The sequence below is a fragment of the Castor canadensis genome, chromosome 17 (genome assembly GCF_047511655.1).
Source record: "Castor canadensis chromosome 17, mCasCan1.hap1v2, whole genome shotgun sequence".
Lineage (NCBI taxonomy): Eukaryota > Metazoa > Chordata > Mammalia > Rodentia > Castoridae > Castor > Castor canadensis.
Genome location: NC_133402.1, coordinates 62,265,318 through 62,478,808, shown reverse-complemented (window position 1 = coordinate 62,478,808; position 213,491 = coordinate 62,265,318). Strand labels below are relative to the sequence as shown.

Sequence of the window (213,491 nt, the reverse complement as noted above, 5' to 3'; positions counted from 1 at the left end):
CTCTTGCAAAGACTCCAAAATTTTCCCCACCCTTTGCCCTTACAACATATAAACTGCCCTTTGAACAAAGATGGGGCTTCCATGCCACCTGGCGAGAGCCCACATCTCTGTCTTGCGGTATGTCCTCCTGCCTGTACTTTTCCTTTCAACAAAGCTTCACTACTGCTTTGCAACCTGTGTCTGTGTCCAGTGATTTGTTCCCACACCCAAGGACCTGAGAATTCCCAACCACGCGCCAGTAACAGTTATACATGAAGCAAAGACTGACCATGTGCTGATAATTGTTGCTCACGTGATAGACACAGAGAGTCCTGTTGTCTAGTTTTCATATATTTGAAACTCCTCATAATACAGAGTTAAACAAAAATAAAGTGCCTGGGAAGTGCTCTAGGGGGAAAATTCCGCAGGGAGGTGGGCAATGAAATACAGAGTCTGGAGACTGTTCAGTGAAAAAGCAAGGAATCTGGAAGTGAGCAATGAATGAAAAGGAACTTGAAGCCTCGAGAATGAATGAGTATAAAAGAGAAAGGAGGGCTGGGTGTGGCTCAGTAGTGGAGTGTTTGCCTAGCATGTGATGTCCCTAGCTCCAGAGAGAGACAGAGACAGAGAGACACAGAGGAACCTAACGAAGCTAGAATCCTGAGAAACACCAACAAGAAGGGAAATGGCAAAGATAGTGTGGCTGGCATGAGTCTTGCATGCCAAAGGCGGCATTCCAAGAAGGCAGTGACCTACAACTGTCAAATGCTGTTGAACACTTGCAAGAAAGACGGGCTGGGGTTGTAGCTCAGTGGCAGAGTGCTTGCCTGGCATGCACAAGGCCCTGGGTTCAATCCCCAGCACTGCAGAAAGAGAAGTCAAGAAAGAGAAGAGAAGTCAAGAAAAGAAAGGACTCATCAGCATCCCATAAGAAAGTCACTGGTGATTCTGGTGAGAAGCAATTAAGGCAGGGAGGAGGGAACTGGGCAGAGAGTATAGAGTTCACAGGTGGGAGATGAAGAACAGAGGCATCTTGTAAGAACAACTCTTCCAAAAAATTTGGTGGAGGAAACGTGGGCCCTTGGAGGGAGGCTACCTGTTTGGAACGCTGGCCTCTCCTCTGTGACATCAGTTGCTCATTTGTTGATATACTGCTGAAGATGTTGACCTCTCTAAATGACCACCTGTCTTCCTTTTATTCTGTGTACACCTCCCACCAAATTCAGGTGGTGTTGTGACTGTCGCTTTAAAATTTCTTTTATATTGAATTAGCATGCATTAATAATACAAAGGGATTTCAATATGTTAATTCCATAGATGCATGCAGTATACCTTGAACAAGTTCGCCTGCCCAGCTTCCTCAGTGTTTGGTGGGTTTCACTGTGCTGTCTTCATGTGCACATACGAAGTGTTCCCCATCCTCTTCCCCTCCCCCATCTCCTTCTGACAGTTCCCCATTTACATTCATGTCCCATTACCATCATCATGACTGTCACTCTTTATATAAAATCTACCGGTGCCTTTCCAACACTTACTGAAGTCTGAACCAATGTCTTTTCCAGAATATTCTAAGTGTTCCTTAACACCAACCATACTGGACCACTCAGCCTCCTTCTGTGTACTTTCTGTTTAACCTCTGGTTAGAATATATTCTTCTCCAATCTTTGTCTCTCAAATCCTGCTTGTCCTTCATGTCCCCTCCTTATGTCCTTGCCTGACTCCCCACCTCTGTGCACTAGAGTAGACAGGACCTCTTCCTCCTCTATTCTTCCATGCATGCTGTTTATCTGTCATGGTGTTCACTAGATTTTGCCTTGATTTTAATTTTCTAAGTTCCCATTACATCCTTCCTCTACCCACAAGTTGTACATTACTTGAAACTGATTGTCTCTTCCTTATGGTTTTATCTGTCCTAGAAGTACCTAACACAGTATCTTGCACAAAAATTACCTTTTTTTAAGTTCAATTAGATTTCCAGGGCTCTATTGTTTACAACATCTGAGGGTCGAAACTGCCTTTTTAGAATACAATACTGCTCCTATTGCCTTCTGGATAACGTTGTCATTTCATTTGTTTTTTAAAAAATTTTTTGCAGTGCAGTGTAGAGGATCAGATCTACAGCCTCATGCTTGCTAGGCAAGTGCTCCACCACTAAGCTGTACCCCCAACCCTGTCATTTTTGTGAGCTGTCTCAATATGATCTAAAAATAATAGCTAAAATTTGTTACTTTGTAGCTGAAAAACTATTTTTCAGGTGTGCTTTATCATTTAAACTTTAAAAGTGTAGTTACGTCAGATATGGTTGCACATGGCTTAACCCCAGCACACGAGAGGCTGAGGAGGGAGGATTCAGAGTTTCAGCCAGACCCTGTCTCAAAGGAAAAAAAAAAAAGAAATTATATTCCACTGTATTATTCCACCACCTCTAATTTAACCTTTGCTGAACTCCTTTAGGATAGATACTATTAAAACCATGTTACAGATGAAAAACTGAGGTACAGAGAGATTAAGTAACTTTACTGAGGTCACAGTTTCTAGCAAATGGAATGGGAACTCTTTGTACTACAACTCTCAACATTCAAAGCGACAAGTATTTACTGAACACCCACCATGTACTATGTGCCAGGCACTTTCAGCTCCTGGGTGTCCAGCAGTGAACCAAACAGACAAGACTTTGCTTTCAAGGACCTTATATTCTAGATACAGTCAATAAAATCACATGTACGATCTACCATTTGATCCAGCAATACCACTCTTGGGGATATACCCAAAAGACTGTTACTCCAGAGGCACCTGCACATCCATGTTTATTGCGGCACTATTCACAATAGCCAAGTTATGGAAACAGCCAAGATGCCCCAGCACTGACGAATGGATTAAGAAAATGTGGTATCTATACACAGTGGAATTTTATGCAGCCATCAAGAAGAACGAAATGTTATCATTCGCTGGTAAATGGATGGACTTGGAGAACATCATTCTGAGTGAGGTTAGCCTGGCCCAAAAGACCAAAAATCGTATGTTCTCCCTCATATGTGGACATTAGATCAAGGGCAAACACAACAATGGGATTGGACTTTGATCACATGATAAAAGCGAGAGCACACAAGGGAGGGGTGAGGATAGATAAGACACCCAAAAAACTAGATAGCATTTGTTGCCCTCAACGCAGAGAAACTAAAGCAGATACCTTAAAGCAACTGAGGCCAATAGGAAAAGGGGACCAGGTACTAGAGAAAAGGTTAGATTAAAAAGAATTAACCTAGAAGGTAACACCCACGCACAGGAAATCAATGTGAGTCAATGCCCTGTATAGCTATCCTTATCTCAACCAGCAAAAACCCTTGTTCCTTCCTATTATTGCTTATACTCTCTCTACAACAAGATTAGAAATAAGGGCAAAATAGTTTCTGCTGGGTATTGAGGGGTTGGGGGGGAGAGGGAGGGGGTGGGGGCAGGGGGGAGAAATGACCCAAGCCTTGTATGCACATATGAATAATAAAAGAAAAAATAAATAAATAAAATAAAATAAAATCACATGTAAAAGGGCGAGAGCACAGCTCAAGTGCTTGCTCTAGCAAGCAGGAGACCCTGAGTTCAAAAAAAAAAAAAAAGAAAGAAAAAGAAAAAATAAGATATCATTTGGTTCTCAGAGCCATGAAAAAAAAAAAAAAGCAGGCTGGTGGGGGAAGTGAGTGTGTACGTGCTGGTGTGCGTGAAGCCCTCTGACCTTATTTCAGCAAGCACACCAGGCTGAGCGGATCAAACACCCGAAGACCCCGCCAAAAAGTCGCGCGCTCTTCCCGCGCGAAACTTGGACCGCGCACGCCCCGCCCTGTGGCCCCGCCCACTGCGCCCTCCCGGCTTCCCCCGGGTCCTAAGCGGAAACGGACGAGTGCCAGGCGCGCCGGATCGGCCGCGACTTCCGGGAGGAGCTTTGGCCCCCGCCGGCCCCCGTCCGGCGCCGCGCCTTGCCACCAGAGGTAGCAGTGGAGACGCCCGGAACCCGCGGCGGCGTGGATGCGGAGTGCTGCGCTGTCTCACCATGGGCGAGCACGGCCTGGAGCTGGCGTCCATGATCCCGGCCCTGCGGGAGCTGGGCAGGTAGGGCCGGGCCCCCTAGTCTTGGGTCGCTCGTCCTCCCACTGCCGGCCCGGCAGAGGTTTCTGGTTCCCCGTCCGCGCTGAGCGGTGCTCGGATTCCTGTCGCCGCGGCCCATGTGAAAACGCTGGGCGTTGGAGCCAGTCGCCTCGCCGTCAGAGGCCGTTCCTGGGGCGGGTGCGTCGTCCCGATCCGCAGGGTTTGCCTTGCGCTGCTGGAAGGAAGGTTCCCTCTGAGGGCTTTCCAGTCACTTTTCTGCACTCGTTTGCTTCTCGGAAACCCCTTTCCTCAGATGAGAGGCACTTTCTATTCTTTACCATTACTTCTGGAGGACTCGGCTTACGATTTGTTCCGGGGCGGGGCGGGGGTGTAAAATCACGGCTGCAGGGTTTTAGCAGGGGAAATGGATTGCTGGGAAAGGCAGCTGATTTCTTTCTGGGAAGTGACTCGCAGTGCATCCTAAAGATGTGACCTCCTTCGTATTGACCAGTCACTCTTGGGTCCAGTGTCTTAGTAGAAAGTCCGAGGGATCCGCAAAACCTAAACAACAACAACAAAAGGAGATAATTGAAGGTCGTGCCGGTTTTCTGTAAGCCCCAAGAATAAGATCCCGTGCACCCGGGTCTTACCTGGAGAGGGGCGGGGCTTAGTGCTCGCCACGCCCCCCCGCGCCCCGGGCTTCGTCCACCAGGCCAGACCCTGGACAGCGCGCGGGACCAGGCGTGGATAGTTTTTTGGTAGTTTTTGTTTTTTTTTTTTAAGCCGGTGCAAGCGTGGGCTTGCACTGCTGCCAGGGCTGAATTGCCAATTGGAACAACTACTTCTCGTTTTCTCCTTTTTTCTTCCTGATTCCTTGGCCCTCTCTCCGTTTCTCCTTAATAGCCCCTCTAACTTTAAATTCGATTTCTCTTTTTGGCTTTGGTGTTATTTAATCATAATTGCAATCCTACCCCAAGCTTCCACTATTACTAGCTTAGACAGGGTGCACAATCTCCATGATTTGCAGTCTCAATAAATCCGAATTAGGTTTAATATCCCTATCTTGTTGCTTAAGATTTGGAATAACATAGTATATTTAGCCTTGTTTGATATTTATTTATTTTGGTGGGACTAGGATTTGAACTTCCATTTGCAAGGCAGGCGCTCTACCACTTGAGCCACACTTGATAGGTATTTGGTCTATAATGATTGTATCCCTAAGCTGGATGTTTCTTGAGATCTGGAACTAATTCCCACTGTCAAAAAGCTCACTTAGGTGTTCACTTGAGACCTTGCACTCAGTATTTCTAAAACCGGTTTTGGTTTTGCTTCCCAGACATGTACTTCTTCTTTTTAAGTGTTTTAGTGAGTGATCTCAGAATCCACCCTGAATAGAGGGCTAGGCTGGCTTACCAGCTCTCCTCCACCCCACTGCTTCTTTCACTGTCTCAGCAGTACCTTCCGATTTGTTGCCTGGTACACTATAGGTGCTCAGTGAATGTTGACTGCCAGTCTGACTGTATGATTCTTTATTCTATTTAGTGGAATACAGACTTTCTGTTAAATTCTTATATTCTGTTCTGTGGTGGTTTATACCAGATCCTGGAGCTCAACTTTAATTCATTCAGGATTCTAGGGTACAATTCTGCTGAATTGTATTTCTCCTCTTAATACTATTTTTCCCTGATTGGTCCTAAGACTAAATATATGTATTTCTTAACATTTTCTTCTTTATTTTGGAAAATTTAAAGCATAAGAAAAGAAGAAAAATAGCATAGTGTATTGATTTCCCCATTCGTGATCTTCATCTCAACACAGATTACTTTGAAGCGAATTCCAGACATCATTACATCCGCTGATGTCAGTATTTATCTGTAAAAGACAGAGACTTTTAAAACATGACCACAATACCACTGTCACACTAAAGAGAAAATTCTATAATATCAAGTTCCTAGCCTGTGCTCAGATTTTCCCACTGTCATGGAATCAGAATCCAGTTCAGAATCGTGCATTGTAATTATTCTGTATGTCTCTTGAATCCTGGTTATAGATTTTTCCTCTTTTTTTCCCTTAGAATTTGTTGAAGAAGCTGTGTTCTATAGACTTTCCAAAAGTCTGGATTGGCATTGTTTAATAGAAACATAGTGGAAACCACATGTGTAATTTAAGTTTCTCTAGTACCACACTTTAAAAAGTAGAGTGGAAATAGGTAGAATTAATTTTATCAATGTAACTCACTTAACTTATATCCAACTATCATTTCCACATGCAATTAGTACAAAATTATTGAGATACTTTTTTGTACTATTAGAAATTCGGTGTGTATTTTACATGGATAACACATCTCAGCTTGGACTAGCCTCATTTCAAGTGCTAAATAGGTACAAGTGGCTGCCATTGTGAACAGAGTCTAGATTCTGCACATCAGATCCTGGTGGGATCTTTTAGCTTGTTCTGTTTTTTTTTTAACCCTGTAAATTGTTAATATGTATTTAGGCTTTCTTTTCATTTGTTAAGCAGGAGAATACTGCAAATGTCAAATTGAAACTACACACATTTGCTAAGTTCAACTTTAGAGAATTGTTTTAACAAATGAAATTCTAAGTTCTTTTAAGGATTCAAAGCTTTTTATTTGTGTTTTAGTGCCACTCCAGAAGAATATAATACAGTTGTACAGAAGCCAAGACAAATCCTATGTCAGTTCATTGACCGAATCCTTACAGATGTAAATGTTGGTAAGAGACCAATTCTCGCATGAACTGTATGAATTCTGTGGCTTTTTCCATGCATACGACACTATGCTAGCATTTTCTCAGGTGGTTCAGGTGGTTTAGTTACAGAGTTAGTAGTTCTGATAGTTACTGTTATTCAGTATCACTTGTGACAAAATGTGGTTTAGACTTTTAAAATAACTCTTTTCCTATTAGTAACATTGATTTTCTACTACTTGCTATGAATTCTTTGCTATTAGATATTGTACATAAAACATATTTGCCAAAGTGCAATCATATGGACCTTATTTTAGCAGCATTACACCAGTGGCAGACATCCAGCAAATGTCACACACACACACACAACCTTTAAGAGTTGCCTGGGGTGATCTAACCAATGTACAATATAAACCTATTTGGAATTGTCACAATGAATCCCCCCTGTACAACTAATATATCCTAATAAAAAAATTTTAAAGAAATTTTAAATTTGCCTTTGTAAGAGGTGATAGAATTCTATGAGTGTTGAACCAACTCTTGCCTATCTGAAAATCTAAAATAGAAGTATCCCCAACATGGCAAGTTGTCACATCTGTTCTGCTGAAATGATGTGCAAGGGTGAGTATAGAGTAGAATTTGGCTCAGGTTTATAATTTTAACTGCAGATTTGGTACCAACAGATTTTTTTATTTATAACATTTAGCCTTTCTTTTTCCAGTTAGTAAAGTCATGGGTTGGTGATCAATAACCAGCAGCTATGAGTATTTATAAGATGTGCTTACATATAGTACTCTGTCCGTGTGGACACCTGCCTTTCCTTTCTGCTCCACCAGCTTCTCTCTGGTAATGCTTCACGGTGTCTTCCCTCTTATTCTGGATTAGTGTAGTTTCCACATTGTGTCATTCATTTGTTTGACGCCTTCACCAGGTTATAAGATTTTTTTGTGTGCCTGGTATGTTGTAGGTCTCTAGTCCATGTTTGCTGGAAAGGATGTATGATACACGAAAGCATGTGATTATTAAACATTTAAAATTAGGTAAGATTATAGTGGTTAGCCTTTCAGTTTAGCATGAGCACTGTGCAGACATAATTCTGATCACTAAAGTCTAGTTTCTTAGGGAAATGTCATTTGTCATGACTCTTTAAAATCTTTTATTTTTTAGTTGCTCTAGAACTTGTCAAGAAAACTGACTCTCAGCCAACCTCTGTGATGTTGCTTGACTTCATCCAGCATATCATGAAATCTTCCCCACTTATGTTTGTCAATGCGAATGGAGGCCAGGGCCAAAAGGAGGCCAAAGCCAGTTGTATTGGTAAGTGCAGCTATTGCATCTGCATGCAGCCCCTTATATGAAGTCTGCCCTTTTCTGTTTTTCTGAAATGCCGCACACTTTTTGAAAAGTGATTGCACTTTTTTTGAGTCACGTTTGCTGTAAATTAAGGGAATGATGTGGTATTGGTTATTTTTATTTCATATAACCTTATTCTTTTTCTTTTTTGTAGCGCTTAAGGGAATGATGTGGTATTGGTTATTTTTATTTCATATAACCTTATTCTTTTTCTTTTTTGTAGCGCTGGGGTTTGAACTCAGGGCCTGTACCTTGAGCCACTCCAGCAGCCCTTTTTTGGATGGGTTTTTTTTTTTTTTGAGATAGGGTCTCGTGAACTATTTGCCTGGGCTGGCTTGGGACCGCGATCCTCCTGATCTCTGCTCCTGAGTATCTGGGATTACAGACGTCAGGCTCTGGTACCTGCCTTGTTGTTCTTTTTACTATTATCTGCTAGATGATCAGATTTATTTATTTGTCATTGAACACTTTGGCAGAATTTTCTTTTTTCTGTTTTTTGGTAATCTTTTTCTTCTAGATCAGAGCCTGGTAAACTGCAGACCCCAGGCTGCAGTTGTATAAACAGTTTTATTGGAACAGTCATGCTTTTCATTTTCTTATGGTCTCTACTACCAAAGCAGTTTGCTGTCTTAGTACTAAGTGTTCTTCATTTGTTCCACAATAGTGATTATTATCACCTGTATTACCATCATCCATTTATATTCTTTTTACAATATTTTTATGAAATTACCTTAGGGTATTACTAGCTTTTAAAACAAGATGAAGTAGACTAGCTATATTACAATACATTGAATGTAAGAAGAGTAAGTATTTGTGAAACTGTTCATATATTTAAATAAAATAAATAAGCATGTGTACACTGGGTCATGATGTAAAATGCATTTCTTAGTTGTAGGCAAAAAGGTCAAGAAACACTATGATAGGATTCCTGAGGACGGGGCCATGACTGACTTACTCTCTGCACCTAAGACCAAATCAGCACGCAGTGTGTGTGTGTTTGGGTGGAACCCAAGGCCTCCCTATGCTAAGCAAGTGCTCTGCTTCTGAGCTACCTCCCGAGCCCCTACTCAGTAAATTCTTGAGTGACAGTAGTTCCCATTTGTTGAATGTTTGTCACCCTCTGGAAACCATGCTGAGTCTTCATGTACATTATGGTACTCGATCCTCACAACAACCTGTAACCTAGATATCACCATTCTTCTTTCAGACCTGAAGTTATAGAGGTTCAGAGAAATGCAAAGCTCCTTCCACCAGCAGATGACAAGCTAGGACCCTTTCTGTCTCACTCAGTGCTACTCTAAACTACTATAATGTGTTTTCATTGTGTAGGGAATAGAAGCTATTTTATTAGTGAAGTTTATACTTTAAAAATCAGTCATCGGGGACTGGTAGAGTGGGCTCAACTGGTAGAGCACCTGCCTAGCTAAGTGTAAAGCCCTGAGTTCAAACCCAGTACCACTGGGGAAAAAAAAAAAATCAGTCATCAGGCACCTAGCATATTAACACTTCTGATGTAGTTGTTTTTTTAATGTCTTTTTTGTTTGTTTATTTCAAAGAATTCAGTAATTGGATCATAACAAGACTTCTGCGGATTGCAGCAACTCCATCCTGTCACTTGTTACACAAGAAAATATGTGAAGTTATCTGTTCATTATTATTTCTTTTTAAAAGCAAGAATCCTGCCATTTTTGGGGTCCTCACAAAGGAGTTATTACATCTTTTTGAAGACTTGATTCCCCTCCACAAAAGGAATACAATGGGACATGTCGTAGACTGGCCAGTGGTCGTTTGCCGATTTTCAAGCCAGTTAGATGAACACACGAGATGTTTACATCCGGCTCCTTTGCAGTTCGTGAGCATGCAAAATTTAGACTGTATTGAAGTCACTTTACTCATGGTTCTTATTCGTATTATTGCAACTGTGTTTTTTAGGCGGCAGGAACTCTTACTTTGGCGGATAGGTTGTGTTCTGCTAGAGTGTGGTTGTCCAAAAGTTAAATCCTTGGCTATCAGCCTTTTAACTGAACTCTTTGAACTTGGAGGACTACCAGCACAACCAGCCAGTACTTTTTTCAGCTCATTTTTGGAATTATTAAAAGACCTTGTAGAAATGGATATTGACCAGTTGAGGCTGTATGAAGAGCCACTATCAAAGCTGATAAAGACACTATTCCCCTTTGAAGCAGAAGCTTATGGAAACATTGAGCCCGTCTACTTGAATATGCTGCTAGAAAAGCTCTGCGTCATGTGTGAAGATGGTGTGCTTATGCGGCTCAAGTCTGATTTGCTGAAAGCAGCCTTGTGTCACTTACTGCAGTATTTTCTTAAATTTGTGCCAGCTGGGTATGAATCTGCTTTGCAAGTCAGGAAAGGCTACGTGAGAAATATTTGCAGAGCACTTGTGGATGTTCTGGGAGTGCAGGCAGATGTAGAGGTAAGTCATTGCTAAGATTCAGTAATCTTAGTGGTAAGATTCTGCCTGGAAGCGGGGGCTGGGGGGAGTGGGTAGGGGAGGTGGCACAAACAATGTATGCACATGTAAAAAAGTGTAAAAATGATAAAATAAAATTTTTTAAAAGTTCATATAAGAATTGAATTGATCAAATCAAAAAAAGATTACCTGTTATGTGTGTGTCTTGTTCATTATTTAAGTGTGTGCACGTGTGCAAAATATAATATAAGAAAATAGAATGTCCCAAACAATATGTATATTGAGAGCATAATGATTTTCCTAGTCTGGGCTGGCTTCTTAGTACACACTTTGCTTTGATTTCAGGAGAATGAGTTCATTAAATTGGCAGTGTACTTGCCAATAGTATAGAATATTCTAAAGTAGAGTTTGTGAGGTGTGAGTGTGTGTGTTGCATTTTATTTGAGAGGGAGTCAGTTATTGACATGATCCCTCACTTAGATTTTTATCTTGGACAGGCTGTACTCAGTCACTTTTAGGAAACCTAAGAGTATTTGTTAATACAGTTAGACCCTTATTCCCGATCCAGCTGCACGTTAAATACTCAGATGTGCAGTCACTTGATTGAACATTTCAGTTTATTTCTAAATCTTGCTGAGTTTGTAGGATGAAAAAGTTAGTAATTCCCTCGTAGAATTTTTCTTTATAGTGTTTTGATAGAGGGAAAACCAGACTGTAATAGGGTTTGCTTAAGCCTCCTAATACTATACACCCATTGATGGATGCACTGAAATAATACAGATTAACTCTGGTGTTTGGTTTGCCTTATGAGTCTCTGAAGTAGTTTACCTTACTAGTTCATCCTGGACTCTTGTTGAAATTATTTTTGTTTTCTCAGTACTTGTTGGGCCCACTTTATGCAGCCTTGAAAATGGAGAGCATGGAAATCATCGAGGAGATTCAGTGCCAGAGTCAACAGGACAATGCCGGCAGCATTAGTGATGGAGTGTCACCCAAAAGGCGTCGGCTCAGCTCCTCTCTGAACTCTTCCAAACGAGCATCGAAGCAGTGTGAAGAGTATGACCTTGTTCAGTTTCAGTCACTTCACAAAATTTTATTCACTTCAAAAGTCCATTTTAATTAAGTACTCTGATTTAAATTCACAAAGACCACCTTTCTAAATGTAGCCAAAAGTGTGCTTAAAATGTTTTAATAGTTCTTGTGGTTTATTGTAGTATAAAACAGTTCATGACTAGATGTAGTTACTTTGAATATTTTCACACATCTGTTTAATTTAGCTTTTAGTACTTGAAAAATCTCTAAAACTATGTATCTATCATCAATTTTTCAAAAGGTAACAAATTATTTTTTTATCCAGCCAAAGGATTGCTGTTTTACAACCAAGCTAAATTGTTTTAATTTTTGTTTTAAATCTATGCCAGTGTAGATAGTAGTTGATATGACATAAGCTATAGCTTTAAATGTGTGTGCATGTGTGTGTGCGGGTGTGTGTGTGTGTGGTGCAGGATTTTGAACCCAGGGCTTTGTATGTGCTCACCACATGCCCTACTACTGAGCTCTACCTCCAGCTCCATGTTTTATGTTTGAACCAAATTCCTATTGAATATTAATATCTTTCAATTAATCACAGAGTCAAACACGTGGATATGAACGAGAAGAGCACATTATGGAGTGCACTGAGACAGAAAGTGGAATCTCTCCAGCTGTCCCTCGGATGTAGTCTATCAAGCCCCGTCACTAAGACACTGGAAGGACTTGCCGTCATCCTACAACTGACCGCTCTGTGTATTATGCATTGTTCTCAAGAAAATGTGGCCGGGTAAAACAGCTTCCTGTATTTCTGAGTGGCCTGTGCTTGCTAGGCAGGTGCTCTACCACTTGCGCCACGCACCCGCCCTCTGAGTGGCCTGGTGTAATGAATTTGCATTTACTCTTTTGGGGGACCTTGTTATTCACTTGATTCATGTGACTTAGAACAGGAACTTTTCAGTGATGTAGATGGGAAATGTGTCTTCTGCTGAGTGTACGGAACTCACTAAGCAGTGAGTCTGTCTTACTTGGTCTTTACAACCCTGGAGATAAATGATACTCTGCCCACTGTGCAAATTAGCAATCGAGTTTTAGAGCAGTGAAGGCTCTTTTTGGTTTGAAGCTTAAACTAATTTTATTGATGATATAACTAAAAAGGAGCAAAAAATACTTAGTTACAACTCAAAAAAAAAAAAAAAGTCAAAAGTTCTTTTGACTGTGCTCTGTTTCTCCCTTCCATGATAAGCCCAGGAATTTAGAACTTGAAAGAGGTCGGTTTTCAGTTTAGATTTCATTTCATTTTGTTTTAAGCAGTACTGGGTTTGAACTCATGGCCTCGAGCTTATTAAGCAAGTGCTCTACCACTTGAGCTATGCCCCAGTCCTTGCTTAATTTTTTCAGGTACGATCTTGCACTTTTGCCTGGGGTCTGCCTCAGGCTGTAATCCTCCTACCTCTGTGTCCTGCATAGCTGGAATTAGAGATATGAAACACCATGCCCAGCTTGTTCTTTGAGATGAGGTCTTGCTAACTTTTTGCCTGGGCTGGCCTGCAACTGCAGTTCTAGCTTCACCTCAAGTAGCTGGGGTTATAGGTGTGAGCCACTGTACCCTGCCTTGATGCCACATTTTAGACCAGCATTTCTTGTTTTGTTTTTCATGATCATTTTTTTTATCCTGACTGGCTCTTTTAACTAGCCAATACAAAGTTGTAAAATTTTAGAGAAACTATATTCAGATTTCATTAAATTTGAAATGTGACATAATTTGAAGGAATACTTGATTAGTCTGAGGTCTGCTCTTGTCCTGTTGTAAAGGGTTTACTGAGTCAGTTAATAATTATACAGACATGTCTTCTGTCATTTTTAAGCCTGGTGATGCCACAGTTAAGGATCCTACATTCATTTTAATTTCCAGATCATAAACAAGACTGATTTAAGCCAACATCAAGAGATTTAGATTAAAATAATGACGTTAATTGATTTGCACATATAAGGCTATAGTTAGTTTTATACCTGCAGTTTCTTTTGTTTGAGTATAAAATCTTCATCTCCATCCCAATGTCTTTTTAAAAATGTACTTATCGCAGCCATCATTTCAAGGACAGTGAACGTGAAGGTAAGAAGCAGCCATCAGTAGTGATAACTTGGATGCCTGTGGATTTTTACACAAGTGTGCTGAAGAGCTGCAGGAGTTTGCTGGAATCTGTTGAGAAACCTGAACTGGAGGTAGTCATTGATACTGTGGTGAAAATCTGTGATGCTCTGATTTACATGCAGGGTGAGTACCAGTAAGCGGTAGGCAGAATGACCTTAATCAGTGTACAAGGCTTTTCTGCCTGAAGTTTAAATGCATGATGTTTACAATACACAGATTTTTCTTGATTTCACTAATTAAGCTTGTCAGTAATTTCTGAGTTCCCAATTTCTACTATTCTTCATTTAGAAATTTATTCATAACCTTTCTCTTATTGGTGGTACTGGGTTTGAACTCGGCCTTGTACTTGCTAGGCAGGCGCTCTGACGCTTGAGTCACACCCCCAGCCCCTATTCATAACTTTTAACTATTTTGATTTGAGAATCTGTAGAATACTCTGCTGCTTCTCCTAAGAAGTGCATAGGTGCCTATTCTATTCTGATTGAGTCACAGGTGATTTCTTTGGTGTCACAGACCTGAGCATCGCTCATGTCGTTGGGAGGTATCGCTCAGTGGTAAAGTGCGTGTTTAGCATGTGTGAGGCTCTGGGTTCAAGCCTTAGCATCAACAAACAGCAACAGTGTTTATGGCCTTTTCTGTTAAGAACCCCTGTTTACTGAACGTTTATTGAAATTCCATCTGATGTTTCGAATATCTTGAATGTCTGTATTTTTATTAAAAACAAGACAGATATGACCAAAGAGTAGGTATGATTTACTTCATGTTGTATGTTTGTAGTGAAGAATTCATTTGAAGATGGTGTTCTAGAAGATTTGTGTGGCATGCTCTCTCTGCCATGGATTTATCCCTACTCTGCTGATGACTCTTTAAAGCTGACCACATTCACCGCTGACCTTCTAACATTAAGCCAGAGGGTTTCAGATAGCTACTGTAAGTGGCCACAAAATTGCCTTATATGTGTATTTTGTTTTGTTTTGTTTTATTTTAACTTATTTGTGTTACATATAAAGTTTCTTTTTCTTTTCTTTTTTTTTTTTTTTTGTGGGACTGGGGTTTGAACTCAGGGCTTCACACTTGCAAAGCAGGTGCTCTCCTGCTTGAGCCACACCTCCATTTTCACTTTGGTTATTTTAGAGATGGGGGGGTCTCATAAACTGTTTGCCCTGGCTGGTCTCAAACCGAGATCCTCCCAAGTAGCTAGAATCCTAAGCGTGAGCCACTGGCACCCAGCCATCTCTAGACTTTCTAGTGCTTGTCATTTATATTTTTCAGTAATTAAAAAAAAAAATGAACATTTTCATAATTCAGCAAGGAGTTAGAGATGTCAAAAGTGACAAACAGAATACTGCCCCCATATCCTATTTCCTTTCTTTCTGTGGAAAGGTCAAAATGTGTCTGTAAATATCTTTATCTTCGTTTAAGAAACTTGTGAAATTTGATACATACAAAAAAGAATGGAGAATAATGCATCAAGCACTCTTATACCAACTTCGCATTTTAAGAAATAAAAACGTTAGGGTTCTAATGAGCTGAGTGTGGTGGTACATGCTGAGTGTGGTGGTATTGCCAGCAGTTGGGAGGCCAAGGCAGGAAGACAGAGTTTAAGGCCAGCCTTGAGACGCCGTCTCAAAAAAAAAAGAAAAAAAGAAAAGCTAAGGCAGCCCTGTGATTGGGCTTCCCATTTCCAGTGTACCCTCTTCCTCTCTGAAGAGAGAGCTACTGTTCTGAGTTTGGTGTTTACTATTCTGGAGAGTGTTTTCTTACTTTTACTATATGTGTTTATCTCTAAATAATACATAAAATGGTTTTCCTTTTTACCACTTGCATTTTGTTGGTCCATGCTGTCTGTATAGGACTTATAGGACCTATCCATGGTGATACAGGGAACTCCATATTTTATTGAAACTCCTGAATAGCAGTCAACTATAGGGTAAACACTATCAGGGTAAACACTCCTGTTCACAAGCAATCAAGCGTTTCTAGCTGTTGGTGAAGGCACTCAAAATTTCAGAGTATCTTTTTATAAATAACTCTGTAAGCCTCTCCAAGGCCTTGCTGTTCCAAGTGTGGTTTGTAGACCACCTCTCACCATCATTTGGGAACTTGTTAGAAATAGAGAATCTTACAGTCCACCCGGAACTACTGATTCACAGTCTCCATTCGTGTGTAGTAAAGTCTGAGAAGCATTCAAAGTTTAGTTCGCTCCCTAGGTAACAAGGTGCATGTGTTCTCCAAAGATGCACCAGTTTATGCTCCTGTTACCAGAGTGCGAGGGACGATGCTGTTTAAAGTCTGATGGGGACCACTGTGGGCCTCACCAGACTTTAAAACGTTTGCTACTTAGGAAAATGAAGAGCTCACTATGTTAAGTTTTTACTGTTTGATGGATGTGATTTTCTATTTGTATTTCCCTAATTACTTACTAAGGTTGTGCATAGACCTTTTTCAATGTTCTTACTTTATTTTCTGAAAAGATTTCCTTAAGGTAGATATCATGTTATTTGACTTCACAGCACACATGTATGTATGTGCATGTACATGGAAAGTTATCACTGTTTGAAATCTCATTTAATAGGCACTCTTTTCAGCACCACAGGCCCAGTCGCGGTGTGTGTTTCTTCTCACTCTGCTCCCAAGAGAGACGTGTCTTGAGTGGAGAACCACAGTCTACACCTGGGCCCTGCAGAGCCCCCATGAACTAGTCCGGGCGAGTTGTGTGAATGGGTTTTTGATCTTACTGCAGCAGCAGAATTCCTGTTCCAGAGTTCCCAAGATGCTTATGTACGTATGAAGATTGCATTGAATGTGTCACCTGACTGGAAGATCATACTTCTCTAGCTATGTTTATTACTAAATATGAAAAGTAAATACTGCTTTTAGTTTTGGAATTAATTGTTTTCCTTCTAAGCTTGTCTTTTCAGTGCTTTTGTTCCAAATTAAACAAGTCTAACCTAAATTATTAAGCGAGAAGTTTAGTACTTTTCCTTTTATTCCCAGAGATAAAGTCAAAGATGATTCTGATGTCGTCCAGAAAGAATTTGCTTCTATACTTGGCCAGCTTGTCTGTACTCTTCATGGCATGTTTTATCTGACAAGTTCTTTAGTAGAACCTTTCTTTGAACACGGACATGTGGACCTCTTCTGTAAGAATCTGAAAGCCACTTCTCAACACCATTGCTCATCTTCTCGACTAAAAGCTTCTGTTTGCAAGCCATTTCTTTTCCTATTGAAAAAGAAAACATCTAGTCCAGTAAAGCTTGGTGAGTGGTTATGATTTACTTTATATTTTAAAGCCCACTGAAGCTCTGTTTTCCAAATCAGTGATAGAATTAGCCTAAAGCCTTAATTATAGCTGATTATAGTCTTGATAGATGCAGAGCTCAGAAATGACTGCCAAGTTCATAAATGGAATGACTGATATTACACTTTATCACAGAACCAAGAAGAGAACTGGTTTTTGGAGTTGATTTAAATACCCTTATGATTTGACACCCATTGGGGGGTAGCTGATGACTTTAGTTTAATATTGTAGGTTAGTATTCTGTATCTTATTTAGTGAAACCAGTGGGCCTCCTTGATGTGTCCTCTCACCACCTTGGACCTACAGAACTTCATATAGTTAGATAACCTTGCCAAACTGTGGACTATATTGTGTGTTTTTTGGCCACTTTCCAGTGGTTTTGAAATATGAATTTGTTGGGAGCATAAGGTTTGCGCAAATACTTGGAAGAGCCATCGGTTTAGGTAGCACATTACAACTTGTTCTCAAAGCAATGCACCATAAGTGGTTTTAGGAACCCCTAAATCCTGTAATGATCACAGTAAGGCTAAGATCCCTCTTAGTTCAAGGTTTTTTGAATTAGCAAAATGTGCTTCTAAATCTGTCTTCATAATATATAATGATCTACAAAATGTAAAAAGAACTAGTTATTTTATAAACTAAAAAGTTCTGGAAACTGGTCATGGTGGGGTATACCTGTAATCCCAGCACTCAGGAGGCTGAGATCAGCCTGGGCTATAGAGCAAGCCCCTATTTAAAAAAAAAAAAACAACAAAAATTCTGGATTTACCTTAGATGTAAATCACTTATGACTTTCATTAAGCATAAAGCAATTTAAATTTATAAGTTCTGTTTTAATTCCCTAAATTTCTGTGTGCTGTACATATTGAAATAGTTATGTGTTGACAAAGAAGGCAGCTCAGGCTTGTTTGTGGCAAGTTAGGTAACTCACACTCTCCCTCTACAGCATTCCTAGACAATCTGCAGCATCTCTGTAAGCACCTTGACTTTCAAGAAGACGAAACAGATGTGCAAGCAGTTCTTGGAGCTTTCCTGAATTTAATGGAAGATCCAGACAAGGCTGTGCGAGTGGCTTTCAGTGGAAACATCAAGCATGTGTTGGGCTCCTTGGGCTCTGAAGATGGAGTTGTAAAAGAGGTTGGTTGTTTTTATTTCTGACATTTGCGTTTTCCAAAACCTCCAAAATTCTTTAACCAATTCATTTTATTGTTGTAGCTTTTTGTGTTAAGAATGAAGGAAGCATACACACATGCCCAGATAACCAGGAATAATGAGCTGAAGGATACCTTGATTCTAACCACAGGGGATATCGGAAGGTACGCCCAGCAGCATTTATATTCTTCCTAACTTAGTGTGGTCATTGTCCTCGTTTATTCGCCTGACATTACAGATGCTCAGGGCTGGGGATGGAGCACTCACCTAGTGTGTGTGAGGCTCTGGGTTCATAACCAGCACTGCAGTAAAGAAGAAAAAAGAAATGGTACCATGACATGTGTATATTGTGGTACAGCGTGATTCAGCATTTGTTTATATGTGGATTTGCGTTAGTTTCTGAGACACTGATTTAGTTTATATGTGGTGTGTTTCATTTTTAGGGCAGCAAAAGGGGACTTGGTTCCTTTTGCACTCTTGCACTTACTGCACTGTCTGTTGTCAAAGTCGGCATCTGTCTCTGGAGCAGCGTACACAGAAATTCGAGCTCTGGTTGCAGCTAAAAGTGTAAAACTGCAAAGTTTTTTCAGTCAATATAAGAAACCCATCTGTCAGGTGAGTGAGCGTTCATCTTGACTATAGGCAATAGCAGTACTTTGCAAGAGTTTTAAAAAAGAAAAAGCCAGGCCCAGTGGTGTATTACTGTAGTCCCAGCTACTTGGAAGACTGAGCTGGGAGGATCACTTGAGCCAGGAATGCTCTGGCCAGCCTGAGCAATGTAGTAAGACTGACCCTAGCTCAAAAAAAAAAGACAAAAACAAAAAACCATGTGTGTATGTTTTATTTTGCCTGTTTAAAAGATAGTTTTTAAAATGATGCATTTAGTTTATTTAAGAGAACTAAAATGGTGCCATTTGTATTTTAGCATATTGGTCTGAAGATATAAATTATAAATGGAAAATCCATAATACTATTGAATTACTACACTCTGTTATTAATCTTTAGGGAGATGCTTTTACTTCTTAGCCTTTTCAGCGATGATAAACTCTACATGCCCTGGCTTTACAGGGACGCCACTTCAGAATGGTATATTCAGTTACGGCTGAAAGGTTAGGCCCTGCGAGCATGCTGGTTCCCCTGCATATTTGTGGTGAGCTCCTCAGCATGGTAGTAAAGTTTCTGAATTAAGCCTGATTACTTAATCTGTGAAGGAGAAGTGATGACATCATCTACCTAACTAAGGTGGTTGTAAGAATTGTTCGATATCGTCCTTTCTGTTAGCTTTAAAAGTATTAGTTTAATTTCTTCCTTGTGTGAGAAGTAATCAGATTGTTTCTGCTTTAGTTTTTGGTGGAATCCCTCCACTCCAGTCAGATGTCAGCACTCCCAGGCACTCCTTTCCAGAATGCCGAGATGCGGAAACAAGATGTAACTCACCAGAGAGAAGTGGCTCTGAACACCTTGTCTGAGATTGCCAACGTTTTTGACTTCCCCGACCTCAATCGCTTCCTTACTGTAAGTCACAGTGCATAGCCGATTTACTTGAGCTTTTCAATTCAGGATTTTATTCATCCCATCCTAGGTGGAATTTTTTTCTTTTTTTAAAGAAAATTTAAGTACAGTGAAGACTATGTGGACCCTCATTTTCAAATTTACATTTTTTTTCTTACTTTGATATGAAATTATTACACTGTGAAACTTAAGTTCATGTTGATTTAAACCTATTGTTCTATAGGGTTAGCGCTGCAAATTAATTCTGTTAACTATTTGAGTCTTTATATGTTTAGTGCTGTGATTGGTTCCATTGATAATTCAAAGACTAATATGTTTTCTACCCTTAAGGAGCTGGAATAATACATAGCAAACCAGCGGTCTAAGCTATACTGAGGTGTGTCACTACAGTGACAGGCCGTATGGAGTGCTTTGGGATGTCTTTGAACTTCACTGGAGTTGGGGTTTAAGAGATGATGGGCTGGATTATCTCTTTTCCCAAAAGCAATATTTATTACTCCTCTTAATTTATAAATTATAATCACAGTTCATAATGAATTTTCCCCTACAGTATTATTCTATTTTAACAAACTTAAATGGCTTCTAAGTTAGTCACGCACCGGGAGGAAACATGAATGGTAAGGGTCACAGAGATAGTCAGACCTTTCTATTCATTAGTTCCAAGCTGGGAACCAGAAAGCACAGATGTTTATTGCAGCATCATCCACATAGCAGAACAAAAACAAAACCCTGAGAAGAAATTAAATGTCTAATTAGGTCATAGGATATTATGTAACCACTTTAGCATAATAATTATGATGAGTATGTAGAAGATACATCATAATATTCCACGGTCTTGTAGAGTTTGAAAGGCAAAACACAAGTGAGATGTGCCTCAGAAGGCAGAGCATGGCTCTTGTTCAGCGTCACGTCTCCAGGGCTTAGAGTAGTAAGCGGTGTGTGGTAAGTGATCATTAGGTATGTGTAGAATGAGTAGATTTTGTATGTATTTTATGAACAAGATCTTAAAGGAAATGAATCAAAATGAAAGTAGATCTGTTGCAGTGTTGGATGTGTTTAAAGCTTCCCTTTAATGTCGCAGCATCAGTGCTTTAATCTAACAAAGTCTTTAAATTTGCATCCATGCTTACTCTTGCTCAGTCTCAAATACAAGTTAATTTAAAGAGTCTATTAGCCTTAGGACCTTTACTGTAGAGTGTTTGTGTATTTTAACACATACTCTTGAGAAGTGATGTTTGCATTTGCTTGTCTATTGCATATTTCTCCACGTTTACAACATAGCTCTGTGCCAGAGGCACCGTCTTGCTTTGTCCATTGCTACGTTTGCAGTGCCTGAATCATGGGAGATGCTCACTGAGCTTCAGCCAAGTCATCAGTGGTAACTCTTAAGTGCAAATGCACGCCACAGGAGGCCAAATTTGTGTGGCAGTTACAACTATTTTTGTACGTCACTCATCTGAATGTTTTATCACCCAGACATATGTAGGCTTTGGGTAATTACTGCATTCTTTTTCAGAGGACTTTACAAGTTCTCCTGCCCGACCTTGCTGCCAAAGCGAGCCCCGCAGCCTCTGCTCTCATCCGAACCTTGGGAAAGCAATTAAATGTCAACCGTAGAGAAATCTTAATAAATAACTTCAAGTATATTTTTTCTCACTTGGTGTGCTCCTGTTCCAAAGATGAATTAGAACGTGCTCTTCATTATCTGAAGGTAATCGAGTATTTGTATTATGATCTTATTATTATTATTATTATTATTTGTCTTTTGTGGTGCTTTGGATTGAACCCAGGGCCTCCTGCATTCCAGGCAAGCACTCTACCACTAAGCTACGTCCTGGCCCATTGTGTTTTGTTCTTTTGTTTAAATTAGCATTGTAGGAAACATAGGAAACCTATCAGGAGGAGGGTTATTTATAGTCTATCCTAGGAGAATATGTTTAAATATTGTCATGTTAAATAATATTTGTCCTAGGAAGATGTTAAAAAGAATTTTTTTTTTTTTGTGGTACTCGGGTTCGCACTCAGAGCCTTCATCTTGAGCTACTCAACTAACGCTTTTTTGTGATGGGTTTTTTTCAAGATATAGTCTCATGAATTGTTTTCCTGGGTCTGGCTTCAAACCACAATCTTCCTGACTGCTGCCTCCTGAGTAGCTAGGATTACACCAGCCCCTGGCAAGAATTATTCTTTTGATATTTTCATTGACATTTCACCTTAATGGGTTGGGATGGTCATACTTTCATGGATGAGGTTCTAAGCTAAATTTCATTTTACTATTTTTGATTGGTTGGAGCTATAAGTTGGCTGATGATCTACAAGTAATTAAATATTACAGAACAAAACAACCGTCTTCAAATGGAGTATAATAACATCTGTGTTTACTTAAGTTACTTGGTACTCTGATTATAATTTGACCCAGTTTCTAGATAGTTTTTAAATTTAAATTTTTAACTCGTGCTTCTTTTTTGGTGTCATTTTAACAAGTGTCTTTGAGAACAGGAGACTATGTGGGAACAGAAAAACCTGTTAGAAATACACATATAACTTTATCGTTTTCTCTGATATTATTTCTCTTTTTATAATAGGACAGCAGCAGATCTCTTTCCATAAGAGAATTATTAAATATTGATTGTATTTATTTATCCTGAAAAGTAAATCTGTGTATTGTGGAGGTAAAGAGAGAATAAACATTTGTCGAGTACACATCACATGGCAGAAACAGTTATAGCCACAATACTACATGGACCATTTTGCTTAATTCTCAGTTACTCAATGAGATAAAGGTACTACAGACTGAGGGTTCTTTAACCAAATGCTTGGGACCACCTTTCAGATTCTTTTGAACTTTGAAATATTTGCAAGTACATAATGAGAAATCTTGGGGTGGGACCAAAGTCTAAACAAGGAATTAATTTGTTTCATGTACACCTTAAACACAACCTGAAAACAATTTCATTCAATGTTTTTAGCATTCGTACATATATGTTTTTTTCAGTACTGGTAATTGAACCCAGGGACTCACACATGCTAGGCAATCTCTCTACCACTTGACCTATTCCGCTAGCCATTTTTGCGATTGGGTCACATGAACTGTGCCCAGGCTGGCCTTGAACATTCCTGATCGTGAGATCTTCTCCTTCTGCCTCCCCAGTAGCTGGGATTATAGGCATGAGCCATCATACCTGGCTATGCTTGCATTTTGACTTTTACCCATCATATGATATCAGGTGTGGAATTTTCCATTTGTGGCACCGTGACAGTGCTCAGAAAATTTTGGATCTGGGGACATTTTGTATTTTTGAATTAGGGGTGCTTACACCATATTACTCTTTATTTTATAGATGAGAAACTAAGGCAGAGGGAGGTCAGGGTGGGTGCCTTGTCTGAGTCAAAGCACAACTGATAAGTGACAGATGTTTGAATTTTAACTCCAACATCTGACCAGAAAAACTGCTCCAAGCTATAAACCTCCTGTAAATTTGAGTTGATGATAATAAGACCTTAGACAAAGCTAGAACTTTCTCTCTTTATTACATGTAACTCATGGTGGACCTACTAGAAGAGAACAAGATTAGAATTCTTTTCCAGTGCCTTTTCTTAGTTCATTAGCAGGTCATGTCACCTGATCTACAGCTCCTGATAGCATGTTAAAATCAATACCCAATTATTTTCCGGATGTTAGTATGAAGAAAAAAACTGTTTGTTTGTTTAATGTCTTGAGTTAGAATGAAACAGAGATTGAGCTGGGGAGCCTGTTGAGACAGGACTTCCAGGGCCTGCACAATGAACTCCTGTTACGCATAGGAGCACACTATCAGCAGGTCTTCAATGGTCTGGCAATACTAGCCTCCTTTGCCTCCAGCGACGATCCGTACCAGGGCCCGAGAGACATCACGTCCCCGGAACTGATGGTAAGGAATGTGTTAGGTGGCAGGTTTGTTGTTTGTTTGTTTTCCTCCTTTTTTATAGTTTATATGAAATTGAAGAAGCTTTTCTTTTTTTTTTGCATTTTCCAACTGTTAGATATTTCTTTAAATTTTTAGTTTGGATTTTTGTTTTAAAAAAGTTGATTTAAGATGCATGATCACAAAAGGTGGTCACAGAATGTTAAACTTTGAAAACTGGTTTCCAAGTGATTTTGAAGACTTTATTTTTTTCACTAAGTAAAGCAAGTTTATTTTTCTTCACTATTTTTAAACTATATATTAGCATGTTTATAGCTTTCCTTTTACCCTCCCTCCCCAGCCCCATCAGCCTCTTCCTTGACAAAAGCAAATTAATCAGTTCTAACTGTACTTCAACCCACTGTTGGATTTAAGAGAAGCTAGATGGCTATGTTATTCCTTTTTTATTTTTCCTAAGTTTATATATGCAATCACTGCTATTTTATTTCTTTATCTAAAAAAATATATAAATCCTCAGCCTTCTTTTTTTGTCTGTAACATTCTTGGCTTTCTGAAACAGTGTCTTTCTTTGACAATACTGGGGTTTCAGGGCCTGCTGCTTGCTAGAAGACAGTAACTCATGAGCCGTGCCCTCAGCCCTTGCCATTTTTTTAAATTGCCCTCATTCCTTTAAAAAAGTAGGAGTATCAAGAAAATATCTCCAAAGAGATTTGTATCTGTTTTCTCATTTCCCATTAAATGAACCCATTCTTGCTTGGCTCTGTTCTCACCATCCTGCTGAAATTCTTTGTCAAGGTCAGGTCTGTTAAATTCAGTGGCAGCCTCTCTGCTCACGTCTTACTCAGTCTTTCAGCAGCAGTCCCCACAATTGCTGCCTTTCCTGTGTGGCACCTCTATAATACTACATTGTCTTGGTTTACTTTTTGTGTCCGTGTCTACCTTCTTGCTCTGTCCTTGCACTAAGTCTGCTTTATTCTTTAATATTAAAGTGATGTAGGATTGTGTGCCTCCTGTTTTTCCCTGTCACCACTCTGACTTTAAATGACCTCCATTCAATTCCTTTAATATACTTTGATGATTTCATACTTGAAATTTCAGTCCAGACTCCCTGTGGACTTTAGACTTGGGGTTTACATAGGTTAGGTGCCGGTAGGAAACAGAGTATGCACAAGGTGTCTTAGTGAAAATAATGTAATGAAGGGGCTATTTCCAACATCATGTTCAAGGCTGCAGGAGCCAAGAAAGAATATTAAGGAATCCAGGAACTGTAAATAGCAGACAACTTAATGTTCCCTTTAGTCTTGGGATGGGGACGAAATAATATTATTAGAGCCTGGTTGAGAGGTAGAACAGTGAGAGAGGATGCTCTTGTGGAAGGGAGGGTTAGAACACCTCAAAGCACAGCAGTAGCAGAAGTATAAATGCCATGCTCTCTCCCCTCTTCTCCATTCTCCTAATGGTGCTTCCTGTTGACAGAATTCCCTGGGATGCCAGAGGGCAAGGGATCCTAAGAGATGCTGTCTAGCTAGCCCTACAATACAGAGCAGGGCAGAAAATGGACCTGGGGGTGAGAGATGATGGCAAGCAGCAAGTGTACAGCTTCCTTTTATCATTTCTACTCACCTGTATTATGAGCATCTAATGTGTATTAGAAATCTTTATTTTCAACTAGGGATACAGCTTAAGTAGGAATATAGCATGTGGCAGAGCTTATGGTTAGTTTGTATGATGTCCCAAATTCAATTCCCAACACCAGAGAGAGGGAAAAAAAAAGAAACCTTTTTTTTGTTTTCCCTGCTAGGGATTGAGTCCAGGGCATTGGGCCTTGTGCGTACCAGGCAAGCACTCTACCATTGAGCTTCACCCCAAAAGAAGTCTTCATTTTCCCTTCCTGACCTGTTTCTCTCCTGTCTTCCAGGCCTCAGAAAATGGGACTTTGTTCCACTGTCTACCCACTTGCTTCATTTAAAACCTGAGAAGCATTCATAAGCCTGTGTTTCCTTCATCTTTAATCAAACTATAGGCAAATCCTACTGCCAAAATTTATCTTTCCCTTTCTGCTGCTACTATCCTCTCCCAAGCAGTCACTATCTTTTTCTAGAAGTACAAACGCTTCCCGGCTGTTCTCTCCTTTCATTCCTCCCTTTCTATAACCAATTATTTCCACAGTATTTGGAGTATTCGTTACAAACTGATACCACTCTGTGGCTTAAATTTCTTCTGTGGTTTTCGTTGCTCTTAGAAGAAGTGATCTGCCTACCTTGCCACTTGTCTTGTATGACTCTTTTCCTTTCACCCTTGCTTTTAGCACTGATTTCTTTGTGTTTCTTAATTATGTGAGGCTTTTTCTGCTTCACAGCCTTTGCTCTAGATGGTCTCTACTTGGAATAATTTTTCCTGGATCCTTCTCATTATTTGTATCTTAGAGTTTCCTGATCTCCAGATCTAAAGTCACTCATCCAGTTTCTTCTGTGTCACATTGTTGTGATTGTTTTCTGATAGCACTTACCACAGCCTGTTTACGTTTGGATTTATGTCATGTCTTCCACTCATACTAGTTTTCCATGTAACTTAAAGGAAGAGAATGACTTTGTTGTCTGTACAATCTGGATAATGCAGATTTGGTGAGTGATAGATGAATGAACTGAAAGAACTCTCCACATCCAAGAACTTTAAAATTAGAGTGTTGGTGTAGATTTATCAGTGCCATCTCTATCTGTATTTTATTTAAGAAACACAGGCTGGAGCCATACGGTCAGTGAATTAGGGCTTATTATGCCACAGTTGAGTCTCAATTCAAATCAGAAGTTTACAAAACATAATGTAATTTGGGGCTTGAAAAACATGGTTTTTCTGTGCTTGACAAGAGAAAGGTTTATGCCAGCATCCAATCCTGAGAGGTGTGTAGGATATCCAGCGCCTTTCTATCATGTGCGAGTACACCCCCTCTTCTTCTTCCCTTTCAGATGCTTTAATTAGGTGGCTGAACATCAATCCATGAAGCTTTCTTCTGGGGTTGGAAAAATACTAATTGCTACTCATCCCTAGTTCTTTTTCCTGCCTTAGTATAAAGATTAACAGCGTACAATTGATTTAACTATTACAAAGCATCGTGTTTTATTGAACCTTTACAACATCTCTGTGCAGCTGTACTTTCAGTGTTCCCATTCTGCAGCTCGGAGGCGTTAACTAACTTGTTTAAGATTACACGTTGGAAAGCGTCAAAATGGATTCAAACCTGGGTTGACTGGCTTATAGCCCATGTCCTCTTCAAGGGCCTGCTCTGCTCACGAGAAAGAATTAACTCTGTTCTCTTCAGGAGACCTGAAGTAGCATGGGCAGTGAAATTAGCCTGTGGGTGTTGATGCCTTTGGCCTGGCACCTCTATTACAAACTCAGGAGATACTGGCTCTAAACCACAGCATTGTTCTAGCAGGGTACCGTCCCTGAATCCCAGGCTTCTTCCCATTTGAGCTCTAAATCCCACAGAATAAGGACAGTCGCCTGTGTTTCTCTTATTCTCCCCTCCACTGTGGATTCTGAGGTGAATCAGATTCGGGATCACTTCAGAGATCCAGAGGCTCACAATTTCCTCATCGTACTGTACTGTGCAATCATATTTTGTCATGGTGATTATGAGTCACTTTCACTAGTTTCTTTAAAGATTAGATACAAAAATACATACCTAATTGGAGAAATTTCATTTGTGTGTGTATATTTCCAATATTCTAATCCAGTTAAATAACATGTGAATCATATGAATTAAATAATTATATTGTCAATTTTTTAAGAAATTTAGAGTAGCTCAGTGGTAGAGCAGTTGTCCAGCATGTGTGAGGCCCTGGGTTCAATCCCCGTTACCAAAAAGAAAAAGAAATGAAGGAAAGAAATTTGTGTTTAAATTTACATAATCCCTCTTTGTTCCCCTCCCCCATAGGCTGATTATTTGCAGCCCAAGCTACTGGGCATCTTGGCCTTTTTTAATATGCAGTTACTGAGCTCCAGCGTTGGCCTTGAAGATAAGAAAATGGTAAGTAGTGACAGTTGATTTCCAAAGAGCTGGAAAAGAATTCATACAGGATATTCAGGAGGTAGGATTTCTGCTTCTAACTACAAACAGTCAAAGAAGAACAGGCCTAATAGATTGCTGAGTGAGGAATATAAGCCTTAAAAACAGGAATGGTATCTCTTACGGTTCTTTGATTTATGAGGGATGGCAATCCCAACCCAAACTAGCTCAAAGAAATACACCGCCTCTGTAAGTGAAAATGTAAGGATAATATAGGTTCCGCCACACCACGACATCAGTCAGTCTCTTGGCTCAGATTTGCCGAAGTTGGCTTTATCCTTAATTGCCAAGTAATGACCTCAGTGGCTTCAGGCTCATGTCATTATGTCCAGCCCAGTGGATGACAGCAACCAGCTCAAACAAAAGCTGCGTAATTGAATCGTACTGATCCAAGTGGGTCTGACTGGTCCTGTGGTGTTTTCGAATACCAGAAATGTTACTTTTTGTAAAGTAAGTCAAGTTCAGTATTTGTCAATTTTATTTTAAATGTAGTACAATGAAGTTTTATTATGACTGTTATAACAATTGATCACCATTGAAATTTTTTGTTCTGTAGATTGGGATAAAATTTTAGATACAGAATTTTCCTTTTGGTTGCTTTCTACCTCTATTGTCAGCAAAATTGTAGTTAAAAAAAACATGAAGGGATGCTTTTTATTTCACTCTGCTCCCATTTTCTTAATAACTTTGAGGATTTAAAATGGACATTGTAACAGTATTAAATTGTTAAAGTGTCAGTGTCCAATGCCTAGCATGTCAGTGTTAACTAGCAAATTTAATACCCCAAACAACTTGTGTTCCATCTACATAGCTTCTTAACTGCTCTCCCAAATGAGAGAATGACCTCGAATCTAAGAAAAGTAGAGTGTGTTATATACCATACGAAGCTAGCATGTTTTGGCATACTCTTACGGTAAAGAAACTTTCTTTGCTCCTTTGTTAGAACCTGGAGCTGTTGATACTGGTCTGGTTGTGTTTCTCACGTGTTCTCCATTCTGAGTATCCCATCAGTTGTTTGTTTTACTAAATTCAGGACATCTAGAACTTACTATCACTAGAATGAAATTTCCTTAGATACTGATCATTGAGGCATTCCATTTACATCAAAATTTTTTTCATATGATTTTAATTCAGTCCAGCTTATATTCATGTTGAATAGCAGTTTGGGATAGCATTAAGAAAATTAACCAATATACACTCTATCCTTAGTAAATTTACTGTTGTAGGGGATCACTGGACAAAATGACAGATCACCTTTGAGGGGGAAAAAAAAGCAGAAGTCAACTTGTCCTTTTCAAATTCTTCCTTCCCACATAAGTTGAGAAAATGAACTTGCCAACATTTATTAGACCTTCAGTTCTGGGGTTTCAACTCAGGGCTTCTTGCTTACAAAGCAGGACTGTACCACTTGAGCCATTTCCCCAGCCCTTTTTGCTCTGGTAATTTTGGAGACAGAGTCTTGCTTTTTGCCTAGGCTGGCCTAGACCATGATCCTCTTATTTTATGATTCCCACAGTAGCTGAGATGACAGGCATGCACCATCACACCCAGCTATTGGTTGAGGTGGGATGTTGCAAACTTTTTGCCCAGGCTGGCCTTGAACTGTGATTCTCTCAATCTCAGCCTCCCATGTAGTTTGGGGTGACAGGCGTGTGCCACCATGCCTGCTATTGACTGAGATGGAGTTTCACAGACTTTTTGTCCAAACAGGCCATGAACCATGATCCTCCTAATCTCAGCATCCCAGTAGGTAGGCTGCCCAGTTTACTAGACCTTTTGCATCCTCTGAGATTCAGGTGGAAAGAACGTGTGCTTAGCATTTCTGGTGGCTTATTTACAGATTGTATTTTAAAGCGCTACTTACTTTATAGGCCTTGGATAGTTTGATGTCTTTGATGAAGTTGATGGGACCCAAACATGTCAGCTCTGTGAGGGTAAAAATGATGACCACGCTGAGAACTGGCCTTCGATTCAAGGATGATTTTCCTGAATTGTGCTGCAGGTAAGTAACTGCCCAAGTTTATTTTCTTATCTCTGTGAGGGAAACTGGGTTCAAACTGTAAATAACTCAGGTGGAAAGAATCTCTGTATAGAAAAGAGAATGTGTTTCTTCTGAAAAATTCCTTTACTGCTGAACTCTAGGTGACAGAATTGTAACGGCCCCATGTGCCTACCCTGCACTTTAGCCTGCACATTTAGTGCCTTCTACCCCCACTTTCTTTTTTATCAGGTGTAGTGATTTAAAGAACAATCTAGAATCCCATCATTGCATTTGTAAATACTTCAAATGTATCTGATGGACAAGGGCATTTAAAAACAGCCCTCATGAATTATTATACTTAGAATTAATAGAAATCCCTACTATCAGCTAAAACTCAGTCCATATTCATACTCCTCTGATTAGCTCAAAGGTTTTTTCCCCAGTGATGCTGATTTGATCTGAATCAGAATCTAAACAAAGTCCACATATCACACGTGGTTATTCACCTCTTAAGTCTCTCTGATAAAATAGACTAGCCTATAAATTCCTTCCCCATATGTTGTACTTCTTTCATTTGGATATAGAATATTTGATTGACCATTGCTTTAACTTTTCCTCCATCTCTTCCCTCCTGTGTTTTTTCACATAAGCTAGTAGTTATAGATGCTCGATTAGATTTAGGTTCAATTTGTTATGAAGAAAATACTTTGTAGTTCAGACATCGTGTTTCTGTTGTCTTGTAACATGAGACATATATTTGATGTCCACTTTTAGTGATGCTAAGATTAATCGGTAGCCCTGCATTTTATCAGACTGAATCCCTTGATTGCAAAAATGCAATTATTACTCTTTCATCCAAAGGTTTCAGTGTTAATTAATGACCATTTCCTAAGTCCATTATCACATTACAGGTGATAAAATAGTCATTTCTAATTTTATTATTTCTTTTTTGTTTATTAGGTGGGAGTCTTCTTTTTGTTTCCTTTTAGATTTTTTCTTTTTTTAAATTCTTTTGGTGGGAGTGGGGTTTGAACTCAGAGCTTCAAGTTTGCAAAGCAGACACTCTGCCACTTGAGCCACACCTGTAGTCCCCTTTTAGATTTTTGAGACAGGGCCTTGCCATGTGGTCCAGGCTGGTCTTGAACCTCACATGTAGCTCACGCTTGCCTCAGATCCATCATCCTGCCTAGCCTTACAGATGTGTGCACCACACCTGCCTTACGTGGGATTTGTCTTACCACAGCCAAACAAAAAATTGGGCTATTCTGAAACATAGTTCATAGGAAAAGCAGTTCACTCAGGATAGGCAAGATAAATGCATGAATATTTCCGTTTACTTACCGAACTTGAGTGATAGTTTTGCCCTGATAACTTCAGTAACATTTTTCTTCTTTTTTTTCCTGTCATTTTAATCACATGGGTTTTCCTAAATTTGATGAATTTTAATCCCTTAAAATCACTGTTCATTCTTACTACCAAAGTCATCCCACCTTTAACCAGCACGAGACCCTTCAAGTTGACACTTGTGACTTTTGACAGATTTTCTGCTTTCTAGCATGACAAGGTATCCTGGGTTCATCTTGCATATTTCCTGACACTGGCCCAGAATCAGCAGTTTCTTTAAGGAGACCTGGCCCTGGTACCTTTGAGCCCATTTTAATTCACAGTCTGAGCACTCATGTGCCTACCCGTTACTATTGAGTTGTCATTGCTTCTAAGTCTTAAGTGAATAGAGCTACTAGAAAATTTGCTTTATTATAGAAAGAGAAAAAACTCACAAGTTTGTAAGTATTTCTCAAATTGAAATGAAATATTACATACTTTTTAACTGAACGTTTTTGGGGGTAGGGGCTTGAGATAGGGTCTCTTTATGTAGCCCAGCCTGTCTGAAAACTCGGGATCCTCCTGCCTCAGCCTCACCAGTGCTAGGATTACAGGCCTGTACCACCATGCTGGGCTTAAAAATATTCTTAAGATTAGCCTAACTTAAGCTCAGAACACAGTTGGACAAAATCATCTAACATAAAGTCTATTTTGTAATGAAGTGTTGAGTAGTATGTCATTCAGTTTATTGAATGCAGTAGTACCCGTAGACTACATACAGCATGAGTTGTTCACCTTCGTGGTTATATGGTCACCTGGAAGCTGTGGCTTGCCCAGCATCACAAGGGAGAATTGTACTGCATGTTGTTGACCCAGTTTCTACTAAATGCATATCACATTTGTACCATCCTAACATCAAAAAATCTTTTTTTTTTTTTTTTTTTGGTGGGATTGGGGTTTGATCTCGGGGCCTGTACACCTTAAGCCACTCCACCAGCACCTAATGTCAAAAAATCTTTATGTTAAACTGTTATGTTGTACAGATGTTAGGGACCATCTGTACAAATTCATACATACACACATAAAATTCTTTTTGTATTGATCGTACTCCAAAATACTGTTTTTCACATTGTTTTTTTTTTTAACTTGATATTTGGAGATTTCTTTGTTAGAATATATAATAATGATTTTTTTCTTCATATTTTAAAGCTGCCTTGTAAGGCTTTACAAATGATAAAAATAATGGGACTTAGTTTTTATTTATTTATTTTTTTTCTTTCACACAGAGCGTGGGACTGCTTTGTCCGATGCCTGGATCATGCTTACCTCGGCTCCCTTCTCAGCCATGTGATCGTGGCTTTGTTACCACTCATCCACATCCAGCCTAAAGAAACTGCGGCCATCTTTCACTACCTTATCATTGAAAACAGGTACTGCAGCTCAAATTAGCAGTACAAATAGCAACTTTTTACTGTATTTTTACATCTCAAAGGGTTAGCATTATCGTTGGTAAAAAATGTAGAACTATTTACTTTTTAAAATCTTAGTGTCAGTAAACTGAAGTCACTGGCACATAACTGCATATTGAATTGAGGCTTTTCCAGTTGTGGAATTACTTCTACTATAGTTATATTTAAAACTCATGAATTAGTAGGTTAGCAATTACAATTCATTTTTGGCTAATTTCGAAGGGTAACACTAAATTACTTTTCTTCTCCCAGTTAAACGACAGATAGTTGGATGGCATGAGTAGACCTCCTTTCTGCAGCAATAGCTTATTGGAATCCTTATTGCTCCATTGAACCCGTCTTCCTCACTGTAGACTTCCGTCATGTTTTTTCACATTGTTGCTACAGCGGTCTTTAAAAATATCTCTTTATCCGTATCATTTCAGCATAGAGACTTGTTCTGCCATTCTGTGTTCCAGCTGATAAATTCCTAATTGCTTACTTTGACCTTCAAGCTGTCCACATCTTATTTCTTAAAATCTTTTCCCATGATTTTCCAAAACAGGCACTAGGCTGTGGCCTGTGTTACTTGATCCCATTTGCATTTTTGAACCAGGTGCTTCTTAGCTTAGAGTGTCTTCCAACACATTAACTTTTTTTCTATTGTTTCACTAACTATTGTACACCATAATTCCTGTATTCTGAAAAGTTAGGATTTAAGTACTACCTGCTCACCTATATTCTGTTTCCAGGTAGGGAGGAAGCACAGAAAAAGGAAAGATTACATGTCGGTCTTCATTCAAAATACTTGTATTTAGGTTTTTTCTTTTGTACAAGCCAGAACAATAAAATTAGTACTGTATATCACTTTTTAAGTATCTTTTAGGTGGCTGTACAGATATCCATATCTTTATTATTTATTACAGATGGTGGAATCATTTCTCTATTTCTCTACATTTTTCGTATCATAAGTAGAACACCTTAAACCCCCAAATGAAAGAAGTACTGTGCTTACTGTTTCACCCCCTCCATCCAACAGTGCTTAGTGCATAATATCACTGGTAGTTAGTACATGTTTGTTGTATGAGTTAATGAAGACTAGATTTAGGAATATTTATATTTTGACTCAGTAAGATTAGAGCATTTGTTATATTGTAAGCAAATTAAAAGTTGTAGCCTCCATAAGAATTATTTGTATAATTTTTCTCTGAAACTCTTTTATGGGAGTTTGTGTTTTGGGATTGGCTTTGACTGTCTGTTGCTGTATTACAAATCACTCCAAAACTTAGTATCTTAAAATAATAACTATTTTTATTTGCTCAAAATTTCACAATCTGTGCTGAGCTCAGCTGACCATTTCTTCTCCTCTTAACAGAGGTCACTGGCATGGCACTGAGCTGACAGGCAGACTGGGGTGGGCTTCTCCCTCTTTCCATGTAGTCTCAGAGCCTTTCTCTGTGTATCCCGTCCATGTTGGTGGCAAGATTTCTTGCATGGTGATGCAGTGCTCTCCGGAGTACAAAAGTGGAAGCTGCCAGGTCTTTCGATCACCGAGGTTCCACACTAGCAACAGCAGATCTTCTGCCACTGCCTATTATCTCAAGCAAGTCACCCATCCCACCCACATTACAAAGGAAGACTGTATATATGGCATGTGCACTGAGAACCCTGGTTTGTTGAGGGCCTTGGGTGACTTTCTCACCTGTGTTTATTTGCCAGTATTGATTTAGCTGAGCATGTGGACAGGGTTAGGAGGAACACTTTGTGTGTCAGTAATCAACTAGCACTCTTACATGTGAGTTAAACCGACCTGTTTTAACTGTTGCTGCACGTCTTCCTTTATGGTATTCATATTTTGGCAAATAATCCTTTTTATTAGGGATGCTGTGCAAGATTTTCTTCATGAAATATATTTTTTACCTGATCATCCAGAATTAAAAAAGATAAAAGCAGTTCTCCAGGAATACAGAAAGGTACTTACTTTTCAATTTATAGCTTGAAAGATGTCAGATACAAAATTGTTCCAGACTTTGCCTAGAGAATCATATGGAGGGGTAATCGGATAACTCATTCCTGTGACTAGATAATACTACCAGGAATCCATGCCTTTGGGGGAATCTTTAGCATTTAGATGCTGCAGAGTTTCTGTATGCCCTGAGAGAGGACAGAAAAGATGGGATAATTCTAGTTTTGTGCGACAAATCATGACATAAATGTGAGGTCTAACTGGTTTCTGAGCTGTAGAGGGGGAATAATATGTAGTTCTGGCATCTTGAAGTCTGCAAACTCACTGAAATTATGAAAATATTAGTGGTGATTTCATAGCATTTCAAGGCAGAAAGTGGGGTGCTATAACTAGTACAAGGAAAAAAGTAGAGTTATCTAGCCCAGACCTGGCTCGAGGCTATTGTGGAGGCCTCGGAAAGTTACAAGAAACTTGTACTTCTTATCAGTAAGCATTTCAGATAAATACATTTTTATTTAGTTGGAATAAAATCTTCCTCTTAGTCTAAAGATGTTTGAACAAAATCCTTTCCCCTGAAAATTACTAACAATGACCTATACTTTGCAAAAAAAAAGGAAAAGGAAAAGATGAAAATTTCATCATTTTTACAGCTAATTTTATTAGAGTATAGTGTAGCTACTTTATTGGTAACTCTATAGGAAATTCAGGCCTTCAGAAATGACTGTTAGTTAATTAGTAAGGTATTTTCTCTGTGCTCTTATGTAGGAGACCTCTGAAAGTACTGATCTTCAAACAACTCTTCAGCTATCCATGAAAGCGATTCAGCACGAAAATGTAGATGTTCGTATTCATGCTCTTACAAGCTTGAAGGAAACCTTGTATAAAAATCAGGTATGCTAAAGATGATATAATTAAAAAGCCATCACAGAGAAAGCTTGGGGGGGTTAAAGAAAAGATAACAGACAGGCGTCTTTGTTTGACACTCAGTAGATTCAATGGAAGGACTAATTTTTTATTTACGTAGATTATCAGATCTGTCTGAAAATCCATGAGGTGCCTGCTGTCTAAACCCCAAAGGTTTGCAGAGTTTGTGGTGGTTTTGAAGAGTCATGATTTCATGGCTATGTTTTAGGTTACTGCATCTTCCTAAGTAAAGATTTGTGTGTTTTATTTATATGTGAGTCTTACTGGTTTAACTTCCCCTAGATATCTGTCATGCAAAATACCAGCAATTTTACCATTTTATATTTGGACTGAACTGGTCATTTTAATGAAGTTCAATTAGTAAGTTTACTTTCTGAAGAAACCAGTGGAGTTTATTTTTTCCTTGGCAGCATAATGTAGGTTATTTTTGACCTTTGTGACAGTGGAAACTTATTTAAAATACTAGATCACTATCAATGTCCAAATCAGAAAAATGTCTTTAAGTTGGTGCTGATCAAGAACACATGGTAAATCGTGAGCGCCCGAGACCCCCTCATGACTCTGGATTATAAAACTGAGTTAATGTTTTTATTGTAGAAGCAAGCTTGTACTTAGGGCAACAGACATGCTTGATGGTATTGAATACATGGTTTCTGGGGTAGTGAGTGAACTTATAACTACTGGGGGTAAGTGGCCAAGGTGAAGATGCCTCATCAACTTTGAGGGCCCTTGGATCTCCTCCAGCTTAGATATATCTACATTGTTGGTGTGTTACAGTCTCCATCCCTCCCTGAATTGAAATGAAACTACCCTATGCTTGTCCGTCCCTGTGCCACATCTCTATCTGGGTTCCAGTTGAGTTAAAGGGCTGCAAGCCTTCTAATCTGATACAGAAACTTACATAAAACAACGGTATCTCCTTTGGCTTAGAGGTTTTCTAGTTTAGTTTATTTGCAAGCAGAGGACATGGTCATGGTCCACTGGAAGGAGACTTAATCCTTCTGCCTGTAAATTAATAAATCTGAGGACTCAAGGTAATTCCTTATACTCGGGAAAGCCACAGCTGTGTCACAAAGGATAAATCACATCTGGTAATTCCCTGACAAGTGTTACTTGAGTGTAAAGTCTCAATGTGAATAGATTACCGTAACAAAACAAGGTACTTGTTTCCTCCTGCAAGGAAATGTACTTGCAGGAGTCTTAGAACAGACTGAGTAGTCCATATAAGATAAAGGGCTGTAGATTGTTAGAGGTTTTTTTCTTTTATGTAAGAATTAATTTAGTTCAGCATCCATATCTACTTGGTTAGACTTACTGTTGATTTGTAAGGAGAACAACAAAAATAAAAGCAAGGAGAGTTTAGAAGAAGTATAAGGAGGTAAGTGAAAACAAGAACCCAGAGAAACATGTCTTCCCAGGAACACGAAGCAGATGGATACCAGCCCAGAACACCTGGGAACAAAGAGAGACAGAAATGAGTTCTTCCCCAGCTGTTTGGAAAGAATTAATGTCAAAGTTACAGATAGTTGGATTAAGCTATAGAACAGTGCAGTCCAAAGGTATTATCCCTGAGGACGAAAATGTCTTTTATCTTCAGTGACAGTAGCTACTAGCCAAATACGGCTCTCTTGAGCACTTGAAATATGTGACTGAGGAACAGAATTTTAGATTTTACTTAATTTTGCTTAAGTTAATTGGCCACATGTACATAGTAGCAACTATATTGAACAGGGTAGCTGTCTATACCCACAGAAATACCAGAGCATGAAACTGACATAAGATAACAGGGTTAGAAGTCAAAGAAACTTTTGTGTGTGTGTGTGTGTGTGTGTGTGTGTGTGTGTATACTATTAGTGTCTATTAGAAGCAATGCAAAAGATACTGTTTTATAAGTTCAAATCTTAGCCACAGGGAGAAGAAAAGATACTTTGAATAGACTTGAAGTTGAGATGTAACTGATACCTGCTTCTTATTTTTAAGGAGTACACAGTCTTGAAGAAATAAGGAACTGCTAAGTTCAGTGGGTGGCAGAAAGACATTTATGTCAAAAAACCAGGCTAGGGGTCAAATTAAGAAACCACATTCAGGAGATAGAGATGAGGAGAATCAAGTTTCGAAGCCTGGGCAAATAGTTCCGTGAGAACCTATCTTGAAAAAAACCAACCACAAAAGAGGGCTGGTGGAGTGGCTCAAGGTGAAAGCCCTGAGTTCAATCAAGCCCCAGTTCTGACAAAAAAAAAGGAAGAAAGAAACCACATAATCTGTTTGTGAAAGCTAATGCTATTCAGGTGGGGGAATCCCTTTGATGAAGTCCCAAAAGGATAAGGTATTTGTAAGAAGCCAAATAAATTTTAATGGCAATGCAAAATTCTAATAAGTCATGTTTACTAATGATTACAAAGCAAGGAAGAGTTTATTGAAAATAAAACTGCAAGAGATTTCCAGGTTGTGCTAGGATAGCGATGGCTTCCTAAGTCTGAACCTCTACATAGTGCCCTCCCAACTCTGTAAAGAGCAACAAGGACAGCACGTAAAACTAGAAATAGCTCAGTATAACTAGGGGACAGAGAATACTGTGACTGTCAGGTTGTCTGGAACTAGGCAGAGCTGTCTCTGGAGCTCATGTCACAAGCTTGTATTGACAGAACAGTCAGAGTCTCAGGAAACTGTATAATAAGAAGAAAGTTGGAAAATAGGAACTAAAAATGATGGTGCAAAGATAAAATCACCAACAGAAAGAGTCAGTATAATAGTAAGTATAAAAATACTGAAAAAGATTGAAGTATGATGTATCAGAGTATTGGATACAGGTGAGTAATTTGGGAGTGTACAGACCCTAGGATTATAGACTGACAGTCACTCACTGGGGAGAAGTGAAAGAATAGGAAGGGGTAGACACTATTGAGTCTTTGTTATAAACAGGAAGAAGAAAGGAATGGGAAGAATTTTAAAGGTCCTACAGAAATTAAACTTGCTGAATTAAAGATTTTACCAAACCCCTTCCACACTACCATAAAAAAGGTTTATTAATGAAAGTGATATAGGTTCTCATTGAAGTGCAAATCTTGAAGGCATTACAAAATGCTTACAGTTTCAGCACACGTCTGTTAGAAGGGCTCAGAATGTGAGCAGAAATAACGCACGTGCATACGTGGCACGGTGAGACAAAACAAAAATAGTTTTTTAGTTCATGACCGTTCCCTCCAAAACCTAGCCAAAAAAGGGAAAAAAGCTGAATTTAGCACAATAACCTGAGTTAAGTATTTCAAATAAGTAGTTGCAAGCATGAAAAAAATTACAAGATTTGAAACGAAGATGACTGAGCTCTGAAGACTGAGTTAGAGGAGTGCAGAAAAGAACGTCACTACAGATTCAGTAAGGGGACTTGAATCAAGGTGTTAAAAACACGAACAAGTGAAATAAACAGTAAAAAAAAAAAGCTTGTTGGTAAAGAATGACTGGCAAAGATTTCACACACAGCTAGTCTCTGTGAAGAAGAGTAATAAAAGAATAGCATTAAGATTTAAATTTACTCCAAGAAAGCTTTCTGGAAGTGCATATCAAAAGAACCTATTACGTACTATAGAAAATTAACTCTGAAATAGTCTGTTCTGAGTCATATGCTACACTTTAATAATAATAAAAAAAATCTTCAAGACTTCCAGGCAACAGATAATCTTTTTAATTGATTTGTAAGGGCAAGAAAACTGGCTTGGTATTAGGATTGTCAACAGCAGTGCACGGAGTGGACCCAGCCTAGAGGACAGTGACATTTTCCAAAACGTAAAGGCCATAAGTATGAGTCAAGTGTTACTCAAACCAGATGTGCCAGGGTAGGAACCACTCAGGAAGCTAAAGCAGGAGGATTGCAAGTTCAAGGCCAAACACAGTTTTAAACATAAGAGAATGGAAGGAATGTGGGTTCACTAGTGAGCCCTTCCTAAAACACATAGTTGAGAGTGAGCTGCTTTCAGTCGAGAGGACAGCAAAGACTTTGTAAAAAGGACTCACCGATGGTTACTGTTGATATATTTAACTGTAGATCTAAGACTAAAACAGTGGGGCAAGGGAAGGAGAAATCTATGCAAAGTTACACATTCTAATCCAGCAAAAATAATACAAATTTTTCAATGAGAGAAGAAGAAATACTAGGGCTTATATAAAATAAGCTTTGTAATTGTTGCACAAGCAGTAATGAGCCAAAAGTATACCATTGAAAACTGCTGACTAGTTCTAGAAGGGTTGTAAGAAGAGATGGAAGGTGGACAGTATAAATTAGACTAAAAGATACCTCTAGAACAAAAATACAAACTTTCCCCCTTACCTAACTAAGTTATTTTAAAAAACAAATGAAACAGACTAGAGGGGAAAACACAGTACACACAGTAGCATAACAAATACCTGGCAGAATTAAAGCCATGTGCATCAGTTATAGTAATAAATACCGAAGACCTAAAAAGAAAAATTTACAAATTGACTTACAACACAAAAATCAACTCTGTCACATGCAAGACACACACCTAAGCAAAGTGATTTAGAAACTCGAAAAGTGAAATGATAAGCAAAGTTACACGAGAAAAGTAGAAAGTAGAACAAGGCAGGCATTCTTACTCTGCCATTGGAATCCAATGCATGGTCAGTACAAATGAAAGTAAGTTTTTAAACAAAAAGTCCCTACAGCAAAATAAGCATAGGAAACCCCACTGATGGGCTTACGGCAGCACCACAGACCTCAGACTCCACAGCCGCTGTTGTTACAACAGACACACTAATGGATCGAAGGTCCAGAGTTAGACCTAAGTACATATGGACATTTAGTTCATGACAGTAGTAACATTTCAAGTAATTGGGGCAGGACTGGCCTAGCCATAGGCATGGCCCTGTGTGTAATCCCCAGTATGGCAAATCAATTAAGCAATCAAATCAAGTAATGGGGGCTACCTTTTTCCTATCACTTCCCTAGCCATTCAGACAATGATAGAACTGCACATATATTACAAAGGCTTTTCTGAATAGATACATTGAGCGCTTTTTTAAAAATTCTGGAATTTAATATTTTTGGCTGAAAAAAACCTAGTTTAACCTAGAAGTTCAATAACGTAAAACTGTTTTTGAGCATTTAGGAAATAGATATATTTTTTAACTTCCCATTCATTTAGTGTTTCAGAATATGTATTACTGTAAATATGACCTACATTTTTCTTTGCCAAGTGAAGTATCTTTTTCCTTATTTTCTAGTTTAGTCAGTGAATAAATGTGTATAATTTTTTCTTTTTCTTTTTTTTTCCTCTATCCCATGTCTTCCCGTTTACCATACAAACCAGGCACAGGGCCTGGCCTGAGGTATCCATGGGGTAGGTTTCTCTCCTTTTTCTGTACAGTCAGTGTAAGAACACAGCCTGTGGTTACAAATTATACCAAAAAGTAAAATTTTTACCTGAGTATTTTTACTGGCTACTAGTTCTGTTTTCAAGGTATTTATGCCTAAAGTAACCTGAAATGTTATTTAAGAAATCAGCTATTGAAGATGCTATATGAGATCAAATTTTTTTTATTTTTCTTTTGAAAAATAATTTGAATCAACGTCCTAACATGAAGTTTGAGATGCTTATAAATGTATTACCTACCTGGAAAAAATACAGATGAAATATTTCATACAAATACAGTGTCTAAGTCCGTGATTCGAGAGTATTCTCTTCAGACTTAACGTTTTATTCATTATAACATCCTCAGGAAATAGATTAAAAAGATTTTTTGAGCCAGCCTATTTTTCGTTAAGGCTACCTCTTCCTTTGTCTTCTTCCCTCTCCCCTGAACCTTTTCCCTGGTTTTCTTCCTCCTTTTCTCTAGTTTTTATAGACTTTTCAATCCCTTTTTCCTAATAGTTGTTCCTTTTTGATGTACTGAAATGCATGCCACCAATCTTAGAGTTCTTCGTTTCTTTTTCATCTTCATTGCTTCTTCAGTGTGTAAATGTATTTATTATAATTATTTGTTTACATGTGTGCTCTATTAGAGTGAGCTCACTGGGCTAAGACTGTGTCATACTCATTTTTACCTGCTGATATGGGATAGTAACTGTTTAATAAACCAATAATTAAGATTTTCAAACACTCTACTGTACAGAACGTATTGTGAGTCATATTAGTGAACTCATTGAAATTGAAAAGATTACAGATAAAGGAATTTTATTTTTTGTCAGTATTTTTTCCTTACTATTTTAAACTTTCTAGTTTAGGAAATATACAGATTTGTAGACGTTATATATGAGTTTTCTTTATACTTTTATTTTAGGACAAACTGATCAAATATGCAACTGATAGTGAAACAGTAGAACCTGTTATCTCACAGTTGGTGACTGTGCTTTTGAAAGGTTGTCAAGATGCAAACTCCCAAGCTCGTCTACTCTGTGGAGAATGTTTAGGGGAGCTGGGGGCGATAGATCCAGGTCGATTAGATTTCTCAACAACTGAAACCCAAGGAAAAGATTTTACATTTGTGGTAAGTAATATTACTTTGGAATGGCAAGATTTCTCTGTCATTGAGGTTATATATTCCATTTATAAAGAACTATTCAAAGGCCAAGTGTGGTAGTGCATGCCTGTAATTCAGCTACTTGGGAGGTGGAGACAGGAGGAGCAGTCCTAGTCCTAGTTTGGGTAAAGTTAGCAGGAGACCCTGTCCTCACAACAAACTAAAAGCAAGTAGAGAGCTGGGACATGACTCAGTGGTAGAGCTAACAAGTGTGACACTCTGAGTTCAATCCCCAGTACTGCAAAAACCAAAAACCTATTCAAGTGCTCTTTAGTAACAACTTAATCTAAATCAGAAAATTTAGATAACTTCTAAGTTTATTTCTTAGTACTATCATGGAAGCCTTTGACAGAAAGCAGTAATGTTTGAGCCCAAACTAGTGTGTTGTGCTCTTGCAATAAAGCTTCCTAATCTAGTTACAATTGTACATAAAGCCTAATTAATTATTTAAAGATTACTCTTTAAACATTATTGCTAGTGTTTCCATGAAACTATTTTCCCAGGGTATTCTAATAATATGTGAATTAAAAAGTTTTTGTAGTCAAATGAATTTGGGAAATCCATGTGGAAAAAAAAAAGTTAAATGGAATTTTTTTTTTCTTTTTGTGGGGCTGGGGATCACACCCAGAGTCTCAATCCCAGGGCCTCCCACCTGCTAGGGAAGTGCTCGCTGTACCCCTAAGCTACATACACCCCAACCTCCTAAATGGAATCTTAATGTGTCAGCGTACCTTGTGAATGTCCAAATGGAGAACGTGTTGAAATTCTTCATTTGTCAGGAGAGGCTTAGGCTCCTCAGAATGCAGTTTTCCTAGGAGGTGCTGTATATGTAATTGTTTTTTAACAGTTAAAAAGCAAACAATGCAAATTGTTAGCACTATTCAAAAGTCGAGTAATTCTTACACACTTTCAAAACGCATAAAAAGAGTTTGATTTTGGCTGACTAGCTGTACATAGATCTTTCAGCCATGGAACTAACTTACTTCGAGCCTCACCATCTTTCCTTTTTCTAAGTTAAATTCACCGGGGGGAAGGACAATGTGCAACTTAAGAAAATTTATACACGAATTATCTTTTTTTTTTCTTGTTTTTATTGAGACTGGGGTAGAAGATTTAAGCTTTGCCTATGGGTTATTGATGGAGCTAACAAGAGCTTACCTTGCATATGCTGATAACAGCCGAGCTCAAGATTCAGCTGCATATGCTATCCAGGTAAGAGAGCTCGCATGGAGTGGTCATTTCTGACCTCACATTATTCAGTTCTAGCAAGAAAGTTGTAAATTCTATACTTGTGAAACACTTAACTATTATTTTCATTATCAAAGTAATATAAATTCCTTTAGAGAGTATGTATTATAAAAATTTTGTTTTAACAGTATGACAGATGAGAAGTGTATCTTTTAATTCACATTTGTTTAGTTATGAGAGTTGTAATTTTGGGGGTTTTGTCGGTTTGTTCTAGTAATCTTTTCCATCTTTTTTCTTGGTGTTGGTTGATTATTTTTGTTCATAAATTAACTCTATCTATTGTACTTGCAATATTTTTCTAAATTGTCTTTCTTCGCCCTTCATCATGTTATATTTCCCTTGAAAATTTCTGTTTCATTAGACATTCAGGTCTGGTACTTATGATGGAAGGTCTAGTTACAGATAAAAAATTAGACATTTTCATTGTAGAAAATGAGATAATCAAGGAGTAAGTACAGTTAAAAGATTCCAGCAATTGCATCATGGTAGCACTTGCCAGCATGGGGGTTCCAGCTGCTGAGGACACTAAGGAGGAGAATCACTTGAGCTCAGGAGTTCAAAGCCAGCCTGCACAGCTTATAGTGAGATCCTGTCTCAAAAACAAATAAACAAAACAAGAGAGTCTACTAATTAGGCCCTGGATAATGAGAAATCAGAGAAATAAGAATGGAACAAGATTAATGAGAAAGTGCTGCCAATGAGGTAGGAGAATGAAGAACGTTCTAGAAGACATGAGAGTGTTTCAGGAAATATGACGCTCTCTGTTGTTCAAATGCTGGGTGCAGGTGTAATAGTTTGAGAATTGAGAACTGCCTGTTGTCTGTGTAGTAAAATGGAGGTCATGGGTGACCTTTGGAAGATCATTTTCACTTCTATTTTCTCCAGGAAATAAGAAGGAAGGCCTATAGCTGTAAGCACATTAGGGTTTTTAAGAGTGTTAATAGTCCTGAAACCAGAGAACTGCTGATCAAGTAAGTCTAATATTAGAAGTCAGAGGGACTTCTTTTAAAGAATCTTTGCCATACATCAGAAAAAACTGAATTCAAATAAAGTTTTAATAACATTTTAGTTAAATGAAAAGTGGAGTTTGGGTACTTCTTTGTTTGAGCTCTTTATATATTTTCTTAATTTTTGTGGGGAGCCAACAGGTGTATCGAATAAGCTGCGGGTTTGAGTTTTGCATAGCCCCAAACCGCAGAAGGGAGCAAGCATAGTTATGCCCAGTAATTTGCAAGGTTGAATTGGCACAGCCTCAACTGCAGAAGTGGGCAAGATGCAGTACAGCTGTTTTTCCTTTAATGTTACATTCATAGAGAAGCTGTCAGTTTCCTCCTTTTCCTGAGGATCATGGTGTCACACCCCCTCCCCCGAGGCCTGCCTCTCCACCTTGTGTTGCCACGAGGTGTATACAATAAACTCTCTGGAGGTGGAGGTGGTTACTGTGTCTCCATCAGAGCACCCAGCCTGCCTGGCCCCAGCTTTATGCATGTTTAGTCTTCCATCTGTTGTCTTTTCTGCATCTCCTGTTGCCCTCAGTTAGGTTTATAGGACAAGCTTGTGCAGGACACAAGAAGTTTTATTAAAAATATTAAGTGCAAAGTACATATTTTGCTAGATAGTGCTTATATTTAATAAATGTCAGAAAAACATCTATTTATTACACATAGCCTTTTTCAAAGGAATAAGAAAGACTCATAGTTGATATACCGTAATGGTTTAAAGAATGAGAGACAGATTTTTTTTTTTTCTACTACATCTATAAAGTCCCATTTTTTTCCTCCAAGGAAAACAAAAGATAACCATTCAGTCTCTGGGCTTCAATAGTAAGTAAATTGGGTTTTTGACATTTTTCATCCCATTTTCAGAATTTTAAGCTCCGTATTTTTCCCCCTGGACTTGGGGGTTTAAAGGCTGTGCCACTTGAGCCACACCTCCACTCCTTTTGCTCTGGCTGTTTTGGAGTTAGAGTCTCACAAACTATTTGCCCAGACTGGCTTTGAACTCCGATCCCTCTGATCTCAGCCTCTCAAGTGGCTAGGATTACGGCCTGAGCCACTAGCACCCAGCTAAGCTCAGTGTTTTAGATCTAGAATTTGAGATTTCTTGGATTTTTGTACTGCTTGGGATTTATAGTTGCTTTCATTATAATTCAGAACAGATCAAACGCTAAGGCTCGGCTCTGGGGTTGGCGCTAAGCGGTAGACACATGCTCAGCATGTATGAGGATCTGGGGTCATTCCCTAGCACCAAGAGAAAAATTCCGAGGATTATAATTTTACAAATATAAAACGTTCCTGTTGTTTCCCGAAAGTAGCTCTTAGTCTTGTATTTCATACATAATATCCCTTAAGCTGGCTGCATGTCCAAGTACTGTCATAGTTTTGGAACCCTGAGTAAGTTACCTAAATGGTTCAAGACATTGAAATAAAGGTCCTGAGGAGGCTCAGAGCTCTGAAGCAAGTCTAAATTCTCTTTCTTTTTCCGTGTTTTCATAGCAATAATCTGTAGAACACTGATTAATATAAAATTTTGATCTGCTTCGCTGTGGGCTATGTGAACTATGTGTTTGCAGGAATTACTTTCCATTTATGACTGTAGAGAGATGCAGATGAGCGGCCGAGGTCACCAGTTGTGGAAGAGATTTCCTGAGCACGTTCGAGAAATACTAGAGCCTCATCTAAATACTAGGTATGCAGGGTAGACTCATTTAAGCTGTTTTAAAAATGACTTTTCGCTTTATAAAAATTGGTAGTACTTTTCATACAGTTTTTTTAACATAAAAAGTATTTTTAACATGTTCTTATGTACTTTCCACTGGTTTTGTTTGCTTCTATTCCTGTTAAAATGAGAGGTATAGTCTAGTAATTTAGCTAAATTCTGTAACGTTAACACTGATTCATTAAGGTTAAAAGAATCAATTTTTTTTTAGTTCAGCTGTCAGTAGTACTTTGAAAGAATCTACTTAAAATCAAGTAAGAGTTGATACTTATGACAAGTTTTAGATAGAGCAACTTAAGTGTTGAGAACACAGTTAGAGATTTCTGTCCCTCCCAGTTTCTCCTCAGGAATATATTTTCTACCACTGTTTTTAAAAAAAGTATTTTCTAATGTTTCTTCAACTTAAGTAAGTTTGCTAAGACTGATTACAGTCCATAAAATTGTAAATTGTTTGTAGTTAGAAACTGTAATTTTAGGTACTCTAGTTCTCACAATTATTGCATCTATGAACTTGAATAAATTACTTCTTGGCTTTACTTCTTTTGCCTGGGCTGGCCTCAAACCTTGATCCTCCCAATCTGTGCATCCCATATGCTTGAGCCGTTGCACCCTCACTTCTTTATTCTGTATTTTATATAGTACCTTTAGATCATTAGATTTTCTCTGATCTACTACAAAGTAGGTCTTTGGAGTCCAGCAGACCAGGGTTGGAATTTTAGCTCTGAATTTGCCAGCCATAATTATATATAACATTATACAAATGTTATATAAATTATATAACATTTTCAACTTTCAGTTTTTGTTGTTGTTTTCTTTCTTGAGATGGGGTCTTACTGTGTAACCCAGGCTGACTTGGATTTCAAGATCTTTCTATATCTGCCTCCTGAGTGCTGGGATTATAGCTGTATGCCACTAGGCCTGGCTTTAATTTTTCTACTTTGAAAATATGGATGATTTTACTCATCTCATCTGATCATTATTAAGAATAAAGGCCTTTAACTTCAGAGTACTTAGCAGAGTGCCTGACATTTAGCTGATACTCAATAATAAATGCATATTCAATCTCAGCCTGTGGAAGAAATTCCTTCATTTTTAGGGAGAGTTTGTAGAGTGGTGGTTGCCTATTTCATAAGAAACAGAAGCCAGCATTTCTGCTTTCTTGTTATTCTTTCATCACAAAGAATATTAAGAAGAACAATCTCAGGAAAGCATTGAGAATTCTTATTACCTGTTACTTTCCTGAGAGAGTAGAGGAACCTCCGCTACATTCCTCACCGTCGAAGTTAGATTATCTACCCGGGATCTGCTCATTGAAATTACTGCCTCATAAAAATAAGAAGTTAATGGAGGGCACTTTCGAAAGAGTTGACCTCCCTTCATATGAGATGGTAAAATGCCAGCTTAGCCAGCGGATCCATGTGATGACTTAGATTAGCTGATGTTTACTCTGTAGGCTGAGGCAGTAGGAATTCCCTACAGGCACATCCGTCTTCACTGCCCAGAAGTTATGCTGTGTATTCTCCATGCAGCCCCTAAGCCTGTGCTGCAGGATGCCCATATTTGGAAGATTTAATTCGTAGAACAAGATCGATCAACAACAGTTGAAAATTTCTACAGAAATAGTATAAGGAGAAAACTGGCTTATGCCTCAGCATGAGTAGTCTTCTAACTAAGGTCACAGTGGAACTTGATAAAATCACCACAAGACTTACATTCATGATTATTTAAAATAGACACTTAAATATTAGAGACTTTTTCAGCTTTCAGAAACTTGTTCTACAGGGAATATTTAGTGTTTGCTAAAGACTGCCTGTGGGCATTTAGTGTGCTTACCATTTCCTGAACTCACACTAATAATTCAAGAGGAACCCAGTTCCCTCAAAAAAACATCCTACAGACCTGGAGTTAGTTGTAAGATGAGCACTGTTTGAATGTGTTTAATTAAATGCTGATGCAAAGGAACAAAAGGAAAGGGGATAGTGAACTAATGAAACAGTAGGAGCCCTGAGGAGCACAGAGTGGGGATTTGAGGGGAGATAAAATAACAGTGGAAACCACCCACATCCACAGATTTCACTGTGAGAAGCAGTGATTTCTTTTTCCTCTGTGAAGTAGGGCATCATGGAAATGAGACTGCTGGCTGGAAGTGGCAGTGAAGTATATTTACAGGTAATTTGAGGAGAGCTCTGGTAATTGAGAGGAGGAGCAAGTCATTGAGATGTTTTGCAATTGATTTAGTGCTCCAGCCAGGATAATAATCACCTTGAGGCACAGAGAACACTGCCCAGTGTGACAAATTTGTGAGTGGGTTTGGTCATTAGTGCGCTTGTTAGATGTCCTAATTGGAAACAGTACAGTTGGTCTAGGTGGTTTGAACGTCAAAGGATCAGACATCAAGAATGCAGTTGGAAGGGTCTGAGGAATAGGAGGGGACAGTCAAATCCTTAGACATATTTGGGGCTGTGTAAGAGTGGCCTCCCACCCCATGTTAAAGGATAGTAGAAAAGTATTGTCTATAACCAGATTTCAGTAAAAGCAAGGCAATACATGGTAGTCAGTGAAGGAGCTGGTATAATTTCTTCTACTTTCTTTACAAATTTCTAAACCAATGAATATATATGTTATTTTTTTAATAAACAAATTTTCAAAATTACAGATATAAGAGTTCTCAGAAGTCAACAGATTGGTCCGGAGTAAAGAAGCCAATTTACCTAAGTAAATTAGGTAATAACTTTGCAGAATGGTCAGCGTCTTGGGCAGGCTATCTTATAACAAAGGTAAGACAACTCTTGTCAGAATTTGTTAGCCAAACAAATTCTAAAGGAAACCAGAACATCCATCTGAATGCATGGTACATGCAATGGGAATTAAAACATTTATACTAAGAATGATAGAAATTTTTTTCTTGCAGTGCTAGGGATAGAGTACTAGGCAAGTACTGTATCACTGAGCTCTGTCCCCAGCCCAATGACAGAAATTTTTGAAGAAAACATTTACCAATAGAGAGTAACAATTTCTCCATGGATACTGTTGATAGTTTCTGGATGAAAAGTGAATTGTTTTATCAAATAAATTACCATGGAATTAATATAATTGTAGAATGTCAATTACATTGTGTCTGCACATAACATTGTAGAATATTACTGTTTAAAAGGATGTGAGGGCTGGTGGAGTGGCTTGAGTAGAGCAACTGCCTAGCAAGCATGAGGCCCTGAGCTCAATCCCAGTATGGAAGAAGGGCGAATGCCATGTCAGTTTTTACTTAATAAAGGTTTTTTTATGTAATAATAAGATACATTGTCCTTTAGTGATACTTTTGAAAGGAGATACTTCATCTGAACTTTCTCTAAAATAAAAATATTTAAAAATGAAATTTCATGGAAAACAAAGGCATATTTCATGTTTTCCTAGTGTAAAATTTGTATGTACCTGATGGAAAGATATAGCGTATTTAAGATTTACAACTTTTGTTTTAAATTCACATTTCTGTCAATAGTACTTTAAAATATCATTGATCAGAATATTAAATGGTAATTTCAGACAATTCACTCATATTTCATGAACATGCTGAAAATATGTATCAATGTAGAATACTGTTGAATTATCTACCAGCTCTAAATATTTTATTTAGTTTTTATCATTGTTGTTTTTAGTCAAGGTTTTTTATTTGAAGAAAAACATCTTTAAAATGTTTTAAGAGTCAGTAGTGTTGGTGAATTGAAGATCAGGTCTTACCAATAAAATTTGACTTTAAATTGACAAAAATTGTATGTATTTAAGATGTACAACATGTATTAAAATATTTATTCCCAAGTAATGTATTTCTCTATTTCTTTTAATTTTTTTTTCTATACTGGCTCCTCATTATTTCTTTCTTAAAATATAGATCTCATCCTCAATGTGCTGGCCCAATGTATCATTTCTAGTTACTTAATTAAAGGAATTAGAAGCTAAGTTTAATGTTGGCTAAGTAATACATAGTTAGGAAATTAACCTGTAACAAAACATGACACATTGGAACCAACTGTAAGGAGGTGAGACCATTGTGCTGAGGTCATTCTGCATAGCTTGTAGGGTCTCAATAGTCAGGAATTTGGGACTAGTTAGAAGGATCAGGGAGGTGGCAATCTGAAATCCTCCTTGCTTGAAATCCCCCTCTTCCCTGCTCTGCTGTGATAAATCGTCTCTTATGCTGTTTTAACATTCAGTCAGTAACTGAAACAAGTGAAACCACTCATTCTCCCTCAATCTTGAGTTTACAGGTTCGGCATGATCTTGCTAGTAAAATCTTCACGTGCTGTAGCATAATGATGAAGCATGACTTCAAGGTGACCATCTACCTTCTTCCACATATTCTCGTGTATGTCTTGTTGGGGTGTACTCAGGAAGATCGGCAAGAGGTGAGAATTATATTTCATTTAACTTCTAAACACCCTGCAATTCTGAACATGTAACCTTAGGTTCTCCTATGTGATGAGTATTAGAAAGGCTACAGAATAGTAGGTCATATAGACCTATGTTTGATGATGTACATTCATCACCTGACTAAAAATATATACAGTCACTTTAAAATTTTCATTTAACAAAGAATTAGGCAATGTGCAGTATAGGAAATTAGTAGGTATGTATATGCATAGAATATGTTGCAATGGAAACATTAGAAACTTGCTAGTAGCTTTTCCATGGGAACAGGACTTTGGGTTAGGATAGGGAAAGAGAAATATTCTATAATTTTATAGTTTGATTCTTAACCACATATATATGGCACTGTTCTCTTTTTTGAAAGGTTATTGTTGTAGCTGAAGTAGCACATTGCTATATTTCTAAAGTCAAAATCCAAGTTCTATAAATAAATCAACATGATCCTTTGATTACTGTTCCTGACTTTCTATCACCAGAGGTCATGGCTGTTACTAGTATGGCTTAGATTTCTTCAAGTTTTTTTTTTTCTTAAACGGAAATTAGTTTAATTTTGCTTTGGGTTTTTGTTTTGTTTTCTTGGTATCCTTTTGTAGGTACTGCTCCATAACTTGCTTTAAAAAAAAAAAAACTCGCCTATAGAAAGCCATCTTTTTTAAACTACTGCCTTACACAGTCCTTCGTTATGTGGTTGTTCCCTAGTTTAGTGATTAGAGTGTGAGCATCTGGGTCCTTCAAGTTAATCTGTAGAAGCTCTGTGTGTATTCTGGATCCCAGTCATGTTTTGAAAAATCTTTCCCAATTAGTAATTTTCCTTCAGATACTTGTTTATGCATTTTACCAGGCAGAAGTTTTAAGTATAAATGCCAAATTTATAACTCTTTTTTGGATGTTGAATTTGAAGCCTTTTATGTGATGCTTTCCCTCATTCAATGTAGGAGCATATTTGCTTGCTTCTTAAAAACGTTAACTGACACATGATAGTTGTACATATTCCTGAGGTAGTAGGGCTGTCTCACCACATATGCATATGTGCGTAGTGTTCAATCGCAGTGAACCTATGTCTCCTCCAGCATTTGCCATTTCTTAATGGTAAAAATGTTGAAAACCCTTTATTCTAGCTTTTAAAAAATATATAGTACGTTATCACTATCTGTACACTTAGTCTTAATTACTCTGAAATTAATTTTACAGATGGCATGAGGTATTCTTAAGGATTTTTACTATTAGTTAACCAGTAGTCTTACTATCTTTATTGAATAATACAGAAGTTTTAATATTTATTTTTGTATTTTCTTTAGTCTGTAACTTTTTCTTTTTATTCTGTTGGTTCAATTATAGATAAGAAATATTGTAGCGTATTGTGTTGTTTTCTTTTGAAAATTGTGCCTTAAGGGCTGGCAGAGTGGCTCAAGTGATAAGGCACCTGCCTAGCAAGCATGAGGCCCTGAGTTCAAACCACAGTACCATGAAAAAGAAGAAAGAAAATTGTTGTGTTAAAGCGATTAGTCTTTTACGTGAGGTAATAATAAGGTGATATTATTAATCATGAAATGAGTTCCCTAGGTTTATGCAGAGATCATGGCAGTGCTGAAGCACGATGACCAGTGCACCGTGGGTGCCCAGGACAGCGCATCTGATCTGTGCCAGCTGAGTACACAGACCGTCTTCTCCATGCTCGACCATCTCACGCAATGGGCAAGGCACAAATTCCAAGCAATGAATGCCGAGAAGCTTCCTCAGAGCAAATCCAACAGAGATAAGGTCAGCTCAACGGGTGAGTTAGAACTTTTTTTTTTCTTCTTTTAGTTCTTCTTTTAATTCTTCTTTAGCAACATTCTGTATCAATTGTACAGTTTAAGCATTGCTTCTAAAAGACTTGTTTTTAATCTGTAATCCCAGCTACTTGGGAGGCAGATATCTCATTTCTAGACTAGCTCAACAAAAGTTGTCTGTACTCCCATCTCAAGACTAATTAGTTGGGCGTTGTGGCAGGAGCCTGTTGTTGTCTCAGCTGCAGGGGAGGCTCTAGGTCCAGGCTGGCCCCCAGGCAAAAACACAAGGCCCTATCTCAAAATATATATATATATACATAGATAGATAGGTAGATAAATTGATAGATAGATAGATAACCTAAAGCAAAATAAAAAGGCTGGAGTTGTGACTCAAATGTCAAAATGCCTGCTTAGCACATGGGAGGCCCTGAATTCAAATCCTAACACTGCCAAAAAGAGTAATAAGAAAACAGCTTGTTTTCGTGCTTTTTTCAAGTGGATAGTAGATGTTTTTCACTGAGAAAAAGCAGTGGATTTATAGCTAAAGACCCCTATTTTAGGGCTGGGGTGTAGCTTATTGGTAGAATGTTGCCTAGCATGTATGAGGCCCTGAATTTGATCCCCAGCACCACAGAATTAAAAACAACAACAAAAACTCCCTTAAGTTTTTACTCTTGCTTTCTTGAATAAAGCACGTATCTAATTTTTCTTTGTATAAAATGGTATATCTCCCTTGGAAGATAAGATGAGCTGTGTCTATCTAAATAATATAAATGATGACGTGTGCAATGCGGTGCCGATGTCATTAACCCACTTCTACCCTCATGATTGATTAATTTACCCCTTGTTCCCTGAATGCATTGTGATTGTGTGTCTTATTCACATTTAAGTTTTAAATTTCAAAAATTTTAGTTTCATTTAGTTCATGGTCCAGAGAAAGCTATTTTTATTTCTTTTCCCTCCTTTGGCAGTGTTTGTGTCCTGCTGTGACAATTTTGCGCCATCTTTTCTTGTGATATTACAACTCCACCAACATGACTAAAGGAAGAGTGTTAGCAGAGTTAAATGAATCTTGTTAGAGTTAACCCCTTCATGTCTTCCGAGCTTTCTGTTGTTCTTGCAGTTGAGTGGATGCTTACAATCCTGCTGCTACTTTCCACCTCACATGTTCTTGTGGATATCACATTTTTCCCAGTAGACTTTGGGGCCAGTTGAAAAACTTGTCAATATAATAACCATAAAAGAGGGCTTCACTTATAAAATTCGCAATTTCTGGACATTTTCCTGTTGTTCAGGTAGCTTCTAAGCACAAGACTTTATTTTTCTAAACTTCTCTGTACTTGCAATAATTATCTATGTGGGGGTATGTTTTTCTCTGGAATATGCCTAGGAATGTATTTCTCATTAATTAACAATTAAGTTCCTATTTCTGATAGGAAATGATACTATAAAATCAAGCACTAACTTTGTTATCACCATTTTCACTCATACTGCAGCTAAAAGTCTACCTTTTAAGAATAGCATTTGGATCATTTTGTATAACATATACCTACATATGCAAAGCCCTAGGTTCGATCTCTAGCACCACCAGAAAAAAAAGTAAACTTTAAAATAAAATGGCTATTTCCTTAATTCTGCCCTTTGTCTACTAAAGAGTTATATCTGTCAGTATTTTATAGTCATCAATAATAAATAAGTAATTTTGTATCCTTTATATCATCTTTGTATCCTTTTAACACTTAGTAATAGTTTTACATTTAATCCTTACAGCAACAATGTAAGGGAGGCAAGACAGGTCTTAGCATTCCTTTTTTTTTCCTTTTTGAGCCACTCCACCACCCCTTTTTTATGATGGTTTTTTCTGAGATAGGGTCTCGTGAACTATTTGCCTGGGCTGGCCTCTAAACTCTATCCTCGTGATCTCTGCCTCCTGAGTAGCAAGGATTACAGGTGTGAGCCACTGGTGCCCAGCTACATTTCCCTTTTATAGATGAGAAACAGAGGCTTAGTAAGTTAATCAACGGTCCAAAGTCAGTCAAGGACTAATGGTGGACTCGTAGTCTGACCCTCTGAGTTAACATCCTACTTAAGTTAGCCTCATGCATTTAGGTTAATTTATTTGGTGAAATAAATGGAAGTTAAATATTTACACTAAATCTTTTAATATTTCATCTTTTAAGTCTGATTACTCTTTTTTTTTTTTTATAACCCAGTGTCAAGTGCAGGTTTAGAAGACTATCAGAGTGTAACTCGGTTCCTTGACCTCATACCTCAGGATACCCTGGCAGTAGCTTCCTTTCGCTCCAAAGCATACACACGAGCTGTAATGCACTTTGAGTCATTTATTACAGAGAAGAAGCAAAATATTCAAGAGCATCTTGGATTTTTACAGGTTTGAATTTAGTAATGAATATCGATTTGACAATCTTTTGTGGCGCTACTTTTCATTTTATTGGGCGTTCTAGAAGCTGGGTTAGACACTGGATATTTCTAGCACTTTAGGTGCTTACACATGGGGGAGGAGTAAACAATTTGGTATAATATCTTAAGTACAGTGGTGCAGATTTACCCTGAGGAGGATTCTTTTTTTTTATTCCTTTTATTTTATCATTTTTACATTTACTCGTATGTGTATACATTGTTTGTGCCCCCTCACCCTCACCCATTCCCTATTCTCCCCCTACTTCCAGGCAGAACCTGTTCCTCCCTCTTCTCCAATTTTGTTGAAGAGAAAATATAGGAGATAATAAGAAAGACATAGTGGTTTTGCTAGTTTGAGATAAAGATAGCTATACAGAGAGATTCCTAGCATTGCTTCCATGCATTTGTGTATTGCAATCCACATTTGCCCGTGACCTGCATGGGTATGCTGCATGAACCTGACTAAGAGCAGCAGGGAATGAGAAATAAGACACACACAAACATACAGACATAAAACATAAAACAGAACACTGGAATTGGGAGGACTGCATGTTCCTGATGGGAAACATGAACGCCTACCTAAGCCAGAGTATTTATTTTATTAGGTCAGTACAAGAAAAAGACTCAGGTAAAAATCAAGCTTTAACAATTCTTGATGCAAGGTGAAAGGATTGAGGTTTGGTGGGCTAATTTTCCTAAGACTTATGAAGCTTAATTACAACACATTAGTTCTGGAATCATCAAGGCTCCCAGGACACCTTATCTAAGGTATTGATTAATCTGACATCAGGGTGTTTCCTAACAGTTCTGGTACTTTATCTAGTTTTGCATAAGGGGGCTGGCATGCAGACACAGCAGGTTGTATTCTTCAAGGAGATGTGAGAACAAAGGTCAAGACACCAGGTACTGGGGAAATTATGGTAGAAGAGGCTGTGCAAACTTCTACCATGGAAAGGCTGTGCAAACTCCTATATGGAGAGGCTGTGCAAGCTCCATTATATCCCAGTCCAGGGTTCATGCCTGGTCTCCAACAACAGTAGTTCATCTCTACCAGATCTCTTCACTACTTTCCATAGTGGCCTCTACCAGTTTAAGATTGCTATGTTTACTCTGCAGTGAGCACGTCAACCACATTCAAGTTTCAGATTTCCTCTCCTTTCCCTTTTTCTCCTGTGCGCATTCTCCCCACAGTGTGTGACCCACGTCCAATAGTGTTACCGTGTTTGTTTAGGTGTGAAGTCCGCATATGGTAACTCTGCTTGGTAACTCCGCTTAATGATGTTCTCCAGTACCATCCATTTACTTGCGAATGACAAGATTTCATTCTTTGTGGCTGCATAAAATTCCATTGTGTATAAACACCACATTTTCTTTTTTTTTGTTCATATGTGCATACAATGCTTGGGTCATTTCTCCCCCCTTCCCCCACCCCCTCCCTTACCACCCACTCCGCCCCCTCCCTCTCCCCCCCACCCCCTGGATACCCGGCAGAAACTATTTTGCCCTTATCTCTAATTTTGTTGTAGAGAGAGTATAAGCAATAATAGGAAGGAACAAGGGTTTTTGCTGGTTGAGATAAGGATAGCTATACAGGGCATTGACTCGCATTGATTTCCTGTGCGTGGGTGTTACCTTCTAGGTTAATTCTTTTTGATCTTACCTTTTCTCTAGTTCCTGGTCCCCTTCTCCTTCGGCCTCAGTTGCTTTTAAGGTATCTGCTTTAGTTTCTCCGCGTTGAGGGCAACAAATGCTATCTAGTTTTTCAGGTGTCTTACCTATCCTCACCCCTCCCTTGTGTGCTCTCGCTTTTATCTTGTGATCAAAGTCCAGTCACCTTGTTGTGTTTGCCCTTGATCTAATGTCCGCATATGAGGGAGAACATACGATTTTTAACACCACATTTTCTTAATCCATTCGTCAGTGGTGGGGGCACTTTGGCTGTTTCCATAACTTGGCTACTGTGAATAGTGCTGCAATAAACATGGGTGTGCTGGTGCCTCTGGAGTAACCTGTGTTGCATTCCTTTGGGTATATCCCTAGGAGTGGGATTGCTGGATCATATGGCAGATCTGTTTAGTTTTTTAAGAAGCCTTCATATTGTTTTCCAAAGTGGTTGTACTAGCTTACATTCCTACCAGCAAAATGTTAGGGTTCCTTTTTCCCGTATCCCTGAGGAGGATTCTTATCTCACACTCTGTGGAGTGGGTGGGAGATGGGAGTGGGCAAGCCAAGGGTCCGGGTAGCTTCTTGGAGGCGGTACCTTGGATAATGAGTCAGCGGAGCGTCTGCATGTAGTTGGTACAGAGTGTGGTCTACCAAACAGCGAAGGGTCGGTTTTGGAGTGGCATAGGAAAGATCACAAATTGTAGGGGCTTTCTCAGTTGTCCAAACTTCTTAGAGCATGTGAACTAGGGAGGTTTTCTGGTCTCAGTGGTATTTTAGCTGAATGCCTATGAATCATGGAGTTAGAATTTGAAAGGGCTGTCATTCTGTACATTACTCTTCTTCCTTTGAGAGGTGAGAGCCTGATTTTGGGGGTGAATGAGTTGAGAATGTACTGGTTATGAGATGTCAGGTGGGAGAATACTGTGACTCTAGGGAAGAAAAGAAAGTAAAGGAAGGTGGGGCTAGGACAGATTGCCACCTGGAAAATAAGATTGGGGTATAGCTCAATAGTAGAGTGTTTGCCCAGTGTTTGCAACACCCCAAGATAGATCTCCAACACTGTGGGAAGAAAAAAACACAAATATGATGTGCTGGTGTGCACACCTGTAATCTCAGCACTCAGGAGGCTGAGGCAAGAGGATCACAAGTTCCAGGCCAGCCTGAGCTACATGACAAGTTTAAGGCCAGCCTAGGCTACTTACTGAGCCCCTGACTCAAAACAAACAAATAACAATAACAAAAAACTCTGGAAAATTCATAGCTTGTAGTCTTACGATGGATTTTAGCCCCTTGCCGTCTCTGGGTTCCTCCTTGTCTACCTGTGTGTTATAAGGTTATCCATCGCCCTTGTTTCTCTCTCCTTGTTCTGTGCTCACGTTGAGAACCTCCAACCCTGTGCTAACTCACCTGTCTGACCCTCAGTGTCTGATGGAAGCTGCTGACAATGCTGGGGGATGTGACACAGTGGGCTTGTTCCACTTTTAAGTGACATCATGCTCTCAAGATGTCACTTACACTGCAGGACTTCATTCCTTCTGTGTCTCTCTGCTAAGCAAGGAGACAGCTTGATGCCTTCTCTTCACCTGCTTCTGCCTCAGCCTCAACTGAAGATCTTGCTTCATCCTTCATCAGGAAATCAGGGGCAAATGTTTACGAAAGTTGCATGTGTCCTGTCTCGCTTCTGTTATGTCTAAGGAAGGAAACCCTTCCAGTCAAAACTCAGTCCTTCAACTATGTTCTTAATTTCAATGATTTCATTCCTCCAAATATTCCTTTCCTCTCTAGTATCATTAAAATCTCCTATCTTTATGTTTAAAATAATTCCTTTGATTTTACCTTCTCTTGAGCTATGTTCCATCTCGCTTATTCTCTTAGCCAGTTCTAGAAAGAATCTCTGTACTCCCTATGATACCTTGTTTCCCATTTACTGCTTGCTTTGTTTAACTTCACTTTCTCTTTCTTCTTGGTGCTATTCTTGCTAAAAAAAAAAAAAAAATCAGTGGCCTCCAGGTTGCCACATGCAAAGGACGCTTTCTACTTTTCCTCAACATGGCAGTGTCAGTCCACCATTCCTTCTCATTAAGGCTTTTGCCTTTCTCCCTGCCTGGTGGAGGTTTTGTTCCCCAGGTTTTCTAGTAGCTCTGGGTTGTCCTTCCAGGCTCTTTGCTAGTGCTTCCTTGTCTCAGTGTAGAAATTCTATCTCCATCCTTCTCTGTTCATTTCCTAGATCTTTGTGTTTAAACTACTTCCCAGATATCTGTCTTTAGTCTGAATATTCCCCTTTTAGCCTAACTTACTGATATTTTTTAGGTGGTTTTTCTTTTTTTTTCAGTACTGGGGTTTGAACTCAGGGCCTCACAGTTGCTAGGCAGACGCTCTACCTCTTGAGCCATATTGCCAGCCTATTTTGCATTAGTTTATTTTTCAGGAAGGGTCTTATATTTTTGTCCAGCCCAGCCTTGGACAGCAGTCCTCCTAACTATTCCTCATATATAGCTGAAATTACAACCATGAACCACCATGTTCAGCTTGTTTGTTGAGGGAGAGGGTCTCACTAACTTTTTGTCTAGGCTGGTCTCGAACTATGACCTTCCTGATTTTTGCCTTCCACCTAGCTGGGGTTACACACATCATCCACTGTGCCCAAACTCAGATTACTGATGTTTTTAATTTGTGAAGGCATTTTGGCACCGGTATATTAAATGTTTGTTTGAAATTGTTAAACATTTGATTCAAAGACAGTTTCAGTACCTTAAGGCTCTTTAAAGCCCTCGCTTCTCTGTGAAAAATTAGCCCTGATGCAGTTTTGAATTTCGATGGAACTATAGCGCTGAGCTAACAGAAATTGGGAAGTCATTTGTAATTTTATTGTGAATTAGCGATGAAACAAATATTATTGAGGAAAGATTTCTTGCATGGTTTAGTTTTATTTCCTGTTGTGTTTTTTCCCTCATTTGATTATTTTTAATGGTTGGAAAAGAAATTGTATGCTGCTATGCATGAGCCAGATGGAGTGGCCGGTGTCAGCGCCATCCGGAAGGCAGAGCCATCTCTGAAGGAGCAGATCCTGGAGCACGAGAGCATCGGCCTGCTGCGTGACGCTACCGCCTGCTATGACAGGGCCATTCAGCTCGAGCCGGACCAGGTGATGCAGGAGTCACAGGGTGCCTTGACTGACTTACTGATGGTGCTGGACAATCTTAAAATTCCCATCCCCAGGCCCTTAGAAATCCCCAGATCAGTGAGAGATCCTGGAGTATGCTTATTTTAAATATGCATTTAATAACTAAAATTTGGGTAGTTTTAGTTTGCTATTAAAAGAATAAGGTGTCAGGGCTGGATAGTACTTGCCTAGCATGTGTGAGGCCCTGGCTACAATCCCTGATACCAAAAGAAAAAGTATAGAAGCCGTGCACACTCACACCCACCTGCCAGTCTCTGAGATAGTCCATTAAAATCACTGAGCCAAAGGGGGCAATTGTTTACTGGGCTGGGTAGGGGCTCGGATCATCAACTTATAGCCTAGCCTTAGATTCCCTCTCACCTTGAGGCTTTGCCTTAGAGCAGATTTGACATGGTTATTTCCTCAGAGGCTCACTATGTCATGTCTTCATTTTTCACAGTCTTGCTTTCAGTTTTCAAGAATATTCTGTAATCCTCCTTAACTGTGTAGTTACTGAAGATCAAAATCTGTATGAATAGCATTATAACCTTTAAGTTTGATTCTTACATGAGAAATACAACAAAGTATCTTTAAGCAAAATAGTAAATGGATACTTTTATATTCTTTAATATTTGATCTGAACCAAAAATTAGGACAAATCTGGAAAAATATAATAAATTCAGTGTAAGCATTTTTTTTAGGTTGTCTACATTGTTCTCTGTAACTTTCAGTATTTTTGGGCTTGGTAGGAGGTATTGCCATGTAGCTGAGTGAGTCAGTTTTTAACTGATAAGGCAAATGTGTCGTTAATAAATATTAGTTAAACTGTTCTTGGTTCCCAAAATATATTTGGAATGATAATTCTATCTTGAATGTGTTTAAATTTCTAGATCATCCATTACCATGGTGTAGTGAAGTCCATGTTAGGTCTTGGTCAGCTCTCTACTGTAATCACTCAGGTGAATGGAGTGCATGCCAACAGGTAATATTTTATAAAAGAATGATTGTTCTTTCTCTATTCTGATTGAATGGGAAATCTTTGATTTGTGAATTGGACAGCTTAGTGTTTACTAAAGTAAAGTAGTGAAATGCCTCATAGGCTGGGCACCGGTGGCTCACACCTATAGTCCTAGCTACTCAGGAGGCAGAGATCAGGATGATTGAGGTTCAAAGCTAGCCTGTGCAAATAGTTCGAGAGACCATATCTCAAAAAGCCCTTCACAAAAATAGGGCTGGTGGAGTGACTCAAGGTGAAGGCTCTGAGTTCAAACCCCAGTACTGCAAAAATAATAATAATAATAATAATAATGTCTTATATGCTTTCATGCTGTTGGAAATAAGCACCTAATTTTTTTTTCTGTTTTCATAAGTCACTCTGCCACTTAATCACTTATTCTGCAGTCATCCTTGAATTAGATTTTTCTTAGAGATAGGAAACTTCCAGAGTCCATCTGCCACTGGTGTGACTTACGTGGGCACTTCCTGGCTTCAGAGCTCTGCCTTGGTATCAGCACTAGTTGCTTTCTGTGCTGGAGGCTCAGGAGGGGACTTTGTGACTGAGTTATGGAAACCGCTATTTAATTGTGTGGGTTAATTATGTAAAAAAACAGTGCTTTATTCATGGCAAAAATTAAGTCTAGATAGTTCCTCAAGTTTTTCCTCCTCTTCAACCTGCTTTCTGTAATAGCAAAAACTTTGTTGTTTAATATATTCTAGATCCCCAAATGACTATTCTGGGCAGTGAGATTGGTCAACAGGGAATGGGATCTTAGTGAATCAGAGAACACACAGACCACTGGGTTTGTTTGTTAGTAAAGAGTGATTTAACAGGCAAGCAAAGATAAAACTCAAGGTGTGAGTGAGCATCAGTGGCCTAAGCAGGGACCATATGTCAGGTGAGAGGGGCATGGAAGCTGGCAGGTTTTGAAGTTTTATCCAGTAGGAGGGGATCGATGAATAGCATGAAACTTAGGGTCCTCCCTTTGTGGACCCGCCCAGATGACTTGACCACTGAGCAGAGGCTGCCTTGGTGTGGGAGGCATGCACCTTCATTTGATCTGCCTTCCTGTGTTAGCCTTGATGTAGGGAGTGGGTTCCATAAGGATACAAAGACATTATCTTTACGGCCCAGGATTGCACCATTATGTTAATTGTTGATTCAAGTGTTAAGTCTGGGGATTTTAGAATGGAATTTTGTTACTCCGGGCATTTCTTCATTCGTGCTCGTGCCTACCTGTGTGCCTGCAGTGACATTCCCCTTCAAGAGCTTCAGACCCTGAATTCGTTCAGGAATATGGACTACTTCCTAATGACCAGGGGCAGTGGGAGTGCTTAGGGACCAGAGTCCTCTGCGTCAGGACTCAGGGAACTTGATTGATTAGGCTCAGGCAGAGATGGCTGCTGAGAATGTGGTCTTTTCATTGCTGGACCAGCAGGACCATAGTTGTTAGGAAATGAAGCAGCCATCATATCCCAGGGTAAAAAGGTGTTCTGTAGCCTCTTGTCTCAAGATTATCCATTAGTCCTATGGTTTCAGGAACCCAGGGTGACCCAAGAGCACAATGGCTTAGAGCAAAGGAGGCAGATGCAAAATAGAGGCAGAGCATTTGCAAGCCCATGTGAAGTCACGGCTTTTTAGCAAAAGCAGCTTTAAGTACCTGTTGTGTTCACTCTTGAGGGAATTAGGGTGTCTCCAGTCTACCTTTGTAGTTTTCCTGGCTGAGGATTAATTAGGACAGAAGGAGATAAGTTGTAATATCTGAAATATACAAGTGACAGGAGCCCATTTTAAACCATTATAAAGAATATACAAGGGAATCAAAGCTAGAAGATACCGGTTCACCAGAAGGGCCTGGAACTGTTTTAGTGTCTGTCTCCATAATGTCTACACTTCAACTACTTTTGGAAGGGTTGACACAAGTGACTCCATTTTTGTACTTTGTTTTGAAACAGGGTCTCACTGTGTAGCCCAGGCTGACCTCAAACTCATAATTCTCCTGTTTCAGCCTCCCAAGTGTGGGATTGTAGGCAGGTGCACCATGGCTAGCTTGGCTCCATTTGGATTTTGACAGTGTGCCCCTTGTCTCCAAACTACTCTCTAAACCGTCTCTGAATTTTAATTGTCCCTCATCATCAGGATGAGATTTCCTGCTTGATCTGATTTGATCCTGTGCATTGGGGAGAAGTGGCAGACAGGTGAGAATTGAAGCCAATGACCCTTCTTGGCCACATTTGAACAATTGAGTAGTTTAGGAGTAGTGCTTAGGCTGGGCTTACCTGAGATCCATTCTTAAGTTTAGTTCTGCCTGGCTGTCCTATAGAAGATATCTCAAAACAGTCCTTAGGCTGCTTTGTTACAAGTTGTACCTCTGTAGAAGTGTACCTCAACACACAAGAGTCAAAAAGTTTTAAAGATACAAAAAGCCAACAAGAGCAGACACTTGAAGAGAACTAACTTGTTTGACAGATAAGTACTTGTAAGAGTTACCCTATATGAGCCCTCCTGCAAATGCTCCAGAGAAGGAAGCAAATTTTAGAATCTTTGGCGCAGTAGGATAACAGGTATACAGCTCTGGCCAAACCACAGGAGGTGGTGAAGGACTAAGAGCTGGAAGAACAACTAGAGTAGAAACTAGTTTATGCGTAAAGCCACAATGCTTGGATGCATATGGGATTTCTAACCATTTCCCCAAGCGTCTACAGAGCAGATGCAATTGCAGGACGCTGGGCTTAGTAAGGACTCATTGGCAGGTCAGGACATCCCGTCTCCCAGCATACAGTGGGGAGTGCTGCAGAAAAAAGCAAGACGTTTTATTTAGGAACTTGGAAGTAGAATTTCTTCCAGGGGTGAGTCCTGAGGTATGGCAGGATGGTTTCTTATTTCTGAAAGAGAGGAAGACGACATTTAACCTGCCATGAAGGACTTAAGGGTGTTCCCTCAGAGGCTGCCTCCACGTGAACCTGCGTATGGGAAAAGCATCCTTCTCTTGCACAGTCAGACCACTGTTTCCAGTTAGACCACTTTGAAGCCAGCCTCTTCAAAGTAGTTTCTGTAAGTTCTGAGATTCATCAGGACTACCATCCTGCAATGCCTGAGAGCAGAGAAGTTCACTGTTGGTCAGATGATATCACCACGGTGGAGTTCATGAGTGAATGAAAGCAGCTTTGAAGAAGTAAGGGAAAGATGTTTATGTTTTAGATGTGTTTTTGCAAACAAGTTGAGAGACCTCATAAACACAGGGATTGCCGGAATTTGGGGAAGTTTGTCATAACTCCACTTGGGGTGTCTAGTTTACTTATAACACATACCGCATAATTAGACACCCCTCTTTTGTCTTTAGGTCTGGGTTACATCCCAGTCTTTGGGCTGTGAAAAGGCACTGGTCAGTATTCAATCAAAGGATACTGCGTCATGGCAAAGCAAAATGGCTATTGACGGAACATGTTTTCCTTGGGGAGAATGTATTTGCATTTAACAAGCATTTCCCAGGAAATATTAATTGTGCTTGACCAATAAATAATGTTTGTTTTTCACTACTGGAGATTAAATCTGGCCTTGCATATGCTAGGCAAGTGTTCTAGCCATCCACACCCCCAACTTCACATAATTCCTTTTCTCTTTTGGCAAGGCTTCAGGCTTGCTAGGCGGGTATTCTATTGCTTGAGCCATACCTCCAGCCCTTTTGCTCTGGTCATTTTGGAAATAGGGTCTTGCTTTTTACCTAGGCCAGCCTGGACCTCAATCCTCCTATTTTACATTTCCCAAGGTAGTTGTGATGACAGGTGTGTTTCACCATGCCCAACTTTTTTTACTGAAATGGGATGTCATGGGTCTGCAACCACGATCTTCCCCATCTCACCCTCCCACATAGATTGGAATGACAGGTATGTGCCACTGTACCCAGCTATGAGTTAAGAGGGGAATCTCACGAACTTATCTGCCTGGCCTGGCCTCAAACTACAATCCTCCCAATCTTAGCCTCCCAAGAAGCTAGGACTACAGGCATAAACCACCAACACCTGGTTTGCATAATTCTTTTTATTGTACTTGTTACATGATTAAGTTCTCTTACCGATCCTTATTGCTTGGAATGACACATCCCCTCTGGATAGCAAATGCTGCAACAGTACTCATCCTGGAATTTTTATATTTTGGTGTCTGATGGGAAGCTTCAAAGTTAGACTTTTGGAATTTACATTTCTGTTGTATTTCTTTCAGTGTTGTTCTAAATCAATTTTGATGGTGTTCATATTTAGAAATTATATTTGATATTTTTAGACTTGTCTGAAAACAAAAATTTATTAGGTTGTTTTTCATGTTTTCTTTGTGTTTTTACTACAGAGAGCCAAAGGAGACTTTTTTAAACTGCACTGGGGTTTGAACTCAAGGTTTCATGCTTGCTAGGCAGGCACTCTAGCCTCACCCAAGCCCTCACAAAGAAGACTTTTAAAGATACTGATCCCAGCCTCTCTGAGTCTTTTTGTTGTTGTTGTTTTTAATAATGTGGATTTATATTTGCTATATGCAATGTTATTCAATAATTAAAGAAAAAAAATGTTTCTACCTCAGGATCTAGCATATAGCAGGCATTCAAATGATGTTATTGGTTAAAAAAACAGAGAGAGACATGAGAAAAGTCTAGTCGCTTCTGTGCAGTCATGATTCAAAATATCACTGTTCACCCTCATGTCATCTGAGTAGACTCCTTAGAAAAAAATAACTGAATAGCTGGGCATAGTCCAGCTTGTAGTCCCAGCTACTCAGGAGACTGCAGCAAGAGGATCACATCTACCTGAGAGTTCATGGCCAGCCTGGAAGGGAGGGGGAAAAAAAAAAACCCTATATCACACTGGTTTCGCAAACCCACAATTTAAAGTAACTGAGAATAGTTTATAAATAAGTATATATTGTAAGCAGCTAATATTCTATATTTTATATTTTGTTATGCCATTGACACATCACTTGTAACTTTGTTATCCCCTTGGTGTTGACTATCCTATACTGCCCCTAACTCACACCAGATTCCTAAATTATCAGTTTCTTATCTCTGAATTCATGTATTTCAGTTGGTTCTGTCTTTTCCATGTTCTTTAAGATAAGTGTGCAGATAATTTTACAAATGGCTGTGTTACTGAGGAATTAACTCTCTTTTAACATGCAGCACAAGTTAATTTATCAAGGAATGTCATTTCAAAATGACTCCATCAGAAATAATTAATGGGATATGTAGCGAGACCCTGTCTCAAAGAACCAAAAAAATAAAAAAAGAAGAAGAATTAATGGGAAAATATTTTTATGAAATGGAAAGATGAAAATTTTCTGGTTTTTTCTAGATAGAGATAATTGTTTTAGGTATAATTATAAAATACAATATAACACAAATAGGTAGAGTAAGAAAAGTAAATACAATATTCAGAATCTCTAAACCTCCAACTACCTTCTAAACACCATCTTACTGAAAGTGGTTCTTTTAACAGGTCTGAGTGGACGGACGAGTTGAACACATACCGAGTGGAAGCCGCCTGGAAACTGTCACAGTGGGATTTGGTGGACAAGTATCTGGCAGCAGGTGCGGGGACAGTCCCTTCTCAACGTGAGCAGTGCTCACTGCCCGAGGTGTTTAGATGGAAGGAGTTCGGCAAAGCTTTCTGAAACCTGTTCCATACTTCCACTGACCAGGTTTTCTCTAGTGGAGGTAGGCAAGTTGCTGGACCCATCTACGATGCCATCTTTTGCCTCTTGGTTTGTTTTTCAGATGGGAAGTCTACGACGTGGAGTGTCAGACTAGGACAGTTATTGTTATGCGCCAAAAAAAGTGACATCACAGCTTTCTATGACACACTGAAACTAGTGAGAGCAGAGCAAATTGTGCCTCTTTCTGCTGCAAGCTTTGAAAGGGGCTCCTACCAGCGAGGATATGAGTACATTGTGAGGTATGGCCCATTTTGATGCTCCTACTCTATAAGTGTCACCTGACAGCATTGGAATTTTCATGTGTAAATAATTCTGATGTTTGGTATATGTTTACCTTTACTTATTCTTTTTACCTCAAGATCACCTTGTAGTTTTTAAAACATATTGTAATATACATCCTTTAAATTGGAAAGGCAATGATGACACTAACAAATACAGAAAAAGATATTTGTGCTCTTGTAATGTCATAGTTTACTTTCTATGTCACTAGCCTTAATAATCTATACATCTGCGGTGTCTGCCACACTGCTGCGTGGCAGTCACTGGCTCTCTTTCCCTCCAAATCCACGAGCACATTTGATTTTCCTGATATAGGCATTCACTTTTAGTGGTAAAGAAAATCATAGAAAACATTTTAGTTAGTTCACCTAGTTAATTCGCTCACCTGTGGATAATGATAAAATAAGTTCTGTAATTGAACTGTGATAAACTTAAAATATAATTATACAACTTTTTAAGTTAAATACTCCACTATATTTTGTGCCAGCCCTTCAGTAACATCTTAATGAAACCAGAAATTAAACGACTGAGTTTAATTCCATTCTGTAGCTACTCACTTGTATCCTTACGCCGTGAAAACTGAGTCCTGGATACTAAACATCATACAAGGCGAGAAGAGTTAGTGTGACTGTTAGAAAATTAAACTACATTCATTTCACGGTCCTTAGAGCAGCACCAGTAAAATGCAAATATTTCATGTCAATGTATACTGAATTCATATTGTCTTTTCAAGTAGGTAGTAAAGTTTGATATTTTTACATTTGAATTTAGTTTTATATACCCTTCTTCAATTTAACTCAAAGAATTTGGGAATCACAACAAAGCACTAATTATTTTCAACTAGCATAAATTGGTATTTACACTCAATTTGAAATCAAAGATATAAGCTGTTTATAAGCAAGACTACACATCAAAGTTCTCTCAAAGAAAACCACCACATTTTCCATTCTTCATAGCTAATTAAAATGCATGCTTTATGCATGAGATTAATTAAGACTGAATATGACCACCATTTTAACATAGGTTGTGTTCTTCTTCAGATTGCACATGTTGTGTGAGTTGGAGCATAGCATTAAGCCACTTTTTCACCAGTCTCCAGGCAACACTTGTCAAGAAGACTCTCTAAACTGGGGAGCGCGGCTAGAAATGACCCAGAACTCCTATAGAGCCAAGGAGCCCATCCTGGCCCTCCGGAGGGCTTTGTTAAGCCTCAACAAAAGGTTTTTCACACTACTTTTTTTATTTAATGGCAATTATCTTGGATTTAGTATTATGCTTTGAAAGTATTGGGGTGTATTTTTATTTTCTATTGAATCTGCATTTTTCTGTTTTCAGTCCTTAACAATATACTGTATAGTTGAGACAAACCTAGAACATAAGAATAAATTTTATATACCATGCATCTTTTATTTTAAATGTAAAAAAGCATCTTGCTGGAGGGATGGCTTTAGATGTAGAGCACCTGCCTGGCAAAGACAAAGCCCTGAGTTCAAAGCCTAGTACTGTAGGGAAAAAAGCTTATCTTGGGGAGGTAGTAATGTAAGTCAAGAGTAAAGTCTTGGGCTGGGGATGTAGCTCAGTGGTAGAACACTTGTCTAGCATATGTTAGGCTCTGGGTTTGATCCCCAGCACCACAAAAAAAAGAAAGAATAAAACAGTCATAAACTTGTAAGAAATAAAAATGAAGCCTCACCATAAGAAAATTACAGTCTGTTTTTTTAACAAAATTAGTCATTGACCCCTTTGAAATAGTAAGTCGAGAAGCTTTTGTTTTGGGAAGAGAGGCCTCAGTTAGGTTATTGATTGGGTACACTTCCAAATGCTCTTTTTCTCTAATATTTTGCCATCTTCCTTTAGACCCGATTACAATGAAATGGTTGGAGAATGTTGGCTACAGAGTGCCAGAGTGGCTCGAAAGGCTGGTCACCACCAGACAGCCTACAACGCTCTCCTTAATGCGGGAGAGTCGCAACTTGCCGAGCTGTGTGTGGAACGGGCAAAGTGGCTCTGGTCCAAGGTAATGACCAAGGGACTGCCATCAGATACATGTTCTGCTGGGAATCACGTACTTCCTGCAGAGGCCAACTAAGAGCCCCTCGTCCATGGTTATCTACCACAGTCTGGGAGAAACTGCTCCTTCTGTTGCTTTCTACATCCAGGCTAAATAAAGATTTAGCTCCTCAACTTTACAAAACCTTCTTCTTTCCAGTGTTCTAACTCTTGCATTTATGATTTGCAGCCTTTCACAATGTTAACAGCTTTCTTTAGGGCCTCACAACTCTTAGTGTATATTACTGCAGTCTGTGATCTTCCCAGAATGCTCACTGAAACACATTGCTTTGTTTTTTTTGTTTTGTTTTGTTTTGTTTTGTTTTTTTATTGTTTTATTATACATATGTGCATACAAGGCTTGGGTCATTTCTCCCCCCTGCCCTCACCCCCTCCCTTACCACCCACTCCGTCCCCTCCTTCTCCCCCCCACCCCCTCGATACCGGGCAGAAACTATTTTGCCCTTATTTCTAACTTTGTTGTAGAGAGAGTAGAAGCAATAATAGGAAGGAACAAGGGTTTCTGCTGGTTGAGATAAGGATAGCTATACAGGGTGTTGACTCGCATTGATTTCCTGTGCATGTGTGTTACCTTCTAGGTTAATTCTTCTTGATCTCACCTTTTCTCTAGTACCTGGTCCCCTTTTCCTATTGGCCTCAGTTGCTTTTAAGGTATCTGCTTTAGTTTCTCTGCGTTGAGGGCAACAAATGCTAGCTAATTTTTTAGGTGTCTTACCTATCCTCACCCCTCCCTTGTGTGCTCTCGCTTTTATCATGTGCTCAAAGAACACATTGCTTTGTGAAAATTAAGACTCCTTCCAAGTATTCTTCATACCTTTAGGATTAGGGCGGGACTCTGGGAAGTATACAAGGCCTGTTCTAATCAAGTGCTCTTACCTCTTCAGCTTTTGTGTTTATCTCACAATTGCTTTAGCTTCAGCTAAGACTAGACTACAGATGCTTAACTTAGGGCTGAATCGTATCCCAGTAAACCCACCATAAGCTGAAAAGATTAAGACCAAACACCATAACTCAGCAACGCAATATAAAATGTCCCCCTCTTGTTTTTGGTGTTGCTTTCCATGGTGTCAATTACCTGAGGTCAACATCTGTCTGGAAATATTAAATAGACAATCACAGAAATAAAAATTTGCAAGCTCCAAGTAACTTTTATTGCAGTATATTTTTATAATTGTTCTCTGTTATTATTATTGTTAATCATTGACTTCGTCTTATTTATGAGTTAGCTTTTACCGTGGGTATGCACGTGTAGAAAAATACCTGGGGTATACAGCATTTGATGGTCCACAGTTTCAAGCGTCCATGGGGCCTTGAAACACGCTCCCCGCAGAGGAGGGGCTGCACACATTGTCTACTAGCAACCGTTTACCCTCACGATCACATGGGGACTGGGAAATAGCTTGCTGCCACTGCCCTACATCACAAGGAAGGATCGTATGCCAACTGAAAAGATCAAAATTCAAAGAAAGTTTTCTGTTCAATGCTTTTATACCATCGAAAAGTCAGAAAAATTTTAAGTGGAAACCCTCAAAAGTCAGAGGCTATGTGTGCTTTCTTTTCTCCCAACAAAAATTATTGCTGCTTCTCCTAGAATGTCCCTCACTAAATTCTCTGCCAGAAAAATTTCTGTTCCGTAAATGTAATTCCTATTTCCCGCTGTTAACTTCTCTTGCTGTGCTCTCCTGTGTTTTCCTGTCTTCAGGAAGATCTAGGAGACTCCTGTGTCCATCTTCTGCAATACCCATGCATTCTGTGTTACAGCACTTAGCACAGCAGGATATCATTTTACATTGTTGGTTTCCTCACGTCTTACGAACTTTTTGTTGTTTGGATTTTTTCAGACAAAGTCTCACTATATAACCCAGGCTGGCTTCAAACGTGCAATCCTCCTGGCTCCACTTCCCAAATGCTGGGATTGCAGGCATGAAACACCACACCCTGATGACTTTGAATTTTTTAACCCAGAAGTTTTGATTTATTTATGATTGTTATTCTAGCTCATCTACATATATCTTCAATTCCCTGCACTCTAATTATAAAAGGAATGAGTAAATGGATGTGTGAAATGAGTTCTACATGAAATGAATCAGTTTCCTTTTTAGAATTTCTCATTAGTAAAAGGAGGTGAGAGAGAAAATTACAAATGGATTTGTACCTAAACATAGTTGGTGAACTCTAAATGCAGATTATTTTTTTTAGAAAATAGAAATTATTCTTTAATGAAATTGTTCTTCAGTGGACCCTCCTTTTCTTCTAGGGTGATGTTCACCAGGCACTTATTATGCTTCAGAAGGGTGTGGAATTGTGTTTTCCTGAGAACAAATCCCCAACTGAGAGCAAGCACATGCTGATCCATGGTCGAGCTACGCTGCTAGTGGGCCGATTCATGGAAGAAACTGCTAACTTTGAAAGCAATGCGATTATGAAAAAATATAAGGCAAGTATATGAATGGTATAATCTCACTTAGAAACACTATGAATCTATTTTGTTTTTCAAATGGAATAAAATGATTTTCAAAGTAGATGTGGAAGAGCACATAGTAGTCAGGAAACTGACTTTTTTGCTGAGTAAAAAATGAGGATGTAGAATTATCACAAAGTAAATATACTCATGAAACTGCCTAACAGGTCAAGAAATAGCTATTACTGTCTGCAACATCAAAGTTTAACACTTTAAATTAATACAACTAAATTTAAAATTTTCACAACTTAAAATGACCTGTGTCTGGAATCCAGTAAACAAAATCACTGTTGAGTCAAAGTAGTGGCACAGACACTACTAATCTTCAGATCTAAGCAGTGTTGAATTCTGAGCAAGAAACATAGAGCCCAGGCTGTGATCACTTGCTTACAAAAAGATCATGCTACCTAAGAAACTAACTTTGCTTCGTATCAAAAACGATGTTATAGCTGGGCATGGCAACGCATGCCTGTAATCCCAGGTACTACAATGTAAACATGGCATTTCCTTACAAATTGACCAGAGGCTTAATGCAGTCTTCATCAAATCCTAACAGGTAATCAAGAATTAGAATTTAAAATTTATGTGGAAATGCAAAAGCTGAGAATAGCTAAAACATTTTTGTCTGTCTTTCACCTTTATTTTTTATTTTCACTTTGAATTAATCATAAAATTAAAAATTAAGTTGCAAAATAGCGGAGAGAATTTCTATATGTATCCTGCACCAAGTTTCTCCTAATTTTAGCGTTTTACACAATCATGCAGCAATTACCAGAACTATAGTTCTCTTAGCTATTTGCAGACCCTATTCAGTCTTCTGTCTTGTTTATTTTTCTGTCCAGGATCCCATACAGCACTACTTGTCACATTTCTTTAGTGTGTCCCAATCCCTCCACAACACTGTTTTCAATGCTGTATGAGGTTGGGTGCAGGCAGACAATAGATGGCACAATCAAAACAGGTAATAGAGAGTTGAATGAAGAACTAGTTAAAGAAAGTCAACCGAGGATGGTGGAACTCCCTCATGGCTAGCAGTAGCAGGGTGTCATTGCCACTTGTACACTGAAAGGAGCAGGAGGAGTGAGCATTATTGTAGGAAGGGAGCACTGGACCAGAACTTGACCCTAGGGGAAGAAACAGAGCTACTATCAACTGTAGGAAACCAGAGGTAAACAGCCTTCACCTCACTCCTCTTCTGTCCTCTCTCAGTTTCCTAAACCTCACAGGAAGCCAGGGGGCAAACCTACCCATTGATATAAATCACAATGTTGATCTTCTGGGGCCCTGAGCAGTGGAACAGGATGAAGGGTGACAAGTATATCTGTAGGGGTAAGCTTAGAATAATTGGCATACATAGCAAGACTTACTATAAAGGTGTATTCGTACAAGGTTAGATAAACCAGTGGAACAGAACAACAGAGCCCAGACAGGTTCCAGATGGTATTGTAGGACAGTTTTTTAACTAAGTGGTGTTGTGTCATTGGATATTTTACAATGAAAAAAAACTCAAACTTGGTCCTTTCTTTACACCATAAACAAAAATGAGTTTTAGCTAGATTTTTAGGCTAGGCCAGGACTTCTTAAACCAACCAAAAACACTAACCATAAGAGAAACAATAACCTCTTTTCTTGAGAAGATAGTGTTTTACATCAGAGGCAAGCCACAAATTATAAGGGGTTGGTTACACATAGAAATGATAGGAGACCCATCCAGATAACAGTGTGCCCTAGCATGTCACCATGGGGCAGGTGCTGGAGGTGGACTCAGGGCCTTGCACATGCTAGGCGGGCACTCTGCCACTGAGCTACATCTCCAGTCTAAGAATGTTTATAGCAGCGTTATTTCTAGGTTTTATGCTGGAAGTGGCCAGTAATAGAAAGGGTAGATTTGAGCATGTTGCTAGGAGGGGATATTACATAGCAAACTAGTTACACACAGCACCTGGGACAAGTTATGGGCCTCAGATTCTTATCCTCAGCATCCATTCAGATGCTACTCCCCAGCACCATGTAAGGTGTCCCTAGGTGAGGGTCCTGCATTCTTTTACAGGACGTGACCTTGTTCCTGCCAGAGTGGGAGGATGGGCATTTCTACCTTGCGAAGTACTACGACAAATTGATGCCCATGGTAACAGACAACAAAATGGAAAAGCAAGGCGATCTCATCCGGTATATAGTTCTTCATTTTGGAAGGTGAGTTTGAGCTGCGTGCTTGCCAGTGAACTATCAGCATATTCATATGTCATTCATTTTCTGCCTCACCGTCGATTCAGCCCATCAGCTTGAATGGGATGTACTTTTTTCTTTATACAATTTCTTTTCACTTTTAAAAGCATTTTGTTAAATGAAGTATAGTCTATGCACATACTTTTAAATATTCAACAGTACCAAGAACACATAATGAAAATTAGGTGTCCTTCTGTTTGGGCCCTCATCTCTAGAGTCCTCATCTATAAAATTTCAGAAGGCTCTAAACCTAATATATTTAATATTAAATTTAATCATAATTGGATATTTTCTTCTAGTCTATTTCCATAAGAAGAAGTAGGAAAATGATCTTGGCATTAGACAGTAGAAAGAGCTTGTTCTTGGTAGCAGGTGAAATGTAACTTTCAATTTCATATGCCAGTATGTCATAGTCAAATAGTATATTGTGGTCTTGCATATTGTTTATATTTTCACAAAGTATCAGTTCCTAAGAAGCAGTAATGGCATGCCATACACTGTCCTTATTATACTTCTGTCCTTGCCTTACACCCAAAGCTGTCTTACTTAAGAGCATAAATGTGTTAGAGCTGTGACTTCTCAGTTAAATGCTCCCTCTCAGGAATTAAGACAATATCTGTCTATCCCATAGTGGGATTAGAATAGCAAGATTTAGCCAAGCTTTTTTACCTGAAATTTTGTAAGCACTGAACCAAATTGAAATTGCATCAGTAATATATTTCCTTTTTGTAATTATTAATGTATTTCCTCATTAACAATTATAAATATTGACATTATTAATGGCTTGATATGAGGGAGAATTACTGGCCTTGTTGGCATTTTGAAAGGGAATCATAAACTGGACAATTGTTAAATGCATTTTTCTTCTCTAAAATGAATGGTAGCTTTTGGGCTGGTATAGGGTTTGAACACAGGGCCTCGAACTTGCTAGATAAGCCCTCTATCACTTGAGCCACACTTGAGCAGTCTCTGTGTGTGTGTGTGTGTGTGTGTGTGTGATGCAGATGGAACCTGGGGCCTTCCACATGCTATGTGTGTACTTCACTGCTGAACCACGTCCCCAGTCCAGTGAAAGCCCTTTTTATGTGCTCTTTAGTTTTAGTATGTATCACGTGCCTTTGTGTTGAAAATGCATTTAATATATAGTTTTAGGGTGAGATTTTTAAAAGTATACATCAAGGAAGTAAGGCTGTTATAGGACCTCTTTTTTTCTTTCATTCTTTTCATTTCCTTTTTTGAGAGAACGTCTTGCTACATGGCCCAGGCTGGCCTCTCAATCCTACCAAACTGCCTCAGCCTACCAAGTGCTGGGATTACAGGTGTATATCACTATGCTTGGCTTTTAGAACCTATTTCTATATATAGGAGTAAATGTTAGCTTTTGAGACATCCTTATCTGAATAACTGAAGCTATCTCGGCTCACTGGGTTATTACTGACTGATTCATTATCAATGTTTGTCCTCAAGGAGCTACAGCTTATTTAAGGAGAGAAACCTAAGTACATAAAATATTTAAATAATGGTGCATAATAGAACCTGTGAGCAGTTATCAAAATGAATGGCAGTGAAACCAACAAAGTAAAAATGACTTCAGGCAAATCCGAGGTCAGAACTCAAGTTCTTGCCTTCATTGATTTCAAAAGTTCTTCGTTGCACTGCTTTGCTACAGAGGTCTGGTAGGCCTTGTAAAGAAGGTGTGATAAGCCGGGCAGTAGTAGCTCATGCCTGTAATCCTAGCTAATCAGGAGGCAGAGATCAGGAAGATCACAGTTGTAAGCCAGCCCAGGCAAATAGTTCACAAGACCCTATCTCAAAAACCCCTTCACAAAAATAGGGCTGTGGAGTGGCTTGGGCGAATTTGGAACTTGGACAATTTTTTGGCTCTGGCAATACCAGATCACTGATAGATGAAGTAAGGCAAAAGAAAGAAGAGCCAAACTAACCTCCTAGGAAGAAATAGCAATCCTAAGGGTTTGTCTGAAGGCCATATCTAACTGAAGAGGTATTTAAGCCTTAAGTCGTATAACCTAAAAGAAGAGCTCTCTGCTAATGTTTCCTGTCCATACAATTGCAGGTCTCTGCAGTATGGAAACCAGTTCATCTATCAGTCCATGCCACGGATGTTATCCCTCTGGCTTGACTTTGGTGCTAAGGCGTACGAGTGGGAGAAAGGTATGTGAAAATTTTTAGAGGCTAGCTTCATGGCCACACTTCTCAGCAAGGCCTGATTGAGTGTTGCTCTAGCTCCTGTGACAGAAGGGTCACGTGGGTAGGAGAAAGGATATCTTTGTTGGTGTGTGAAAAGAGGTGTCCCTTTTATAGGAAGATTTTCAAATATATATTGTATGAAGTATACCTTTGTGAATAATATTTACTTTTTTGCATAATATATTTGATGCTATTTTCTCAGAACCCCTGAGACCACTTTTTATTTTTGTTTTAAAATCCTGTGGTTTCCTCTGCATTTCTTGAAGTCTGATTTAAGGGACAGTAATCACCAATATACACTTTTTTCTTTTTTTAAGATTTCTCACTTTAATCTGAATTAAGACTTTAAAAAAACAGCTTTTTGTAGTTTTTCCAAATAGAACAGACTGCAGTAAGTCACCAGGTCTAAACACCACACCAGTGTTGGCTAGCTAAGAAAATAAATAGAACCTATAAATTTAATAGTGAAAAAGTTTTTTAAGGGAATAGGAAGAATTATAACTTTGGTATAAAGTTATGTTTGGCTTGACAATCTCAATTTACTAAAAGCTAGGAATAAATTTGATAATTAAAAGGTTATAAAAGTGTGAACAAGAAACTAAATGTGGGAAAAGACAAATCACAGACTTGTAAAGTAGTTGTAATTCAGGTCATTGAATACTGCTCATTTCTAGACAAACTCAACACGTATTGAAAGGTGTTAGTTTAAGCCAATAATACCCTAAAAGTTACGAGGGACTATGAAAACTAATGACTGTCGGCCCTCAATGTTTTCCCTACTTGGTCAGAGTCAACTATCTTTCCACAAATTAACAGGAGACCTAGTTTTACGCACGACAATAATGTATTTTAAGAATTTTTGTTCTGTGCAATGAACTGATGTTTTTCCTTTGCTATTTTTTAACTGAATTTTTTTCTAGCTGGCCGTTCTGATCGTGTCCAAATGAGAAACGACTTGGCTAAAATTAATAAGGTTATCACAGAGCACACAAATCAGTTAGCTCCATATCAATTTTTGACTGCTTTTTCACAATTGATCTCTCGGATTTGTCATTCTTATGATGAAGTTTTTATTGTCTTGATGGAAATAATAGCCAAAGTGTTTCTGGCCTATCCTCAGCAAGCAATGTGGATGATGACAGCCGTGTCAAAGGTAATTTATTAATCACTCTGTCTTTACCAATTTATGTGGCCCTGGTTATTTGAAGCTTATATGGCGGTACAAGTTCCAGGTTCTGGCCTATATTAGGTTAGTAATTTTAAATATTTTATAAAAGAGAAGTTATAGCATATTATAATTAGTATATTTATAGCCGTTATACCTCATTTTAATATTTGGTATATTTGTCATATAAAATGAAGTGACTGCAATATAAAAGATCAAAGAATCCAGCAGGTGTTTTATGAAGTCTACTAACCCATTTTTTCCAAGTGCTTTAATCCAAAATATCTGAACTATTAATACTAGAAAACTTTATGCATTACTAGTGGGCATGAATAAATTGATCCATATATTTAATAAGTAAATATCTTATAGAATTAAGAAAATACAAAGATAAAATGAAAATGAAAATTCAGGCCTCTGCCACTCATTTATACTGTGTTCTAATTTCATATGTATATTTTATAAGCATATTTTAACTAAGTAGAGTGACATTGACATATTTCATTTATCGCTTAAATATTAAGTAATTAGATATTAAATAAATTAGTTCTATTTAACGTTAAATAAATTAATGCTTTTAACTGTTCTTTGAAGACACGTTTTTAGTAATTGTATAAAATTCTAAAATAGCTCTCTGTAATTTACCTTTCAGTTGATCACTAAGGTTATTTCCTTTTTAAGCTGTTGCACTAATCTAGACAAACCTGTGTTTATTCTCATTCCTGAGTGTTTCTTCACATAGATCCCAAGAAGGGACTTTACCAGATCCTAGGATAGCACCATATTGATGGCATGGCAGAATTGGTTCCTGGAAATTTATATTAGAATAAGCTCACATCTTAAGTACTTTTTATGTTGATTTTTGTCAGTCAGAAGTTTTGCTACTTCCTTGAAGTCTTACGTATGGTCGTATTTAACTCTTTTTTATGACAGTCTTCTTATCCCATGCGTGTGAACAGATGTAAGGAGATTCTTAATAAAGCGATCCTTATGAAAAAATCTTTAGAAAAATTTGTGGGAGATGCAACTCGCCTAACAGACAAGCTTCTAGAATTGTGCAACAAACCGGTACTGTCATATATCTTATTGTTTATAACTAACCAATGTTAGATAATTTGACATAAAACTTATATGTAGTTTGAGCTGACTTTTTTCATTTGGTCAATTAAATAAATTTCTAAAATTTATGGACATACATTACACATCGAAATGTGTCAAATTGTATACTTTAAATATGTATGATTTATCTTTTTGCTGTTACTGTTGATGGTGTGCTAAGATTGAACCAAAGCTTTGAGTCTGGGCTGTAACACTGCACTATGTCACCTACTCCCCAGTATAATTTATCTTAACAAAGCTGCCCTAAAATTTATAACAATAGCTCTCCCCCATAGGTCATCTAAAGTTTTAATGTGAATTTTCTGAGGACAAATTATTCATGTTTTTCAGAAGTAATTTTAAGTAGAAGATATGAACTCAGTCATAAAAACATAAGGATATAAAATACATCCTTTAAAGTAGTCTTTAAAGATGTTATTTAAGTAGTCTCTGTGATTCTGTCATCTTTAAACTTTAAGCCCATACACATTCATCTGCATGTATTATGATAGGAAAGAAGATTGGAGACTCAGTGCTTTTTGTCTTGATTTGAGTTCGCAGGTTGGGTGTTGAACATCACATGCTAGGCAAGTGCTCTGCCACCGAGCCACATCCCAGCCCTTGATTTTTATTTATCAGCATACATTTCGATGTCTGTAAAGGCGAGCGCTGTGTAAGGGAACAATGGTGAATACATGTTCTTTTGCCTCCTGTAGTTTTATAGGAATTGAGCAAATGCTTATCATGTGGAGTAATAAGTACTGTTTTCAGTATACTTGTGGCTGAAGTCAGAACATAGTTACAAGGGTGCCTTACTGCTTCTACCTAAGGAGTTGGAGGGAAAAACCTGAAGAATGTGTAGGAAAGAAGAAAGTATGTTGTTATAAAAAGGGAGAGACTCTTGATAAGGTAAACAGCTAGATCTAACTGGACAAATATGCAGTCTATTAGCTGTTTTTAGGTAAAAAGATAGAGACTACCCTATTTCACTCCTTCCTTTCATGAATAAACTGATCTCCAAGGTCAGTCTGCTTTTGCAGTCTCCGTTAACTCTATTTGACCTCTGTTGCACTTGACATTACCAAAACCAGTTATGATGCCAGCCAACATTTATTAATCACAGACCCTGTTGTAAGTGCTTTCCATGTGCACGTACCTTATCTGAAACCTTCCTGGCAAGTTATGTGTAGGGAGTGAGAATTTTCCATGATTTTTAAAGGTGCATGTACTTTATATTGGCTATCACAGCTGAGGGTAGTCTGTTGGGGTAGTCCCCAGTCAAGCAAGTGACTGCTTCTATGGTGAAATGCATTACTCTTTATACTAAGTGAGACGCTCGGGGTCGTTTTGCTGCCAGATGAGATGAGGTAGCAAGAAAGCGTGGCTTTCCAATGTCTAATAAAGGACCATAGGCCTCTGTTTTCTTCTTCAGTCATCAGGCACTACAAGGATGGTAGGTACTGTTGTTGGCAGAAGGCAGAGGTTAAAATGAGATGGTTAGATAGACTTAGGAGACTACACGGTGCTAAGCCCTTGTAATTAAGGTAGGAATTAAAGGGAAATGTTTGTTGTGATTGAAGTTAGCCATCTTAAATGTGCTGCTTCTATTTTTCAGGTTGATGGAAGTAGCTCCACGTTGAGCATGAGTACTCATTTTAAAATGCTTAAAAAGCTGGTGGAAGAAGCAACGTTCAGTGAAATCCTCATTCCTTTGCAATCAGTCATGATACCTACTCTTCCATCAATTCTGGGTGCCCATGCTAATCACGAGCCGTTTCCTGGGCACTGGGCCTATATTGCAGGCTTCGATGACATGGTGAGCTTTTTGTTTATTTATTTCTATATTTACTTTGTGCAGTGCGTTTGTTCTCATTATTTTTATTAGCAAATGCAAAGATTTCATTGTGACACTTCCCGACAAGCGTATAATGTACTTTGATCAGATCCAACCCTCTGTTACCCTCATCCCCCTTTCCCTTTATTGAACAGTTTAAAAATGGGTTTATTATTCTATTTTCATGCACGCATAGAAAGCACTTCAGTCATATTCACCTCTCTTTTCACCTCCTAAACTCACTTTCATATGAAGCTAAAATTCCAAGTGAATTTTATCTGCAAAGAAAAACATGACTTTAGATATAGAGAAGTAAAGCTGTCTTGTGCTACTGGTACAAATTGCATGGTAAGAATCATGCCTTCAGCCTGGTGTGACTTTTCCCATGTTAATATTGTTTTAGCATGACTGTAATCTCTTTGTCACAGTTTGATTTTTCTGTATTTTCTTTTGTCCTGAAAATGGAAAAGAGAAGGAACGTAACAGAGTTTTATTTCTTGGGAAGAACCAAATTCCAGCTAGTAAGAGCCTGATTTTTAAATATGAAATGTGGTTTTAAACATATACACATATATGTGTGTTTGAGTGTATTTTTTTTTTCTTTGCCACACTGGGGGGTTGAACTCAGTGTTGCACTTCGTAGGCAGGCACTCTACCACTTGAGATACCCTGCCAGCCCCATAAATATTATTTCAAACAAATGGTGCTAGAGTACTTCTGAGTAAACACTTTTGAAAACTGTTATTTCCACGGCTCAGGACATTTTTAAACTACTCTCAGACCCATTTACAAACCACATGATGCACTGTTATTTTTCCCTTATTTATTGGCCGTATTGGGGAATTGAACTCAAGGCCTTGCATTTCCTAGGCAAGTGCTCTACCACTTGAGCCACACCTCAGCCCTTTATGGCATAGTTATTTTTCAGACAGGGTTTCACACTTTTTGCCAGGTCTGGCCTCTGCCTGAGATACTCTGTGTCTCCCAGGTAACTGGGATTACAGTTGTTCACCATCATGCCAAGTTTCTCTCAGGTAGGATCTCACTAATTCTTTTTGCCTGGGCTGGCCTGAAACTGTGATCCTTCTGTCTCAGCCTCCCAAGTAACTGGGATTACAGGCATAAGCCACCATGTGTAGTCTGCAGTATTATTATAGTCATGCTTTGTTTTTAACTTAAGCAGTGTTGTTCACTTTACTTACTTAACCTCATTAAATACACTTGATTTTGTTGAAGTTTCTTTGGCCAAAAATCAAAATTTTTTTTTGATTGATAAACATTTCTTACCATTAGGAATGGAGTCTTGAGACTGAAGAAAGGTTCTAAAAAAGATTTTTTAAAATCTTAAATTTTGTGACTGCTTTGAAGGGAACTGCCTAAATTTGCATGTGAAAGTACTTGTTTTGCTGATTATGTAATCTTTTTATTTCACAGCCCATTCCTAATGGGGGAAGTGTGTCCCTGCTATAGGTAACCATTCTCTTTTAGTTCCTAGATAGTTAAGATAAAAGAGATTGTTAAAATACAGTTTACAGGGGCTGAGGATATAGCTCAGGGATAAAGCACAAGGCCCTGGGTTCGATCCCCAGCACTGTGTGTGTGTGTGTGTGTGTGTGTGTGTACACATGTTAGCTGCGTAACATAGATTATTATATTCACTCTATGTTATAGAACTCAATACTTATAATACATAAACATTTAAATAACAACTTTGTCCTTAATTTAAACATAAAATTCATTTAGGTGGAAATTCTTGCTTCTCTTCAAAAACCAAAGAAGATCTCTTTGAAAGGGTCAGATGGAAAGCTTTACATCATGATGTGTAAGCCAAAAGATGACCTGAGAAAGGACTGCAGACTAATGGAGTTCAATTCTTTGATCAATAAGGTTTGGAAATCATTCGCTTTTATTTTAGAATTACCAGTATTACTATCAAGGTGATAGGGGCTTCTAGTGTGACATAGATCACTCTTCAGAAAAAAAAAAAAAAAGTCTGACTTTTTCATTTCCACACATACATGTGGCATAAAATTTACCATTTTAGCCATTTTTAAATGTATGGTTCAGCGGCATTAAGTACGTTCACATTGTTGTATAACCACCACCACCAGCATACTACCATCACCACCACCACCTTCACCACCACCTCCACCACCACCACCTCCGCCACCATCACCATCACCACCACCACCACCGTCGCCTTCCAGAACTTTTTTTATCTTCCCAAATTGAAACTGCATCTATTACACAACAACCTCTATTTCTTCTTCCCCTCAGCTTCATCAACCACAATTCTACTTTCTGTCTCCATTAATTTCACCTCTCTGGGTATGTTGTGTAAGTGGAATCTTACAGTATTTGTCCTTTTGTGCCTGGCGTATTTCACTTGGCATTATGTCTTCAAGGTTTAAAATTTCCTTCCTTTTAAAACAATAATATTCCAGTTAAAGAAAATTGTACATTTTCTTTATCCATTTGTCATATAGCTGAACACTCCTATTGCTCTCACACTTAGGCTCTGGTAAGTGTTGATGCTCTGGATATACATATATCTGTCACAGTCCCTGTTTTCAGTCTTTTACCTATATATATACAGAATTAAAATTGCCTGTTTGGCTTAAATTTTAGCAAATAAAAATATGTTTATAGAAGAAAATATAAGACATTAATGATGGAAATTGTTCTGTTTATGATCAAATTATGTATCATATGTGTACGATTTATCATACTTATTTGGTTTTCTGTTTTGCTGCTAGAAAAATGTCAGGTTCTATTTTCACCAGCTTAGTTCAGAGGTAACCATTATCATGTTTTCAGTTCTGTTGGTATTTAATATCTTCTAAAAGATGGTAAGAGTAATTTTATGGAAGGCTTATTATAAGCCAGGCATGGTAGCATTCCTATAATCCCAGCACTTGGGAGACTGAGGCAGGAAGACCTTGAGTTCTAGCCAGCCTGTGCTACATAGTGAGACCCTGTCCACCCGCCTCCATAAAGGTTTATTGGAAATGTTTGATCACATATTTTGAAGTATTCTTCAGACAGACATTTACAGTTGTATAGCATATGTTTTTCCCCATTGGCAAACATTAAATAATCCTGGAGAATGATGAAGCTATTATTTTTCTATAAGCCTTTGTTCTGTCTTCCTATCCCCTCCCCTCATTTCACTAGTTCCTCTTTCATTGGCAGGAAAAGGTTTTGGCCTTTTCACATAGAAAACTTAGCAACAGATGAGAATGTTGTTGTTTTTAAAGATATTTGTGGGCTGGGGATGTATGCAACTCAGTGGTAGAGTACCAAGGCCCTGTGCTCATGCCCCCAAACCAAAAATAAATAAATAAATAAGCTGTAGTTTATGTTTGGTTTAGCCAAAAGTAATTTTTAAAAAAAAAGGTAATTTAAGAATTAATTCTACATTTGAATTTCATTTCAAAGGTTGAATGATCAAAAGGATTATTTTTCATCTGAAATGTTGCGTGGTGCCTTAATCCCCTGACTGGTAACCCATTGGGCTGTTCTTCACAGCTACTTGAGCATTTTTCTGTTCGTGTCAAGTGGCCTGCCTTTAGTTTGAATGAGCTCTATTACTGTTAAGATATTTCATTGCTATGATCTCTCATTAACATGGGCAAATAAAACAATGTGATTGTGAAAAAGTAACACCTTACAATGTTAAATTTATAAGTACAGTATTTCAAACACAATATCCTGTCACATTAAGAGTGGATAATTTTAAAGAGTTTCAGCAGGCACTTGTGAGGCCTGGAAGTAGATCAGGACACTATCCTAGCAGTCCCCAACCTTTCGGAAGGATACTCTCACACCACATTGTAAGCCTCCATGTCCTTTCTTCTGTGAAATGAACAAGACATTTGAGCCCTCATTTAGAACTTTTAATTCGATCCTATTTTTAAATTTTTGTGTATTTTTTTTAATAGTGCTTAAGAAAAGACGCAGAATCTCGTAGAAGAGAACTTCACATCCGAACATATGCGGTTATTCCCCTGAATGATGAGTGTGGTATCATTGAATGGGTGAACAACACTGCTGGCCTGAGACCTATTCTGACCAAGATATATAAGGAGAAGGGTACTAAGTTCTTTCTTCTAACTACATCACATGACAAGGCTAGTTACAAACATGTATAATAGGGACGTAATTGTTTTTAACATGTGTCATAGTGAAATTTCCAGATTCTATATGCAGAAGCAATTACATTTTCCCTTCCTTCCTTCTTTCCTTACTTCCTCCCTTCATTCTTTTCTTCCCTCCTTCCTTCCTTGTGTTTTGAACCTTTTCTTATCTTCATTATAAAAGGATTTGAGGTAGCTTACAATATATAAATGAAAACTTTTTTCTGAGATATTGGATGGCAGTTCTGAAACCAGGTCAGGTTTATTGGCCTTTAGCAAATAAGTAAATACTTGTAGCTAAGGAGAGCTAGTTTTCTTACCATAGAGAAAGTAAAGTATTTGGTTGGAATAAGAGGTCCCACTGTCCAAACCTGTGACAATGTGAACAAAAAAATGGTGATAGGAATTGGTTATAACCCGTGAAATAAAGGCACATACATTTGTGCTGTTGTAAACAAATACTCGTGTAAATAAGTAGGGAAGTAGGAACAGCTCTTTTCTTACAGTAGAATTACAATGGGTAAATGTAGAAAAATGGAAACAATAGAAAGTCATCAATTACCAAATACCATAGTAATCATTGTTATGGGCAATGATTACCAATGGGTGCTAAAAGTGGTAGGAAAAGTACGGTGAGAAATAGGTTATTTGCAGAGTCTCAAAGTACTCCCTCGTAAGATACTTACTAATTGTGAAGGGGAAAACACAGTAAGTTTTAAAAATACAGTATCTTTATAAAAGAGAAACAAAAATATAGCTTATCAGAACTCTTAAAAAATGTAAAAAGTAATGAAAGACAAAGACAGAAGTTTCACACATTGATGGTGTCGAGGAGACGTGGCAGCTGAAAAGTGAAATACTGGATTGGATCCTGGATCAGAAAGGGAGTCCTAATGGGACAGTCAGTGACACTTGAATAAGCTCTGAAGGTTAGTTAGTGGAGTAACAATAAAAATATCCTGGTTTGAGTAATAGTATTCTGGTTTCCTAACATTAGGAAAACTGCGTGAGGAACATATGGGAACTCTGCATCATTTCTGCCACTTGGGATTGGGGGTGTACCTCAAGTGGTGGAGCGTTTGCCTTGGATGCACAAGGCCCTGAGTTTGATCCCCAGCACAACAACAACAACAACAACAACAACAAAAAATTAAAAAGTTTAATTTCTGCCACTTTTTTGTAAGTCTAAGATTATTTCTAAATAAAATGATTTGAAATGCATCTATGTAATGCATCAAAAATCAACAGATCAGGTTATCAGAGTAAAGTAGAAAATAAGTATATCAGTTTTATAGGGCTACCATAAATTACCACAAATTAGGTGGGTTTTTGCTACAGAAATTTATTGTGTCACAGTTCTGGAGGCTAGTAATCTAAGATCAAGGTATCGGTAGGACCATGAATTCTCTGAAGGCTCATGTTTCCATATGTTTCTCTTAACTTTTCTGGTGTTCCTTTGTGTGAACACAGATAGGTATGCAACACTTGAGGCTAAATCCTCAAATTATAAGCTCATCCACAAAACTTGTGCATTTGTCAATGATTTAAGATTCTGTGGCTTACCTTAAGAATCATCCATCCTAGCTGACTCACACCTATAATCCTAGCTACTCAGGAAGCAGAGATCAGGAGACTCATGGTTCTAAGCCAGCCCAGACAAAAAGTTCGAGAGGCCCCCATCTCAACAGAAAAAGTTGGGCAGAGTGGCTTGGGCCTGTCATTTCAGCTGCTGTGCAGAATCATGATCCACAGTAGCCTGGGCAAAGAAACGAGACCCTATCTCCAAAATAACCAGGGGAAAAAAGGTGTGGCTCAGGTGGTAGGGTGCCTGCCTGGCAAGAGCAAAGCCCTGAGTTAAAATACTAGAACCCTAGGGAGGAAAAAATAGAATCCGTTATGCTATGATCTTTCATAGGCGATTCTTCGCATAAATTATGTCAGAGCACCAAAGTGGATCTCTTACTGATGGCTCAGTTTGCACCTGTACTATGTCCTGATTAACAAAGATCATGACAGTTTCAGTAAGGGCTCCAGCTGCTTCACAATTCCAACAGCACCATTCACCTTGCAAATCTTCTTAGTCATATGTCCTAGTGTTGTTCAATTAGACAACATACTTTATGGACGTTAATTTTCATTACTAAGAAACAATACTTTTTCCAGGCGCCAGTGGCTCATGACTGTAATCCTAGCTACTCAGGAGGCAGAGATTAGGAGGATCATGGTTCAAAGCCAGCCCAGGCAAATAGTTCTGTGAAACCCTATCTCAAGAAAGGGCTGGTGGAGTGGCTCAAGGTGTAGGCCCTGAATTCAATCCCCAGTATCACAAAAAAAAAAAAGACTGGACTTTTGATAAATATTAAGAGAAAATAATATAATTTATTGTTTCATTATAATATCATATAGTAAGTTTATATATGGATAATTTACTCTTGGTTTTGAATAAAAGTAGACATTCCTGGTCATATTTTAACAAAAATACTTCTGCCCTTTTTCCCATTGGGCTGTGTGCTTACTGGAAATCACTGTGCCTTGCAGGAGTGTATATGACAGGAAAGGAACTTCGTCAGTGTATGCTACCAAAGTCAGCAGCTTTGTCTGAGAAACTTAAAGTATTCCAAGAATTTCTTCTGCCCAGACATCCTCCTGTTTTTCATGAGTGGTTTCTGAGAACATTCCCAGATCCTACATCATGGTAAGTTATCAAGAATATAATACATTGTTACGATTGAACGTTTTATCTGTAATATTTTATGTTGTTTTGCCTCGTCTGCCATAGAAATACTTAGCAGACTGTGTTCCTTAGGTACAGCAGCAGGTCAGCATACTGCCGGTCCACTGCAGTGATGTCGATGGTTGGTTATATCCTGGGGCTTGGAGACCGTCATGGTGAAAACATTCTTTTTGATTCTTTGACTGGTGAATGTGTACATGTGGACTTCAACTGTCTTTTTAATAAGGTATGTGATGTGACTTACTCTAGTCCCAATATTCTTTCCTCAACAATAGACGTCCTTCTTAGACGTACCTATTGGTAACACACTCACAGCTGAGTCAAGTGGAGAGTTCCTTGACTCATTTTTATCCATGGTCCCATAGTACAGCGATTTAGGATAGAGAGAAATTAGAAGAGTGATATAGGAAAAGTAGCACTTAACTCAGATAGAAGTTATCTGAACATGGGCAGATCAGCTCAGTTCACTGAAGCTTAGTTTTAGAAAAATAGAATAATTTAATATGATGATTTCCAAATCTGGCAGCATATCAGGATTACCTGTTTTCTTTTAAAATGGTAGATTACTTTCCCAGCATGTATGAAGCCCTAGGTTCAACCCTGCTAAAGATTAATAGTAGTAATGAATACAAATACCTAGAAAAAATCCCAGGAGATTCAGATCCTAGAGGTCTGGAATGTGGCCTTCAGAGTAAATTAAGACAATTAGACTGATCTACAGGGTGCCTGCACTTTATTCTAATCTTAGAATTCTACAAGGCAGGTTGGTACGGTAGTCCCCCATTTTCTTCATTCACATCTTCTACGGGTTACCTTCTGCTGTCACAGGAAACTGAAAAAGGTCATAGACTTAGTTGAGAACGAATTAGAGATAAACCGCTGGTATAGATCAAATCATCAGCAGAGGAATTTTGGATAATTGATTGGAGGGATAAATGAATCCTAGGAAAGGCAAGTTAGAAAATGTTGGAAAAGAACAACTGGCCTTAGATGGCATCTTTCATTTCCTGTCTGAGGCATATAGCATCTAACTTCTAGGTGTTTTTATCCTCCTTTTAAAGTGAAAGTCCCAAAGAAAAGAAGAAATGCATGAGAATATTTGTTTGTATTTTATATTGTTAAAGACGTTAAAGAAGTTAGACTAAATAACAAATGCATTAATACTCTCTATTAAATATTAAAATAGCATCCACCACACTAACAGGTGAAAGGTGAAACATTTCGTTGTCTAGATCTAACCCAAGATCAAGTTGCAGTTTCAGTTTCCCCAAAGCAAAGGGAGAGTCACATGACTGTCATGATAGGCCTCTAATGTAGTAACAAACACTTGGAAGATGTTTTTGCTCTTTCTAGAGAGTCCAGGCATGAATTTCCAAATTCTTTGAATAAAGATTTTTAAATTCAAACATTGTTACTGTATAATAAAATTAATTTCTTTTAAAGGGAGAAACCTTTGAAGTTCCGGAAATTGTACCATTTCGCCTGACTCACAATATGGTTAATGGCATGGGCCCTATGGGAACAGAGGGTCTTTTTCGGAGAGCGTGTGAAGTGACGCTGCGGCTGATGCGCGATCAGAGAGAGCCTTTAATGAGGTAGTCATCTGCAGTCTGTAAAGAATTTAGCAGTAACCTTGAACTTGAACACTGGTCCCTAGGTGTGTTTTCTTTATACAGAATCCAGTTTGCATTGGCTGAAGCATATTTTTTTTAAAAATAATAGCTTAGGCTATAATTCACATAGCACAAAATTCATTCCTTTAAAAGACCCTAGCTTTGGTTATTTTTGAGATCGGGTCTCACTTTATTTCCAGGCCAGCTTGGCCCATGAGCCTCCTATTCATGCTTCCCTGTGTATCTGGTGACACCATGCCCAGCCATTGGTTGAGATGGGGGTCTCATGAACTTTTTGACTGAGCTGGCCTGAAACTGCGATCCTCCTGATCTCTGCCACCCAAGTAGCTAGGATTACAGGTGGGAGCCACCAGGCCTGGCTCCTGTCCTTTCCCTTTCCTGATGCCCTTGCAGCATAATGATTTTTATTTTTACTTTGTGGATGTATTTATGTACTGATTTCTGGTGCTGAGAATGAAACCCAGGACACTGTGCATGCTAAGAACACACTCTACCACCAACCTGTATCCCCAACCAAACTTGTTTGTTTTTTGTTGTCTTTTTAGACAGGGTCTCTTTATGAAACCCAGGTTGGTCTGGAACTCACAATCCTCCCATCTCAGCCTTCCAACTGCTGGGATTCCAGTACTTAATCAATTTTTTTCTTCTGGTTATGATTAGTGCATTTGATAATCATGTAAAAACAATTGTCTTTTCAAACTCATGAGGATTTTTGTGCACATTTTCTTCTATGCATTCCATAGCTGAGCTCTTGTATTTCAGTCTTTGATCCTCAGTTATTTTGTGCATGTGGTGTGAGGCAGAGGTCCACGTTCATTCTTTTGCATGGGCCTAGTCAGTTGCCTCAGCACCATTTTTTGCAAAGACTATTTTTCCTCCTTTTAATTATCTTGGCATTTTTGTGAAATGGTGAACTGGTTTTCAGCAGTTGTAATAATCTGTATGTCTAACTTCATGGGAGCTGCACATGTTTTCACCATGATAGTTCTGTAATGAATTTTGGAGTCAGGAAGTGTGAGTCCTCCAACTTTGTTCTTCTTTACAGTTGCTTGGGTGTTATGAGTCCCTTGCATTTCCCTTTGAATTTTAATGTAAGCCTGTCAGTTTCTGCAGAAAGCCATCTTGATTTTTGAATAGAAATGGCATTGAATTTGCTAATCAATTTGTAGAATATTGCCATCTTAACAATATTATATTTTCTGACCTTTTAACATAATGTTTTTTCCATTTATTTAAATATTCACTAATTTCTTTTAATGTTCTGTAGTTTTTAATGTGCAAGTCTTATGTTCAACTTTTAAAAATTTTATTCCTTTTGATTTTTTTCTATATGTGACTTTCTTTATTTTTAGATTCTTCATTACTAGTTTATAGAAATGTAACTGATGTTTGCATGTTGATCTTGTGTACTGAAACTCATTTACTAGTTCCAGTAGTAATTTTTCTGGATACCTTAAGGTTGTCTTTCTCCAACAGCCCATCCTGTGAACATAGAGATACTTTTACTTCTTCCTTTCCAATCCCAGTGCCTTTTCTTCTTTTCATTGTCTAAATGTCCTAGTTTGATCAATGTCAAATAGGTGGGTTGACAGTAGAGTCTTGTTGATCTTAAGGATAAAGTGGTCAGTTTTTCATCTTAAAAATGATATTAGCTGTGGGAGGCATATTTTTAAAGTGCTTTCAAAGCTCATTTATTCACCTTCTGCATGTAAAAGCTGTTGACGAGACATTATGGTAGAATGCATTGGCCACTTAAGCAGAAGCCAAGCCAAGTTCTCTGAAAGAGGAAGTATGCCATCTTGTGAGTTACCAGAAACCCCTATTTTACTCTGGGAAATAATTTCTGAAGTAGCTGAGATGGTAAAGGTAAGTGAAGTTGGCCATACAAAGGGGGTGGAGGCGTTCTGAGTCATGGAAGTGTCCTGGTAAGTGAGCTGTGGCCTGCCTGAGAAGTGCCTATCACAGAGGGATAGTCCAAGACCCCAGCAAATGGCCTAAAACCATGGATAGTACCAGAACTTACACACACACACATATATGTGTTTTCCTTCTGCATACATACCAGTGAGAAATTTAACTTACAAGTTATACACAGTATGAGATTAATAGCAATAACTTAAAATATAATAAAATTGCCAGCATCACTACGGCTTTGAGGTCATTGTTAAGTAAAGTAAGGTTACTTAAACACAACCTCTAGGCTACCATTAGAGTCATTCTGGTAACCAACAAGGCAAGTGACAAACAGATGGCAGGTGCTGCACAGCTTGGGCAAAGGGATGGTTCACATTAATGGGCAGGGACAACACGGTGGTGCAGGAGTTCATTAAGCTGTCCCAGAGAGTCCAAGTGAAAAATTTACAGATTATTTACTTCTGGAATTTTTCATTGAATATTTTCAGACTATAAGTAACTGAGACTCAAGGATACTGTATTCTGGAGGGTATGTGTGAAAGAGGTGGTGCTGAGAGACAATGATGGGCAGGAGAGTAGCTGCTAGATCATGAAGAGCTCGCACAGTGCCCATTTTCACATTTAAACTGTCCTGAGAGCACCCAGAGTCACTGGGGGCTTTTAAGAAGGAAATTTAAAAAGAAGAGAAAATGAGATAATCTGGTTTGCACTGTAAAAAAATAGAGTTCCAGTTTGGACTGAACACCAGAAAGTAGGAAGTATTAAAGTAACTCAGGAGAAAACAGTTGTGTACTTAATGCATAGTGGAGCAGGATGGAGCAAAGTAGAGATTTTCTAGAGTTCTAGGAGGTGGAGCTGGGTGAGAGAGAAAGAGGCAAGGATGAGTGCTTCATTCCTGTCCAGGGTAAATGGGCAAATAATGTTCTTGGCTGATGTGGGTAATACAGGAGAAACAGTTGGGGAAGGTAATGAACTGTGTTTGGAGATACTGAGCTTGAGGTGCCTGCAGTACATCTAAGTGGGTATTTTTGGATTTACTGTCCAGAGCATAGAAGAAAGATCTGAATGGTAGCTATAGTTACTATATGTTCATTGAACATGGCAGGAGATAAAATTCATTCATTTAATAAGAACTGATCTTACTCCCTTCTATCTTCTACCTCTCTTGTCTCTTGCCTCTTGGCTCTCTGCCTTCCATTGCCCGTACCTTCCCTTTACCCCAGAACAGTAATTTCTCAATGATCAGCATGGAAAGGTGCCACAGTGACATGTCTTCTACGAGTGTTTCCCTTATCTTCCCATCCTTCACTTACTCGCAAGGGTTGATTCTAGCAGGATTTCTTTTTGCAAAGATAATATTGTATTAGCATCATAATATTTGTTTCAATTTTAGTGTCTTAAAGACTTTTCTACATGATCCTCTTGTGGAGTGGAGTAAACCAGTGAAGGGACATTCAAAAGCATCACTGAATGAAACTGGGGAAGTTGTCAATGAAAAGGTTAGTAAAATGTGTAGCTCAGTACTGTGTGTCTCTTCAAATGAGAACTGATCCTAATATTGTCAGTGATTGGATATTGATTACTACGAAACCTACATTTTCTTTATTGTCATTATAAATATTTTGTATTTGTATAATAAAACAGTTGTTTAACCTAGACCATTTATAATCATGAGAAAATAGTGGGAAAAATGAACATAAATTACCTGAACTTAACAGAGCATCATGTCTGAGCCTTAATATGATGGTACTAGTTTGCCACAAACCATCTAGACAAATGTACTTTTCAGTCCTTACTAAAATTAGTTGAGGCTTCCATGGTAGGGTGGAGATTAGAAGCTTTCTCCTTGTGACTTAGTAAATAAGAATAATCAGGGTAATGAAAGTCAGATATCTTCTGAAGAGAGGAAAAACATCGGGAATCACAAAGGAGGTCATTGGATGGCTGAAAAACATGGAGAAGCAGAAATGCTGTGCAGAAAAAAAAAAGTAGAAAACAACCTGCAGCTCCAGCTCCAGCTCCCCAGGCAGAGTGTGGGGGTTAAGCCACACCACAAGGTAAGCCAGGCAGCCCTGGTGAAAACAAACTGGCAGTCCTAACTGCTGGATAAGCCCACAGTTCTTGCAAGCTTTAAATCCACTTGGAGGATTTGGCATGACATTCTCTCTCTCTCTCTCTCTCTCTCTCTCTCTCTCTCTCTCTCTCTCTCTCTCTCTCTCACACACACACACACACACACACACACCATATAGCAGGCTATGGTTGAGAAAAAAATCAGTTGTGTTGATCCCATTGTGAGAAGTGCTGAGAAGACTGAACTACTCGGAGGACTTGAAAACAGGGACACTCCCAAGCCAGGGAACCTTGGGGATAGCCTGCCACAGTGTCTGGGTGGGAGAGGGTTGGATACAGAAGCCAAAGCAGCAGGGACCTCAACTGTGAAGTGCACTATGCTTAGTGGCCCCATCTTCCCATGGTAAGGACTGAGCCCTATCACTTGAGGATGATTGCAGAGTCTGAGACTGCCTCCATGCCACATGTGGTTTGGTGCTGGGCAGCACTAAGAGCTCTTAGCCCAGGACTACAGGATCTCAATTTTCTCACCATCTTCCCTCCCACAGAGTGATTTCCTGCTGGGCAGGAGATGAAAGCATGAGGCTGGCAGGCAGAGTGCAGGATTCCCTTGATTCTCCCTCTAGTGCAGATCTCAGTGCTTATTTGCTTCCAGCACACTCAGAAAACCCCTAGACTTGAGCATTTGCCACCACTGGGTATAAATAGAGGGACCTTTGGAGTGGAAACCTGCCCCACCCACAGGCCACAGAGCTCATTAGGGCCAGCAGCAAAGCTTCTGAAGTGAGTGCAGTCCTGAGGTTGGAAATATACCCTCAATTACAGGAACTGCATGCAGCACCCTCCCGAACAGTACAAGCTATACTAGACTCCCCACACACACACACCACCTGGGAGGTCCCAGTTTACTTTTAAATTTCTTTAACTTTTTACAATTCTGCTTCCTACATTTTATCTAATTTGTGTATTTTCTGTTTTGTAATCAGATTTTTAAAATTTCTTGCTCTTCTTCCTCACGTTCTTTTTCTTTTTTCTTATTTAACGTTGCTTCTTTCCTTTTTCCCTTTTCCTGCCCCACTCCATTTTTTCATTCACTTTTTATTATTACTTTTACCATTATTAATTCTCAACTTAGTAGTTAATTTATTTGATTTTTGCCATTGTCTTTTCTGTGGTTATTGGTGGTGTAGTTGACTTGATTTTAATTATATTTCTGTACATGGTTCATTTGGGTTTTGCTGCCATTACAGTGGTTTATTTTCTCCTTTCTGACTGGTTCTGGGGATTGAGCCCTCAAGAGAAGTCTGCTCGCTTAGAAAAACCTCATATAAAACCAAAAGAGACGTCCATCCCAACAGATGTGTAAATTGCAACTTAGAAACACAAGAAATATGAAAAAGCAAAGCAACATAATTGCTCCAAAACTTCACAGCTCTTCAATAACTAAATCCAAAGATTTGAAATGGTTGAAATATAGCATTCAAAAGTCTAGTGGTAAAAATGACCAGTGACTCAAAGAGGACTCAAATAAACAGATAAAGTGAAGAAGTTAATTCAAGACCTGGATGAGAATTTCAACAACTTAGACAAGAAGTTCAGAAAACATTCTTGAGGGAAAAAAAAACCAAACTAATGGAAATCTTGAAAATGAAAAGCACAATAAATTAATATTTTTAAAAACTCAATGGAAAGCATCACCAATAGACTATACCAGGCAGAATAAAGAATATAAGGGTTTGAAGAAAAGGTTGAGGAATTAGTACATTCAGAGAACAAAAAAAAAATTAAAAGCAATCATGCCATACCATCGAAGAACACTGGGACACTCTTAAAACACCAAACCTACAAACCTGCTGTGTAGAAAAGGGAACTGAGATACAAACATAAGACATACAAAACTTTTCCAATAAAATTATAGCATAAAATTGCCCAAATCTAAGGAAGTAAATGGGCATTTAAGTACAGTATTTAGAACCACAGACACACAAGACCAGAAGGAAAACTCTCCATATCATATTATTGTTAAAATGCCAAGAGTACAGAACAAAGAAAGAATACTGAAAGCTTCAAGAAAGAAGCACTAAGTTACTTGCAAAGGCAACACTATCAGAATAGCCGCAGACTTCTTAGCAGAAACCATAAAGTATAGGAAAGCATGGACTGATGTATTTCAAGTTCTGAAGCAAAATAACTTCCAACCAAGATTATTGCAGCAAAATTATCTTTTTAAAATCGAAGGACAAGGAAACCAGGAGGGCCCCTGGGCCTCCAGTGGCCCACACACAGACGGCTTAGGAAGACGTGGACAAGGTGAGCTTCGCGGTACACGGTACTCCCACAGACAACCCTGGGCCAGATCAGCATAGCCCCCTGGACAGACCGACCCCCACCCGGGGAAAAAAGACAAACTGAGTAATAAACAATAAGAACAATAAAGACACGCGGGAAAGAGGGTGGGGCACACTGAGCGCTGAAGATTAGGGGAAGGGAATCCTTCCCGGGACTGTAAATAAACAAGCTGGGTGGGCCAGAGAGCCTCTGGCGGGAGCGGAGGCACGTACCCAGCAACCAGGATCGGGAAAGCTTGTGAGAGTGGCAGAGGGAGGAAAACCCCACAGGAGAGTGGGGAAGACCCACCTGCCACATGACCTATAAACAAACACGCCAGCCAGCAGGAGCAGCAGAACACGCCCAGCAATCAGGAGCGGGAAAGCTTGTAAAAGCAGCGGTGGGAGTAAAACTCCACAGGAGAGGGGGGAAGACCCACTTCCCACGTGAGCTGTAAACAAACATGCAGACCTGACAACACGGGTGCAGTGTCACCTCCCCCAGTGTGCTTGGAAAGGGGAAAGCTTGTAGCACAGGAGAACGCTGAGTAAACAAAGCCTGCAGGGCCAGGTGAGTGCTAAGTTCACCCCTGAGATCTGCATAAATAACACCTCCAGCAACAGCAGGCTGACAGCAATGGGCATGCAAGCCACAGCCGCAGATGCCATTCTCAGAATGGTCTCCAGACTCTTTTTTTTTCTCTCTCCCTACCTTTGATGAGAAAACAACTGAACTACACCTGCATGCTGAAAAACTTACTGAAACTGTATTGCATTTGAACTTGGGACACTTGGTGGGCTTTTGTGTGTGTGTGTGTGTGTGTGTGTGTTTTGTTCTACTATATGCCTCCCCCTTGATGAGACAACTACAGAACAACATCTGAGGCACCATCTCCAGAATTGCAGGCTGAGGGACAAACACCAAAATTATTAAGACTGAAATTTCATTGCATTTGAACTTGGAGGTTTTTATTTTTTATTTTGTTCTATTTTATTTTATATTTTTTTCATTTACTTATTTTTTTATTTTTATTCTTATCTTTACTCTCTTTATTTTTTATTTTCAATCCTCTCTCTGTCTCTCTAATGCCTTTTCAGCTTATGGTTGATTAGTACACTGTCTCTTCCTATTTATATCGTTGAAACTTTTTTTGTTTGTTTCTTTGTTTTGTTTTGTTTTTTTCTACTTAATTATTTGTCTTTCCCTTTTCCTTTAATTTCTTTGCTTTCCATCCTCTCTCACCCTTCCATTCTAAATATCACCATTGTTATTATTACAATCTAGAAAATACTTGATTGCACACAGTACAGGGACAATAACAATATCAAGGGCAATGACGGGAAGACAGAAAAAACAGGGAAACCAGTTTCCCCACAGCAAAAAATTAGTACAGGAACCAGAGGGAAATGAAGAAAACAGATACTCAGATCCAGACTCCAACAAAATGAAGATAAACTATGCCAAAGGACCCAATGAAGCCCACAAGAATAATTTAAAAGAAGACATACTACAGGTACTCAATGAGAATTTTATAGAGCTGATACTGGATAGGGTCAACCAAAATGTACAGGAGACACTCAAGAAATTCCAAGACAACAAAAATAGAGAATTTGAAAAAGCAAAAGAAGAAATAAAGGAAACCATAGAAGCACTGTATAAACACCAAAGTGAAACAGAGAATACGATCAATAAACAGATAAATGAACTCAGGACAAAAATAGACAACATTAAAGAGAAATCGGCCCAGGATATGGAAAACCTCAGAAAAAAAAAAGAATGAAACAGAATTGCAAAACAAAATGGAAGGCCAATCCAGCAGAATAGAACAAACAGAAGACAGAATCTCAGAACTCGAAGATGAAATGGTAATTAAAGGAAAAACCGAAGAACTATTAATTAAACAACTCAAGACCTGTGAAAAGAAAATGCAAGAACTCACTGACTCCATCAAAAGACCAAACTTGAGAATCATGGGCATCGAAGAAGGAGAAGAGGTGCAAGCGAAGGGAATGCGTAATATATTCAACAAAATAATAATGGAAAATTTCCCAAATCTAGAGAAAGATATTCCCATACAGATGCAAGAGGCCTCCAGGACACCAAACAGACCAGATCAAAAAAGAACTACCCCATGACATATCATCATTAAAACAACAAGTACAGAAACTAGGGAAAGAATATTGAAGGCTGTAAGAGAGAAAAAAACAAATAACATACAAAGGTAAACCCATCAAAATCACAGCAGACTTCTCAACAGAAACATTAAAAGCAAGAAGAGCTTGGGGTGAGATCTTCCAGGCACTGAATGAAAATAACTTCAACACCAGGATACTCTACCCAGCAAAACTATCATTCAAAATAGATGGAGCAATAAAAGTCTTCCATGATAAGCAGAAACTAAAACAATATGTGACCACAAAGCCACCACTACAAAGAATTCTTCAAGGGATTCTGCACACAGAAAGTGAAACCCAACATAACCATGAAAGGGCAGGCAGCACCAAACTACAGGAAAAGAAAAAGCAAGAAAGTAGATAGTAACCTCAACTTAGGTACACACAATCAAATCTTCAAACAACACAACTAAGACAACTAGATGACAGGAATCACCACATATATATCAGTACTAACACTTAATGTTAACGGACTTAATTCACCCATCAAAAGTCACCATTTGACAAAATGGATTAAAAAGGAAGATCCAACAATTTGTTGCTTACAGGAGACCCATCTCACCGACAGAAATAAGCATAGGTTTAGGATGACAGGCTTGAAGAAGATTTACCAAGCCAATGGCCACTGAGAACAGGCAGGAGTAGCAATACTTATCTCTGACAAAGTAGACTTCAAACCTACATTGATCAAATGAGATAAAGAAGGACTTTCCATGCTAATAAAAGGGGAAATAGACCAAAAAGAAATAATAATTATCAACCTATATGCACCCAATGTCAACGCACCCAATTTCATCCAACATACCCTGAAAGACCTAAAAGCATATCTTAACTCCAACACACTGGTTATGGGAGACTTTAACACTCCATTATCATTAATAGATAGGTCATCCAAACAAAAAATCAATAAAGAAATCCAAAATCTAAAATATACAGTAGATCAAATGGGCCTACTTGAAGTCTACAGAACATTTCATCCAACGTCTACACAATATACATTCTTCTCAGCAGCCCATGGAACCTTCTCCAAAATAGATCATATATTAGGGCACCAAGCAAGCCTCAGCAAATATAAGAAAATAGAAATTATACCGTGCATACTATCTGATCACAATGCAATAAAACTAGGACTCAACAACAAAAGTAAAGACAAAAAACTTGCAAACAGCTGGAAACTAAATAACTCATTACTTAATGAACAATGGGTCATTGATGAAATAAAAGAGGAAATTAAAAAGTTCCTGGAAGGCAATGAAAATGAAAACACAACCTACCGGAAACTATGGGACACAGCACAGGCATTCCTGAGAGGAAAGTTTATAGCCATGAGTGCATATATTAAAAAGTCTGAAAGATTCCAAATCAATGACCTAATGATACATCTCAAACTCCTAGAAAAACAAGAACAAGCAAATCCCAAAACAAATAGAAGGAGAGAAATAATAAAAATAAGAGCTGAAATCAATGAAATAGAAACCAAAAAAACAGAGAATTAATGAAACAAAAAGTTGGTTCTTTGAAAAAATAAACAAGATGGACAGACCCCTGGCAAACCTGACTAAAATGAGCAGAGAAAAAAACCCAAATTAGTAGAATCAGGAATGCTAAAGGGGAGATAACAACAAACACCATGGAAGGAAAATCATCAGAGACTACTTCGAGAATCTATATTCAAATAAATTCGAAAATCTTAAAGAAATGGACAGATTTCTAGACACATATGATCATCCAAAACTGAACCAAGAGGAAATTAATCACCTGAATAGATCTATAACACAAAATGAAATTGAAGCAGCAATCAAGAGTCTCCCCAAAAAGAAAAGTCCAGGACCTGATGGATTCTCTGCTGAATTCTATCAGACCTTTAAAGAAGAACTGATACCAACCCTCCTTAAACTGTTCCACGAAATAGAAAGGGAAGGAAAACTGCCAAACACATTTTATGAAGCCAGTATTACACTTATCCCAAAACCAGGCAAAGACACCTCCAAAAAGGAGAACTATAGGCCAATCTCCTTAATGAACATTGATGCAAAAATCCTCAACAAAATAATGGCAAACCGAATTCAACAACACGTCAAAAAGGTTATTCACCATGACCAAGTAGGCTTCATCCCAGGAATGCAGGCGTGGTTCAACATATGAAAATCAATAAATGTAATAAACACATTAACAGAAGCAAAGACAAAAACCACTTGGTCATCTCAATAGATGCAGATCCAACAGCATTTCATGATAAAAGCTCCAAGAAAACTAGGAATAGAAGGAAAGTACCTCAACATTATAAAAGCTATATATGTCAAACCTACAGCCAGCATTATACTTAACGGAAAAAAACTGAAACCATTCCCTCTAAAATCAGGAACTAGACAAAGATGCCCACTATCTCCACTCCTATTCAACATAGTACTGGAATTCCTAGCCAGAGCAATTAGGCAAGAAGAAGGAGTGAAAGGAATACAAATAGGTAAAGAAAATGTCAAAATATCCCTATTTGCAGACGACATGATCCTATACCTTAAAGACCCAAAAAAGTCTACTCAAAAGCTTCTAGACATCATCAATAGCTACAGCAAGGTAGCAGGATACAAAATAAACATAGAAAAGTCATTAGCATTTCTATACACTAATAATGAACAAACTGAAAACAAATATATGAAAACAATTCCATTTACAATAGCCTCAAAAAAAATCAAATACCTAAGTGTAAACCTAACAAAAGATGTGAAAGACCTCTACAAGGAAAACTATACACTTCTGAAGAAAGAGATTGAGGAAGACTATAGAAAGTGGAGAGATCTCCCATGCTCATGGATTGGTAGAATCAACATAGTAAAAATGTCTATACTCCCAAAAGTAATCTACATGTTTAATGCAATTCCCATCAAAATTCCAATGACATTCATTAAAGAGATGGAAAAATCTACCGTGAAATTTATATGGAAACACAAGAGGCCACGAATAGCCAAGGCAATACTCAGTCAAAAGAACAATGCTGGAGGTATCACGATACCCGACTTCAAACTATATTACAAAGCAGTAACAATAAAAACAGCATGGTACTGGCACAAAAACAGACATGAAGACCAGTGGAACAGAATAGAGGACCCAGATATGAAGCCACACAACTATAACCAACTTGTCTTTTTTTTTTTCCTTCGGTGCTGGGGACTGAACTCAGGACCTTGCACTTGCCAGGCAAGCGCTCTTCCACTGAGCTAAATCCCCAGCCCTAACCAACTTGTCTTTGGCAAAGGAGCTAAAAATATACGATGGAGAAAAAGCAGCCTCTTCAACAAAAACTGCTGGGAAAACTGGTTAGCAGTCTGCAAAAAACTGAAACTAGATCCATGTGTATCACCCTATACCAAGATTAAATCAAAATGGATCAAGGATCTTAATATCAGACCCCAAACTCTAAAGTTCGTACAGGAAAGAGTAGGAAATACTCTGGAGTTAGTAGGTATATGTAAGAACTTTCTCAACGAAACCCCAGAAGCACAGCAACTAAGAGATAGCATAGATAAATGGGACTTCATAAAACTAAAAACCTTCTGTTCATCAAAAGAAGTGGTCTCTAAACTGAAGAGAACACCCACAGAGTGGGAGAAAATATTTGCCAGCTACACATCAGACAAAGGACTGATAACCAGAATATATAGGGAACGTAAAAAGCTAAATTCTCCCAAAACTAATGAACCAATAAAGAAATGGGCAAGTGAACTAAACAGAACTTTCTCAAAAGAAGAAATTCAAGTGGCCAAAAAACACATGAAAAAATGCTCACCATCTCTGGCAATAAAGGAAATGAAAATTAAAACCACACTAAGATTCCACCTCACCCCTGTTAGAATAGTCATCATTAGCAACACCACCAGCAACAGGTGTTGGCGAGGATGCGGGGGAAAAAGGAACCCTCTTACACTGTTGGTGGGAATGTAAATTAGTACAACCACTCTGGAAAAAAATTTGGAGGCTACTTAAAAAGCTAAACATTGATCTACCATTTGATTCAGCAATACCACTCTTGGGGATATACCCAAAAGTCTGTGACACAGGTTACTCCAGAGGCACCTGCACACCCATGTTTATTGCGGCACTATTCACAATAGCCAAGTTATGGAAACAGCCAAAATGCCCCACCACTGACGAATGGATCAATAAAATGTGGTATTTATACACAATGGAATTTTATGCAGCCATGAAAAAGAACAAAATGTTATCATTCACTGGTAAATGGATGGAATTGGAGAACATCATTCTGAGTGAGGTTAGCCTGGCCCAAAAGACCAAAAATCATATGTTCTCCCTCATATGCGGACATTAGATCAAGGGCAAACACAACAAGGGGATTGGACTATGAGCACATGATAAAAGCGAGAGCATACAAGGGAGGCGTGAGGATAGGTAAGATACCTAAAAAATTAGCTAGCATTTGTTGCCCTCAATGCAGAGAAACTAAAGCAGATACCTTAAAAGCAACTGAAGCCAATAGGAGAAGGGGACCAGGAACTAGAGAAAAGGTTAGATCAAAAAGAATTAACCTAGAAGGTAACACACATGCACAGGAAATTAATGTGAGTCAACTCCCTGTTTAGCTATCCTTATCTCAACTAGCAAAAACCCTTGTTCCTTCCTATTATTGCTTATACTCTCTCTACAACAAAATTAGAGATAAGGGCAAAATAGTTTCTGCTGGGTATTGAGGGGGTGAGGGGGAAGGGGTGGGGTGGGTGGTAAGGGAGGGTGGGGGCAGGGGGGAGAAATGACCCAAGCATTGTATGCACATATGAATAATAAAACAATAAAAATTTAAACATAAATAAAATCGATGGACAAGTAAAGACCTTCCATGATAAGCATAAAACAATTAATGATCACTAAGCCAACATTGCAGAAGATACTTAAAGTAATATTACACATAGAAGAAGAAAGATATGGGAACTTTGGAAACCAATCTCACTAGAAGAGATAAACAACTCAGTAAACCTGCAAATCTCTAATGTGAAGATGGGAAAAGCCAGTATATTCCTCTCAATAATAACACTAAATATGAATAGTTTTAATGATGCAATTAACAGATCGTACTGGCTGAATGGATTGAAAAACAAGATTCACTTCACTGACAAAGACACACACTAAAAGTGAAAGGGTAAAAAGTAATGTGCCACGCAAATAAAATATGAAGTAAAGAAGAGCCAAAGCGAAAATTAGTCCAAAGGGATAAAGAAGGTAATGATATGTTAATAAAGGGAACAATCCATCAAAAACATATAACAGTTGTAAACATAAGCACTGAACATTGATGCACCCAATTTTGTGAAACAAACAGTATTAAACAAAGAGACAGTAGATCCAAATACAATAATAGTGGGTTACTTCAGTACCCCACTGTTATCAATACATAGATCATCCAGAACCTCCCCCAAAAAATCAACAATGAACCTTCAAAGTTAAGTTCTGTACCATATATCAGATAATTTACCTAATAGCTATAGAATATTCCATCCAACTACTTTGGAATATACCTTGTTCACAGCAGCTCATGGATTTGCTTTACACCATAAACATTTTCATTCTGGGGATATAAGGATGGTTCAATATATTTCCAAATCAGTAATCATAATACAGCACATAAATAGAATGAAGTACAAAAAAAATCACATGATCATCTCAATAAATGCAGAAAAGTCATCTAACAAAATTCAACATGCCTTCATAATAAAGCCCTGAAGAAACTAGGAGAAGGGACATACCTCAACATAATAAGTCCATATACAACAAACATGTAGCCAACATTGTACTAAATGGGAAAAAAACTAAAGCTCTTCCTCTAAAATCAGGAATGTGGAAAGAACATCCGCTCCATTCCATGCATATTCAATTTGATACTTGAATTCATAGCCAGAGCAATAAGCAAGAGAAAGAAACAAAAAGGAGCCGAGAACCGGTGGCTTACCTATAATCCTATCTACTAGGAGGCAGAGATCATGAGGATCATGGTTCAAAGCCAGTCTGGGCAAATAGTTGGCAAGACCCTGTCTCAAAAAACTCCATCACAATAAAGGGCTGGTGGAGTGGCTGAGTTCAAATCCCAGTATGCAAAAAAAAAAAAAAAAAGAAAAGAAAAAGAAACGAGAGGAAAGGAAGAAGTCAAATTATCCTTAAAGAGTCCACAAGAAAAGTTCTTTAGATCTGATAAACACTTTCTGGAAAGTAGGAGGATACAATGTCAACATACAAAAAATCAGTAGTTTTTTTCTTTTTTGAAAACACAGGGTCTCACTGTATAGTTCAGGGTGACTTCAAACTTGTGATTCTCCTGCCTTGGCCTCCCAAGTTCTGGAATTACAGGCATATATATACACCATGCCTAGCAGTAGCTTTTCCATATGCCAATAAATGCAGGAAAACAATCCTAGTCACAATAGACTGAAAAAAAAAAGTGCCTAGAAATAAACCTAACCAAGGAGGTGAAAGACATCTACAGTACTGTAAAACACTGAAGAAAACAATTGAAGAAGACACTGGAAGATGGAAAGGTCTCCCATGTTCATGGATTGTCAGAAGTGATGTTATGAAAAAGGCTATCTATGTTAGCAAAAGCAGTCTATAGATTGAATATGTCTCACATCTAAAATTGATGTGGAAGCACATAAGACCCTGAATAGCCAAAGCAATCCTGAGCAAAAAAGAGCAATGCTGTAGATATCACAATACTTGATATCAAAGTATACTACAAAGCCATCATAATACAAACAGCATAGTACTGGCACAAAAACAGACACATAGATCAGTGGAACAGAATAAAGGACCCAGGAATAAGCCAATGCAGCTCCAGCCACCTGATTATCAACAAAGGTGTCAAAAACATACATTGGGGAATAGATCCTCTTCAACACATGGTGTTAGGAAAACTGGATATCCATGTGTAGAAAACTGAAAATAAACCCCTATCTCTTGCTCTGAACAGAAATCAATTCAAAGTGGATCAAATATGTTAACATAAGATCTGAATCTTTGACACTACTATGGGAAAACCCTTCAAGATGCAGGCATGGACAGCAGCTTTCTAAATAAGATTACAGTAGCTCAAGAAATAACAGCAAGAGTCAACAAATGAGATTGCATCGAAATTAAAACACTTCTGCATGCCAAAGGAAATAACTAATAGCGTGAAGAGACAGCCTACAGAATGAGAGAAACTCTTTCCAGATATTCATCTCATGGGATCAATACACACAACCCCTAAAATACTCCAATCAATAAATGTGCAATTGGAGTGAACAAGTAGTTGTCAAAAGAAGTACAAATGGCAGGTGACTACATGGAGAAATCCTCAACACCCTTAACCATCAAGGAAATGAAGATCAAAACTACCCTGAGATTCCATCTTATTCCATGCAGAATGGCTGTCATCAAGAAACAACAAATGCTGGTGAGGATGTGGTGGGCAGGGGATGGAACCCCTATACATTATTGGTAGATATGTAAGTTAGCCCCCCCTATGGAAATTGCAGCACTATTCATAACAGCCAAGCTATGGAATCAGGCTAGGTACCCATCAACTGATGAATAGATGAATTCAGAAAATGTGGCATACCTATGCAGTGGACTCTATTCAGCCGTGAAGAACTAGAACTGGAAATCATTGTGTTACACAAAATAAGCCAGTACCAGAAAGGCAAACGTCACATGTCTTCTCTCATATAGGAACCTACATTAAAGAAAAAAAAAAACGTGAAAGCAGAAGAACTGTTTGGGAAGAGGAAGGAGATCAGTGTGGGATGGGGGAAACAAAGGACGGCAATTGGGAGGGGTCGATATGATCAAAGCTGATTTATACATATATGATCCATTTTGCAATTAATATATAGTTGAAGCCTCAAAGTTAGGATATATTGGGGATTGTTTCCTTTTTCTCTTTTTGGTGCTTGGTCCTTGGAGTGTAGCTAATAGAGCCACACCCCCAGGCTGAGGATTATTTTTCTAAAAACATCCTTCTTACTTTTGCACTCTGATATATTTCTTCCTTTCTTTTTTCCTTTTTTTTTTTTTTTAGGAGGGGAGGAGGAATAGGTAGAGGCACAGTTACTATGTAGCCCAGCCTCCTGAGGTGCTGGAATTACAGGCATGTGGTATCAAGCCAGGGTGATACGCTTTTTCTTAAGGGAGGGAGATGTGTAGAATGCTGAACACCTCACTTAGAACTTTCTTTTGCATGTCCTAACATAATGTAAATACTAGGTATTAGAGCGTTGTTGCTCTTACTAGAATATTCAAATCTCTAAGCTCTGGACACTTTCAAAGCAGATTTTTTGTGGATTTTTTCCCTTGTGGTGGTGCTCGAAATGGAACCCAGCATCTTGTGTGTACTAGGCAAGCACTCATCCCACTGATCTACTCCCCCAGCCCTCAAAACAGAATTTTTAAATCACTACTTTTCTGGAAGCGTAATGTGGAAAGCATTCTAGTGTTTCTTGTAGTCCAGAAACATGTTCAGTCAGGAGATGCCGAATTAATACTGCAAGCTTCAAAGTGAGTATCAAATTATTGAGTTTCATTCTTTTTTCTGTGTTTGCTTCTATAATGGGATATTGATCAGTAAAATGGTGCTAACATTTATTAAATTCAAGACGTTCCAAATTGTCAGCACAGTGCTATTGGATCTGTAGCCGCAGTGACTTTTCATATCTTTTTAGGCCAAGACACATGTTCTTGACATCGAGCAGAGACTGCAAGGTGTGATCAAGAACCGGAACAGAGTGACTGGGCTGCCACTGTCTATCGAAGGCCATGTGCATTACCTCATCCAGGAAGCTACTGATGAGAACTTATTATGTCAGATGTACCTTGGTTGGACCCCATATATGTGAAGTGAAATTATTTCAAAGAATATGTTAATAATCTGAAATTAATGCCCTCGTTATTAACGAGTGCTGTATCTTCAGTTCAAAAGTACAACCCAAGTTTGTTCTTGTTCTCAGGGCAACTGGTCGTATTTCTGATTGTTAACAACATTTAAAACAATATATGTACAGTAATTAACTAAAACTTCACTCTTCATACATACGTGTTTTAACTGGAGAGAGGTAACATCATTCATGTGTTCTTGTTTATTTATTTACTTTTGGTGGTACTGGGATTTGAATTGAGGAACTCAGCTTGCGGGGCAGGCGCGCTACCCCTTGAACCACTCCGCCAGCCCAGCGTCGCGTGTTGCGAATGTATTTGTTTCATTTTGACCTGGGCCCCATCCTGGCGGGCCCTGTGCCGGGGGTGCCCTCTAGGAACGGACGGACCGTGCAGAAGACATGCGAAAGCAGCCGTGGAGTTCACCGCGCAGAACGCGTTGTGCTGTGCGTGCCAGTGCTGTGGGGGAGGGGAAGCCGGCAAACCGGAACCTGAAGCCGCGCAAGCACCTGAGCGGGTAAAGCGTGCGTGTCCCGTGTCAGAGACGGGTGGCTTCAAATTCCGTGAGACCTTAGAATCTGAAAATGTTCTTGGGGTTTTTTCTGTAAGTTTTCTTACAAAGATTGAAAATATCTACAACGTAATGCATTTGTTACATTCAAAATATGTAGAAAGTCCTTACATTTAGATCAGATCGTTTCACGTAATAGAAGGCTGCTTTTTTGTATGGGCAAAACGTGAGGCAGGAAACATGAATGTGAAAACTAAGCATAATTTCCTCTCCAGGACCTGATGTTAACTGCTAAGGGCGGGCTCGTTATTTCTTAGCGCTTTGGAAAATAACGTTTTTCAAAGCAACTTTATTTTTAGAAGTGGGCTTAACTCCTCAAAGAAAATAACTCGCAAAATGAAAGCGATCGTCAGGCCTTTTCCAAGTGTGTGTTGAAAACCCTGAGGTTGGCAATGCCAGGAGGGCCGGGCTTTGCGTGAGGCGCGCAGGTGCGCCTGTCATCCTGAGACCCGAGGGGGGCGCTCCAGCCCCGCCCCCGGCGCCAGCCCCGCCCTCGGCGCGCGCCAAGCCCGCCGCTCTAGGCCGCCGGCGCTCTCTATGGTCCGCCGGGCGGTGTGTTGTCATCGGCGGAGCGACGGCCGGAGGCGGCGGCGCAGGCCCCGGCGGGGCGTTTGGTTTCGGTTTAGTCCTGACTGGAAGTAGTGTTGACGGTGGAAATGGGAGTCCCCAAGTTTTACCGATGGATCTCGGAGCGGTATCCTTGCCTCAGCGAAGTGGTGAAAGAGCATCAGGTGCGTGAGCGCGGGCCGGCGCCTCTGAAGGCCGGGACCCGAGGACCCGGGGACCCGGGGACCAGGGCTTCCCCGCGTCGTCCGCCCGGCGAGGGGCGCCGGGAGGGGGCGGAGGTTCGAGGACCCCGGGCCGAGGCTGACATTCTCGGGGCTCAGCCGGCCCGGGCCCCTGGGTGCGCGTAAACAGGACGCCGCTCCCCGCCCCCACCGGCCGCGTCCGGGGCTGGGGGCGGACACCGTGCTGCCGCGGTGCTCGCGGCCGGCTGGCCCACCGCCGCGCGTGGCGGCCCACGAGCGAGCGCAGGTGTACTGGACTGGGCGAGGGAGCAGAGAAGGCGGACGCCCTGTCCGGGGCATCTGGTGGAGCTCTGGTCACTTTCGGGTTTGACAGCAAAAAATCACTTTCGAAATGCCTGTTGGCAACATTGTATTAATAGCGGGCGCTGTCAATTACATTAGGGCCTAACTGGGGGTTTGGAAGGTACTGAAAGTCTGGAACAGATTCTTTTTAAAGGTGTTGCATTCCGATCTAATGAGAACAAGCTTACACAAAGTTCCAGAGTGCTGGCTTGTTTTTCATTTATTTAAAACACGGGTTGACTTAGATTTATTTCTGGAAGGGAGGGTACATCGCCTTGAGGAAATGGAGACAGCTAACTATGGCTTCTCCTGCAAGTCAACAGTTATTTGACTATCGGTCACTTTATCTCTAAAGTGAAAAGCACTGTGACTTGGGAACACATAATTTGTTCACTGATGTTCTTAATTCTGTACTATTTGGCACAGAGTTTGGTTTGGTCTTGGATTCTCTCTATCCTGAGGAATTTTGTTACTGAAATACAAAAGCAATTCCTTGAAGGCAGTTTTATGACATAGACACTGAGAACAGGTTGCATGAAAGCGTTACATAGAAAGTGGGAGTAAGGATCGTTTGAAAATCCCACTGTACTTAAATCTTAAAATTTGGTGCATCAAAGTAATGTCTTCCACAAATGTTTGATTGACATTAGACAAGCTAATCGCTCAAGATGGCAATGTCTGAAGAACCCCATTGGTCCAAAAGCTGGTTCTAGCAGACAAGGACTGGGAGAGGAGCTGGTTCCTGGGAAGATGCTGGTGATAGTGGCAAGTAGCATGGTTTTTCAGTCTCTCTGTCCTCTAGCAGTAACAGAAAGAGAGCTAGACAGCCTAACATAAAATTAGTAAGACAAGCACAACAAACAGTGGCACTCTGAGGGCAAAGTACTGCCAATGAGGACAGACTAGCAGTAACTGGTAGGCTCACTGGTATTGACATCTGCCCTAGAGGAAGGAAGCAATGGGGAACAGGAGAACTCCTGAGTAACCAACAGGCTCACTGAAAGACCTAGAAAGCAGTAGCTGAAACCCAGGGTGGGGTGTTTTCTCCAGGACTGACTGAGTGAAGTGTAACATAAAAAAGGCCAAAGGGGCAGGAGGAGTATATCCCTGATAAACCCTCAAAACTGACTTGCCAAGGTGTCATTCCAGGGTAGAGCCCATCCTAAGGAGAGACTGCTGGGAGTGGAATAAATGTTGTCACAGAAGGGGAAATAGAGACAAGGAAAGGGTCCAGAAAAAAATTAGGGAGAGCTGTTTTTAAAGAAGTCTTTTAAAGCCACCATGTTTTAAAATGCTATCCAAAAATAGAAGAGGAGGGAGCTTTGTGAAGTTAAAGCTTTCCCAAACCCTGACTTACTCTAATGCTCAACTAAATTCACATAAAAATGAGCAACAGAAAAGTCCCAAAGTCAAATGCATATGATGTTATTATAGAGGGAAAGGGAAGAACATCCCTACAGACATTAAAATCTTGTAGTAAAAGCCTGTCTACAAGCATAATAAAATTATGCTAAAGTACACTAAGAAAATGATGTCAATATGAAAGACCACATGTATCAATTATGAAAACTCAGGAATAAGGTAACAGAACCTAGAGAAAATTAGAAAGGAATGAAAAAATTTTGTTTCACAAATAAAACCTTATACAGAAACAATGCAAGAGCAAATGATGTTGTAAGAGAAAAAAAGAGAGATGGAAAGAAGAGCAAATTTCAAAATAGGAAGGCTAAAATGGATTCAAGAGGACTGGGGATGTAGCCCAGTCCGAAAGCAGTACCTAGCATTCGTGAGGCCAGCACCAGAGAGAGAAACAGGAAAGATAGGCAAAGAAGACAAAGAATAGGGATTCCTGCAAATGAAAAGGCCACACTTGTTGGTGCATGTCTGAGATCCCAGCTTCTGGAAAAGTGGAGATCTGGAGGATAGTTCAAGGCCAGCTGAGTACAAAGTTAGTGAGACCCTCTGGGTGGCGGTGGTGGCGCATACCTCAAAGCGTAAGTAGAAGGATCAAGGATCACAGTCCAACACCATCCCAGACAAAAAGCGAGACTCTTAGCTGAAAACTAGCTAAAGCAAAGATGGGCCAGAGGCAGCAAGCACGAGGCCCTGAGTTCAAACTCCAGTCCCACCAAACAATAAAAGTTAAAAAGCAACACAACAAATAGTAAAAGTATTATTAAAACGTTACTGAGTATTTTTAAGTTGAAACAGTATATTAAAAGAATACATGCTGTACCTGGGAATACTGATTTAAGTGATCAGTGCCAAGACATACAGTCTAGTAAAATTCCTGGACTTCATTTGAGAGTCACCAAATGGGAAACAACATGTTTGCCCCTGATAGTATCCCCTCAGAACTAAAAGAGAAAAACAACAAAATGAGGAGAGTTTTATAAACCTGAAACTTTTCTTCTACCCAGATTGTTCCATTTCTCTGGAGATATTAGTTCCTAACTTGGTTTTAGAATCAGTTTCACCGCCACTGAGGAGGTATAGATCTAGACACACACAGCAATTTGGGCCCCATTGAGGGAATATTGTACTGTTTGTAATGTGTACTCTGTTAGAGTCTTCACTTTAAAAAAAATTGTGATAAAATATAAATAGCAAAATTTACCTCCTTAACCATTTTTAAGTGTATGCTTCAGCAGTATCAAGTATATTAACGTTGTGGTTGGCCCACACTTGAAAAACTAATCTATGCATTTTTGCTGAAAAATGCATCTTGAACCTGAATCTTCAAAACCAAAGGAACACCAGTTAGCATTTCCATTTTCAAGTATTTGCTGTTATGTAGGAAGCTTATCTATCTTATTTTTATTATACTCACTGAATTACCATATTTTCCTGGCCCTAGCGTGATGTGTGGCACAAAATGGGTATTCAGTAAATATTTGCTGAGTGAATTAATTTATCAACTATAGCATATTATGTAACATAGACATAGTATATAGAAATACTGCATATTAAGATATATGCAGTAGATTTTTAAATATAGCATACTTTTTTAAAAAATGATAAAACAAAAGCTTAAAAATGCTTAAAATGAATAGGATTAAAGAACTGGAAAATCTGTTTTAATCAGATGATGAAATACGTATACGTTGTTTTCTTTTTAAGTTATTTTCAGTTTAAAAAAGTATACAAATTTAGATCAGTATAAAGAAACTAATGTATTGAGATTAGATGCTAAGGCTTTAGTACTTACCCACAAGTTAAAGCAATTAAGGGACTGAAGGTGTGACTCAAGTGGTAGAGCAACTGCCTCGCAAGCATGAGGCCCTGAGTTCAAACCCCGATACTGCCAAAAAGAAAAAAGAGAGCAGAATAGGTACATATTCCAAGTGATTGAGGTGTAAGCTGTATATGCTATCAGGGTTAATGAAGAGAAAGTTTCATTTGTTTATTAATTTATTTGTTAAATACTTTTTTGTGTGTCAGGCAGTGTGCTAAGATTTCTAGACACAAATCAGAGACCCTGCATTAAGAAACACATAGTTTAAGACACATAGTGTTAAATACTCAGCAAAAATGTACTAAGCACCTATTAATGTTCCAGACAGCCTAATATGTATTGAGAACCAAAATACATATATACATAGTTCCTCTTCTTAAGATACAAAATTCTCAAGCAAGTTTGGAAATCAGAAATAGCAATGCCAACAGTCAGAAAATGATTAATGCTTTATAAAGTGAAGTAAGAGAGGTATGTGCAAGACAGGGCATAAAGAAGAGAAAGCCATCTCCCCTTAGGTGAATAAGGGAAACCTTCCAGACCTAGGTGCTTGAACTGGATCTGGAAGGAGTCAAAATGCAGACAGTTGGCGAAGGAAGAGCAGGAAGGAGAGAAAAGCAGAAAGGCGGAATAGCCTGTGCGGCATCTGTAAAGTCACAGAGGTTTGAAACGGCCCAGCATGCTAGTTACGTAGTTATGTAGTTAGCTTCTATGCTACATGTGAAATGGAGATGAATATGGGATCTGTGGGAAGGAGCAACTGAACCATGCAAGGCCCTTTATAGCATTAGGATTCGCAGTGTCTTAGGAGTTTGAGGAAGGAAACATAATCAGATTGAATTTAGAAAAATGACTACGCTGTGGTGAGAAAACTAGAAACAAACAGTGGAGTTTGAAAACTGAGGACCTAAACCAATGCAGGAGGTCAAGGATGGAGAAAAAGATTGCGTAAAATGGTGAGAATGGGTTAGGTGGAAAGATTGCAGAAACATTCTGGATGTTAAATTAGAAAACAAAACTGAGTGGCTAAATAGATGCAAGGGTGGGAGAGGTAGGGAACACTTAAAGCACGTAAAATTTCTCACTCTCACATGTAATAACTCTGGAAAGAGAAACTACAGTGTTAGTGTGATCTCTTTGTAAATAAGGAAACTACTTCATGTTTTCACTTTCCTACTGTATTGAACAGTGATTGCTTAACCACTCTGTGTTTTACTAATGTGAATCCTAAGAGAAATTTCTAAGTACTTCTTTTTTGTTGTTAGTACTGGGATTTGAACTCAGAGCCTTGTGCTAGCTAGACAGGTGGTGTGCCACTTTAGCCACACCTCCAACCCTTTTAGCTTTAGGTTATTTTTCAGATAGGGTCTCGCGCTTTTGCCTGGGCTGGCCTGGGACTGTGATCTTCCTACCTTACTCTTAGCTAGGATTACAGAGGTGTACTGCCATGCCCAGCTTATCTGTTGACATGGGGTCTTGCTTATTTTTTGCCCAGGCTGGCCTCAAATCGCAATCCTTCTGATCTCCACCTCCTGAGTAGCTGGGATTACAGTCATAAGCCACACCAGGCATAAAATTTTTCTTTTTCTAATGAAAATGTTTAGTGACTTTTCAGATTATAAATGCCAGTGTGTGCTCATTATTTAAAAATTCAAGTAATACAAGAATATGTAAAAGGTATTATATAGTCTACAGGAAAGTAAAAAGCAACTGAAATTTCATCGTCCATGGGTAACAGGCTAGTTCTTGTTTGTATACAGGTGCACTTGTAAATATTTTCAGTAAACAAGATTAACAATATACTTGTTCTTTATACCCTTCTTTTTTCACAAACTATATATATTCATATTTTCATGCCAAATATGAATCTATATCATAATTGTAATTGCTATAGAATTTTCTACTGTATGAGTATATCATCAGTTTTCTGTTATTAGGCTTTTATGTTTTCGAACAGTACTGCCATGGATATGTCATACTTACATCTTTATAAGGTAATCATTTCTGATGATTTCTCAGGATAAATGTCCAATTAAAAAAATCCTGAGTCAAAGATAGACATTTCAAATATGGATACGTACTTTCAGGTTAGTTATACCAATTTATACTCTCATCTCAAACTACTAGGTATCCCATTTCTCTTTTTGGGGCAGTACTGGGGCTTGAACTCAGGACCTTGCACTTGCTAAGCAGGCACTTTAACCACTCGAGCTGGACCACAGTCCCTATTTACGCCTCCTTCCCACATAGCCAGGATTACAGGCTGAGCCACCCTGCTCAGCTCTGTTTCTCTTTTCTAGGTCTGTAACTTTCTTCTCTAAAATTGGGGTGGTAAATATTTATTTTTACAGTTGTTATAACTGAGAGTTAATATAAATATTTAATCCAATGTTTGTCACCTAATAAGTATGCAGTAGATACTGGCTATTACTTTTAATGATGAATGGAACATACCTTGCGCCAAAATACTGCCAATGCTGAGTGGCTGATCTCTTCTGTCTTCACTAACGTGAAGAACATGTGTCATTTTAATTTGAAATTTTTGGGTGATGAACATCTTATGGTATTAGACTTTTGTGTTTCTTTTTGGCATTGTTTTCCATTTTCTGTGATTAAGATTTTGCTCTTTTTTTGGCATACAGGAATTTGAACTCAGAAGGCCTCACGCTTGCCAGGCAGGCACTCTACCATATGAGCCACTCCTCCAGCCTGCTCTTTTTCTTATGTTCAAGGATTTTTTTATGTATGTTAGGAATGTTGACTGTCCTAATTTGCAAAACATTTCCCTGCATTTTGTCACTTTCAGTTCAGTTTATTTATGGTACTATTTTAACCCCATATATTTAAAGTAATACATTTGTAGATAACCAGTCCACTGTTTATTTCCTTAGGATATGAGGTTTTCTCCACCCCAAAATTATTAAAATATGTGTGTGTTTGTACTTTTTTCTGTATTGCCTCAAACCCCTTGGCTCAAGTACAGTTCCCACCTCGCCTCCCAAGCAGCTAGGACGCACGCTCCACTGACTCAGCTTTCCGAAATTCCTTCAGAGCCTAAGATGCAGTTTTGTTTTCTCTCCAGATAGGTAGATGCCCATCATTTCACTGATTTGAAATGCCTGTTTTGTACTAAACTGATATGTATGAGGTGGACTGTTCTAAACTATTTGTTTCAGTCAGTCTGTTTTACTGCTTTCAACTCATTTAGGGCCAATTTTGCTTCATTGTTCTCATTTTTTTTCCATTTTTGCTAATACTGGGGTTTGAACTCAGGCCCTCATGCTTGCTAGGCAGGCACTCTACCAGCCCTTTTTTATGATGGGTATTTAGAGATAGGGCCTCACAAACCATTTGCCAGAGGCTAGCTCCAAACCCCAATCCTCCTGATCTCTGCCTCCTGAGTAGCTAGGATTACAGGCAAGAGCCACCGGCACCCTGCTTACGCTAAGATTTTGATTGAGGTTTTTGGTCTTGAGACAAATAGTAAATCTTGAATGCTATGATCACAACCATCATTTCAGTTGAGCCTGAAAATGTTACTTGAAAAAGGCATTCAGTATTTTTTATGTGGTGCTTACTGCCATGCTGTAAGTATTTATGCAATGTCCATTCAAAGGCTAAAACTTTTTATCGTCAAAACTCAAAAGGTATGACATTTTCTCAGTCGTGGAAAATATATTGTTGCTTGCACATGGGAACTCATATTATTGTTTCAGAAGCATTTTATGTTTTCACAAGAATTGGCATTACATTTTTATGTTTGAAAATTCAAAGCAATTTTTTATTTTTATTTATTTATTTGATGATACTGGGGTTTAAACTCAGAGTCTCATAGCTTGCTAGGCAGATGCTTTACCATTTGAGCCATGCCCCCAGCTTTTTTTTTTTTTTTTTTTTTTTTTTTTTTGCTATAGTTAATTTTAAGATAAGGTCCTCCTATCTGCAGCCTCTCAAGTAGCTGGAATCACAGGTGCAAGCCACCACTCATCTCATTGGTTGAGATAGAATCTCACTCTTTTTTTCCTGGGTAGCTGGGATTATAGATATGAGCCATTGAGCCTGGGTCAGAGAAATTTTCTTTAATTAATAGATAAAGTACACTCTATTCTGAAATTCTTTTATTATACTAGATATAACTGTTTAGTTACTCCCATTTCAGTTCTCTGTTAGTATATATATGTTTCATAAGTGTTCCCTTACTTGCTTACAGACATTTTAAAAGAGAAAATAAATGAGAACCAGAGCTCTTATAAAAGTAGATGCCTGCTAGCAAAGTTTAGAAATTAATCCATAGATCACAAACAAGAAATTAGGGGTTTTGTTTTTATTTTTTAAAGAAGTCAGTTTTTGTTGTTTACAGGGTTTTAAACTCAGGACCTCTCACCTGCTATGCAAACACTATTACTTGTGCTGTACCCCCACAAGAAATCAGTTTTAAGGTTCCTAAATTTTTTAACTTGACCTAAACTTTTAAAAATTAATGTGACTAAATCAAGTGACTCTATTTCAGTGAACCAAGCATACAATAATTTATAAAACCTCTCAATGACCATATATACACAGTCTTTTACAATAGGTGGGCATTGTTTTGCCTATTTATTGAGGAAATTATGGCCTTCAGAAGTTAATGCTAAGTGGCAGGAAGGGAAGAAAGTAATATTTGAGTACTTAATATTTGAGTACTTGAGCCAAGTGCCGATTTGGTATTTTCCTGAAGATCTTATTTTGAATAAGTGGATGATTTCCCAGCAGTCACTCTGGTGAAGCCATTGTGCACTATATAACCACGTAATGCATGTCTATGTTGTTAGTTTCTCCTGTTTGCTTTTTTCCTTTATTGTCTTTATTCCACTATAATTGTTACTCACTTTTTTATTTAGTCAGAATACCTTATATGTTGCTTTTTCTTACTGATGCTAAGATGCCTATGGTTGATTATAGTTAGTGATCTGAAGTGTGTTTGTTTTTTAGATCCCAGAATTTGACAACTTGTACCTGGATATGAATGGAATTATACATCAGTGCTCCCATCCGAATGATGACGACGTTCACTTCAGAACCTCAGATGATAAGATCTTCACTGACATCTTCCACTATCTGGAGGTACTCTTCCGCATCGTTAAACCCAGGAAGGTGTTCTTCATGGCTGTTGATGGTGTGGCTCCTCGAGCAAAAATGAACCAGCAGCGTGGAAGGCGTTTCAGGTAAAGCATTTAAAATAATTAGCACGATACAGTGTGTCTCCTGTTCATATTTATTTTCTGTTTAAAATCCCCATACTTACAATGTCATATTTCACCAGTCAAGTAATGAGTTAGCAATTCAAATGAGGCATCATTTCTCAAAGCTTATGTTGGATCATTCTGTTGTTCTCAGCTACAAGTTTTTCAGATTTCTGTTTGATCATTTGAAAATGGCAGTAGTTGAGCCAAGCTCCTATAGTGATCTACCATGGGAAGGTAACTGCAAAGTGAAGTGAGAGGTTGTTGTAATGAGGATGTTGTTGACATTTAATTTCATTTAATTCAATAAATATTTATTCAGTGACCACACCCTGGGCTAGGTGCTGATTTTGAATTAGTATGGGTCCTGACTGGGTAAAAAGGCAAATGAGATCAGGAAGTGACTGATGGAGTGTGGGGAGAGAGCTGAATTAGGATACTCGGTACTATTAACAGTACTGCGTGGAAGTAAAAGGATAAGAAGAGGTTGTACACGTAACCAGGATCTTAATGTCAAAATCTTAAATGTGTTGAATGTATCTAAGTAACAAGGAGATCTGACCATGTCCCTGTGTATGGGTAACAGAAGTAAAGTTAAAGACTCAAGTGGTAGAGCACCTGCCTAGCAAGCGCAAGGACCTGAGTTCAAACCCCAGTATAGCCAAAAACAGAAGTGAAGTTAAGGTTCTATAACTTGAAGAAAAGAAGCCCTAAGTCCAAAATGTTTGATGGGTCATCAGCATGATGCATGCCTCAATCATAATGGCAGACTGAAGAATGAAAAAGTACCAGTGTGTCAAATGTGGCAGTCAACAAGGAAGGGAGAGTGCCTTGGAGGAGCATTCCTGTGAGAATGAGGAGATAGCAAAAGAAAAAAATGATACTGAAAATTGTGGAAAGACTGTGAGATCTTTGAAGGCAACAACCAAAGTTTAGATTTTCAAGTTCCACTCAAGACTTACGTAATCTGAATCTCCAGGAATTGGGTAGTATTTTTCCTAGACACCCATGGTATTTGTTAAACTAGTTTTGGGGAGTTACCCACCTAGAGTACGTATAGTAAGGAGGGATTATATAAATGAATTGCATCAGTCAGGTTTCACTTGGAGGTAAGAGAAAGCTATCTTAGGCAGAAAAGGAATGTAATATAGGAAATCAGGAGCTTATAAGAAACATTTTAAAACTAAAAAGGTGAGAATCTAGATGAACTCTCAGAAATGACTTCCAGAACAATACCACTAGCCTACTAGTGACACTGCTGTTGCTATATTTCTGGTAGGTAAAGAGTTCAAAGGCCCCCAATAGAATAGGTGGTTCCAGGAACTTCTTTTAGCTGTGATGCAGGGACTAAGAAGCTACAACCTGAATTGCTGGCTCCAAAAGTACACCACCTTACTTAGAATTGACCAACCAGGAATCCTCCACTACATCTTTTAGTTCCAGAGCCCCAGTGCATCTGCTAGATCTGTACTAGAACAACAGATGCTCTACTCTTTGCTTCTCAGCACCTGCAATGCTACTGAATCCTAGAACCTTCTCTACCATTCCTCCGTCCCTGGTGAAATGCACCCCCACCCAACCCGGTACCTTGACCATCATGTAAACGTCACTCTTTCACCTTCCCACACTTTTTCATGGAGGCATCTAATTCACATAAATCAAGTCATGTCCAAGAAACCTATCCAAGGAAAGCCTCAGAGCTTTTGCTTTTTGGCTTTCCAACCTGTCCATCTCAGAAGGGATACTAAGAACAGAATGGAGGTTGACTCCCAACCCACTGTAACCACACAAGCATTTGTTAAGTACCATGCTGGCGTTGAGTATTCCACATTTCCCAGAAATTCCTCAGCCAGCTTTCTGTCATTCTTTACAGTCACTACTTTCTCCATTCATAATCTTCAATTCCTCATGTCTTATTTCTGAATCTGCCTTCTGGTTTTTATCCCCACCATACCACTAAAATTTCCTTACAAAATAACAAAGAATAAGTCTTTGTGTTACTTCCTTTGTTATTGTTATTAGCATATTATAGTTGTACATTGTAACATTTAAATAAGTGCTTAGGCTATATCTTAATTAGATTCACCTCCTCCATTTTTCTCCTTTATTCCCCCACCTTCTCCTTCTTAGAGCAACCTCAACAGGTTTCATGGTTCTATTTTCCTAAATAGATACAAAATACTTGCACCCTTTCCATATGTCCTCTCTACACCCACTGGTACCCACCCCCAGAACATTGCTTCCTTTATCCACAGCATTTAATAGTGATGATCTTAATTTCTTAAACCTCTTTTCTTGACCTTCATATAATTCATATAATATATATTTCTTGGACTGTACTGTACCTTCTTAGTCTCCTTGTCATCTTTTCCTCTGCTTTTTTCTTAAATGTTAATGTTTCTGGGCAAGACGCTTGACACAAGCAGTAGAGCACCTGCCTAGCAAGCACAAAGCCCTAAGTTCAAACCCCAATACCGCCAAAAAAAAAAAAAAGTTAAGTTTCTTAAGGCCCTGTCCAGAGTGCTGAGTGATCTCATCTGGTGGCTTTGATTACTGTGCCTGTGCTAATGACTCCGATCTTTATGGTGTCTTTCTCTCTCCATGTTCCTTTATATCCAAATGCCTGCTGAATGTCTCATTTTGAATAACTCAGGTACACTCAGACTTCCACATTCTTCACAACCACATGCTATTTTATCCAGTCTCTCAACTTGATCACATATACTTCTTTCTTTTTGTGGTCCAGGACCTTTTGCTTGCTAGGCAGACCCTCTACCACTTGAGCCATGCCCCATTCAACACCTACTTTTTTTTTTTAACCATTTTTTAATCTACTATCTCAGCCTGGGTTATCATATCTTCATGTATATTACTTCAACAGTCTTATTTTGTCCTTGTTCCAAACATTTTCCATATTGCAGCCAGATTAAACATTGTGACTGCTTAATGTTTTTATTTCCCCAGTAGAGTGTGATCTCTGAGACCAGGAATCATTTCTCTTTTGTTATATCCCAAAACTGTCACATAGTTGCATTGAATAACATTTCTTCAGCCAAAGAAGAAGGGAGAAAAAAGAATACATTGCAGACATTAAACATGAGTTTTTATTACCCAAGTTTTTGTTGTATTGAAGAGGTTATGGGAGAGAGAGGTTGAGGATGAAGAGGACTTTGCTTAACACAGAAAGGAACCCAAGGCATAGTAGACAGCACTAGTAGTAAGGCCATAGAAACTGTATTCAGGCTTCAGCTTCCAAACTTGTATGCCATGTAGCGTTCTGGTGTGCTGCAGAGGAGTTACAGAAGCCAGAATAATTGGGTCTCTATCGCCTAATGTCATTAATGTTATTATACTTTCATCTTAAATGTTTTTAAGGGAAAACAAAAAGACATAACAACTTTTATAATTATATTTTTATATAATCTTAGAGATCATTGATGACATTTAAGATTTTTAAGTGGTATTATTAGATGTAGCATGTATAACAGTGTTTAAGCTATACCATGCTTTTGATCTTGTTTCTAGAATAAATTTGCTAAACATTGTAATAATAATTAATTCATAAGTGTTCATAGTGTTCTGTGTGTTTTCTTATTGTTTTAATGTCAGACTTCCATAGTCTTTGTACGAAAAACTCAGTTCTTTAAAAAAGTCAAAGAATTCTTAGGATCACCTTTATCAATTATAATTATTTCAGACTTTTACTGTTTTGAACCTTAAAATTGATTAATTGTATTTTAGTCATAAAGGCATCTGTTTAGATGCTTGGTATTTACTAGTTCTGTGTAAGGATCTTTACTTTTTTCTCAGAAAAGTTAAGATTTTTTTTTTTCTCTTAAACTTTAAGGTCAGCCAAGGAGGCAGAAGACAAAATTAAAAAGGCAATAGAAAAAGGTGAAATTCTTCCTGCAGAGGCCAGATTTGATTCCAACTGCATTACACCAGGTAAATTCACTGGGAAAAAATTCTGACAATTAAAATATAAGTTAAATTTTTATCTTTGAAATGTATTTTATTTTCTAGACTTTATTTACGTTGTTCCGAGAGCTCCATTTGCTAGTTTCCCATAAGGACCCACAGTAGGGTTTTGAGATGTTCGTGAGAGCAGATGTGGACATGACTGCCCCAAGTACACAGAAGTTCAGACCCGGCAGGAACTTACATACTGGTCCTGTTCCTGCCAGTTACTGGTGTGAAACAGGCTTAGTGGTTTGTGACTTACCAAGTCCATGTAGCTACTTTGTGATTTCAGGATAGGAAGCCCATTCTCCACAGAGCTTTCTACTCTGCCTCTCAAAGGCAGCTAAGATTGCTGACTAATAGAAACATTTCTCAGTAATGTTTGACTTACTTTCATATGTAGCAGCATTCTCTCTTCTCTTAAGAGCTTTGTCTACCATCATTATAGTACTTTATTTGAACAAAATCTTTAAAATCTATCCCCTCATATTATTAATGTATGCTAATTCAAAATTACAGTACAGAATTTTTAAAAAGCTTAAAATGAACTTTCTCTTGAATTCTTTACTAGCAGTAGCGATTTTCTGTTTTGATAAGTGTCTTAGATACACATTGCTCATTTTAATAACCAGTTTAATCCTGATTATCATTTAAAACTATATTGCCTTTAACTATTAATCACCTGGGTTTTTCCTAAAACATAATTATCATAAGACTCAGTTTCAAGATTAATATTTATCAAATTAATAGTTATTAACAATTACAGATTAACAATAATTGTTATTGTTATTATAAAATACTTCCTAATCCAACAAGCTAAGTACAGAGTTGGGCTGGAGGCATTGCTCAAGGGGTGGAACACCATCCTAGCAAGCACAAGACCCTGAGGTCAAACCTGAGTACCAACAACAAAAAAAAAAGCCGGAATTATTAGAGTTCAAACTCTAATAAACTTGAAGCACAATCCTTGGATAGTAGTAGAATTCTGTGACTTTCCCTGTGTGACCCTGACTTCATTTAGGATGACTAATGGCATTTGGAACAGTTGTGATACTTGCTAGGTGATGGTATATTACTTGCTTTCAGGATAAGCAAGAGCTTTGACCTTCCTTGAAGATCCTATACCTAGCTATTTCCTAGACATCTTGATATGATGATATGTTATCACTGAGAACTCAAACCATTTTATGACTTTCTCAGATTAACCTTTTTAAAACATTTTATTGTGTTGTAGGGACTGAATTCATGGCCAGGTTACATGAGCATCTGAAGTATTTTGTAAATATGAAAATTTCCACAGACAAGTCATGGCAAGGAGTTACCATCTACTTCTCAGGCCATGAGGTTATCATCTTTTTTTATGTAAAGAATTTTTTTAAAGCTTATTTAATGTTCAGAAGCATAGCATATTACCAATTTTTTTAAAACATATTTAGACTCCCGGAGAAGGAGAGCATAAAATCATGGAATTCATCAGATCCGAGAAAGCAAAGCCAGATCATGATCCAAATACCAGGCACTGTCTTTATGGTTTGGATGCTGACTTGGTAGGTATAACATTTGTTATTATCTTGAGCTTATGCCATCGTAGTTAAATGTTCTGAGAGACTTCAGTTTTTACATGGGAAACTTTCGGTTCTGGCAGCAAATATAGAAAATACAATCACAGTTGCTACTTTTGCCATTGCCTAAGTTCTAAAACAGTTGGGAAAATGGGTTTTTTTTTTTTTCTTTTTTTGGTCATAGTTTATGATTAATTGGTCTCTATACTTGGTGTACAGACCTGACGAACCCTTTGAATACTCTGTAGAAAAAAAAGAACTCTGCTAAGGTCATGGAAGGAGCCCTTTTTTACCCTCAAGCCCATGAATTTTAATACCTTCTGATCTGACAGCTCTATGCCCCAATGCCTTTACTAAATTTTTTACCTTACATTACTAATTCTTTATCTCTGTCTATTTCCTCCCCTACCATGCCGGGTTATTGAAGCAGATCTTAGGCCTTATATCTCTTAGTGTACTCATATTTTCATAATGGTTCTCTAAAGAAGTTTTTTAGAATACTTTCCACAATGCCATTATCCCACATAAAGCAGAAATTACCAGTCATTACTTAATATATAAATAACCATTTGGTGTTATCACTCCCCTGCTGCCTCATAAATGTTTCATTGTTTTATTGTTTGAATCAGGATTGGACTAAAATAAACAATATACATTTGCAATTGGTTGCTGTTTCACTACACTTTTGGCTTATTTGGGGTATAGAAATACTACATGAGAAAATTCACTGAAAGTAACTTTGCATTTTTTAGATGAGTTTTCATACACTAGAGGTATCCTGGATTTCAAAGAACCCTATGTTCTTCTAGCATGGAAAAGCTGCTGCTTCTCATTTCTAACATACTCCCTTGTGGCAAATAGAAATATGTAAAAATCAAGAGAAAGTGTCTGGAATTTTAGGGGGACTGGGTAGGAAAGGACATAGTGCCAGTTATAAAAGTCTCAGAACTCTAAAGTGAACATGTATTTCCTAGAAAAGTATACTCCTATCCTAAAGAAAGGATCATGTTTTGATACTATTTCATTTAATTTTAATTTGTATATTTAATACTTTGTTATAGAGATATTTTTATTAAATTGCTTTTATGAACCTAATACTATAAAATATGGTTGAATGGAAACATTTCATAATCATTTTTTCAACAGATCATGCTTGGATTAACAAGTCATGAGGCACATTTTTCTCTCTTAAGAGAAGAAGTTCGGTTTGGTGGCAAAAAAACACAGAGGTAAATAATATACCATGTGTGTTGGAAGGAAAAACAAAAATTAAGCCCTGAGTTTCCATTTGTAACATTAACTGGGTTTTCATAAGGGCCCCTTATCATGGTAAGGAAATTACCTTCTAATCTTAATTGCTTTATTTTTATCATGAGGCAGTGTTGAATATTGTTAAATACTGTTTCTGCAAAATGATCATGTGGGAATTTTCCCACTTCATTCAACTAATGTGTATATTACATTAATTAATATTAATTACATATAATTACAATATTGTAATGAGTTAATTACAATATTACTTTAATTAGTATTAATTAAAATTAATGTATATGTTACATATGTATAGTTATAAATATAAATATATGTTTGTTTTGACCATACTGTTGTTTGAACTCAGGGTTTCATGCTTGCTAGGCAGGCACTCTATCACTTGAGCCATGCCCCAAGCCCTTTTTGCTCTGGTTGTTTTGGAGATAGGGTCTTGCTTTTTACCCAGGCCGGCTTGGACTATAATCCTCCTATTTTACACTTCCTGCTGTGACTGGGATGGCAGGTGCACACTACCACACTCAGTTTTTTTTCTGTTGAGATGAACTTTTTGCACAGGCTGTTCTCAAACCATGATCCTACCAATCTTGGCTTCTAGAGTAGCTCATATTATAGTTGTGAGCCACTACAATTGTGAGCTCGTATTATAGTTGTGTCCTCAACTGTGTTATAGTTGTGAGCTCGTAGTTGTGTGCTCAGCTTGATTCTCTTGTGTTGAATTACCCTGGCATTCTTGGCCTAAATCTTGCTTGTGAATGGTATATAATCTATTTAATAGGCTTTTGTCCCCTTGTATACATACTTGTAGTTGAAGCTGTATTATAGGCCTGTAAATGGGGATTACAGAACCTATACCAATCTAGTAAGAAGAAGAAGAATACTTCACCATTGTGGGCCTGGGCTACATTACAGTAGATATAAAGATATATAATTACTTATCTGCTGATGGCCAGTCTTAAGTGGGCCAGATCATGCTGGTTTCTTATGTATATTATATAGTATTTAAGGCTTCAGAATTCTGAAAATCCTTCCACAAAAAGCATAATGTAAACCAGTTGTTTTGAACTTTATCATGTTTGATCTATTATAATCACATTTTTATCTTTACATTATCCTGTAACTTTTATATAAGTTACATGCTTTAATTATAGACTTAATTATCTCCTGATGCTAATTTTGATTTAAGCTTTGCTACTTTACAGAGTGGATCTTCCAATAATTCACTCTGTTTTCATCATCTGACTAATTCCAGGGTATGTGCACCAGAAGAAACCACATTTCACCTGCTACACTTGTCTTTAATGAGAGAGTATATTGACTATGAGTTTTCAGTGTTAAAAGTAAGTACTACTACAGCCATGGACCAAGTATTGTGTGCAGAAATTTCCATAAGCTTTCATTTTGTTCTCCATTTGCTATAGGAAAAGATCACATTTAAATATGACATTGAAAGAATTATAGATGACTGGATTTTGATGGGATTTCTTGTTGGCAATGATTTTATCCCTCATCTACCTCATTTACACATTAGTCATGATGCACTCCCTCTTCTTTATGGAACATATATTACCATTCTGCCAGAACTTGGAGGTAAGAAAATTTTAATATTCATTTGTGGCTTTGTTCATTTAGTATCAGACAACCCTAAAAATGTCACTCAATTTATTAGATTATTGTATGGATAAGTAAAGTGGGAGAACATCAAGGTTTCTTTTAGTCTGAGGTACCAAGTCTAAAATGGCCACTGAAATGGTCATTTTCAGGGATTCCCAAGGAAAGAAAGTGGCCAGGGTTAAGCAACCTCACTTACTGATAGCTAACTAATCGTTGTCTTTAATTCCCCAAGAAAGTCAACAGAACTCACTGGTTTTGCTTAGCTCCCTTCATATTTAATTGTGGAAATTCTCTTGCTCCAAATGGATATGCATCAAAGTATTTAATATGAAGAAAGGGTTTTCCAGTTAAAATAGAAAATCGACAAAATTGTGGCATGATTAAAACACAGCAGAATAGCAGGACATTGCCCCGTTTGTTTTATTTTCTTTGAGATAGGCAGGGTCTCACTTCAGGGTCTCACTTGAGCCCAGGTGGGCCTCAAACTCACTGTGTAGCCCAGGCTGGCCTCAAGCCTCCTGCTTTTGCCTCCTGAGTGCTGGAATTATAGGCATGCACCACCACCCTAGCTACTCCTTCTCTTAAGTTAACAAATCAAATCAAGTGATCTGAACAGATTGTAGAATATACTTAGTTTACTTGTTACCAAGTGTTGGAAATATGGAAGGATTATTATTATGTGACTATGGATTTCTTACACTTTGCTTTAGTATGTACATACTGTATGTTATGTAACATGAAGATCATAGAAACTTGAGCTGGTTCATATCCAGTCCAACAGAGTGGTTTTTCTTCATTACTGGAATGTTAACATTCAACAACTTGTGAAGAGAATTTTGTAGAATTATTTAGAAAAAAATGATGTCAACTTGAGTACAAGTTTAGGTTTTGTTTCTTCTAGGTTACATTAATGAAGGTGGGCATCTCAACTTACCTCGATTTGAGAAGTACCTTGTGAAACTATCAGAGGTAACTAACTGAAAGTTCTTGTTTTCCTATCTCAGGGCAGCTATAAATGGTCAGTAATCAATTATGTAATACCAGAAGAAAAATGTTTTTATAACTCTGTTCCAATTGTTCATTCTGTGTAACTTCACCCAAATTCTATTTTATTTGCTTTTTATGGTTAATTTTCAGAGTGAAAAATGAGGTCACCATGTGTATAAAAAAGTAACATTCTCCAATTTCCTATGCCCCAGAAATAGTCATGTTAAAAGTTTGGTTTGTATCCTTCCATTTTTAAATGAACCTACCTGTTTGTATGCAGTTTGATCGAGAGCACTTCAGTGAAGTATTTGTGGACCTCAAGTGGTTTGAGAGCAAAGTCGGTAACAAGTACCTCAACGAAGCGGCAGGTGTGGCAGCAGAAGAAGCCAGGAGCTACAAGGAGAAGAAAAAATCAAAGGTGGCCATTTTTTACATGTCCTTTCATTTTGTTAGCTGTAAAAGTAAACCTGATTTTCCTTTTTTCTCATTTTCCTTCTTATGATTTTGGGGTCACCGCATTTCATTTTCTTTTCTTTTTCTGTAAGATCTAAACATTGCTTTGCTTTTTTTTTTTCCTCTATTAGATTCTAACATTTAGATCTGTTCCTTCAAAGTCATTTTCTTATTTTCACCCTTTTGGGAACCTATATGCACAAAACTCCTTGGCTTCCCCCGCCTTAGTTCAGTCACCACATATATTTTAAAATCATCTTTCAATGAATTTAGTTATTTTTGTGCAATTTAACAGCACTGCAGTCTTTCAGAATTATGCAGCTAACATCAAAGACACCAGGCAGGAATAGTGTGGGGTTGGTAGAAGCCCAGAGGTTGGATGAACAAGGGAAGTAGGAAGCTGGAATGGGAATCACTGTCAGTAGTGAGGCAGTCAGAAAATGGACAGAAGACAGCACTGTGATCACAGGGAACGGGCAGACCATATCAGATATGGTAAGATGGAGGAATTGTGAAGAGCACCTGTGTTGTGTGGAGGAGAAATGAAGAAGCAGGAGATGGAAGAGTCTTAAGAAGGACAGGATTCAGAAAGAGAGAAAATAGATATCTGGAAACACTGAATTCAAGCATGAACAGATAAATGGTGTTAACAATAGTTGACAGTTTGATGTGTTAAAATTGATAAAATTGATATAAAAATGATTATATTGATTGTATTCTTTTTCTACGTAAATGGGATATTCCTGAAGTACATTCTTGGAACACATATAAATACACATATACATATATATAAACACACACACACACACACACACACACACACACACACATACTGTATTAGCAATACAGAGGATTAAACTGAGGAAGGACCTCATACCTGCTCAGCAAATGCTCTTCCACTTTAACCATGTTCCAGCCCTTACTGCTTTAGTTTAATTTTTGTAGAGGTCTCACACTTTTGCCCAAGGCCAGCCTTGGACAATGATCTTCCTACCTCCACCTCTTGAGTAGCTGGGATTACAGGCATGCACTACCATACCCAGCTATATTTTTCTTTTGTATTGATGACATTTATTATAGATCTTTGGCCTGAATTCTAAGTTACACATAATAAAAGTGTATAGCTTTAGAAAACAATTCATAACAGAAATACATTTATGCATTATTTCAGTATTATTTTAAAATAAGCTTTTAAAAAGTATCTTTTAAGGATTATTTCAGTCATTTTCAGCATTTTTGAAATTTCCTATTTAAATGTCTGAGTTTGAAATATTTATTATCATTCATTCTGTGATGATGTATAATTCTTATAGGGCCAGGAAAATTCTATGTGTTGGGCTGCGTTAGACAAAACTGAAGGCGAGGTGGTAGCTTGTAAGGGTGAGTACAAACTATCTCGTAATGCTTTTCTTTGACAGAATAGTGGTTTTCCTTTTCTTTATTAATACTAATCAGTAATATTGGATTAGACAGGTCCTAAGATAGCTTACAGGATCATCTTTGATATGCACTCATTAGAGTGTTAAGTGGAAAACAGGACATTCGTGATTGTCAATCACTGTCTTTCTGACTTTTTCCCAGATAATTTAGAAGATGAGACGGAAGATGATGATCTATTTGAAACTGAATTTAGACAATATAAAAGAACATACTACATGACAAAGATGGGAGTTGACGTAGTTTCTGAGTATGTATTTGCCAAACCTTTTCTCTTTAAAGTAGAAAAAAATGAGCCTTGCTCCAGTGGCTCATACCTGTAATTCCAGCTACTCAGGAGGCGGAGATCCAGAGGATCTCGGTTTGAAACCAGCCCAGGCAAACAGTTCTCAAGACTATCTCGAAAAACTCTTCACAAAAATAGGACTGGCGGAGTAGCTCAAGGTGAAGGCACTGAGTTCAAGCCCCAGTACCGCAAAAAAAAAAAAAAAAAATTAGACTTTGCAGTCCTTTAGAAAACAACATAACTTTGACAAAGTGGTAGGAGAAAAGGGTTTTTGGGTTTTGTAAGTTGTTATTGTGGATTTTATCAATATGATATGTTTGGGTAGAAGGCAATATTCTGGCATGCATTATATTCCTGTACTACAAAATTGCCAAATAGAAATACTGTCCTTATATAAAACGGTGTTCATTTACATGGTAACATTTGGTTTTTGAGAAACAAGGCTAGATGGGCGTCTTGTTCAGCAGATGTAGTACTTTTCACAGGTTGTTCTACCTGCTTCACCGGAACTTCCTGATTTGCAACCTTTCCATCCTCACTATTTAAGTGAGTAATAGTTTCACTTTACAAAAAAACTCATTGAACTAAATCTTGACACTTTAAACCAAGGGTTTACTAGATTGAATTATTAAATATCCATAGCAGGCTTAGTTTTTGGTTTTTTTTTTTCAATACTGGGGTTTGAACTTAAGATCTTGCACTTACTAGGGAAGCACTTTACCAATTGATCCATACTCTTTTGCGTCAGTTATTTTTCAGGTAGGATCATATTTGAAGCACGATTTTCCTCATCTCTGCCTCCCAAGAAGCTGGGATAACAAGTGAGCAGTTAGGATTATCAGTGTGTGCCACCATTCCTAGCCGAGGTTTAACTCTATTGATAGTCATTTTGGTAAATTATAAGGCAGGCATGCCATGTGACAAGATAGAATTTTTCAATATTTTTGGAATTTTTTTTCTTATAATTTTCAGGCATCATGATTTTAGCTAATTCATTGATTACATAAACTACTTGAGGTCAAATGTAGTATCAGTGGATTTGCTGCACAGGCACTGCCTGTCTCTAAAGATTAATGTTGTAACAGCAATGCTGCTTGTGTTTTCAGTGACTTTCTGGCTGATCAGGCTGCACGATACGTTCAGGCAATCCAGTGGATTTTGCATTACTACTATCACGGAGTCCAGTCCTGGAGCTGGTGAGAGCACACCTTCTTAATGACCTCTGCTGCTGGTGGAGTCTCACAGAAGCATCGCTTTCCCTTTCATTTCTACTTAGCATATTATTGTTTCAAAACACAAACAATGAAGTTTAAATGGAATACAAGAAATCTCTTTCTTACATGGAAATAACTTAAAATGACTTTTGTTTAAGAAAGCTGCTTCTAGCCCTAGTACATTACACATAATAAAAGGTCTTTGTGCATCTAAGGATGTAAAATTTTCTATCAGAGTAAGTCAAGCCCGGGTTACAGCTCAGTGGTAATGCAGTTGTCGACCATGGACAAGGCCCGGGGTTCATCCCTAGCACAAACTAAAAGATGAATTGGCATGGCAAGGCTTTACTGACTGTTCAGTCTGAATGATAGTGATGTGGAAGTGTTTATTGTAGTCTCTGCATTTTTTTTCTTTGGAAAAGAAAATTCTCTAACTGGAATATATATATATATTGGCTATACTGAGGTTTGAATTCAGGGCCTCAAGCTTGCTAAGCAAGCAGTCTACCACTTAAGGCACACCTACAGTCCCAAAACAAGTGTTTCTTTGTTTCAACATTTTTCTTTTCTTTTTTTTTTTTTACAGTAGTGGGATTTGAACTCAAGACCTTGTACTGGCTTGGCAGGCACTCTACAACTTGAGCCTTGACCCCAACCCTAATAGGAATAATTTTTGAAGAATGAGCTAGTTGTATATTAGGCGGGTTTAGTAAAAAGAAAGGAATTTGCTCTTACTGAAAATAGTGATAATTCACCATCTCTCTCTTACTCCTTGTATTAGACTTTTTGTTACTGTAACAAAATACCTGATAGAACAATGTAAAAAGAGGAAAGATTTGTTTTGACTCACAGTTTGAGAGTTTTTAGTCCATGGTTGGCAGCTCCATTGCTTCTTGTCCATAGTGAGATAGAGCATCACTGTAGGAGTGCAGGGAAGAGCAGAGTTAGTCACCTCATAGCAGCCAGAAAGCAGAGAGCAGAGACATCAGAGAGGCTCAAACAAGATACAACCCCCAGGACACACCCAGTGGCCTATTTTCTCCAGCTATACCCATCTCCTAAAGTTTCCAGAACCTCCCAAAACAGCAATACCAGGTAGGAGAGCAAGCCTTTAATACATGAGCTTGTTTCAAGGATACTTCATATCCAAATCATAACACTCCCTATTCTAGCAAATTCCATCTACATTGCCAAGCCATCTACCAAATAGAAAGATGGCAAACCAGAAATGAGGCACTGAGAAGTAAAGCTATAGGTTGATGGCTCGGCTCTGTTTGTTTTCAAAGCACTTCAGCGCTCTGTTTCTGAGCACCATCCAGCAAAACAAACCCATGCAAAACAATGTGGCACTGGTTATGAATTCTTTAGAGCAGTCTGTGAAAAAGTGTTTTTACAGTCACTAATGCAGCATTCTCAGGGCCCCTCCAGAGGGTGAGCTAATAAAAACAAGAGGGTTAATAAGTTATTCCTACTGTATCACCAGATGGTAGCACCAGGCACTTGCTTGTGTGTAAAGTGAAAGTTACATTCTCCTGTTCCAGGAAAAATTCAGCCTGAGAAAGGCTAAACTCTCTTCCTGAGGTCATTCACCCACGACGCACTTCTAAACCTCTGCTTCCAGAGGCTGTGTGTCTTACATTATTCACATGTCATTCTTAGCCTGACCTTCCTCATCCTTTTGAAATGTGTGGGATATAAAAGCATTTCTGTCATCCTTTTTTTTTTGTGGGGGGGCGGGGGGATTGTTTTTTGTTTTGGTATCCTAAGTCAAACAACCAGAGCATATTGGAATTATTTTAATTGTGGTCAAAGCTTTGAAAAAAATATTTATGCCACCAGGTGCAGTGGCTAAAGCCTGTAATCCTATCTACTCAGAATGTGGAGATCAGGAGGATCACAGTTTGAAGCCATCCTGGGCAAAAAGTTTGCAAGACCCCATTTCAACCAGTAAAAGTTGGACATGGTGCTATGTGCCTGCCATCCCAGTACATAGAAAGCACAGGAAGATCGTGGTCCAGGCCGTCCTGGGCATAGAGTGAGGCCCATCTCAAAATAACCAATGCAAAAAGGCTGCGGACATGGCTCAAGCAGTAGAGTACCTGCCTGGCAAGCTAGCACAAGGCTCTGAGTTCAAACCTTAGTACCACCAAAAAAAAATAATACCTATAAAGATGAGAAGGTATTTAAAATTTTAGTGTGCAACATATGCTTTAATATTTATTACAGATATAATAATTCAAAAATAAAATTTCAAAAGCACACTGGTAATGCCATACAAGCTCAGACTCACTGTTCTTCCTCCCATCCTGTGACCTAATTGGAGTTTTGATCAGAATATTCAGCTGCTTCCAGCCCCTTGCTTGGAAGTCCTAGGGCCAAGTGAGAAGACTGAAACTCTTCTGACTACCTTAATATTATGCATGCTACTGGATATGGGGTTTAAGCATTTTGGGATTTAAAGGAAGCATTACAAAACCAGATTGGTGGCACATACTTAAAATTTCAGCACTCAGGAGGCAGAGGCAAGAGAATGGTGAGTTGGAAACCAGCCTCTGTTACCTAGTGAGATCCTGCCTCTATCCACCACTACTCCCCCAAATTAAATAAATACAATATTTGTTGCCATCACAGAACCTGTATTTTCTATCAGGGCTCATTTCTCATATTCAAAGGGTAGAATTATGGGTGATACTTAATTTTTCATTAAAATTATTTAAAATAAATAGAAAAGTGGTTAATATTGACCTATTTTATAAAGTATTCTGTTGTTTGAAAGTTGTTTTGTTTTGTAGGTACTATCCCTATCACTATGCGCCTTTCCTGTCTGACATCCGCAACATCAGTGCACTTGAGATACACTTTGAACTGGGAAGGCCGTTTAAGCCATTTGAGCAGCTTCTTGCCGTACTTCCAGCAGCTAGCAAAAATTTACTTCCTGCGTGTTACCAGGTGAGTTTTAGATTTGAATTTTTATGTCCTTTTTAATTAAGAGTTTCTTATCCAAATCTAGAAACGATAGTTCCCAAATTTCTTTTAGTAGCTAAACATACTTATTTTCAGTTTTAAATACAGAATTTCTTTAGCAAGTCCCTTGAAAAGTAATTCCTTAATTTTTTACTTGCTTTGTTTTATAAATACAAACTCCATAAACCATTCAGAACCTACCATCTTCGTTTTTAACACTTTTAAACACATTTTTTTTGTAGTAAAAGTGATAGTAAAGCTTATTAGGAAAGGAATTTAGTATAACAGAATAAAAGTGGGGAATAAAGGGAGAAACAGTGACTTCTCCCCATGCAGGGAAAGGGAGTAAAAGACTCCCACATCTTTAATTTGACTCTACACTGGAGAAGGTAAGCAAAAACTGATACAGTCAGAAGCCGTCTCCTTTGTCCACACATCAATAGATCCATTCCTGCTTCTCACCCTCTTCCTGTTAGAATAGGATGATTCTAATAAGTCATTTATCAGCAAGGCCTCAGTATACATTTAAACATTAAGCATTTCGCTCACCATCTCTAGCAATAAAGGAAATGCAAAGTAAAACCACGCTAAGATTCCACCTCACCCCGTTAGAATAGCCATCATCAGCAACACCACCAACAACAGGTGTTGGCGAGGATGCGGGGAAAAAGGAACCCTCTTACACTGTTGGTGGGAATGTAGACTAGTACAACCACTCTGGAAAAAAATTTGGAGGCTACTTAAAAAGCTAGACATTGATCTACCATTTGATCCAGCAATACCACTCTTGGGGATATACCCAAAAACTGTGACACAGGTTACTCCAGAGGCACCTGCACACCCATGTTTATTGCAGCACTATTCACAATAGCCAAGTTATGGAAACAGCCAAGATGCCCCACCACCAACGAATGGATTAAGAAAATGTGGTATCTTTACACAATGGAATTCTATGCAGCCATGAAGAAGAACGAAATGTTATCATTCGCTGGTAAATGGATGGAATTGGAGAACATCATGCTGAGTGAGGTTAGCCTGGCCCAAAAGACCAAAAATCGTATGTTCTCCCTCATATGTGGACATTAGATCAAGGGCAAACACAACAAGGGGATTGGACTATGAGCACATGATAAAAGCGAGAGCACACAAGGGAGGGGTGAGGATAGGTAAGACACCTAAAAAACTAGCTAGCATTTGTTGCCCTTAATGCAGAGAAACTAAAGCAGATACCTTAAAAGCAACTGAGGCCAATAGGAAAAGGGGAACAGGTACTAGAGAAAAGGTAAGATCAAAAAGAATTAACCTAGAAGGTAACACCCACACACAGGAAATCAATGTGAGTCAATGCCTTGTATAGCTATCCTTATCTCAACCAGCAAAAACCCTTGTCCCTTCCTGTTATTGCTTATACTCTGTCTACAACAAAATTAGAAATAAGGGCAAAATAGTTTCTGCTGGGTATTGAGGGGGTGGGGGGTAGGGGGAAGGGGCGGAGTGGGTGGTAAGGGAGGGGGTGGGGGCAGGGGTGAGAAATGAACCAAGCCTTGTGTGCACATATGAATAATAAAAGAAAAAGAAAAAAAAAGAAAACATTAAGCATTTCATTTGTCAGGTTGAAAGACTTCTTGATTAGTATATCTCACTTAACAAAAAAAAAGAAAGGGTCATCAATTTACACTAAGCCTAACAAGCAGATTATGAAAGCAAACTTCATTCAGTGCTTCCCAGGGCGTTTGCTCTTCTGATTCAATGGAATTGAATTCAATCAGAGGAACTGGATCAGATATACACATCACATCCTTTGCTGCTCTAACAGTGTTCAGGTTCCTTTCTGTATCATTCTGTACTTCAACCTGTCCTTGACTCTAGCCTCCAGCTCCCTTTCTTCATAAGTTTCTTTGATGCTTTTCTTTTCCTTCTTCAACTACACTAGTGATACTCACAGTAAGTGTATTGCAGCATCTGTTTCCCTTGCTCAGTACTTATGCCATTTATTTCTTTAAAAAAAAATTTTTTTTTTGGAGGTACTGGGGTTTGAACTCAGGCCTCACACTTGCTGACAGGTGCTTTGCCACTTCAGCCACTCCACCAACCCCTAAAAAAAAAATTTTATATTGACATCTTCTGTATTCACTTCCTATGCTTTCTTTGCATGAGACATCTGTTTCTTTCACTGTCTACTTCTTTTGTAAATTCTGTAATAAAAATCTGTGTCATTTCTCTTTGATACTATTTGAAACATGACTCTTTTTCTTTGATACTATTGGTACAGTGGCTCTTAGATTTTAAAATTTCTTTTTATGTTATCTTGGATGACAGTTGTATTAATTGAATCAGTAGTTTAGGACATGAAGGTAAATTGTTACGTTGATGTTAAAACTGCTTGTGAGGGGCTCACAGAGTGGCTCAAGTGGAAGAGTGCCTGCCTAGCAAGCCTGAGACCCTGAGTTCAAACTCCAGTGCTGCCAAAAAAAAAAAAAAATTATGAAACTGCTTGTGAAATGAAATATGAAGTCTGAATACAAAAACATAATTTTTTAATAGAGTGAAAAGACAATAAATGTGACAAAATGAAAGTTCATAGTACAGATGTTTTTCTTCATAACTAGGTTAATGAAACAGAAGAGCAATCAGCAGTGAAATTAGAATGCTTTTAGTTTCCAAGCATGGTGGTACATACCTATAATCCCAGCATTACGAGGCAAAGGCAGAAGGATCTCAAGTTCAAGGCCAGCCTGGACTATATAGCAGGACCCTGTCTCAAGCAACTAAGGAAAAAAAATTTCTTTTAGTTGGAATTCAAAATATAGCAAGTACATTTCAACATATCTAAAATATAAAAATTTAGTTCACTTAGAAATTTTTACATGCAGCATTTGAGGAAATATGAGTGTGTTAATAAAAAGCTATATTGGTAGTCTTATTTCACTCATTCTCTTATATTTTCACAGCATTTGATGACCAGTGAGGACTCACCAATTATAGAATATTATCCTCCTGATTTTAAAACTGACCTAAATGGAAAACAACAGGAATGGGAAGCTGTGGTATTGATACCTTTTATTGATGAGGTCAGTGCATAAAATAATTATTCATACACACACATTCTTAATCAGATTATTTCACAAAAGGTAGTAATCAGTTTTAATTACCATTTATGTTTTGTTAATGAGATTTACGTATGTTCTTCATTGTGTGCATCAAAACTTCTAGGAATGCTAATAATAAGGCTGGAGTAGCTTTACAAATACTGGACAAAGTAAATAGAATTCAGAACAAGAACTATTAACCAGATGTAAAGAGGGATATTTCAGGACCAAGCATGGTGGTACATGCCTGTAATCCCAGCTGTGCAGGAAGCATAAATAGGAACATTGGCCTGAATACAAAAGTGCACATATTCAAAAAATACCTAACAAAAAAAATGACTGGGGTCGTGACTCAAGTTGTGGAGCACCCGCCTAGCCCGCAAGCCCAAGGCCCTGAGTTCAAAACCCCATACTACAAAAAAAAAGGTGGGGGGGGGTTTTCAAAAGCACAAGTAACAATTCAGCATACATACGGTGAGATTACAGGATTTTTATACTTTTAACCCTTGTCTTCATTAAATATTTACATTCAGAAGCGATTGTTGGAAGCCATGGAAACGTGTAACCACTCCCTCAAAATAGAAGAGAGAAAGAGAAACCAACATAGTGAGTGCCTAATGTGCTGGTATGATAGAGACACAGAATTCACCTATTCCTCTCCCTGGCCAGAAAAATTCCCTGCCATAGAACGGTGCTGTACAAGGTATGTTATCTGATAATTTGTTGACAACAAAAGAACCTTCTCACACACACACCAAAGAAAAATAAATAAACAAAAATTTTGACAGAGTCCATTGATAACTAATGAATTGGGTATGGTGACTTGAGCCTGTTGTCCCAGCCACTTGGCAGAAGTGGTAAGACCATCCTGGGCAACATAGCCAGGGAGCCACTGTCTCAAAAAGAAGGCAATTCATTTAGGTAGGTCGACTTGCCAAGGATTGTAGCATCTTTCACACTTGTTGCCATAGCTCCCCACTTTAGTCAAAATCTAATTTGCTCTGATTTCTGTTACACTTTGGTATTTTTTCTCTTTAGTGATTTGTATTGTTTTATGAGGCACCTTGCTATGCTAGCAGGGAACTCACTGTAGCCCAGGCTGGCTTTGAATTTGTGACTCTCTTGCCTCGGCCTCATGAGTGCTGGGATCACAGGTTCATGCCACCATTCCCAGATTCATTCCTCTCTTTAAAAGCAAGGATGACTGTTGTGAAGTAGTAAAGAGAAGGTTAAAAGAATGTGCCTGTAGTGTTTAAATTTTTTAAAACACCTTCATTTATTTTCTAGGTATAAAGTCATATCATTAGATGCTTGGCGTGTAGACATCAACAAGAACAAAATAACCAAAGTCAACCAGAAGGCGCTGTATTTCTGTGGATTCCCTACTCTGAAACACATCAAGCATAAAGTCAGTGCTATTTAGTTCACAAATTTTTCACTTTATTAACTGTGAAGTGATTGTGGCGAAAGAATTAAAATTAAATTCTTTTAATTCTTTTAAAGTTTTTTTTGAAGAAAAGTGGTGTTCAAGTATTCCAGCAAAGCAGTCGTGGAGAGAACATGATGTTGGAGATTTTAGTGAGTACAGACTTAGATGAACTTGTAAGTACTTATCTTTCATTTATTAGATGCTTAGTGTGCATGAAACTGTGCCTGCCAAGGTGTTTACCAAAGAGCAATAACATGCTCTTAAGACCAGAATTAAAACAAAGAAGCAGTTACACAAAATAGATTGCAGTTTTTAAGAACCTGTATAATTGTATCACAATGAGCAAAATTTTTGAAAAAAGAGATAAGCCAATAGTCAAGTACAGAATTGTGAGTGCGGATTAGGCTTGAGAGGAGCACTTGAAACATGTTAGGGCAAAGAGGAGAAAGGGAGAGGAAAGGCATTCACATAGAAATACCGCAAGCTGGGAGTTTTGATCAAAAAGAAGTGTAAATTGTCTCATTCTTTTTAACCTTTTTATATGTCTGAAATATTTAATAATTTTTCTTTTTTTAGATAAAAGTGACATATTTGAGGAGAAGGAATAGATAGACCTGACTGAAACAAAGGAAATAGTGGAAGATAAGGTTGAAAAACAGATTGAGGTCAGATTATGGAAGACCTTGAATACCAGGCTAAGGAGTTTATACTTTTATTTTTCTGTAATGGTTTATCTTGAAATCGGTATTTTCATAAAGATTAATTTGGTGGCAATATCACAGAGTAAATTGCACAAAAGAGAAATGAAAGAAAATGGGGAAACCTGCAAGTCCATAGGTTGTAGCATTAGGTGATAAGGGTATGAATTGTGGAAGTATCAATAGATCTGGAAGAAAAGCAGAATTAAAATTGATTTTATTTGTTCAAATATGGGAGGCAAAAAAGATGAAATTAGTAGATATTAACCTAAGCTGTCTAGGTTAATTAACTAGTTAATAGTTGTAGCTTCCTAGGCTAGAAAAGTTAAAACAGGAAAAGTTTCTGCCTTAGGAGAATTAATGATAAATGATGATGAAATTTTGAGGTGATACACTAAAAAGTCTAATTGGAGCTGCCCTGCCAGCCTTTCCGAACTGGCGTTCTACACGAGACATTAGCCCTCATGCCCCAAGTTCGTTGTGTAATAAATGAACTTACGTTCTGTGCATTTACAACGATATTAGTTATGTACTATCCTTAGAAGATTTGAGAAAATAGTCGTGTGTGTGTGTATATATGTGTTCTCTGATTCATATGAAGAAACTCAAAAAGGCTGCTGATAATACAGTTAAAATTCTGGAGTTAAGAGATTGGAGAGAGACAGGGCTATACATGTTATCAACAGAGAATTGAGACTCATTTCCCTAAAGAAGAGGTACACTGAATGGTCCTCATCTCAACATTAAGAAATACTCCCAATTATAATGGAGACATAAAAGTGACAGTGAACACTGAAGTAAGAAAGAATGATTTCCAAGTTAAGTAATATCACAGAGGCATACAGTACTAGTTATGTGCTGCGTATATTTATTTTTTTTCTTTTATTATTCATATGTGCATACAAGGCTTGGTTCATTTCTCCCCCCTGCCCCCACCTCCTCCCTTACCACCCACTCCGCCCCCTCCTTCTCCCCCCACCTCAATACCCAGCAGAAACTATTTTGCCCTTATTTCTAATTTTGTTGTAGAGAGAGTATAAGCAATAATAGGAAGGAACAAGGGTTTTTGCTGGTTGAGATAAGGATAGCTATACAAGGCATTGACTCACATTGATTTCCTATGCGTGGGTGTTACCTTCTAGGTTAATTCTTTTTGATCTTACCTTTTCTGTAGTTCCTCTTCCCCTTTTCCTATTGGCCTCAGTTGCTTTTAAGGTATCTGCTTTAGTTTCTCTGCGTTAAGGGCAACAAATGCTAGCTAATTTTTTAGGTGTCTTACCTATCCTCACCCCTCCCTTGTGTGCTCTCGCTTTTATCATGTGCTGATAGTCCAATCCCATTGTTGTGTTTGCCCTTGATCTAATGTCCACATATGAGGGAGAACATATGATTTTTGGTCTTTTGAGCCAGGCTAACCTCACTCAGAATGATGTTCTCCAATTCCATCCATTTACCAGAGAATGATAACATTTCATTCTTCTTCATGGTTGCATAAAATTCCATTGTGTATAGATACCACATTTTCTTAATCCATTCGTTGGTGGTGGGGCATCTTGGCTGTTTCCATAACTTGGCTATTGTGAATAGTGCGTGCTGTGTATATTTAAAAGGAATTAAAAACTCAGTGCCTTAAGAATTTGTCCATTAGGTGGAGACAGAACTCCAATTTCTAAAGACTGGGAGATAAGAAGTAAAGATAGACTAAGTAGATAGGAAGTAAAGGTAGCAGGTATTGAGCCCTGAATCAAGAAATACATCACTGACAAGAAGGCTAGAGACATACCTGTAGGTAAAGAAGAGGCAGCTCATAAAAGCAAGCCCTATGCAAAACGGAGGTAGAGCTGATGGAGAAATGAAGTCTTAGAGCCACTGCAGCTGAAAAGGATGTTTATGATAGCAAGACCCCACAGGAAGTAGTAAGGGATTTCATCTACAGCTTAAATGAAAGGGTTAATTTGAGAAAGGAGGACACTTTCTTCAAAAACTGTATGAAAGAGTGAGAGAAGGAAACAAGAACTAATATATAGAAGGGAAAAGAATAATTGAAGGAGCCTAGTTCTAATGTTGAAGCTTGTTTGATTTTTCAGAATATTCTGTAGTTCTGTTGTTTTCTAGATTCCCTTATAAAATGTCTAAATATGAAAATAAAAGGTTACCCAAAAGAAATGTAAAAATAGTTATCTCTAATTAAAGAATTATTTGTTAGTAATGATTAAAAATAATGAAAACTTATATTTAAACTTCAGTTTCTACCTCAAAGTTGTTCTCTGACCTGTATGTATAAATTGAATTGAATAGTAATTCCTTTTTAAAACTAGAATTTTTACGTAAAAGATTATTTTATACAGAATATTTGTATAGCATTTCACAGTTTACAAAAGCTCTTGTGTATATCACTTTCTTTTATTCTGAACATTGCAAGGGAGACATTTATTCTTTCATCTTATGAAAGAAAACTGAGTTTCCGTGGAATTAAATGATTTGCCCAAGATCCTGTAACTGAAAAGAAGAGAACACATTTAGACCTGTGTCCCCTGGCTTAAATGTATCACAACCAGTCCAACACATTTATTTTTCAAATTAAAGCATGGGGAGATTTTATGTGTGTAAAGTGTTCTCTTGGACAAACATAAAAAAAACTTTTCTGCTTTTACTTCAAGAGTATAGAAAATGTGGCTTCATCAGTGCTTGGAAAATCTGTCTTTGTTAATTGGCCTCACCTTGAAGAAGCTAGAGTTGTAGCTGTATCAGATGGCGAAACTAAGTAAGGTTTGATTTATAACTTCTCTAAATTATATTTGCTTTGTTATTTGATGACTTTTACTGTTAGAATATTTACATATTGTAGTGAAAATGAATGCACTATCTAATGCGACCACTTGAAGTTCAGCCACCATTGACAGTTTATTTTATACTGCTTGTGATTTTAGATGTGTATGTTTTTTTCTTTTTTTCCTTTCACTTCCTCTTAATAGTTTGAATGTTCTATGTCCTAGAAGTGGTTATCATTGTTTATATTATTTAGCAAGCATATTTCTCTTTCTGATAAGAATTAATAACATGTATAACCTTACTTTTACCATGTTCTTCCCAGGTTTCATTTAAATGATACATTTAATTTTTAACACGTATATTCTGCTTTAAGAATCATTTCTTCCCATTTTACCCAGGTCCATAATAATTTTTCAGTAAATAATTGGACAAGTTTTTATTTGTCATTTTTATCATTATTTCATGTAAAGCTTGTCTTATTTCTTATTCTTTATTACTTTTAATGTGGCTAGAACTTAATCTTAAAGGTTATTTTTTTCCAGAAAAAATGGCTTAGGAATATGTTTTCTGAGTTATAGCATATCCAAAATATTTTTTTCAGTTCTTTTCTTTGCCATGCAGAGTTTTACAAAATGACTCGGTTCTTTTTCCTTCCTGTTAGCTCTGCACACATCTCTCCTGTAATGTAATGGTAAAACATCAGTGCCAGTTGAACTTTTCTCTTTGTTGGTATCAGCTTTTCTGTATGAAATATGAAATCTTGAGGGAATTTTTTTGTATTATCAAAATTCAGTCCTTGTACCTTTTTTTTTTTTTTTTTTTTTTGAGATAGGGTCCACTATCTACCGTAGGACAACATTGAACTCATAATCTTCCTACCTTACCTACCATGTGCTGAAATTCAGGCATGTGGCGTCACACCTGAATAATTCTTCTCCCTTCCCCCACACCTTTGGTGGTACTGGGGTTTGAACTCAGAGCCTTGTGCTTGCTAGGCAGGTACACTACTGCTCTCTAGCCCTCTCCTTTTTTTTTTTTTTTTTTTTTGTGCTACTGGGGCTTGAACTCATGGCCTACACTTTGAACCACTCCACCAGCCCATTTTTGTGAAGGGTTTTTTGAGATATGGTCTCACAAACTATTTTCCCAGGCTTGCTTTGAACAGCAGTCCTCCTGATCTCTGCCTCCTGAGTAGCTAGGGTTATAGGCGTGAGCCATTGGTGCCGGCTACTCTTCTGTCTTTTTGATGTAATCACAATTTTTTCCTTATGCTGTTAGTGTCATATCTTAGAAACTCTAGCTTTCTTATGTTTTCTTTGAAAGGTTTTATAGTTTTCATCTCTTTTACATTATATCAATGATCCATTTTGAATTAATTTTTGCATAAGGTATGAGATTTACATAAATTGTCATGCTTCTCTCAGAATATTCAGTTACTGCAGCATCATGTGTTGAAAAGACTATGCTTCCTCCATTGGATTGCTTTTGCATCTTCTTCAAAACTTGCTTGGGAGTTGGGAATGTGTCTGAATGGTAGAATTTTTGCTTAGTATGCACAAGTCCCTGAGTTTAATCTCCAGCACTGCAGAAAAAGTCAGTTGGGCATATCAGTGTGGATTTTTTTAATCCATTGTATGTATGCATGGTCTTTTTGATGCCCATACACACTATACTTGATTACAGTAGCCAAATAGTAAGTCTTCATATCTGGTAGAGTGATTCCTTCAACCTAATTTTTCTTTTCCAAAATTGTTTTAGCTATTCTAGTTATTTACCTTTCCATATAAATTTTAGACCAAATTGTTCTATATCAATAAAAAGCATTGAAGGGATTTTTATAGAAATTTTATTAAACCTATAAATAAATTTTAGGAGATTTGATATCTTTACTATGTTGAGTCTTCTAATTCCTGAACACCACATACCTCTCTAAATAGCTAAATCTTTGATTTCTTTCACAGTGTTTTGTTTTCGTCATACAAATCACATATTTTTTTTTAATCATTTTTACATTTTCTTCAAGTGCATACATTATTTGGGCCACCTCCCCCCACACACACACATACATGTTTTTATATTTGTACATTTAAAAATATATTTATATTGTAAGTATTTAATTTTTCTGAGAGTGACTATAAATGCTTTTTGTGGGGGTGGGTTTAAGAAGAATAGGGTCTTGCTCTGTTGCCCAGACTGGGCTCAAACTCATGGGTTCAAGTGATCCTCCTATCTCAGCTCCCCAAGTAGCTGAGACTACAGGCATACATCAGTGTACCCAGGTGTGGGGGGAAAAATTTTTTTGGTGGCACTGGAGTTTAAACACATGGCTTTGTACTTGCTAGATAGATGCTCTATCACTTGAGTCACACCTCCATCTCTTTTTGCTCAGGTTATTTTGGAGGTAGGGTCTCACTTTCTGCCAGACTAGCCTAGACCACAGTCCTGTTTATGCTTCTTGCAGTAACTGGGATGGCAGACATGTACCACCATGCCCAGCTGTTTGTTGAGATGTGGTCTTACTGACTTTTTGCTCAGGCTGGCCTTAAACCATGATCCTCCCAAACTGTGCCTCCCCAAATAGCTAGGATTACAAGTGTGAGCCACTGGCACTTGGCTTCAGCTTTGAAATCTTTTACAAGTCCCAATATAGAAATTTGTTCATTTTGAAGATTCACACTGCTAGAATACTATATTAGAGCAAATATAATTTTTTTTCTATGTTTAAGGTTTTACTTGGAAGAACCTCCAGGAACACAGAAGGTTTATTTGGGAAGAACTGCTCCACCATCTAAAGTCGTCCAACTTGGAGATAAAGAACAATCTAACTGGACTAAAGAAATACAAGGAATTTCAGACCAGTGAGTGTCATAAAAAGAATTTACCTGGGTTTGATGGCACACAACTGTAATCCCAGCACTCAGAAAGTTGAGGCAGGATGGTCATGAGTTCAAGGGCCAGCCTAGGACCATAGCAAGACCTTGTCTCAAAAAAAAAAAAAAAAGAAAGAATTTAATGTCAAAACGAGAATCTTTTGATGTACTACTTCTCTAAGCTGAACATAGAAGCTACTCTGAATTCTGAGTACATCTTGATCCTGTGTTCTAAAGAAACACATTCTAGTTTAAAATAACATCTGGTTAGTATAGCCTTGTTCAGTTTTTCACTGAAATACTTCATGAAGAACAGGGGAAAAGAATGTAATGACATGATCACTTAGCACTGGGAATAGCCTGTATTAGGTTGCCTGAATTAGAGTGCTATTTTCATGGCCATAAGGCCACTGAATTTCTTGGCCACATGTCAGTAATAAAAATAGGATGATGTTCCTCATCATCTCTCCTTCCCACTCCCCTAACCTGCCTCCACCCATTCCTCCCAGGTTTAGAATGCAAGCTCTGTCTGTACCAACCAAACTGACAAACTGAGAACCTGGCCCTCTTAGGATTTTTCAGTGTCGCTGCAATGAATTGTGTCCTATGATCTTACCCTAGTAGTACCTCTCCTTCTTTATCCAAATACTAGAAAACTCTAAACCAAAACAGAGTAACAGAAACTGGCAGTGGCATACAGAATGGTTTTGTAAATGTATAGCCATCAGCACTGCTGGGTGAACTGCAGCAACATCATCAATAAGCTCCTGGAAGAGTCAGGGAGAGTCCTCTTCCATAACTCTTTAGCTAAGCAGGAAACTGCACACAGACCATGAAGAACCACCCAGCCAGTGTAAAAGGAGATAGACACAGCTCTCAAGTGATTGAGATAGAAAGCAATATAAATGTTCTGGAAAGGTAGGAAAGGTAACTGTTTTGTCACCATTTTATTCTCATTTCTTGGTCAGTGCCTAGGCTGTCAGTAATTGTTTGAATGAATATTGTTTTAGTAAAGACTCTTTTGATTGGAAAAAAAGAAACTTATTCAAAGTACTTAAAGAGTTTAGTCATTTGTTCATAATATGCAGCATATTGAAATATGAATATCAGAACTATTGCTTGATACAGCAGTAAGCTCAGTTAGATTCCATAATGACTAAAAACATGCAGTCCCTACATTCATGAAACTATACCTGGCAGATCACTTAATATGTGATTTTTGGTCAGCTGCAATATGATAATTGCTTTGCACAAGTAGTACTCTGAGACCGTATAACAGAAGGAAGGAATTTGTCTAATCAGGGATAGTTTTCCCAAGGAAATATTGCTTCAACTGATACCTGCATGTGGAGCAAGAGTTAGGCAAAGAGGGATAAGAAGAGTATTTCAAGATGAGGGAAGACTTACATGTGGAGGCCCCATGGCAGGAGGAAAACAACACGTGTTAAGGAAGAAGAGCCAACAGAAAAAAAGAGGCAACTTAAGAGGAGAGCAGCCAGGAGAGGTAACATCATGAAAATTAAAGGAAAAACTTGTTTTAAAAAGTTAGATCAAATGTTTTGAAGAGACTAAACAAGTTATTTTGAGGGACGAAAGCCAAACTAGAAAGGCTAGAGGAATGATCAAGATTTACAAAAAAATGCGGGGCACCAGGGCTCACTCCTGTAATCCCAGTGACTCAGGAGGCAGAGATCAGGACTATCACGGTTCAAAGCCAGCCCCCAGCAAATAGTTCATGAGACTCGATCTCAAAAAAACCCAACATAAAAAGAGGCTGGAGAGCAGTTCAAGTGGAGAGCACTTGTGTAGCAAGCTTGAAGCCCTGAGTTCAAACCCTAGTGCTGCCAAACAAAAAAGAGAATGATTTTTAGTCTGCCAGTTGAGACTCTCTTGTATAACTTTGTCAGCCAAGTTGGGTTTAGTCTTATTTATTCTGATCACCATTCTCTGAGACTGGTTTTTTTTAATCACCATATTCTTTCCTCATATTATCTCACTTTTTGCCCACTCCTCTTACATATCCCAAGGTCCTCCACAATCCATCTTCCAAGGCAGAATTCACATGAAATTTAGTAGCATGAGGTGTGGATCTCTTGGCCCTAACCAGGAGGAGTGAGGTGATACTTGTGCAGACCATTCTTATCTCTAGGACTTCTATGGCAAGATTGTAGAAAATCTTCTGCTTAGCTCAGTTATAGTTCCATGTATCTTACTGTCCCAAACATGTTCTAAATTCAGTACCTTCTTTTTCTACGAACATGCACATGAGATATTTCTGAGTACCAAATCGTGTGTGGTTTTCTTCTTAGAAATTGTCTAAACACATCTGATGTACCTGATAAGTTTCTTGATACCTACATAACATACCCCTTTCTAACAAAAACTATCATTAAGAGATAACTGAAGAAGGATGTAGAGTTGAGTGGAACTGGTTTTTGGCTAGTCAAAGAAATTTGATCATATGTGTAAAAACAAGAAAGAGAAGAAGAGAGGACAACAGTGAATTTGAAGATAGAATGAAATGGATTCAGTTGTTTTGTTTTGTTTTTTGTCTGTTTTGTTTTGGTTTTTGCTTTGTGACAGGGTCTTACTTTTTAGCCCAAGCTGGCCTCAAACTTAAGATCCTCCTGACTCAGCCTCCCAAGTACTAGGATTATATAGGTGAGTGTGACTGCTCCCAGCTGAAATGGATTCTTAAGCCAGATTAAGGCTATCTTCTATATTTTAACAGAATGGTATGCCAGTATAGGTTGGTTTCTGTCTTTGACATAGGGAAAAATAATTTGTTTCAATTTTCCTTGTTAAATAGATGTTGAAGATACTGAAAGTGGTGGGGAAAAAAAAAGAGATTAGTCAGAGGTTTGAATAGACTGGAAAAGATTTAAAATTAGATCTTAGAGAAAGTGGAAGAATGTCAGTTGATCAGAAAAAAAAAAAAAACATGCAGGATGATAGGCAGTATTGAGGACCTATTGTGAAGCTGAAGATCATGAATTTATAATGAAACATTTTGCCGATATCTTGGCAGTTAACCTTAGATCATTAGTCACAGCCCTAAGAAAAACAAATAATTGGACAGGGGATGTGACTCAGTGATAGGGTGCTCACTTAGCATGTGCAAGGACTTCAGTTCAATCCCTAGCATTACGAGAAAAGAAAAAATAGTAATAATTGGATTTAACCTGTACTGGATTTTGCCAGATGTATACATGTAGAAAAGACAAGGAGGCAAGAAGTTTAGATTGCTAGCAAGAATGTTTCTGTAATGGTGGACAATAGCATCTAAGTGGAATAGAGGGAGGAGTGAAGAAAGTAATAGGTTAATAGTCTAGAAGGAAGTAGAAGGATAGTGGCCTGGAGAGCCCAAATAAAGTTGAATCAAGGTAATAGAGTTGTTGAGCAAGCAAGTTATACAAAGAGGAAGTTATCAAACATTTGATATTTGAATTTGTGATTTTGAAGGTGAAACATTTATGGATAATGTCAAGACCCAAATAATAACCATGGGAATAGGTGCCTGAAACGGAATGGAGAAGAAGGTGTTTAGAGATAAAGAAGTTTTGAAAATGAGTTTTTGTGGACTTGAGTGAATCATACATTTAGACATTGAAGTCATTCTGGATAGTGGTAGACATAAGAATAGAATGGAAAGAATGGGATAGTTTTCTCCTAAAGATTTGGAGGTCATGGTGGGTTGTAAGGAGAGCCTCAGCACCTTCTCCTAGCTCTGAGGTGTATGTAGTATGAAAACAAGTACCAACTGATAGGGCTATACATAGAAATGGTGCTAACTGCAGAAAAGAAGGGAAAAATTTTTTATTTGTTTGTTTATTTATTGTGGTACTGGGGTTTGAACTCCAGACTTCATCCTTTCTAGGCAGGTGCTCTACCACTTGAGCCACTCCGCCAGCCCTAAGAGGGAGAAATTGAAGATGTAACAGAGTGAAAAAGTTTATGGAGAAGATGACATACCGAGAGGATAATTTGAAGGAGAGCTCCAACACCTTGTACCTCCACCAAGCAAAACATAGATCCACATAAAAAAATGGCTGTTAAACAATTAGTGAGGAGCACTGGATCTATTAAAGTACAGAATTAATTTTTAGTAGTGTTACTCATTTTACATAGAAAGTTAAAAGGTAATTTATAATTTAGAAAACTAGACAAGAATGAAGTATGTTTTAAACTTAATTCAAAACTAGCCATTAATTAAAATTGGAATGCAAGTGACTATTGAGAAAAATCAAATGAAAAACAGAAACTAAAATACAGAAAGCAAAATAAAACATAATTTAGAAAGCCTAAAAAGAGAATTAAAATCAGATTACAGAAATAGCCAAACTAAGAATTATATCAATAAATTTAAGTGGCTACCTAGCTCCTTAATTCAAATACCAGTGTCACCCAACGTCTACCAACTACAAGAAGTACACCTAAAACCAAAGTCCAGTAGGTCTAAAGTTCAGTGATCCCTCACAACCTATAGTTTTCAGACAGTGCACTTTTATATTTGTATTCCAACAATTTAATACGCTTGGTTTGATTCAGTCTCCTTGATACATATATATAACTGGGAAGTATGGATAAAAAGAAAGAAGGGAGTAGGCAAAGCTAGCTACACGTAGTGATCTGGAGGATTGTGGCTTTGAGGCAGCCCCCACAAAAACTTAGCTCAACCCCATATCAACCAAAAGCTAAGTGTGGTGCACAAGCCTATCTTAGCTATGTGAGAATCATAAATAGGAGAATCGTAGTTCAGGCCAGCCTGGTTAAAAGGTGAGACTAACTAGAGCAAAAAGGTCTGGAGGCATGGCTCAAGTAGTAGAGCACCTGCATAGCAAGCAGGAGGCACGGAGTTCAAAGCCATGGTATTGCTCCCTCCCTGTCCCTACCCCCCCAAAAAAAAACAAACAAAGGAAGGGATTAGGGATACAGCTCAAGTAGACCATTTGCTTAGCATGTGCAAGGCCTCTGATTTTTGTATGTTGATTTTGTATCCTGCTAGTTTGCTAAAAGTGGTCAATAAGTTTTCTGGTGGAGTCTTTGGGGTCTTTTAAATTTAAATCTCATCATCTGCAAATAAGGATATTGACTTCTTACTTTCCTATTTGTATCCCTTTTCTTTCTCTTGCCTTATTGCTCCAAATGAGAAGTCAAGCACTTACAGAATGGGAATCTCATTCCTGATTTTAGGGGAAATATTTCAGATTTTCCCCATTTACAGTAATATTGGCTATAGGTAGTGTCCCCTTTTTCATCTCTAGTTTTATTAATTTGAGTCTTCTCCACCCTTTCTTTTGGCTAGTTTGACAAGGCAATCTTGTTAGTCTTTTCAAAGAACTAGCTCTTTGTTTCATCGTTTCTTTGCATCTCTCTTTTTTTTTTTTTAATTTTATCGTTTTTACATTTACTTACATGTGTAAACATTATTTGGGCCACCCCCCCATCATTCTTTTAGACTGTGTCTCATTGATTTCTACCCTGATCTTTGTGATCTCTTTTCATCTACTAACTTTGAGATTCATTTGTTCTTGTTTTCTTGAGACCATGAGGTGCATCATTTGAGAGCTCTCTGATTTTTTTAGTGCAAGCACTCATAGCTGTAACTTCCTTCTTCAAATTGCCTTTGCTGTATCAATTCAATTCTGAAGTGTTTTTGCTTTCCTCCCTTATTTCTTGCAATAAGCCATTGGTCATTCTGAAGCGTAATGTTCAGTCTCTTGTGTTTGTGCATTTTCTGTAGTTTATCTTGTTACTGGTGTCTAATTTTATTCCATTATCTGATATGATACAATAAATTATTTCAATGAACAAGGGGTAGTCTGGATTTGGCCCATGGCTGTGGGTTGCAGACCCCTATTTTAGACTTAAAAGACCCACCAGGTGGACTTAGTCTGCTTTCTGTCTCATAATTCACATAAGCAATAATATGTGAACCAGACCTTTTATGTCTGGTTTCTTTCGCATAGCATGTTTTTGAACTTCATGTATGTAGCACGTCAGTGCTTACTCTTTCTTACAGCTAAATAATATTCCACTGTATAGATATACCATATTCTTATCCATTTTTCCACCCAGGATTATTTAGGTATTTTCTGGTTTTTGGCTATTATGAAAATTGCTACTGTGAACATTCATTTATCAATATTTCCTTGAGTATCTGTTTTCAGTTTAGGTGAGTACAAACTTAGTCGTAGAATTGCTGGGTCATCCGGAAATTCTGTTTACCTGTTTGAGGAACTGCCAAACTGTTTTCCACAGCTGCACCATTTTATATGTCCACCAACAATGTACAGTTACTTCAATTTCTCTACATACTCACCTATACTTGCTGTTCTCCCTGTCTTATAAGTATCGCCATCGTAAGGGAGATGAAAACACAGGAGTATATCTTCTTGTTGTTGTTCTGGGTGGGTTTTGTTGTTGTTTTTAACACCACTGTTTTCGTGGTGCTGGGTTTTGAACTCAGGACCTTGTGCCTGCTTGGCAAGTGCTGTAATACTTGAGCCATACTCCCAGCCTGACAAGAGTGTTTTATAGGTCTGTGGTAATCTCATTTAACCACATACACAGTAAGAGAAGTAGCCACAGACTAAACTAAACACTGTAAAAAGTCTTAATTGATGTGCATAAGTACTGTTGTATTTGTTTGAAGTTTAAGTGTCTGATTGTGAGTTGATAGTCTGGATGTGATTATCATTCTGGAATATATTTGTACTCATACATCTCTTTTTTATTCTTTCTTTTAGCTACCTGAGGAGAAAGGGAATAATGATAAATGAAACATCTGCAGTTGTGTATGCTCAGTTGCTTACAGGTCGAAGATATCAAGTCAGTCAGAATGGTGAAGTTCATCTAGAAAAACAGTGGTCCAAACAAGTTCTTCCTTTTGTTTATCAGACAGTAGTTAAGGTAAGGCTCCATCAAGTCTCAGTTCTGTCTTATGTCCCCTGTTGCACAGTATGTGAGAAAGACTGTCCTATCGATACTTATTCCTAAAGAGAAGATTAATTCAGCAATGTATAGTATATTCTTATTTCATATAATTTGCAAGATATAATACTCTGTATGAGGAGTATTCCATGCTCAGTTACTCTGTGTATGCAGTTAGGGAGCTTGTCCTTTGGGTATTTTCAAGAATTTAGTTTCTAGAAGAAAATTTCCGGTATCTCTACCTTTTCATTTTTGGATTTTTATTCTTCAGAAATACTTGCCTTAGCTGGACATGGTGGCTCATGCTTGTAGTGCATGTTCCCAGCACTCGGGAGGCTGAGGCAGGAGAATCTCAGACTCAAGGCAAGGCAAGCCTGGGCTACATAGTGAAGCCCTATCTCAACAAATTTTGGGGGTGGGAGACTGGGCATCAGATACATACCTGTAATCCCAGCTAATGGGGAGGTGGAAGTCAGAGGATCTTGAGTTCAAGTTCAGCTGGAGAAAGTTAGGGAGACCCCCCCCCCCATCTCAAAAGCAAAATAAAAATAAAAGAGCCAAGGCCCTGGGTTCAGTCCTCAGTTGAGGTTGGGGAGGGAGTTGCCTTAAACTAATAAACATAAAAGGCACTTGCTTTTGAGTTTACAATCTTATATATGACAAGGAGACAAAAATTTTTTTAAGTACAGTTGTTTCCCCCTTATCAAATATTTTTGCTTCCTATAGTTTCAGTTACATGCAATAACCAAGGATCTAAAAATATCAAATTGAAAATTCCAGAATTAAACAGTTCCTAAAATTGCACACCACTCTGAGTGGTGTGATGAAATCTTGTGCCATCCCTCCGGGGACGTGAATCCCCCCTCGTCCAGGGCACCACGCTGTGTGTGCTTACACAGCTCACCTGTTCGTTTCCTCTCACTCCCAGTTGTCTTTGTAGCACAGCGACTGTGTTCACCAACACCATTTTACTTAGTTTGGGCTGCAAAGTGCCAAGGTAATGATAGTGGCAATTAGAATATGCTAACAAGAAGCCATAAAGTGCTTCCTTTATGTAAAAAATTGAAGGTTTTCAATGGGATAAAAGAAAAAAATCTTACGCTGAGGTTGCTAAGATTATGGTAAGCACCTCAAACTGCTCAAGTTCAGGCCACAGTTCCTGGAGTGCTTAGTTGTTCACACTTCATCACATAGGCGTCGTGTCATCTCACATCGTCACAAGAAGAAAGATGGTGAGAGACCACATTCATGTATTTTTCAGTACACTGTTTTGTTTAAAATGTTCAGTTTTATTAATAGTTACAGGTAATCTTTTCCAGTGTCTAATTTAGAAATTAAACTCTGTCATTGGTATAGTAAAAAACAAAATATTTATAATGTTCAGTACTAGCTGTGGTTTCAGACATCCACAGGGTGGGGGGGGGGTCTTGGAGTTTACCCCCACATACATGGATAAGGGGATTCCACTGTATAGTGACCCTATAATTTAGGGGTATAGCATAAATTGCCTGAGTTGGCTGCTTTACTGTATGCTGTGTGACCTTGGACAAGATTCATCCCCCGAACCTTTCCCCCCCACACTTTTTTTTTTTTTTTTTTTTTTGGTGTACTGGGGATTAAACTCAGCGTCTCAGAGCTGGCAGGCACTCTCGCTTGAGCCACTCCGCCAGTCCATTTCCCCCTTTCTTCATCTGTGAAGTCAGGTTAGTAATGAGCAGTCTGGTGGAAGGTTGTTTCGAGAACTAATGTGTGAAGCACTGCACTAAGCTGTGGGCTCTGATGCTGTTATGTAGAGCATGTTCACATTTGACATTTGCAGAAGCACAGACATGATCCCATAAAAAAACACCATGTGCAAACTATAGAGATTTTGTGTATGGTGATTGACTTTTGTATTCCTTTTTATACAGGACATCCGAGCTTTCGACTCTCGCTTCTCCAGTATCAAAACATTGGATGATTTGTTTCCTCCTAGAAGTATGGTCTTTATGCTGGGAACTCCCTATTATGGCTGCACTGGAGAAGTTAGTTTCAGTTTTGTTACTAATTAAATTTCTAAGTGTCAAGTTAATATAATTATTTAACTTCATCTACATGCAAAATAAAATGTAACACTAAATGGAAAAACAAAAAAGAATTCACTAAGGTAATTTATGAATGTGGTATTTGACTGTGTATATTCTGTCAGGAGCAGGTTAGAGTCAGGAGATGAGTAAAAGAATTCAAATCCTGATTTCTATTTTAATAGATTTGTTTATTATGCTGTTATGTGTGAAGCAATTTAAAAACTATCTTAGATATGTTATAGAGTTAAATGAATTTTTAAATCTGTTGATGTTTTTAGGAACTCCATTTCTCATAAGGAAAAAGGTATGTGTAAATATGGGCTGGGAGAAAATACGAAAGAATCTTTGTGAACAGGTTTGGAGGTATTGGAATGAATTCCTGATTTCCAAAATATATGTGTAGACAGGCTGTGTATGTATATGTACATATACTTCTAGCTCTATTTATTCAAAAGAATAAGAAGCAAAGACATCCTGCTAGCTGTGAACACGTGTAATACCCAGATCTTGACCTCTAATGCCATACCCCACTGAAAGGGACAACAGTCCTTCTCAGTAAAATGACTGATTCTAGGCATATGGGACAAGGAAAGCATAAGATGAGCCTGGTACATCTGACATGCTCAAAAGAATGAGGGGTCTCACTGGTCAAATGTGAGGTAATTTACCAGGAATCATTAAGTATAGTAACCAGTTACAAACTACTGAGTGAAAACCAGGAATCCATGGTTCTGTGATGATAATAAAAAGAGATAGGGAAGAGAAGGGCTCTTGTTTATAGTGGCATGTTAAAAGTAAATGTAAGACTAACGATGTAGGCCAGTGGTAGAGCCTTTGACTAGTGTGCTCAGGGTCCTGGATTCAATCTCCAGCACTGGGGGAAAACATGATTCTTTTGCTGGGTATAGTGGCTCACATGCATAATACCAGCACTCAGGAGTAAGGCCAGCCTGGGCTACATAGCAAGACACTGTTTCAAAAACAAAAAAATTAAAAAGGGACAGTATCTCTTAAATGCAGTATCTGGAGAGGAAGAAAAGAATTCTACATAAGACATTATTTTTCAACTGACAAAACTGGAATACAGATAATAACTTAGATAAAAATACTGTATCGATGTAAATTTATATCCTTAATAATCATATTGTAGTTTTATAATAAAATATCCTTAGCCAGTGCCAATGGCTCACACCTAAAATCCTAGCTACTTGGGAGGTTGAAATTGAGAGTTTCGCAGTTCAAGGCCATCTTGGGCAAATAGTTTGAGAGACCCCCATCTCCAAAATAACCAGAGCAAATGGACTAGACTTGTTGATCAAGTAGCAGAGTACCTGCTTTGCAAGTATGAAGCCATGAACACCTGAGTTCAAACCCCAGTTCCACCAAATTATATATACAAATGTACACTGAAACACTTATAAGGAAGGCACATGACGTATGTAATATATCGCCAAGCGGTTCAGAAGAATAGTCATATTCTTCAACCATATATATGTAAATATATACACAGTACAAAGATATTAAAGCCATTTTCTTTATAATGTTAACATTATAATGTGAATCTAGGTAAATGTTTTTCAGTCATCTTTGTACTGTTTTTATTTTTTTGCAACCTTTGGGTATTTTGAAATTATTTGCAAATTAATTTTTGAAAGAATGATTAATAGCTATTAAAGCCAGAGTAAAATGATACCACATCTACCTACAAATCCCAAGAGAATTTCCACTGTCCAATTTTATTGTCATGCTGTATTTTAGAAATAATAGCATTGAAATAAGTAGAAAAATAAATAAAATATGATGAAAGAGACTAAAATATACTGTGATTTTTATCCCCCTCTCCAAGGTTCAGGATTCACGTGATGTGATTACAGAAGGTAGGATTCGTGTGGTTTTCAGCATTCCATGTGAACCCAATCTTGATGCTTTAATACAGAACCAGCATGTGAGTACAGTTTGTATTGCTTCAGTTAGAACTTTTAAAATGTTCGCCTATTTTTGTCACCTCCTTTAAGTTTATTTCAGACATCTTAAGAATAATGTGGAATCTGTGCTCAAAAATTCATGTAAATGTAGCCTAGCTTGTGTAAATACTGCAGAAAAGAAAAAGAAAAAAATCATGCAGCTCTCTAGAGAGAAAAAGAAACCACTGAAATCCCATTATTAATCCATAATGTTTATTTCAAATTACTGTTAATCTTATAAGAGGGACATTGATGAAGATACTCTCTAGTAATAGACTCAGGTTTTTTAAATCTTTCATAATATTTCAAAGCCTGCATTTTTATTTACAAGTGGCAAATGGCCTTTCTTAAAAAGCCATTTATTCACCTAAAAATGGACAGTCTTAGCCCTAGAGAATATTGAGAAACTGCACTTAAGTTCACAGCATCCTTTGTCTGAACTTTTTCTCCAAAGATGCTTATTAACCTCCTTTCTCCTGTTAAAATGGGGAGGGGGAGGGCATTTCCAGTATCTGTCATTGTTCTTACTGATGATGGGATAATTAAGACACAACTAGCTATTGCTACTTTTGCTTTTATAATTTCTTCTAATGGTAAAATCTTAAGCTTTATATCCTATGAAATGAATTTAAAGCATTAAGTATCAGTATAGAAGGCAGAAATGTTCCTAAAATCTTACCACCAAGTCGATATTGGAGAAAGGATTTGGACAGCATAGTCAGAAAACCAGCAGAGTTGCCCATTACATGAAGAAGCTAAGTTTTGTCCTACAAGTTATTGAAGATGGAAGAATTCCTGTTCCTTTATCCTTGGCTTTTTCTAGATCCAGAAGAGCCTGCCTTCTTGTAGAATAGAGTGTTGGTCAGCATACCTTCTCCAGAAGACTTTCTATCCTCTTTACATACCTTCTTTTAACTTTCACTCAAGCCACTGTCTTTCTTTACCCTAATACCCTAATATTCTCAGCTGTGTGTTTTATATTTTCTAGGATAATTTAGTTAATTTTTAATTATACTATAATCCAGAATTTCTCAAAAGGACTGCTATTGGTATTTGGAGCAGAACACTTAGGTAGATGGCACTTAAGCCAATAGGACAGTTGTCATCTTCCGTCCCTAGGTGCCAAGCTAGAACCCCATGCCAATGGTTATAACTGAACACACCAGCACATTCCCAGATGCGTATTAGGAAGGAAAGTGGTACTACTTGTAACTGGGAAATGGTACCTTAATTCTAATCTGTTATGGAAAGCATACTTGATTTTTACTGTATTATTGCTAGATCTGATGATTACACACCCATGTTACATTCTAATACACTTTACATTATTTTGATAGTAACGTTGTATTTCCGGCCACCGAAAACATTTATACATTTGGGGATTATTGTAGATGTGATCAATAAAATAATGGTGCTGATTTAATTCCTTAACAATCTCTGGGAAAAAATTCCCATTTGGGGGAATTTTTTTAGTAAGACAACTTCCTTATGTTCATATCAGATACAAACTTCATACAATTAATATACATAAATAAAAATTAATTTATTTCTATATACATTATATAAGGGGTATATAATAATTAACTCCAGTTGGTGATGGAGTTCAGATTCATTTGCTTTGTAGTTAAAAATTCATCATCTAATACATCTTCTTCTAAATTATAGACTTTCTGGTTTCTATCCTTAAGTAGACAGACTAACTTTGCATTTCATTCACTGTAGTAATTATGAGCCTATACATACTTAACTATTTTCATATGATATATATGAAAATATACATATTATATAAATATATAAATGTTATATATTTATATATTACTATTGTATATAAATATATATAGTAAATATTGGGGGAAGAGATTATTGATACCCATATAGGAATGATATATTTAATTTCATAAGTATGATGACATACTTATATATTAATTCAGTGTAATAATTATTGAGACTTCATTTTATCCCAGGTACTTGCTAAACCCTGCTTGAAATACAAAAAAATTAAATAAATTACCCATGGAGTTTGCTATTTAGTACTTAGAGTAATTTATCTCTTGAGACAATTTCACCAACTGTATGTTTCTTCCCCCTTCCATCTTTGGGAATTCTGTTCCTTAAGGAGTAAAAGAGAGGGGGAATTGGTCTAAGTACAAATCCTTGTATTACCACAGCCAGTGGTTAGTGTTGTCTTAATTATCTCCAAATTTGAAAGATAAATAACATTTGATGTAAACATATATTTCCATAATTGACCTTTTTGTTTTTATATTTAAAGAAATATTCTATAAAGTACAACCCAGGATATGTGTTGGCCAGTCGCCTTGGAGTGAGTGGATACCTTGTTTCAAGGTTTACAGGAAGTATTTTTATTGGAAGAGGATCTAGGAGAAAGTAAGTTTATGTTAGAGAAATTTACTTAAAGTGGCAGAAAAATTAAATGATAAAGATTAAATGCATAATATTTCAGTATTTATTTTCTCTTATTAACTGCTGTGACTTTTCTTTTGAAATTGTGCATAAATTCCTCTGGTGGTAACCTTTTATCTGAATGGCATATGTTGTAGATGGTTGGAAAGACAGGGTTTTTTTAGCAGCTAACAAATTGAACCTTGAAAAAAGGTATCAGAGAGTGTGTGTGAACCTCAGTAATGTACTTCATTGCGTTTTGTTACTTTTTTTCTATAGCAATGTATTTACATGGTTTATTAACTTGGGCTTTGAAGCCTTCCCTCTAGTTATTTTTAATTATTGCTAATTGGAAAGAAGCATAACTAAAATATAGGAGAGCAGTCAAAACCGAGCTTTTCTAAACATTGAAAGCAAGACTTTTTATGACTTGAACAAATTTTAAAACTTTTTGTATGTGTGATGTGGTTTAAATTTAGCCCTCATGGAGACCATAAGGCAAATGTGGGTTTAAATCTCAAATTCAACAAAAAGAATGAGGAAGTACCTGGATATACTAAGAAAGTTGGAAGTGAGTGGATGTACTCATCTGCAGCAGAGCAGCTTCTGGCAGAGTACCTCGAGCGGTAAGCGCCTCGGAAGATTCCACTAGGAATTGAAAATCAGGGAGGAGTGTTTATTTTGCCTTGCTCGTGCCAGTTTCGGAGGGAAATAGTTCTGAGTTACTTAGTGACAAAGATTGACAGGGAATGTGTTCACTTCTGATTCACAGCTGGATGTTCTTTCTGTTGTTGCCCTGGTTTCTCATTTCTTAAATCTAAGGAACCCTCTATTACTTTCCTAGAGTTCCCATAACAAAGTACCACAAACTGGCAGGCTTAAACAACAGAAATGTATTGTGTCACAGTTCTAGTGACTCAGTCAAGATGTCATCAGGGAAATGATCCCTCTGAAGGCACTAGGGAAGGACTCTGCCAGTTACTCATTACCGCACATGTTCCTCAGCCTGTAGGTTCATCACTCCTCTCTCTTCACCTGGCAGTCTGCTTGTGCATCTTCACACTGCCTTTCATCTGTTTGTGTCAGTCTCTGCCCACATTTCTCCTTTTTATTAGGGCACTAGTCATACTAATGACCTCATTTTAACTTGACTGCCTCTATTTTAAAAAAAAACTTTCTAAGTAAAGTCACATTCTATCCCTTTGAGGGAGTTGGGGAACAAAAAATTTAGATCGTTTCTTCTATTCACTTTCGTATTTCTTTAAGAAGTCATGTTGAAACTGCTTTTTTCCTGGGTTAGGGACGTATCTCAGTGGGAAAGCACTTGCCTAGCATGAACAAGACCCAGGGTTTGAGCCCCAGTTCTGCAAAAAATAATAAATAAAAATTATTTTTCTTGATTTTTTTTTCAACTTGCCATATCCACTGATTGCAACTTTGAGAGACTTTCCTACTATGAGCTTCAGTGTTCTTCCCTTCCCTCACCTTCCTACAGACACGTGCATACTTCCCTTCTCACTAAAGTTTACACAGTTTTTGATTGAATCTGTATTTAAGGTTTATTATAGTAAAGTAAATGTTCATCCCTGAACCTGGTAGAGTATTATGATTACATTTCCTTCCTTACACACATTTTTTCCCCTGATGTTTTTACATTTGCTTATTATCTATTTTCATGTATCTAATTCAGTCCTAAACTCAGTGCCATGGCTTTAGAACTCAAATTCTGCCAAACAGATGAGGGTATCTCTTAATTCCATTTTCTTCCTGGAGACTTCGTCCTGAAACCTTCTGTCTTCCTGCTTCAGTTGGATTGATTGCTCTCCAGGGCTATTGCAGAACCCTCATTCCATAGTTTCACTTTGCTGTTATCCTAGGATTTCCCTTCACCATGCCTCCATGTAGAACTCCTTCATTAACTGGCTCCTGTGTCTTAATCTTTCTTACTATGTGTCAATTTTGATGGCATATTTAACTCCAGTAGCTTCCTGAGAAAACTTTCACATCTGGAAATATTCAATCTACTGGAAATGTTTAGTCTGCTTATATTACCTGAAAGTCCTGCACTATTCAAAAAGAAATGGAATTTTCAGAAGAAATTTGTAATCTACTTTAATTTGCTGTGTTACAGAGTGTTCTGTCCTTATTTTGAGAATTAGAAAATGGACATGTACATACTGTTTTGTCCATTTGTCATTTTCCATTGTAACCAGAGGAGAGTCAGTCATAGTTGAAGTAGGGGTGTTTTGAGTGTATAAGGATACTCGGGCTTTCAAATCTTTCAGTCTCCATTCTGTACTGGCACTGTCCCTCAATAAGACCATAATGATAAGTCCTCAGTATGCTAAAATTATTTCATAGGAAACTTAGGTGACGTTAGCCATATATTTTTTAAAGCAATATTTTTGTTTGTGTGTTTGTTTGGCTAGAGCTCCAGAACTGTTTTGTTATATAGCCAAAAATAGCCAAGAGGATGTGTTCTATGAAGATGATATTTGGCCTGGAGAAAATGAGAATGGGTAAGGAGATTCATGGTATTTATTGTCTCATGGTTCAGCTTAGTGTGATTCCATTGAAGGTGCAGCTCATTTATTAAGAATTTCTCACTTTATCTTTGTTTTGTTTTACTTGGTATTGTAGTGCTGAAAAAGTTCAAGAAATTGTTACTTGGCTAAAAGGACACCCTGTCAGTACTTTGTCTCGTTCTTCTTGCGATTTACAAATTCTGGATGCAGCTATTGTTGAGAAAATCGAGGAAGAAGTTGAAAAGTGCAAGGTACCAACTGTCAGTAACATCTGAACTTAAATGGACTGTGTATTATTTTATAACTAATTTATTTATGTTTCAGCACACTGATATATATATACTCAATGATTTTAATTAATATCAAATAATCCTATAATTTTAGGAAGCAATCTAACCATTTCCAGAGGCCATTAGCAAGTTTATCTGAATAAATGTGCAAATGTACTTCATTATATAAAAAATCTACTACCACTTAAATTTTATTTCTTTGTAGTGTTTCCTATTTTAAGAATTAATGTTTTATGATGCTCATCACAATAGAGAGTTTATGATTGAGAAATAAGGTTAACTCCCATTCCTTCCAGTTCTATCAACATTATTTAAAGACATGTTTTTATAGAATATAAAGGTTTTGTTGTTGTTGTCCTTGTTTGTTTGGTTTTGGTTTTTGGTTTTTTTTTTTTTAGGTACTGAGGCTTGAACTCATGGCCTTCACCTTGAGCCACTCCACTAGCCCTATTTTTGTGAAGCGTTTTTCAAAATAAGGTCATACAGAACTGTTTGCCTTGGCTGGCTTCTAACCTCAATCCTCCTGATCTCTGCCTTCTGAGTAGCTAGGATTATAGGCATGAGCACCAGCACCTGGCTAGAATATACAGTTTTTATAGAACAACTTTTATAAAGTTATGGAACATAGAAGTTTTATAAAGTTACTTATACAGTGTACTTTTGTCACTCATAAACTCAATCAATTGCTAAGAATTTGTGATATCTACTTAATCTCTCCTATTTTTTATATTTTTCCTTTTCAATGTAATAAATTTATATGGTTGGCTTAATCTATTTTATCTCTGTTAATCCTCTATCTGGGTGCAATAGCCAATGAATATTGCTTTTTAAAAAAAAGTTTATTTTTCACAAATTTGCCTTTTTTGTTAAAATGGTGTTGCTTTGCCAACACAACATTCTTTTTTGAACTAATATCACAGTGAGTTAAAAACTGGACTTGAGAGCCCTCTCCCACCACCTTGAGTTTGAATCTCTCTTTCAATACTTACAACTTTAGGCAAGATATTTAACCTTTCCATACCTTTGTTTAGATATTGGCAAAATGGAAATAAAATAGTACCTACTTCAGTCTGGCAGAGTGGCTCAAGTGGTAGAATGACAGCAGAGGTCCTGCATTCCCCGAAATAAATAAATAAACTCCTACCACATTCAGTCACCAGAAAGATTAACTGAGGTAAAACACATGTAAACACCTACTAATAATGCATAGCTAGTAATAGAAGAAGAAGAATTCAAGAATGTGAATTATCTTTTTATAAACTCAGGAGCTACAATTAGAACCAAGAAAAGTCACCAGATGTTTCTTCTCTCTGAGGAAAAACAAAAGGCTCAGAGCTAAGAGGTTTTTGTTTTGTTTCGTTTCATTTCACTTTGGTTTGGACAATGCTGGAGATCAAACCGAGAGTTTCACGCATGCTAAGCAAGTACTTTTCCACTGAGCTATACCATCAACTTCAAGAATAGTTTTTGAAAGGTATTGATATTCAGATGAAGATAAAAAACTTGAATTTCTTTTTAATTATCTTTTAATATCTAATGAAATCTATTTGTTCAGTACCATAAACATCAATATTTTTGTTATTAGACAGCTAATTTTCCAAATTTATTGGGAGAGCTTTCTTAAACACACATTCTGGATTATACTCCAGAGCAGTGCTACTTAAACTTTAAGGTACAAATAAATCACCATCTAATCTTGTTAAAATACTGGTTTTGATTCAGTAGGTCTAGAGTGAGGCTTGATAGTCTATTTATTTTTTTGTCCCCATCCCTGCCCCCGACACCCACACACCCGCCATGGTGCTGAGGATTGAATCCAGGGCCTTGTGAATGCTAGGCAGTGCTATCACTGAGCCTGAAATTCTTCATTTCTTACAAGCGCCCAGGTAATTATATTTTGAATAGCCAGTTTTCATTAGCTGTAGGTGAAAATTACCCAATTTATTCATTTACCCAATGAATCAGGTTTGATATCCATGTCCTCTAATTAACACTACAGTATAATAATGCCAAGGGGTACACTGGAGCATTTTGTGTACGATACTTCCGGCACAGTCCCTACGTCTTCTTTTTAAAGTTTCTTTAAATCTCTTCCCATTTTCTTTTTCTTGCTGTAGTAGTGGGCACCACGTGTATCCTATTAGTCCACTTAGTCAGCTGTGGGCTGGAATGTAAACATCTCACCAGTGTTTCAGGCTGATGGAGTGGCTCCAGCAGTAGAGCAGCTGCCTGGCAAGCATGAAGCCCTGAGTTCAAATCCCAGAACCATCAAAAAAATTAAAACATTTAAAAAATAAAATGTATATATAATCTCAGTAACATTTTTTTTAAATTGCAGTATTTTCCCTTATTGTTCATCCCTCTTCCCTGTTTGTTTTGTTTGTTGGTTTGTTTGTTTTCAGTACTGGGGTTTGAACTCAGGGCTTTGTGCTGGCTAGGCAGGTAATGTACCACTTGAGCCATACTTCAAGCCTATTTTGCTTTGGTTTTTTTGGAGATAAGGTCTGAATTTTTGCCTAGGCTGGCCTGCACCACCATCTTCCTGTTTTAGGCTTCCCACCACCACAGCTAGAATGACAGGTGCGCACCATCAGGCCCAGTTTTTCCCTTTGAGCTGGGGTCTCACAAACATTTTTGCCTGGGCTAGCCTAGACTACCTGATTTCAGATTTCTGTGTAACTTGGGATGACAAGCATGCACCCCTGCATCCAGCTGTGTTCAGATGGGGTCTCACAAACTCATCTCAAACTGTGATCTGCCCAATCTCAGCCTCCCATATAACTAGGATTATGTGCATGAGCTACTGGCTCTCAACTCCCTACTCTTTTTTTTTTTTTTTAATGTTTTTACATTCAAACACACTAAACTATAGATTTACTTTATTTGGTTTCTTGGGGGTGTTTTGGTGCTGGGGATTGAATCCAAGACTTCATTCATGGTAAGTATGCACTCTACCACTAAGCTACATCCCCAGTCCCTGTTTCTGTTACATTTCCTTCAACTAGAATAAAGGAATAGTGCCTTGTTCTATCCCCAGCACTTATATTAATCAGTCAATAGATGTAGCTTAGCAAATATTTGTTGAAATAATAAATGAGTGTCTCAGATTAAAAGAAAATAGATGGTGTTTGAAAGTTTGAGCATTATAGTGTATATGTGTATAAATGCTATAGCTTACAGATGCATGGTGTTATGATAAATACTTCATACTTTTTGCTCTTTAATGCAAAAAGTATGGAATTATTAATTCCATATAATTCTTTTAAGAGAATCACTTCAATAGGATAGTATTTATATAAAGTTCAAAATAGGCAAATGTAATCTTTTGTTAGAAATAAGGTTATTTGAGGAAAGGCAATAATTAAAAGGGTATGGAGAGGGTTTCTTATGTTATGCTTAATGGTGTTGCTTCTTGGGTTGGGTATAGTCACACATAGACATACTCGTAGCAGGGACTGTGGCTCAGTGGTGGAGCACTTGCCTGGCATGCAGAAGGCCCTGAGTTGATCCCAGCACAGAGGGGGAGGGACATTTTCCTAGTATACCATTAAACATTAAACTAATTGTATGCCTAGAACTTTGTATTTTATGTTTTATACATCAGAAGATTTTATTTTAGGGCTGGGTTGTGGCTCAAGTGGTAGAGTACCTGTCTAGCAATCACAAGGCCCTGAGTTCAAACCCCCGTCTTGCCAAAAAAGAAATGATTTTAAAAGTTTATAAATAAGAATTAAAGCTCCAGGCATTTTATAAATGTTTATTTTATTCTCCCTGCAGCAACTACAGAGCTTTATTCTTAAAATTAATACTTTCATTTGGCTTTATAGATGTGTTGAAGTAGTAAATAATTTAATTTTGTACTCTTATATTTTAATTCTTCTTTCCTTAGCAAAGAAAGACTAATAAGAAGGTTCGAGTGACAGTGAAGCCCCATTTGCTGTATAGAGTAAGTTTCTAGCCAAGAATTCAAACTTGTTGCTTTAAATTTGAAAGTATGAAAGAAATAAAAATGTTCTTATGCCAGGCATGGTGTTTCATGTCTGTAATCCCAGCACTAGGGAGACTGAGGCAGGAGGATCAAGAGTCTGAGGCCAACCTGGGCTACATAATGAGTTCAAGACCCATCTGGGCTACGTAGCAAGACCTGTCTCAAAAAAAAAAAAAATTTTTTTTTCAGTTATTGGGGTTTGAACTCAGGGCCTACATTTTGAGCCACTTTAGCAGTCCTTTTTGTGGTGGGTTTTTTCGAGATAGGGGCTCCATGAACTATTTGCCAGGCTGGCTTCAAACCTCGATCCTCCTGATCTCTGCCTCCTAAGTAGCTAGGATTACAGGAGTGAGCCACTGGCACCCGGCAGTATTTCAATATATTAAGAAAACTTTTAATTGGAATTAATAGCTTTCTTCTTTTCAGCCTTTAGAACAGCAACATGGAGTCGTTCCTGACCGGGATGCAGAATTCCGTCTCTTTGACCGTGTTGTAAACGTGAGAGAGAATTTTTCAGTTCCAGTTGGCCTTCGGGGCACCATCATAGGAATTAAAGGGGGTAATGTCTCAATACTTGATATGTCCTCAGCTGTGTTTATACTGTAAAGTAAAATATGAAGCTTCTCTTTTCTGTCTTGTGTACTCATCTGGGAAATGGTTAAAAGATGGGGAGGTTGAGAAACTCCTCCAGACCATTACACCTGATCACAGGGATGGTGTTCAGGCAACTGCACGGGACGTTCATCAGTTCTCCTTGAACTTTTGTCTAGTCTCACTCAGAACTTTAATTTTAAGATTTAAACAAATCTAACCTCTAGGGATACACAGACATAGTGTTATATACAATTAAAAGATTTGAGAGCTAAATATACATATTAATTTGAATTTTATGAATACAGCTAAATTGTATATATCCCCAGCCCTTATGTTAGGTATTTTTTTATCATGGTAAAAGGCGGGGAGTAAGGATCTAAATGTGCATAGATTGAAAAAGATGTCAACCCCAGCATAAAGCAGTAAATCAGGTTCCCAGGGTCAGGGTGCTGGCAGTACTGTCCCCCTGTGTCCCAGGTTCTCAAAAGGAGGAAGAGCAGGCCAAGGCATATTTAGGGCCAGCAGTATTCCAGACACTTCAAACATTTTGCACCAAACCCTCACAACCACATGAGAGGTCGGTGTTTTTTCCTTGCCTGAGAGTTTAAGTAACTTGCTCATGTCTATATAGGTAAGTGTCAGAGCTGGAATTTGAACTGATTACTACCTACTTTGAGCAGTAGCTAACCACATTTTCTACTGCAGATCATTTCTGGGTCTTCCTGCTTATGAAAGACACTTTTCTTTCCTGGTTCTTTTTAATTTCCTGCATGTATTTTCAGCTGCAGGAAATGGAGAAAGGGGGTCAGGCTGTGGGTCAGGTGTGGTAAAAGTTAGGTGTATGTAATGAAGCAAACCCACTGCTGCTGTTTGCACAACTTTTGCACCTGTTCAGAGTTTATGGATTCAACTCTAGCTGGGTTGTCTTGATGAGGCCTTAGAACTCCGATTAGAGAAGTTTCCTTTTTTTTTTTGACAACTATCCGTAAGAGCAGCCTCTTGGATTCTTGTCTTGAGAAATTTAAGGCTACATCCATACTGAGTGGAATAAAGGTCTGTCATTAATCATATCTACCATGAATATGGAATGAGATGGGGAATATTTTTCCCTCTGCCTTCAGCTGAGTATAGTAGTGCTGTCATCAATAACCTGCTGAGGAAGTAGCCCTCCCAAGACAGGAATGGAGCTCAGCCTCCAGAGCAGAATTCCTGCCTCTTACTTTCACTTTCTGAAGTCTGGATTTTAGGTAAAAGTGTCATGTTAAAAAGTACAGATGGGGCTGGTGGAGTGGCTCATGTGTTAGAGCACCTGCCTAGAAAGGGTGAGGCCCTGAGTTCAAACCCCAGCACTGCCAAAAGGAAACAAAAAAGCAAATGAACTCTCCAGGCTTGGTTTCAACTGGGCAGTGAGGCAGCTGTATACTCCAGGAAATGTGGAGATGAGCAGCAAGCACAGTGTCACTAGTTGCGTAGTCAAAGTTATCAGAGGAAAAGAATAGTGGAATGGAGCAAAAGAGACTGATGGATTTTAAGGAGTTGGCTGATGCATTTGTAGAGGTGGCGACTCCAAAACCTGCAGGGCAGGTGCGAAGGCTGGGAATTCCAGGCACAGTCGATGTTGCAGACTTGAGTCCAAAGGTAGTATGGAGGCAGAATTTCTTCCTTTTGAGTTTTTTTCTTATGGTTGTCAATTGGCTGAAACAACGCACATTAGATAGGGTGATGTGCGTTACTCAAAGTCTACAGGTTTAAATGCTGATTACATCTTAAAAATACAGGAATAGCTAGGTAAGTCCTATCCACACCGCTGGATACCATAACCTAGCCAAGTTGGACGTAAAATTAAACCATCATGAACATCTTAGATATGTGTCCTTCTAGTGTGCAGTGTGCTCCATTACTCATAAGGATGGGGCAGCAGTGATCACAGAATGACACTCTTACATTGTATTTTTATTCTAATTATTTTAAGAAGAAAGGCTCCATTTGGAATGAGCCCTGACACCTCTAACTGTCGCTTATAACAAAGGAAAGCAGGTCCGGAATTCAGCTAGAAATTAATTACCTTGGGTGTTTTTTTTATCAAGTTTATTTTTACAATGACCTATTTATGGCAGGTAATACTAATTTTCCTTTTGTGTTAGTGGCATAATGTGTCCTTTTAAAACACATGTATATAAATGAAATATATACGTTTAAATTTGGGAGCTTCTAGGAGTGCAGCTCAGTGGTAAAGCCTAACATGTGTAAGGGCCTGGGCTTGATCCCCAGTACCACCCACCAAAAAATTAAGACCTATCAAAGAAATGACTCCTTTGAGTTCTAAAAAGATCTCTAATTGTTTATTCAAGCTTTCAAAATAGAAGTGATATCTTACTTTAGTTATGTGAGCTTAACAATGCTATTTATGTCATGGAGTAAAAGGCAAATAGGAATCGTGGTTTGTTATATCTAGTTACAAATTATAGAAATTTTTAAATAAAAATTACCAGTCTGGAAATACACCAGAGTTGGTGAGAATATAGAATAATGTAAACTCTTATAATACTAACTATCATTTCTGGGATCCAAAGCTACTAAAACTAGTAAGTAAATTTAGCAGAGTTGCAGACCAGAATGAAAGAAAAAAATCAGTTGTGTTGCTATATCCGAGAAATGAGCAGACAAAAGTTGAAATTAAAAAAAAAAAACACTTATAATTGTAATAATACCAACTTATAATAAGCTGGTGAAGTGGCTCAAGTGGTAGAGCAGGTAGCAAGTGTGAGGCCCTAAGTTTAAACCCCTGTATTTACACACACACAAAAAAAAGAAGAATTAATTGATGCCAGGGACTCATGCCTGTATTCCTAGCTACTCAGGAGGATTGAAGTTCAAAGCCAGCCCCCAGGAAATAGTTTGTAGAACCCTATCTCGAAAATACTCGACACAAAAAAGGGCTGGCTGAGTGGCTCAAGTTGTAGAGTGCCTGCCTAGCAAGTGTGAAAGCCTGAGTTCAAACCCCAGTGCCACAAAAAAAAAAAAAAAAAAGAAAGAAAGAAAGAAAGAATTGAGGGGCTGGCGATTTAGCTCAGAGGTGAGTGCTTGCTTACCATATCCAAGCTGGTTGTAAAATTTATATGGAACAAAAGCTCTAGACTAATCGGAACAATTTGAAAAAGAAGAACAAAGTTGGAGAATTTACACTACCTAAATGCAAAATATATAAAACTTTAGTAATGAGAAACTGTGGATTGGCATAAAAACAGACGTGTGTGGTTAGTGGAATAGAATTAGAGTCCAGGAACAGACCTGGATGCTTATGGCCAATTGATTGATTTTTTTTTTTTTCCAACAAGATGCCAATGTACTTCGATAGAAGGGATAATCTCCTCAACAAATGGTGCTGGCATAATTAAACACTATAGCAAAGAAATGAACCTTAACACCTTACCTTACACCCTCTACAGAAATTAGCTCAAAATAAGTCACAGACCTAAATGTAACAGCTAACATTGTAAAACTTCTGTAAGCAAATCTTAATATTCTACAGTTTAGTAAAGATACCTTAAAGAAAACACAGAAAGCCTCCACTACAAAAGAAAATAATGATAATTTGCACTTCATTATAAACAATTTTAATGCCAGCATTCAGGAGGCAGAGGAAAGAGCATCTTTTTTTTTTTTTTTTTTTTCATTTTTCTTTTATTATTCATATGTGCATACAAGGCTTGGCTCATTTCTCCCCCCTGCCCCCACCCCCTCCCTTACCACCCACTCCACCCCCTCCCGCTCCCCCCCCTCAATACCCAGCAGAAACTATTTTGCCCTTATCTCTAATTTTGTTGTAGAGAGAGTATAAGCAATAATAGGAAGGAACAAGGGGTTTTGCTGGTTGAGATAAGGATAGCTATACAGGGCATTGACTCACATTGATTTCCTGTGTGTGGGTGTTACCTTCTAGGTTAATTCTTTTTGATCTAACCTTTTCTCTAGTTCCTGGTCCCCTTTTCCTATTGGCCTCAGTTGCTTTAAGGTATCTGCTTTAGTTTCTCTGCGTTAAGGGCAACAAATGCTAGCTAGTTTTTTAGGTGTCTTACCTATCCTCACCCCTCCCTTGTGTGCTCTCGCTTTTATCATGTGCTCATAGTCCAATCCCCTTGTTGTGTTTGCCCTTGATCTAATGTCCACATATGAGGGAGAACATACGATTTTTGGTCTTTTGAGCCAGGCTAACCTCACTCAGAATGATGTTCTCCAATTCCATCCATTTACCAGCGAATGATAACATTTCGTTCTTCTTCATGGCTGCATAAAATTCCATTGTGTATAGATACCACATTTTCTTAATCCATTCGTCAGTGCTGGGGCATCTTGGCTGTTTCCATAACTTGGCTATTGTGAATAGTGCCGCAATAAACATGGATGTGCAGGTGCCTCTGGAGTAACAGTCTTTTGGGTATATCCCCAAGAGTGGTATTGCTGGATCAAATGGTAGATCGATGTCCATCTTTTTAAGTAGCCTCCAAATTTTTTTCCAGAGTGGTTGTACTAGTCTACATTCCCACCAACAGTGTAAAAGGGTTCCTTTTTCCCCACATCCTCGCCAACACCTGTTGTTGGTGGTGTTGCTGATGATGGCTATTCTAACAGGGGTGAGGTGGAATCTTAGTGTGGTTTTAATTTGCATTTCCTTTATTGCTAGAGATGGTGAGCATTTTTTCATGTGTTTTCTGGCCATTTGAATTTCTTCTTTTGAAAGAGCATCTTGAGTTCAAGGCCAACCTGAGCTACTTGGCTAGGCCCTATCTTAAGAAAGCAAGGGCCAGCTGGAGGTATGGCTTCCAGGTAGAACAGCTCACTCACAAGCATCAAGCCCTGAGTTCAAACACCAGTACCACCAAAAAAAATAAAAAATTTAAAAAGCTGAACATATATGTAGCATAGGGCCCAGCCATTCCATTCCTAGATACTTACCCAAGAGAAAAGAAGGCTTAAACCCACGCAAAGCCTTGTTCATGAATCTTCACAGCAGCTTTGCATGTAATAGCCAAAAACTAAAAACAGTACAATGCCCACAAGCCAATGAGTGGAAAAATTGTTAGGTGCCTGTGCAATAGAGTACCTCTCAGCAATGAAAAGCAAAAACGTGTACAAGAATCAGGAGACTCTGAAATAAGTGTGCTGAAAGAAGCCAGGCAAAAAGGAATGTAAACTGCTTGGTTATATCTGTATAAAATTTTAGAAATACGCACTAATGTATGGTGAAACCAGATTTTTAGTGGTTTCCTGGAGAATGAGGTGTGGATTACAAAAGGACACAAGTAACTTTTGGGGAGATAAAATCCTACTTGTGATGCTTCATGGTTAATTACATGTGGTGAAACTCATTGAGTTATATGCTTTAAATAAGTGCAGTTTGACATATGGCACTTGAATCTCAATAAACTTTTGTTTTTTCAGTTGCTTGCCCTAACACCCAGCAGTCTCACTTCTAACCTAGGGATTTACGTGTTTGTGATAGCATTTCATTGTTTATAATAGCAAAAGTCAGAAACAACTTAAATGACCATCAACAGAAGAATGGATCTGTTACTGAATACCATACATCCAAAACCAGAAAGACACAAAGTCAGATGGTGAACCTCACAGATACAGTGTTGAAACAAATCAACATAGCTTTCGAAAGAACATATTCCCTACTACATTTTACATATGTTTCAAAACTTGCAGGTTATTCATAGGTACGTACATATGTAGTAAAAGTATAAGAAGATCACAACTGCCAATTTGAAGACTGTGGTCATCTTTTGGGGAATTGGAGCACAGTGATCTTTTACAGCACTCATCTGTTTCTTAGCTTACGTGATGCTCATTGGATTGTGGTTCGTGTCTACAATTTCTTTGGTGAGGGGTTTCAGACAGTCTTGATATGTAGCCCAGGCTGACCTCAAGCTCATGATCCTTCTGCATTAGCCTCCCAAGTGCTAGTATTGCAGTGTGCCCCACCACATCTGGCCATATCCTGAATATTTTATATGAATTTTTAATGAAATAGTGCCCTGAGCACTCTAAAACCTTACTGCTGATTTTTGATCATATGTTCATTTGTTTTTTCTCTCTTTCTCTGACAGCTAATAGAGAAGCTAATGTACTTTTTGAAGTATTATTTGATGAAGAATTCCCTGGAGGCTTAACAATAAGGTTTGTGTTTCTAGATAATAATTGTACCTTGTGACAGTTTCCCTATGGCCTCTGATTTTACATTACTTAAAAATTAATTTGTCCACAATTTGCGTTTATAGTATATTTAAGACATCATACTTGCTACTCGGGATGTAACAGTGAATGAGATAGACTTGCTTTCTACCCTTACAGAGATAAATTAACCAACTGACCTCAATATTGAGTAATTAAAATGTGACAAGTATGTAGAATAGATGAACAGTAGTTGACTGGAGAAGGGGAAAGATTAGTGACGAGTGCTGAGGAAGACAGAATAGCTTGCAACAAAGGACATTTATGGTCATACAGCTTGAGGACTAGAAATGTCCTTTGAGTTGAGTAACAAGAGAGTATTTCGGTGGAGTTGTGAGGGCCAAGCTGTATTGGAGTGGTTTGAAGAGTGAATGGCAGACGCGGTAATGGAGATGGGAAAGTGAGGTGAGCCTTAAGAACTGTGACTGTGAGGAGAAAGCAAGGTAAGTGGAGGTTAGTAGGTTTGATGACTAGGGCTGGGTTGTTTCTAATTCAAAGTGATGAGACAAGTAGTTTACTTTGAGGGAGCTCTAATACAAAGTTTCAAGTTACCAGAACAGAACAGGATGCTGCTAGAATAAGAGGCACATGGTGAGTTACAAAGTGTGAGCACTCATTTAAACTTTGCTTACCTGATGGGTTAGTTAAAGCAGCTTACCTGCAAGATCTTTAATGAAGAGATATATATAATCCTTTCTAGTTTTCCTTTCTCCCTTCTAAAAATTAGCTAAAACACTGAAGTGAATTTAGTTTAGTTTCTTTTTTCTCCTCTAGTTTTGTTAATGGGTAACTGCAGTTTTAAAATTACTTTTGTTTAGCCTCCTAAACATACAAAGTGGTCACCTTCAAGTGCTATTATTGTTGTTTTATAACTTGAATACTTGTTCCCCAAAGACTTCCTGCCTGTACTCTTTCAATGTAGCAACACAGTCTAGATCCCTTATCCAATTTTACTTTTCATAAAAATGTTCGATTACCAATAACCTTACCTGTATATACATATGTGTATGCATATACATACATACATTTTTTTTTTGAGACAGGGTCTTTCTATGTAGGCTAGATTAACTTCCAACTTGTGATCCTCCTGCCTTAGCCTCCCAAGTACAGGGGTTACAGGCATGCCCCATCACACCCAACTCTCAAAATAGCTTTTTTCATTTTTTTCTAAGTATTCTTCTTTTCCCCTCCTAGTTAAGAGCAGTGAATTTCTTGACTGATAGACGGCTGTGTAAAAGATTGCTCCTGTCACAGTGCAGACTCTTTAGAAAATAAAGTTCTCATGAATATACACATTTTGTAATAACCTTGGCTTCTAAAAGAACTCTTACTTTTCCACTGGGTTTTAATAAACTTGTAATCTCACAGAGGAAAAAATGTTAGGTGATAAAAGTTGAAAACTTTTGACAAGAGAAGGCTTTTGCCCCCCAACCACCCCCCGCAGTGACGGGAATCTAACCCATGGCTTTGCACATGTTTGGCAAATGCTATACTGCTAAGCTACACCACCAGCCAAGAAGGCTTATTTTAGTATCTAATCCTTTTATCAAGGCCATGAAGAAAAGAATCACAAATACTTGTCTCTTAAGCCTTCCCAGGTCCAGGCCTAGGTCTTTAAGATAGGAAAATGAGCTAAATGTGGTGGGGCACATTTGTAATCCCAGCTACTCTGAGGCCAAGGTGGGCAGATATAGGTGCCAGGATGGCCCAGGTAAAAAAGTTTGAAACCCTGTCTGAAAAAATAAAGCAAAAGGGGCTGGAGGTGTAGCACAAATGGTAGAGCACTTGCCTAGCAAGCTCAAGGTCCTGTGTTCAAACCCCAGTACCACCCAAAAAAAAGGGTTTGGGGGAAAGATGAGGATAAAAAAAAAAAAGGTCTGGACTCACTCAGCATTCAGTCAATAGACAAATGAGGTCAAAGTTGATATTTACCAAGTTCTTTGGAAGAACTGCACTGGAAATGGCTCCACATGGTAGCTTCTGGGCTTTTGTAACCCAGACTATTCAAGCTTTTTGGCTTGGCTTGGCTTGGCTTGGCTTGGCTTGGCTTGGCTTTAAGAAGTTTAAACTGAGCAAGTGGCTCACACCTGTAATCCTAGCTTTTCAGGAGGCATAGATCAGGAAGATCAAAGTTCAAAGCCAGCCTGGACAGATAGTTCTTGAGACCCATCTCAAAAAAAAAAAAACATCACGAAAAAGGGCTGGTGGAGTGGCTGAAGATGTAGGCCCTGAGTTCAAGCTCCAGTACTGAAAAAAAAAAGTTGACATTTAATTCATAAAATTTCAATTGTATTCAACTATTGAAATGAAAACTCCTTAAAAATAAACAAATACAGACTCTTAGAACACAGCGATTTGTCTTTCCATTTAGTAAGCACTGAACGGCATACTGGAAAACCACCTTATAAACTGAGATCTTTCTATGATTTCAAATTCATCTTCTGAATTTAAAAGTATTATTTATTAGTTCTGATGTGGGTTATCCATCCCAAAATTGTTTCTTCTCCCTAGTGCTTTAATATAGTTTTCTACTTTTAGGTGCTCATCTGGTAGAGGTTACCGACTGCCAACAAGTGCCTTGGTGAACCTTTCTCATGGGAGTCGCAGTGAAACTGGAAATCAGAAGTTGACAGCCATTGTGAAACCACAGCCAGCTGTGAATCACTGTTGCTCCAATTCGTCAGTTTCATCTGGGCATTTGGGAGGCCTCAGCCATTCTCCTCAATCACTTTTTGTTCCTACTCAAGTAAGTCTCTTAGTTTTAATTTCTCTCCACCCTGTTTACAAATCCCAACTCAGTGAATACTATTAGTTTTCCTTTTCTGATTTTAAAAGTTTTGTATAAAATCAATTCCACATTTTTTAAGGTAGTCAGCTAGTAAAGAGTGCTGTTAGTCAGGTGTGTTGGCTCATACTTGTAGTCCCAGCACTTGGAAGACAGGCAGTAAGATCACATGTTCAAGGCTAGCCTGGACTACACAGCAAGAGTCTGTCTTAAAAAAAAAAAATTGTTATTAGTTATAATGCAGCTAAGTGCTGGTGGCTCACACCTGTAATCCTAGTTACTTGAGAGGCTGAGATCAGGAGGATTGAGGTTTGAGACCAGGCCAAGAAAATAGTTGATGAGACCCCCATCTCCAAAATAACCAGAATGAAATGAACTGGAGGAGTGGCTCAAGTGGTAGAGTGCCTGCTTTGCAAATATGAAGTCCTGAGTTCAAACCCCAGTCCCACCTAAAAAAGAAGAAATGCCTTTATTTAAATAATGAGCTTGAAAATATCCATCTTTTCCCCTAGTTTCCTTATATATTTACTTTTTCAAATAAACACTTAAATTTTTCATATAAAATCTAAGTGTCTTATGATGCTATTTGCTATGAATTGTATAGATTTGAAAGGTAAAAGGAAATAGGTTACTATATCACATCAAAAACAAGTAATAGTTCATAGGTGATTGTCTTCATCTTTCTAGGCACAAAAATTGAGTTACCTTTTTTCTTTTGGTATTAGTAGGGTTTGAACTCAGAATCGCAATCTTTCTAGTCAGGCATTCTACCATTTGAGCTATGCCCCCAGCCCTTTTCTTTACTTTTCAGATATGGTCTCTCATTTTTTGGCCCAGGCTAAACTGTGATTCTCCTACCTAAGGACTCCCACATAGCTGGAACCACAGAATATGCCACCATGCCTGGCTTATTGAGATAGGGGTTCTCACTAGCTTTTTACCCCAGCTGGCCTTCTGATCTGCATCTACTGAGTTGCTAGGATTATAGGGATTAGCCACCACATGTCACTAAAAATTGAGTTACTTTTTTTTTTTAAGTGGTTCTGGGTTTGAACTCAGGGCCTCATGCTTGCTAGGCAGGAACTCTACCAGTAGAGCTACACCTCCAGCTCTGAGTTAACTTTTTGAGACACTTATCTTCAATTCCACGGCCCCAAACCTTAGGCTTAACCACATTTGTTTTACCCAAATAATACATGCTTATTGTAGATCAGTTGGAAAATGCAGATAATTAGATGATAAACAAAGTAAACATAAGCAAAAATCCTCTCAAATCACACAGATAACTACTGTTAAATTTTGCTGTGTGTTTGTTCTCAAATCTTAATATGCATGAAATCAAAAAAAGAGCCAGTTGTTTTTTACTGTTGATTTTTTGAAATAGAATCTCACTCTGTAGTCCAGGATGGCCTGGAACTTGTGATGCTTCTGCCTTGGTCTCCCTTGTGTAGAGTCACAGGCCTGCACCACCACACCCCGTAGTAATCACCAATTTTTAAATTCATTAGATTGCTTCTTTGTAAGGTGGTCCTTTGTTTTGAACAGGGCCTCACTATGTGGCACAGGTTGGCCTTGAACTCATGGTCCTCTTGCCCCCACCTCCCAGGCACATACCACCATGCATAGCCACAATGAAGGTTTTTTAAATAAGGTGTTAGTTTGAATGAGATAATTTATTAGTACATTACAAGACAAAACAAATGGTGGGGCTGTTGAATGAGTGTAATCTTTACAGTGCTGGTTATGCTTTAAATACTTTCCTGTAAAACCATTCAAAACCTTTTGTATCTGAAAAAGGCCAGTCTCACGCCACTACCATATTTGTAATTGCTGTGCTGAGCTCTCAAAAACAACAACTGGGGATTTCAGATAGTGAGAGTAAATATCACATCTACCACTGAGTAACTTTAATAAATAATTCTATTTCTGATAAGTATATTTTGTCATGTTTCATCTCCATAAGAGATTGTTGGTGCTTTGCTAGGTGTCTGCTAAAGACGACGATGAATTTTGCAACATTTGGCAGTCCTTACAGGGGTCTGGAAAAATCCAGCACTTCCAGTCAGCTATGCAAGACAAGGTTAGTAGTCTTTGTTTAATGAAAATTAAGTTTAGGGCAAATATATTTTTGTTTTTCTTTTATTTCTACGGTGATTAATTTTATCATGAAATCTCATAAAATAGAAACTGACAGTTTGATCATGAATTTTCATGTTTCTTTTCAGTCATATATAAAAATTTTTGAATCAGTGAGTGAGAATATAATTTTTCTTTTAAATCAGTTTTGGGTTTTTTTTGTTGTTTACAAAACATAATAATTATATTTTAAATTGAACAAGGCCTTAATCATAACATATGTCATTAACTTATATTTTGCACTTGAATATAAAATCTTATGCTAGCAATTGTTTTCTTAAATATGAATAAGCAAATTCACATTCCTCTATAGAGATAAAAAAAGTGGTCTGGGTGTAGCTTGATGGTAGAGCACTTTCCTCGCAGGCACTGGCACTGGGTTCACTCCCTCGTCCTCCAAAACAACCAAGAGGGAAGAAATGCTGCTGGAGAGGACAGACTCAAACAAGACATGAACAAGACGCTAATTACTGACCTCACGTCTCAATTTAGGTCACACAGGAATGTTCTCTCACGTTTACACGACAGTATGCTGTATCATTAATGCCCCTTATCTGTTTCATTGTTCTGTAGTAATGGTAGCAGTGCAAAGCTGAGGGTAGGCGAGGGGGTTCTGAGGGTTGCCTACCCTGTGTGAGGAGGCAGTGGGTTCAATTCCTAGCACCGAAAAATAATGATAATAATAAAAGAAAAAAGAATTAACTATAGGATTTATCACTTAAAGGTCATTGGAAACCTTGACAAAAGCAAAGATCAGTTTGAGTACATGATGGGAATGAAAGACTAATTAGAGTTTGGAGAAGGGGAGGTAGCAGTTATAGGCAGTTCTTTCAAGGAGCTTGCTCTAAAAGGAAACCTTAGCAAGCACAGTGGTACATGCCTGTAATCCCAGCTGCTCTCAGCTACTCAAAAGGCTGAGACAGAAGAATCCACTAGCCAAGGAGTTCAAGGCTAATACAGGAAGACCCTGTCTCATAAATGAATGAATGAACAAATGAGTGAATGGAAGCGTTACCCTGACTTCCTTCTTGCCTTACTTCTTTGTTTATTAATTCCTGCTCTTTCAGCCTTTCCCTAGGAACTGTCCCCTAAAGTCAGGTTGACTGACTCTCAACCTGTCTGCTAAACTTTGCTAACCTTATCACCTCTGGTTCTGACCTCTCATCAAGGTCTAACCCAGTATTTCCAACTTTCTCGAGAGCTAGTGTAGCTGGGTATTTCACTGTCATGTCAACCTCAAGATGTTCCAGATTTAAACCCACTTAAGCCTCTTTTTTCTAACACCACCATTTTCCCAGGCATGTAATATAAAAAGTCTGCAATCAAACATTGTTGCTTTCTCACATTATTTTTGCATTGTGATAATAAATCTTTGCTCCTTTTCAGTTCCCACAATTGGACTTAGATTGTCATCTCACGCCTGCACTAACCTCTGATGTGTTCCTGTTTCTTGTCCTATTTTACTTGGAGTCTTCTTATACACTATTGCCTGATTAATCTTCCTTAAGGACTCTTTCGCCTATGTTGACCCAAGACATAATTGGACAAATTATCGTCTGGGTTCAAACTCAGTTTATGCCGTGAGGTAGTTTGGTACGATAAGTATGTTGTCAGTATTCAGATTTCCCTACTAAATTGAATGAATCTGTTTTCCTGAGCCCCTGTGACCTCAGTATAAAATGAAGGCACTGAACTTACCTGACCTCTGAGGTCTTTTCCAACCCTAAAAGAGTATTTCTCTAATACTCTTGGATGTTTAGTCCTATCGGAACCTACCCTCAGACTCGTCAAACCTGTGTCTGAGGCCTGTTTAACCTGTAACTAACTGTGTCCAGCTAGTTGATGAACTAGTTTGTTCCAGTGAGACTGGTCTCTTCCTTTCCTTCTCCCACAGGTGATTCCTACATTGTTTTGTGTTCTTTTTTGTTCCTTCCTTCTCTCACTACTGAAATCCCCTTAGGTCTCAGTCAAGGTCTGCTATTTCTTCGAGATCCACTTGATATTATGTCTTCTGCATATAACTCCTATTATTAGGTGGTTTCATTATTTATTTCAAATGAACACTTTCATTTTTATCTCCTGCATTTTACAATTTTATGAGTCGCCAAATATAACGCTTAAATTCATAAAGCATTATTAAGCAGGCTAGTGATGACACTCATCTGATTAGCAAATTGGAGAGAATTCATCAAGATAAAAAATATTTAAGCTTTTATTTGTAAAACACAGCAGTGTACCCAACACAAAATCAATGGCACGCTGTTTCTCTGACGTGGTACTGTGAGCCACAGGTTTAAAGTTAAAGCTCAAATGTCAGTGAGTTCTGGGTTCAAACTCCTTTTCAGTTTGAGCTCGGTTTATTCATCCGTAAAGTGGAATCGGAATACACCATAGCATTATTACGGTTGCCATAATGATAACTGGGTTAATGAAAGCAAAGTACATTTACCCTGCCTGGAACCTCATAGACCCATCTCTCAATCCTAATGTTCTCATTCCCTGCCTTCCACTCAAAACCCCCATAATGTACTGCTTCACCCCAAAGCTCCACTGGCCCCCACGCCATGACCATAGCAATCTCATGCCATTCTGATCCCTCAAGACTGAAGAGCCTGATGTGCTGTGTGTGGGCGCCCATGGACCCTCTTCTCATCCATCGCCTATCAACAGCTGCCATGGAGCAGTCCCAGTACTCAGAAGAAAATATATAGGAGCTGACAGAAGTAAAATTGTGAAGTGATAACTTTATAGTGACGATCTCTGGCCTCTCCTTTAGCTTCCTCTTGCTATTTCAGCTGTGGCAATTTGTTTTCTTTTTACTTTTAGGTTTTCTCTTCATACCAAAAAAAAAAAAAATCTCTGATAGAATCTTTATATTAAAGTTACTCATGCCATTCTGTTAATTTGTCCATTTATGAGCTATCTGAATTATCATAGCTTTATAGTCAGTTTTGTTATCTGGTAATGAAGTCTTCTATCACTTGACAATATAAAAATTAATGAAAATCAGATATTCAGAGAAGAATTGTGTAAATGAGCTAATATCCTCAGCTTTGATAAAATAGAGTCAGACATCAAGTTTTTAAAAATTTTAGTGGAAAATTAAACATAACAGAGTCAAGAGGATAATATAAGTGAACCCACAGATTGTCATACCCTATCCTGCTTGTGTCAGACCCTATTTCTTCTGTAACTGCTACTCACTTCCTACCCCCATCTACCCTGGAAATGGGATTCTTTGAAGCAAATGTAGAAAAAGCTTTCTTTGGAGATTGATATTTCTGTTGTAAAGAAACATTTGCCCCCAGTTTAGTATTTTCTTTAGTTTCTGTACTTGTTAGCTTCATGCAAAATTAAATTTAATTCTTCCTATTGAAAAATTACGCTTTGGGAAGTGTTTTCTATTTATCTTGCTGTCTAACTAATGCATAGAGAAATATCTGGAGTGATGGTCATTGTGTTAATGATATTTCTAGTGGGTTTGGGATAGTTTATTTTAAATACTGTATACTTACTAAGTTTTTTCTAATGAGCTGTGTAATTTTATTGAATAATAAAGTACTTATTAATTTAAATTGAGGAAAAGAAGTAATTGTAATATTAAGGTTTTTCTTAACTAATTTATAAGGATTTTAACTTTCAGGGTACAGGTCTACCTCAGGAAATGAGTCAAGTAACTCAACAGCGTAAACCTGGCTTTAATGATAACGGTGTGAAATACCAGCAAAGAAAATATGACACTCACAGAAAATGTAAGTTTTCAGTTAGAAGGGTGTGTGCTGTATGCTAATCTGCTTCCTTCTTTTTAATAAGCAACTTTATTGAGATATAATTCACATCCTATAAAATATATTCACCCTTCAGAAGTGTGCCATCAAGCGGTTTTTGGTATTTTCAAAGTTACTTAATCAGCACTACTATCTAAACTTAGAGCTTTTCATCACCCCTAAAAGAAGCACCATACCCGCTAGCACTCATCCTTCTAGGAACTGGCAACAGCTAATTTACTTTCTGTCTCTGTGGATTTGCCTGTTTTCGAAATTGCATATAAATAGAATAAAAAAAAGTGACATTTAGATACTAGCTTCCTTAACTTGGCGTGATGTTTTTAGCATGTGAGATGATGCTTGGCATTGTGTATATCATGTATCAGGAAGGACTTCATTCCTTTTTATGGCTGAATTGTATTCTATTGTATCAATCCCATATTTTACTTATCCACGCCTTCATTGATGGACATTGGGGCTCTAATGATGCCGTGAATAGCTGTGTATTATTTTTGGGGAATAATATTTGTAATTCTCTTAATATATATTTGTGAGTAGAATTTCTGAGTCATATCATAACTAATTTTTTTTTTAATACTGGGGTTTGAACTTAAGGCCTTGTGTTTGCCTAGCCATGCCCCAGTCCTGTGTTTAACTTTTTGTGGAACTACCAAAATGTTTTCCAGAGTGGCCATTCCATTTTACATTTCCACCTGCAATTTGTGAGGGTCCAGCCCAGTTTCTCCACCTGCCACCATAGACTTGCTACTGTCCATTTCTTTGATGACACCCGTCTGACAAGATGTGAAGTGTAATTTCCCATTTTCAGTTCATAAGTGGCTGATAACACCAAGCACATTTTCAAGTGCTTATCACTGTCTGCATGTGTTCTTTGGAGAAACATCTATTTAAATCCTGAGTTCTAGGCCATCCTCAAACTTTCAATCCTCCAGCCTCAGACTCCTGAGTGCTGGAATTACAGGTGTGAGCTACCATGCCCAGCCTGGGCTCACTTTTTAATTGGGTTGGTTTTTCTTTTTGATTTATAAGAGTACTTTGTATATTCTTGATGCTGCATGCTTGTCAGATACATGATTTGGGAATATTTTCTCCCATTCTTTGAGTCATATTTTCGCTTTATATTATCCTTAAGCACAAACGTTTTTAATTTTTTATGAAGTCTAATCTATGTATTTTTTTCAACTCTTTCTTTGGTTGCTTATACTTGAAGTGTCATAGTTAGGAAACAATTGCCTAAGACTGATGTGGCTCAAGAGGTAGAGTGCCTGCTTTACAAGTTCCAAGCCCTGAGTTCAAACCCTAGTCCCACCAGAAAAAAAGAAACAATTGCTTAATCTCGTCATGAAGAATTAGGCCTGTGTTTTCTTCTGAGAGTTTTTGTTTGTTTTTTGTTTGTTTGAGACAGGGTCTTGCTATGTAGCCCCAGCTGGCCTCAAACTTGCAGTCCTCCAGCCTCAGTATTTATAGTTTTACCTCTTAAAATTTGATTACTTTCCACTTTGAGTAAATTTTTGTGTACAGTGTGAGGAATGCATGTTCATTCTTTTGCCTGGAGATTTAACAGTTGTCCCGGCATCATTTGTTAAAAAGACTGTTCTTTCATTCCTTCCTCATTGGATTTTCCTGACATCCTTATCATTCATTTCTGGGCTCTCAGCTCCATTCCACTGATCTTTATGCCTATCCAAGTACAAATAGCCCTCTAACTGTAGCTTTCTTGTAAACTCTGAAATTAAAAAGTCTGAGTCCTTCAACTTCGTTCTTCTTCAAGATCGTTCTGTCTACTCTGGGTCTCTTGCATTTCCATGTGAATTTCAGGATCACCTTGTCTGCTTCTGCAAAAACTTCAGCTGTAATTTTCATAGAGATCACAGTGATCCTGCAATTCACTTTGAGTAGAGTTATCACCTTATCAATACTAAGCTTTCCTGTCCATTAGCACACGTGTCTTTCCATTTAGTTAATTCCTCTTTAATTTCTTCCAGTGGTGTCTTACACTTTTAGTGAAAAGTTCTTGGACTTCTTTGTTTTTTCCAAGTATATTCTTTTTAATCCTCTTATCAAACAAGCTGTGTTCTTAATTTTAGTTTTACATTGTTCATTGCTAAACTGACTTCTGTATGTTGGTGGGGTTTTTTTTGTTTTTGTTTTTGTTTTTGTTTTTTTTTGTGGTACTGGGGCTTGAACTCAGGGCCTTCACCTTGAGCCACTCCACCAACCCTATTTTTGGGAAGGGTTTTTCGAGATAGTCTTGTGAACTATTTGCCTGGGCTGGTTTCGAATCTCAATCCTCCTGATCTCTGCCTCCTGAGTAGCTAGGATTACAGGCATGAGCCACTGGTGCCAGCTGATACTTTTATCTTGGAAGAGTAGTAGGTTTTGTTAAATGTTCATTCTTTTCTTTTTTTTCCCCTTTCAGCAGTGGGGATTGAACTCAGGACCTTATACCTGCTAGGCAAGCACTCTACGACTGAGCTACATCCCCAGCTCCTCAAATGTTATTTCTATATCTAGTGAGATGATCTATCCTTTATTCCGTTCATATGCTATGTTCAATTGGTTATATTTCATATGTTGAACCCACTTTGCATTCCTGGGGTAAATCCTACTAAGTCAGAGGATATAGAATCCTTTTTATTTGATGCAAGAGTTGATTCGCTCATAATTTTTTGAGGAGTTTTTGCATCTATATTTATAATGGCTATTTGTGATTTTTTCCTTGAGATAGCTTTGTTTTGGTATCATGCTCCTACTGACCTCACAGAACGAATTAAGAAATAGTTTCTTCTCTTCTGTGTTTTGCAAGAGTTTGGGAAGGACTGATGATATTTCCTCTTTAAATGTTTGATTGGATTACTTAGTGAAGCCATCTGGCCCTGGACCTGGCTTTTCTTTATGGAAATTTCCCGATTTTCTTGTTTTGTGTTGTATTCTTTATTAGCATGTAGTAATTATATATACTAAGTGGCTTCAGTACATTTCCACACATCCATTCAATGTGCACTGATCAAATCCAACCTCCTTTTATCTACCATCTCACACACACCCACTTCCCAACCTCTTTATGGGAAATTAGTCTTACTAATTCAGTCTCTTGACTTGTTACAGTTCTTTTCAGATTGTCGATTTCCACATGAGTCAGTTTAAACAGTTTGCATCTTTGTAGGACTCTATTTCAACCAGCTTATCTAATGGTTGCCATATAATATCCATAATATTCCCTTATAATCCTTTTTTATTTCTATAAGGTTAGTAGTTATATCTCCACTCTACTTCTGATTTTAATTACTTACATCTTCTCTCTTCTTTGTTAGTCTAACTGAAAGTTTGTCCATTTTGTTGTTTTTTCATACAACCAATTCCTGTCAGACAAATGGGGTATACCTATAGTCCCAGCTATTTAGGAAGCTGAAAAGGCAGATTGGTAGAGCCAAAGAAATCCAGGCCAGCATGGGCAACATAGCAAGACACTATCTTTAAGTTTCAAGAAAAAAATGGTTTTGTTTATTTTTTTTTTCCTCTATCACTTTTGTGTTCTTGATTGCATATATTTCCATTCTGATCTTTGCTCTCTCCTTCCTTCTCACTTGGGATTTGGTACACACCTCTTTTTCTAGATCCTAATAGAAGATTAAGTTACTGATTTGAAAGCTTTCTCTCTTTTTTTTTCCTCCTTTCTTAAGATAGGCATGAGGGCTGACAGAATGGCTCTGGTGGCAGAGTCCCTGCCTACCAAGCATGAGGCCCTGAGTTCAAACCCCAGTGCCATAAAAACAAAACAAAACAAAAAATTCCCCAAGCTTTATATAGGAATTTATAGTTATAAATTTCCCTCAAAGCGCAGCTTCAGCTGTGTTCCAGAAACTTTGGTGTGTTGTGTTTTCCTTTTCATTCTTCTCAAAGTATCTTCTAATTCTGTAGTGACCTTTTTCTTGAACCTGGGTTATTTAGGAGTATGTTTTGAATTCCCACATATTTTTTAATTTCCCAAGTCGTCTTCTATTATTTCTTCTATTTTGTTCCTTTGTGATCATAGAGCATACTTTGTGTACAGTTTCACTCATTTTATATTTATGGCCTATAATATGGTCTGTCCTAAAGAGGGTTCCATGTACAATTTAGAAGAATGCATATATTCTTCTCTTATTGAGTGAAGTGTTCTGTAGACATCTGTTAGATTTAATTGGGTTTGTTTTGGGAGTTTTTTGGCAGGACTGGGGTTTGAACTCAGGGCTTCACACTTGCAAAGCAGGCGCTCTACCACTTGAGACACACCTCCTATCCCAGATTTAGTTGGTTATTGGGCGATAATTTTTTATCTTATAGTCTGTTTTGTCTAATCAGCATAACGATTTCAACTCTCCTTTAAATACTGTCTACATGGTATAGCTTTTCTGTTGGCAAAAAACAAAGCTACACGTATAGTTTAAAGATCTTAAACTTGGCTTGTTTCACCGTTCTAGCACTTCATCCCTGAAACAGAAAGGCTTGAGCAGAAAAGGGTCGGGTTAGTGGGGGGGAGTCGCTTTTTGTTTCTGTAGTAATTGTTGTTGTTGGGTTCTTTGGGGTGGGACTTGGAGGTTTGGGGGAGGGTTTTTTTTAGACAAAGTCTCCCTTTTTAGCCCAGGCCATCCTGGAACTCACTATGTAGCCCAGGCTGTCCTGACTAGGATTATAGGTATGCTCCACCAGGTCTGTCTCAAAAGTTGGACAGGAGACAGACTTCTCCTTCAACTTTCAAAAGTTGGAAAGGAGACAGAAAAGTACTGAAGAAAACAAAGCAGAAAATGGTCACCTTAAAGTTACTTTCAAAAGTTGGAAAGGAGACAGAAAAGTACTGAAGAAAACAAAGCAGAAAATGGTCACCTTAAAGTTACTTTCCTTCTATGATGGATAAGGAGAGAAAACAATAGAAAAATAACTGCTTAAAGACAGTATAATGAAACCCACCAAGCACTATTTGAACAGGGGAGAGATGGGAAGACATGATAAGAATAGAATTGGGCGGGTGAGCTTGGTCCAAGAACACTGTATGCACATATGGAATTATCACAATGAACCCCCTTGTGTTATTAATGACTGCTAAGTCAAAAATAAATTTTATCAGAAAAGAGAAATAGCTGGTTGATATCAGTCTACTTAAGATTACTTTTTTTTGTAAGAATTAAAAGAGAGGGAGCCAGGCAGGGTGGCACATAGAAATCCCAGCACTTGGGAGGCAGAGACAGAAGGGTCATGAGTTTGAGGACAGCCTGGGCTACATAGCGAGACCTTGTCTCAAAAAGTAAGAACTAGTGAGATAACTCAGTGGCAGAACATTTGCCTGTTTAATCCCCAGCACCACACACAAACACACACACACAAAATACAGAGGGATTCTTCTCTATCATGCTGATTGCAACTGACCTATTTGGGCTTTGTTTGACTTCTGATATGAGTGACTTCATTTTGATTGGAGCCCAGTCTTTTGGGGCCTAGTGCAGGATCTTAGTTTGAAACAGTGACCTCAACATTCCTTAAATACTTAGAAGCAGTAAGTCTCCCAGTCTTTACTGACCCGCTCCTCTATATTTGGTATATCATGACTGCTGCTGACAACTGTGCTTTAGTATTCATTTCCTGTTTTCTCAGAGCCTGAAGATCAATCAGAGGGGAGAGCTTAGGTTTTTCCTGCACATTCTTACACCCTTGAGCACATGCATAGTTTCTAGATTCTTATATATCATGTTGCCTCTGAGACCCTGTGGACATCTCATTCTGCAGCTTTACCTTTTAACTGTTCTGGCTCTTTTTTGCCCACCTGTTTCCGCCACCTTACACAGCCGCAAAGTTAATCAGTTGCCTATAATTGTTTTCAAATATGACCTCAAGAGAAAAGGCTTTTCCATGCTGGTTAAATTAGCCTAAATACAGATACCTTGCAAGTGGATCAGCCAAGGGACTGACACAAAAGTCAAGGAACAATTCTTTGTGAACACTGGTTTGAAAGAGCTGCCAACCCATTTTGATCCCTCTAGCAGATGCCAGGCTATTACTGGTTTTCTCTACAATTACTGGCTGTTGTTCCTTCAAGGATACATGGAGCCAGAGTGTAGGGAATGAGGCTAGGTAAGTTAAAACAAAAAAACCGTTCTTACTAAGATACAGTCATTTTTCCTGAATAAACACTACCAATATTGCTGCAGGTCTTTAGTTGACTTCAGTAGTTGTAAAAATTTGGATGCTGATCTTTTACGCCCATTCTCTTTTTGCTTTTGTGGAGGATTTAAATTTTGGAGTCTGTGCTCTGCTTCTTGCTGTGAATCTTATTTACAGTGATCAGTTTTGGGTTTTGTTTGTTTATAAATGTTTGCTAAATTACTCCAAACTATATTACAAACTATATTTGAAATATTGACAAGTATTTTATTGTTAATATTCTTATATAATTTATATATTTTTCCTCTTTATTCCTTCAGTGTTCTCAGTATTGTGTTTCAGGCACAGTAGGAATGGAGACCCAGAAATAAGAATTATGATCCTGCAGTTTTCTTTTTCTTTGGCCTTGATCAAAGTATTCCTGAATTGCAGTAAATTATTCCTTATTGTCAAAATATAGTGAAAATATTGTTTCATTTATTTGCTATTTATTGACCTATTATGGGCAAGACACTGTTTTAGGTGCTGTAGATTCATGAGTGTACAACAAATCAAGTTTTCTGACCTTAGTAGAGTTTCCATTGAGGTGGAAACTGTTAATGAACAAATAAATGATAAATTCTAAAATAGATTCAGTTAGTATTAAGTGTTTAGATGAAAAAGAAAGCAGAGTAAGAGACAGAATAATCAAAAAAGCATTTCTGAGGAGACCCAAATAGAGTAAAGGGAGATGTGAACTGTGCAAAGCTGACTGAGAGCCTGACAGAGGATTCCAGTTGCAGAGCCCTAAATCTGATCTATTGTATTTCATGTATGTGTGCTATTTTATATGTTTATATATTACAGGCATATTATCTTTTAAAATACTTTCCTGAAAAGATATTTTCCCAAAAAGTTGTGATTTTTAACATGGATTCAGTTTGATGACTGCTAGACCACTTTGTACACATATCTAATGTTATTTATTTTGTTTACTTTTTTTTTTTTATTATACATATGTGCATACAAGGCTTGGGTCATTTCTCCCCCTGCCCCCACCCCCTCCCTTACCACCCACTCTGCCCACTCCCTCTCCCCCCTACCCCCTCAATACCCAGCAGAAACTATTTTGCCCTTATTTCTAATTTTGTTGTAGAGAGAGTATAAGCAATAATAGGAAGGAACAAGGGTTTTTGCTGTTTGAGTTAAGGATAGCTATAGTGTGAGATTCCTCTCATTGCTTTCCTGTACATAAGTGTTACTTTCTAAATTAATTTTTCTCGAACTGACCTTTTCTCTAGTTCCTGATCCCCTTCTCCTATTGGCCTCTGTCGCCTTAAAGTTTCTGCATTAGTTTCTCTGCATTGAGGGCAACAAATGCTATCTTGTTTTTTGGATGTCTTACCTATCCTCACCCCTTACTTGTGTGCTCTTGCTTTTATCATGCGATCATAGTCCAATCCCCTTGTTGTGTTTGCCCTTGATCTAAAGTCCACATATGAGGGAGAACATATGGTTTTTGGTCTTTTGGGCCAGGCTAACCTCACTCAGAATTATGTTCTCCAATTCCATCCATTTACCAGCAAATGATAACATTTCATTCTTCTTCGTGGCTGCATAGAATTCCATTGTGTATAGATACCACATTTTCTTAATCCATTCGTCAGTGGTGGGGCATCTTGGCTGTTTCCATAACTTGGCTATTGTGAATAGTGCCACAATAAACATGGGTGTGCAGGTGCCTCTGGAGTAACCTGTGTCACAGTCTTTTGGGTATATCCCCAAGAGTGGTATTACTGGATCAAATGGTAGATCAATGTCTAGCTTTTTAAGTAGCCTCCAAATTTTTTTCCAGAGTAGTTGTACTAGTTTACATTCCCACCAACAGTGTAAGAGGGTTCCTTTTTCCCTGCATCCTCGCCAACACCTGTTGTTGGTGGTGTTGCTGATGATGGCTATTCTAACAGGGGTGAGATGGAATCTTAGTGTGGTTTTAATTTGTATTTCCTTTATTGCTAGAGACGGTGAGCATTTTTTCATGTGTTTTTTGGTCATTTGAATTTCTTCTTTTGAGAAAGTTCTGTTTAGTTCACTTGCCCATTTCTTTATTGGTTCATTAGTTTTGGGAGAATTTAGTTTTTTAAGTTCCCTATATATTCTGGTTATCAGTCCTTTGTTTGATGTATAGTTGGCAAATATTTTCTCCTACTCTGTGGGTGTTCTCTTCAGTTTAGAGACCATTTCCTTTGATGAACAGAAGCTTTTTAGCTTTATGAGGTCCCATTTATCTATGCTATCTCTTAGTTGCTGTGTTGCTGGGGTTTCGTTGAGAAAGTTCTTGCCTATACCTACTAACTGCAGAGTATTTCCTACTCTTTCCTGTACGAACTTTAGAGTTTGGGGTCTGATCCTTGATCCATTTTGAGTTAATCTTGGTATAGGGTGATATACATGGATCTAGTTTCAGTTTTTTGCAGACTGCTAACCAGTTTTCCCAGCAGTTTTTGTTGAAGAGGCTGCTATTTCTCCATCGTATATTTTTAGCTCCTTTGTCAAAGATAAGTTGCTTATAGTTGTGTGGCTTCATATCTGGATCCTCTTATTCTGTTCCACTGGTCTTCATGTCTGTTTTTGTGCCAGTACCATGCTGTTTTTATTGTTACTGCTTTGTAATATAGTTTGAAGTCAGGTATTGTGATACCTCCTGCATTGTTCTTTTGACTGAGTATTGCCTTGGCTATTCGTGGCCTCTTGTGTTTCCATATAAATTTCATGGTAGATTTTTCAATCTCTTTAATGAATGTCATTGGAATTTTGATGGGAATTGCATTAAACATGTAGATTACTTTGGGGAGTATCGACATTTTTACCATGTTGATTCTACCAATCCATGAGCATGGGAGATCTCTCCACTTTCTATAGTCTTCCTCAATCTCTTTCTTCAGAAGTGCATAGTTTTCCTTGTAGAGGTCTTTCACATCTTTTGTTAGGTTTACACCTAGGTATTTGATTTTTTTTGAAGCTATTGTAAATGGAATTGTTTTCATATATTCTTTTTCAGTTTGCTCATTGTTAGTGTATAGAAATGCTAATGACTTTTCTATGTTCATTTTGTATCCTGCTACCTTGCTGTAGCTATTGATGATGTCTAGAAGCTTCTGAGTAGACTTTTTTGGGTCTTTAAGGTATAGGATCATGTCGTCTACAAATAGGGATATTTTGACAGTTTCTTTACCTATTTGTATTCCTTTTATTCCTTCTTCTTGCCTAATTGCTCTGGCTAGGAATTCCATAGTTGAATAGGAGTGGAGATAGTGGGCATCCTTGTCTAGTTCCTGATTTTAGAGGGAATGGTTTTAATTTTTCTCTGTTAAGTATAATGCTGGCTGTAGGTTTGTCATATATAGGAGTTGAATAGGAGTGGAGATAGTGGGCATCCTTGTCTAGTTCCTGATTTTAGAGGGAATGGTTTTAATTTTTCTCTGTTAAGTATAATGCTGGCTGTAGGTTTGTCATATATAGCTTTATAATGTTGAGGTACTTTCCTTCTATTCCTAGTTTTCTTAGAGCTTTTATCATGAAATGGTGTTGGATCTTATCAAGGCTTTTCTGCTTCTATTGAGATGATCAAGTGGTTTTTGTCTTTGCTTCTGTTAATGCGGTTTATTACGTTTATTGATTTTCGTATGTTGAACCACCCCTGCATCCCTGGGATGAAGCCTACCTGGTCGTGGTGAATAATCTTTTCGATGTGTTGTTGGATTCGGTTTGCCATTATTTTGTTGAGGGTTTTTGCAGCAATGTTCATTAAGGAGATTGGCCTATAGTTCTCCTTTTTGGAGGTGTCTTTGCCTGGTTTTGGGATAAGTGTAATACTGGCTTCATAAAATGTGTTTGGCAGTTTTCCTTCCCTTTCTATTTTGTGGAACAGTTTTGGAGGGTTGGTATCAGTTCTTCTTTAAAGGTCTGATAGAATTCAGCATAGAATCCATCAGGTCCTGGACTTTTCTTTTTGGGAAGACTCTTGATTGCTGCTTCAATTTCATTTTGTGTTATAGATCTATTCAGGTGATTAATTTCCTCTTGGTTCAGTTTTGGATGATCATATGTATCTAGAAATCTGTCCATTTCTTTAAGATTTTCAAGTTTATTTGAATATAGGTTCTCAAACTAGTCTCTGATGATTTCCTGGACTTCCATGGTGTTTGTTGTTATCTCCCCTTTTGCATTCCTGATTCTACTAATTTGTGTTTTTTCTCTCCTCATTTTAGTCAGGTTTGCCAGGGGTCTATCAATCTTGTTTATTTTTTCAAAGAACCAACTTTTTGTTTCATTAATTCTCTGTATTTTTTTTTGGTTTCTATTTTGTGATTTCATCTCTTATTTTTATTATTTCTCTTCTATTTGTTTTGGGATTTGCTCTTGTTTTTCTAGGAGTTTGAGATGTATCATTAGGTCATTGATTTGGAATCTTTCAGACTTTTTAATATATGCACTCATGGCTATAAACTTTCCTCTCAGGAATGCCTTTGCTGTGTCCCATAGGTTCCGGTAGGTTGTGTTTTCATTTTCATTGACTTCCAGGAACTTTTTAATTTCCTCTTTTATTTCATCAATGACCCATTGTTGATTAAGTAATGAGTTATTTAGTTTCCAGCTGTTTGCAAGTTTTTTGTCTTTACTTTTGTAAATTTCTAAATTAATGTCCCCAAAAATCTGACAAATAGCTTAAATAATTTTAAATTTAAATAACTTTGTGGGGAGAAGGGGAGAGATAGGATTTGGCTATGTTACCCAGGCTGGTCTCAAGCTCCTAAGCTAAAGTGGTCCCCCTGCTCAGCCTCCCGAGGGCTATGGGCATGAGCCACCATACTCACCTAAAGATTTTGTATTGGATTCAAATTATTTATATAAGTGCATGTAACTATCTGAGTATTATGTGGAATTACAATTAGATTTCTTGTTTGTGTCTTTCTCAACAAAGATTTAGTGTTCATATGTCAGCTCACTTTCTCTTTCTTCTTAAAGATTAATTCCTTCCTTTCCCATCTTCCTTGTTTACCTTACCTTCTTTTCCTCTCTTCTCACCTATCTCTACCTCTCTCCTTTCCTCCCTGTCCTGCTTCATCTCTGCTGTCCTCTCATGTCCTCCTCCTGCTGCCTTCTTCAGCCTTTCTTTCCTTCTGTATAGCTTCTTCTCTCCCCACCTACCTTTTTTCCCCCAGTCTGGCTTAAACCGTCCATTGATAAGAGGTAAAAATAAGTTACTCTGCATCCATATGATCCACTGTATCCAGTACACTTTCTGCTGTGTTCTTTTTTTTTTCCTTCTCCTTTTATTTTCTCATTTTTACATTTACTTACATGTGTATACACTGTTCGTGCCACCTCCCTCCCACTTCCCCTCCCACTTTCTTTTGCCTGGAATACTTACCTCCTCTCCTGCCCTTTGGAAGCCCACCACCCTTCAAGGCCACTTTCTTTTTCCCTTCTTAATCTGTGGGTATCTCTTCTCCCCCTCACCTCCACTATTAAATTCCCTCACATCACAGACTATCTTCTTAGAATGCTCAGAATTTCTTGTTTTTGTTTTTGGTTTTTTTTCAGTACTAAGCCTTGCACTTGTTAGGCAAGTAACTCTACCACTTGACCCTTGCTCCAGCCCTACACTTCTAGGAATTTTTAACATAGTGCCTTGCTATGGCATATATTTGGTAAATTTAATTGTTGTACAGTAAGCTCTTTTATTTACCAAAATTTCTGTTTTCTTATCTCTAGTTAAAGAAGAGTGTAAGAGTCCTAAAGCTGAGTGTCATTCACAAAAAATGTCCAGTAAGCAGGTAAGCTTTCTTAAAACTGAATTTGTAGGAGCCAACTTTTTTATACAATTTGTGGTTCCGTGGCATGTGACTGAGTTTTGTAACCTTTTCAGCGATCTGTAAGGTTTGTGGAGCAAAGGCTGATAGCCACTTGGTTGAAGGTCACACAGCTAGAGTCCAGAGTTTGGAACCAGAAACACCTCAAATTCTTATATTTTCCACTTAATACTTGGATATCCTTGAGCAATTCTTCCACCCTCACAGCCTCAATTTCTTCATCTTTCAAGTGAAAATAAAGGGGCTGGAGGTGGGGCCCAAGGAGTAGAGCGCCTGCCTCACAAGTGCAGAGCTCTGAGTTCAAACCTCAGTACCACAACAAGAAAAAGAAAGTAAAAGAGTGCTTGCCTATCTAGCCCTCAGTTCAAACCCCAGTTCTGTGCATGCACACACACGTGCACACAAAAAATAAATGAAAATAAAAGTATTGATCATTTGTAGTTTCTCTCAATGTAATACATATTTATAGTCTGTATATGATACATACATAGACCTACACATATATGTATAAAATATGTAGAAATATGAATTTGTCTATGGAACAACATAGCAAACTTAACAGGGTATAAATTCTGTGGAGTTAAATTGGTATGGGGGAAGCTGGTATCATTTACATTTCATTTTATATAGTCTAGTGTTTGATCAGGAATATGTGTGCATTTTATAATCAGAGAAGCTTAGATGTACATCTGGGATATGTCTACCTTTCTTTTGTGTGCGCACAGTGTGTTAGAACATAGTTTTAAAATAGATCTCTTGGGCTGGGATACAGCTCGGTGGCAGAACACTTCCCTGCCATAGCAAGCCCTTAGTTTAATTCCCAGCACTGAAGGAGAAAAAGAGCTATAGTAAGTAATTAATTTATTAAGTTTATCCAGGGCTAGAGGTGTGGCCCATGTGCATTTTGTCCAGCATACAGGAGGTGACCCTGAGTTCAAAACCTCAGTATCACCAAAAATAAATAAAATGTCACAGCAAGGCCCTGAGTTCCAAAATGTTACACAGCAAAAAAAAAAAAAAAAAAAAAATCCATAGGTTTTTTTGGTTTTTTTTTTTTGCACTTAACAGATTCTTGGTAAGTGAATCTTTTAACTATGTAGATACCAGTAAATAGACTTTTAATGTTCTCTCCTTCTGAAACTCTTATGCTATAGTTTCCTTTTTCTACAAAAGGATCAATAAAATTATGTGGAGACATTGCCTGTGGACATTTAGTGAAGCCTTTATTGTTCTCCAAATAGTGTTTTTTATTCTAAAATATGTAAGATTTGAAATTGAACCAGTTATACTGGAATATACTTACGGTCAGTCTGGGCTATCGTAACAAAAAATGCCATGGACTGGGTGGATTAAACAACAAATATTTATTTCCTCACAGCTAGAGCTGGGAAGTCCAAGATGAAGGCAAAAGCAGAATAATGTTTGTAATGCTAAAATAAAATACATAAGATTTGAAAGAAAACCATCTATATTGAAATACAGTTAGAATCTGGAGAGGTGCTGGTACCTGCTGAGGTCTCTCTTCATAGCTTCCAGAGGGCTGCTCCTCATAAGTTCTAGCAGGACAAAAAGAATAAAAAATTCTGTTCTCTCTATCTTTTTTTAAGGACACTGATCCCACAATGGAGGTCCATCTCTTGACTTCACCTAAACCTAATTGTGTTCTAAAGGCCCTCCCTCTTAATCCCATCCCATTAGGAGGTTAGAGTTGCAACATAGAAATTGTGGGGGGAGTCACAAATATGCAGTCCATAAAGGGGTGTGTTGCCTACACTCGCAATTGAAGGGATGCTCAATCTTATTTACAGATTAATGAAGAAAAGAGAATTGTTCCCATTCAACAGTAAAGGCCCTTTATTTTTCTTATGATGCTAAAGAGAAAGCAGCACATCAAAATTTTGCAAGCCACTAATTTAGAATACTATTAGATAGTAAATTTATTTGTCCAGAAAGCTCATTCTTAATTTTTTATAGACTTTTGGAGGGCCTGCCAAATGTAGTGTTAAGCTATTGAAGAGAAATGAAAGTCTGGAAGTCTCAGAAAACCAAAAGGTTATGACTGGTTACCCAAATGCTATTGATAGGGTAAAAGATCCTTTATTCAGTTTCTCTTCCCAAGCGTTGACACATTGGAAAACGATGAGTGAAAATTGCATTACCATTTTTGAGCATAAAACTCTTAGCTTTTTCCTGTATCCTTCTATTTTAATCTCCATGCATAAATATTTATTCTTTTAGCCAAAGCCTGGGATTGAGAACTTTTTAGCAACTTTGAATATCTCTAAAGAAAATGAAGTACAGTCATCTCATCACGGAGAGCCTGCAAATGAGGAGCACTTGTCACCACAGTCATTTGCTATGGTTTGTATGTCTTAGGAGCTGCCCTACTATGGTCATCTCTGTACTGCTGGTCATGCATACCCCATCAGCTATTCAAGCACATTCCCTCACATAGGATGCTGTGTTGTGTCACTCTTGCCATCCCATGAAAACCAGGCTGCCAGCTTCATTTTTTTTTTTTCTTTTGTTTTCATTAGACCATAGCTCCCCTGCTTTTCACACATTGTTACATTGCTGTTAGGTAACTAGGCCAAAAGGTAAGCACAAGAATAAGGATTATTTGAATTTGAATATCTGGAAATGTGGATTTTTTTTCTACTTTTCCCTGTTTATTTACCTTACTCTGTATGAAAAAAGTTAGCATCTTCATTTTTAATAGTGGAGCTGTCCAAAAGGGCTGGGGGTGTAGCCCAGTGGTAGAGACCATTCGAGTTCAAGCCTGACACCTCAAAAAAAAAAAAGAGAGAGAGAACAATAAGTTGCTTAAATCTAATATGTTAACTTTCCTCTCCCCACCCCACACTCCGTATGAATAATTTCTAAAAAAGAAGGGAACACGGATGCTCAAAGAAATTCTGAAAATTGATGGCTCTGACACGGCAGACCATAAGAACGACATGAAACAATTTGGTAATGAAGCCAGTGTTCCCTGTAACAGAAGAGATGAATACCTGCCCTCACAGCCTAAACAAAACAAGAAATTGGGTGAGTAAGCTCAGTTCTGTTAAAAGTAGTGAATATCATTTCAGAAGTCTGATGTGCTGTTTTGAAGACAAAACTGTTCCTATTTTTGTTATGTTCTGTGACAGTCTTGTTATGTAGCCCATGCTGGCTTCAAACTCTCAATCCTCTTGCCTCAACCTCTAAGAACTGGCATTACAGGTATGCACCACCATACCTGTCTTACTTTTATTTTCACAAATAATTTTTTATGTCACTCGTGTACTAATATGACTATGTGATAAAAAGATTTATAGTCCCTAAATTATCTTATGACTACTTCCATTGTATTATTATAAGTACTTATTCTGTACGTTCACAAATCTTGAAAGGTTTTCACAGTCTAGGTTTTTTTTTTATCTCAGTAATTTAAAAATGATTATGTAACTCAAAAGCATTCTTTAACTCTTCTAAAATTTTTGAGCTGGCAGAGTGACACAAGTGATAAAGCGCCTATCTAACAAGCACAAAACACTTAAGTTCAAACACCAGTACCACCAAAAAAAAAAAAAAAAAAAAACTTTTCCCTGTTTAAAAAATGAGAATACATTGCAAATAGCTATTGTGATAGTTATATAACACATAAAAGCCGTTAGCATTGCCCAACACTTTGTTAGTGCCAATATTTGATACAATTATGCTAAAATCATCTCACCAGTGTAAAAATAGAGAAAGCAGTAAAATCAATTACAAGTCATGAATAGAGGTAGACATTGGAAAGTGAGTAATTATCTTCAATCCATAAAGCCTATAGCAAACATGGTACACAGTTGAATTTCAATATTGTCCACCACAACCCTGACCCTGGCTCCCTTACACAGCAGTGTTGTGTCTGTGTAACTGTCTGCCACATCTAGCAGGAAGAATGACTCCCACAAAGGTGAACATGGACAGAAGTTTCTCAGAGACAAACAGTTGTTCTGAATAATTACATCTGAATTTATTCAGAATCAAAACCTGGAATGGATGCAGAGCCTATCTCTGTTTATGCTTCAGTGAATATTGGAATAACTAATCAATTAAAATTTTCAAAAACTATTAGAAACCAGTTATTTGTTGAAATGACAGATACAACCTGAAACAACAAAACAAGTTGTTTTTTTTTTTTTCATTTTTCTTTTATTATTCATATGTGCATACAAGGCTTGGTTCATTTCTCCCCCCTGCCCCCACCCCCTCCCTTACCACCCACTCCGCCCCCTCCCTCTCCCCCCCCCAATACCCAGCAGAAACTATTTTGCCCTTATTTCTAATTTTGTTGTAGAGAGAGTATAAGCAATAATAGGAAGGAGCAAGGGTTTTTGCTGGTTGAGATAAGGATAGCTATACAGGGCATTGACTCACATTGATTTCCTGTGCATGGGTGTTACCTTCTAGGTTAATTCTTTTTGATCTAACCTTTTCTCTAGTACCTGTTCCCCTTTTCCTATTGGCCTCAGTTGCTTTAAGGTATCTGCTTTAGTTTCTCTGCGTTAAGGGCAACAAATGCTAGCTAGTTTTTTAGGTGTCTTACCTATCCTCACCCCTTACTTGTATGCTCTTGCTTTTATCATGTGCTCATAGTCTAATCCCATTGTTGTGTTTGCCCTTGATCTAATGTCCACATATGAGGGAGAACATACGATTTTTGGTCTTTTGGGCCAGGCTAACCTCACTCAGAATGATGTTCTCCAATTCCATCCATTTACCAGCAAATGATAACATTTCATTCTTCTTCATGGCTGCATAGAATTCCATTGTGTATAGATACCACATTTTCTTAATCCATTCGTCAGTGGTGGGGCATCTTAGCTGTTTCCATAACTTGGCTATTGTGAATAGTGCCGCAATAAACATGGGTGTGCAGGTGCCTCTGGAGTATCCTGTGTCACAGTCTTTTGGGTATATCCCCAAGAGTGGTATTACTGGATCAAATGGTAGATCCATGTCTAGCTTTTTAAGTAGCCTCCAAATTTTTTTCCAGAGTGGTTGTACTAGTTTATATTCCCACCAACAGTGTAAGAGGGTTCCTTTTTCCCCGCATCCTCGCCAACACCTGTTGTTGGTGGTGTTGCTGATGATGGCTATTCTAACAGGGGTGAGGTGGAATCTTAGCGTGGCTTTAATTTGCATTTCCTTTATTGCTAGAGACGGTGAGCATTTTTTCATGTGTTTTCTGGCCATTTGAATTTCTTCTTTTGAGAAAGTTCTGTTTAGTTCACTTGCCCATTTCTTTATTGGTTCATTAGTTTTGGGAGAATTTAGTTTTTTAAGTTCCCTATATATTCTGGTTATCAGTCCTTTGTCTGATGTATAGTTGGCAAATATTTTCTCCCACTCTGTGGGTGTTCTCTTCAGTTTAGAGACCATTTCTTTTGATGAACAGAAGCCAAAACAAGTTTTTTAAAATAGTAATGCATAAAGATGGTCCCAATGTCAGAAACAGAAGCCGGTACTAATTCTTCACTGAGGTGTGCTTTTGTTCTGGTAGTGAGTTTGTTCATCATAACGAATGGGAACACTGAGAAGTTTCCAATCATCTCCATAGAAATGCCTTAAAGACTTCAGTTCAGAGCAACAAAAATATCCCACAGTACCGTGTACCTCTTGAGTGTAAGGTGGATTGCAAATGTCTGATTGAAACCAGAGCCTCAAAACTTACTAATTGTAAGCCAGGCGCCAGTGGCTTGTGCCTATAATCCTAGCTACTCAAGAGATAGAGATCAGGAGGATTGAGGTTTGAAGACAGTCCCAGTTTGCAAGACCTTATCTTGAAAAAACCCACCACAAAAAAAGGGCTGGTGGAGTGGCTCAAGCGGTAAAAATGCCTGCCTAGCAAATGTGAGGCCTTGAGTTCAAGCCCCAGTGCCACCAAAATAAATAACATAAAAAACTTACCAATTGTAAATCTACTCAAGAAAGCCATTTGCTTGTTCAAGTTTTACCTGCCGTGTAGTCATTAGTTGCTCAAGATTTAATTTTTGGTGACCAAATACTTATTTAAATTTTTCATCTTAATAATTTACAATTAGTTATAGTCATCTGAAACTTTTAATTGAAGTTTTAATAATTTTAGGTAATGCTAAGTAGTTCTTATATTCACTCCCTAGGAGGTTCATTTTTTTAAGCCTTTTTAGCAATTTTCTGCTTGGCCTTCTCTAAAACCATGCAATAATCTAAGGTATCATTTTCTTAATAGATGCATTCTTTTCTCTGTCTTCGTAGCATCTTATGTGAACAAGCCTCACAGTACTAATGAGTACCACAGTGTTGTATCTGTGGACAGTATGTGTTGGCCTGGCCAGCTCCCTCCTGTATCCACACCAGTAGCTGAACTTTCTCGAATGTGTTCCCTTGTGGGAATGCCTCAGCCAGACTTCTCCTTTCTAAGAACACCTCAGGTACAGTATACTACTATTCCACTTATGTTAGTTCTGTAACGGAGGCCAAATAAATTCGCTAAGAACCTCGGGTAGAAAACATGCAGTGGGCTGTTTACATTTCATGAAGAGCATAGATCCGTGCTGCTTACTTGGTAATTCCACTTGTATATAACCAGACCGTCAAAGAAACTGACAGAAAGGAACTTGGACAACAAGTATTTGCAGGTTCTCCAGACTAATGGAGCTAGGGCGCTCAGTCTAGAGCAACGGCTTTCCATGTTTTGGTCTGCAGAACTCTTTTGTTTTGTTTTGTTTTGTTTGAAAGAACCCAAACAACTTTTATTTACTTGTGTTACATCCATATTTATCATGTTAGAATTAAAACTGAGAATACCTTAAATGTTTCTCAGTTCATTTTTCTTAAAAATAAGTTTTCCAGCCTGCAGATGTAGCTCAGTAATAGATACTTGCCTAGCATGCCGTATACCTCAGTTCCATCCTTAGCGCCTCAGAAAAGAAAAGTTTTCCAAAAAAGAAAAAAAAATGAGTAGGGTGGCATTACTCTACATTCCCAAAATCTTTTCCACTTGTAATTTAATAGAAGAAGCTATTTTATTTCATATATACTTTTAACTGTTAATCTCTAATATGTGATTTCAGTAGAAATACATGGTCTCAGACAAATACATAGTTGCAAAACTAAGAGCATTTTAATAGCCTTTTCAGATAATTGTGGCTTTATTACTGTATTAAAATTTTTAAGTGTGCCAAGCAAGCTGCTGCCAAGTTCAAAACCCATTACTGCCAAAAAAAAACCTTCCCTACTCAGGAGGTAGAGATCAGGAGGATCCTGGTTCAAGGGTAGACCAGGCAAAAAGTTAGTGAGACTCCCATCTCAACAAACAAGCCAAGCATAGTGGGGCATACCTGTAACCCCAGCTAGGAGGAACGCAGTCTGCAGCCAGACATAGGCAAAAACCTGAGACCCTATCTGAAAAAATAACTAAAACAAAAAGAGTTGGGGGTGTAGCTCAAGTGATAGAGTCTTTACCTAGTACTCCTAGGAAGAAAAAAAAAAAAGGTAGCCTGGCTTGATGTCCCATGCTTGAAACCCCAACACTTAGAAGGGAAGATTAAGAGTTTGAGGCCAGCAAAACCCTGTCTCTAAATAAGTAAAAACTTAATAGTGGTGATTGAGTTCGTTTTTTTTGGCAGTACTAGGGTTTGAACTCAGGGCTTTGGGCTTGGTAGATTAATTGCAGTGTCAAATCTGGAATCTGAACTTTTGTCAGAATTCTGTATACTTAGAAGAAAGTGAGAAATGAGGAAAGGTAGTGAGAAAAAGGGCAAATAGCATCTTAATATAATCATAAAATAGTTTTCACTCGGTGACCTCATAAGAGTCCCAGGGACCCTCAAGGGGTCCCCAGACTGCATGTGAGACATACAAGCTATAAGACAGTGGTTTTATCCTCTTTACATCCAAGTGTTTATCAGAAACAGAGCAAGTATGTCTACTTTTATCACTTCTGTTCAGCATAGTACTGGAAGTTTAGCCAGAGCAATTAAGCAAGAAAAAGAAATATAAAACATCCAAATTAGAAAAGAAGTAAAATTTTATCTGTGTGTGCAGGTAGTATCTTATATGTAGAAAATCCATTAAAACAAAACTATATGAACTTATAAATGAATTCAGCAAAGTTGCAGAATACAGAACACACAAAAATCAGTTGCAGCAGTGTGGGGGGAGGGGCCTTATTCAAGGTATACTGTTCCCATGTATGGAATTGCCACAATGAAATCCCCTCGTGTTATTAATGTATGCTAATATTCATAAATGGAATTAAAAGTCATTTGTATTTCTATATACTAACTGAATAGCCAGAAAAGATAATTGAGAGAATTTTTACAATAACATTAAAAAGAATAAAATACTTAGGAATAAACTTAAGGAAGGAAACAAAAGACTCAGATGTCACATTACCCAAAGCAGCCTCGGTTCAGTGCAATCCCTATCCATCCCAAAGGAGGCCTGGAAACTTGACTTAAATGGTAGAGCGCTTGCATAGCAACTATGAGGTCTAGTTCAAAAGCTTAGAGTGAAACAGAGAGCCCAGAAATGACCCCTTGCATATAGGAGTTTTGACAAGATGCCACGACCATTCAGGGAAGGAAAGGCCATCCGCAAAAGAATGGGGTTAGACCCTTACCTTATGTTCCACCATATGTAAAAATTAACTCAAGCAAGGCATGATAGTACATGCCTGTAATCCCATCACTCGGGAGGCTAAAGCAGGAGGCTCAGTCTGGGCTACACAGTGAGACCTTTTCTCAAAACAAATTTAAAAATAGGATTACCGTATGATGCAGCAGTCCCACCTCAGGGTTCATGCCCAGAGAGCAGGGTCTTGAAGAGGATCCGTGCACTCAAATTCCCAACAGCATGGTCCCCAGTAGCCCATGTGGAAGGATTCATCAACGGTAAGCACTTCCCAATGGTGCAGTGCCACTCAGCCTTAAAAAGGAAGGAGATCCTGATGGCATGGGCATGAACCCACCCTCGGGACTTGTGCTGAGTGAAGTGAGCAATCAGGAAGAGACAAAACTCCCACCTTTGGGAGGCACGCAGAAGGAACAGTGGTCGTCATGGGTTGGGAGTTTGGTGGGCATAGAATTTCAGACTTACAAGATGAAAAACTTTCTGGAGACAGGCGGTAGCAATGGATGCCTAACGCCATTGTTAACGCTTGCACTATGAGTGACTACTTTTGAAAGAATGCAGCGTTGGGGCTCAAACCAGGTTTTCACATGTGCTACACAAGCTCAGTACTGCTGAGCTACATCCCAGCACCTGGAAAAAGAAAATACTTTTTTAAATCTGTGTAAAACAAAACATTTGATGTATAATGTGAAGAGCTGCATTTTAAATATAGATATAAAATTAGAACTTCTGAGTCTTTTGGCAATTGATTCACATTAGCAAACTGCTTATTAGAGAATGGTATAAAGTGTGAGTCACTGAACTATTTCTGTAAAGGGTAGAATGTGAGTAGGTTAAGCCTGTGAGCCATGTGGCCCTTGTCAGAACTTCTCAGCTCTACAGTTGCAGTGTGGAAGCAGCCATGTGCAATTCATTAACAAGAAATATGGAAAGCAGGCATCTGGCTCACCCCCTATAATCCTAGCTACTTGAGAGGCTGAGATTGGTAGGATCGCAGTTCCTGGCCAGCCCAGGCCAAAAATAAATAAATTTGCAAGTTGCCCTCTCAGTAGATAAGAGCTGGGCATGGTGTTACGTGCCTGCCACCCCAGTTACTTAGGGAAGCACAGACAGGATTGCAGTATAGGCTAGCCTGAGCAAAATGGAATGCCCTGTCTCCAAAACTAGAACAAAAAGAACTGGAAGCATGGCCCAAGCAGTAGAATACCTGCCTAGCAAGCACAAGGCCAAATTCAAATTCCAGTACCGCCAAATGAGTGAGTGATTAAGCAAATAAGTAAATTTAAAAAATTTTTCCATGGAAAAACTCAAATAGTCCTTTATTGGCTCTCTGAAATCATTTTAACAGAATGTGAAGTGACATTATTCATCTTGTTTAGACTAAGCTTTGGGACAGGAAGTTGAATTGCTACACAGATAATTTCATAGATAATTCTTTTTTTTTTCTTTTTGTAGACAATGACAGTTTGCCAGGTGAAGTTATCTAACGGCTTGCTGGTACACGGGCCTCAGTGCCACTCTGAAAATGAGGCCAAAGAGAAAGCAGCACTGTTTGCTTTACAGCAGTTGGTAAGGACCGTCCATGACTTCTCTGTTACATCTTTAATTAGTCTCTGCAGAAACCTTTTGTTGCATTATCTTACAATGGTTAAATCCTTCCACAGGGATCCTTAGGTGGAAATTTTCCTTTCCCTCCACCAATATTTCCAAATTATTCTCCTGCTGTATCACCTGGAACCATTCCTCCCGTTTTCCCCCAACCTGCTGGTAAGATGTTTTGCTTTTCTAAGTACTATCATTAGGTTGTTGTTTTTGCTGAGTTCTCTTAGAAAGCATTTTTCTCAAAAGGATCAGGAAATTCACTCAAATGTCTAGGAATAGGAAGAATGAGCCTGAAACTAGAGCCTGCAAACTTGTACAGAAGCCATTCACCCCTATGTCCTGCAGCCTTCCTAAATTGCAAGGTGGTCTGTGTAGTGGGCAGGCCTCGTTCCCCAGTCGTGAACACACAGGGAGACCTGCTGAAACTTCAGGAACCAGAAAGGAGAATGATGGAGGGGTGAATTCAACTATGATACGTTGTAAGAGCTTCTGTAAATACCACAACATACCCCCAGTACAGCAATAATATGATAATAACAAATAAGACATAACAATAAACAAATAAATGGAAAACAGGAAAAAACAGGTTAAAAAAACCATCATGCAGCAGCTTCTTTGGGACTCCATTTTCTTATTTATAGTAGTCTGCCCAGGATCTCTTTGAGACTAACATTTTTTAACTCTGTGATCCTAAGCCTTAAATTCATTAGACTTTTTTTTTAATCACCCGGCCTTTTTCTTTACTTAATCATCATCATCTTAAAGCTCATAATGTATTTAACCTGGAAAATTATTTTCCTGTGACCACCATGCGGCAGGTATTATCTGAGGAACTCTCCATATCTCATCCTTACTGTAAACATTACAAGAGTTACTACTGCTGCCGGGGCTGGCCGTGTTGCTCAGTGGTGAAGCACTGCACTAGCATGAATGCTGCCCTGGTTCATATCCCCAGTACTAAAAAATGAGTGAACAAATGATGGAAGTGATGCAAGCCAAACAGATGTAAATTTCACCATGGGCAAATGGTTTGGGCAAGGAGAAGCTAGAATAATAGGTGTAAGGCTTGTTTTGGATATTTGTGACATAGGGTCTCACTTTTATGCCTTGCCTGGTCTTCAGTCCTCCAATTTGTTCTTCCCTGAGTAGTTGGAGTGACAGGCATTCACCACCATGCTCAGACATTAGTTGAGATGGGGTCTCAAGAACGTTTTATTTTTGCTTTTTCACTTTTTTTGTTGTTTTGTTGTTGTTGTTGTTTTGCAGTACTGGGGCTTAAACTCAAGGCCTACACCTTGAGCTACTTCACCAGCCCTTTTTTGTGAAGGTTTTTTTCAAGATAGGGCCTCATGAACTATTTGTCTGGACTGGTTTCAAATGGCGATCCTCCTGATCTCTGCCTCCTGAGTAGCTAGGATTACAGGCATGAGCCACCGGTGCCCGGCACCTTTTCACTTTTAAAAATGAATCCAGTAATCATGTATAAATTAATTATAAGTAATTGATATGTGTACAATGCCTAGAAAATTGCCAGCAAACTTCTCTAAAAAATTATCTATCTCATAAGAACATGTTATCTTAAAGGAGTGATTATTTTCCCCATGCATTGTTTTTTTATAGCTTGATAATTTTACCCCTTTACATGTTTATTATTTTTTTCACACCTGCTATGAATTTTAGAGTTATTACTTTTGGTTTTGTAGTAGGCATTGTTGAAATAATATGAACGTCTAAAAACCAAGACATTTGAATGTTAAACAGGAGAGAGTAACTCAAGCATCAAATTAACACTTTAAAGTTATTTTATAAATTTTCATGTCATGCTGTAATAATTTCTGTTTATGATATACAAAATCCTAAAGGAAAAACTAAAGAGAAATTAGGTATGGTGGCACACTGCAGCACTCAGGAGGCTGAGACAGTAGGATCATGGGTTCAACGCCTGCCTAGGAAGACCCTGTCTCATAAAAAGAAAAATTGGAGAAAATATATTTATTTATAACAGTGATTTGTTGGGGGACCTATGGGGGTGACTAATGAATAAGAGTAACATAGCGTCTTTTATTGGGGAGCAGCTGGGGATCGAACCAGGCTAATGCATTAAGCATTCCTCTCCCACCTAGCTGAACCCCAACCGCCACTGAATCTTTTAAATAGATCTTCTTAACATCATGACTTCCACTGAAGTTGCTTGAGCAAATGTTCCACCATGCTACACCGTGGTCTGTCTGCATACGAATCACCAGGGAGCTTGTTAACAACTGAGTCCTCAGACCCTCGCCAGTTTAACTCAGTCTAGGTGTCACAAGCTCCCCAAGTGCCTCAGATAAACACATCAGGTTTAGGAGTCATTGTTTCAATATGTTTCTAAAAAGAAAAAAAAAAGGACCAAAAAAAAAAATTCCTTCAATTACAAATACCAGAATAGAAAAAAGAAAGATTCTGCATGTCCTGTGAAAGTGATCAGATGTGAGGACTTCAGCTTTAGTCACCGTCAAAGCAACTTAGCATTTGGGGTTAGGTGAGAGCCTTAAGAGTCCTCTCTTTGTGCCCAGGCTTTTCTCTCCAGGAGTAGTTTCAGGACCCTTTTTCATGTTTACAAATATTCCTGAAGCTTCTACGAGCATTTGCTACTGTTGGCCTTTGAAGGCCAGCATAATTAAGTCCCTTTCTGCGAATAGTTCACAGTCCTGACAAGGGGCCCTATGACTGATGGTATAAATGAGAGTAGTTTCAGTGTAAGTGAAGTGAAGTGGGGACCTTCGTCAAAGGGGGGTGCCAAAATAAAAGCTGGCAGGAAAAGGAATTACATTTCTGGGCTTTGATTTTACTAAGAGACAGATATTTTGTGGTTTTCAGCGGCTAATCTGATGCCTTCGTCATCTCACCTCTTTGGTTCAATGCCATGGAGACTGCCAGTGCCTGTTCCTGGGAAGCCCTTCCGTCCACCATTCCCTGGGACCATGCCCGAGGCTGGAGGAATGGCAGCTGGCGTGCACAGTCAGTTCATACCTCTACAGGTGAGGCCTGGAAGGAAAGTGGCTTGTACAGGAAATTACCCCTCCTGATGTTCACAAGACTGTTGGTAAAATGTGCTTATTCAGTGTGTTTATCAGTGCCAAGTAGACACCTGTGCTGGTCTAGACACCGAGGGCGGAGTGCAAGCACACGGGACTTGGTCTAACTAGTAATAGCAGTTGTAGCAGGAGTGATGCACCGTGACTGGAAGTCTTAATATTTAATTTATGAAGATTTTTTAAATATTTTGTTGCAACAAAATTCTTGGAATATTGAAGTCTGATTTGTAGATTGTAAGTGGAAGTCAGATGTCAGCATAATTGATATATATGAGCAACATGGTTTATGGTCTTTTCTGGCACAAACTTTAAAAAAAACAAAACCCTATATTGTGAACTAATGATGCTTTTATTCCTTAAAGGTTACCAAAAAAAGAGTGGCAAACAAAAAAACCTTTGAGAGTAAGGAGGCCCAGAGTCCTCAAGCCACCACACTTCAGACTGGCCGGCCAGGGTCTTCTGAGGCCACCAAAGAGACTCCCCAGGAAAGTCCCGCCGCCTCTCAGCCCCCTCAGGTGGCACAGCCTGTGTCTGCTCAGACTGAATCTGCCCCCCAGGGCCACAGCACGGCTTCCCAGAAGTCAACGTCAAGCTCTTCTTCAAGAAGAAAATCCAGGAAACTGGCCGTCAATTTTAGTGTCTCCAAACCTTCTGAATAAATTCAGAATTGAGAATTAAATCAATTTCTTTCCATCCACCTTTTTATGCATCTATACCTGTCTCATAAATGTACTATTTTAAAATTATATGTTTAAATTGAATATTTTTTATCTTTATGTTGTCAGGCACTTTTCATGCTATTTAAAAGACTGTATCAAATTGTGCACTTTAACCATGTGCAATTTGTTGTACGTCAATTATACCTCAATAAAGCTGTAAAAAAGAAAAGACTAAATTAAAGCTAGTGTTAAAATAACTACCAGCGGGCTGAGTACTCTGATGTGCTCCTCGCCAGAGGCCTTCAGCTCTGAGTCAGACATGGTGTCAGCAATAACAATGAACTTTTTTTACGCTCTCATTGAGGGATAATTAAGAGGAGCATGAAAGCTGAGCTTCAAGTGTGATTTGCCAAGTGTGGATTTTATTTTTTCTAACAATGTGACATAATCATGCGGGCAGGCCCTTACTGGGCAGACAGTGGCTTGTGTCTGCCGCCTGAGGCCCTGGACCTGCTAGGAGGTGACCGTGCTGGTAGTGGTGTGGCCACTTCTGCTGTTTCAAATTTTGTACCAAAGCAACTTTACAGTGCTGATCACAATGCTTTATCTAACTGCTTAGAACTGGAGCTAGCCATTTAGATTTCCATAAGTACAGTTTTTTAGATCATCCAAAAACCAGCAGAGTGATTTCTAATAAAATTAAGTTCCAAAAGTGACAGGGTACATGATTACAAATTAATCTTCTGATAGCATCGTGTAACTAAATGGTGGTGTTGTTTTGTATAGCTTTTATCTGCGTACTGAGCATATGCGAGAGCTCACTGTTGGGCGCTGTGTAGTGCTTCCTGGAGCTGATGAAATTCTAACCTTTTAAATTCCAAGGTTAGCTAAAACAGACACAGTCGTCGGTTTGTAGTGTGCCTCACTTGCTGCCTGTCTCACCTAGTTCTGTTTTAGCTTTATGCTGTTCTCAATAATGCTGCATTTTGTCCTTGCATGTCATGCGTGAGCGTGAGTTGTTCAGACTATCGAGATTATTTACGATTTATGAAGACTTCTCAGTGGTACCAGGGCCTGAGTTTATATATGTATATATATATTTATCCTTTAGTTTTTGTGATATGATTATATTTTTAAAGAAGAAAATTATCATAATTTTTTAAAAGTAGGAGCCACAGTCTTTATACGGAGCTGCTTATTATTATATCTGATTTCATTCAGCCCATTGAACACTGCCATGAGTCTTAAGGTCGTCTGTTCATTTTTTAAAATGCTGGTTTGAACTAATGAATTCCTTCCTCTTCCTGCTGATTTCAGCTTCTCTAAACGTTTGCGGGACATTCAGAGACTAGTAGTGCCTTTAGTGTAAAAGATAAACATTCTCCATCTTCATTTATGAGTCACGTGAGTTCCTGTGATTTTATTTTCTATGACTCTCCTAGGTTTAGATGTGTCGCAGCATTTCCCTGTCTCTCTACCTGTCAGGATACCAAAGATGAGGCTAAGTAACTCAGTGTTTATCTTACTGCCTCATCAGCTTTCCACTTTAAGAGCTAGCATCTATTATGGAATACACACAAACAGTGACATTGAGACAATAATGTTATGTCAACCTCTTCCTAAATTGAAGTGTGTGATACTTGTCAGCTTCCTTCAGCCCACCCTTCAGCTCTCAGGAGCTGCCTCTCTGTCTTAAGTGTGTGCAGTGAGCCTGTGCGGGCCTCCAGGGAGGAAGCACGCCAGGAAGCGTGCTGTTATCCCCTGTAAAAGGCATAAGGTCAAGATTGAGGAGAGATTGGCTGGATAACGAGGGGTCAGGTGTTCCACTTGTGGTCCTCTTCCAAATGTGGTGTGGCTGGGATCAGTGATACAGGTGTCCTCTGGAGGATGAGGCTATGACTGTTTTCCTGCAGGATAGTCTCAGTGAGACCAGATCCACCGCCATTCATGCCCGGGTGGGGTCTGCTGCATCTGAGAAATAGCTGGGAAACTGGAGTTTTCCTTTTAGTTGTGACAGACTGATACCACTCTCAGATGTCACAGTGCTCCTTCAGCTGTTGTAGAAATGGTGGCGCGTGCGCATGGAACAAATCTCCAGATCACTTCATGTTTCCACAGAGCTAGAGACTTCAGTCTTTAAAACTTTCCTCTCCTCACTGAAGCCTTTGTAAATATTCTCGTTCAACAAGTCTTTTGTTCTTTTATTTCTTAGCAAATGAAGAGAATTTTGAAAAGCGATAGTTCCAGTCGTCATTCCTTTTCACATTTCCTGCATTACCTGGTCATTCCTCAGCTTCATAACTTAACCAATAAAATGTTTTAATTGACTTAAACATAACACAGAGTACAGTCTTAAACATCTAAGATTCAGCTGCTTAAAAAATAATTTCACCTCTACTGAACCTTAGTTTCAATTTAAGATTTTCTTTAGTCGGGTTTGGTGGCTCATGCCTATAATCCTAGCACTTGGGAGGCTGAGACAAGAAGATGGTGAGTTCAAGGCCAGCCTAGGCTACACAGTGAGATCCTGTCTAGAAAAAAACATTTTCCTTGCTTTTCAAAGGAGTAAGTAATGAAGATTGGATACTTTTTCCTCCTGGTAGAAGGAAAGAGCTATTGTTGTGGTTCTTGTGTGTTTCATTTTCTATGATCAGGTATTTGCTTTTGGTTTTAGACTAATCTAGGTTGTTTGTTTTAAGGAGAGGATGTCCGGAAGGGAGGCAGCTGAAAGAAGGGAAACAGTTATAAGACATCCAATGTCATTTCCAGACTGCAGTGCCCCTTTCTTGCTCAAGGACATAGGTAAGCTGGAGGGTCTCCTTTTCACTCACTCTTTAACAATCTTGAGTTTATATTCACAAATCCTAGCTTTGCACCCTGGCTGTCTGGCTTTACCTTGTACAAGACAGAATGCAGCTCTCCCCGAAGTCGGTTCTAACATGCTTCTTCCCTTGATTCAGAAAGTCATCTTCAGTGACCGGGTGTCACTTCCCAGCTTGTTGTATTTCTTAGTACCATCTTGCTTCTAAATTGTTTTACAGTTGGAAAAGAATATAGTACAAATTACTGCAAAAGCTATTCTCTGATTTTTAAAAAGTATCACAGAAGTTCATTGACAGTTTGTAGAGAAAGTGCCAATTCTCAGTCTTACATACATTTTATATCGGTAAAGCAGTCATGCAGGCACTCCCTCTGCTGGTCAGAATAAAGCTTAAAATTCTAGAGATGAGAGTTTTTCAGCCTGACTTCATTCCTCCCATCAACACTTCTCTGTCTTCTGCCAGTCCAGGCTGAGCGCACCAGGTCTCCAGCACCAGGCAGAGCAGACGAGCTGGCCTAACGATAACTCAGGCACCTGGGTCCTTCTTCAGGAAGGGAAGAGAGGTGTGCATGAAGTAGGTCGAGGAGTCAGGAGTGTCCCCAGTCCATGGCTGCTGTCTGTGTGTGTGTGTGTGTGTGTCCGTGAACCAGTAGCAACTAGCGCCTGCTGACGAGTGTGTCAACTCACTCAAGTGCAGTTTGTGAAGGCGACTGTTTACCAATAGACGGCGCTGCTTACATGGTTAAATCTGTTTCCAGCTGTTGACCTGTTGCTGTTACCTCAGCAGTCGCCATACTGTTAAATTGGCCAGGCAAATAATTACACTGCTGTAGCTGGTTAGTCATTTGAAGCCAAGTTCTCATACCGTTTCTCATGGAGTAGCAGGAGTGAAGATCTGGTCTGTAGTTTGCTTTAAGCTCTTTCTTTTCTTTTGTATTTTGAGACAGGGTCTTGCTTTGTGGCCCAGACTGGCCTCGAATTTGCAATCCTCCTGCCTCCTCAGCCTCCAGGCTGGGACTGTGGGCATGTGCCACCATGCCTGACGCTTTAAGCTCGTTTATTTCTGTCTTTACAGTTAAGGGTCTTTGTGTTTGTGCTTTTGAATTTTTTTTTTTTTTTTGGCCTGAAGTATCTTATATTTCCTTTTGCCTCTATCCAATTGCTTGAATGTTTCCATTTACTTAAATACAGAAGTAATAGTTGTGTGATGTGTTATTGAAGTGTTCAACATTTTATTCATTTAAACAATAGAATAGTGTGTAATTTCATAAATATATACAAATATATTGATTCATTTCTTTTCTCACATACCTGTTTTCTAAGTAACTGGAATTTTTCATTAGATCTTATACAGAGCAGTATTTTATTAAAATTCAAAAAGGGAACTTTTATGTGCTCATTTTGTAATTTTGTTTTTTAAATATCTTTGCATTGCCTGCCAATTAAAGTGTTTTAAACCTGCATTGAGTGGACGCCAAGTGGATTCTTGTGTTGTACATTTGTAAATTTATAGCATGAAGTTCACCTCAAAATGCTGTGCAGACGGATTTTAAAACATAAGTTTCTGAAAGATTTAAGCGTGTTCAATGCTCTATGGATTTTAATTAAAGACTTAAGAGTGATTTCATAAGCTGTTTGTGCTTGTGTGATTGCATTAATATCAAAAGTAGAAACATAATTTTCACTTGAATTCCATATCCTTTGGTTTTGGTTTTGGTTCGTGTCAGCATCTCTCTACAGCCCAGGATGGCCTCAAAAATCAAGATCCTCCTGCCTCCTATTCACAATAGCCAAGTTATGGAAACAGCCAAGATGCCCCACCACTGATGAATGGATTAAGAAAATGTGGTATCTATACACAATGGAATTCTATGCAGCCATGAAGAAGAACGAAATGTTATCATTCGCTGGTAAATGGATGGAATTGGAGAACATCATTCTGAGTGAGGTTAGCCTGGCCCAAAAGACCAAAAATCGTATGTTCTCCCTCATATGTGGACATTAGATCAAGGGCAAACACAACAAGGGGATTGGACTATGAGCACATGATAAAAGCGAGAGCACACAAGGGAGGGGTGAGGATAGGTAAGACACCTAAAAAACTAGCTAGCATTTGTTGCCCTCAATGCAGAGAAACTAAAGCAGATACCTTAAAGCAACTGAGGCCAATAGGAAAAGGGGAACAGGAACTAGAGAAAAGGTGAGATCAAAAAGAATTAACCTAGAAGGTAACACACACCCACAGGAAATTAATGTGAGTCAATGCCCTGTATAGCTATCCTTATCTCAACCAGCAAAAACCCTTGTCCCTTCCTGTTATTGCTTATACTCTCTCTACAACAAAATTAGAAATAAGGGCAAAATAGTTTCTGCTGGGTATTTAGGGGGTGGGGGGGAGAGGGAGGGGGGCGGAGTGGGTGGTAAGGGAGGGGGTGGGGGCAGGGGTGAGAAATGACCCAAGCCTTGTATGCACATACGAATAATAAAAGAAAAATGAAAAAAAAAATAAAATTAAAAAAAAAAAAGATCCTCCTGCCTCAGTCTCCAGAATGCTGGGATTACAGGCATGAACCACTACACCAGGCCCTCCATATCCTTTTTGTCTTGATTCCGAATCATTTCCAGGGAACCTAGATGGCAAGGTTGGTTGGAACACCTGATTATGGATTTGAGTGGCTGTGGGTCAGCTCTGAGCACCTTGCTAGTCATTTCCCCCCTTGAAAATCAAAACCCACATAAAGTAGCATATGAAGACAGTTTTAAGAGTACAGGGCAATCTCAGAGAATCACATCCAGAAAGTACAGTCAGGCCCTGGGGACATGACCCTCAGTTCACTCTGTCTCCTCCCGTGGGGCCGTGAGGTGTCCTCTGTAGATCACTTAATCAGTCTAGTGGAGCAGGAGGGAAGTCACGTGCAGAGGGGCTGCCCCTCTTGAGCTGCTGGTAGACAACTTGTAGAATGGCCTCTAGCCACTCCCCAGCTCTTTGTGGCTGTAGTTACTTTTCAGATAGGGTCTTGGGCTTTTTCTCCTGGCTGCCCTTGCTAGGTGATCATCCTACCTATGCCTCCCACGTAGTTGGGATTACAGGTGTGAGCCACCACACCCTCTTAGGGTAGACTCTTAGACAGCTGCCCTTGAGCCTGCATTCTCCAAGTCATCCTAGGTTTTACATCAAAGGTCTGCAGAACAGCTTTGGCTAATGTTAGTAAAGCACCTGAGGTCAGCTCAACCTCTTCAACTTGAAAGACAATCGCCTTTAGAATTTTCCAGTGCTTTGTGGAGCCAGTGATCCCTATAGCCCCAAGTCTTAACTCTGTTTCAAGAGTGCCTAAATACAAAGTTTTTGCTTATTTATTTTTTGGTAGTACTGGGGTTTGAACTCAGGGCCTTGCACTTGCTAGGCAGATGCTCTACCACTTGAGCCACACCCCAGCCCTTATTAGTTGACTTTTCATCACTTCCTGGGGACGTAGCTCAGTGGCACAGTACTTGCCTGGCATTGTGTGAGACCCCGCAGGTTTGATCTCCAGCACTACAAAATGAAAATGATCTTTTTAAGTAAGCTGGCATAATTTCCGGGACTTCTGGCAGGGAATTGTCCTCTTTCTCTCTGCTGATGGATCCTGTTTTCTTTCCTGGGGGTGACTGTGTGGGGCTCAGACACTAATCACTGCTCACAGAATTTGGCCATTCCTCTCTGGAAAGAAGAAACCACTACTGGTGACAAGAGTCCTCGTGAGAGGATCTGAGAGGGGGCTGTGAAGCCCAAATTAGACGTCCGAGCCAAAACTGTGTGGAGCACAGCTCCTGGGAATGTGACCCCCAGAGCCATCTGCACACATGGCCACAAGCATGCTGAGATGGGATGATTTACTCCTGCAGATTTTGTGGTCTTTATGTATTTTGTCGCTTTTTTTAGGGCATGCTGGGGAAGGAATGCAGGGCCATGTTAGCCTGTGCTCTGGCACTGAGCTACACCCTAGCCCCCTAGTTTTTTAAAAAACTAGCATCTACTGTCACATATATATTTCCTGAATATCTCTCTCTTTCTCTCTCTGTATGTGTGTGTGTGTCTTTCTCTCTCTCTCTCTCTCTCTCTCTCTCTCTCTCTCTCTCTCTCTCTCTCTCTCTCTCTCCCCTCTCCAAGCTCAACAGCTGAGTCAGTGGTGAGCAGAGCCTTACCCAGCATCTCGAGGGTGCCGGGCCGATTTCCCACGTGCGGTTCCCGGAGACAATAGATGAAGTAAGTCTCAGTTTTGTTATTTTTTTAATTTGCCTGAAATGTCGTCATGTGGTATTTCAACTTACTAGTAGCACATTTTCTGGGCAGTCATGATGACCGTCCTTAAGTCCTTGATCTCACCTCTCGCACACCCAGTGCACCCATTGGGTCTTAACCCAGTGCACTGTCATCTCTCCTCTCTGCCCTCTTGTTTCATCTTCACAGTTAGTACCTCAGTGCAGGTCCTCTGCCTCTCATAGTTGGACCACTACCACTGGGTAGTATGCATACCTGTAATCATAGCTCCCTGGGAGGCTGAAGCAGAAGGATCACAAATTCAAGGACAAGTGTAGGCAACTTAGACCCTGTCCCAAAAAAAATATTTTTTTTAATGGCTGGGGATGCAGCTCCGTAGTAGAGTGCTTGCCTAGACATGTGAGGTCCTGAGTTCAATCCCCAGCACCTCAACAGTAAAAACTAGTCTGTTTTCCCTGTGCCAGTCTTAGACAGCTCCAGTCAACAGAAATAGCAGAAATAGTATTTGGAGACCAGGTGGTTTATAAGCACTGTCACTAACACTTGTCATTGTGAGCCATTATTACTTGCTTCTATCTATGGGTGACAGGGAGCTGGAGATCACACAAACAATGAATAACAAGGCAGGATCAGTCCACGTGTGCTGATTGCCCAGCCAGTGGTGCAGTTACCAGAAAGCTGGCTGTCCCCTCATCACCCCTGGCTCAGAACACCTCAGGAACACCTGCTGCCAGTCACAGCATTTCTAATTTTTCAAAGGAAGGGAAGCAATGTGTCTTAATGACCATGATGAAGGCACCAGACGAGTGCCCACCTGCAGTGTCACAGACAATCCGCAGAGACGACTTCCCATCACTTAGTGTAACTGGATGCTTTCGGTGCTGTGTGAGGTCTCTTCCAACCAGACGGACTCCTCTGCTACCCTCCGACAGCCCCGTGCTCACTGGTCCTTTCCTGCTGCCCCTGCCATGTCCACATGCCACAACCCCAGGCCCTGCTCCGTCCCACTGTCATCTGTCAGTGTGCCTTCCCTGCATTCCACAACACACTGTGACAACAAAGTTCACAGAAACACCTAGTCATGTATTAACTCCAGCAAAAATAGAAACATTTTGCAAAAAAGTAAAACAGTAACACTGTATGCCCAGCAGATGGCACCAGGAGAGTTTAATAATAATTTTGGAAGTGTAGTCAGATTTAAGATAATTTTTTTAAAAGACCAATGTACATGGAGCTATTACATTTACAAGCCTGACAAAGCAAAGACAGCAGGCCATTACTGGATCCCAGAGAGACTGACTGTTCTGTAGAGAAGGCTGCCTGATGGCAGCTGTGACATTAACTTGGTTGTCAACACCACTGCATTAAGATTGGCCTGGGAGGGCTGGGGGCATGGCTCAAGTGGTAGAGCACTTGCCAGTCAAGCACCAGCCCCTGAGTTCAAATTCCAGTACCACAGAAAAGAAAGTGCCTGTGAGCACACTCAGGGAGTGCCTGTGAGGGCATTTCCAGAGAGGATTGCCTAAGTGGGGAAGACCCATCCCCTCAGCTGGGGCCCCAGATAGGGAACAGGAAGCAGCCAGGGGCATCAGCCATTTTCTCTCTCTGCTTTCTGGACACCATTTGCTGCTTTGCTCTACCACCCATAGAGGACTGAAATTCCTGAAACCATAGCCAAGATAAATGTCTCTTTTAAGTTCTCTCACTCATTCTGTCACAGTGACAAAAAAAGACCACCCCTGGCCCTCATAAGACCTGTGTCCATCTCATAATACAAAACACACGAAGTCTATCTCCAAGAGCCGCACAATCTTAACAGTTCCAACGCGGTTCAAAAGTCCAAGTTCAAAGTCTCCTCTGAGACTCCAGGCAAACTCTTACGAGTGAGCCCCTGTCATTTTTTTTTTTTAATTGCTAGAATGTGGCTCGAGTGGTAAAGCACCTGCTTAGTAAGCATGAGGCCCTTACTTCAAAAATGTCTTTTCACTTAAATACTTCCAACATTCAATGACACAGAGTAAACATTCCCATACTAAAAGTTAGGAATGGGGGCACAAAAAGGAGGGAAGAGACCAAAACAAGATGAAACCCAAACAACACAAAACCCAGTAGGGCAGACATTAAATTCTATAGATATCCAAGGCACAGGTTGGCTTGGTGTGAGCTCCAGAGGACTTGGGTAGCCCTGTCCCTATGGCTTTGCCATTTGCAGTTCACAGAGCCTCTGTCTTGAATTGGCTGTGCTCACTGCCTCTAGCTTTCCTTACCAGGCATTCCATGAACTCGACACTCCCAACCTCCTGGGGTCTCCACTGCACCACTGGCTTCATTCTCACAGCTTCATGCACCATCCTGTCAGGGACTGCCTGCAGGGATTCCAGCCCTGCTACTCATTGCCTGGCCTCCTAGGCTTTCCTTTGAAATCTAGGTGGAACCCTCCTGATACCATAACTTTTGCACTCTGTATGTCTTCAAAACCAGTTTCATAGCTGGACCATCCGTGATGGCTCAAACCTATAATTGTAGTTGCTTTGGAGGCTGAGATTGGGACTATCATGTTCCAGGCCAGCCTGGGCAGAAATTTCTTGAGACCCAATCACAAGCAATAGCTGAGTGCAGTGTCCCAAGGTACATGGGAGGCTGAGATCGGGAGGATCAAGGTTCCAAGATAGCCCACGGTGGGAAGTGGAGTTCATGAAACCCCATCTCAATGGAAAAAAGCCGGGCATGGTGGCACACAATGTCATCCCAGTTATGACATTGGTGGTTCAGGCTGGCCTAGGCAAAAAAAAAGATCCTGTGT

General features: G+C 38.4%; 2 protein-coding genes and 1 pseudogene across 5 annotated transcripts; 2 read left to right on the top strand and 1 right to left on the bottom strand.

Annotated features, from left to right (window-relative positions):
- Window positions 1–3,905: 3,905 nt before the first annotated feature.
- Window positions 3,906–105,388, top strand: Atr (ATR checkpoint kinase). 3 transcript variants are annotated; one of them, XM_074059639.1, is made up of 47 exons: window positions 3,906–4,083; window positions 6,703–6,794; window positions 7,935–8,084; window positions 9,677–10,554; window positions 11,429–11,607; window positions 12,182–12,370; window positions 13,686–13,858; window positions 14,513–14,665; window positions 16,324–16,516; window positions 16,733–16,995; window positions 17,983–18,173; window positions 18,252–18,352; window positions 18,632–18,803; window positions 19,533–19,703; window positions 21,217–21,411; window positions 23,426–23,611; window positions 27,543–27,635; window positions 29,546–29,676; window positions 32,265–32,408; window positions 34,306–34,399; window positions 35,158–35,283; window positions 41,611–41,817; window positions 42,949–43,062; window positions 45,671–45,786; window positions 48,473–48,593; window positions 50,079–50,216; window positions 51,802–52,012; window positions 54,224–54,402; window positions 59,077–59,241; window positions 60,150–60,241; window positions 65,737–65,828; window positions 66,015–66,192; window positions 67,273–67,452; window positions 68,090–68,249; window positions 70,560–70,739; window positions 72,814–72,956; window positions 75,064–75,161; window positions 76,118–76,350; window positions 77,296–77,430; window positions 79,076–79,276; window positions 81,038–81,181; window positions 83,236–83,386; window positions 85,969–86,125; window positions 86,237–86,390; window positions 87,608–87,759; window positions 91,106–91,211; window positions 104,990–105,388. In XM_074059639.1, the coding sequence occupies exons 1-47, from the start codon at window positions 4,025–4,027 to the stop codon at window positions 105,161–105,163; spliced, it is 7,914 nt and encodes a 2,637-aa protein (XP_073915740.1). In that variant the 5' UTR covers window positions 3,906–4,024; the 3' UTR covers window positions 105,164–105,388. The 3 variants fall into 3 exon arrangements, with proteins under 3 accessions (XP_073915740.1, XP_020040298.2, XP_073915741.1); XM_020184709.2 differs by having other exon boundaries at window positions 13,668–13,858; XM_074059640.1 differs by lacking the exon at window positions 23,426–23,611 and having other exon boundaries at window positions 13,668–13,858.
- Window positions 40,611–40,734, bottom strand: LOC141418719 (small nucleolar RNA SNORA51; annotated as a pseudogene).
- A 927-nt stretch (window positions 105,389–106,315) lies between the features above and the next one.
- Window positions 106,316–208,057, top strand: Xrn1 (5'-3' exoribonuclease 1). 2 transcript variants are annotated; one of them, XM_074059642.1, is made up of 42 exons: window positions 106,316–106,502; window positions 115,069–115,301; window positions 119,167–119,264; window positions 120,514–120,623; window positions 120,716–120,826; window positions 121,988–122,070; window positions 123,363–123,450; window positions 123,532–123,700; window positions 124,626–124,693; window positions 124,992–125,129; window positions 126,478–126,544; window positions 126,746–126,851; window positions 127,994–128,083; window positions 130,894–131,050; window positions 134,017–134,136; window positions 134,688–134,857; window positions 135,442–135,562; window positions 135,658–135,756; window positions 138,942–139,045; window positions 141,780–141,911; window positions 148,673–148,835; window positions 150,767–150,880; window positions 152,769–152,867; window positions 155,159–155,274; window positions 155,769–155,915; window positions 157,719–157,808; window positions 157,930–158,065; window positions 161,994–162,050; window positions 162,519–162,651; window positions 168,800–168,869; window positions 171,462–171,669; window positions 173,693–173,788; window positions 177,488–177,596; window positions 189,528–189,589; window positions 191,600–191,710; window positions 191,864–191,986; window positions 192,514–192,670; window positions 195,890–196,065; window positions 199,724–199,837; window positions 199,933–200,035; window positions 202,730–202,890; window positions 203,310–208,057. In XM_074059642.1, the coding sequence occupies exons 1-42, from the start codon at window positions 106,428–106,430 to the stop codon at window positions 203,604–203,606; spliced, it is 5,181 nt and encodes a 1,726-aa protein (XP_073915743.1). In that variant the 5' UTR covers window positions 106,316–106,427; the 3' UTR covers window positions 203,607–208,057. The 2 variants fall into 2 exon arrangements, with proteins under 2 accessions (XP_073915743.1, XP_073915742.1); XM_074059641.1 differs by lacking the exon at window positions 191,600–191,710 and having other exon boundaries at window positions 106,317–106,502.
- Window positions 208,058–213,491: the final 5,434 nt, after the last annotated feature.

Coding starts and splice junctions, on each gene's coding strand:
- Atr (XM_020184709.2), top strand. CDS start 4,025: ATGGGCGAGCACGGCCTGGAGCTGGCGTCCATGATCCCGGCCCTGCGG. Junction 18,174..18,251: donor AAGATGGAGTTGTAAAAGAG/GTTGGTTGTTTT, acceptor TTATTGTTGTAG/CTTTTTGTGTTAAGAATGAA. Junction 86,126..86,236: donor TTCCCAGATCCTACATCATG/GTAAGTTATCAA, acceptor TGTGTTCCTTAG/GTACAGCAGCAGGTCAGCAT.
- Xrn1 (XM_074059642.1), top strand. CDS start 106,428: ATGGGAGTCCCCAAGTTTTACCGATGGATCTCGGAGCGGTATCCTTGC. Junction 155,916..157,718: donor CTGGCAGAGTACCTCGAGCG/GTAAGCGCCTCG, acceptor TTGTTTGGCTAG/AGCTCCAGAACTGTTTTGTT. Junction 157,809..157,929: donor CCTGGAGAAAATGAGAATGG/GTAAGGAGATTC, acceptor TTGGTATTGTAG/TGCTGAAAAAGTTCAAGAAA.